General features: G+C 35.0%; 1 protein-coding gene across 3 annotated transcripts; it reads right to left on the bottom strand.

Annotated features, from left to right (window-relative positions):
* Window positions 1-108,736: 108,736 nt before the first annotated feature.
* RUS1 (root UVB sensitive-like protein (Protein of unknown function, DUF647)) lies at window positions 108,737-231,830 on the bottom strand. Of its 3 annotated transcripts, XR_016360172.1 has the most exons (9): window positions 231,119-231,830; window positions 230,169-231,001; window positions 202,698-202,973; window positions 177,284-177,340; window positions 176,779-176,977; window positions 152,851-152,969; window positions 116,193-116,328; window positions 109,735-109,911; window positions 108,737-109,611 (listed from the first exon to the last, which is right to left on the bottom strand). XR_016360172.1 is itself a non-coding variant. In XM_089815196.1 (8 exons), the coding sequence occupies exons 1-8, from the start codon at window positions 231,201-231,203 to the stop codon at window positions 109,315-109,317; spliced, it is 2,043 nt and encodes a 680-aa protein (XP_089671322.1). In that variant the 5' UTR covers window positions 231,204-231,830; the 3' UTR covers window positions 108,737-109,314. The 3 variants fall into 3 exon arrangements, 2 of the variants coding, with proteins under 2 accessions (XP_089671322.1, XP_089671323.1); XM_089815196.1 differs by lacking the exon at window positions 116,193-116,328; XM_089815197.1 differs by lacking the exon at window positions 116,193-116,328 and having other exon boundaries at window positions 109,735-109,899.
* Between the last annotated feature and the right edge of the window lie 56,528 nt (window positions 231,831-288,358).

The following is a 288,358-nucleotide window of genomic DNA, read 5'->3' as shown; positions in this document are numbered from 1 at the left end:
TAGATAGACATCTACTCTTTTCATCATAACTTGAGTTTGGTAACTCTATTTTCAATGTCGTTAGTGGCATTGGAATTGTAATTAAGATACCTAATTCCTTAAATCAGTTTAGGAAGGGTAGGATGGCTAGTGAGTATTATCACTATCCAAGGTTATGGTAGATACTTCTAAGTATCTAGTATATGCATTTAACATCGAATGAAGAAACTTTAATTCTAGAAGAAGTTAAGTAAGTTTTGGTGATGTATGTTCTGAGATAGAGTTTACAGAGGCATGTTTTGGTAAATGTGTTATATCTCTTAGAAAAATTGTTATTTGAGAATTGAGGATGAGGATGTGATGAAGACATGTTGGTGATGATGTGGGTGATCTCTCTTGTCATAATGTTACATGTATAGAAAGATATTCAAGTTGCAAGGACAAAGATTAATGTTATTGCTAAGCGTAATGTGTTCTTAATGTGGTCCTATAATAATTAATTGAGAAGGTGTAACATCCAACTTAGGGAATTGTTCAATAGATTTCATATAAAGGAATGATATTTTCCTTTATCATTTATGACATGGAGAAGTAATTGTAAGCAGCAAAGAGAGTGAAATGTGAAGTTGAGTAGAGCAGAGTAGAAGTGAAGGAAACTTCATTGTCAAGGTTTTAATTTGTGATCTAAGGTTTAATATTTGGATCTGAGTTTTGTGACCTAGTCTACAAGGTCTAACAATGATTATTTCAATTCACAGAATAGAGGAAGAGGAACTTAACATTAGATTACTTATTTGGGTAGTGAGCTCTATTGGAATTACAAGAGGAAAGAGTAAACTTTTGAGAGGTGGTGGTGAATTAGTAGTTTATACTAGGACCCATAAAACTTTCACCAGTCATTCATCACATGCATTCAATAAGTAACTTGAAATAATAATGTAAAGCATATGCATCTAAATCACATAACCATGTCAGCATTCACACACATAACACCAGATATGATTACCTAGAAACCCTCCAAGTGAGAAGGTAAAACTGGGGTGGGGATGACACCCACAAATCTTCACTACTATAGTAATAAAGTGTATCTAATGAAGGTTACAATGATTAAACCATGAAACATGATCTACCCTATGAAAGGTCTACCCTGTTAAAGGCTTACAAAGACTATAAGATCTCACCTTGTTAGAGGATTTCAACACCCTATTAGAAGTGTGTCTAGTTAAAGGACTTCAACTTACAACTAAGTAAGCACCATGTTAAAGGATTTCATACAACCTGTTAGGAATACTTTGTTAGGAGAATTATTTGAAATCACCTGTTAAAATGTCTCAGTATAGATCCTGTGATTGGCACTTGCTTACCTAATAATAGATCACCTCTAAACAATAATCTTATTGATCCTTCACAATCAGATGTCTCAATACTGTATCCTTTTCTATCCTATGTTCTTCTCAAACTAATTCTGTAATTCACTCTATAACTTCTGAGTCACCTTGAATGCTCTGCATGAAAACTAATTTGTTCACTCCTTCAATTCCTTCATCCAAAATTCACCCATCATCATCCATTAAGATTTTAGGGCTTCATCCTCCTTAAGAAGACTTAGGTGGCTTAGGGTTAGGTATGAATCTACAACTAAGATTCATCCATTTTGTCACTTAAACCTTCTCATTTTTTGATTGGTTGCATGTAATTGCATAGGGAATCCAAATAGAGATTTTTTCTTATCTTCACAATACCAAAATATAATCCTAAGTCAGCTCAAAAAAAATTTACATAATCATTTTTGCCATTACAAAAAAATATGTCAAAACTACATCACTCAACATATGAAGTCTCTGATGCTAGGCATGCACTAATTTTTATACTGTGACTCAACATCTGCATTACTCAACATCCATTATTTACTTAGCTCCTGAGTCACTCAGCATGGTCTATCTACTCAACACCTGAGTGACTTGACACTCATTGCAAATCAACATAGTCTAATATTTACATGTTGTGCTCGACATGTATTACTAGTTTGGCATGAAATAAGTAAATGGCTTAAGTGTGTTGACACTCACTTGTCAAAACCAATCTAAGATCAACAATCTCCCCCTTTGACATAAGTGTCAAAAACACTTGAATATACAATACTATCCTTATTCCTCTCAAGCATAACATATCCATGACTTGGCTTATATAAAAAAATTCAAAATTTTGCACTAACTTGTATACCTCAAAATTTTGTAACTCCCCTTAAGTTAATGTGTCTGATTTGTATTCAAAATAGTCCTCCCTTTGACTTCAATATGTTGTATCTAATACTCTCTCATCTGATACTCTTTCATCTATTATTCTTTCCCTTAGCTAATATATGTCCCTATTTGTTTCTTTTTCTCCAAAAATGTGTATCTCCCCCAAAAACATATCTCTTGTCTATTGTATTTTCCTTGTTGCTATGCTTCCCCTTTCTTATTTCTCCCTTTGTGTTCATACTCCTCCATATGATATTTCTCCCCCAAAAATATATCTCCCCCTATAGTACATTTCTCCCCCTTTTTTGACACTTATGTCAAATGGGCTATACACTTATGGTGTATTTTTCCAAAAAAAGATTTATGGACCTCCATGACTATCCTTAGAGCTGCATCCTAGTTGTCACATGCAACATCCAATGACATAATTTGGATTTCAAGCTTGGTATCAAGGTGTACTAGGCCATCTAAGGTAGAAAGATTGGGATCTTTCTTCAATAGAGTTTTAGAATAACTTAGCTCCTTGTGCATTAACTCCATATGGGGAGTGAGGGTAGCCTGAATACTTGTCAATTTGACTCTAATATTAGCCTAATCTATTGTTAAGATAGCTAACTACCTATGTGTCTAAAGTAATGTTCTAAACTGCTTCTCACTCTAAGCTAGATTTCTAGGTGGGCTTGCACCTGATGTAGATATTTTGCTTTCCAAGCTTAGAATGTGACTCCTGGTCTCTTGGGTGAAGAGTGTAGGATTACATAGTTTTGTGCACAATGAGAATATATTCTCAAGTACCTTCTTCACATCCTTAACCTATGTTTCCAAAGAAACTTTTTGTAATGCTATTTCACTAGATATTTTCTCATTTACCTTGCCTTGAAACTTCTTTTTAGACCATCCTAAAAGTTTTGCATTTTTATCAAGGTCTTCATTGTTGAACTTTTCTACTATACCAATTAGTTGTTCTATGAGTGGCTTGGTCTCTTCAAGAGTTGGTAGGTTGAATGCATCTAAAAAGATGTTTTTTATATCTTGAAGTGTTTTATTATGCCTGTGTTCTCTCCTAAGAATTTCCTGATGCTTTTTCCTTTCTAAGGCTTGTTGCAAAATGCATATTTTCTCCAATGTCATAGTATCATAGTCATACTTTGGAATAACAATTTCTTCATTAAGTCTTATGTCTCCATAATGAATTACCTTTTCTACCTTTGATGAGCTAGGGCTTGGCACTGAGATTTGCAATGGAATGGCTTCTGTGTTTAGCCTTTGAAGAGTTTGAGTAGAAGGGCTGGAAGATGTTGGTAAGGCTACCAGTGCTTGGATGGTCATTTCTTCGTTCACCTTTGGTGTTTTCTCACTCTCTTTAGGCTTACCCTAGTCTATCACTATGACTTGGATAGCACCTTGTTCCTATGTTGTAGGTATAGATGAATCTATTTGTCCTATTTCTTGTCGTTGACCTATATTAGTGTCTTCCTCTTCTGCCTTCTTCTTAATTTAATTAATTTTAACACTTGTATCAACCTTTGTGGATGTTTCTACTATTGTTTGAATTAAATGTTTTATATTGGTAACTAAAGAGATGATTGAAGGTGGTTCTTGTGGATTCATCTTCTCCCTTGTGACTTTAGTCACTACCTTCTGCAATTCCTCTACACTAACCAAAACTAGATTTTCACAAAGTTTATCTTGAAGTTTAGACTGATCCAATATCTTCTTTAGATCTTCTACAATAAGTGGATTGATGTTCTGAGCTAATGGTTCAAATACATCCTTAATATTTATAGTTTATGTGGTTTTGGTAGTGTCATGGGGAAGGCTAACACTCAGTAATTGTGTGTCATGCACACTCTATTCTTCTTATTGTTGCTCAATTGTTTCCTTATCATCCTTTTGGTTCTTTGTCTCTTCCCCAACTATATTATCTTTATCATCATCTTCCTTATCATCATAATTATCATCATCCTTATCACCATATTTACCCTCTGAAGGTTTAGCTTCTCCTTGCTTCACAGTGGTGAACCCATGGATAAGTTTCCATATTTGAGTTGATTTCTCGACCACATCTTTAATATTATTTTGAAGAATGTTAAAGGCTCTATATTTAGGTGTGAACTTAACTACATATTTCTTCACCACCTTATCAATATGTCCCTTTGTCAACTCTACCATTACTTGGGCTAAAGTTGTCTTCCTAATTTGTCTTTCCATATTCAGACAATAATGTCATTTTTGCTCAACTAAATCATATAGACTTTTAGGTATAGAATTGGAAAATTCTAGTGGTGTGTTCTTGAACTTTGACATCATGGTATATAATGCCTCTTCCACTTGGTGTTTCACTTCCTTACTCAACTTATCAAAATCAATATGTCTAAAACCTGATAAATCAGCATTATTCTTGACATTTTCACACAAATTCTCAAGATTAGAGAGAGTCTTGTGACTTACCACCTTGAATTGGCTGATATCATCTTATTTTGTCTTTTCTTCATCTAAATCTGGTTGAGCCACATATTTCCTTCTTTGTCTTTTCTGCTCCTATCCACCCTGCTCTATTTTCTTTGACTTTTCCTTGGCCTTTTGAGTAGTTTCTCATGTAGTGGCCCTTGTAGTAGGTATAACAGGTTTTGGTTGACTTGGTTTCACAATCTTCTTTGACTTTGCCATTGTTGTACCTTTACCTTCCTTTTATTTGACTCAGCAATAGTAGGTTCTTCCTCAGCTTTTTCTCCCTCAATACCTACAATCTCCTCTTCTTCCTTATCTTCTCACATATCTTGAGTTAGAGCTAGAGGTTCTTGTGCTTGTGCTTGTTCTTCCTCTTCATCCTCTTCTTAATCTTCCTCATCCTCTTTTACACCTTCTCCAAGTTTTTCTTTTAACTTTTTAACTAGCTTATCTTTTTTCTTGATTGTGGAGGCAATTTTCAGTTCCATGGAAATCTTTGATTTCACCATCTCATAATTTCCAAAAACTTTTGCAATCTTATCTACTTCCTCTATAAGTAGGATTTTTATGGCTACTGATGCCTCATCTACATTTACCTCATAATCTAAGGGTCTCAACCATAAGCTTGCACAAATGTGTAGTCAACATCAATAAGAAAACATACATCATTATAATGTTTCTCCACTAAGGAAACAAGAATCCTAAGTCTATACTTCATTGGCTTCTTGAAATCTTCAAAGTAACTAGTCATTATAGTTTCAAAGTTTTCTCCTAGTTGTTCAATGTACTCATTAATCTACACTCAACTGATCTATTTGTCTTCCATCCTATAGTACCAAATGAGGGGAATGTATTCTATACATAAAAGAATATACAAACTGGAATAGAACCAAACTTTCATTGTGCACTCTTGGTTTTCCTTATTTCTCTAAGATTCTCCATAAGTTGTTGTAGTTTAAGTTCTACTAGATCATATGTATGACCTTGCTTGAAACTTTTGTAGCTAACATCCACACCTATGCAAGGTACACTATTCAATTTACCAGATTGATAGAATTTATGTGAGATTTCCATCATAGAAAAATTAATAAAAGGATCTATGATGTGTTGGAATGTCTTAATGGGAAGAGTTCTTTTGAGAGGGGGGGTGAATCAGAAGTACTAACCTTTTATCTTTTTAAATCCTTAATAACATATAACTGAAATTAACATGCATGCATATTAACATTAAACAATCATGAGAAACAAACATGCATCACCACATAACACTTGAGATTTTGGTGACCCAAAAACCCTCCAAGAATAAGAAGGTAAAACTAGGGTGGGGATGATACCCAAAAAATTACTGCAACAATTGATTTCAACCACTTTTGATGGTTTGCCTTGTTAAAGGCTACAACACGCTATTAAATGTGACCCTGTTAAAGGATTTCTACATCCTCTTAGGACTGTGCCTTGTTAGAGGACTTAAGAACATTCAACTTAGAATGCCACCCTATTAAAGTATTTACATAAGGATGTTAAACCCACCTAACTCAATAGGATTTTCAACTTCCTAATACAATTGTGAGAGAGTATTAGAATAATACACCTGATCTAATACAATCTCTGATGCTAATCTTAGGTACTTGATATGCTCGTCTATCTCTGATCTCTGCTAGATCTTATCTGATGATTGTGTTCCTTGTTCTGTTTTGATTAACTAGATGTATAAATGTCATCCTTTCCACTAAATCTTTTACACTAATGTTCTACAATGATCTTAATAATAGGCTCTTCCTTTCCTTCTTCTCTCCAACAACTTGTTCAATGGTGTCAAGACTCCCTTATAAAGATTAGTGGTTCATTATGCATCCTTGGATAAAATGTTCCCACTCAAACCCTTGAAATTCACCCATTGGCTACATATAATCTCTAATTTTCCGATTGGCTGCATGAGGATCGCATAGGTGGTTGGGAGGATTTGATCTTATCCTTTTATCCTATCATGAGTCATGCATAACCGTTTCACATCATGGTTTGTATTGGCACAAACTCTTATGCTAATCCTACATTTCTCAACACATGAAGTAATATTGATGCTCGGCACCATCTAGTCTGGATTGCTTGACATCCACTGTGTTTCCTATGTTACACGGCTCCTATAGAATTCTTGCATCACTCGACACCTATTAGTGTTATGCATTGCTCAGCTTCTATTGATTTCTAAATCACTCAGCTCCTATCAACTTCGCAATGCTCAGCTTCCATTGTATACTTGGCATGTATAGTGAAAATGGTTAAGTGTGTTGACACTCATTTGTCAATCTTACTTATTTTATCAACATGATGGTATCTATAGTCATACCTCTCTTATGCCAAACTACTCCAATATTCTTCTCAATTACTTCCTTGGAATCACTCCTGAGTGTCTTGGGCCAATCTAGGGTTGGGTAGCCAATAACCCTATGAATTATTCTCTTGGTTATTTTGATTTTTTTTCCTTCTAACCACAAGGAACCATCATGAATTAGGATGAGGACAATTTGGATCCACTTAGTTTTGAATACATTAGAAAAATCTAGACCTTGTGTTAAACCCTTTTTCTCTATGATTTTTTTTCCTTCCTTCAGAATATTATTTTCACACAATTTGTTATAAGCACTTTTTATCTTCATGTCTACAATGCTTTCTATCTTACAATTGTAGCATTTCCTCAAATCTTACACCATTATCACATTTGGTGGGATCATTGACAACGCATCAAAAGGGTCTTGTTTATAGGAAATGTCAGGAATGGCCTTAAATACAAGCTGCTTAACTTCATTACTGACTAGCTGAACATTTAAAACTTCTTTCCCTTCAACATTTTTTCAAACTAGGTGCCATCTTGTCAAACTAGGGTTTATGAAAATTTAAACTGCATAGCTCAGCTTCTGATAAATACCTTATGAAATCTAATGAACTAACATAAAATCACTGCTAAAATCTCTACAAATGTTTTGAATAGGTTTCTAAATCACCTTCTACTCTACTTGCTCTTTCTTAAATTTGAAATGATGAAGGGATGAGCTCAAATTGATCATATACCCTTTGAAAACCTTTTATTAAATGCTAATTGCTTACATAGTTATAAGCTTGACAATAACCAATTTGTAGGTTCATTAGGCATTTATTGATGTTTCCATTACTTGACAACTACTATGAGCTTGGCATCAACTAGGTGGTTTGGCATCTTGGCATCAACTAAAATTCCACTCGACATACATAGGAAATGGTTCATACTTAGAAACAACATGAAAAATTTAAAGATTTGTCTTCAATTTTTAACATCTTGTATCTTCATTCATGTTAATTTAGTCTTTTCAATACTGCATCCTTTTTGAAACTAATGTATGATATAACCTTTAAATATCATTCCTACATATCTCTTGTTTACCTAGTTTGATGAGGTATGATCACCTAACCCATTGGGTGAAGTGATCCCTTCTCCATTTGAAGTGCTACAAACATCTTTCTTTTTTCATGTCTTGTACATCTCATCTTTGATATGTTCAAAGTATGCCTTTCCTTTACCTTATAAAATTCACAACTTGGTGCCTTCGACTTAGTTGGACAAGATTTACTGATGTGACTAGTCTTCAAATAGCTAAAACATGTAGTTTGACTCAACCACTTTTTGTAATTTCCATTGAAGTGTCTCCTAATACAATTCTCAAGAATATGTCCATATTCTTGACAATAATGACAGCTATATCTTGTATTATAATCCCAATTGTAAGAGTTCCCATTATTTCTGACCTGTGTTGGCTTGTTTGATGATCACATAGATTTGGATCTCCATTCAAAAGTTCTATGTCCATACTTCTGACTATTGTAGCAATATCCTTCAAATCTTTGTGTATGCATGGTCCTAGTTCTGCATTCATGTTCCAAATGACCTTACTTGTTGCACTTATGACAATGAGTCATGTTCTTAGGCTTAACATTCTAATTTGTAGTTTTTCTCTTACACAGATTAGCAATATGTCCTTTCTTGCCACAATAATGTCAAGTAGGTTTGGAGTTGTTACCTTTGATGTTCCTTTCTTTTGCAACTTTGGATGATTCTCCTTCTTTAGTTCTTGTGTAGCCCAGTCCTAATGTATCATTGTTTGATCTTAGGGATCTCAATAATTCCCTGGATTATTGATGGCTTCATTTGACTTGTTGAAACTTCAATGTAGTTATCTCAATGTCCTTAAAATTCAGTTCATAGTTGGCATTCATAATTTGACTTAGGGTATCCAATTGCATGTTGGAAATCTTGGTTAGCTTTGTTGACTTCTCTTCCAATATGTTGGCCAAATTTCTTTTGTGTACTTCAATCATAGCTTTGTCTTCCAAAGCTTTCTTCTTTTGTTTGGTCACTTCACATAGTTGTATAGCTTGTGATTCTTGTTCTAACTTGAGATTTTTTATTTCCTTAGCTTGGATTTTGTTATTTTCTATTAGATTTTCAATAGCTACATAAAATTTGTTGGAATCACCATCTACAAATAGCTTGGTAGTGTCTATCTCTTTGTATAATGTATCATTCTCTACGATAGCAATCTCTTTCCTTCTCTTCAAGAATTTCTTTAGTTCCTCACTTTCTGCATTTAGTTGATGTAGTATGAGATATATTTCAATCTCCTGGTTCTCAATAGTTTTTCTCAACTTGTAGACTTCCATTTCAAGATCTTTCCTCAAAGCTACAAAGATTCTCTTTTAGAAAACAAAGCTTTGATACCAATTTTTGGAATTACAAGGGGAAAGAGTAAACTTCTAGTGGGGGGTGAATCAGTAGTTTACACTAGGACCCATAAAACTTTCACCATTCATTCATCACATGCATTCAATAAGTAAACTTAAATAATCATGTAAAGCATATGCATCTAAATCACATAACCATGTAAGAATTCACACACATAACACTAGATATGATTATCTAGAAACCCTCCAAGTGAGATGGTAAAACTAGGGTGGGGATGACACCCAAAATTCTTCACTATTGCAGTAATAAAGTGTATCCAATGAAGCTTACAATGATTTGACCATGAAACATGATCTACCCTATAAAAGGTATGCCATGTTAAAGGTTTACAAATATTTTTACATCTCACCTTGTTAGAGGATTTCAACTTCCTATTAGAAGTGTGTCTAGTTAGATGACTTCAAATTACAACTAAGTAAGCACCCTATTAAAGGATTTCATACAACTTGTTAGGACTACTTTATTAAGAGATTTAACTAAAATAACCTATTAAAATGTCTCAGTATAGATCCTACAATTGGCACTTGCTTTCCTAATAACAAATCACCTCTAAACAATAATCTTATTGATCCTTCATAATCAGATGTCTCAATGATGTATCATTTTCTATCCTCTATTCTTCTCAAGCTAATTTTGCAATTCACTTTATAACTTCTAAGTCATCTTGAATGCTATGCATGCAAACTATCTTGTTAACTTCTTCAATTCCTTCATCCAACATTCACCCATCATCATCCATTAATAGTTTAGGACTTCATCCTCCTTACAAAGACTTAGGTGGCTTAGGGTTAGGTATGAATCTACAGCTGAGATTCACCTATTATGTTGCTTAAACCTTCTCATTTTCTAATCGATTTCATGTAATTACATAGGGAATTAAAATAGAGATTTTTCCTTATCTTCATAGTATCAAAATATAATCTCAAGTTGGCTCAAAAATGGTTTACATAGTTGTTTGGGCCATTACAAACAAATATGTCAAAACTATGTGACGCAGCATATGAAGTCTCTGATGCTTTATAGGAACTAATCTTTATACTATGACTTGACATCTACATTACTCAACATCCACTATGTACTCGGCTCTTCAATCACTTGGCATGGTCTATCTGCTTGGCACCTGAGTGACTCAAAACTCATTACAACTTAGCATAGTCTACTATTTACATATTGTGCTCAGCATGTATTACTAGTTTGGCATGAACTAAGTAAATAGCTTAAGTGTGTTGACACTCACTTGTCAAAACTAATCTAAGATCAACAAGCTCTTCTTGTAATTGAAATTGCATGTTTGGGCATTGGGCTCTTCTTGCATACATTGTACTACAACTCCTAATGGGGTTGGAATCTCCTAACAGGGATTCAAAGTCTCCTAACAATGACTTTATGTACTAAATGTTATAATAGACTCCTAATGGATTCCATCCTCTAACAAGGAATATTTATATTAGTACATCATCTTTTGGGCATCATTCCCATTGGGTTTTTCCCTCTAATCAAAGGTTTCCCTAGCTAACACATCTAGTGTAATTGTCTATGTACACCTTGTTATGTTTGTTGTTTACATTAGTTGAGTGGATAAGATTATTTAAGGTTAATAAATGTTTTAATTATTGGATAATCAATTCCTTCCCCCCCCCACCCCCTCTTAGTTATCTTGGTGGACTATTGTTTCTAATAAAATGAGAAATCCGAGGCATTTGATAAGCTCAAAATATTCAAGAATAGAGTTGAGAATGAATCTAGAATGAAGATTAAATGTTTAAGATTAGATAAAAGAGGAGAATTTACTTCAAATGAGTTTAATATCTTTTGTGGAGAAAATGGCATCAAAAGATAGTTATCAGCTCTAAGAACCCTTGAACAAAATGGTATAGCAAAGAGAAGAAATAGGTCAGTCACAGAAGCTGCAAGAGCTATGTTAGCTAAGAATGAAGTATCCAAGATATTTTGGAGAGAAGTTTCAAACACAGTAGTCTACACTCTGATCAAAGCATCAACTCCTTGAAGATAAAGTTTAACAACTTTGGAAGATCATGGTGAGAAATAGTCCTACATTTGATAGAAGAAATTTTTACATCTAAATAGTGGAAATCTTTGGTGAGTTATTAGATTTGTGTAAAAAGAAAAGTATTGAGTTTTCAGATCTAGAGTCCTTCTATTGTATACAAAAGAATAGAAGCTCAAGCAAAGATAGATTCAGATCCAAAGAACACATAAAGATAAAGGAAGGTATTGATATACTTACAAAGAGAGAACCAAACGGTATAAAAATTTTGCTTGTTACACATGTAAAGAATTTGGTCATTTTTCATTCAAATGTCTTAAGAGAGTAAGGAAAACTAGAAAGAGTTTACTTTTTGATAAAGTTGAAGAATTTAAAGAAATTATGGAAAGACTCTTGAATGATTATGATAATGAGCTTAGATTGGTTAATAAAGATGATGTAATAGAAGAAATAGCTTTGGTGACTATTATGGAAAGTGAAAATGTAAGAGTTGATGAGAAATTTAGGATACATGAGAGAATGATTTATTACAATTTAGATGATGATGTTGTTACTAAACTAAGGAATAATGAAGTATTTCTTGAGACTAACAATGATTTGCAGAATGAAGTAGAGCCAAGGCAAGAACAAAGCTCAAAACCTTTAGCATAGCCAAGAGTTGAGATAACAACTCCTACTTTAGGAAAGAATATGACAAAGAATCACCCACCCGAGTAGATCATTAGAAGTAGAGATAAAGGTGTGATGACAAGAAGTAGAGTCAATGAAGAACTATGTTTGATATCTCAAGTTGAAACTAAGAATACAAATGAAGCATGTAAAGATAACTACTAGAAGAAAGCTATGGAAGAGGAATTATATCAAATAGTAAATAATGAGACATGGGGATTGGTCCCCAGATCAACAGACAAGAATGTGATAGGAACTAAATGGGTATTCAGGAACAAGATGAATGAGCAAGGAAAAGTTGTAAGGAACAAAGAAAGAATAGTATGTAAAGGTTGCTCACAACAAGAAGGAATAGACTATGATGAGACCTATGCTCCTATGGCAAGAATACAAGAATTAAGGTTATTATTAGCATATGCAGAATTTAATAAATTCAAAGTTTATCAGATGGATGTCAAGTCAGCATTTCTGAATGGAGAATATGAAGAAGAGGTATACATTGAACAAACTAAAGTCTATCCTTTAACATATGATAAGCACATAGTATGCAAACTAAAGAAAGCATTGTATGCCTTGAAGCAAGCACCTAGAACCTGGTATGCAAGGTTGGACAAGCATTTGACAAAGCTTGGATATAGAAAAGGTATGGCAGATAGTAATCTCTATTTGAAAGAAATTAATGATGGATTAAAGATTTTGGTAATATTTGTTGATGATATCATATTTGGAGGAAATGGTGATGAAAGTGAAAATTTTGTGGAAGAGATGAAAAAGGAATTTGAAATTAGTATGATAGGAGAAATGAAATATTTTCTAGGATTGTAGATTGTACAAGATAAAAAAAGGAATTTTTATTTCTCAAAATAAGTACTTGAAGGATTTACTGAAAAGGTTTGGTTTGGAAACATGTAAACCTATTGGAACACTTATGGTAAATAGATGCAAGTTATCTACAAAGGATAAGACACCTATTGTTGAGCAGAAGAAGTACAAACCTACAATCAGAGGTTTGTAATATCTAACTCACATAAGGTTAGATATACAAAATGTAGTTGGAATTGTTGCAAGATTCCAAGATGATCTCAGAGAAGCACATTATGCAAAAGTCAAAAGGATATTTAGATACCTAAAAGGAACGCCAAAATTTAGATTATGGTATGATACATCTAAGGATTTCACTCTAAGTGCTTATATTGATGTTGATTGGATAGACAGTATGGATACAAGAAAGAGCACTAGTGGTGGATCCTTCTTTCTTGGAAGAAGATTGGTTTCTTGGCTAAGCAAGAAGTAGGATTGTACCTCACAAAGTACAGTAGAAGAAAAATATGTTGTAGTAGTAAACAATTGTAATCAAGTTGTTTAGATGAAATAGATGTTAAAGGATATAAAGATAGAATTTAGTGAACCTATTGTCATACATTGTGACAATAAAAGAACAATAAATATGTCTAAGAATCTAATGTTGCATTCAAAGAATAGGCATATTTCTATCAAGTATCACATGTAGATAAAGTTGTAGAAAAGGAAATTAGATTGGAGTATGTGAGCACTAAAGAGAAGATTATAGATATATTCACTAAGCCTCTTCCCAAAGAGACTTTTGAGTATTTTCAAGGTATGCTAGGGGTTATGCCCCTTCCTACACTAGAGCAGAAGATGCAAGGATGCATCAGTCCAATGTAATAGAGCACCATTGTTTGTCTGGACTGAATGTTGATGCTTCCTACATGGGGGAGTATTTGTGATGGAAAAATTCATCTAGGACTCTTGTTGGATGTTTTTTTGAATAGTGTCTTTGGACACTTGAGCTAGTAAGAATCAGTTGTTGCAAAAGTTTGATGGTTGCTAATGCCATTGCAATTGATGTCAATGGGGAAGAAGCAAAAACATCATGAGGAAAAATATCATGGGGAGAAGAAAAAAACAGGCAAGAACAAATACAACATGTTCAGGAGAAGAACAACATGGAAAAACAAAAAGGACATTGAGGTATATCAATGGGGGAGAATGATTGATGAAGAGGATTTGAAAAGAAAGATTAACCACCTTTTGTATTTGGTATTCTTGGAACTAGATGTTTTTCATCTTTATTGCCATCAATGTCAAAGGGGGAGATTTTTGGAACCATGAATGCTGATGATATTCCTATGTAGGATCATTGTAGATATGTTACTATGATGATATGTCACATTCATGACTAAGTTTGTCATTGATGTCAACTAGTAGTTTTCTATGGTATCTAACATAAGAGTAATAGAAAGATCAAGTTGGTACGGATGACTAGTTGAGTATTCTCACTATCTAAGGTTATGGGAGATACTTATGAGTATCTAGTATATGCAATTAATGTTAGATGAAGAAATGTTAAGTCTAGGAGAAGTTATGTAATTTTTTGTAATGTTTGTTCTAAGATAGAGTTTACATAGGAATGTTCTAGTAAACTTGTTATATCTCTTAGCAGAATTGTTATTCTAAGAATCAAGGTTGAGGATATGGTAAACACATGTTGGTGATGATGTGGTTGGGCTTACTCATCATGATGTTACATGTACAAAAAGATATTCAAGTTGCAATGTGAAACATTAATGTTATCGCTAAGTGTAATGTGTTCTTAATGTGGTCCTCTAATAATTAATTGAGAAGGTATAACATCCAACTCAGGGAATTATTTTATGGATTTGATATAAATGAAGGATATTTTCCATTATCATGTATGACATGGAGAAGTGATTGTAAGCAATAGAGAGAGCAAGATCTAAAGTTGAGCAAAGCAAAGTGGAAGTGAAGGAAACTTCATTGTTGAGGTTTTATTGTGTGAGGCAAGGTTTGATATTTGGATCCAAGGTTCATGATCTGGTCTAAAAGGTTTGACAGTGATTAGTTTGGTTGACATAACAAAGGAAAAAAGAACTTAATAGTAGATTACTTGTTTGGGTAGTGAGCTCTTCTTGTAATTGAATTTACATGTTTTGGCAGTGGGCTCTTCTTGCATACATTGTACTACAACTCCTAATAGGGTTGGCACAATTCCTAATAGGGTTGGAATTTCCTAATATGGATTCAAAGTCTCCTAACAAGGAATGTATGTACTAAATGTTGTAATAAACTCCTAACAGGGTCCATCCTCTAACAAGGAATATTTATATTAGTACATCATCTTGTGGGCATCATTCCGATCAGGGTTTTCCCTCTGATCAAGGTTTTCCCTAGTTAATACATCTAGTGTAATTGTCTGTGTGCATATTTTTATTGTTTCTATTTGCTTTGGTTGAATGGATAAGATTGTTTAAGGTTAATAAATGTTTTAATTATTGGATAACTGATTCATCCCCCCTCACTCAGTTATCTTGGTGGGCTATTGTTTCTAATACTATTTTCTAGGTAGGGCTTAGGTTAGATCCTCCTAGTCTTCATCATATGCATAATAGGATTTTGTGCCTATTTCTGGCACTCTGCACTATTGTGATATCATTTCTAGGTCTCTAGGCATCCTTGGGACCTCTTATTTTCTATTTTGGCTAGATCTGGACCCTTAGGTCAAGGTCATGGTTGACCCTAACCTAGGGCATGTAGACACCTAAATCCTTTAGAAAATAAAGTATTTTTATTTTCTAAAAAAATTCCTGATGACATCATCATTTGTTAATTAATTAATTATTTTATTTATTTTATTTATTTATTTATTTTTATGCCATTAAATCCCTTTATCTTAATTAGAAATATTTAATTAAGGAATCCCTCCCAAAAATGTTTAAATCTTATTTAAACATTATTTCCTTATTTATTAATTATTTAATTAATAAATTGACAAAAAAACCCAAAATAAATAAAAAATTTATTTTTTGCCCAAAACTTGGCCAATTTCCTTAAGACCACTAACCTCTTCCAAAATCTTCTAATCCTTCTTTAATTTTGATTAAAGGCTAATCTCATCATTTCCAACCCCTAATCCCAACTCAAAATATTTAATTAAGATTAAATATTAATCCTCATGTTTATTAAAAAAGTTTTAATAAATATCTCCTCAACCCAAACTCTTGAAATAAATAAAACTTTATTTATTTCCTAAAAATCTAATTTATCCTCATCCTAAGAAGTTCTAGACTCTTCTAGAAAGTCTTCATCCTCATCCTAGGAACTTCTAGACTATTCTAGAAAGTCTTTATCCTCATCCAAAGTCTAGACTCTTCTAGAAGATGTCTTTAAACCTAATCCTAATCCCCTCGTAACCTTGTCACATTCCCTAAAAATGGGTTAAGACTTACTAACCCAAGCCAAAGTTAACAAATATCTCCTCCTTCACCCACCCTCATTAAATGCCATCCACTTGCCTATCCCTAAGCTAATCCTAAACCATCCTAATCCATCCTCTAATCATTTTCAAAATCCTAAGAAAGCTTAAAACCTTCCTAATCAAGCCCAAGTCAAAATTCCTCTCATCTCCCTCAAAATATCCCAACCATAAAACTTTATGAAGCCCACTAGGCCATAAATGACTCTTCCAAGCCCTTTTATTGCTCTTACAAGTAATTATGAGGGTCTTTATGAAGATTTTATCCCTTGAGCCTCCTTTGTTGATTCATCCTTGCCCTTTCCTCCATCCTCTCAACCTGTGACATGTGTCACTCCCTGGTTGGTTGTAAGGAAGCACAATCCATGTGCTCTCCTCTCATGCAATCTGAGCCCTCTATGAGTTTTTCCCCATCCTTGCATCTTAGCCCTCAATCCCTCAAGCCTCTTTCCTATAAATTGGATCCTTCCCCTCTGCAAAAGAACACAATCCATGAAGTAAAGTCATAATGCTATTTTAAGAAGCCATTTTACATCAAAACCATACACTCACACCCAAATTCCAACTCCATTTGAAGCCCTTTTTGAAGCATAAGCTTGAGCATACATCCTATCTATTTAGACAAAGCCACTCAACAAGAGAGCTTCTCATTGAGAGAGCCCATTAATGGCTCATATGCTCAATTGAGAGTTCATCTTAGTCTATCTTGAAGTTTATGAATTTTGTTTAGTTTGTAGAAGCTTTATTTAAATTTGGTTTCTATTAGCATACTAACATTGCTCATATACAAGGCAAGTTCAAGATTAATGTTGACCTAGGGAAAGGTGAAGGTTTACCCTGACCTAGGCTAGGTTTGAGGTTGTCCTTAACCTTCTTTGGGATTTGATCCCCCTTTACAAATTTTGGTCTCAAAGGACCCCAAAATCAATGTCGAGCTTTTGGATCTAAATGTGGAAGGGTTTTAATTTGAGATTCATTTATTTCTTTTCTTTCCTTGGTTATTATGATTGGACCATAATTCAAGGTGAAATTTGAATTATGGGTCCTCACATTACTCTAGGATCGTCACCTTGAAACCTCTATATAAAGACTCCCATTTTGTATTCATTTACAAGAACAAGAGGTCATGAGAAGAACACAAGTGATGATGAAATGAAGATTCAAGATTACAAGAGGATGATATATAAGATCAAGCCATTATTGATATTAAGCATTTTTGTGAACATGCTATTGTGAACATCTATTTGGAGCAAGAGAGATCCCATCTTCCTTGATCCACCATTATCAATATTCAAGCATTCAAAGATACAATCATGGGGTAAAAATTATGGATTATGAGTTTGATAGCAGTACTTTATACTTGGGGGCTTAATATATTTTCTTATCTCCTTTAGGTATATGCATTGCTTTCTCATACATATTCATGCTAAGGTTTCAATCTAGAGGATTATATATTGGCATTACACATTCAATACACACACATATTCTATTACAACCGGCTATTTTTAGAGGTGGAGATCACCAAAATAGGAGTTTAACAAATGAAAAACCCTATATAGCCACCCCAAAAACACCATTATTCAAATATATATATATATATATATATATATATATATATATATATATATATATATATATATATATATATATATATATATAGTCATTGTTTCAAGAATTGAAGTACAAATTTGGATATCCTTTTTGCTGAATTTTTAGGATACAAGAAAAGAATTTATGTTGGAGCAATATAGGTCAAGGTTGACTTTTGGGTCAATGAAAACCTTCAATGAGGGGTACAATTGTGCCCAGGCTAAGATTGTGCCTCACTATCTAGGTCAAAGTTGACCTGCTTCTAGAAAGAAAAAAGTTTTCTAGGTTTTCTCTATTGCTATTTCCTGGTCTTGGATCTGATTGCAAAATTTCTAGAAATTGTATAAAGATATCAAAAAATAGGTATCTCCATATTAATTCCATCATGAGGTATGTATCATATCTTGTCTAATTTCAAGCATTTTTAGATTTACATTATTCTATTTCAACTCAAAATATAAATGAATAGTGGTGAATGTTAGATACATTATTAAAGCTTCCTTTTTATCATATTCAATAACATCGTTGTCATCTTTCTCATTTTTATTGAGTATCTCTACTTTATTTGTTGATCTTAGAATGGTTTTGACTAGTGAGTATCTATACACTTAAGTCATTTACTTAGTTCATGTTTAACAAGTAACATATGTTGAGTACAACATATAAGTTAGAGCATGTCAAGTAAATAGTGAGTTCTAAGTCACTCATATGCCAAGTCACTCAAGTGTTAGTAGATAGTATGTGTCGAGTGATTTAGGAGTCAAGCAAGTAGTGCATGTTGAGTCATTTAGATGTCAAGTGATAGCATTGAAGTCACAATATGTACCAAGCACCAGGGACTTCAGATGTCAAGTAACATAGTTTTTTCATAGTTTTTTGTATTGGCATAAACTACTATGTAAACCATTTTTGAGCTTACTTAAAGATTGAATTATGATATTTTGGCAATAAGGGTGAATCTTAAGTTAGAATCCCTATGTATTACATGCACCCAATCAATTAAAGGTAAGGTTTATGCAGCAATATGGTTGAAGCACAATAGTTGACTCATACGTAACCCCAAGTCACCTAAGTCATCTTAAGGAGGAAAAACCCTAAATTTATTTATGAGCATGAAAGGGAATGAATGAATTATCAAATATATTTTTGCATACGCAAACCAAGACATTCATGGTGACCAAGGTATTATGATCTGAATTGTATTACAAAATTAGTTAAAGGAGAATAGGGGAAGGAAATAGTAAATAGCAGAGAGTCATCTAATCAAGAAGGATCAAGTACATAGTAGAATAGAGGTGGTCTAGCATCAAGCATCAGAGTGCTAACTATAGGATCATTATTGAGACATTCTAATAGGTGAATCAATTAAATATCTTAATAGAGTAGTCCTAACATATTGTATTGAAATCCTCTAACAAGGTGCTAACTTAATTATGAGTTGAAGTCCTTTAATCAAGAACACTTCTAATAGGGTGTTGAAATCCTTTAATAGGGTGAGACCTAATAGTATTTGTAAGCCTTTAATAAGGTAGACCTTTCACAAGGTAGATCATGGTTCATGATCAAACATTGTAACCTTCATTGGATACACTTTATTACTGCAATAGTGAAGATTTGTGGGTGTCATCCCCACCCCATTTTTACCTTCTCATAGGAAGGTTTTTGGGTAATCATATCTTGTGTCGTATATGTGTGAATTTTTTCCTATTTACATGCTTTAGATGTATATGATTTACATGGTATTTTAGTTTACTTATTGAATATATGAGATGGATGTGTAGTGGATATTTTATGGGTCAAAGTTTAAAGCACTGATCCCCCCCCCCCCATAGAGTTTAGCTTTCCTATTGTAATTCCAACTCATGATTTTCATTATGAATAATGTCATTTGCAATATCTTCAATTGAAAGTGGAGGGGTTGTATTACTACTTCTTTTTATAGGTTTTGTCATCCTTGACATTGACTCGCCAGTGGATTAAATTTATGTCCTTTGAATAGGTTTTTTTTTCCTCTTTGCTTATTCCTTTCTTGACTCTAGTTCTAACAAGGATGACTCTCTTCTTGAGTCAATGTTTGATTCTTCTCCTTCTTGCCTCTTTGATTCTTGATGTATCCTTACTAGTTTCTTTCTCCTTTTTGTTAGAACTAGTTTGTGACTTGTCTTCATCTTTTCTCTCACTTTCCGTCCTTGCTTCCTTTCTAGATTAATCTTTGTCATTTTTTTATTCTTTTTGATTCACTTCCCTACATCATGCTATTTTTGCATAATTTTAGTTTGGTATCTTCAGGTATTGATAGCAGCAATTTTTTGCAAGATCTGTCCTCTTGCTCTATCAGTTTATACTAAAATGTTGTAAGCTAGTGGGTTTTGAGTTTCACAATTTGTACCATACATGTATCTATCAAGGCTATAAAATAAAAATCATTCTTTCATTTCTCAATATGATTAAAATGTATTATTTCCCTTCCCCACATTGCTTACTTGAATCTATTAAAATATCTATTAAATAAATCATCTTTGTTGCCTCCTAGCATCATATACATCTTACCAATTTTTTAGTAATTGGCATGTCTCTTAGCCAATTAACTAAACTATGTCCAATACATTCTCTCTTGAATTAAAAGAATATACTTACCAATATAGCCCTAAACTTGAATGAATGAATGTGATAATTCTCCTTGATTTTTGTCAAGTTTTTTATTAGCTACTCATACAACCATCTGCTTAGGTAAAGTGGATTATTTCTTTGAATATTTAGTGTGCTCTTTGTACTCCTCTACATGGTATGTTATTTGGCTTGCTAGTAAAATAGATTCAATATACAATTTCTATAGTTGCAAACCTTATATATAGATTTGCTATATCATCTATAGTCAGTTTTCTTCCTTCTTTTCTCAACTCATTCTAGAAACCTTGTCTACTGTTACCTTCCCATTATTTAGCATTATTTTGGTATCTTTCAACCCATTTACCCTGTACATAACCTACTTAGTTACTTTTTAGGGTTTATCTATCCATATGTACTCTCCATGTACTCTTTTAAAAACAAGGTTCATTCTTGCTAGAAGAAATCAGCAATATCTATTGTATGATGTAGTGTAGTATTCAACAGGTGTTCTTGTTCCCTTCTCAATATTCCTTTCAACAAGAAGGTGTTGAATACTTCATCAATTTTCTCAACTCTTAATTCCACAATTTTTCATTTTAGATATTCACTCACACCCTCAATGAGTAGCACATCACCAAGAAGAGAGGACAACTCCTCTATCTAGTTGCCTATATCTTTCCTTAGCAAGGAAACTCCATACTATGGTTTGTTAAATTCCTTGTTGCTAAATGTGAGTAAGTGATCCAAGGGAATATTGGATGTAGAGTTGGTGATCAATTATCGAGATCAAAAGAGGATAAGTCTAGTCAAAGGAAAGAGAAGGAGTTATACATTTCTATTATTCCATAAGGAAAAATGTAGAGATCACTTGGACAATGAGTTTAGTGTTCTTTCCCTTGAAGTTATTTGGACATTGGGTCCATCTGCCTTCTACAACTCCTAATAGGGTTGGCATAACTCCTAATAAGGTTGGAATCTCTTAACAAGATTCAAAGTCTCCTAACATGGATTAATATATACTGAATGTATTTCATTGGCTCCTAACAGATTCAATCCTCTAACAAGGAACTTTTATATTAGTACATATTTTTTTGGTACTATCCCCATTGCAATTTTCCCTTTGATAAAGGGTTTCCCTAGTTAATATATTTGGTGTTATTTTGTATGAGTATCTTGTTATGGTTGTTGATTATATTGTTCACATGTTTAAGGATTAATAAGGTTGATAAATGTCTTAATAGTTGGATAACTAATTCACACACCCCCCCACCTACCCCCTATTGGATATCTTGGTGGACTTTACTTTCCAACAAACTATTCATGTTAGCTTAATTTTTACATGTGGTTATTTAGATATTGGTCTCACCTAATGTGGTTGATACATGTACTTATGAGAAGTTACTATCATATGCCAATGACATGCTTTCTTGTACACTTTCTTGTACACTTGTCAATTTTACTCATGCTTCTAGTTTATTATCATTCCCTACCTTCTCACTTTACTTTACTTCACTTCTATATAGGACACTTTTCTATATACATACATTCAAGTCTTTCAGAATGTCATTGTTGAGTTGACTTTGTTCATTATTTTTGGAAACTTTACTTTCAAGTTTTTTCAAGAAGATCTTGAGAACATTAAAATAATTATGTGATGGATTTATGGAGGTTTACTTGAGTTGGTGCTTATGAAACATTGTTTAAAATTTGTAAATAACACCATGGTAACTTGTGGAGTTTGATTTGGTGTCACACCTATAATCTATATAGCATGAGTTTGTATGAAAAGATAAAATATAATTATAATGCATAGTATTATCATCATGTTGTAAATAAACAGTCTTTACAATCTATGTACACATGCAATTATATATAAATAAAAAATGGTAATGTAGATAATATGCCTCCTTGGATTAAAGGTGCATATAATTATTCTAGATTCAATATAAAGAATTAAAAATATATATTGGAAAAGTATGAAAATATATTGTATATAGTGTGTAAAATAAGGAACACTAGAAAATATCATGATGTGGGAAACAAACTATCCCCCTACTTTTATCCTAGTGTGAGATAAGTTATTGTAAAATATAATATGTCCAAGTGTCAAGTTTAATCATCTGGAAAAAAAGGCATATAATATTGTTTATAAAGGAAGTAAGACTACAAGTACAATAAAGAATTTACATGTCATGTATATAAGATTATATAAAAATAAAAAAATATTTGAAACGTGGTGCATGATTTAATTATGAAAGTACAACAATATAAATGTTGCAAAAGTTATGCCAAGGCATATACTTTAGAAATGATGAAGTACACCAAGTAAATGTGTATGTAATATATAATTTACAATAAAATATTTATATTATTCAAAGGCGGGATACAAATTTCTATGCTTGAATGATAGTTTCCATGTATGCTTCAAAGTGGAGAAGCCAAGAAAAAACAATGTGTGATTTAAAATTTTCAAAATTGTAAAATAGAAAGAAAAGAAAAATGTGTGAAGTAGAAATGAAAAAACCACAACAAATAAGGCATAAGGAATTTTTAATGTCCTTTAAATTTAAAAAACTTCAAATTCAAATTTGAGAGAACTTTTTTCTTTCTATCCAATCATTATGTGCTAACATGAAGGATAAAACATTTCACTTGCACCTTTACATTGTACTTGAATTAACCCTAAATTATTTGAATATCTAGCTAATATATGTTATGATCACATGATTTAAACATAAAATCAATTAAAAGGAATCATTTAGTGTGATTAAATCCCATTTTTTAAGTAGATTTTACTTCACTACATAGAATATAGATTTGGATTGTTCTCATACTATTTTTAAGTCATTCTCTTCTTCTTGGTGGTAGGAAACCCTTTCTCAACACCCTACTAGGTATCTAGAGAGATTAGTTTATGACACAAGGAAGTCATTTTTTTTTCATTATCATCCACTATTATTTTTTGTTCTTTTGATCTTAGTGAAGCTCTTGAAGCTCAATAAACTCTTGTTAGTGAGTTCTCACCCAACTCTTAATTTGGTTACTTAACTGTTGGAAATAACAATGGGAAAGTAAGTTCTAGGGGGGGTGTGAGTGAATCAACACCATAAACTTTTACCATAAAAATAATTCACCATTCATCCATCTCATAACTTAACATGTAAATTGAAATAACCATGCATCACATACAAAGCATAAAGTAAATCAACACATAACACAAAATATTTTGATTATCCAAAAACCTTCTAATGAGAAGGTAAAATTGGGGTGGGGATGACACCCACAAATATTCACTAATGCAGTTGTAAAGTATGGCCAATTATCACTACAATTTTTTATTATCACAAACTATGATCTACCCTATGAAAGGTCTGCCCTATTAAAGGTTTACAAGACTGCTAGGTCTCACCTTGACTAAAGGATATAAACTCACAACTAAGTAAGCACTATCTTAGGAGTTTTACAAAAGTTTTTTAAGACTACTCTATTAAGAGATTTACTTTGTATCACCTATCAAAATGATTCATCACCTGATCCTTCAATTAGCACCTTGTTATTTGATGTCAAATCTCCTCTTTACTATTTATCTCTTGATTCTCCTAATTATATCTATCTTCTCTATCCTATCACTACTAATGTCTGCTCTTCTCAAATTGATTCAGCATTGTAGTTCCATAACTTAGCCATCATATCCACCATGAAATTCTCTCTATGTTCTTAGCATTCCTCTTCTTGTGCATGTAATACTTCTCTTTGCATCATGATAATTCCCTCTTAGGGTTTACCTCTTTAAGTAGGCATTATGGAGATGGGCTAGGTCATAATCAATAGCTGTAGTTTATCCTTATTGATGCCTATTTCTTTCCTTTATTTGATCGATTTCATGTATTGGCATAGGGATTTGTAATATGACTAGATCCTTATTTCTTAATATAAAAAATTCATGTTCATGTCAGCCAAAAATGGTTTAAATACAATCTTGTGCCATAATAAACATCTAGGTCAAAGATTGGTAACTCATCATCAATAGATTTGGATGCTTGGCCTTGACTATGCTCTTTTTGTTGATACTCGATCTCTCAATCGCTTGGCACTTACTCTTGATCTACACCTAAATCACTCTGCACACACTATTTTCTTAGCTCCTATTTTCTTGGCTCCTATTTTCTTAGCACTCAAGTGACTCAGCACACACTAACAACCTAGCACATACTAGTTCTTGGCACTAACTTTCATATTACTCGACATGTATTATCTGGAGGCTTATGCTCGAAATGCACTATGCACTTTTATTTGCTAGATAATGACTAAGTATTTTTTCACTACTTTTTCAAAACCATAATGAGATTAACATTAGCTAGTTATCTCCAAGATTTACATTATACCCTTAATTTTAGTTTAATACTTATCTACTCTAAATGAGATTGATCATCAATTAATTTTATTATATTTTTCTTCATTTGAATAATGGCTATAAATTGTTGGAAATCTGATTGAAAAGCTCATTAATGAAGATCAAAGAGGGAGATTGTTGTTAAAAAAAAAATTTCAATCATTATTTTGTCATTGATGTCAAACCTACTATTTGTAGGAATGATATTTACTTATAAGATCCAAATACTATCACTTAGTTGATTGATGAAGAGGATTTGATCAACAAGATGTAACAAGAGTACCTAAGGGAAAGGTTGAGTTATGATGATGTAATGAAGTGCAAGGATCAGTTAAGACAATGGTTAAATAATGTATTGATAACATACTCAAGGATACAGAAGTTGGTTACACTTAGAAATATTGAAGGAACAAAGTTAACTGCAAAGCTTAAACTAAGATCATTAGTGGGTGCCGAGCAAGTTAGTTGAAGCTGAGAAAATTCTTAGTTGGAGCCAAGTAATAGAAAATTCTAGTATGTGCTGAGTGATCTTCAAGTGCAAAGTGAAGTTCGGGTGTGGAGCATCAAAAAATCTTAATTGGTGTTGAGTGATCTTCAGGTACCGAGCATCAGGAAAAATAGAGTTGATGTCGAGCAACACAGTATGTGTCGAGCACAGTATTTTAATAGTGTCGAGTTGCTGCATTATTTCAAATGACAAAGATTCACCAAATCTGAGCCAACAAAGTGGTTATCTTGAATTTTGTGAATGAGTTGGAAGATAAGGATGATGATCTGGTGGCACAGAATTCTATGTAAATTATTTTTGGGTGAATTCAAGAGGATTATTCAAGAAGTTTCTAGAAGAAATAGAATATGGGTTAGATGCAATGAATCCTACCCAATCCATACAAATTGAAATTAAAGAATGGAAGAATTGAGTGGGAAAAAAACTCCAAGACTTCTATTTAAGCAGTCATAGACCAAGAAGCAAATGCTACTAATATTATTGCTGCTAAAGTGCCAAACTACAAAGTAGTTAGAAGGGTGTCAAGAAGAAGACATCTAGAAGAAGGAAGAGGACAGAGCCTCTACTTCTACAAGTGTTCATGAAGAGATGATTGCACTGGTACATTGAGCATGGAGACTCAAGGAGACTAAGCTTGAAAGGAGGGCAAACTATCAAGAGTTGCAGAGATTGAAGGCTAGGCAATGGTATGAGCTGAGAAGTGGTCTGAGATCTGCAAGTTAAGTTGTATTTTGCAATTAGGTCAAAGATTCCCTAATTGCTACTCTCTAAAAAATTTATTAGTTAGGATAGAAGGAAAATCTTATGGACTTAGGTAAGCTTAACAATTATTTTTAAATCCTTTAATAGGGTGGCATTCCAAGTGAATGTTCTAAAGTCCTATAACTAGGCCCACTTCTAACAGGGTGGTTAAATCCTCTAACAAGGTCACATTTAACAATGTGTTGTAAGCCTTTAATAGGGTAGGACTTTCATAGGGCATCACTTCAAAAGAGTGATAATTAAGTAGCATGTTACTAGTGGTTTTTCCCAAATTGGGTTTCTACATAAATCATTGTGTTATGTGTTGATTTCATGTGTGTTATGCTTGCATGTTGATTTATAGTAACTCGTTGATTAGAAGAGTTAAAGCTTGGATGAAAAAATGATTCAATGGGCTCACTATAATTAGTGAAAATTTTGAATAGGACATTTGGACCTTGAATAATTGATTTACCCACCCCTCCCCCCTTAGTTATTCTAAAGAATTTCTAACAATTGGTATCAGAGCCATCTGTTGATTTAGTTTTAAGGTGCTAGAAGTAGAAAGATCAAGATGTGCAAGAGAGAAGTTCCCAAGCTCAACAAAGATAACTTTTCTACATGGTAGAGTCTAATGAAATTGCACCTTGGATCAATAGGTGACTATGAAAAAACCTCAATTGGAATAGAACATGTAAATCTAGCAGAACCTCTTACTGCAAATAATTTAAGCAAAAGGAAGGACCACAACCAAGCAATGTTAGAGATTTCCTCTGCATTCAGTTATGTAGAATATGATGACATCAAAGATTGTGACACTATATTCAAGATGTGGAAAGCCTTATCAGATATCTATGGAGGAGATCAAAATGTCTAGAGAGCAAAGAGAGAAAGCCTAAGAGGAAAGTTTGATGACATGAAAATGGAGGAAGGTAAAAATGCTGCTCAATATGCTACAAGGATAAAAGAAGTAGTAAGTGCAATAAGAAGTCTAAGTGGTGAATTGGAAGAAGAAACTATCATCAAAAAATACTTAAAAACTTTGCTCCCTATCTATGCTATTACAGTGCCAAGGAGACACACTAACCTTTGAAGGAATAGTGGGAAGACTTACTGCATTTTATTTGTCAAACTTTGACAACTACAGACCTAAGAACCTTGAATTTTCTTTCAAGACCAAGATGACAATAAAAGATACTGAGGAGGAGACACCAAACAGGAAAAGAAGAAAAGGAAAACATGCATCTAGTGATAGTAGCGCAGATGAGGAAGATGTGGAACAATTAGAAGCACTACTAGCTAGGAGATTCCATATAGGCAAAGGTAAATTCAAAGGTAAGCTCCCTATCATATGTTTCAATTGCAATGAAGTAGGTCGTATTGCTGTGAGATGTACACAGAAGAAGAACTACAAAGAAGGAAACAAGTACAGGAACAAGAGAGAAGATGATAGCAAAGATTACAAGGAAAAAGGCAAGAGTGCTACATTGTTGAAGAAGATTCTGATGAGAATGATGATGAAGTAGTCTATGTAGCCATGAAGGATGAATTAGACAAAGATGAAGATGAAGTAATAGCATTGGTTACCTGTGTAAATAAGAATGACAAGTGGATGCTCACATCACATGATAGGAGATAAAAGTAAGTTCATCACCTTTACTCAATATGATGGAAATAGTGTTATATTTGGTAATAATGCTCCATGTCAAATCAAAGGAAAGGGCTCTATTAAACTCATAGAAAAAATTTCATGTGATAATGCATACTATGTTGAAGGATTAAACTACAACTTGTTGAGTGTATCATAGTTAGGCAATGTAGGTTGCAAAGTAGAGTATGGAAACAAAACTACCAAGATCTATGACACTAATGGAAATCTGATAGGAAAAGGTGAACAAACTAGGAGTAATCTATTTTACCTAGATATGGAAGATGCAACATGTCTTTTTGTTAGACTTGATGATGTGTGGTTGTGGCATAAAATACTATGTCATGTTAACTTTGATAATCTGATAAGCATTAGCAAAAAGAACAAGGTCAAAGGGCTGCCCAAGTTGATGAAACTTGCAAACACAATGTGCAAACAATGTCAACTAGGGAAGATGACTAAATCTAGTTCCAAAATCAAAACATACACTTCCAAAGAAGTACTAGAGTTAGTCTATACAGACTTATGTGATCCAATAGAAGTGCAAATCTACCTAGGAGACAGATATATAATACTATTTGTAGATGACTATTCCAAGATGATGACTGCTATGTTTTCAAAGAAAAAATATGATCCATTTCAAATGTTTAAGTGGTATTTGGCCAGAGTTGAGAAGGAAACAGAAAGAACCTAAAATGCCTAAGGTCAGACAGAGCAGATGAGTTCACATCAAAAGAGTTTGAAATATTTTGCAATGAAAAAAGTATCAAAAGGAAAACATTAGCACCAAGAACTCCACCATAGAATGGTATTGTTGAACACAAGAATAGGTCAGTGATTGATTGTGCTAGAATCTTGATGATGGAGAAAAATATTGCACTAAAATACTGGAGAGAAGCTATAAGTATTGCAATCTACACTTTGAATAGAGTTCAAGTCAAGAAAGGTACAAATGCAACACCTTTTGAATTATGATATGGTCACTCACCTAATGTTAAACATTTCAAAGTATTTGGTTGTAAATGCTATATTCTTAAAGATGCTAGAAATGGAAAGTTTGATGCAAAAAGTGATGAAGGCATATTCCTTGGATACTCCACTAGAAGTAAGGCATATAAGTGTTTGAACACTAGCACTAACAAGATTGTGGAGAGTGCAAATGTAAATTTTGATGAGGATGTAGAAGTTCAAGTTGATTAGTCCAAGAAATCAGAGGATTATAGATCCTTTGTATACTTCTATGTCTATATGAGCAATGTTAGTATGCTAATAGAAACCAAATTTAAATAAAGCTTCTACAAACTAAACAAAATTCATAAACTTCAAGATAGACTAAGATGAGCTCTCAATTGAGAATATGAGCCATTAATGGGCTCTCTCAATGAGAAGCTCTCTTGTTGAGTGGCTTTGTCTAAATAGATAGGATGTATGCTCAAGCTTATGCTTCAAAAAGGGCTTCAAATGGAGTTGGAATTTGGGTGTGAGTGTATGGTTTTGATGTAAAATGGCTTCTTAAAATGGCATTATGAATTTACTTCATGGATTGTGTTCTTTTGCAAAGGGGAAGGATCCAATTTATAGGCAAGAGGCTTGAGGGATTGAGGGCTAAGATGCAAGGATGGGGAAAAGCTCATAGAGGGCTCAGATTGCATGAGAGGAGAGCACATGGATTGTGCTTCCTTACAGCCAATCAGGGAGTGACACATGTCACAGGGTGAGAGGATGGAGGAAAGGGGAAGGATGAGTCAACAAAGGAGGCTCAAGGGATAAAATCTTCATAAAGACCTTCATAATGGCTTGTAAGAGCAATGAAAGGGCTTGGAAGAGTCATTTATGGCCTAGTGGGCTTCATAAAGTTTTATGGTTGGGATATTTTGAGGGAGATGAGAGGAATTTCGACTTGGGCTTGATTAGGAAGGTTTTAAGCTTGCTTAAGATCATGAAAATGATTAGAGGATGGATTAGGATGGTTTAGGATTAGCTTAGGGATAGGCAAGTGGATAGCATTTAATGAAGGTGGGTGAAGGAGGAGATATTTGTTAACTTTGGCTTGGGTTAGTAAGTCTTAACCCATGTTTAGGGAATGTGACAAGGTTAGAAGGGGATTAGGATTAGGTTTAAAGACATCTTCTAGAAGAGTCTAGACTTTGGATGAGGATAAAGACTTTCTAGAATAGTCTAGAAGTTCCTAGGATGAGGATGAAGACTTTCTAGAAGAGTCTAGAACTTCTTAGGATGAGGATAAATTAGATTTTTAGGAAATAAATAAAGTTTTATTTATTTCAAGGGTTTGGGTTGAGGACATGTTTATTAAAAAAAATTTAATAAACATGAGGATTAATATTTAATCTTAATTAAATATTTTGAGTTGGGATTAGGGGTAAGAAATGATGGGATTAGCCTTTAATCAAAATTAAAGAAGGATTAGAAGATTTTGGAAGAGGTTAGTGGTCTTAAGGAAATTGGCCAAGTTTTGGGCAAAAAACAAATTTTTTATTTATTTTAAGTTTTTTGGTCAATTTATTAATTAAATAATTAATAAATAAGGAAATAATGTTTAAATAAGATTTAAACATTTTTGGGAGGGATTCCTTAATTAAATATTTTTAATTAAGATAAAGGAATTTAATGGCATAAAAATTAATTAATTAATTAAATAATTAATTAATTAATAAATGATGATGTCATCAAAAAAAATTTTAGAAAATAAAAATACTTTATTTTCTAAAGGATTTAGGTGTCTACACTATGAAGGAATGATTTTTGAAGATAATGCTGCAAATCAACTTGAGAATCAACAACAAACTTTAGTATCTGTCGAGTCACAGCTAGTAAATGTTGAGCTACATTCAGAAGTTGAGCTGTAGAATGTAGAAAATGCACATTCTAATTTTGAAAATAGTACACATGAAAGAAATGATGAAATGCAAAATGAAGAAGAAAAAAATGAATCTAAAACTAAAGAATCAAACATGGAAAGAAGGACAGAACCAAGGTTGTGAGAAGACATCACTCTGTAGATCAAATCATTGGTGACAAGGATGCCAAACCAATGACAAGGAATAGAGTAAGGAATGAATCATGTCTGTTAAGCAAGGTTGAACCTAAAATAGTGAAAGATGCACTACAAGATGATGAATGGCACAAATCCATGGAAGAAGAGATAGATCAAATTGAGGAGCATAAAACATGGACCCTAGTTCCCAGACCAGTTGATAAGAATCTAATAGATGCCAAATGGGTGTTTAGAAACAAACTTGATGAGAATGGTGAGATAAAAAGAAACAAAGCCAGATTAGTTTGCAAAGGCTATGCACAAAAAGAAGGATTGGATTATGGGGAAACATTTTCCTCTGTTGCAAGAATGGAAGGAGTAAGAACATTACTTGCATATGCTGCATATAAAGGTGAACATTACTTGCATATGCTGCATATAAAGGTTTTAAAGTCTACCAAATGGATGTGAAGTCTGCTTTTCTGAATGGTATACTGGAAGAGGAAGTCTACATAGAACAACTAGAGGAATTTGTAAATGACAAGAACAAGGACATGGTCTACAAACTACACAAAGCATTTTATGGATTGAAGCAAGTGCCTAGAGTATGGTATGAGAGCTAGAGCATGGTATGAGAGACTGTACAAATATCTTGTGAAGATAGGATTTGAGAGAATAGATGACAACAAAAACTTGTACATCAAAGCTGAAAAAGTTAAAGACATTTTAATATCAAAAATATTTGTTGATGATATAATATTTGGAGGAAAAGATGTCCTATGCAAAGATTTTGCTGATCAAATGAAGCATGAGTTTGAGATGTCAATTTTGTAAAAATCAAATTCTTTGTTGGATTACAAGTACATCAATTGAAGCATGGTATATTTGTGACCCAATCCAAATACATCAAGAAGATACTCAAAATATTTGGATTAGAAGAGTCAAAACCAATTAGCACACCAATGGCAATAGGACATAAGCTATACAAGAATGATGAATCTGCTGAAGTTTTTGGTATAAATAAGTATTTACTTATTACACTTACTTAAGTTTACTTAGGTTAATGCATTATTTAATTATTTTGCATTATTTTATTATTATTTTAGGTTATACACTTAGGAGTTTGTGTACTCTCATTGAGTTATGCAACTCTAATTATGCACATGGTGTCTACAACATAGGAGTATGCATCATTTACTAAGTTGTCATGTTGACAACACAGTTATCCACACTCCTCATTTAGCACATGTTGTCTACACCACTAATTTGCATACTACACCATTGTAGGCTTATCCTCACATCATTGCACTTAATCCTGTGCTCAATGGAGGATAACCCATATCTGGTGGACATGTGTCTGGTTGTATGACATATCATGATGCTAACTTCTATGCATTGTAGAAGCTCTCCTAAGGCATTTATATATAGGCACTCCTTGTGTACTCTCAAGTTGGCTAAGTTGGCATATTGAATGAATATCATCATTCTGATCATACTCTTTCTATTTTGGTCTACTATGTACTTGTGTTGAGTTCTTTAGTTCTTGGGTGAATTTTGACTTAAGCCAAATTCTTACATGGTATCAGAGCTGAGGGAGATTCTTGTCACATGCCATTTGAGACCATTATCTTGCTTCAGCACCATAGCCTAAATCTGGAGTATCGCTCTCATCGAGAGTGTTTAGAGCCAGATCTAACCTCATCGTTGTGTCCGAAGTATCGATTCGGTGAAGATCAACTTTAAATTTGGCTATCTTTGGCTAAAGTTGATCATGAGGCAAAAAAAATTTGCAAACTAGCACCTAAAGACACCAATTTGCAAATTGAGTATGGTCATTTTCGGATCTATTTTATTACATTTTTAGATCTGATTTTAATCTCTGTGATCTGGTTATTTTTGAAATTATTTTTCTAATTTCTACCAGTTAGAGAAAAAAATTTGCAGTATCAGGCTGTCAAATCCCGTACTGCAATTTGGCAGAATTTTTAATTAATTTTGCAAATATCATTATTAATCTAGCCTCTACAAATTATGGGCCAAACTATACAACTAGCATCACATATCTGGTGGAAGAAATCCAGCACCACATTCCCCCGGCCTGCTGCCCCAAATTGGCGAAACCAACTTTCATTATCATTGGAGTCTTGGTTTCTTTTTAAATAGTGCATTGAGTGCTTATCCCACACATGTGGGACTAAACCATCAAATTCTAGCTATGTAGAAGGAACCTAGCAACCACTTACAGAGCTTGAGTGATGTCAAAAAGATTCTGGCATCCCGTGCTGAGACTCTGGCATCGCAAGGAGGATATTTCGACAACACACAGCATGAACCCATTCCTGGCAACAGTCATAGACAAGTCACCAATACACACAGGTAGTGACTCAGCACTATGTTAGCATCAGTGCACAGTCAGCAAATCGTATGACATGCCAGCACACACATCAAATCGTCCGTACAATTCCATACTACCACATTAATTGCCACATCATCCGAGGGCCTGGGTGTGCTAACATCATCCTATCTAGTAGCTTAAATTTGATGCATGTCTACACATCAACACAGGGAAATTTACAACTACTGCAATGGCCATATGACCATCAAATTTAAACTCGTAATTCGCTAATGCAACCCCTCTCCATATTCATTTTAGTCTTTGCAGTTCAACTTTGGGAGGCCATATCTTGCACATCTGGACTCCAAATTAGGAGCAATTTTTTTTGAAATTGGGTAAAATTTTCTAGCTTTTTTAGTAGTGCAGGTATTTTTTGGTTTTGGTGCACAGATTGTTCAAAAATTGCATTTTTTGGCAATTGTGCCTACATAATCCTACATTTTGCAACTCCAAATGCTCTGTACAGGCACATCTGGAGTTGAAAATAGGTTCTATTTTTTTGAAAGTGCATTATTTTTCATCTACTTTCTAGATCTGGTATCAAGTTGTAGGGTTTTCTGGACAAAATTATCACTTTCAATAATAGGACCTTTCTTTGCTTTGTAATGCTTCAAAATTGTAGCACATTGTAAAGTTTCAAATTTGTACTCCATTAAGAGCTTGTAACAAGAAAAATTAGAAGCCCACAAAGGCCAAAATTGGTAAGTGGCCCATTGTAATCGCACTACTGATAAAGTGCCCAAAGCATCTATTTTGGAAGGGTTTCTTGATTTAGTGAAAAGGGGGGGGTGTTCTTGGTGTTGTGTTCTCTCTTTTCTACAATTTTTTTTCATTTTCTGTATTATGGGCAACTTTAAGTTTCCTAAATTAACTCCTCATAACTATTCTTTGTGGTCAATCAAAATGTGGTATCACTTAATGCATAATGGATTTTCACAATATGTAGATGGTACTCTTCCTAAACTAGTAGGTGATAAGGCATTAGATAGTGACATTTCAGCTTGGGTAGCAATGGATAGGAAAGCCCTAGGTGATACATTTTTGGGGGTAGATGATAAGATCATGTATCAAATAAAGAAATGTACTTCATCCAAGGAAGCTTGGGATACCCTCGAAAGCCTTTATGGTAAAGTGTCTAAAGAGGATGTGTTCAAAATTGAAGATGAGCTTGTTTCCTTAGATCCTAAGTCATATGACTCAATACAAGATTTCAGCATCAAGGTGAATGAATTAAGGACAAAGCTTACTAATTGTGGGAGTTCTATCAAAGATGACAGATTGATCTATCTTGTACATAACAAGATACCATTAGATTATTCCACATTTGTATGTTCTTTTAACACATCAAAGACTAACTTAGGGTTTGCCTACAAGAAAGTCACTTTTGATGAATATGCTAAACTGTTGGATGATGAAGAAAAGAAGTTGAATTCAATGGGGATTCTCAAAACACCTTAGTCCAAAGCATTAGTGGCCAATAATGAGGATTCTCAAAATTTAGCTGCACAATCTTCAAATAAACGAAAGGGTAAGAAGAAATGGAAGAACAAATCAGAGGACGCAGAAAAGACAACACCACAATCCAATCAACAAGGCAAGTGTTCAAATTCCAACAAGAAAGGAGACAACAATAAGGAGAAGAAGAAGTGTGCTTATTGCAAGAAATTGGGTCATGAAGAGCATGAGTGTTATCTCAAGAAGATTGATGAATTGACCAACATCATGAAGAAGCATAATGTTCCATTGCCTAATTCTTACAAGGATAAAGGATCATCTTCATATTCAAAGGGCAAAGGGAAAGCACTCATGGCTAATTCAAACTCTTCAAAAGAATGGATATTTGACTCAGGTGCCTCATATCACATGGGTTCTTCAAAGGAGGATTTTTATTCAATGAAGAAATCAAAGGTACCACACATCTTCATGGGAAATGATAGCAAAATGGAAGTTGAAGGGAAAGGAGATGTGGAGATGGAAAATGGAGAGTTTCAAGATGTTCTCTATGTCCCAAACCTAAGTTCTAATCTCCTATCAATCTACCAAATCACTCACCTTGGAGATGGACATAGAGTTGAGTTCCTTCCAAACTCAGTAAAGGTGCATAGTCTTAAAGACAACTCATTGGTTGCAGTGGGGAAAGTGAATCATAACAAAAGGTTGTACTCTTTTTCTCATTTTGTGCCCAAGTCTCCTTACAAGGCCTTGTTATCACAATCAAATTCAAAAATACAATTATGGCATGAGTGGTATGGTCATCTTGACTTTCACTACCTTTAGCAACTTTGCACATACTACATGGTGAAAGGTCTACCTCAAATCAACTTTTCTAAAGGTGAATGTTCAATAGATTCAGTGGATATGCATCCAGAGGGGAAGTTACAAAGAGGAAAGTCTTCAAGAGAAATAAGTGTTCTACAAATGGTTCACATGGTATTAGCAGGTCCTTTTGCATTCAGCCAGGGTCACTACATACTTACCTTAGTTGATGACTTTTACAGGTTCACTTGGGTCTACTTTTTGCATAGTAAGAATGAAGTGTTGGACACATTTCTAGCCTTCAAGACTCGTGTAGAATAGAAATCTAGAAAGTCCATCAAAGTACTTTGAATGGAAAATGGAAACATGGATGTGAACAAAAGACTTAGGGACTTTTGCAGACATGAGGGCATTGATCTTCAAACTCCACTAGCATTCAGTCCGCATAAGATAGATGTTACAGCACTGAGGATTAGGACTCTCAAATCTATGGAAAGTTGCATGATCCATGCCAAGTCTCTAGATCCATCATTAGAATTCAAAGAAATCTCCAGTGCCATTCACATTCTTAATCATTCTTCTCATCTAGCCTTAGATGGAAAAAATCCTTTTGAGGCATGGTGCAGCAGAAAACCTATTGTGACACACTTTAGAGTCTTTGGTTGTCCTGCATGGGCAAAGATATCTTCCAGGGGATGCAAAGCATAGTCATCTCGGCCTTGTACTTTCATTGGTTATGAAGATGGTGTGAAGGCATACAGACTTCTAGATCCTAAGACACATTAGATATTTGTGGAGAAGGATGAACATTTTGAGGAAAGTTCGCCCAGCTTGTCCTCTACTCCTCTCTGCACATCATATAGTGTGGATACTAATAGTGATTTCAATGATAGTGCTTCAACAAATTTAGACTTCTATTGACATTTGCAATGAGAGGTCACTTCATCAGTTCAGTCCACATGCATACATCACCACAATGATAGGTCTAGAATAGTAGGGTACATCAAGTCTTCCAGATACAAGTTTAGAGATAGATTTGGGGTATAGTATTGATGATCTGCCTCTTCTTCTTGATACAAAATTACCTTCTTTAGTATTCATGAGGTTTCAATCTAACTCTCTTGTTCATTCTCTACATGATCGATCATCATAAGTTGAAGTGAGTGTGGATACTTATGATCAGTAGTTGCAGTAGGGTTCTTCATCAGTTGCAAAGACAGACAGTTCTTTGGGACAAGTTCTTCAAATAGTTAAGCAAGTTTTAGAGACATCACTTATCCATGTGATTATCTCCACACATAGTGGAAGCATCTCATTTGTACCCTTGGCATTGTTTCTTCCTAAGGGGAGGAACACCATTCTACAGTCTTGGACCAGCTTCTTCATCAGAGTAGTCACTGTTTGGCATTCTTCTTTGGGGGGGTGAGCCCATCCTGTCTCTCTTCCTCTTCTCATAATTCTCTTCTGTATATACTGGATGTATGTCATAATGGGGGGGTCTTGATTACTCCATCCATCCATGCATCCCTATTTATCTCTCTTTTTGGGGGATGGTTTTTTCCATGAGGTTTTCCTTCTTTCCCCGCTTTATGGGAGATTGCATATCATTATGTACATGGGTACCTAACATGGCCTAGTAGCTGAGACCCATTCTGCATTGCATCCTAGATTTTTTAAGCTTAAGGGCATTCCCCTAAGTTGCACTTAAGGGGGGGTGTTGGTGTAAATATGTATTTACTTATTACACTTACTTAAGTTTACTTAGGTTAATGCATTATTTAATTATTTTGTATTATTTTATTATTATTTTAGGTGAGACACTTAGGAGTTTGTGTACTCTCATTGAGTTACGCAACTCTAATTATGCACATGGTGTCTACAACACAGGAGTATGCATCATTCACTGAGTTTTCATGTTGACAACATAGTTACCTGCACTCTTCATTTAGCACATGTTGTCTACACCATTGATTTGCATGCTACACCATTGTAGGCTTATCTTCACATCATCACACTTAATCTCATGCTCAATGGAGGATAACCCATATTTGGTGGACATGTGCCTAGTTGTATGACATATCATGATGCTGACTTCTATGCATTCTAGAAGCTCTCCTAAGGCCTTTATATAAAAGCACTCCTAGTGTACTCTCAAGTTGGCTAAGCTGGCATATTGAATGAATATCATCATTCTGATCAGACTCTGTCTATTTTGGTCTATTGTGTGCTTGTGTTGATTTTTTTAGTTCTTGGGTGAATTCTGGCCTAAGCCAAATTCTTACAGAAGTGAATTAGACATTGTATAGATCAATGATTAGAAAGCTACAATATGTTGTACATAGTAGACCATACATTGCATTAGCTATTGGAATAGTGGCAAGATTTTCTACAAATCTTAGAGAAAATCACTTAATGGCAGTGAAGAGAATATTGAGATACCTAAAAGGAACTGATGACTTTGGTTTGTACTACAAGAGGAGTGAAAATTTTGAACTGAAAGCCTACACTGATGCATATTGGGGAGGTAACATGGAAGATAGAAAAAGCACCAATGGAGGAGCACTTTTCTTGGGAAAGAGGTTGATTACATGGACCAACAAAAAGCAAAGTTATACCTCACAGTCCACTGCTGAAGCTGAATATGTTGCAGCTACTCTAAATTGCACCAATATTGTATGGATCAAACATTTGCTGCAAGGTATGAAGGAAGAGGTAATTAAGCCTATGATACTTTATTGTTATAATACAAGTGCAATCAACATATCAAAGAACCCTGTAATTCATGCTAAAACCAAGCACATTGCAATCAAGTATCACTATGTAAGAGAGTTGGTGGAAGGCAAACAGGTGAAGATGGAATATGTTAGCTCAAAGGAACAAATTACTAACATCTTCACAAAATAACTACCTAAAGATGCTTTTAAATATCTTACAGGTAAGTTAGGGGTGATAACCCTAGCCAAGGCTACTTGAAGAAAAAGCAAGAATGCCCTGCATCAAATAAGCTAATTGTTAAAATATTTGACACATTGATGTAGACGATGTTTACTTTAGGATTCATGCCTAAAGTAGTAAAAGTGCTGAAGTTTCAAATCACTCACAAGCAAGGTGACAGAGGGAGAAATTGAATGAACTTGAAAAAGATACACTTGCATATCAAGATGCTAATATGTCTTTGGCATTGTTGTCAAAGAGGGAGAAGTTGAGAGAAACTAATCAACAAAGGTTTTAGAACAAAAAGAATGAAGAAGGAATACTAATCAAATGAAGATAGAGGGAGAATGTTGATCAAAATAGCAAAAGATGAGCAATACAGAGGGAGATAAATAGAGAACAAGGATACAGCAGCAAAGAGGGAGAAGCAAAAATGAAGCAATTAGAATAGTATAAGGAGATGTAAAAACTAATGGTAATACAATTACTTTTTGGCCTTTGACTTAATATTCTAACCTAGTTAGCATTTGGTTAAATAGTTTAGTCTGATGCTTGATTAGTTTGGTTTTCCATCAATGCCAAAGAGGGATATTGTTGGAAATCTGATTGAAAAGCCCATTGATGAAGATCAAAGAGGGAGATTGTTGTTAAAAGAATGTTTTCAATCATTGTTTTTTCATTGATGTCAAACTTCCTATTTTTAGGAATGATATTTACTTATAAGATCCAAATACTATCACTTAGTTGATTGATGAAGAGGATTTGATCAACAAGATGTAACAAGAGTACCTAAGGGAAAGATTGAGTTATGATGATGTAATGAAGTCCAAGGATCAGTTAAGACAATGGTAAAATAATGTATTGATAACATACTCAAGGATACAGAGGTTGGTCACACTTAGAGATATTGAAGGAACAAAGTTAACTGCAAAGCTTAAACTAAGATCATTAGTGGGTGCCAAGCAAGTTAGTTGAAGCCAAGAAAATTCTTAGTTGGAGCTGAGTAACAGGAAATTCTAGTATGTGTCGAGTTATCTTCAAGTGTTGAGTGAAGTTCAAGTGTCGAGCATCAGAAAATCTTAGTTGGTGTCGAGTGATCTTCAAGAGTCGAGCATTAGGAAAAACATAGTTGATGTCGAGCAACACAGTATGTGCCAAGCACCAGTATTTCAATAGTGTTGAGTTGCTTCATTTTTTCAAATGACAAAGATTCACCAAATCTGAGCTAACAAAGTAGTTATCTTGAATTTTGTGAATGAGTTGGAAGATAAGGATGATGAGTTGGTGGTACAAGATTCTATGTAAACCATTTTTGGGCAAATTCAAGAGGATTATTCAAGAAGTTTCAAGAGGAAATAGAATATGGGCTAGATGCAATGAATCCTACCTAATCCATACGAATTGAAATTAAAGAATGGAATAATCAAGCGAGAAAAGAACTTCAAGACTTCTATTTAAGGAGTCACAAACCAAGAAGCAAATGTTGCTGATATTGTTGCTACTAAAGTGTCAAACTGTGAAGTGGTTAGAAGGGTGTCAAGGAGAATACATCTATAAGAAGGAAGAGCACAGAGCCTCTACTTCTACAAGTGGTCATGAAGAGATGATTGCATTGGTACATTAAGCATGGAGACTCAAGGAGACTAAGCTTGAAAGAAGGGAAAATTGTCAAGAGTTGCAGAGATTGAAGGCCAGGCAATGGTATGAGCAAAGAAGCAATCTGAGATCTGCAAGTTAAGTTGTATTCTGCAATCAGGTCAAAGATTCCCTAATTGTTAATCTCTAGCAATTGTATCAATTAGGATAGAAGGAAAATCTTATGGACTTAGGTTGGCTTAATAGCTATTTGTAAATCTTTTAACAGGGTGGCATTCCGAGTGAATGTTCTAAAGTCCTCTAACTAGGCCCACTTCTAACAGGGTGGTTAAAGGTTGTATGAAAAAATGACTGAATAGGCTCACTATAATTAGTGAAAAATTTGAATAGGACATTTGGAACTTGAATAACTGATTCACCCTCCCCCCCCCCCTCCACCACCACACCCCCCCCCCCCCCCCCCCCCCCCCACCCTCAGTTATTCTAAAGCATTTCTAACATAAATGAGCCCTTTTTTTGGGTCCCAGTTTCTCTTCGATCTAAAGCCATAGAAAAAAAATGGTTATATAATGTTTGAAGGTAGAAAAGAGGTATTCTCAAGTTTTCATCCCAAACACACATTATTTCTAGCCTAGTTATTGCATTTTTTTATCTTTTTCCATATAGTTGTAATTAATTTTTCATGTAACTAATTTTTTACTCCTTTTGCTATTTTGATGTTCAAGAGTTTGGTCTTGTTTAAAGAACCACTTTATCTTTAAAAAATTTATATTAGGATATTGGATGATTGCTTGTCCTTAATAGTTACTCAAATCCACTAACTTGGCATCCTTATGATATTTGACACAAGGAATTAACACCTATTGGAAATATGAAAAAATACATAGTTATAATTTTTTCACTGATAGAAACAACATTAAGTATAAAACTTATCCTCACATCAATAATTCATTAGAAGAAGAAGCTAAGTGGCAAGACCAATTTTGGTTAAGTTTAGGAAATATGGCAGATAGTTTTTGAGCCTGTTGAGGATACCATATGGTTATTTTTGTGCATATGGCTAAGGGAAGAACAATAAAGGTGTATTCTTCTTAATTCCAAACTTTTGTTGGAAGAGCATTCACTCTATAGGAATTATACACTTCTAAGTGACAATGTTTTTGGAGAGCTTAGTTAAATCGAGCTAATGGGATAAGAAAATATCATTGCATAGATTGGTAAAACATTTTCAAGGGTCAAATATTATTCAAGTTATTTGATCCAACATGTTGTGAGATATACCAATGATTATATTTATTTGAATTATTATTTGGATTCTTTTTTTTGGCGGTGAGATAGATAACAGTTTATGTGTCCCAAGAAAGTTTTATAGCCAACTTCATAAGATGAATTGTGGATCATGCATAGATTGGTAAAAAAAATTTAAGGGTCAAATATTAGTCAAATTAGTTGATCCAAAATGTTATTAGATATACCCATGATTAGCTTTATTTAAATTAATATTTGTATTCTATTTTGTGTAGTGAGATAGAAAATGGTTTATGTGTGCCAGAAATATTTTGAAGCCAACTTCATACGATGAATTTGTTAGGGTTAAACCATGGACATAAATAACAATTACATGCAAATATAACCAATATCAAAAAAATAGATTACATAGAAAAGAACACAAGACACCAAGATTTAACATGGTTCACCCAATCCTTGGGCTATGTCTACCAAACAGCAAGCCCAATATTATTACAATCCAATGATTACAACTTGATTACAATTTGTAATCCCTTATAGCTCAATAACGTTGCAAGAACCAATTTTTGCATCACCACTATAAAAAAATCCCTAACCCTAAGCCCTTTTATACAAGTATTTGTATGCCACTTTAGGGTTACAACATGTCGGCCATATGTTAGCCAAAACATCAGCCATGGCCCAAAAAAAATTACGAAGTATGTACATTACTTCCCTAATTAGTCACCACAAACTAACAATCTCCTACTTGGGGAATGATCAAACTCCACACTAGACAACAATCTTCCACTTGGAGATTGATCCTGTAGCTATGTTGCTATGCCATAAGGCTCCCACTAGACCAAACCCCTTGGACTCTAGTGTTCTTGTATTCATGTTTAGTCTAGAAGACCAACCGAAGCTGAAAAGGAATTCACCTTCTCCCTTGTTACTACCTTTGTCAACATATCTATTGGATTTTCATATGTATGTATCTTGTTTAACTTTAATTTTCCATTCTCCAAAACTAACCAAATGAAATGGTACCTCAATTGTATGTGTTTGGTTTTTGAATGTAGAGCTGAATTCTTTACAAGATGAATGGCACTCTAACTATCTATAAAAAAATAATTATCCCTCTGAGGATGTCCCAATTCTTCCAAAAAGAAATGAAGCCATATCATCTCCTTGGTTGCCTATGTAGTAGCAACATGCTTTGCCTCTATAGTGGATAAAGCATTAACCTTCTGTAACTTAAAAACCTAGCTCATAGCTACCCCACCAATAGTAAATACATAACCTATAGTATTCTGTCTGGTATCAATATCTACTATCAATCTGAGTCAACATAGGCTTGTAAGTCAGTAGTAGAGCCCCAAAAATGTAAACACTTATTAGATGTTCCTCTTAAATATCTGAGAATCCATTTGAGTGCATGACAATGGTCAATTCCTAGATGACTCATAGACTAGCTAACAACTCCCACTGCATGTGCAATATCTAGCCTTGTACATACCATAGCATACATCAAGCTTCTACAACTGAAGCATAGAGTACCTTGGACATCTTATCTTCCTCTTCTTGTGTCTTGGAACACATCTCCTTAGTCAACTTCAAATGACCAAGTAAAGGTGTGCTGACAGCTTTAGCATTCTCCATAGAGAAATGTTGCAACACCTTCTCAACATAATCAGCCTGAGATAGCATCAATTTCTTGTTCTTCCTATCTCTGAAAATTTTCATACTAAGGATTTGTTTTTCTACCCCCAAATCCTTCATAGAAAATGCATGTGTAATTGACATTTTAGCCCCTTAATATGATCCATGTTAGACCCAGCTACAAGCATATCATCAATATATAAACATAAAATAATGTAGCTATCATCATCCAACCTCTTAAAATAAACACAATGATCTCAATAACACCTATTGTATCCATGCTCATGCATAAAACTATCAAATTTTAGATACCATTTCTGAGGTGCTCATGCATATAAATTTTTCTTCAAATTGCACACTAAGTTCTCCTTACCTTTGACCTTAAATCCTCATGGATAAGCCATATATATCTCTTCATCCAAATCACCATGAAGGAAGGTTGTTTTAACATCAAGCTACTCTAAATGCAAATATTTAGTAGCCATAAGACTTAAAATAATACGGATAGAAGTCATTTTAACAACAGAAAAAAATATCTCATCAAAATCAATGCCCTTTTTATGTGCAAATCCTTTTACAACTAACCTAGCTTTAAATCTTTTCTTACCTCAATCCTCTTCTTTTAACTTGTAAACCCAGTTATTTTGTAAAACGCTTTTACTTGCAAGCAACTTGCATAAATCCCATGTCTTATTCTTCATCAAAGAGTCTATTTTGTCTTTCATGGCACACTCCCACTGAATCTTAGTATCCACCTACATAGCTTCATTATAACATTCAAGTTCACTAGCATCAGTAAGTAAAATAGAATACAAAGAGGGAGAAAATATTTCTAGAGGTCTAATTTTCCTAGTTGACCATATACCATTCATTGGTGTGTGATATTTTTTGTTGTGGTTGTTGCACATCATGACGAATGGCTGGAACATCATCTTTTGAAGTATCATCTAGCACTATATAATCATCTTCTTTCTTCTCATATTGGTGCAACAAATCTTTGTACAACACTTTCTCATTGAATATGACATCCTTGTTTCTTACAATTTTATGATTTTCAAAATCTCAAAACCTATAACCAAATTCATTAATGCCATATCCAACAAATACACATTTCTTTGACTTAGCTTCCAACTTGGTTCTATTTTCAGAATCTATGTGAGCAAAAGCTTCACAACCAAAGGTTTTGAGAAAAGAATAACTCACCTTCTTACCAATCCATGCTTCCTCTAGAATACCACAACCCAAAGGAGTAGAGGGACCTCTATTAATCAAATATATAGTAGTATTAAGAACCTCTACCCACATGTGTAAGGGAAACCCAACATGCAACCTCATGCTCCTTGCACACTCCATTATAGTCTTGTTCATACGTTTAGCCACTCCATTTTCCTATGGAGTCCTTGAAATAGTTTTATGTCTATGAATACCATTAGTGGAGCAATAATCTTCAAATTCATGACTACAATACTCACCACCATTATTAGATCTAAGACATTTTAATTTCTTATCAGTCTCATTTTCAACCAAGCATTTCCATTTCTTAAAATTTTAAAATACATCATATTTCTATCTAAGGAAATAAACTCATAATTTTCTAGTTGTGTCATCTATTGTCTCCTGATTTAACAGTTTTAAAAATAACCAAGAAACCAGACCAATATATCTAAGGCTAGCAAATTCCTATGATGGATGCACTAGATTGCAATCTTGGGTCAACTATAAGGCATAACTCCTTCTTCACTTCAAGTTTTGCAAGACCTAGGTAGGTTAACCTTAAGGTTCTAATATATGGTACCAGTGCAATTAAACATAAATCTGAACCTAGTAATAGCAGATACAACCCTTTTATTTTGTGATACTTATACAATGACATAGAAATGAGATAGCTACAAATCATAACCTATGAACCTGTAAGCTAAGAGAGGTTTAATTCTTTTCAGCCCACTACAAAACATAAATACTGAATTTATTTGATTAAGATGATTTGTGCAAATGCCTTTCATCTTAGTTTGCATCTGATTTAGTTATTAGTGCCTTATTCATTGTAGCATAGAGTCATTACTAGCAAGATGACCTAAATTGATTTCATTACAACTAAGTTTGTCAACTGAAATCCCCAAATTTTATTCTTATGAAATACCCCCTTCATATACCCAGAAACCCTATCAAAACATTGAAGCATTTACTTAACTCTTTGAGTCAAAAGCAACAACAAATCTAACATACAACTCATCCAAGCTACCTTAAATCAAATGAACCTTATTCATTTAATCTCAAAGTCAATAACATATGAAGAATTAGGAGACAAAATAAGAAAACACAGATAATTCATTGTAAATCCCCTTTTATATTCATCGTTGGGAAGACTTAATACATAATGATGGAGACACAACCAAAGACCAGAATGAACACACAGGAAAAGAGAAAATATTATTATCAATGAAAAATGCCCTATGGGCTTACAATAGTATGATTTGAGAGAAAGAAATCCTTCGCATAGTACCTTCTCTCTAACTCTACTAAGAACTACCTTTACAATGCCAAAATTATTCTTAAATAAGCCCCAAATGGTTTAGGGTTAGGAAAACATTCTAGAATATTCCATTTGGCATCCACCGCAGAACAGAAGGTTCCAAAAATCATGTTAGAAGTTGATGTAAAATTGGAAGAATTCAGAAATGGTAGTCCAAGTTCTAAGAGGCATAACTTTTGAACCATGACTCTGATTGACGAACCGTTTACATTTTTGGAAAGCTCTCAAAGCGCTCTACAACCCTATGGACCAGATATGATTGTCTCCCATTTTTTGACCCTATACAAGGCCATTTAGTGCCCTAAATCTAACTTTGAAGTGCTCTTAGGAGGTCTCTAAGAAAATTAAAACTACAATAACTTTCTAACCATAAAGCATGTTGACCTGATTCTTTTTCTAGAGCTCTTTAAATTAAAAATATAATCATCCCTCTAACTCATCATAATTTTGGCTTAATTCCAAAATAACCCATTTTCTTCATTTACACATATCCCAAGGTGCTTAAAAACTAATAAAACTCTAACCCAAAAAACTAATAGTGGAATTGTGAGATTTGGAACCTTTATTTGACCCAAATGGGTATCTAGAAATGAAAACACATTAAACAAAAACTATATATAAGCATATTTTTTGGTGATACAAGATTTTCCTTACACCACTAGATGCTCCTACATCACATAAATTGGTAAAACTAAATGAAACTCTAGACATGTCACATAATCTATCATCAACTTTCCATTATCTTAGAATAACAATACATGAAAATGAAAAGAAAATTTGCACAAGAGTGGATGTGTGGCCTTCACTGCTAGAGCTTAGCTCAATAGATAGGAAGCAAAACCAACAACAACCATGGTTTCATAGTAGAACACTGGAACCCTGCTGGTATCGCAGAGAAAACTACCAACAACTTTAAAGAAAGAGAGAGACTGATATAGTAGAAATGAATTCTCAGACCTGCTCTATAACTGACATGTGTCCCCTTAAAATTCCATCTCCCAGCAATGAAAAGAATCTCTTTAATCTCTCTCTGCAACTACATATCAAATCTTTAATCATTTTAGCTCTGAAAAGCACAAAATATCTTAGATATTTGATTGAATAAATAATTGATCTTAATGCTAGATCTAAACCCAAGGCAATAGCAAAAATTAATTAAAATTGAACTCTAAAGGCATGAAAACCTTTTAGAATCACTTTAGGCTTCAAAAAACTTCAATGTTTGCCCCCCAACTAATTTTGGTGCTCCATGATGAATTCTGCCCATTTTGCTGAGAATGCCCCAAAAAATACAAATCTGCTTGTAAAATGAACCAGTGAAGACTTACTCAAAAACTAACCCCATATCTGAAAAAATTATCTCCTCCTGGTTTCAATGATATGCTACACTACATATTTTGGATAAAAATGTGCCCCTGAGACCAATTTGAAATTTTGGCTCCCAAGCCATGAGCTGCATTAAAATTTAAAAATTTAAAATGTTTATATAGTTGAACTATATAAAACATTTAATTTCATTTAAATCTCATAACAATTTGAAAATCTGCATTGGAGAACCTTGAACCTTTTTTTAATCATTTTATTTCCTCTGCAATCTGCCATCACCACATGTCCATCCTCCATTGGGCCATCATCATTTAAAGTTTTTGATTAATTAATTAATTCTTTTAATTCTTGCTCCATATATTAATCCTTTAATCCTTATATTAATATATACTCCATCTCTCATAGCAGTGTATCACAATGAGTTTATCTTTATGCTCTTACAAATTTTGTAAGAGCATAAAGCCTTTATCTTCAATCTCCCACTCTTATGACCCTCTCTTTCAACATAAAAATGTAACCTTTGAAAAATTACCTTCTGACTATGCGGTGGAAGCTTTCCCATAGCATCGGGAAGCTTTTCAAACTTGCTTTTCAGTCATACATTCGGTTGCCAAATGTCGCCTCCACTACAGGGTTTAGTCAAAATTTATCCAACTTACATGTTGACCATGGGCCCAGCACACCACTATGAGTCTTGCCTTGAAGCATTGTCTTAAAGACAACATGCCATATGAGTAGGATTGTATTTAAAAACATGAGAAGTGTAGCCCAGAATGAATATGGGATTTTTTTTTTTAATGGTTTCCTCAGCTCTACAAGCCATGGTCATGATGGCACTTCATCTTCTTGGTTTTGCTCCCTCTGCAAATGGTTCTTCCTTAACACCATCATCTTCTCTATTGTGCCGACTCCCCTACCTCTAGGCTATGGCTCTTTGTTGGACATTAAAACCATTTTTAGGCCATGGACATTGATACTCTTATGATGCTCTCTTATTTATGCCACGACTTCAATTCTACCATCCAAATTGACTGATTGATACTTTTGCTGAGCATATTGATGCCCAAATCCTTCTCGCTAGCTATTCCAGTATCTCATTTGGGAGAAGTATCTCAAGATGGAGATAAACAATTTCTTAGAGTGCATTGAGGAGGGAAACTTTCTTGATTGGAAACTTTTCAAGGTCATTTCAAAACAAATATGCTTCCATCATATCGCTTCGCCCATTTTTCCCACCATGATTGGTTATTTAGCCTACCATATTTGTGAGTTCCTTCACTAATTGTGCCCACTCCTCTTACCTTCTATGGATTTATTTTAATGCATTTTCTTGTCAATTTGGAATGCTCTATTTTAACCTAGTGTCTTCCTTCAAACCGTATCTTCTCTCAAAATTGTGGGCTGCTTTGTAATTAGCATGAACCCTCCTCCATTTTTTTCCCTTTGCATTTGTAATTTATTTTTTTAAATTGTAGCTTTCAAATATATCGTCTTCAAAATTTCTCTGTTGATGAACTGCCTGCAGGCTTGTATACATAAACACCCCTACTTCTTCAAAAAAAAATGCCTCTGGTTCATCCATTGCTTGGAGCTACTTTCCCACTATTAAAATGCATTTAGAGCTGAGTATGATATCTCACATTGCCATTCAATGCTAGGGGCAAAGAACTTATCAATTTATAGAGGTGGTACATTAGGCACAAGGAAAGTGATATTGAGACTTCTCAATCCTTCCAATTCTAGTAAGGCAACAAAAGCCAATCAACAATACGTTTATTGCATGAGTTATTTTGAAATGATGGGAGAACAACAAAATTGTATGGGTTCCATTAACTTGGGTGCATACAATGTCAAGCTAGTAGTGTAAGGAATATTTGGAAGATGTTAATAATATATTCCTTCAATGTTAAAAACCCATTCCTTATGATGACTACTCTTTGTTGCCCATGTCTTCAAGGCATTCCATTGGCCTGGCCTGGATCACATTCTAAACCTTGACATAGGATATACTCCAAAGTTGAATAAAGGTCCTTCCCAGCAGGAGCATCTTTAATAATCTTAACACTTTGATCAGCCTTCCATAATTGTCCTTTCCTTTGTATTTGAGAAAACACTCACATCACAATAGCATTTTCATGTTAAATGAGAAAGTATTTGTGAACAGATACTCCACAATTTATCTATCCCATTATGTGAAATGCCAATATCCCTCCCATTGCTAGGAATTAAAATCAACACTGCCTATTCGTCACAACACCACCTCTTTAATATTTGAAAATTGTACATTACTCGGGCCTCAAAGTGGGTCTAGCTAAAAAAAAATTTGTTTTCAGACAACTGATATGCAGATTGATCCATTGATCTTCTTGAACTGTTTGAAATCAAATCAAGCACTGAATCATCACTTAGAACCTGTTTTAAATCATCTTTGTACCATTGTGAAAATTGTGTCAAGAGGTCCTTTGACTGGCCTTAAAAACTTGTCCAAACAAATAACTGGGCTTTGGGAACTAAAACATTGATTTTTTTTTCTACATCTCTTACCCTGTCAAATCTTGTCTCATTACGAATTTTGGGTCAAAAGATATTGACTGTCCAAGTTACCCTTTCAGAATTGCCTACAAGAAGACATGTTAGAAAACTATAAATCACATTCAAAATTGGCTTTCAAAATTAGGCAAATGAGCACTTGGGAAAACGAAAACTGGGGCATTGGCTCACTATCACAAGGAGAGTATAATTCTGTGATTTGGGCTCATGACAAATAACTAGATACATTTGGTGAGCGGTCAAAGTGAGCTACTCAAAATTTGCAAACTGGAAACACTAATAGAAAAGCATTTTTTGCAAATGGAATTGACCTGGGAAAGTGTGCAAACAGATTTGTCAAGATTTGAAAATTGGCACACTTAAAGTATTTTTAGAGTACAACACAGTGGTACAATCCTTTCAATCTCATCTATCAAAAATTTTGAGATATGACATCACGAACAGGGGTATTGACAAATCTGCACTTCTTGACACCAGTAAAGAGTTAGAAATTGCATTTGGAATCGCATTTGAAAATTGATCAAATAGATTTTTCATAACCTCAAATTTGAAACATAGCAAGTCTCTAACCTTGAAATGCAACACAAAAGGAATTTTCTCATTTTGGTCAACTGGGTCAAAGTTATAACAAGTCAAATAGGGCTTCCCAAAATTTAGAACAAATTACATCAACATGACATCAATAAATGACCAATTTTGAGGAATTCAAAACCTAGTCAAACAAATTTGAAATGAATCAAAATCTAAAATATAGACTCTCTAGTATGGACATTAGGCATTTCCAAAGTGGTGAATCATGACACATTACTACGTGTGAGATATTCAGTTGCAAACACACCCTTCTGTCATTTTTTGACACTTAAGCAAAAATGCACATTCGACAATTGCTCAAAACAAGACTTCACAAAATGGCTCGAAATGAAAATTTATCATCATGGGACAAGGGGACATATTGAATGGAAGGAGTTAGAAACATTGAACACTCTTAGCCTCAAATGAATAGTCCGGTACGTATGCATTTAAAAGCACTCATGGGGCTTGATTTTTCAATGGTACTCAAAATCAGGGCTTCAATTTTGAGTGCCAACATCATCAATGAGTATAAGATAATAATGAGAGCCACCAAGGGAAGATACTTGAGCCAGTACCCATACATCTGTATGCACAAGCTCTAATTTCTCCTTTTTATTTTCCTTCGCAATGTTCACAAAACTCACTCCTTTATTTTCCATACACAACTTTCACAAAAATCCATATTAACACATTTTAGACCTAGTAAAACTTTCTTTGAATGAAGTACTTTCACACCTTTCTCACTCATGTGCCCAATTCTATTGTGCCATAGTGTTGTATTAGAATCTATAGCAGTTGTTTGTTCTCCCTGCTCAACTGTAGCAATCATTCCTAAACATTCATTTTTCTCTTAAACAATTAAAGTAGAAGCAATAATATGACTTGTACAAAGATATAAGGTTCCTACTTTCACACCTTTTGGTACTACAAGGGAACCTTTTGAAACCTTCCATTTTTTATCATTAAAAGTAACTACACAACCCTCATCACTAAGTTACCCTACTGAAATTAAATTCCTACTCAGCCTTGGAACATGGCTTACCTCATGTAGTAGCCAATGATTCCCATTCTACAACTTAATCTTAATTTTTCCCTTTCCAAAAATTTGTCAAGGTTCATTATCCCCCAAATAAACGAGTCCAAAATCCCCTTGGATGTAATCAACAAAATAACCTCTATGAGGTGTAGCATGAAATGAAGCACTAGAATCTAAAACCCATGAATCATCAACACTTTCTAAAGACAAAAGAAAAGCATCCTCTTCAAATTTGTTACTTACCACATTTGCCTCCTTGTCTCCATCTAGTTTATCTTCTTCTTTTTTTCTTTCAATTCTAGCAATCTTTCTTTTTATGACCTAGTTTCCCATAGTACCAACAGTCATTCAGTCCTCTTGATTGAGACCTCCTCCCCTTTGACTTTCCTCTTGATTTCTCACAATTTTTAGGATTACTTCCTCTTTCAGTCATTCCGCCTCTAGCTTGTGTGTTCAAAGTACTTCCTGATGTAGATCCATCTGAGGATTTCCTACGAGTTTTCTCACTCAAAATAACACTGATCACATCATCATATTTTAGGGTACTAGATCTAGGAACATAATTACTCACAACCATTACCAAACCATTCTAGCTTTTAGGCAAAGAACACAAAATCAAGAAAGCCCTAATTTCTGCATCAAAATTGATACCCACAGAAGATAACTAACTAGTAATAGTATTAAACTCATTTAAATGATTTTCAATAGATCCACCTTCTACCATTTTCATATTAAATAAATGTTTCATGAGGAATACCTTGTTTGAAATAGAGGGTTTTTTACATAGTTTTGTTAGGGTTTGCATCAACTCTTCTATTATCTTCACTTTTGTAATATTAAATGCCACTGATGGTGCCAGGCATAATCAAATGCTTCCAAGTTCCTTTCTATCTAAAAGATCACATTCGTCATTTGACATAGATCCTTAATTCTTGGTTTTGTCTTCCAATGGCTTCCATAAGTCATTCTAATAAAGATAGTCTTCCATTTTCATCTTCCATAACTGAAAGTTCTGCCCATTAAACCTGTCAACCCTCAACTTACCCTCATCTTCCATTGCTCCCACTCAATAGTGAGACTTTTCTACAAAGGATAACTGGAAAAAAAACCTTGGTCCAATTCCACTTGTTAAGGTTAAACCACGAATAGAAATAACAATTGCATGCAAATATAACCAATATTAGAAAAAAAGATCACACAGAAAAGAACACAAGACACCAAGATTTAACATGGTTCACCCAATCCCTAGGCTATGTCCACCAAAAAGCAACTCTTATATTATTACGATCTAGTGATTACAACCTATAATCCCTTACAACTCAATACCACCACAAGAGCCAATTTTTGCATCATCACTATAAAAAAATCCCTAACCCTAAGCCCTTTTATACAAGTATTTTTAAGCCACTTTAGGGTTACAACATGTCAGCCATAATGTTGGCCACAACCCAAAAAAAAATTATGAAGTATGTACAGTACTTTCCTGATCAATCACCACAAACTAACAAAATTGTGGATCATGCAAGTATATAATAGATGATTGAGATTAAATAATTTTTTAAAATTAAAAAATCTTTTAAGATTCTTATAAATGTATGATAGAGGTGTGGAAATTGAGTTGTTAATACTAGGGTATCACATCTTTATTTTGTAATCACATAGAAATGTAATAGGGCATAGTTAGATGCTATATTAGGCATTTCATTATATTTCAAACATTGTATAGCAAAGTCTTCATACTAAGGATTGTATCCCTAGTTGTAGTGAGAAATGAGATATAGGTACTATTTTTGAATGCATGTACATTCCCAACATATGTAAAAGACAATATTTCTTCACGATTTTGGCTTTTGGGTATCATTCCCATGGTGGTTTTCTCCTTAATAAGATCTCCAAAGTAAAAATTTAAGCATCAAGGTATTTGTGAATTGCTTCAATAAGGATATAATTAATAGAATAAGGGTTTACCCTCCTCTCAATTTTCCCTCTTTCCAACAATCTATATCAAATATAGTCCCTTGCAAGAAGTATATAATCTTGAGGTGGATCCACAAAGGAAAGATGGAATTGGAATTGCATTAACAAGTTATTATTTCTTTGGATGACCTAGACCAATCTGATGCTCAAGTTGAAAATCTATAGGGGGAATTTAGTGAGGAAAATATTTTCATTAAGAAACTAAAAAGACAATTGAAGAAATATAGAACCAAGAGAAGAGAGCTATATTAATGCCTACATCAGTAGGAATCTAAGAGCTCTAATGATGAATAAATCAACCAAGACTTGAAGGAAAAAACTAAATAATGTGAGAAAGTCGAGAAATAAAATATAGTCTTGAAGAATAAAATAGAATTAATGATGATGAGGTTGACCAAGGAAATTAAGAGCAAAAACAAGAATGAAGAAGACCTAAGACAATCCCTAAAACAAATATCTGATGAATGTAAATGATTGTCTACTTGTAGAAAAAAAAGAATATTGAAGAGGAATTAAGAGGTTAAATTATGACTTCCAATGATTAAAATTTAGAAAAGTTCATAACTAGAACTATGTGTTGGATACAATTGACTAATTGTGTGTTGTCTTTGACCTTACACAAATGTCATAATCATTATCAGTTAGTATATACAAATGTCTCAATGTCTATCGAGTATTCCTATGTTTTCCTAGTTTAGAAGATAGTGTCTATCGAGTTCACTCAGGCGTCAAAGGAAAAGTTGAAAAATGCAAGTATTAACTGAGCTCGCTCGAGTAACAAAGGAAAGTTGGATGAAACCAGTGCTAACTAAGCTTACTCAATTGCCAAAGGATTTTCATAAGTTTGTAGTGTTAATCGAGCTTTTTTTGGTTAACAAAAAAAAATGTTTCAAAGTTAGTTTCTACCAAGCAGGTTTGGCTAATGAAGGATTTTCTTATCTTGTTGTATTAAGCTTAATTGACTTATCTATTTGATTCCAGCTAATTAAGGTGATGAATATTGATTATTGTAAGTTGTATTCAAGCCAATTTGACAAAATGGAAGGTATAAGTATAAGGTCAAGTTGTGATTTCAAGTGTGAGAAAGAGAATGTGTGAATTATGATGATGTGATTAAAGATCTATTGATGAGTAAAGGAAGAAAATTTGAAGGATAAGCAGAATATCCTTGTGGTGAGATAAAGCCATATTTAATTAGGAAGGATCAAGTATAAGCTATAATAGAGATCTAAAATCAGAAAATTAGTTGTAGTTAAATCAGGTCATCTCATTGTTACTCTCTAACCATTGTAGTAGTGATTTAAATCTCTTAACAGAGCTGGCTTAAAAGCTATTTGTAAATCCTCTAATAAGGTGGCAATTCCATTGAATTATTCTCAAGACCTCTAACCAAGCCACTCCTAACAAGATTATTAAATCCTTTAATAGGGTCACACCTAACAATATGTTTTGTAACCTTTAATAGGGTCGGCTCCTAACAGGGCTCACTTCACAAGAGTAAAAATTAGCAACTAGTTGCTATTGTTGATTTTCCCAAGTTGGGTTCCATGTTAAATCCTGGTGTCAAATGTGTTCATGCTATTTTATTTATGTGTTTGCAACTAAGTTAAAGTAATGATAATCATAGATAACATCTAATGGTTTATATGTTAATCTTTTACCGAGCTAATCTAGTTATTACTGAGTTACAGCATTTTGTGTGTTCACCAAGCTTCATCAGTACTCAATTATATGTTTGCATTTTGTATTGACATCTAAGGGATCTAGGATTTGTTTTTTTAGTAACTAATTCACCCCTCCCCTCTCAGTTACTCCTCTTATATTTCCAACAATTGGTATCAGAGCTTTTAGTGCTTGCAAAAAAGGTTTCAAGGACCTAAGCTAAAGATCTGGATTTCTTACAAAAGAGAAATTCCCAAGTTGAACAAAGATAATTTTGTAGCATGACAAGGAATTATGAGATTACATCTGGCCACCATCATTGATTCAAGTTGCAAATATCTTGATGTTGAATATAAGACTCCCACTCAAACACTATTAGTTGAAGACATTGCTAAGAAAAAGAATCATAATATCATGATGATTGATATTGCATCTGCTCTTAGTTATGCTAAATTTGATGAGGTAAAAGATTGTAAAACTACTTTTGCAATGTGGAACAAACTAAAAGATATCTATGGAGGAGACAACAATGTAAGAAGAGCCAAAGCAGAAAGCCTTAGAGGACAATTCGATCAAATGAAAATAAGAGAAGATGAAAACATTGAAAAATATGTGGAAAGAATCAAGGCCAATGTAAATGCAATCAAAGCATCTAGAGGAAACATCAAAGAAGAAACTATTGTAATTAAAGTACTAAGAACTCTTCTTCCCATTTATGCAATTAGAGTATCATCTATTCAAGAAATGAGATATGATCCAAATAATAAGATAGGTTTGGATGCTCTAGTTGGAAGATTAATAGCTTTTGAATTAGACAATTATGATAACTTTGTTCCTGCTTCAAAGAATATTGAATATACATTTAAAGCTAAGCTTTCACTCAAAGAAAAGGGTAAAAAGTTAAAATTTAATCAATCAAGAAGTGAAGAAGATGGATCATCAGAAGAAAGTTCAAACAATGATCTTGAAGTTGTTAAAGCCCTGCTTGCAAGAAAGTATTTTGAAGGAAGAGGAAAGTACAAAGGTAAATTTCCTCTAATTTTCTTTTCTTGTGAAGAAATTGGTCACATTGCTGCTAGGTGTCCAAACAAGTAAATTAAGGATGAGAAGAAAAGAATTAAGCATAAAGGCAAGAAGGACTCCAAGAACTACAAGAGCTTCAATGACAACAGTAAGAAATCTTGTTTCATAGCTAAAGATTCTTATAATAGTGAAGATGAAATGGTATATATTGTTGTGAAAGATGAATCTAATGATGAAGGAGATAAGTTGGAACTTATCTCTCTTGTTAGCAAAAATGATATATGGATTATTGACAATGGCTGCTCACATCATATGACTAGTGACAAAACAAAATTTGAGCATATGGAATATTATGATGGAGGTAGTGTAAGATTTGGAAACAATGGACCTTGTAACATAAAAGGAAAAGGATGTATCTTGTTGACCAAAGAACTTGTATGTGACAATGCTTATTGGGTTGAAGGACTAAAGCATAATCTACTAAGTGTGACACAGCTAAACAACATTGGATTCAAGGTAGAATTCATGAATGGACAGGCCAAATTGCTGGATGGAAAAGGAAATGTGGGTGTTCTAGCAAGAAAACAAAAGGTAATCTATTTTATCTTGATCTCAGTGATTGTTCATGTTTTATTGCTCAAGTAGAGGAAAGTTGGTTACGGCACAAAAGGCTATGTCATGTGAATTTTGATAATCTAGTTAAGATAGGAAAACACAAAAGAGTAAGAGGTATTCCTGGTTTGAAGAAGCCTGACATGGGTCTACGCAAGAATTTCCAAATTGGTAAGATGGAAAAGACAAGCTTTAAAAGCAAAGACTATCAATCAAAAGAAGTCTTAGAAATTGTTCATAAAGACTTATGTGGACCTATTGGAATAGAGAGTTATAGTGGAGGAAAAAAGAATATTCTCTTTGTGGATGACTACTCTAGAATGATGACAATAATGTATCTTAAATAAAAATTAGAAGCCTTTCAAAAATTCAAATGGTATCTGGCAAGAGTAGGAAAAGAAATTGGAAAGAAGTTGAAATGCTTAAGATCAAATGAAGGTAGTGAATTCATCTCCCATGAATTCAACAATTTATGCATTGAAAGAGGAATCAAAAGACAAGTATCTACCCTTGGTACACCACAGCAGAATGGTATAGCAAAAAGAAGAAATAGATCTATCATAGATTGTGCAAGAACCCTAATGATTGAAAATAATATTGCTCTCAAATACTGGAAGGAAGCTATCAGCAGTATAATTTATACCTTGAATAGAGTTCAGTTGAAGAAGGATTCAAATAAGATACCTTATTAGCTATGGTATGGCTACAAACCTAATGTAAGTTACTTGAAAGTATTTGGCAACAAGTGTTACATATTAAAAGAATCTAGAAAAGGAAAATTTGATGTAAAAGGTGATGAAGGTATATTCCTAGAATACTCCTACAAAAGTAAAGCATACAAATGTTTGAATTTATCTACTCACAAAATTACAGAAAGTGTGAATGTCAAAAATGATGAATATGAAGAAAAGAGTGAAGAAAGTAACAAGGAAACTGAAGACTACATAAGATTTTCTTACTACGAAACTGATACTCTACCAAATCTATCTGAGAGAAAAGAAGCTTCATCTCCTAAGTCTCCAGAAACTCCAATAGCTACCGAGTTGCAAACAATGCAACCCAAGCTACAAGGATCCAAGTCACAACCAAAGACTACCGAGCTAGTTCAAATTGAGCTTGATGGACCTGAGTCACAAACAAAAGGACCCAAGCTTGAACCTAAAATTCAAGAAGAAGATGGTGGAACTCATTCAAAGACCAAGGAGCCAGTGTTAGCAAGATATGTCAAGAGACATCATGCACCTACTCAAATCATTGGAGATAAATTAGATGGAACAATGACAAGAAGAAAATTAAAAGGTACATATTCACTTGCTAAATTTGAACCTAGAAGTGTTAAAGATGCTCTAGAAAATGAAAGTTGGATTGAAGCAATGAATGAAGAGATAGAATAGATAGATAAGAACAAAACTTGGACTCTTGTTCCTAGACCCAAGGATAAAAATGTAATTGGTACAAAATGGGTATTTAGAAATAAATTGAATGAAGATGGGAAGGTATCAAGAAACAAAGAAAGATTGGTATGCAAAGGTTATTCTCAAGAAGAAGGTATTAACTATGGTGAGATTTTTGCTCCTATAGCAAGACTTAAAGGTGTTAGAACTTTACTAGCATATGCAACACATAGAGGATTTAAAGTATATCAAATGGATGTTAAATCTACATTCTTGAACGGAATTCTTGATGAAAAAGTTTGCATTGAGCAACCAAAGGTTTTGTAGATCCTAGCAAAGGAGACATAGTTTATAAACTACACAAAGCATTATATGGTCTTAAGCAAGCTCCTAGAGCTTGGTATGAAAGACTCCATAATTACTTGGTATAGATTGGTTTTCAAAGGACTAATGATAACAGTAGTTTGTATATCAAGGAAGGACTGGATAAGAAGATTATGTTAGCAGAAATATTTGTTGATGATGCTCTATTTATAGGAAATGATGATTTATGCAAAGCATTCTCAAAAGAAATGAATAAAGAATTTGAGATGTCCATGTTTGGTGAAATAAAATTCTTTGTTGGATTGCATATACAGCAGAACAAGAATGGTATCTACAATACTCAATCTAAGTATATCAAGGAGATACTGAAGAAATTTAGAATGGAAGACTCAAGACCAGTTAGAACACCTATGTCTGCTAGACATAAGCTTTCCAAAAATGATGATTCCAAAGAAGTAGGTAAGACCATTTATAGATCAATGATTGGAAAATTGCAGTATGTAATACACATAAGGCTTGATATTACTCTAGTAGTTGGAATAGTGGCAAGATTCTCAGCAAATACCAAGGAAAATCACATTATCACAATCAAGAGAATCATGAGGTATCTGAAAGGTACTGAAGACTATGGTTTATGGTACAAACTTGGAGGCAATTTTGACTTGAAAGTATTTACTAATGCTGATTAGATAGGAAGTCTTGATGACAGAAAAAGCACTAGTGGTGGAGCATTCTTTCTTGTTAAAAGACTAGTATCTTGGACAAGCAAGAAGCAAAATTTGACTTTGTAATCCATAGTAGAGGAAGAATATGCTGCCACAGCAATCAATTGTTCTAACATTGTTTGGTTCAAACAATTGTTGGAAGGAATGAAGGTAGAGATCAAAGATCCAGTTGTCATATATTGCGATAACACCAATGCAATCAATATATCAAAGAATCTAGTAATGCATTCCAAAACAAAGCATATTGCTATAAAATATCACTTCTTAAGAGAATTGGTGCAAGATAAAGAAGTTAGATTGGAATATGTAAATACAAAGGAATAGATTGTAGACATATTTACCAAGCCATTACCTAAGTATGATTTTTGTATCTAAGAGGTAAGCTAGGGGTCATTCCCATATCTAAAATTCACTAAATCAAGTTTAGTGAATGCATCAACAGGTATCTATTGAAGATCAATCAGTTGGTGTAGAATTAGCAAAGACATATTGCAAATGAATTAGTACTTAAGGTACATTGGTATTTATAGAGTTATTTTCATTGGCATGTATTGTCAAAGAGGGAGAAGTTTATTGTCATATCTCTAAGAAATTTTTGGAACCAGAATAAAGTTAGAAACCAAAGAGGGAGATGTCTTCTAAAGCTAAAGTATGCTAAAAGAGGGAGGATGTTTTGAATGAATTTGGTAACAGCCATTGTAGATAGAATTCAATATAAGGAAGAGCTCATACTGAGAGAGGGAGTTCTCAAAACAAATCCAAAATTTTATTGTGTTATGACATGTTGTGTTGACATCAATGCCAAAGAGGGAGACTGTTGGATACAATTGATTAATTGTGTGTTGTCTTTGATGTTACAAAAATTTCATAATCATTATCAGTCAATATATGTCAAGCTCACTCAGGCAATGAAGATAGTTCTCAATGTTTACTGAGCATTCCTTTATTTTCCTAGTTCAGAAGGCAGTGTCTACCGAGTTCACTTGGGCATCAAAGGAGAAGTTGCAGAATGCAAGTATTTACTGAGCTTACTCAAGTAACGAAGGAATGTTGGATGGAACCAACGCTAACCGATCTCACTCAGTTACCAAAGGATTTTTGTAAATTTGCAGTGTTAATCGAGATTTTATTGGTTAATATAGGAAATCATTTCAGATTTAGTTTCTACCGAGCAAGGTCAGCTAATGAAGGATTTTCTTATCTTGTTGTATTAATCTTAATTGACTTATCTATTTGATTCCAACCAAATAAGGTGATGAATATTGATTATTGTAAGTTGTATTCGAGCTAACTTGACAAAATAGAAGGTATAAGTACAAGGTCAAGTTGTGATTTCAAGTGTGAGAAAGAGAATGTACAAATTATGATGATGTGATTGAAGATCTACTAATGATTAGAGGAAGTGAATTTGAAGGATAAGAAGAATATCCTTATGGTGCTCCAAAGTCATATTCAATCAGGAAGGATCAAGTACAAGCCAAAACAGAGATCTAAAATAAAAAAATTAGTTGTAGTCAAATCAATTCATCTCATTTTTACTCTCTAACCATTGTAGTAGTGATCTAAATCTCTTAACAGTGTTGGTTTAACAACTATTTGCAAATCCTCTAGCAAGGTGGTAATTCCATTGAATTGTTTTCAAGACCTTTAACTAGGCCATTCCTAATAGGGTGATTAAATCCTTTAATAGGGTCACACCTAACAGTGTGTTTTGTAACCATTAACAGGGTTGGCTTGTAACAGGGCTCACTTCATAAGAGTGAAAATTAGTAACTAGTTGTTATTGGTGGTTTTTCGCAAGTTGGGTTTCCATGTTAAATCCTAGTGTCAAATGTGTTCATGTTATTTTCTTTATGTGTTTGCAACCAAGTTAAAGTAATGATAATACAGATAACATCTAATGGTTTATATGTTAATCTTTTACTGATCTAATCCAATTATTACCAAGTTACAACATTATATGTGCTTATCAAGCTTCAACAATACTCAGTTATCTATTTGCATTTTGTATTGACATCTAAGGGATATGGGATTTATTTTTGTAGTAACTAATTCACCCCTCCCCTCTAAGTTACTCCTCTTATATTTCCAACACTATGAAACTCGATTCACTAGTTGAAAGATGGAGGAGCACTAGTGACAAGATTGGTCTTAGATTTGGAAAGGGAGAAAGTTCAAAAGTAGGCCAAGAAAATCCCAGATCTAAGAAAAAGCAAAAGAAAAATGTACCTATCAAAAAACTCAATGCTAAAGGATTAGTGATAAGTTCTTTAAATACAATAAAAATTTGGACATCTATCCATAAATTTTAGGAACATGGTGAATAAAAATGTTGTATCCTTTTATGGTCAATTTTTCAAATGTCATAATCATGGGTATAGGGAATTACAATGAAAAACCAAGAGAATAATCATTTCACTAATCAAGGTGAGATTAGATTATATGCATGTAATGGATTTGGTCATAATAAGATACATTATAGAAATGGGAAGAATTTAATGATAAAATCAAAGAAAAAGAAAGTATGTTTGTGTCAAGTATAATAGATCTATACATCTAAACCAATATTGCATATACATCATTTATAACCACAACATTAATGTAGAAAATAAGAACAAGAATAATCCAACTAATGAAAAAGGGAAGGAAAATATTGATGTTGAGAAGGTGTGTAGCGAAATAAAATAAATATGGGTGAACAAAGATGAGATAGAAGGGTACACAACTAGATTTGAATTTGTTAATCCCTTAGGAATCTAAGAATATGCCTTTGGCCTAAGGGGAAAATTTGAAGAAATAAAATAATATAGAAACCCCCTAACTGTTGATGCTTGGAAAATTTAGGCATGGATATGATAGAGGAGATCATGACAAAGTTTTGGGAGTTGAAACATAAGAATTTCAACTCAATTTGAAGGTACATGACAAGACTTTGTGTACCAAATACTGAGAGAAAGGTTTGTAAAGGAATTAGTACAAAAACATTAGTTGTAAAAGGAAATTAGGTAAAAAGGGTATGCAAAATTAGATTTTAATTCTCATTTTTCACATTGCATCTATGAGGAGGACATAGATATTTGAAGGTGATTTGAGGAAACAATTAAAGTCGTGAAGGATATGATCAAAAATTTCATGTTGAAACCTTAATTTTTGTTTTAAAAAGGGTATTTTTATGCATAGTATCCTACAAATTTACTTCTTTAAAATGGATTCCCTATTTTTTTTTAAGGAGAGAACTAGGTATGATTTGAAGAAACACTCATTCAAATCTATTAAAGTTGACCCAGATGACACAATTTTTAATGTTTCTTATGAAGTTCTACATTATGAATATTCTAGGTCATACATTAAAGGCCGAATTGATGACATAGGTGTGTGTGAGATAAGAGATCTTCCCTATGAGAAGTTGACTAAACACACCAACCATCAATAATTAAAGCTACAATTCAAAACCCTTGTGGAGAATTTTGAACAATTTTTTAGGTTCCCATGTATTGGGGTTTTTTATTAGATATGTGATAATAAGAATCTAAGAATAATTCACATGTTTAACTAATGTACAACTAGTGAAGATCAGAAAAGGAGGCAATAGAAGCAGTTATTGGTTTATGGGCTAGAGATATAAATGATGAGAGATGTATGTATATTAGTGGCATAATATTGGATGTTGTTAAAATTGATACTAATATAGGATGATGTTCAATTTGCTTCAATGATTATAGGATACAAAGTATATCATTCCAATAGGGAAAAATCTATTTTTGTGACTTCCATATAGATTGCATATGGGATGCTTAAGGAAGGAAAATAATATAATATATCTAAAAAAATGAGAATGCAATTGATGAAGAGCCTAGAAAGGGTTAAGGAAGACAAGAAGAATATCTTTAATTTTGGAACACTTGTTTTTTTCCAATCTTTTGTATTTCATGAAGGAGTTTCCTATAAATGGACCAATTGAATGGTTAAGGGATAAGCCAATTACAAAATAAATTGAAAATATGGCGTACAAGATGAATGATAACATTGGATTTGGTGTGATATGGGTACATTTAAATTCATTTTAGAACATGATACACTCGAGGGATATAATCCCTAAGTCTAAAGTTGATAAATGTTAGGAAACAAATTATTTTATGGTGGATACACAACTAGTGTCTAATGGGGGCTATAGATACTAGGAGCACTTGGATGCTACCTATGGGGTATGAAGTAGAAGGAAAAAAAAATGGCATATATGAAGATAATCTACTAAAGAAACCAAGACATGAATTGGAGGAGAGATTTGGAACTTACATAGAGAAGAGAGATAAATTTCACATGAAGTATCATGAGCTAGCAATAATAAGAAAAGTGAGGAAGTTAGTATAAAAAAAGGAAGCAAAGTTTGGAGGTCTAACACCATAACAATTAAAAGTGACACAATTAAGAGTTGGACAAGGTATCACAAAGAGGTCGGTATAAATTAAAGGTAAAATTTCATATCCTCTACCCTCTACCTCTAGCTAAACAAGGAGTACAAAATTAAAATAGGGGAGAAATTATTGATTGCCAAAGAGAAAAGGACATTGTTTACTAGAGAGGCTAAGAGGAAGTTTGGTGAGAATAGGCCTATTTTGAAAATGAAAATAGAGATAAAGAATAATGTAAGAAAAATAGTATAGAGGGATCCCATTGATAAAAAAGGAGGAGAAGCCTAAGGTGGATGAGAAGAATAGTTAAGAAAGAAGGAAGAAGTTGTATTTGAAGACATTAATGATGATAGTACTAAATCATATATGGTGGTGATTATCTTTAAGAGACGCAAGAAGTCTACATCATCATAGCCTTGAAAAGTTCATCCATATGATGATCCATACCAAGTAAACAAAAAAAAAGATCTCTAATTAGCAAGGTTTTTGAAAAGATGATATTGATAAAAGCATTTCTAATTATGGTGCATTACAGTTAGTTCCAAATTTTTAAGATAAATTTTATGAAGAAAGGGAGAGAAATATTATATATTTATAAATATTTAAGATGGTGGTAATAGAGATTGATAATCAAGTTCCTAAGAGGCTATTTAATTTAATAGAAGCAAGAAGGATTATGTGATTGAAAAGGACAAAAGGTTGAGAGAAATAATTATTATTAATATATCTCTTGTTATAGCTAATGAAGAGATACAAAGGATTCCTCAAGTGTCCACACTTTAATTAGAACCAAAGGAATAATAAATAGTTTAATTCTTGAAAAATAGGGAAATTTATTGAGAAAATAAATAAAACAATGAATAAATATGTGAATAAGAGTGACTAGAAATTAATAACTGATGAATAGGGAGCAAGTCCCTTAAGTTCCCAAAGTTTGTAAAAGAAACAAGGAAAATCTACCATTATGCAATCAATTCATGTAAAGAATCAAGGACTAGGAGTGTGTAGAGTCCATAGACAAGAAATAGAGGTGTGCAACCTTTTCCACCTAGAATAAGGAGTGCACAATTGCAACATCCTAAAAGTAGTGTTGCACAAGTTGAACAAGTGATAATTGCAGCAATAGATGTTACGGATATCCCTAACATTCCAATAGAAGATATTGTATATGATGTAGAGGATACTCAAGATTATTTTACCATCATAGATATGGAGATCCTTGAGGCCATAATAAGGAGTGATAATTAAAAGGAGAAGAAACTATAGTAAGAGAATCAACCAGAGGTGGTAAAATAGAAAGACCAAGAACCAAGATTATTAAAGAGAATGACAAAAAGAAAAAAAAGGATAGAAGTGAAATAAAGTTGAACGTACTCAATCTCAAAAGGTAATTCAACCTCTAAATATTATGGTTCTAGTGTTTGCACAAGGCCTTAAGTATTGAAGCACAAATAAAGATTTAAATCATTGATAAGGGAAAGAAAGTTATATAAGAAAAAGACATAGAGAGGTCTGTAATCATGGGATTGGACACCATTCCTACTAAGATATCAATATTCAAAGGACCAACTAATATATCTACACTCTTTCCAATACATAAATACAACTTCTATCAAATTGCATAGGCACAAAAAAAAAGGATATGTTAAAGAATCATTTCGAGAAAAGAATATTGATGATTGAAATGATAGATGCTTCAAAGAAGATAATCCCAACACATTCAAGGAAAATTTTAGAAAGTCCATCTATAAAATTTAAGAAACTAATCAATAAGGTAAGCTTACAACTTGGGTCTTTTAAGAAGTCTGTAGAGATTAAAGTAAGAAAAGAGATTGATGAGAAGAGGTTCAAGTAAAATTTTAAACAAAGTTTCCTTTGATAGAATAATTTTTAGTTTGTGCATACAAGAAATTATTTAGGCTATCAATGAGGGGACCAACACATATAAATATTACTTATATGTGGATAATTATGTGGAAGTTTTTGATGAGTAGATAAAGGATTGTGTGAAACAACTAGAGAAAATTGGTTAAATATTTAATCCTATGTAAGACTCCACATCTCCTATTGAGAGTAAAGTTGTGCCTTTACATGAAAAGATAATGAATTTGGAAAAGGATAAGAAGAAAATGATTGGGAAGGTGATTGAGATGAGGAGTCTAATTATACTCAAAATCCCTACACCTTTCTTTTCTTTGAAAGAAGTGTTGAAAATAATTGGTTAATTATATTTTATCTTTGATGTTACACAAAATGCCATATCTATACTAGTCAATGTATTCTGAGCTCACTCAATTATTCAAGACAGTTTTTTGTGTCTATCAAGAATTTCAAAGTTTGTCAAGTTCACAAGGTAGTGTCTACCAAGTTTAGTTGGGTGTTGAAAAAAATATCATAGAAGTTGAGTGTTAACCAAGCTCACTCGGTTAACAAAGGAAATTTGGATGGACTAATGCTAACCGAGCTCACTCAATTACCAAAGGAACTTTGTGAAGATGCAATGTTAACTGAGTTCACTTGGTTAACACAAGAAAATCATTTATGAGTTAGTGTCTACCAAGTAGGGTCAGCTAACGAAGGATTTTCTTGTTTTGGTATATTGAGTTCAATGGATTTGTTTGTTGGTTCTAGCTAACTAAGAAGATGAATATTAATTATTCTAAGTTATATTCAAGTTGACTAGGCAATGCGTAAGGTATAAATATAAGGTCAAGCTGAGGATTGAAAGTGTGCAAGTGTGTGGAAGAATAGAAGATTCTTAGAGGAAGTGAATTAGAAGGATAAGCATAATATCCTTGAGGGGCTAAAAATATGCATTTAATTAGTAAGGATCAAGTATACAAGCTAGAATTCAGATCTGTAATTAGAAATTCAATTGCATCAAAAATTAGGTCATCTTATTGTTACTCTCTAACCATTTTAATAGTGATCTAAATCTCTTAACAAAGTTTTCTTGATGGCTATTTGTAAATCCTCTAACTAGGTGGCATTTCTAGATTGAAGTGTCTAAAGACCTCTAAAAATGCCACTCCTAGCAGGTTGATTAAATACTCTAATAGGGTCACACCTAATAGTGTGCTTTGTAAACCTTTAATAGGACTAGTTCCTAACAAGGCTCACTTTAAAAGACTAAAAATCAGTAACTAGTTACAATTAGTGGTTTTTCCAAAATTGGGTTTCCACGTTAAATCTTGGTGTCACTTATGTTTATGCTATTTCTTTCATTTGTGTACAACCAATTCAACTAAGGTTAATCATAAAAAACATCTTAAGGATTGTATGTTAAGCATTTACCAAGTTACAATGTATTATCAATATTAATCAAGTGCCTATGTGTTTACCGAGCATTATTATTTTTAGTAGTGTTTATATTTGGAGTAGATATCTAAGGGATCTAGGATTTATTTTAGTGGTAACTGATTCACCCCTCCCCTCTTAGTCACTCCTCTTATATTTCCAACAATTGATATCAGAGCCATTGGTACTTGTAGAAAAGGATTCAAGGACCTAAGCTAAAGATCAGGATGTCTTACAGAAGGGAGATCCCCAAGCTGAATAGAGATAACTTCAAGGCATGGCAAGAACTCATGAGACTACATTTAGCAACCATTGGATATTTGGACCTAAAGTACCTAGACACCTAATATGTGCCACCTATTGGAACCATTATTGTTGAATAAATTGCAAAGAAGAAGACTCATAACATTATGATGATTGATATTGCTTCATCTCTCAACCATGTCAAATTTGATGAAGTCAAAGATTGTGGAACTACTTATGAAATGTGGATCAATCTAAAATCCATCTATGGAGGAGATGATAATATAAGAAGAGCTAAAGCTAAAAGCCTCAGAGGACAATTTGATCAAATAAAGATGAGAGAAGATTATAACATTGCAAATTACAGTAATAGAATCAAAGCTAGTGTTTTTACAATCAAAGCTTTAGGAGGAAAGATTGAAGATGAGATAGTGGTATCTAAGTTTCTCAGAACACTTCTTCCTATATATGCAATCAGAGTATCAACAATTCAAGAAATGAGATGTAATCAAAAGAATGATATAACATTGGATGCAATAGTTGGAAGATTGACAACATTTGAGCTAGATAACTATGATAATTATGTTCCTAATTCTAGCAATCTTGAGTTTGCATTTGAAGCCAAGTTGTCACTCAACAAAAAGGCTAAAAAGTCAAAAGGAAAATAATTTGAAAGTGAAGAGGAAGATAGCTGAGACAGTGATCTTGAAGCCATTGAAGCATTTCTTGAAAGAAGGTATCGCAAAGGAAAAGGAAAGTATAAAGGTAAAATTCCTTTAATCCGATTTTCTTGTGAAGAGGTTGGACACATTGATGCAAGGTGTCCAAATAGAGAAGACAAAGATGAAAAGAAGCATGGAAAGTTCAAAGGAAAGAAAGATTTCAATAATTTCAAGGACTACAAGGATAAAGGTAAGAAATCTTCTTTTATGGCTAAAGATTTAGATAGTAGTAATGATGATGAGATGGTCTATATTGTTGTAAAAGATGAATCTGATGTTGAAGGAGATAAAATGGCACTTATCTCTCATGTTAGCAAAAATGATACATGGATTATTGATAGTAGTTGCTCACATCATATGATTGGTGACAAAAAAAAAGTTTGAACATATGGAACACTATGATGGTGGAAGTGAGAGATTTGGAAACAATGAACCATGTTGCATAAAGGGGAAAGGTTGTATCTCACTAACCAATGAACTTAGATGTGATAATGCTTATTGGATTGAAGGACTAAAGCATAATCTACTAAGTGTGGCACAATTGAATAACATTGGATTCAAGATAGAATTCATGAACAGGAAGGCCAAGCTACTAGATGAAAAAGAAAATCTAGTTGGGTCTAGTAACCAAACAAAAGGTAGCTTATTCTACCTAGATCTCAGTAAAAATTTATGTTTCATTGTTCAAGTATAAGAAAGATGGTTATGGCATTAAAGGTTATGTAATGTGAACTTTGATAATCTAATCAAGCCTTCCCATGACATAAAAGGTTATGTCATAAAAGGTTATGTCATGGGAAGACCAAGCTACTAGATGAAAAAGGAAATTTGGTTGGGTTTGGTAATCAAACAAAAGGTAACTTATTCTACCTAGATCTTAAGGAAAGTCCATGTTTCATTGTTTAAGTAGAAGAAATATGGTTATGGCATAAAAGTTTATGTCATGTGAACTTTGATAATCTAATCAAGATAAGCAAAAAATAAAGATTGAGAGGTATTCCTAGTTTGAGAAAACTTGATATGGGCCTATGCAAAAATTATCAAATTGGTAAGATTGGCAAGACAAGCTTCGAAAGAAAAAACTATCATTTTGAAGAAGTCTTGGAGTTGGTTCATACAAACTTATGTGGACCTATTGTAATTGAGAGCTATAGTAGAGATAAGTATTTTATTCTTTTTGTTGATGATTTTCCTAGAAAGATGACTATAATGTATTTGAATGAAAATTTTGAAGCATTTCAAAAGTTTAAGTGATATCTAGAAAGAGTAGAGAAAGATACTGGAAAGAAGATAAAGTGTTTGAGATAATATAGAGGTGGTGAATTCATCTATAATGAGTTTTGCAATGAAAGAGGAACAGATCCATCATGGATTGTGCAAGAACTCCGATGATAGAAAAGAGTATTGCAATCAAATATTGGGAGGAAGCAATTATGTCATGCCCTAAATTTATGAGGCAAAACACAACCAACAATTTTATTTTTATTTTTATTTTTAAAGGTGTATTCTAGATTAAATGTATAGATTTATACTTGTTATGAACATTCTATTGAACACTGAGTTGTCTGAATAACACTTTATATTTCCTCGAGGATATTGGAAATTTAACTAATTTGATCATTGAGTTTGGAAATGATAAAGTTGGTGTAGTAAAAAAAAAAACATTGAAATAATGTACTACAATTTTCCATGGCAGTGTCAAATTGTCTCCTAACATTTATTTAAGATCTAGGTTATGACATAAGAGGTGGTTTAGATTATCATTTTGATTCTATGTCCAATCCTTGATTAAGAAATTTCATATATAAATGTGAAGTACAAGTTGTATATCCATGAGTTTGCAATAATTCCTTTGTTTGTGAATACGACTATGTTTTTCAATTGCCCTAGATGTTTTGACATTATGTCGTGTAATCTTACTCATTACATTCTATGTTTAATACTATTAGGGCATAACTAGTGCTATTTAAATAGGATGCTTACATTTTATCCTTTATTAATTTTTTATTAAATTACTATTTACCACCTAGGTATTTTAAATTGATCCTTAATTATTTATCCTCCAAATTTCCCTATAGCATTACCTTTTAATAACCCATCTATCCATACTCAATGTTCCCTTTTTAACTACTAAATTTTGATCATTGCCATATAAAATAAAGATACCCTAATAATTCCCCATGACCCATCTAAGAGTCATACTCTTTATATCATTATATACATCCTCAAAGTGAAGTACGTATTAATTAATGTTTTAACATATTATTTTTCAATGTCATGTTTCACTTTCACACGTAAATCTGACTACACATTTCTTATAGTATGCAACATTCATTGGTCATAGTTTGTAGGGTGATTAATTAACAAAAAAAATACATATATATTTAATGTGTATAGTAATACACAATACCTCGTAATGTTAAATATACTATCTACAATGAAATAATTATAACGTGTAGCACATTTCCTAAACTTTAAATTAATCAAATTTCTACTAACTACTACCAACATAATCCCAATGATAACTCATAACGAAAAGTGTTTTAAAATTGCCTTCACCCCCTAGCAACAGAGTTAGTTATTACATTACATCCTGACTTCTCTTACTCACATTTCCATTCTACATCTGAACCCATGGTGTTATGAAATGATTTAATCCACAATATTACTAATCACCTACATATTTATGCTAACCTAACCCTACGTTACTACTAACCATCTAACACTTAATCCAAACAATGTTAATTTAATTAGTATCTATAAGATACCCTTATTTTCTTAAGATCCTATTTACTAATCCCACTTCCTAACCACTTCCCTTCTTACCATGTGCCTACTACTCCTTACAACTTCCAAAGAAAATAAAATAAGAAAATATATATAATAAATTACAAAAAGAAAAAACATATTTTCTCCTACTCCCAACCTACCACCTAGCACCTATCCTTCAACTATCCCTTCTTCCAAGGTGCCAACTCACCCAAGAAAATGCACTTGCCTAGGTAAAAGGCTTTGCAATAAGTCAAAACCAAGACAAGACTCAGTATGTGCCCAAAAAATGTTGGGTAGAAAGGAAAAAAAACCTAGTGGGGACCACTATCCTTGATAAGTTGATAGCTTTCCCTTCACATAAAAGATGGCTAGGGAGAAAACATGATGCACTTGGGGAAATAGGGGGCAAGGGGGGAACCCACTACCTAGGTCACATTTTTTTTAAGTTTTGACTTTTCCTCCTCCTAGCAATAGCCGCCCAACTTAAGGTTTGTTCTTAGGTTATCTTCCTTTTTAAAGGTAAGCTCCTAGTGTTTGGTCTTTCCTAAAAGGTGACTTAATCTGATTTAGTACTACTACAATTATATATCTATTATTTTCTTTCCTTTTTTTTTGCTACCATTATTATAACTGATGCAAGAGTGTCCTGGGTGTAAGGGCAATCTTGCATTACCCAAAAAAATATTTTATTTTTAGTCTTTTCCATTTTAATAAGGACTAGTAGACAGGGTGGTTACTTTTTATGGAAAAATACTATTTTTAGTAAGTTTTTCATATGAGCTTGGAATATTCTCATTTTCTATAGGAAGGTTCATTTTAGAGTTGTAAGCCTACCATAAAGATCTCATTTGTCAAGCATTAGTATCAAAGAAGTTATTACAAATTTTTGGTGGAAAAATTTGCAAAAAAAATCTTTAGGCTCACCATTGGAGGCCTTAGAGTGCCCGAATGAGGTCCAAAAACTTGACAGAAGGGTGCTAGCACAATTCCAAGCCTGTAGATCAAGAGCTGGCATTTCCAAAAAGTGGTTATAATAGCCAATCGGAGCAACGGTTCATGAGTTATGGCCTTTGGAAGTTGTGCTACCAAAATTTCTAAAATAATTTGTCAAAGATGTATTTGGCCAACTCTATGTGTATTGTTAAGGTCTATCAGCCCTAGGTATTAAGTTTGAGCATCTAGAACCTTCTTGGGCGGCATTTAATTGCCTATTTAAGAAAGGCCCGAACATTGTCTAGGAGGAGCTCTAGGTTATAGTTAACAGATTGTCTTGCAAATCATTGTACTAAAGGTGCCCATGTGGGTTAGCATACTATACTTATGAATTTTGTAATTCTGCATTTGTGGTGCAAATAAGAAGTCCATATTTTGTTCTCGCATTTTTTGCTATATCTATGTTTCCATTGTGAGTTTATGGTATTAAGGGGGGTTCCTTGCATCAAGTGGTATTAGAGTTGTGTGGACATATCACCAACTATGAGGCAGTTTGCACCAAGACCATGGTTTAGGCTGAGCGTGTAGATAAATCATGGATTGTGAGGCAATTTTCCCCAGGGTTTTAGTGGAAGCACAAAAATGCCTCCACAAAGAAAGCGTGGAAAAAGATCTATAGGTGTTACCCCTGAGGATTTTTGAGCCATCCAAAGACAAATGCAATTATTGAAAGAACAAATGTGTAGAAGAATGAATCTTCCCTTAAGAGATGAAAGTTAGGATGAGGATGAAGTTGAAGAAAATGTCAAAGAAGAGGCAGTTCTAAATCCAAAGAAAGAGAGGTTGTTTAGGGCCATCTCCAAGATTGGAAAAAGACCTAAGTTTGAGGTTCCCACATTTGCGAGAAATCTTAACCCAGAGGAGCTGATCGATTGGATCAATGAACTAGAGGAGTAATTTGAGTATCATGATATTGATGATCTTGATAGGGTCAAGTTTTCAAAGGAAAAACTAAAGGGACATGCAAAGATCTAGTGGTAGGAGGTTCAATTGGAGTGAAATAGAAAGGGAAAGGAAAAAATCACCAGATGGGATAGGATGAATGATAAACTGAAGCGACAATTCATTCCCATTGATTATGAGCTTGATCTATTGAAGAAGATGCAAGGGTTGAAGTAAGAAAATCTATTCAAGAGTATACTGAAGAGTTCTACCAAGTTCTCATTAGAATCGGCCATGCAGAAGCTGATAAGGAGAAAGTCACCCATTATCTCAATGGGTTAAGGTCAAGGATTCAAGATGAGCTAATTCTGGTTTGAATGAGTAGTATTGAGGAGGAATACCAATTTTTCCTAAGAGTTGAGGAGAAAATAAGCAACAAGTTTGACAATAAGAATAGTGGAAGAGGTCACCACGGAAGATCTGGTGGATGATCTTATGGTGGTTGTAATGATGATCAAAAGAACAAGAATGAGGCTAGAAGTAGCAGTCAGAACCAGAGGGGAAACAATTTTAATCATTTCCATCATCAAAATGATTGAGAGCAGAGAGGAAAAGGTAGAGGTTAGGATTTGGAAGAGAAGGCTTCTATGGAAAATGTTTTCACTGTGGAGAAGAAGGGAATAGAGGATTTGAATGTACCCAGTGCCAAGGAAGGAAAAATCAAAGAGTAGAAGGTTAGGTGAGAGTTTCACATGTTGATGAAGATGTCAAACCCTCACATTTTGAAGATGCTAAAATAGGAGAAGTCCTAGTTAACTGAAGAGTCCTCCTGAGTGGTGAAAATGAATTTGAGCAAAGAAGGAGCTTGTTTCACACAAGGTGTAGATGTGAAGATAAGTGGTGTGATGTGATCATTGATGGTGGAAGTACTAAAAATTTGGTTTTAGAAATGATGGTCACCAAGTTGAAGCTAAAGAGGTAGAAACACCCACATCCATATCATATTGCTTGGGTGCAAGATGACCACAAGTTCATGGTCAATGAGCAATGCTCAGTGAAGTTCAAGATTGCAAGCTACTAGGATGAGGTACAATGTGATATCATACCTATGGACATATGTCATATGTTTTTGGGTAGGCCGTGGTAGTTTGGTAGGCTTGTTGTACATGATGGGTGAGCAAATACCTACACTCTAACTACAGATGGAGTGAAACATAAGTTGAAGTCATTGAAGGATAAAGATGAAAAGGTATGTAGTGCTACTAGAATATGTTTTCTTGATGGAAAAGAGTTTCTTAAAGGTATGAAACATGGGCATATGTGTTTTTCTATAATTCTTAAAGATAGTAAAGAAGAAGTAGAGGAGGTACTTGTAGAAGTTGCAGTTATGTTGGAAGAGTTTTTTGAAATTGTATCAAATAATATACCTGATGGATTGCCCCAATGAGGAAGATCAATCACCAAATGAATTTGGTTCCAGGAGTAAGTTTTCCAAATGAGGCAACACATAGAATGACACCAGCAAAAAGTGAAGAGTTGAACAAGCAAGTTCATGAGTTTTTGTAGAAGGGGTTGATTTGAGAGAGTCTGAGTCAATGTGTTGTACCAATAATATTAGCATCAAAGAAGAATGGAGAATGGAGGATGTGCATAGATTCTCATGATGTCAACAAGATCACAATAACATATAGATTTCCATTGCCAAGGATGGATGATATTATGGACTATTTGAGTGGAGCTAAGTATTTCACAAAGATAGATCTGAAGAGTGGGTACCATCAAATTCATATTAGAGAAGGTGATGAGTGGAAGACTGCTTTCAAGCCAAGGGAAGGACTATATGCCTTTTGGGCTAACCAATGCACCAAGCACTTTCATGAGGCTCATGAATGAGGTACTGAAGGAGTTTTTGGGTAAGTTTGTCATTTTTTATCTAGATGATGTATTGATCTTTATTAAGACATTAGATGAGCATTTGATTCATATTCACAAGGTGTTTGATAAGTTAAGGGAAGAAAAGTTGTTGATAAACTTGAAGAAGTGTAGTTTTGTAAAGAAAGAGTTGGTGTACCTGGGATTTTTAGTCTTGAGAGAAGGTCTGAAAAATGGACCCAAAGAAAGTGAAGGCTATCCTGGAATGGCCTACTCCAAGGAGTTCAACAGAGATAAGATCTTTTCATGGACTAGCTACATTTTGCAAAAATTTCATAAGAAGTTTTAGCAGTATTTGTGGACCCTTGACGGAAACAATGAGAGGGGATAGGAAAGAGTTTAAGTGGATTGTAGGAGTAGATAAGAGTTTTAATCTATTGAAATAGAAATTTACTGAGCAACCTATTTTAGCACTTCTTGATTTTAATAAGGTGTTTCAAGTATACTATAATGCTAGTGGTACTATAATAGGAGCTATTTTGAGCTAGCAACGTAGACCTGATGCTTATTCTAGTAAGAAGTTGAATGGTGCAAGAAGAAAATATTTTGTTTATGATCAAGAATTTTATGTTATAGTTCAAGCATTGAAGAAGTGGAGACATTGTCTTCTTCCTAAGGAGATTCTTTTGTATACTGATCATCAAGCTTTGAAATATTTAAATAGTCAAGGAAAATTGAACCAAAGGCATTTAAAGTGGGTTGAGTTTTTTGTAGAGTTATACATTGATTTTGAAAGACAAGAATAAGAAGTCTAACAAAGTTGTAGATGCTCTTAGTAGAAGACAACTTTTGTTGATAGAAATACAAATGGAGGTGGTTGGTCTCAAGGAACTCAGTACATTGCATCCAAATGATCCTAATTTTGGTGAAGTGTGGAAGGATTGTATAGAACCTATTACACTTTGCAAGAAAAATTGGTTGGATTTCATGATCCAGGATAATTTTTTGCTCAAAGGAAGCCAGTTGTGCATTCCCAAAAGTTCAACGAGAGAGAATCTCATCAAGAAGAAGCATGGTGGAGGATTGGTTGGACATTTTGGTAGAGAAAACCATAGCTTTGGTTGTTAAAAATTACTACTGGCCATAGTTATAGCAAGATGTGAAGAAGTTTGTACAAAGTTGCAAAGTATATCAAATGGTGAAAGGAGTGAAGCAGAATATAGAGTTGTATCAGCCATTACCTATACCAAAGAGGTCATGAGAGGATATCAGCATAGATTTTGTTCTTGGATTATCGAGGACACAATGTGGGCATGATTCTATTTTTGTGGTGGTTGACAGGTTTTCAAAGATGGCACATTTTATTCCTTGTAAGAAGACTAGTGATGTTGTTCATGTAGCAGAGTTGTTTTTTAGAGAAGTGGTGAGATTACATGGTTTGCCAAAGAGTATAGTTTCAAATTGAGATACCAAATTTGTTGGGTACTTTTGGTGTACATTATGGAAGAAGTTGAAAACAGCTTTGAAGTTCAATTCATCATATCATCCACAGACTAATGGATAGACAAAAGCTATAAATTACAGTTTGGAAAATTTGTTGAGATGCTTGGTTGGAGATAAACCAAAAGGATGGGATATGATTTTACCATAGGTATAATTTGCATATAATAATTCTATCAATAGGGCTACTAGTAAATCATCATTCCAGATTGCATATGGGAGTAGTCTTAGAAATGCTTCTGAACTAACGCAGTCGGATAAAGGAGAGATAAGTGGTGTTGAAGTAGAAGATTTTGCTAAACATTTGAAGAACATCCATGAGGAGGTGAGAAAACACATCATAAAGATGAATACATAGTATAAGGCTAAGGAAAATGTGAAAAGGAGATATAAGGAATTTCATATTGGAGATGAAGTCATGGTTCATTTGAGAAAGGAGCATTTTCCAGTGGGTACATATAATAAGTTGAAGATGAAGAAGTTTGGATCATGAAAGATAGTGAAGAGGTATTATTCTGGCAATGTGTATGAAGTGGAGTTGCCTACTAATATTTCAGATTTGACATAGTATTATGAAGGAGGTGATGGAGACGAAGTTGCAGAAGCATAGTGGAGCATTATAGTAGCTAGTTTAGCTACAAAGGAGATTGAGGAGATATTAGATAGTCATGTTGGAAAAAAGTACCAGAAACAGAGCTTATGAGGAATATCAAGTCAAATGGAAAGGGAGATTAGTTGAGGATTCATCATGGCTAGCAAAGGAGGAGGTTAACCATCTTGGTTTTCCTTTGAACACCTGAGACATGATGGGATAACTTCTCAAATTACCCTGGGTGTCTAATACAGGAGCATCCTGAGTGTAAGGGAAATCTTGCATCACCAAAAAAATATTTTATTTTCAATCTTTTCTATTTTAATAAGGACTAGTAGAAAGGGTGGTTACTATTTATGAGAACTTACTATTTTTAGTAAGTTTGTCATACAAGCTTGGAATGTTATCATTTTCTATAGGAAGGTTCATTTTAGAGTTGTAAGCCTACCATAAAAATATCATTGCTCAAGCATTAGTATCAGAGAAGTTATAATGGATTTTCAGACGAAAAATTTGCAGAAAAAATCTTCAAGCTCACCGTTGGAGGCCTTAGAGTGCCTGAATGAGGTCTAAAACTCAACAAAAGAGTGCTAACGCAATTTTGAGCCTATAGATCAAGAGCTAGCATTTTCAAAAAGTGGTTATAATAGCCAATCAGAGCAATGGTTCATGAGTTATGGCCTTCAAAAGTTGGGCTATCAAAATTTCTAAAATAATTTGTCAAAGATGTATTTGGCCAACTCTATGTGTATTGTTAGGGTCTATCAGCCCTAGGTATTAAGTTTGAGCATCTAGAACCTTCCTAGGCGGCATAAAACTACCTATTTAAGAAAGACCCAAACATTGTCTAGGAGGAGCTCTGGGTGATAGTTCATAGCTTGTCTTGCAAATAATTGTACTAAAGATGCCTATGTGGGTTAGCATATTGTACTTATGAATTTTGTAATTCTGCATTTGCAGTGCAAATAAGAAGTTCATATTTTTTCTCACATTTTTGTTGTTTCTATGTTTCTGTTATGAGTTTATGGTATTAAGGAGAGCTCCCTACATCAATAATTATATACTCCTTGGGATGTGACTTGAGTCTTATCTCCTTTAATTTATTTTATTTACATTGTCTTCAAGGGATTCCAAGAATATACTTCTTTAATATTTTATAGGACTGTAATAGAGAGGATTTATTTACTTTCTCCATACATTTTCTAGAGGATGAAATATACACCTACAGAAACTTTTTCCTCATGGTTTTTTTTAAACTATGTCATTTAGGGATTCATTTCCTACCACCTCAACTATGAAAATAAGGTGTTTGGTTTTGGAGGTAAAGTTGATGTTATCATATCTTGAATTTTTTGTTTTTAAGCTAACATACTTTCAACATATCCATGTACAAGATTAATTACAATGTTCATTGCTATGGCTTGGATTATAATGATATTGCTTGTTATAGAAAATTATTTGGATCATTTCATATGATCTATTTCAAAGGCATGAAACTCTTACTTCCATTATAACAATTAAAATCAAAAAATCTTGAAATGACAACACTCAAATTAACAATAAATGTTCACAACCATATTCTCTCACATGAAAACTCCATAGGCTTGTTGATAAAACAAAAATTTTTAATCAAGAAAAATGAGTTAATCTACATAACTTCAATAAGTTTCCCCACAACATTGGATGTTCTCCCACATGAATTAATTTTTTCCCTCCGACACCACTATAACAATGTTGCAATAAGTCTGTTGCAAAAACATCTACATTCAAAATCTCAAGTTTCACTTTACACAATTTACAACAATGGAAAATGGAAAGTAAATCCCCTTTCCATATTTCATCATCACAACAATGCAACTTAATATCATATCACATTTGGAGATGGCATGGAACAGATTAATCTCCTTGTAAACACTTGGTTCTTCAACATTGTCCAAGGGTGAAACCCTAATCCTCTTAAAAATGTTCTATACCTTCAAAACTTGCAAAAGAACACAAAACTTAGAACCATGGAGGCTCACCTCCCATCCTAGGCTTCTATGAAGCCACCCACTGAGCAAGGGAAATAGGATTCAAATCAGGTTTCATTCCAATCTTACAAATGCATGAACATCACATTACAAACTTGCAGAATCCCATCCCAAGGGTATTTCACAATGGTTCTCTAATGGAATCTTGAACATAGGGTGAAGGTGTGCTTCCAAAAAGGATACTTTCCATATCATACCATACCTGTAATAAACAATATTTCATTCCCTTCTGGGGATTTTCACAAATCAACAAACTTCATACCCTTTTGGGGCTCCTAGAAACATCCTCAAAATATACTACCAATAGCTATAGCTTCCTTGAATCCCATACTCCATTAACTTCCTTTCTACACCATCTTCTCTTATCACCCCCAAGCAAGATATGAATGGATATGGTATACAATGGAGCCCATACTCCAAGGTTCTGAACTATATTTCAAGCCCAACTAAGCCCTTCACCCTAGACTTCTCTTCCCTCCCCAAAGTGTGAGTGAAGCCCTCACACCCATAACAACACTTGACATTCAAATCAAAAGAAGGAGATTCAAGAAAGAAAAATATACAATACCAAAATCTACCATCCAAAGATTCACAATACCATGCATGATCCCATAACAAGTATTTCATGCTTGTAGATTTACAATACTTAAAGAAAGGAAATGAACCTAGTTTGAACACCAACCTTGGTCCAAGCTAAAGGCAATGATAGTTGTTGTAGAGCTCCCTTCTTCCAAAACCCTAACTATCTCTAAACTTAGAGAGTGGGTAAACACCCCACTAGTTTGTCCAAGACTCTCTAATAAGGCCTTCCCACTATCTATTTTACCAAAGACACTAAGCCACTCCCTCTTACAAACTTGTCTCCCTCTAAATTTTCTATATTTGACTTAGTGGGAATATGAAAGAGAACACATATGACAACTCAAATTTCGAATTGGTGGAAGTATGCATGGGTAAAGGGCCCCCCTAGGCTATCTAGTCACTATCATGGTCAAAATTAGGTCCCTAACATGTTATACTATCACATGGGTAGTTCATTTCACATAAAAGACACTTTGGGACCACCTAATGACTCCTCAAAACCCTAGAAAAGTCCAAATTCGAATTTCCTTTGATTGTGACCCATCTTACCCCCTTGTCAAGTGGGTGTACTTACTCATTAACAAGCTAATAAGTTTTATGGTAAGATGCCATTATAACCAAAACCTTAGATGACATGTCATTGCACAGAAAATCCACAAGTGTCAAGTGACATATAAAAGCACATTCTACATCACTATGACATGCCCTTGATGCATCTTTATGATTGAACATTTTCACATACAAGAAAACTTACATTAATGAAATAAAATACATCACAATGAGGCTTTTGAATCTTCCAAAGATTCACCTTGGTTAAACTGTGTTCACATAGGTTTGGAACTTGTTTCCCCCAAAAATTTCCCTGGTTCCACTTCCTACACATTAAACTCGAGCATCAATAGTCCAAGTAGGTCATATAAAATATATATCAATAATGCATATAATTTCAAATATTATGTAATCCATATTAACATAATTGAATTAAATTTCCTTTCCTAATCATTTCAAATAAATCATTCAAATTATTAAAATATCAGAATCTGCATATCATAAATCATCATAATCAAATTAATATTTATCTGCATTTCACATTAAATCATAATCATCACAATCAAATTAACATTTATCTTCTTATCACATTAAATCATAATCATCGTAATCAAATTAATATTTATCTACATATCACATTAAATCATAATCATCATAATCGAATTAACAGTTTACATCACATCATAATATAATTATATCCTATCATAAAGTTGCATCCATATGTGTTCGATCATTCCATTCACAATATCAAGTTCATAATACATATGATAGGTGCAAAATACTACTGTAAATGTCAAAATCAATAGATAAAATAAGTCATTGTCCTTCTAAGTCTTGAATAATGTCAAAATATCTAAATTCTGAATTTCAAAAAGAAAGTAACATACACCCACTTAAACATTACATTACAAGCATTTCTACAATTCAGCTTCTACCAAAGCAATTGAAAAGGGTTAGTACATGAATGAAATCATTAATTATATCATTTAGGTCTTAATTTGCAGACATAAGTGTGGATCATCAAAATGTAGGTATTAAAATAACATAATTCTATAGTCTTGAAAGTATATCAAAACATCAAATTAGAAGTATCATAATCCAAACATGTCATCTATACTATGACGGATTGAGTGAGGCCTCACAAATTAGTACTATAGTGCATACCTTGAACATAGTACAATTGAAGAAAGACTCAAATCAAACTCCTTATAAACTATGGTATGGCAAAAAACCTAATGTAAGCTACTTGAAAGTATTTGGTAGCAAATGTTATATCTTGAAGGAATCTAGGAAAGGTAAATTTGATGTCAAAGGTGATGAAGGCATATTCTTAGGATATTCCTGCAAAAGTAAAACATATAAATGTTTGAATTTATCCACTCATAAAACCATAGAAAGTGCACATGTGAGAATTAATGAGTTTGCAGAAAAGAGTGAAGAAGAAAGAAGCAAAGAACCTGAGGATTCCAAAAAGTTCATCTACTATGAACTTGATACATTGCCAAATCTAATTGGAAGTCAGCAAATTTCATCTCTCGAGTCCCCAAAATCTCCATAGGCTACAAAGTTGCAACTAGTGCAACTTGAGTCACATTCTGAAGGACCCAAGTCACAATCAGAAGCTACCAAGCTATTGCTAGAGAAAACTAAGTCATGGACAGTGGGACCTAAGCTTGATACAGAATATCATGGTGAGGCTAGTGGAACAAGTTATAAATCCAAAGTAGCAAGATATGTCAGAAGGCACCATGCACTAGATCAAATCATTAGAGACAAGTCAGATGGAACAATGACAAGAAACACATTGAAAGGTACATGTTTGCTTACTAAATTTGAACCTAGATTAGTTAAAGATGCTTTGGATAATGAAAGTTGGATTGAAGAAATGAATGAAGAGATAGAATAGATAGAAAGGAATAATACCTAGACTCTTGTTCCTAGACCCAAGAGTAAGAATGTAATTGGCACAAAGTGGGTTTTCAAAAATAAGTTGAATGAACATGGAGAAGTTTCTTGAGACAAAGCAAGGTTAGTATATAAAGGCTATTCTCAAGAAGAAGGTATCGATTATGGTGAAACTTGTTCTCCTGTTGCAAGATTAAAAGGTGTTAGAACTTACTTGCTTATGTTGCACATAAAGGATTTAAAGTCTATCAAGTGGACATGAAATCTGCATTCTTGAATGGGATTCTTAAGGAGGAAATTTACATAGAACAACTAGAAGGTTTTGTAGATCCTAGCAAAAGAGATATGATTTGTAAACTACACAAAGCATTGTATGGTCTCAAGAAAGCTCCTAGATCTTGGTATGAAAGACTTCACAACTATTTGATGAAGATTGGTTTTCAAAGAACAAATGATAACAGCAGCCTATTTATCAAAAAAGGACCAGACAAGAAAATTGTATTGGCAAGAATCTTTGTCAATGACACATTATTTACTGGAAATGATGACTTGTGTAAAGTATTTTTAGAAGAGATGAGTAAATAATTTGAGATATCCATGTTTGGAGAGATAAAATTCTTTTTTGGATTGTAGATCCAGTAGAAGAAAGATGGTATCTATATTACTCAATCCAAGTATACCAAGGAGATACTAAAGAAATTTTGAATGGAGGATTCAAAACCAATTGGAACACCTATGTCTACTAGACATAAGCTTTCCAAAAATGATGATTCCAAAGAGGTAGATCAAACCACATACAGATCAATGATTGGAAAATTGTAATATGTAGTGCATACAAGGCCTAATATTGCATTAGTAGTTGGTATGGTGGCAAGATTCTCAAAAAATCTTAAAGAAAATCACATGATGGTAATCAAAAGAATCATGAGGTATCTGAAGGGTACTAAAGACTATGGATTATGATACAAAAAAGGAGGAAATTTGGATTTAAAGGCCTTCACAAATATTGATTGGACAAGACATATTGATGATAGAAATATCACTAGTGGTAGAGCATTCTTTATTGGTAAAAGACTTGTGTCTTGGACAAGCAAGAAGCAGAATTGTATTTCTTAGTCTACATCAGAGGCAGAGTATGTTGCTACATTAGTTAATTTTTCCAATGTTGTTTGGTTCAAGCAACTATGGGTAGGTATGAAGATAGAAATCAAGGATCCATTGGTTATCTTCTAGTGATAACACTAGTGCAATTATTATATCAAATAATCTTGTGATGCATACCAAGACCAAGCACATTTCTATAAAATATCACCATTTGAGAGAATTAGTGCAAGATAAAGAGGTAAGATTGGAATATGTGAATACTAAAGAATAAATTGCAGACATATTCACTAAGTCTTTAGCTAAGGATGCATTTTTGTATCTAAGAGGTAAGTTAGGGGTTATTCCTCTATCTGAAGCTTAGTAAATGAAGTTTAGTGATGCATCGAGCAAAGCATGTTGGAGATTAGTCAATTGATACATTGTAATGGAAAAATGGATTGCATATGAAGAGTACATGAGGTACATTGATATTCACTTAATATAGTTTTTGGCATAATATGTCAAAGAGGGAGAGTTTTTTGCCTATCATATTATACTCACAGAGATTTTATAAATAAGGAAAGTTTCGTAATGAGGGAGAGTTTGCGAAGAGTTTAATTAGAGATGTCAAAGAGGAAGAACTTGGTCTGATATCAAAGTAGGAGATTTTTCTATCAAAAGAAGACATTAAAGAAAAAAAAATTTGGCAAAGGGAGTTCTCAAGGATGAGAATCATAATGAAATTAAGGATATGTTCCTTACTCTATTTTTCTCTAAAAATTTCATTGTATTATGACATGTTGTGTTGCCATCAATGCCAAAGAGGGAGATTGTTGAAAATAATTGGTTAATTGTGTATTATATTGTATGTTACACAAAATGTCATATCTTGTCCAATCAGTGTATTTTAATCTCACTTGGGCATTGAAGACATTTTTCTATGTCTACCGAGCATTCCAGAGTTTGTCAAGTTTAGAAGGCAGTGTCTACCAAGTTCACTCAAGCATCAAAGAAAAGATTGCAGAAGTTGAGTGTTAACCAAGCTCACTCGGTTAACAAAGGAAAGTTGGATGGAACCAATGCTAACTAATCTCAGTTAGTTACCAAGGGAACTTTATGAAGATGTAGTGTTAATCGAGTTCACTTGGTTAACATAGGAAAATCATTTATAAGTTAGTGTCTACTAAGCAGGATCGACTAGCGAAGGATTTTCTTTTTTTGGCATATTGAGCTCAATGGATTTTTTTGTCAGTTCTAGCCAATTGAGAAGATAAATATTAATTATTCTAAGTTATATTCAAGTTGACTTGACACTACATTAGGTATAAATATAAGATCAAGTTGAGGATTGAAAGTATGGAAGTGTGTGGAAGAATAGAAGGTGCTTAGAGGAAGTGAATTAGAAGGATAAGCAGAATATCCTTGAGGAGCTGCAAAGATGCATTTGATTAGTAAGGATCAAGTATAAAAGCCAAAAATGAGATCTGTAATCAGCAATTTAGTTGCATCAGAAATCAGGTCACCTCATTGTTACTCTCTAATCATTATAACAGTGATCTAAATCTCTTAACAAAGTTGACTTAACAGCTATTTGTAAATCCTCTAACAAGGTGTCATTTCTATATTGAAGTGTCTAAAGACCTCTAACAAGGCCACTTCTAACAGGTTGATTAAATCCTCTAATAGGGTTACACCTAACAGTGTGTTTTGTAATAGGGTTGGCTCCTACTAGGGCTCACTTCAGAAGACTGAAAATCAGTAACTAGTTACAATTGGTGGTTTTTCCCAAATTGGGTTTCTACATTAAATCTTGGTGTCACCTATGTTCATGTTGTTTCTTTCATGTGTATGCAACTAAGTTAATTAAGGTTACTCACATAAAACATCTTAAGATTTGTATCTTAAGCATTTATCGAGTTATAGCATATTATCAATATTAACCAATTGCATGTGTGTTTGCCGAGCATCAGTATTTTCAGTAGTGTTTATGTTTTGAGCTAACATCTAAGGGATCTAGGATTTATTTTAGTGGTAACTAATTCACCTCTTCCCTCTTAGTTACTCCTCTTATATTTCCAACAAGAAGCTCGTGAGGCAACTGCAACATCAAAACCTATTAGTTTGGTGAAAGAAAAGACCACTACATATATCTTCAATGCACATGTGTTTTCTTTGAGAAGTTTGAGGCAAGGATGGGATAAAAACTTATAAATTTTGAAGACCATCTATGTGTTGGATACAATTGTTAATTGTGTATTGTCTTTGATGTTACACAAATGTCATAACAGCCATCAGACAAAGTCTACCAAGCTCACATGGTTAGCAAAGCAATTTATAGTGACTACCGAGCATTCCTGAACATTGCACAGTAAGTTAGCTCTTACCGAGCTCACTCGAGCATCAAATAATTTTGTAGCAAAAATTTAATGTTAACCGAGCTCCCAAGGTTAACAAAGGGAAAGTCAATGTCTACCAAGTTCACTCGGTCATCGAAGAGAAAGTTAGCTTTTATCGAGCTCACTTGGTAAGTGAAGGAAGGTCAGTGTTTACCAAGTTAACTCGGTCTCCGAATGAAGTTTCAAGGTTTGCAGTGTTTATCAAGATTCACTTGGTTAACATTGGGGAAACCATTATGGAGCAGTGGTCACTGAGCTGGGTCGGGCAGCGAAGAATTGTATTGTTCTAAAGAATTAAGTTTAATTATTTTGTGCAATGTTTGCAGCTGACCGATTTAATGTTTTTCAATTGTTGTAACTTGTAATTGAGTTGACTTGACAATCTGTAAGGTATATATGAAAGGTCAAGTTGTGAATTCATGAATATGTAAGAGTGTGGATGCATAAGAGTGTGAATGTATGGATGTAAATGGAATGAGCGAATATTGAATATATGAGCAAATGTTGTGGAAAGATTAGATATCCTTATGGAGCTGCAAAGTTGTATTCGATCGGTGAGGATCTAGTGAAGCAGAACAGAGATCTATATTCAGCAAAGATAAGTTGCATATATTTCAAATCACTTCATTGTTGCTTTCTAATCATTGTAATAGTGATTCAAAATCTCTTAACAAAGTTAGTTTAACAGCCATTTTGTAAATCCTCTAACAAGGTGACAATTCAGTTGAATTGTTCTTAAGACCTCCAACTAGGCCACTCCTTACAGGATGATTAAATCCTCTAATAGGGTCACACCTAACAGTGTGTTTTGTAACCTTTAACAGGGTTGGCTCCTAACAGGGCTCACTTCAGAAGAGTGGAAATTGGTGACTAGTTACTTGGAGGTTTTTCCCATATTGGGTTTTCACATTAAATCTAGTGTCTCTTGTGTTCATGTTATTTCTTTTATGCATGCATGTTAATCACTTTAAATGCTTAATAAGTTAACAGAACATCTATCAAGTTTCAGCATTTATTTGTGTGGTTACCGAGTGTCAGTAGCAACTATATTTTAAGACATCTAAGGATCTATGAATTTATTATTGTGGTAACCGATTCACCCCTCCCCTCTCAGTTACTCCATCTCTAATTCCAACAATTGGTATCAGAGCTTTTGGTGCTTGTAGGATAAGATTTCAAGGATCTAAGACAAAGATCAAGATGTCTTATAAAAGAGAAATTCCAAGACTTAACAGGAACAACTTCTCAGCATGGCAAGGGTTGATGAGACTTCATCTAGCTTCTCTTGGAGACACAGGACTAAAATACCTCGATAAAAAATATGCAAAACTAGCTGCTACACTATCTGTCAATGATATTTCTGAAAAGAAGACCCACAACATTATGATGATAGATATAGCATATGCTCTGAGTTATGAAGAATTTGATGATATCAAGGACTGCAAATCTGCTTTTGAAATGTGGGAAAAGCTTAAAGAGATCTATGGAGGAGATGATAATGTTAGAAGAGCCAAAGCAAAAAGTCTGAGAGGACAATTTGATCAAATGAGAATGAGAGAGGATGACAACATTGCAAAATATGTTGAAAGAGTCAAAACATGTGTCAATGCAATCAAAGCATCTGGAGGAGATATCAAGGAAGAGACAGTTATTAGTAAAGTTCTCAGAACTCTACTTCTCATTTATGCAATCAGAGTTTCTGCAATTCAAGAAAGAAGATGTGAAGCAAATCATAAGATAAACCTAGAGGCCATAGTTGGAAGATTAACTACATTTGAACTAGACAACTTTGACAACTATGTTCCAGCTTTCAAGAACATTGAGTCAGCATTTGAAGCCAAGCTTTCACTCAAGGAGAACAGTAAAAAGAAAAAAGAATCTCAGTCAGAAAGTGAAGATGAATCAGACCAAAGTTTAGATAGTGATCTTGAAGTAATTGAAGCTCTACTAGCAAGGAAATATTCTAAAGGCAGAGGAAAATATAAAGGTAAAGTTCCTTTAATCTATTTTTCATGTGAAAAAATTGGTCATATTGTTGCTAGATGTCCAAACAAGCAGAACAAAGATGAGAAGAAAGGATACAAGTTCAATCGCAAGATAGACTTCAGATCATTCAAGGATAAAGGTAAGAAAACATGTTTTATGGCTAAAGACTCTAATGATTCTAATGATGAAGAAGAAGATGAAATTGTCTACATTGCTGTGAAAGATGAGTCTGATAATGATGAGAAAATGGCACTCATTTCTGATATGAGAAAAAGTGATACATGGATCATAGATAGTGGTTGTTCTCATCACATGACTGGTGACAAAACTAAGTTTGAATACTTTGAAGACTACGATGGTGGCAATGTAAGATTTGGTAACAATGAACCTTGTTGTATAAAAGGAAGAGGGAGAATCTCTCTAACCAAAGAACTTATATGTGATAATGCCTATTGGGTAGAAAGACTAAAGCATAATTTGTTAAGTGTGGCATAGCTACTCAATAATGGATTCAAAGTAGAATTCATGCATGGTAAAGAAAGACTGTTGGATGGCAAAGGAAAGCTGATTGGATCAAGTACTCAAACTAAAGGTAACTTGTTCTATCTTGAACTAGGTGAATGTTCATGTTTCATTGCTCAAGTTGAAGAAAGTTGGTTATGGCATAAAAGGTTGTGTCATGCAAATTTTGATAATTTGGTAAAGATAAGAAAATTCAAGAAAGTAAGAGGCATTCCTAACATAAAGAAACCTAAGGTCGGTCTATGCAAAAATTGTTAGATTGGTAAAATGGGAAAGACTAGTTTTAAAAGTAAAAACTATCAGTTTGAAGATATATTAGAAATTGTGCATACTGATTTATGTGGACCCATTGGAATTGAAAGCTATACTGGAGAAAAGTTCTTCATTCTTTTTGTTGATGATTACTCAAGAATGATGACAATCATATATCTAAGAAACAAATCAGAAGCATTTGAAAAGTTCAAATGGTAGTTGGCCAGAGTAGAAAAGGAAACAGGGAAAAGATTAAAATGCTTGAGGTCACACAGAGGTGGAGAATTCATTTCACATGAGTTTAATAACTTTTGCATTGAAAGAGGAATCAAAAGACAGGTATCAGCCCCTGGAACACCCCAGCAAAATGGAATAGCTGAAAGAAGGAACAGATCCATCATGGATTGTGCAAGAACTTTAATGATTGAAAAGAGCATTGCTATCAAATATTGGAAGGAAGCTATTAGCACTGCAGTTCATACCCTGAACCGAGTACAGCTGAAGAAAGACTCATTCAAAACTCCCTATGAGTTATCGTATGGCGATAAACCTAATGTAAGTTACCTTAAAGTATTTGGAAGTAAATGTTACATTTTGAAACAATCTAGAAAAGGCAAATTCATGTGAAAGGTGATGAAGGTATATTCTTTGGATACTCATGCAAAAGTAAGGCATATAGATGTTTGAACTTGTTTACTCACAAAGTCATAGAAAGTGCACATGTGAAAGTTGATGAGTTTGCAGAAAGGATTGAAGAAGAAAGCAAAAGGGAACCAAAAGATTATAAAAGGTTTGTCTTCATTGAACCTGATATAGTACCAGTTACATCAGAGAATCAAGAATCTTCTACTCCCAAGTCATCTGTAACCAAGTTACAGGAAGTTCAAACCGAGCTACAGCAAACTGAGTTAAATTTAGTGACTACCGAGCAAGTGTCTACCGAGTCTGAAGGACCCGAGCCAACATCTACCGAGCAAATATCTACCGAGCCAAAACAGACAGAACCTGAAGTTGAAATGCAAGAGGATAATAATGAAATTCATTCAAAAGGCAAGGAACCTGTATTAGCTAAGTATGTCATGAGACATCATTCAGCAGATCAGATCATTGGAGATAAATTTGAAGGAACCATGACAAGAAATAAGTTGAAAGGAACTGAGGATTATGGTTTATGGTACAAATTTGGAGGTAATCTGAATTTGAAAGTGTTTACTGATGCTGATTAGGTAGGAAACCTTGATGATAGAAAAAGTACAAGTGGAGGTGCATTCTTTCTTGGAAAGAGGTTGGTTTCTTGGACAAACAAAAAGCAGAATTGTACATCCCAATCTACAGCAGAGGCAAAGTATGTTGTTGCAGCAGTAAACTGTTCTAATATTGTTTGGTTTAAACAGTTGTTGGAAGGCATGAAGGTGGAAATCAAAGAACCAGTTGTTATGTTCTGTGATAATACAAGTGCAATCAACATATCTAAGAATCCATTGATGCATTCCAAAACCAAGCACATTGCAATAAAATATCATTTTGTCAGAGAATTGGTGCAAGATAAGGAGATCATATTGGAATATGTTCATACAGAGGAACAAATTGCTGACATATTCACAAAACCATTACCTAAGGATGCATTCTTGTATCTAAGAGGTAAGTTAGGGGTCACTCCCCTATCTGAAGTTCACTAAAATGAAGTTTAAGTGATGCATCAACTCATACCAAGTTGAAGATCTATCAATTGATGCAGCATAATTAGGAAATATTGCATATGAATCAATACTAAAGATACACTGAAATTCATTTGAGTTGAGTTGTCTTTGGCATGTGTTGTCAAAGAGGGAGAGTTTTACTGTCATATCTATCTGAAATTTGTTTAAGATAAAGAGTTTTCTATGTAATTCCTTCACAGATGGAGATTACTGTAAGAGGGAGAGTTTTCTATCTTAGAGGGAGAATTGTTATGTTGACATGTTGTGTTGCCATATAAGAGAAAAGACTTATTTTCAAATTTCATTCTGCTATGACATGTTGTGTTGCCATAAATTCCAAAGAGGGAGATTGTTGGATACAATTTTTAATTGTGTATTGTCTTTGATGTTACACAAATGTCATATCAGCCATCAAATAGAGTCTACCAAGCTCAGATGGTTAGCAAAGCAATTTATAGTGACTATCGAGCATTCATGAACATTACACAGTAAGTTAGCTCTTACCGAGCTCACTCGGGCATCAAAGGATTTTGTAGAAAAAAGTTAATGTTAACCAAGCTCCCAAGGTTAACAAAGGGAAATTCAATGTCTACCAAGTTCACTCAGTCATCGAAGAGAAAGTTAGCTTTTACCGAGCTCACTCAGTAAGTGAAGGAAGATTAGTGTTACCAAGTTAACTCAGTCTCCGAAGGAAGTTACAAGGTTTGCAATGTTTACTGAGCTTCACTTGGTTAACATTGGGGAAACCATTCTGGAGTAGTGGTCACCGAGCTAGGTCGGGCAGCGAAGAATTTTATTTTTCTAAAGAATTAAGTTTAATTGTTTTGTGCAATGTTTGCAGCCGACTGATTTAATGTTTTTCAGTTGTTGTAACTTGTAATTGAGCCGACTTGACAATCTGTAAGGTATATATGAAAGGTCAAGTTGTGAATTCATGAATATGTAAGAGTGTGGATGCATAAGAGTGCGAATGTATGGATGTAAATGAAATGAGTGAATATTCAATATATGAGCGAATGTTGTGGAAGGATTAGATATCCTTATAGAGCTGCAAATTTGTATTTGATCAGTGAGGATCTAGTGAAGCAGAACAGAGATCTATATTTAGCAAAGATAAGTTGCATATATTTCAGATCATTTCATTGTTGCTTTCTAATCATTGTAATAGTGATTCAAAATCTCTTAACAGAGTTAGTTTAACAGCCATTTTGTAAATCCTCTAACAAGGTGACAATTCAGTTGAATTGTTCTTAAGACCTCCAACCAAGCCACTCCTTACAGGGTGATTAAATCCTCTAACAGGGTCACACCTAACAGTGTGTTTTGTAACCTTTAACAGGGTTGGCTCTTAACAGGGTTCATTTTAGAAGAGTGAAAATTGGTGACTAGTTACTTGGTGGTTTTTCCCATATTGGGTTTCCACGTTAAATTTGGTGTCTCTTGTGTTCATGTTATTTCCTTTATGCATGCATGTTAATCACTTTAAATGCTTAATAAGTTAACAAAACATCTATCAAGTTTCAGCATTTATTTGTGTGGTTACCGAGTGTCAGCAGCAACTATATTTTAAGACATCTAAGGATCTGTGGATTTATTTTTGTGGTAACTGATTCACCCCTCCCCTCTCAGTTACTCCATCTCTATTTCCAACACTATGCAACGCATTTTGTAATGATAGAAGTAAGTTGTTTTTGTTTGTATAAAGGAAGCAGGTATACTCTTCTTTTTTTTGGAGTATGTTTTTTTATGGAAGTTTTGGAAAATGGCTAAACCTTTTTGCATTGATGTTAATAGGGTAGAAACACCAATGAAAATTTTCTTTAGTTTTGTAGATAAGTCAAAGGGGGATCTTGGATGAATTTTTGGGATAATATTTTGGAATAAAATGTGTGAAATGTCATGCATATTTTTGAAGTGTGATATTTAGCTAATTGTTGACTAACTAATGTCATCAATGAAAAATGGGGAGATTGTTGGCAAGATGGAAAGATACATGGTTATATTGTTAAACTGTTTCTATTGATGGAAGAAACCATGATGTATATAACTTATATTCACATGCACAATTCATTAGAAGATCAAAATCAAGTGGTAGAGCCAATTTTGGTTAAGGTTAGGAAAAAGAGTAGTTATTGTTGAGTTTATGGAGGCTAAAACATGTTTTTTGGGTGTTCTAGCTAAGGTAAGAACTTCAAGGTATGTTCTACTTAATTCCAAAGTTTCATTGGAAGATTTTCCACTACCTAGGGGTTATACACTTTTGAGTGGCAGCTTTTGTGAAGAATGGTTATATAAGCCCTACAGAATAAGAAGATTTTATTGCATAGATTGGTAAAATATTTTCAATGGTCAAATCTTAGTCAATTAGTTGATCTAACATATTGTGAGGTATATCAATAATTATCTCTATTTGAGTGAAGATTTAGATTTTATTTTGGTGGTGAGACAAAAATAGATTACATATTCCAAGAATATTTTGAAGCCAACTTTGTAAGACAAATTGTAGATTGTGCAAGAATATAATTGATAATTGATACTAGAGAAAAAAAAAATTGAATCTTTTAAAGATTTTTGGATTCTTATGAATGAATGAAAGAGGTTTGATAGACGCTTTATGGATAGATTTTATGGATCAGAGATAATTGGTTGATGCATAGAAGAGTTTGGGATAAGTTATTGATACTAGGGTATCAGATCTTTATTTTGTAATCACGTGGGCTTGTAATTAGACATGCTTAAATGTTATATTAGGTAGTTCATTATAGTCCAATCATCATAAGAAAGTGGAATATTTTACTAATCATGATTGCAATCCTAGTTCTATTGAGCAGTGGGCTCCAGGTAGTGTGCCTGAATGCATTTGCATCCCCAACATATGTAAAAGACAACATTTCTATAGAGTAATGGCTTGTGGATATCATCTCCATTGTGGTTTTTCCCCTACTAGGGTTTCCATGATATAGAAAAAATTGTTATAGTTTTGTTTGTATTTTCTTTATGCTCTTCTGTTTTTCTTTTTAGTCTAAGCATCAAGGTATGAGAATCGATCTCGCTCAGTGTTCCCACTTTCCAATAATACCATCATGTGTAAACTTCTCAATATGTAACTAAGTTTTTATTCAAGTTTTGAAGCAAAGGAAACTAATTTCAAATGATAAAATTGTCAAAGACTAGACTTACATAGAAGGATTAGATATGTGAATGTAGGATCAATTGTACATAGTAACTTTGCATTTATGAAAATGATCTTGGATTGATAAACAAAGAGTTTAGCAATTCCAATTCATTAATTATCAAAAATACCCTAAACTATTGTAGGAACACATTAGTTTAGTGCACCTAATTGTAAGAGTTTGATTCTTTGTCAAACTAAGCACTAAGTACCCATTGTTCATTCATTTACTCTCTGAAGGGCTTAATAAATATTGATCATTCCCAGCCAATATTCATGGAATATTTATTTGATTGATTTATCCTAGAATTTAGTTAAAGGGGTATTTTAATTATGCCAATAGGCATCTACAATGTCAGCAACCCTTACATGAGGTCACCAAGAATCCATGAAAGAAAACATTGAAAATAAGATTTCAATGATCCTTATTCATAAACTTTCCTTCCTTATTTAATTTGGATATCATCATATTTAATAGTTCAACCTTATTGAAAATAGAAAAAAGACATTGGTAGAAAGATTAAATGGAATTATGTTGGGAAAAATATATCAATGATAGTATTTATTGTCAAAATTTACATAAACATTTATAAATATAATATATATATTAATTTCCTAACACTTTGACGAACCTTTACTTAACTCAATACATACCCACCTCCATTCTTACTTATTCTTAACAACTAATACATTTTTTTAATTTTTAATAGGTAATGGGCCGAAGCCTAGGTTATTTTTTAAATTATTAGTTGTTAAGATTAATAATTATTATATGTTAAGTTCTAGTGGATATTAGAACCCAAGACCTCTTGGAAAAGAGGCTCACAATTTACCGTTGTATTGTAGGCTCTTGCCTATAATGAATACATTTTTTTAAAGATCACCCATTTCCTAATTCACAATTAATGAAACTAATCTAGATTCTAAACCACTTACACAACCCAATTTTTAATTATTATTATTTTTGAAACATTTAACACATGTTTTTAAGATAAATGAACCTTTATATCCATGTTAATCTTTGTATGAAAGTTCTACAAATTCCTTGGCCAACTTTTATACAACCTCATGGCATTATAATAATTCAACCTTATCTTTGCCTCTCTCTTTTTTTAATTTAAGGAAAAAACAAAACCAAACTGCATGATTATTAAAATATGCTAGAATTTATCCTAGAGTTTAGTTAAAGGAGTGTTTTAATTATGCCAATAGGCATCTATAATGTCAGCAACCCTACCCTTACATGAGGTCAGCAAGAATTCATGAAAGAAAACATTGAAAATAAGATTTCAATTATCCTTATTCACAAACTTTCCTTCCTTATTTAATTTGGATATCATCATATTTAATAGCTCAACCCTATTGAAAATAGTTTTAATTATGCCAATAGGCATCTATAATGTCAACAACCCTTACATGAGGTCAACAAGAATCCATGAAAGAAAACATTGAAAATAAGTTTTCAATGATCCTTATACACAAACTTTCCTTTCTTATTTAATTTAGATATCATCATATGTAATAGCTTAACCCTATTGAAAATAGAAAAAAGAAATTAGTAGAAAGATTAAATGGAATGATGGTGGGAAAAATATCTCAATGATAGTATTTATTGTCAAAATTTACATAAATATTTCTAAACATAATATATATATATTAATTTCCTAACACTTTGAGGGACCTTATTTAACACAATGCATAACCACCTCCATTCTTAACAACTAATACAACTTTTTTATATTTTTGAAAGGTAATGGGCCGAACCCTAGGTTATTTTTTTAATTATTATTTGCTAAGATTAATAATTATTATATATTAAGTTCAAGTGGATGGAACCCAAGGCCTCTTTGAAAAGAGGCTCATAGTTTATAGGTGTATTGTAGGCTTTTGCCTATAACAAAAGATCACCTATTTCCTAATTCACAATTAATGAAACTGATCTAATTTCTAAACGACTTACACAACCCAATTTTTAAATTTTATTTTATTTTTTATATAAAAAATTAACACACATTTTTAAGATAAATGAACTTTATATCCATGTGTATCTTTGTATGAAACTTCTTCAAATTCCTTGGCCAACTTTTATACAACATCATGGCACTATAATAATTCAACCTTATCTTTCCCTAATATTTTTTTAGTAAAAAACAATACCAAACCGCATGATTATTATAAAATGCTATAAATGGCATCACTATAACCAGCAACAACGCAATGAAATAATCTGGCTCTGAATATATGCCACGAGGTTTAGTGTTCGAATCCCAGTGGATACAAATCAGCTGGGAAATCCAGGATGGAAAAGCTTAAATTTTTTATTATGTTCTTCTGCAGGTGTTTCAAAATAAGAGGCAAAAAAATATTCTGTTAAAGGGAATGTACAGTCACAGTATACAAAATTTTCCGTGCAAATAATTGATTCTTGTGATAAGATAACATAATTCGTTCCTGAGTCATTACATAATTTAAAATTTACTGTCATAAAATAGAAAATTATGTGGCCTCAACTTAATTTTTTTTGTTTATTTGATAGTGGAGTGTTGTTGTTTTCAAAGCGTAATATATACACAATTTTGTTTCTTATTTACCACCATGCAAATAATATTATAGTCTTTTAATGGGGAATTTGAATCCCAATTACGTGGCATTCTTATTCCCAATTATGTGAATGCACCAAATCTTTTATAAGGCACTCAATGTAATCTTATCAAGGGAGATAATAAAAGCTTTATTTTATGCCTTAGTTTATGATTATATTCATGTCAAACAATTGTTGATGACATTACGTAGAGGGAAGCACCTACAATATATGACTGCAGTTTTTGTCCACCCAATAGACAACAACATAAGTTGCACTCATCCTAGCTATCACAATATTCTCTACTTGATCTCACACTAATATGTCATCAGTGTACCATTGACCAGGACAAGCATTAAAGGCCTCTCCCAACATTTTTTATATTTTTCATTGGACAATTATTATGTCATAAGGGTTTTGAGTGGAAGTGATGGTGGATCTATCATTTGTAGGTTTTTGGGTCTAGATTCTAGATTAGATTAATGAGTTGTTGAAAGATGTAGATAATAATTGTATGCTTGATGTATATTAAGAATGATGTAGATGGTCTAAAAGTTATAATCTTGCTCGGTCATGGGGGTTTGATGATGGATCTATCATTTATAAGCTTTTGGGTGTGGATTAAATCATCCAATTGTTGAAACACGGACAATAGTTCTAGATTTGATGTACATATTAAGAATTTGATGTATATTGACTAGAAGTTATAGAGGTCACATCTTGTTGGATCACAAGGGGTTTAAGAGGAAGTGATGTGGACCTATCATTTATAAGTTTTTAGGTGTGGATTACGTGTGCATTTTTCTAAGAGGCGGATGATAATAGTTTGACGTATATAGTCTAGAAGTTATAGATGACACGTCTTTGGATTAGAGTCATTCCTTTAGATTGACATTAGATCAATAGAGTATTGAGTCGTTTGATTTAGAATAAAATAAAATAGAAATGATGGTGATCAACCAATTAAAGCCCATTTATTTATTCTCTTAATTTTTTACACTTTCATACAATGTTGTGTTGTACTGATATATAAGTTTTTAGATGTTGATTATATTTGTGAATTGTTGAAAGATACATATAATAATTATAGATTTGATGTATATAATCTAGAATATGTAGAACTCTGAATTAATAGACTATTTATTTCTTTGATTTAGAGAATAATAAGGTGAAAGTGATGGTGATTCATTTATTAAAATATTTTTCATTTTCCTTTTAATCATCCTTGATACTTTCATATAATTTTTTGTTTTATTAATATTTTATCCACTTAGAAAAAAATTAAGAACATTTCTTTAAATGGATTGCTAATAACTATTATTATAAAAATGGTATAGGAATTTATTTTTAAAAAAGTGGAATAGAATAATGTTTCAAAGTCAATTAAAAGAAACTCAAATTCTAACAAAATTAGTCTATTCTATAATATTTAGAAATGAAGTTATAGTATGTATTTATAGAAATGATTTTAGATTGTTCTATAGAAAAAGAGAGTGAGATAGAATCATGTTTAAAGTTACTTAAAAGTGTTTTAATTTTTTAAAATTAATCTATCATGCAATGTTTAAAAAGAAAATTCACAAGCAAGTTATTCTACTTGTAAATTACTTTTTAATCTAAGATGGACTTGTACGCATTTTTCTTCATACTATGCTATATACATTATTTTATAAACTACACTTAATGATCAAAAACTCAAGAAAAAACTTATGTTAACCATTAGACAATTTATCTGTCCATGTTATCAAAAAGAAGCGAAAGAAAGATAATGATTAACTTATAAGAGAAAAAAATACCAATTCACAAATATAAAATTACTAGGAGAAGGGGCTCGGTTACCATCCATGTTTCAGTGAAAGTTCACTACATGCTCACTCAAACCTTCAATTACTAATTTTAGAGAAACTCAAAAAATGATAATTAAAAGTTCGCTGATAAATTCTAAATGTACCAACAACCATCCACTTGTACCTCTAATTCTTGAGATTTGTAGACCTTAATCGAGGAGTTGTACATAAGTATTGATAAAAATAATTATTAGATGAATATGTATTGGATTAGTTTGAACAACTTTTTGAAATTGTTGTAACGTAAGATCATTGCACAATCTTTATATGGGTATTAGATAGCACTTCACTTTTTTACTCTTGCATACATAATAGATCCTACATGAACATAAGAATGTGTAAAATTACCTATAACGACTACTAATATTCTTCTCCTATCATATTTAAAACATTGATTTAGAAATACCTTGTTTAATAGGATGTGACTTACTCATAAAGATTTTCCAATTTTCCACAAAATATTCTTCCAAAGAATACATTCGATGGCGTTAATGTGATGGAAAATAAGGAGCAGACCCTCCCATTCCATGTGAAAGTGGTAAGCACCGAGTATCTTAAGAAACGAGGGAATGGTAAAGGAATAATATTATAATGGAGAATAGAAGCTTTGGAAAACTTAATCTTTATCTACTTTGCATAAACCCAAGAAATCACGAGGAAATAACCATTTAGGTTGCCGAGTCATCACTTCATTCTTTATGCCCTTTACCTTTTATAAACTATATAATATAACAAATTTCCTAAAGTTTGTGTTTTCTTAGGGAATGTTATAATAATAAACCTAAGAAATTTGCATAAAACTCTTTTAATGTAAATCATCACAAATATTCCATGCCATTTAAAGCTTTAGGTCTTGCTTTAAGATATTAGGGATCTCACTTAAATGTTCTTTTTAAAGGGAATTATGTAAATTAAAAATTATTTAGTCGGTTAAGAAGTTTCTATATATAAAGAGAAAATGATAGATTCTTAAAAAATGTACATTTTTTAAAATAATAGAAGTAATGATATAATAGTTTTAATAATATTCACAAGATAAAATATTTTATAAAATTTATATGAAAATGTACAACATAAAAACTGGGCATATTGTTGATGAGTTTTTAGATACATTTGACAATTTAAATGAAGTATTAGGTGCCATACTTATTTTGAAAGATATTTGATCTATACAATAAATTTATTATGTATTGTGTCTTTGTAATGAGATATTAACGACAAAAGATAATTTGGTAATCATCGAATCAAACAAGTTTTTAACCTTTCAAACTTCTTACCCAGTAATCAGTTTAAGCATCAAATAAAACATTCAACACATGAAACCATTCACACGTTTGACACAGAGATTTTGGTTATGCAAAAACTCAACTTGAATCAAAACCACGATAAAGATTAGTACCCACAAATAATTTGTACTCTTTTGAAGTATGCCCTCTTAGGAGCTTAACCCTAATAGGAGTTAACAAAGACATAGTTAAGTGTCACCCAGTTAGGTTCTTTACCCAATTAGTTGTACCCTTATTAGAGGACTTTAAACACTAGCTAAAGTGTCACCTTGTTAAAGGATTTACAGTAAGGATTTGTTAGGATCCTCCGAGTTAAGGGACTTCACCTCTTGTAACTGTTAGGGAACAATATAAATATTGATCTACAAAATAGCAATACCTTTGCCTAGTCAGATCTACTTAAGCTCTCTAACTCTTTAGAAATCAATTATCTTTTCTCTAGTTGGACCACACCTTCTACTTCTTCACACACAAAGTGGACCATGATCATCAATATCAAACATGGCCTCCTTTCACCTACTATACTAGTTTTTGTCACTTCCACTGACTTAACCAAACCCTAAACATATTACAATTGGAAAATTCAAATATCGTACTCTGATCTAACCACCATAAGATGTTATCTTATGCTACAAGTCACTTTACACAACCACACCAACTAAATCATAGTAATCTTGCCAAAGGTCAAAAAAGTTTTGACCTATCATAAGCTTCCTCTAGAATCTCCTTCACCAACTCAATCTTGATCATTATGATGTTGTATCATCGCCTCCACATGTATATCCATGTCACTAGATTACAACTGACTCAACCCAAGTCATTACAACCTTGTCACCTATTATAGAATTTCCAGTTAACTGATTATCACTCAAGAACTCATTCTTTGTTAACTTGTTTGTCTCTTCTTTAACTTGTCTGTCAAAGCTTCACTAGTCATTTGTCTAACCTAAATTTGTTCTACATGTTACCTGTCATTCCTAGAAATGCTTTACCTATCATGACAATGAGTTGCTATTGCAAATAAATCAGCTTCACAATCTTATGAACATTAACCTGTGATCATTCCTCTCCATTCACCATGGAATTGATAAACTAGTCAAATCCATATCATTTGTCAATAACTTCTCATATTAGTTGCATTATTACTTCATTGATCATCTCATTATACTTGACAACATACTAAGAACATTAGGTCATTAATTGACATCAATGACAAGACAATAATTGATCATAGTGTAATCAAATTATCACTCTTCTTATCATCAACACATATGCTAACACTCTCATCAATTATGTTGAAAAGTACAATTGGAACAATTGTTATGTTGGCATTGGTGTCAAACCTACTGGAGAGACATTTACTAATAGTCTAGAGTGTTATATATGTTGATTGATGAAAAGGATTTGAAAATAGAGATGACTAGATGAACTATTGTTATCATTGAGTAATGAGGAGTGAGTATGACAGAATTACAATGGACATTTGATCAATTACTCTTTGACAAGATGATGTATTGTTCATTCATCTTATGAAGTGTAGATGTGTGGAGTTTAACACAAGCAAACCCTAATCAAATGTGGTCGGCTAGTGAAGGAGTTGAAACAGAAGATTAAGGAACTTAAAGGTTAGCTGTGAAAATAGTATTAGATGAGTGTTAGTTATGGCCGAGCAAGACGAAGAAGAAAAATGTAGTAGTGGTTGAGCATTTTGATGACTAAGAAAGCCAATGGAAGCTAAGAGAGACGAAATAGTAGAGACTAGGCTACACAATAATGGTTGAGTGTCAGAAAAAGTTATAGTTTGTGAAATAATTGAGTTTAAGGTCGACATAGTTGAATTTTCCAATTAGTCAAAACATGTGGCTGATAAGGATTGATGAACTAGTGTATTTAATGCATGAATTGAGTTTGTTATGTGATCAAAGAAAAGGATTTAAAGAGGAGTTTCTAGAAGTGTCAAGAAAGGAGTAGAAGGATAAAATGATAGATAGATTCAATGGGTCTAACCTAATTCTAAGATCTATGGTGATGTTTAAGCAGCAAAAGATCAAAATTGCCTATTTAAGAAGGCATAAGAGATGTTTTCTAAGGTTAGTTGGTTGTTGATTGGTGATCTTAAAGAGAACTTGTGAAGAAAAGAGCAGCAGAGAACAAGTGAAGAGATTGGTGAAGTGTGATTGCTTGAAGGGATTCCAGGCAGCAATTATGGAGATGTTAATGAAGTCTAGTCAATGAGCCAACAAATGAGCCAAATGGAGATCTAAATTTTCAAAGTGAGTTGTGTTTTACCGACCAAACCTATTGTTACTTTCTAACCATTATGGTATTCAAAATCCTTTAATCAAGATTGACCTAACAGCCATCTTTTAAATGCTTAATCAAGGTGACATTCGAATGGGATAAGCCAAAGTCCTCTAACAAGTTCACTCCTAATAGGGTAACCTATTAAAATGTCTAGGTCAAGTCCTCTAACAAGGTCAAGTCCTCTAATAAGGCCAAGTCCTCTAGAAGAATATAGGAAATAGAATGTCTCAAGATATGTCTCCCAAAGTGCAAAATAGAGCCTATGACTTTGACTGTATAGAGTGGCACCTAAAAAATATTTTCATTTGGTAAGTATTAGTAAGATGAAAAGAGTAAGAGTGTTACCAAGATTGAGAAAACCTAATAAAGTGAGGTGCAAACAATGTTAAATAGGGAAATTGACAAATTCTAGTTTCAAGAGCAGGACTTATTATTCTACTTATATTTTGGAGTTAGTTCATACTAATTTATGTGGTCCTATTGAAGTGCAAAGCTATTATAGTGACAAATATTTCATTTTATTTGTTGATAACTTTTCTACAATGATGACTATGATGTTTCTTTAAAAAATCTCTAATGCATTTCAAATGTTTAAGTGGTATCTAGCAAGAGTTGAGAAAGAAATAGGAAAGAATCTGAAGTGCTTGAGATCAAAAAGAGGAGGTGAATTCATACCATATGAGTTTGACATATTTTGCAATGACAACGGAATCAAGAGATAAATGAGTGCACCAAGGACACCACCACAAAATGGAATAGTTGAAAGAAGGAATAGATCAATCATGGATTGTGCAAGGACATTGATGATGGAGAAGAATATTTCACAAAAGTATTGGAGAGAAGCTGAAGTACTACAATTTACACTCTAAAGTGAGTTCAAGTGAAGAAAGGCTCAAACAAAACACCTTTTGAATTATGGTATGACTATGCAACTAATGTCAATTATTTCAAATTTTTTGGAAGAAAATGTTGCATATTGAAGGATGCAAGGAAAGGAAAACTTGATGCAAAAAGTGACGAAGGCATATTCCTAAGATATTCCACTTAAAAAGAAACTTATAAGTGTTTGAGTTCTAACACTAAAAAAATTGTGGAAAGTGCAAATGTTAAAGTTGATGAATTTGCAAAAAAGAATAAAAAGGAATGCAAGAAAGAACCTAAAGACTACATAAATTTTGTCAATGTACATGAAGGTGAACCTAGCACCTTACCTAAACCAAAGAAAGAGGTTGTCCAGCATCAACAACCAGGCACTATCAAGGTTCAGCAGAAGAGCTCTATCGAGCATCAACAAACTGTCGAGCATCAAGCTATAGGATTCGAGTTACAGATAGCAGAAGTCAAACATTAGAGAGAAGAAACTAAACAAAAGATAGACCAAGTTGATTTGTAGAAAAGAATACTTGTAGAAGAAAAGAAAGAAGAACCAAGTGAAATGCATGAAGAGGAAAGAAGACCTGAACTTGTTGTAGTAAAGCATGTAAGGAGAAATCATACACCAAATCAAATTATTGGAAGAAAAGATTCAAAAGCCACAAGAAGAAGTAAGTTGAAGAATGATACATGTTTACTATGTGAGGTTGAACCTAAAATAGTTAAAGATGCTTTGGAGAATGAAGATTGGATTAAGAGAATGAATGAAGAAATTGATCAAATAGAGAAGAACAAGACATGGATATTGGTACCCAGACCAAAGGACAAGAATGTGATTGTTACCAAGTGGGTATTTAGAAACAAGTTGAATGAGAAAGGTGATCTCGAGGAACAAGGCTAGACTAGTTTGTAAGGGATATTACAAGAGGAAGGAGTTGACTATGATGAGACATCTTCCCTAGTTGCAAGGTTGGAAGGAGTGAGAACTTTTCTTGCATATATTTCTTATAAAGGATTCAAGGTATACCAAATGGATTTCAAATTTGCATTTATGAATGGAATCTTGGAGGAAGATGTTAGCGAGAGGAATATGGTATGTAAGTTACACGAAGCATTATATGGTTTGAAGCAAGCCCCAAGAGCATGGTATGAAAGTTTACACACCTATCTGGTGAAAATTAATTTTGCAAGAACTAATGAGAATAGCAATATGTACCTAAAAATCAAATCTGAGAACAAGATATTGCTAGCTAAGATTTTTGTTGATGATATCATATTTAGAGGACATGACTTATTGTAAGTCATTTTCTAATGAGATGAAGAAGGAATTTGAGATGTCAATGTTTGGAGAGATCAAGTTCTTTCTTGGATTACAAGTTTATCATATGAAAAAGGGCATTTACATTACTCGATCAAAGTATATCAAGGAGATATTGAAGACTTTTGGAATTGAGGATTTGATACCAATTGGAACACCCATGGTTGCTGGTCATAAATTGTCAAAGAATAATGGTTCAACACAGGTGAATCAAACATTATACAGGTCAATGATTGTAAAACTACAATATGTTGTACACAGTAGACATAATATTGCATTAGCAGTTGGTATTGTTGCTAACCTTTCTGCTCATCCTAGAGAAAATTATATGATGGTTGTGAAAAGAATATTGAGATATCTAAAAGGAACAGAAGACTATGGATTATGCTACAAGAAAACTAAACAATTTGAATTGAAGGTTTATACAGATGTTGATTAGGCAAGAAACATTAATGACAGAAAGAGTACAAGGAGGCTCTTTCTTTTCAAAACGAGATTGATTGCATAGACAAGAAAGAAGCATAACTATATTTCTCAATCCATAGCAAAGGCTAAGTATGTTGTTGCAGCAGTCAATTTTTCAATATTGTATGGATCAAGTAATTGTTGAAAAGTGTGAAGGAAGAAATTACTGAACTTGTTGTGATATATTGTGATAACACAAGTGCTATAAACATATCAAAAAATCATGTGATGCACACAAAGACCAAATATATTGCTATCAAGTATCATTACTTGAGAGAGTTGGTACAAAACAAAGAAGTGAGCATGGAGTATGTGAACACAAAGGAGAAGATAGCTAATATATTAACTAAGGCATTACCTAAGAATTCTTTTGAGTACCTAAGAGGCAAGTTAGGGATAATTCCCCTATTTGAAGAAAGTTGAGAAGAGATTATGCATTGCATCAAATGTTATGATCAGAATATATTGCACATCAATGCAAAGAGGTCACACTCTAGGAGTTGCCTAAAGATTGTGAAGTGATGAACTAAAGCATGAGCAAATGAGATTGTAAGAAGTCAAGGTAAAAATGAAAGAGGAAGAGACATTTCTATATCAATTAGACAATGACATAAAGAACGTTGTATATGTGAATGGTCGATGTCTTTGGCATTGTTGTTAAAGAGTGAGAATATGTTATGTAGTTACCATTCAAATCATAAGAGAGAAGTTGTACAATTACCATTCTATATATGATATTATAAGAGAGAGAATCTATATGAAGTGATTATTTTCAAAAGGAGACATATGAAGTTGGATGTATATCAGAAAGAGAATTGAACTAAAGAGGTGTTAGCATTGAAGAATTTATAATTGGTATCATAGAGGGAGTAGTGAAACTAAGGATATTAATGAAGATTTGTATAAAATTACTGAGGGAGTTGTTAAGGAGTTTTTGTTGTTAAATCATGAGAATGTCTTTTGCATTTGCATGGTAACTAGAGGTGTTGCCATCAATGTCAAAGAGGGAGATTGATGGAAGCTACAATTGAAACAATTGTTATGTTGTCATTGATGTCAAACCTACTGGAGAGACATTTACTAACAGTATAGAGTGTCATATATGTTGATTGATAAAGAAGATTCGAAAATAGAGATGACTAGATGAACTAGTAGTGTTGTTCATTGATAAAGAGTAAGTATAATGGAATTACAATGGGCACTTGATCAGTTAATCTTTGACAAGATGATGTATTGTTCAATCATCCTATGAAGTGTAGATGTGTGGAGTTAAACACAAGAAAAGCCTAGTAAAATGTGGTTGGTCAATGAAGGAGCTAAAAAATAAGATTGAGGAACTTAAAGGTTAGCCAAGAAAATGGTATTAGTCGAGTGCTAGTTATGGTCAAGCAAGATGAAGAAGCAAAATATAGTAGCGACCGAACGTAATGACGATTGAGCGAGCCAGTATAAGTCAAGCAAAATAGAATGGTAGAGACTAAGCTACACAGTAATAGTCAAGTGTCAATAGAAGTTACAGTTTGTGAAAGAATCGAGTTTGAGGCTGACATAGTTGAGTTTTAGGATTAGTCAAAATATGTGGATGATAAGGATTGATGAGTTGGCATTCGTAATGCACAAATTGAGTTTGTTATGTGATCAAAGGCAAGGATTTTAAGAGAAGTTTATAGAAGTACTAAGAAATGAAAAGAAGGATAAAAATGATGGATAGATTCAATGGATAATACCCTAACCCTAATATCTAAGGTGATGTTTAAGCGGCAAAAGATCAAAATTACCTATTTAAGGAGGCATAAGAGATATTTTCTAAGGCTGGTTTGTTGTTGATTAGCGGTTTTAAGGAGAACCTGTGAAGAACATAGTAGCAGAGGAGAAATGAAGAGATTGTTGAAGTGTGATTGCTTGAAGGGTTGCCACGCAGATCAATGGTAGAGATGTTAATGAAGTCCAGTCAATGAACCAACAAATGAGCCAAATGGAGATCTAAATTTGTAAAGTGAGTTGTGTTTTACAAATCAAACATGTTGTTACTTTCTAACCTTTGTGGGAGTTGAAGTCTTTTAATCAAGGTTGACCTAACAATCATTTTGTAAATCCTTTAATGAAGGTGGCATTCTAATGGAATGAGCCAAAGTCTTCTAACAAGGCCACTCTTAATAGGGTGATTAAATCATTTAATAGGGTCATACCTAACAGTGTGTTTTGTAACATTTAACAGGGTTGACTCTTAAACGAGCTCACTTTAGAAGAGTGAAAAAGTGGTAGCATGTTACTTGGTGGTTTTTCCAAAATTAGGTTTCCACATTAAATATTGATATCATATATGTGTGAATGTTATGTGTGATGCATGTTATTTGCTATTATTTATTTTACTATTGGTCGGCATATGCTGAACAAAGAGTTAAGTAGTGAACGAAATATCAAGTTGTTGATGAGTTAATATATAGACCAGATGATTTAATGAGATTTTTTTAAGTTATTTGAAGTTAGTAAAAGTTGAATTGGTACATCTAGACCTGAGGATAATTGATTCATCCCCCCTAGTTATTCTAAATATTCTAACAAGTTATGCCAACAATCTTGGTTGTAGAGAATAGCTTGCTGTAGTTTTAATCTACTTTAAGGGGTGATATATATATTTTGTATTTGTTATAACTTATTAATGTATTAATTATCATATTGCCAAACAATGCATTTCCTATAACATCTAAATGAAAGTTGTATCGATCATCTGTGACTCAAGCTTGAAATTCAAAAATGGATAATCTAGTTGCAACTATAGTATATTCTTTTGATATTTTTGGATTCCTAAAATTCAATTATAAAAATTGTAAAAGTTAATAGAGGAAGAGGTAATACTAGAGAAGTGTAAGCTTGATTTTTTGATCTTCCAAATAACATTGAATTAATAGTAAAATCTATAAAAGAACATATATTCTTGCTTAGCACAAAAAAAACATAATGCTTACATGATATGATGTGATTGTCAAAAGGGTAAACCTGTGATGAAAGAGATACAAATCAAACACCGAGGTCTCGGCATATATTTTTTAAAAAAACTATACACAATAAAAAAGTATTAAATATGGAATTAGCTCTACAGTGTTATTTATTATAGTTAAGGCATTTGTTGTATGATTTTATTTTGTGGCATTGAATTAATATTAAAGGCATCAAAATCTTAAATTAGATCTCTCAAACTTGATTTTGATAAGTGGCCAATCTCTTCTATATGCAAGTATAGTATTATTTCACGTATTTAATCATAAGTTAATAATCTACAAACACATACAATTCTTTAGCCCTCTTTTATGTGCAAATAAAAGTACAAGGACTATGCCCTTGTATTCTACATCATTGTTGTGGTAGGTAAAATAAAGACAATAATAAAACTAGGAAGAGATGGGTGAACGGAATCCACTCCAACACTATATCCTTGTTTTGAATTTAAACAAGTAAATTTTGAGGTATAGAAATTTGGTCAACATGTCATGTCCTCGTCAAATGAGAATCCATAGTAGTATTGATTATATCATGTTGCAGCCCCTAAAATATATTCTAACAACATTTTCAATTAGAAAATGATTTAATATCAATCTAAAGAAATAATGATCACTAAATTAAATTAACAAAATAGTTTAGGTCAATTATTTTCTAGAATAAAATATAATTAAGGCTCAAGAGTTGTAACTTTCAAAAGGACAAAGATAATAAAGATGGCTTCTCCCTTATATTAGAAGATATAAAAAGGAGAAGAATTCATTTGAAATATGAGACATTGACAAAGTACAATCACAAAAAATGAGAAGAGTCTTCAAATTTAGATATAAATGTATTAACCAATATTCAAAATATCTATCTAAATAGTGTGGTATGAGATCTAGTGCATTACATCTCAATTGAGTCATTATTGAAGGATATTGTATTGGAACTGTTCTATATGTTTTTATATCAATTGTTGTTCTTGTTATATTTTATGCATATGCCTCTTAAAGTAGATGTAATGATTCATTAAAAGCTTCATCCAATCTCTCATTTTGTTATGGTGGGGAGATGCAAGTATATAAGGAAGACAAGTAGCTTTATGATTCACTTAAGTTAGGAGATCAAAAGATGGATGCACTTTCATTCCCTTATTAGGTTGAATGGTGGATGTACTTATGTACCCTAGACCTGATAGATGGGATCATGGTGCCTTGTGTGATGTCTTATGGACTCCAGAACATGGATGAGTTCTTGGATAAAACCTCAAAGAAATCTCGCATATAGTATATGACTAGAACAAATGATTGGTAAACCTATATTGATCATCACGTACCACTAGCCTAGAATCTTGAGAGTGAAATGCTCAATCGGGACCTTGTCTCCTCCCACTGCACTGGGCCCCACAAGGACAACGGCTTCCAACAACATTGAACTCCTGAGGATCGCATCCCATGCATATTCTGCATTATAGTCTACAACTGATTTAGCTTCCGATCTTGGGAGATCAAGAGGAGCTTGATTAGTTTCTATTGGATGAGGGATGGACATAACCAATACAGGGAACAAGGGAATACCAAACCATATATGCCTTTGTGTCATGACGATCTCACTCGAATTACGAGAACCACACATAGTAGGGACTCATTATAGCCCTAAGTGCCAACCACCCAAGGCAAGTAGGCGAGTGAGGGTGAGGCAATTGCTCTGTGAGTGTTCCAAGCTAGTATCAAATATGGAGCAATTAGCCCTTTCAGATCCTTTCTACTACGTATGTTTGGTCAATGGGTCTTCCATCGAGAGTATCATCCACTCGGTCCAGTCAGCAACAAATCAAGACCTTGCTTTGCCAAATGAAAGGAGCGTAGCAAAGCATGGGGTTCACAATTCAAATAAGAACCATGTGGGTGGGTGTCTTTACCCTCCCCTACTCTATATAGCTAGATGGAGATGGGCCCTCTAAGCGCTTGGACAAGTCGTTTTTGACCCAACACCCTATTTGGGGCATCCAGACAATTATATACCCACTCATTTTGCAAGATCTATGAGATGATTTCATTAGTTCCCGAAGAGATGGAAAAAACCATTATTCCCCTCTAGTAACTGAATCACTGGGGCAGGGGTGGGCCCCTTTGCTTGCATCATCAAGCCCCCCTTCTTCACTTTACTATTACTTATTATATGTCTTTTTATCTTTTGATAACTAATCTAATTATAAGTTCTAAATCAAGAGACAGTTAAATTTCCATTTCCAAGCCAAATCCAAAGCCCTAGTTGGGGAGTTTAGGGTGAATCAAGTAAAGTCCAATAGGCGGACATTACAAAAGAATATATTTTATTAATTAATATAATGAAGCCATGCTTGACAAGATTTATTGCAACTTATTCCTCAATCTGATCCATTTCCTAGATCTCTAGAATATTAAAACCAAGCAGCTAGGGAATAAGTCGACTAGATACTAGCTCCATCATCTTCTTATTGAAGTTATAATTGGTTATCTTCCTTATTATTTTCTAGAGGATATTAAGAGTATAAAGCAACTTCCTTCTTTACCTAAACAGCAACAACCTTGTACCCTTCAAGATAGCATTCAAAATTGTGAGGATTTTAGAATTGTGTGATTTCTCAAAGATTAAACTTCACTGGTTTACAACAGATTATATGAAAAGAAATCTGCCACAATGGTTATTGAAAATTTGAAGGCATACGCAGGTAAAAATAGTAAAGATTTAAATAAAGCAATTATTAACAAATTTCACAACTCATTAATATCCCTATATAAAAATGTAATATTCTGTATATAAAAATGTGAATATTGCAGAAAAAATAAAAGAATTTTTCTGGAGGACTGATTGTTGTGCGATTTCAAGTCACATGTTTTACAACTCATGGAAGTAAAATTATGTGCCAGATTTGCAAAACTGATTATAAATAAGTAAAATGATTGTGGTTAAATATTTTTTGGCCCCCAAAAATTCCAGTAGGGGCAAAATTAATGTAAATTTGTTTATTCTAGATGAGCTCAACAAGACAGTACTCCCTTCTTATATGGCCAAATGAACATCATAGACCAATTATGTCACCAAAGAAGCATATGAATGTGGAATGATATCAAAAGTGTTGAAACATACGAACTAGGAGCTTTCTTTCCTACCATGTTCCATGTTCTTGTAGTTTAGAGCAAGCTTTCATGGAACATAAAGAGCAAGCTTCCATGGCTTCTACAACTGAACTCATTACAACTCAGCGCATGTCAACTGAGTGAAGAGGATTATATTTAGTGAAGTTTCTGGCCTTGGTATAACAAACTTTGGCTTGTTGCACTGAATTTGGATTTTGTAACTTCAAAGATGTCCCGCTGCAAAAAAAAAAATCTCATATTGATGGTGCTCACTTCCAGGGTTCTGAAACAATCCAACTAGCTCCCAGAAGTTTCAAGAGAGACACCAAAGAAGACAATATGATATGAAATTGGTAAGGGGAAAAATAATCACAAATTACTTGAATGTGACTGGCCAGGAAGGATATTATCTAAATGCAACCTAAAAGGTAATGGCCGAGCGACTAGCCCATCAGGAAGCCAACCTATTCTTGTTGCATTTTGTTGGAGAACACCAAATTCTCTCTGCACGTATTCAAGAGACCGTGTTAGTTTTCCCCCAGGCTCACAATCACTAATGATACTTCTGGATTCGATACCTAGATGCCTTTCAAGCCAATCAAGGTAACAAATTTGGAACATTGCTCTCAACATATCTTGGGGGGAAGCCCCACTCTTAAGCATAACCTGAGCACAAAAGAACCATCAGATTCAATTATGATCACTTGGTCCTTTAACTTATTTCATACAAGCAGTAAACTTCAACAAACTTCAAGCATAAGAAAACCAGGTTAGGATTCTAGCACTTACATTAAATTTACCAGTATTTTCAGCTAGAAGATACTTTTCATTTTCGTATAGATGAAATAAAGCATCTGCTTCACCCTTGCTATGTATGGCATTATTGAACTTAGATCCCAATTGCAGTTTGGTGTCAATTTCTTCTGCTGCCTTCTTTGCTTCTGGGGAAAGCACCTGACTTGATATCTGAATAATTATAAAATGTCAAAAAAATCGAAAAAATGTATATTATAACTATGACTTGCAGAGCCACAACATCCAGGGAAGATCAAAATGTGAGAATTAAACTTTACAAAGGAAACAAATATGTTTGAGAAAATTATGTAAAAACCAAGTCTTAAAACAATCAGGATTACCGGGCATCTCTATGTGTACCCCATTCTCAGTTGCAATAGATATCCATATGAAGAGTTAGCACAAAAACATTGAATGCATTAACTGATTCATCATGGATAGAGGTTACAAACAGCAACTAGAAAAGTAGAAAATAGAAATAAGTGATTCTACTGGATAGGAACAGAAGACATTCAAAATTAATATAAAGATCCAAGAAATCAAAATTGCATTGAGGAAATTACATTTTCATTCTTAAAATTTATTAAGGTTTGAGTTGCTAATTATTTCTGAATTGGCTCTTTAACAATGACCACATGAACAAAAGCACAGAACAAGCTATAAAAGTACAACCGGTATTCACATGAAGAGAAATAATACTCACAACAGAAGCAATGCTAACAAAATCTTAAATGCAGCAGGAAGAATAAATGGCACACACATAGTATAACGAGAGATTTTACCTTGGTATGCCCTTGTGAAGGGAAAAGAACCCAGCAAAAACACCACTCACTCACTGTATAAACTCAGCCTTCACAATATGATAAGATATTTCTATCGTATGCTTTACACTAGTCTGTGTGAATATTTATAGGAACATCACCATGGTAAACTGCCATTACAATCCAATGAGTATAAAACCATAGGCCTAAAAAGCCATCTATAATGTGTGTGAAACATCAGCACAGGGAGACATCGGGACAGGAAAAAGAAAGGCCTCAACTTGAAATGCTAGTTATGGAACGATGTTTCAGTATAACATACCAAATTGATTCTTGAAATACTTGAACATAAGAAAATTGCAACACAGACCAGAACCATTGAACATTCAACATAGTAATATAATACAAAGTTACATGCCCAATAGTATAGTAACATTCAAAAATCAAAAATCAAATACAAATTCAAATTAACAGCAAATAGGATTTTCATTTATATTAGTCCTATTAAAGATTCAAATTTCAAATATCATAAAGATGATTACAATGAGTAGCACGATATGAATCATAATCGACACATGAATGATCCATTTAAACACACACACATATACATTTACACACACGCACACACACACACACACACATATATATATATGTATACATGTATAAATATATATATATAAATATATATATATATACATGTATAAATATATATATATATACATGTATAAATATATATAACTGTATATGTATACGTATATATAGTATACATATACATATATGTATATGTATATATATATACATGTATTATATCATGTATACATATTATTATATATACATATGTGTGTGTGTGTATAAATGTATATGTAAAGGTATATGTGTGTGTGTGTGTGTTTAAATGGATCATTCAATCATGTGCACTCGATTGTATAAGAATGGATTAAATTGATCCACCCATCATACCTTACCGAATACATAAGAATGGAATGATCAATTTTATGTTCTCTTTATATGGCTGCATATATAAAAATGGATTGTGCAATCCTATGGTTATAGATTTTAATGTTTATATTAGAAAGGATCATTAATCCTAGGCATTCTTTTCTATTGTACAATAAGAAAAAGGAAGGTGATTTAAAAGCAAGGGAAATTGTCCTCCTTTCCCTAGTTGCACAATCAGAAGGAAGATGACCCAACAGGCTCAAGCAAGATTCAAACATTGAACAGGTCATTGATCCTTCACTGATAATGAATCAGGGTAAGTTAGAATTGACAGAAAATAATGGGATGATGCAAGATAGAAGGCCAAATAAGCAAATATAACAAGTTGCAAAAAATATAGGTTGACAAAAAACTAGCAGTGACTTGCAGTCACTTAAAACAGAAACCAGGAGACAGTACCAACTCGCAGTTCAAAATGGAGCTGGTTCACCGCGTATAGAATGTCTAGGGCATTCTATCCCTCGTATAGATAGCTTGAGGTGCACCGTGCGATAAACTTAATGATTTTGCCTGGAACTTTCTAGAACAACCCATCGAATCCACCAACACTTTCCAGATTTAGTCCCAATGGATTCATCAAATGTTCTTGCACACAAATTCAAGACATTGTTGGGTTGAAAGGAGTTTTCCTTGGTCAAATTTGTATGTTTTGCATAATGGAAAGAATGTAAATGTAAAGATAAATGTTCGATCTACCTTGTAGATAAAAATATCTGATGTAAGGATATTGAGATCACACATTCATGAAGGTAGTTGTTTGATTGTTTCTTTTAGCTTCTCAACACAAGCTTACTGCTTCTTTTAGCTTCTCGAAGGCTTGTGTTGAATCACTCCACACAAAAGCCCCTTTGTTAGTGGAGCAGCAGTTTTGGAAAAACGCTTTACAAAGAATTATAATAACTGCAAAATCCCAAAAGTCCTCAAAGTTGAGTTAGAGTTTTGGGTTTTGATTTGGGTTTTGACCATCAATTGAGAGATATAATCTTCTCCTTGTCTACACTTACTCCTTGGGCACAAATTTTATGGCCTAGGTAAAGGTTCTTTGCCAAACTCACATTTTGAAGCCTTAGTAAACAAAGATTGAGATTCTAAGATACTTAGGACTTCTTCAATATGTTGGAGGTTTTCCCATGTTTTTCTATAAATGAGGATATCAAAAAGAAAGTGAGTAGAAATTTTCTTAACTATTTCTAGAAGATGTGATTCATACATGAGGCTGAAGGGTAAGACTAGAAACTCCAAATGCCTATAGTGTCATCTAAAGGAAGCCTTAGGTATGGCTCCTCTCATCCTAATTTAGTTGGATTGTGGTCACAAATCACTCTAGGAGAAATATTTGGCCCCGTGAAGTTCATCAATGAGTTCATCCACTTTGAGAATGTATAGCTGTTTTTAATGGTTTTCGTGTTCAATGTCAGGTAATCTATAGACATCCTTGTCGTTCCATCTTTCTTTCTAACAAGCACTGCCAACAACTCAAAATGGTTTGAACTAGGTTGAATGTAGCCCATCTCTAAGAGTTCTTAAATAGACCTTTCCAAAGTTCCTAGACTCTAACTCAACAATGCCAACTTGACTCGTGACTTGGTTACAACTTAGCAACGACTTGGCGATGACTTGGCAAAATGAAAACACCCTTCAAATTAGACACTTTTATAATTATATATATATATATATATATATATGAAATTATATATCATTTTCCATGACCCAGCCAAGTCATAAAAACTTTGCAAGATTGCTTGGCTCGCCGACTTGTACTACTCACACAACGCACAGAGAATCATGGTACTCTGGTCTTCTCAATCTCATCTTTATAACTTTGGGGATGCCTATTAGGGGTGGTAATTACTAGTCTCACCCCCTTTTCTAATTATATGATGTCCAAATCCCCTCTTGGGAGATAAACCTAGCAAATTGTTATCAAACACCTTTTTATGCTTCCTAATTATGGGTTGGTTATCAATATGTATGGCTGACCCATTTGGAGTAGATTTGTTCGAGACTAGTCATTGGGCAGCCCACACCAAGAATAAGGTACCCATACAACGAGGGACTCCTTGCCCATACCTAAAGATCCTTTTTATTCTTTTTGCAAGAAACTAGTTATGGGGATCTATCAGGTATTCCTTTCAAGGTAATTTCTTGACCCTCGTGTTGGAAATAGAATCTTAAGTTAGAAAGGTCAAATTTAAAATACCCTAGGGGAATATATCCATGGAGTACCTAAAATTATGTTATCATTTAGCAGTACCATGTGTAAGTCCACTTTAATGGAGTGTTTTAACTTTTCCCAATGTGATCCCTTGTTGTGGAATCATTTTTGTACATCTAAACAAGGATCCTGTAGCCTAGATTATCGTAAAACCACTAAAATCCTTGGTTTACAGATTCATTTTTACAACCAATATTTCGTCAATGAAGTTGTGGGACACCCCATTATTTATTAGAGAGATAACCTTTTGTCCTTGGACAGTGCTCCTGATTCTCAATACTAGACATTTAGAAGTTTGAGTGAAGGTGGCTATTGCTCCATATTCTTCATCTTCCTGACTTTCTTTCTTGCTACAATTTTCTTCACACTATTCTTTCCAAGCTACTTCAATATTTTTAGCTCAAGCCCTCTTTTCACATTTATGCCCACATTTTCATTCTTTGTTGCATCTAGTGCATGAGTTTTTCCTTCTAAAATCCTCTTTTTGATTACAAATATGTCCTTCCCATGGTCCCTAGCATGTGAAGCATCAGCTCCTCCTCAACTATCCCTTTCTGCCTTTGTAAGGAGGTCTCTAGGAAATTCATCTATCTTGGAGAGCTTTTTGGTATGGTTGATTGGGGGCCAATTGTTGGTTGATGAGGCTTCTAACCTTGAGGATGTTTCAAAGGTATCTTCGAGAGATGTGGGTTTGAGAGCACTTACGAACCCTCTAAGTGAATATCTTAATCCCTCTGCTAATAGATAAGTCCGTCATCATCTATACCATAAAACGTGGACTAAGATTATTTGAAAATTCAGCAATATAACCTTCTATTGTTCCTTGTTGTTTTATTTGAGTGAACATTTTAAAGTCTTCTTGAAGGTGTTTTCTATCAAACCAATTAATACATTTTGGGAAAACTCCTCATAGGAGGTAGTATTTTGATGACCTTGGATTTCATGGTACCATCATCCATGTGCTAATCCAGCAAAACAGAGGACAGCAAATTGAAGTGCACCCTCTTCAATCATTAGGCCAAGGGTGAAATTAGGGTTCAACTCTTGCAGCCAAGCATGAGCTGTAGTATTTTCCGATCCATCAAAATTCAGAAGTGTTTCTTTCCATCAAAATTCAAAAGTGTTTCTTTATTCACATGTGTTTTAGGAAACTCATGTTATCTCATGGTATCTCATGTTTCTATGCTTCACAAAACTCCCTAAATGTTATAAGTTCTCTAATATTTATTTCAAGACTTGTATAAACTCTAGCAATGTCTATGGTGCTATCTATAGGCTGCTCAACTACTTCCTCCTCAGCCGGTATATCTTCCCTAGGTAAGAAATTTAGAAAGGTGTTATGGATACCCTCAATGTTGATGACCCATTATTGTTCTCCTAGTAGTTAGATCTTATGTCTCTTCCATTTGAATGGTTATTCTTAAAGTAATTAATTGAATTTCCATAGCTTTGCAAAGCCTAGAGGAGTGCTTGGTTTGATTTTTCCAATCTCTCATTTTGGCTCATAAAGATTTGATTGGTTTCGTTCCATAACAGAACTTGTTTCATTGGCAATGTGCTCATTAATGGTAGTTTTACTCCCCCTTCTTTTGTAGTTTGCATTAACTATTCTTCACAAAATGGTAGGTTATGCTCTGTTACCAATTGTAATGTCCCCTTTCTAAAAGATTCTAGCTTGCCCTAAAAAACATAAATTTAGAACAAATTAGGGTTTTGGTCAAGAAACTTACCAACTGCACAAATGAACTTTATGAGATCTCTGCTCTTAACCACATAATATCTACATGTATATATTCAATAATGTGCATTTAGACAATATTCACTATCTAATGCTATTATAATTCAACATAAAGATTAAGTATCAACCATATTATATTGTTAATTGATTTTCTTTAAGATATTCTTTTTGATAGAAATCTGATTTTCCTATCTTTCCTAATCCTGGCAGAAGATGGTAGAATTAATATGCTCCAGCTGCAAAAACAGTCAACAAGTGGGCTCCCTCAAGGATCTTACCTAGTTTGAGACCCTTCAGTCATGTAACCAAATTACTCCGCCTCTCCCTTCAATGTTCACAAACTCCCTATGGCACATAAGCATTGACAGAAGAGCACACTTTATCTTAGGTAAAATCATTCATAACAAGGAATCAGCAAGGGGCTCTTATTCTGCCTATGGACTGCTGGAAGCTTAAAGAGCAGAACAAATACTTCTGTAAGCCATACAAACCTGTATGTGATTTTCATTCTTGGAATATTGATGAACATATCATATAGAACGACGAATGTATAAATCTGAGATATTGTGTTTTAGCACCAAATAGCAATATGACAATCCGATTCATATATATAATTATCGGTAATTCCACGAGTATAATCAGAGATTTGATTTGTGTCTTCCAAGTAATCTATAATATTGAATTCTTAATCAACCCATGTATTTATAAGTCTGATTGTCTTCCTTCCTCTAACACTTACATGGGAAAGGAATTTGTGAAGGGAGAGGCACAGTAATTGAGTCCATGATGGGAGGGTCTCAAAATTGGTAAGATCCTTGAGGAAGCCCGCTTGTAGACTGTTTTTGTGCCCTGGGCGCAATTCTACCATCCTCCATCTGACAATCAGGATTAGGAACCGCAGGGAAGTCAGATTTATATGATCAAAAAGATCTTGAAGATAACCGAGTAACAATATAATTGTAATGGTAAATTAATATTTTATTAAACAGAGGAGATGAAACTCCTATTATATATTTACAAAGAAAAAAATTCTAAAAGAAACAATTGTGAATTAAAGACGAAACAGAAACTAAAGACTATCTCAGGTGACAATTAAAGAAACATTACAATATTCTAATACCCTCCCTTAATGGTCATCTAATTGTTATCTTTAGGTCACAATTCCTTCAAATATTTTAATGAGCAAAATGATAATGACCAAGAAGCCATCCAATATGATGCTGGGAAACAAAGGCATTACTCCCTATAGCTAGAGACACCAAGACAAAACTGAAATCACGATTTTGAGTAAAATTGTCAAACCCCTTTACAAATGAGCATGTGATATCCCCGTCAAAATAAGATTTATACAATTAAAATATAAATGAATGATTAATTAAAAAGGCATAATACAATATGAATAATGATATAATTATAATATTATAATCATATTATAATATCATATAATATATTACATTATAATACTAATATTAAAGTATGGAAATAATTCAAATGATAATGAAAGATTATCATATAAAAACAATAAAATATAATTTTAGATAATGATTAAATTAATAATCAAAATATAAATTGAAGTATAGATTATATGCATTAAATATTAAGCATATTTATATAATTAATATTAATAAATAATAACATAATAGCACAAACATAATAATAATAGTAATATTAATAAATCATAATATAGTAAAATTAATCAAATAAAAAGACATATTTTCTCATGACAAAATATATAGAGGAATATTAACACCGAAAAACAGATACACGGGAGATTTGATATTTAACGAATCTGCAAAAATCAGAGGACCAAAGATGGAAGATTACAAGCATGATCCTGCCATCCTACAGGGTACGAAAAGATACAAGACATTGGGTGATTTGCATACCGAGTAAAGATATAAGAAAAAAACATTTAGTCTAAGGCATCAACAGTCTAGAAAAGACAGAAGCATAAAACATGACACATCAGTATTAAATGCTAATATTGGAATAGACACATCAGCGATGAAGGGAGCAGAAAAATAATTGTCAAGCAGAAAATAAGATATGTCAGCATCCAAAATACCTGACAGCAAAGGGAACATAGGCAGGAAAAAAGTAGACTGAAAATGGTAAGCTTGGAAGTCTAGAGGATTTGTTGGGGTCAAGAGAAATTCCCAGGAATGGATAGTAGAGGGAAAAAAACATACCCATATATTTGGGATGGAATATATATAATTCTGAGGATTAATATTATGCAAACCTTTCATACAAGACGCTCATATTGAATATCTCCCATAACTCTTTTTACTCTGCAAACAGTTGGAAATCCAAAACATTCGTTTAGGCCCAATTTATCATTTGGAGTGTTCGTATGGAAAGAATATGTAATGGCGCCAAAGTTGTTTGGTAAGGGTATGAGAATAATATCATGTTGAGAGTATATTCCCAACCTTTTGAATAGATATAAAGTCCCGTGTAGGATAGAAGCATACAACTATTTTAAGTAACAAATGTTACCAGGTGAAGAAGGGAAAAATCGCAGTAATTCATTGTAACCAATGATTGAGTACCAATCAAACAATAAGAACATCAGATTCAATCCGGTCAGTCACAGATTGGAACAAATACACTTTTTGATCACAGTCAATCATGGAAGAGGCAAATAATTAGTTAACAATTAGAATAACACATTCAGCAATCAAATAGAATTGAATAAGAGTAATTACATACAATCAGTAAGAAATATATAGCAACTGATAAGAAGAGAGATAGTATCATACAAGATCAGGTATGAAGGAAAATATTGCCAAGTAATTTGTCAATCAGACGACTCATACATTCAGCAAGCAATAGGATATGAAGACGTAATGTCATTACATGGTTGCAATAAGTAATAACAGTGGCTACAGCCAATGACTACAATAGCCTATAAAGTAGCATTGATAATAAATATATCAATCAATACAAATATAACAGATGTGAAACCAACGACATATAGATATGACATGATCATAACAAATAAGTTGATCTATTCCACCAAACAGGAAGACAAGAACTATCAGACACTACAGATGGACCAAGCAACACTAATACCATTACTGAACCGATTACAATGAAGACAAAGTAATTCATTTACATCTTGGTACAATAAATTATTGATAAGAATTGGCAAGCATGGAGGTTAAGGAAAAAGTAAAAGATAACATAGTACAACCATCATATCTACAATATAATGCAACAAACCCAAATCAACTGTTAAGAGTAACCAAAACAAGTTGCAAGGCAACAAAAAACAGTACCAGTCTCTGGGAATAAAGACATAAAAAATATATTCCTTGTAGAGTCAGGCAATCTTAATAAACACCAATTTATGTTTTTATAAATATAAACATACATATCAGGTATGTATAGAAACTTGAATCTCTTGCTAATAACATATATACACACAGATATACATGCAAAACTTATTATTAAACTTAGTATTTGATAAGGAGATCAAAGATACATTCAGGTAGAGGCTAGAGTAAATCCCAGCCAATAGGTTGATCCCAAATAGGGTGAAGATCAGCAACCCCGAGCGCATTGAGGGCATCGTCCCAAGAAAGGCTTAGGGGTGTGATTTTCAAACTTTGAGGGAGAGCCTATTATTGATTGGTGTCCAAGCAATTTTAGTACCATAGATAGTAAGATCCCTAATCTGTGCTAATTTGGACTAAACGCAATCATGGGACAATATAAACAGTATTGATAACTAAATCAGAACTACATAAATATATGTATTGCTATTTGGTTGAGAAGAGAAGGTTGTGATGTTACCAAGGAGGGGCTTGTATAAATTCCAAGCAATCGATCTTTGTCTCAAGATAGGATGGGGGTCAGTGACCTTGAGCGCCTTGCATGCAAAGACCCAAGAAAGACTTAAGGGCTTGAATCTATAAACTTTGAGGGAATCCATTGATAGTGGTGTCTAGGCAACTTGGATAACATCAACTTCTTCCGTCTTGAACTGAATTAGTAATAAGGTTGGATATGAGTGTAAAAGGTGAGCAACTAATCCTATTAGGGAACATTACAATTGGTATTGAGTGTGAGAAGAGAGAACAGAGGTATATTCAAGGAGAGGCTAGTGTAAATCCAGCCAATCGGTTATTCCCAAGATAGGGATCAGTGACCCCGAGTGCCTTGTGGGTAAGTCCAAAGAAAGGCTTAAGGGCTTGGATTAGTAAACTTTGAGGGAAACCATTGAGTTTGGTGTCTAAGCAATTTATTTACACCCTAAGCATTCTTCTCGACTAGAATAATAATAAGAGTAAAACAAAACCAGCATCCCAAATAAATATGGAAGCAAAACAAGCATCCTGCTAAGTAGGCCACCTCAAGTGGATGCCTTACACTTGCCACCAAGGCAAAGAGGGCAAAACTTCTACTCTTTGGCTTTGTATGGGATTGGTTTGGAGTAATTTATCATGACTCACATTTTCTTTGAAACTTATATATACATGTATGTACTAATGATCTCTTGTGGTTGCAGGATTCTATTGAGGCAGTAAATTTTGTAAATCATTTTCTTGACCTAGCTCATTACGAATTGTAAATTGTAAGGCACTAACTGAGAATGCATGTAATATGTGTCTACATCGTGCATGCTTCGTGTCTTCATGCATTTATGTGTTGTAATGTCCCTTGTCTACTCCTGTGAGATTTGAGATGATTTTTTCAAAGGGTGAATGTGTTAATGTAACACCTCATCGATTTTAATTATTCATCAAGTGTTAATATATGCATGTTGAGCTTCCCTTATACTATTCCCTGGCAAATTGATAATATTTAGTCAATGTTATATTGACTTTTCTAAAATCAAAACTTCTTACAATCTTTGATTTGGATAATTTAGTGTAACATTCCCATCGTCGTCATGATTATTATTGACCTTCTTGCTTTCCACAAATAGTGTATATAATTGTTCTTCATAGAAACATTGTGCTTTCTTATTGTGATTCATTATAGCGTAAAGGCTAACTATTATCAATATATAAATTGTTGATCTTTCTATTAATCGATGCAATTTGGGCGTTCATGTGTGATAATTAATATTTAGTTACTCATACTAAATGTCTTCATCTTATATTCCCATATCTTATTCACTTATATGGTATTCACTAACTTTCTAATATCGTTTTGTTGTTTGCAATTCATTCTTTCCCTTGATCTCCCATCCCTTGGCCCACCTTCTTTCCTTTGGCAAAGAACGCTGGTCCACAAAATAATATTTATGAATATATCACGGGTTGAATGGTCAATGTTTCTTCTTTTTATCTTTCTAATGTCATTCTGTTGTTTGCAATCCACTATTCTTCAGTGTTACATGGGGACTCGCACCCCTCTCCCAAACCTCGGAGTACTCATCCCCAAGACGTCCTTGCACTAGGTACTCATGTACCCAAGTACCCCCACGTCCGTCATTCCACAACCCTGCTACTGCTAGTATGGAGACTTGGATTTCTATTTGGCTTTTGTTTTTTGAATGTTACTATTGGGTATGTAATATGTTACTATGTTGAATGTTCAATGGTTCTAGTTCATGTTGCAATTTGGCTATGTTCAAGTATTTTAATTTGGTATGTTCTACTGAAACATCATTTCATAACAAGCATTTCAAGTTATATATGTATACTATACAACACTCCTCCTTGCTTCGTCTTCCCCTTGCCACCGTCCCTTGGCCATCCCCCCACCGTCCTGAAAATGAGGCCCATTTTCCCCCGTCCCAAAAACTCGTTCCAACATCCTGTCGTCCCGACGTCCCACCGTCCCCATGTACCCCAATACTGGGGTAACATTGCTATTCTTTCCCTTGATCTCCCATCCCTTGGCCCCACCTTCTTTCCTATGGCAAAGAACGCTGGTCCATAACATAATATTTATGCATATATCACAGGTTGAGTGGTCGATGTTTCTCCTTTTTATATTAAATTTGTTTCTGATTTTAATAATAAATTTGGTTGTTTCAGTTACAATGACAATCCATGGCAATTTCGAAATTCATTGGTTATATCTCTCTGTATTTCTTCTTCTGCATTTCTTCTGCTATACTAGTCCATTCTTCTTGTTTGTGGTTGATACAAAACTGCTATGGTTGTTCTGGCAACGGAATAGCAATGATCTGTCAGTGACATGTTATTATTCATTCAATTAATATGAAATGCGTTAAGCCAGTTTCTTATTTGTTGTAACTAGTTTGTCTTGATCAAATATTACCAATGAAAGCCTTCTCTAATATACTATTTTATAACACTAGTACTTATGTATCCCATATTTCAAGGGTTGCTGCTTCTGAATCCCCATGGGTCTGAAGTAATATTCCCTGTGTGCAAGAGACACTCTCTAACCAGCTACCTTCATCACAAAATTGAACAGATCAAGGATTGTCACACTTACTGGATAAGCTGAGAATATTTGTCCGCTATTAATAAAGAACTCTGATCATTATAGTGCAGCACTGGAATGGAGTCAGTGATAATGATCTTCCACAGCGTTGATACTCCTTAGCTAATCATTGACTGGTCTCCTATCTGCTTCTATTTGTTCTTTGGTACATATTTTTCTTTGTGTTCCATGCCTGTTCTTCCTCTGGTAATGGCGTGCCTGGCTTGGACTGGTTCAAAGTTATCAAACCTTGCTGGTAGCTCCTTTATCTTTTTACTGGTGCACCACCAACATATTTTTCTAACTCCTAAAAACTTGACTTGGACGTTGTTTTCTATCCATCCCTTATCGTTTCCTGCTGACTATAGTTCCTTCTACCATTTGCAATAACCCCTTATATACTCTTATGATTAAGAGTTGTAACCCGTAAAACTAAGTCACGTCTTTGTTCAGATAGTTAAATATTGTTTTCTTAATATTATACACAACTTTATATATATATATATATATATATATATATATATATATATATATATTCAATATTTCTTATATGTTTAGTGATTAGATTGATTTGTGATAAATATGCATGTCTTATCTTAATTATAATGTTATTCTTATTTCTCTCTTATTTATTTATATTACCGATTATCAATTCAATAGTATTATTTAGTTGCATTATAAATATAACTTTTGTTTTTTTTTTATCTATTGTAGTCAGGATACGTTATATTATAATATAATATAATATGTTATATTAATATTTACTATTTCCTTCATTATTTACAATATAGTTCATTTAGCAATAAACTATTTTATTATTTATTAATCATTTATTTTATTTTTTAATTAATTTATTCTTTATTATTAGACCCTATTGGACAAAGAAGGAATGGAACATTACATGTGTCTACTTCATGTCTTCATGCACTCATGTTCACTTCATGTATGCTTTGTGTTTTCATTAAAATGTATACTCCATGAATCCCTCGAGTCTTCTTGCATCCAATTATATGCTTCGTATTTTGGCTCTACAAGAAAAGTTACGTATAAATGATCTTTGCTTGAAGATAAAACAAAATTTGAGAGGGGAGGACTGTGATATCCCTGTCAAAATAAGATTTATAAAATTTAAATTTAAATGAATAATTAATAAAAAAAGAATAATATAATATAAATAATGATATAATTATAATATCATATAATATCTCACATTATAAAACTGTTTTTAAAGTATGGAAATGAATCATATGATAATTAAATATTATCATATAAAAACAATAAAATATAATTCTAGATAGTGATTAAATCAATAATCAAAATATATATTGAAGTATATATATTATGCATTAAATATTAATATTAATAATCATATTATTGATATTAATAAATAATAACATAAGATCCGAGTTTGGAGTTCTCTCCTTGTATTTCTATTTGTCCTTTCCATGATTCCTTTTTCTCTACCCTGCTCGTTCTGTAGTCTTTTTCTCTTCAATGGTTTCTATCTGCCAGCTGAGGTTTTCCAGTTGTCTTGTTTTCTGGCTTTCTTTCCTCTTAGCCCTATGTTTAAAATATCTCTTTTAATTTGGCTATTGTAGCCTTGATAATCATTTCCTCATTTAGGTAGAGGTTATAAGGCACAATATCCTAGTGGGAAGTTTTATTATCTTAGTTGGTCTTCTTCTGGTCTTCTTGCAGCTAATTTCCCCCTTCTCCTTTCTTCCTTCTGCTATTCGGATCTTTGATAAATATCTTCTCTCATTGTTTTCTCTATTTGATGTTTAATCTTCCAGGTTTATTAAGGTGATAGCAGGAATCTGGTATTCTATAGATCTTTAAATCTAAAATTCATAATTCGGAATAACTATTTTTTGGGCTATTGTACCCTTCATAATCTTAACCCCATATTGTGTAAGAGATTATAAGGTTACAATATTCCAAAGAAAGAATTAGTTATTATGAATCCACATTAGATTTCTTGTATATGACTTAAATCTATAAAGATTCTTTTGATGAACCAATGTATGAAGCTTTAAAATATTAAATGTATATAAAGGTTTAGGTTGTTAATCATTATCTGACATAGAATTATATATCATATAAGAGTGATTTTTACTTATATTATTATTAAAAGATGAATAACATTGCTCTTAGCCAAAGGATGAGATCTGCATGAGGAAAAAGAGTATCATCAACTAAGCACACAAGGACTCGAATCAATAATGAGGAAATTAACTAATTTCTAAGGGAAGTGATGCCTTCTCAAAGTCCCTTTTATTTTAAAAAGAACAAATGTATCTAAACTATATCACCTCATTGCTGAAATTAATAAATTGCAACTAAAATCATTTATGCAAGGGAAGGTATTCCTTTCCAAAGTTCCATCTTAAAAACAGGGGCAATTGTAATCAACAGAATTAACTAGACACTTGCTTCCCTGGCTAAATAGAGGGTTTTCTTCCCCCTTCTTTTTCCTCCGGTGCCTACACTTTGAATGGGGTAAAAAACAAATATAGAATACAAACATAATAATATTAATATTAATAAATAAAATATAGTAATGAAGTAAATGAAAAGACACCTTTTCTCATAAAGAGAAATTTTAACAGCAAAAAATAGATAATCAAGAGATTTGATATGTAATGAATCTGCAAGCATTAGAGGACCAAAGAGGAGACATTACAGAGAACTATGCCCAAAACAAACTACACGATGATATTCACCAAGAAGTTTTGCAGATGAGCACTACTACTCAAAACGAACTGCAAAAAGCCATGATTTTCTAGGAGAAAATATCTTAAAAACTAGACACTTTTTGAGGTGAAGACACTTTTTTGTGCATTCGTCAATTCGATTCAAGCCAAAAGATTTTTTGTGAATCGGTGAATCGAATCAGCGATAAAGGGTTTATGAAATAAGTTACTCACTAAATTTAAAGGGTTTTTTTAATTTGCCAATTCATGGCCGATTCGATTCCGATTCATGATTTGATTCGGCCTTGCCGATTCCAATCCGATTCCGATTCTTGTTACTTTGGAAAATACAATAAAAAACAAAGAACAGAATCCAAGCACAGGTTAGATAATACAAAGCTTTGTTTTTTAAGGAAAAACAATGAAATCCAACAAATAATTTTTGAGCAAAAAATTATTAAATTCCAACAAATAATTTGAGGAATAAAATATTAAAACCTAACTCGACAGCTTTTGAGCAAAGAATTGTTACAATCCAACCACAATTTTTTAAGCGAAAATATATGAAAAACACGTCATAGATTTTTAAGGGAAGAAACTTATGAAAACCCATCAGAGAAAGCTAAGAAACCTTTATGCAGAAAAACAAGAGACTTGTGTGGTAAAACAGCACATGCAACTTTTAAAATCAAAAAACAAATCTATGGACAATATTCCAAATTGGAAGAGGCTCAATTTTTTCTTTAGAAATTTGCCAAATTTTATGGAATCCCATCAACCCACTTTGGTACCATGTCATGATAAACTGATGTTGTATTAAACATAGTAAATGAAAGCTCCTCATATAGATTTACAAAGACGATGTTTTTAAAAGAAACAATTGTGAACTAAAGACAAAATTATAAACTAGCTAACAAACTAAAGACTAAGATGACTACTAAAGAAACATTACAATATTCTAATAGTAATATAGTCAATCCTTAATTTTCATGTTGAATTATGATACCATTAATGAATCTTGTCTGAATACACATTACTATATATATCCATGTAGATATTATGTGGTTAAGTGCTAAGATCTCATACAAATTCATTTATGCAATTGGTAAGTTTCCTAACCCAAACCCTAATTTGTGCTAAACCTATATTTTCCAAAGCAAGATAGAGCTATTTTACAAAGGGGACATTATAGATGGGTAGTAACTGTCAGTCACTAGAATTGGTAGGACAATATCTAGCTAGGAAGCTCACCCTAATAGGTGACAATGTCAATAGGTTGGCTAGCTACAACAATTGTGGGATATATGCCAAGTCTCGAATGATAGGAAAACTGAAGTCATGTTTACATGCCCTTGAGAAGGGTTGAGCCACTTCCATGTGGAAGTTGTATGGGGACTGTTAGGTCACGATCATAAGATCGACCCTAATGATACTCTTTTTCCATATGGCAGTTGAAAGCAATGAAAGCACAATCGGATTAAACCGACAAGTTTTGGTTCTATGTATTTAATTTTGGAAGTTATTTATGTTATTACATTTTTTATTAATATTATGTTAGTTTCCTTTCATATGGTAGTTAATGCTTCACTCCTTAATGAATTTCTTATTACTATTATAGTAATGGGATAAATTGGTCCAAATCGTAATCATGTAGTGTTAGTTAGCAATAGCTAATAGATAATTAATAAAGTTCTTTATTCATACTTATAAGGAAATGCAATGCAATTATGATGTTATGATGTTAAAGCATATTTTCCTTTCCTCCTAAGAGAAATTTAATTTTCCTATTTTTCTTAGGATAGTGTAGATGTTATGTTACAAAGACAGTAACATTTTCCCTGAAGATGAATTTGGTTGCAAAAATTATGAATTTGGTTATATAAAGTTTGAGAAAATGCCGAGAATTCTTCACTCATCTGCCTGGACTCAACAAGGTCGAACTTGCAATCAAGAACCAATACCTTGCAAGAACCCCAAGCAAATCGGATCAAGATCCAAACCCAGCGCAAAATGGATCTGAAGCCAAAGGACAAAGAGGATGCACTATCTTGGGCAAAAATACATCGTAGGTAGCTCAATCTTTTGCCTTATCTTTATGGACTCGTCTCTAAGCCACAAAAACAACATGGAATAAACCAATTTGGGATTACTATATCATAAGATTGATTCATACAAGTGCAAACATCTTCAAAGAGAACTACAATGAGATCTCAAGAATCAAGTAACCATGTACAATTTGAACCAAGATATGGGAGATTTATAGAGATTCACATAATCCTCCATACCCGAATGGTCCTACATCATATTACCTCATTGTACTTGATGTTGACAATTTATCGTTTAATGATGATTCCTTGAAGGTGTTTGAATACAATGTAGAACTTGAGTGTCTTGGTGATCCAGAAACTTCTCACACAACTTCTACTCAAATTGAGATCACAAACCCATCTTGTTGAGCATTGGGGGAATTGTTGAGATTATTGATGATAAGGGAGTTTGCTGAGTCGGAATTGTTGTTGGCATGCAATTGTTATCATAGGTTTTGTCATTGATGTCAACAAAAGTTCAGGAATTTCAAAGAGGAGTTAGACAGACTTAGATTCTATGTGTTACATTCTATTGATCATAGCAGTATGGCCAGTGTACAACATTCCTTAGTATGTGAGCTTGTACATGTGTTACAAGATGAGAGACCTTATGCCTACGGTAGCAGCTCTTTATGTGATGGGTTGAGTGAGTTACAAATGTTTTAGTGAAGACCGGTTGTAGGTCACTGACAATAAAATATACTAGAGGTAGTAGTTGTATTTTGGATATGATACGTTGGCGAGTTTAACTAAAGGTTTGTGAAGATGGAGCCTGGTAGAAGACTTGGATTAGTGCATGCTTTGGGATTTTAGAGTCACTTGGTTCATTTTGTGACAATTGCTAGTGTATGGTGTATGGATTATTGTTTTGGGAGCCAACAAGGCAGTGTAGCATGTTGTTTGAATTGGCAACCGTTAATGATGGATCATTGCGCATAATTTGATAAATGTAATTGTTGTCTAATTGTAAAGGTGTCATGTCCATCTTAGCATGGATCTATTTTATTATTTGTGCATTGGGGAAGTCCTAACAGGCCGCCTTAATTACTTGTTTGTAACGTGTATAAAATAAAATAATTTCCTTGGTTGTAATGTATGGAATAAGTGGAATGAAGTTGTATCTACGAGCCTTCATGTTGAATATCAAAGCAGAGCTGAAGGATTATCAAATACTTTGCTAAGAGGTATGAGTGGAATCCATTATCATTCCCATGTGTGCTTCATTGGAATTGTTAAGACAAGTGTGTTGTCATCAATCAGTTCATTATTCTAATTTGTAAATCCTTGAAGGCGGCTTTAACCTTCACACCTCAGACAATGAGTCTTCTTGAAATTGGACTTAACCTTCTCCCTTTGAGCAATGTGCTCTAGCAGTGAGCCTTTTGTTCTCACAACTCCTAACAGGGTTGGGAAACTTTTTGCAGGGGTTCAGGCCTTTAACGAGGAATTGTCTTTTAATAGGGACAGATGTACTAAATGTATTGTATCGGCTCCTAATAGAGTCAGGTCTCTTAAGAGGGACATTTTCATATTAGTGCATGATCTTTTGGGTATCATCCCCACTGGAGTTCTTCCATTAATAGGATTTTCCCCCAGAACAGAAGTCCTTGTGTTATGGTGTTGACTTTGTCTTGTTAGCACAGCTATATTCTTTGTTGATGATTTGGTGTAGAGGTTTGATGTTTATAAGTATTGTGCACAATTGATTCCCCCTTATCCCCTTAGTTGTACGGTATGGACTGTCATTACTAACACATATTTTAGCAACTTCTAGTGGGTCATTATAATAGGTATCACATTTTTCTTCCTAATTGAGGTTTATTTACCAAACATTGCATCTTGGTTTATGGAAATTTCACGTTTCAGATTTAAAAGACCAATTTAAGGGATTCTCTCCTATGCGATGAAATTCATGGCACAAATTTGGTCCATCATCTTTGTCCTTAGAGGTAGTTCAACATGAATTTCCATTTACTCCTAGCTTGTCACCTTCATTGATTGGGCATGTACTTGATTGGATTGTGGCCTCGTCATCAACCAAAGACTTGGTGACATGTGAGTAGATTTCAAAGAAATCTTCATATGTTTAGGATCTTCTTCCTACCAATTTCCTATCCAGAATGGGAAGCATTTTTGAATTTGTAATTGGTTTATCTTATTCCTTCCAAAGGGAGAAATGTTGGTTTTAGGCACTGGACTATGTTCTGTCTTCAGGGACTCCACATTTCTTCAGAATATTACAAATCATGAGGCTATATAGTCTTTCTTTCCCTCCTATGGAGGATATCTTTGATTGAGTATTTGTGATGGATGCAATCCTATGGGGGTATCATTGAGCTCTCGAGTCTCAATACAACATCTTTGTTTGTATCTTTTATCTCTTTTGGAGAGGATTTTTGGCCCAATTGGTTTTCTACTTCTCTTCGTTCTTGAGAGATTGTATTGCAAATGGGTACCAAAGATGCACTAGTTGTTGGGACCCATAATCATCTTCATCTTTACATTGTTCACATAACAATTTGCTGCCCTTGAGAATTCACTTAGGAGGGGTGTTGGTGTGAATAAGATATTTTACCCAACTAGTTCATTAGTGAGTTCTATTTACATACTCAAGATACTTAGATCCTAGGTAATCTTTCCATAATGTAGTTAGTTTAAATAAGATCTATTACTTTTTAACATTTACTGTTAGTTATCCAAGTCATTTAGTAATTGTCATAGAACATATATTAAAACACATATCCTAATTTTGTATAATCCTATGTCCCAATCTTATATTTGTAAGCAAGGCATCCCATCATATATTTCATATTCAATCAATCATTCAAGCATACAAAATCAAGCAAGTTGTTCTTGCCAATTTGTCTCTTGTGGAAGACATATGGTTTGGCTGATGCACTTAGGGTGTTGGGTTTTTATCTCCTACACAAAATCTATAGGCCTCGGACTAGACCACGTCATTTGATAATTAGATTAAGTATCAGTTACATTCTCTCATTAGGCTTAGTGAGCATTTCAAAGCAGAATAATCTTCCATGCATTATAACTTCATCTCCCAATGAAGCTAAACCCAAAGAAGTTTTCTATCTGCTGATGTCAATTTTATTTCACTACAACATGAAGAATCAAACACTCAGTGTTTCGAGTTGAAAACTAAGATTTGAAGGTGATATCAAGGTTCCTTCTATTGTGGATACTTGCTCAGTGAAATAATGTAATTTGTTGGATCACTAAGGGGACTTACATTGTTCGTTAAGACTTGTCAACTTAATTCAAATGATATGACTTTACAATGTGCAATGAAAATAAATTCTGATTTTTCAATTTTGAACTCTCAACTCAAACTTAAATTTACTAACTTCTACTACTTCTACTTCTACTTATACCTTTGGATGCAAGAAAGTACGAATGAACTTGGACTCTACCAAATTCAATCTTGTCAGCGACTCCACCCACCTAGTGCAAGCTTCTAAGATATACCCAAATGTTTTCAAATTAATAACTCCGCTTCAATTCCATCAATAGATGCAAACAAAAGATTGAATATCAATCAAAGTTTAGTGCATTCAATGACTAGCTAATCATGCACAACACACAATCAACAATAGACTAGTTGCCTACATTTATGTTCGAGTCTAGCAAGTAAGCATTCACAATTTTTTTCATCCAACTAAGTAACTTAAAGCAAATTCTATTCTATATAACAACTTGAAATGAAACCTATTCAAACTGAGGGATGTAGATCACCATGCAATACTTCAACCAAGATCTTGATCATTCACCATGCAAAAGACAACAATGAACAATAGGGCAAATTTGGTAATATATTAGCAACGATCTCCTTCACAAATGAGAGGGGTGGGGTTTATATAGGAGTCCTAATTACAATGAATGGTCATGAAAGATTTGAAATCAATGGCCCAAATTAATCCATTACAAACCCTAATTAGGGGAAGCAAAAATAATCAGTGAAAATGAAGCACCACAAAATCATCTAAAGAGAAAATTCAAAGGCTTGAGGACCAATATGAAGCAAGGATGTCACATAGTCATAACTGAACTCATTATCCAAGATATGCACTCCCTTTTCTTTCTCTGTTTTAGTAAAATAAATGAATTTAAGAAAAATTGCACTAAACTCCTCCATGTCAATACTAGGAAGGTTGCAATGTTGTAACTCTATTACTTCTAACTTCTCCAAACATCCAATGTGTAATCCCAACCTGAAGTGTACCTCAACAAATCATTTATGAAAATCATAAATGATAGAAATCCATTCAATTCACTCTTCTCAAGAGAGTCCACTGTCTTGTCTTTCAACTCATCCAAATCTAACAGACTAGAAGCATCAATGTCAAAATCAAAAAAAAAAAAAAAGGAAAGGTTTCTTAATGGGTAGGCAAGTGAGCGTTCTTCCCATTTGGTTTGATTTCAACAAAAGGTTACCTCCATGGGATTTGTCTAAACTTGTAGCATCAAGGAAGTATAGGATACATGGTACTATAGATCATGAGGAGATGAATTGTTTTGTGTTTCTCTTAAGAGTGGACTTGGCATTAAGAGGAAAATTTTCTTTTTCACAAACACATGAGCCTACGGTCCTTGTCAATTCGGAGAAAAATTTTCTTGTTTTCAAAGAAGATATCAATAGGGAACCAAAAAACATATATGGAAGAAATTCTTGGTGCAATGTACACAGTCTCTCACATTCAATATCTACTTGCCCATCTTGCCAAGACACTATTGACTTGGTCAAGTTTCAATTGGGTTGGTATGAGGAAATATCAGTGGGGGGTGGTAAAGATTTCTTTCAGCTTTTAAATTGGCAACCAAAGAATGAAGAGTGTAAGATTTATCAAGATGATATGGTTGATTCTAATGTTCAAGATAACCAAGTGGATGAACCTTCACACATTATATCACAAGGTGGAGAGGTTGACAAGAAAATCGAGGAAAGAATTGAATTTATGCAAGCAAGAGAAGGGATGGTAGGCAAAGGTCAACATGTGAGGGCACACGAAGAACTACAAATGGAACAACAAAAGGTGGACAAAAAGGAAATCTTTGGTGAGCCTTCATGCATAATTCAAGGGGTGACTCTTGAAGATGGGTTGTAAGAAGTTTCAAATATCCTTAAAGAGAAAGATAATCAAGTGGGCGTGTTGAACAAGGAATTACAAGATATCACAAGGGAGTTCAAATATGAGGAAAATATTGATAAACCAATACAAGGCACTATCTCCACCACATTCTTTGGGGGGATGCTTGAACATCCTATAGAAGAAATACAAAAGGAGTCATTGCCCAAAGCATTTCAAGGTGATCAAGTTGTTGCAAGTGGCATGATTCACCATCTACTTCGACCTCTAAAAATTTTGCCACTTGAAATGGAAGTTGATGGGCAACTCACAAAGATGTATGATGGTTCTCCTATCAGTCTTGAAGGTGCTATGTTTGGTGAGAGTCTATATAAAGAATGGCAAGATGTTCCTAAAGAGAGTTCAAAGGGAAATTACATGCTAGATGATGAAGCTTCTATTGATGAGGATATGCAAGGATTGTTAAGTGGTGATCAAGTTGCTCCCATGGAAAAGGAAAATAAAGAACAGTTTGGGTTGATGCTACAATTGGATATTGTGTTCGAGCAACTTGGAGAGGTGTTTGATGGGGAGAATATCAAAAAATTCTTGATTTTTGAGGATACCCTTGAGGAGATTCACAAGGATTCATGGTTCATTGTTCATAGGAGCAAGCCCCCAAAGACGATATTTCATGAGCTTGATTCCAAGACTGATCCTACTTGGACTACCAATGAGTTTGATGTAGATGTTAGAGGGAAGATTTATCACCAATTGCGACCTCCTAAAGCTGTGCATGATTAATTGAGGTTTAAACAAGAGTTACCACCTGAAGCACACCAGGTTGTTTCCTTCCCTGCTCTTAAAGATGAAAGGTTTGAAAGTTTATATTTTGATTATGGAAAATCTGGAGAAACAACTTGTATTTGGATTAATCATGGACCCTATGAGTTGCCTCAATTGTTGGTCTTGCATGATAATTTTCTAGAGTTTGAGTTTGAGGTGACCAATTTTTTTTCAGAGTACAAGGATGAGTTTGTGAGATTGAGAACTATCACCGAAACCTTGTTACTTTTGAACATCCTGAGAAACCATGTTAGATCCAGTGTATATATTAGATCGGTCAGTGTTGTCCCTTTAGAGTCTTGTACATAGTTAGGGTAGGTTTGTCTTTGACAATTTGGTTCAAGAGAGTAGTTTAGTTTCCTTTCAGTTGGGTAGATTAAAGTTTCCCTTTCAGTTGCTTAGAGTAGATTTCTTTTAGTTGTTTAGTTTAGGTGTTGTGAGGGAGCTTGAGCTTGATTTGCATCAAGTCATTTGACTTGAAATTTTTTTACCTTCCCGCAGTTGGAAAGCAGTTTTGGTTTTGGGCCTTTGCAAGAGCAAAGGGGGGTCCATGTTATCACTCGTGGGCGAGGTGTGTAGATTTTACATTTTTGGTGACAAAACGGAGTCTATCTTGTTCATTTCTCGAATACATTTAACAAGGTTCAAAGATTAAAGGATGTGTTTAGTTGTTGGTCTATGGTAGGACTTGTACTAAATTTGGGTTAGACTCGATAGAGATTCTTGAGTTATCTCTGGCATGGTTATAGCATTCTACTCAAACTTAATTACTCTGAGTTCTTGATGTTTTGAAATGAAATTGAACTTAGTAAAAATCATACACCTGCTTTAGCACCACTGTGGTCTTCCAAACCCTCTGCAAGCTTCATTGCCTGCAAACTAAACAAAAGATTGAAAAGAAAAGAAAAAAGAGAAAATATCATGAGAAAAGAGAAAAAGCAGTATCAAAGTGAAAATAAAGATGAAATTTGGTTCAAGGGTGTGCAATCATCTCTACCAGTGCTATAAAAATAATCACTAAAGGTAGAACCATGATTGTGGTGCCACAGCGATAACTCCGTCGAGGCTATAGATACCTGACTAGCAGCAGGGCTCTATCCAAGTTGCTTTTGAAGTAAGGATATTATAATAGCTAAGTTTAATGGATCTGAGAGATTATCAAGTTCTTGTCGAGCAGGGAACAAATCATTTGCACACACGTGGGTAACTTATGGTCAGGGTGCTTAGAATCAACTTGAGAGTTCTTTTCTTTATTGAGTGCTCGTCCTTGAGTAGATTTGCAAATAGGCCATCCTGAGATTTTTGTTCTAAGTTACTTATTTCTTGAAATGTTCAGGAACATTTCTTTGGGTTGATGCTAGATGTTGTGAAGTTTTCACACGATCGCCCCAAAACTTTATGGACCCCCTTTTCCCATCACCTTGGCAATAAATAACTTTTTGAAGTTGCCCAAAAAAATTCCGATTTTAGAAAATTTTATGTCTTGGACACCTTCAGGCCAAGAGGGAGGAGGTTTAGGTTTGTTTTTTCACTCGGTTTTAAGCTTGATTTTCCGGAACAAGTAATTTTATCCTTAGGCTGAACAAATTTCAAAGAACTATACTTGGCAAGATAAAATTACAAAATTTTGGGGACTTAGACGATTTTATTTTGAAAATTGGATATAATTGTATAATCTTTAGCATTTTCAAAATAATTTTAATTTATTAATTTATCTATGGGGGGGGTAGGGTTTAAATCTATTTGTTTCAGAAAATTTTAAATTTTTGGTGAAAATTGATTTTGTAATGGTGAAATTGAATTGAAATCAATTTTGGATGCAAGGAAAAAATTAATTAATTAATTAATTAAAATTAAAATAGCGTAGCAAAATCGATTTTGGATTAAATTGCAAAAAATTGACATTAAATGGATTAAATTTGCTTCGAAGATTTTAAAGTCTTTAAGGAAATTAGTAATTTAATATTGAAAAAAATCAATTTTGGCTTGCCAAATCCGATTTTTAATGATATATTAATTACTAAATCGTCATTAAATGAAAACGTTTAGGATCTCCAAGGCTTTATTAATTTCATTTTTGCAATTTTGGTCTTACCGGCAATTTAATAATGCAAATCTCATTGTGGTAAAATTTATTTTTGGCTTATCATTTAATTGGAACCAGATTGTGCACTAATTAATGTTTTTTGTTTTTTTCCTCTCCTAAGTGCAAATCAGCCAGCTAGGGAAGGCAAGTGAATTGGGTATAAAAAGGCTCTCCTTCCCCTTGTCTCCTCATTCTTCCATCTTCCTCTTCCATGCTTGGAGTAGCTCTTCCTCCTTGGACGATTTTTGACAAAGGGCAGATTTGCATATGGGAGCAGCTCTTCTTCCTTGGCGTTTTTTTTTATAAGTCAGTTCTTGGCTTTTTTTATAATGCAGATCTGATTTTTCTTGCCCTAGATGACTCTTGATTGATGTCTGATTTCCATAGAGAGCTACGAATTTTGTGGAGCTGCAATTTTTGTGGAGCCGAAATTTGTGGAAGTTTAATTTTCTTGAGGAGCTGCAATTTTGCATCAGATCTGGACAGTATTATTTGGCAAAGGAAATAGGTGATTAAAGTTTGATTTTTCGGCACATGCATGGGCAATTTCAAGTGGGCAGAATTCTTATTTCTTCAACTAGGGCATTAATATTTGCAAGGGGCTTGAAATTCTTAAGTCTGATCCGAAATTCAAAAGAAGACCCGGCCATTGGTAAAAGTAAGTTCAATTCATTTAGAGTTGAAAGTGGTCCTTAAGCGAATTTCGCTCTTTTGTTCTTGTCTAGTTTTTCTTCTCTTGGTTCTTCTTTCATTCATCATCCACCACTCCATCATCCCATCCTAGGTTGAAGATTGGAGATTGATAAGTATAGAATTCATGATAGAGCATTTGGCGAGGCAGAAATAAGCTAGACCACCCTAGGTTGAAGTTGGGAGATATAAGTGTAGTCCATCCTAAGGTAACGAAGGGGTAGAAATAAGTGGTAGTCCCACCCCTAGGTTGAAGATTGGAGATTGATAAGTGTAGTGATAAGACTTGGCGAGGTAGAAATAAGTGTAGAATCCATCGATAAAAAGAAGGTTGGAGATCGATAAGGGTAGTCCATATCACTTAGAACGAAGGGGCAAAAATAAGTGTTTAGGATGGTAGATGTTAGTGCAAGCAAGAACCCTAAGGGAACAAATACTAAGAAAGACAAAGAGGATATGATGCCCAAAACAACTTTCTTCTCGAAAATGAGGCGAATAACCGATACCAATGTCGATATAGTAAATATGATACAGATAAAGGACAGACTAAAGGAAGGACAATTCCCATGGCAAAGATCTACAAAAGCAGAATTGGCTATACGAAGGAAAGAAAGGAGTCACCAGATCATCGAGGCTCACAGTGGCAGCTTCAAATCAGAATATGGCGATCTCATGGTGCTTCTCAGCCAGATCATGGGCCTACCTCAAGGTATGCAATCCGAAAATTAGATGTACTACTTTATTGATGAAATTGCAAATGGAAGGCGCAAATTTGATTGGGCTAGAATTATAAGTGAAAATCTAAAATTACAACTTAGGGCAATGCAAAACTAGAAGCAATTCCACATGGGGTCCTTAGCCTTCTATTTGATTGCAAGCCGGCAAAGGTTGAAGTGCGAGCTTTGGTGAAGAATGAAATCAGGTAAGGGAAAATCTGATTAAAGATTGAGATTCAAGCAGTCCTGTAGTTTCAAGAAAGAGTGGATTAGTAGAAGAGATCTGAAAATATTTGAGGCTAGGCAAGGCTTGGCTATTCGTGCAAGCTAGCTTGGTTGAATTCGAATGGAAAGGTTGGTAGACCAAGAAGACAAGGATAATGGGGGGGATTAAGTTCAATTTCAAGGTAATGGCCAAGAGCAAGGCTCTTAGGTTGCAAAGAAGTTCACATCCAGGGAAGCAATCGAGGCCAAGGCAAGATTACCCTGAGTGCATGAAGACCTCATCCTTTCAGAGTTAGGACATCAAGTACAAGCAAGTTTGAGTGGTGATGAGAAAGTTTCTAAGGACAAGCTTAAGCATCCAAGGCTTCACCTTATATCAAGGATTGAATAAATTTATAAAATAAGGTTGATGAGGTGGCACTTTCATGTGCATGCAATTAAATCATGCCAAGTGTCCTATGTTCTCATTGGTTGACAAATTATTGTAATTTTCTCATTGGCCCACAAAGTTGGTGCCCTCATGTAATTGGTTGAATAATGGTAACCCTAATTAGGGTTTGTAAGATATAATCTTGGCCCTTGATTTTGCCTCTTAATCTCGGCCATTCATTGTAATTTGGAGCCTCTATATAAGGCCATTTTTCTCTCATTTGTGGGAGAGTTATGTTGGAAAATTGTTCCCAAAATACTATCAAAATTGTTCTCTATTCATTGTTGTGGCTTGCATGGTGGATATACATGATCATTTTGGTGTATTGCATGGTTCTTCTCATCTCTCAAATTAAAGTAGCATTTCATTTCATGTTGTTAGAGTAGAAGTAGATGCTAACTATATGATGCTGGAGGTGAATGTTTGATAGTGACCTATATACTAGGCCACTAGCAGCTTGTTAGGAAGCCTTGTGTGGTAATCTAGTGCAATCGCTCCTAAGTTCTACTTGCATATCATCTTTCCACATGTACTTCAAGTTGGGTTGGAAGATAGGTGTCAGTGTGAAAATCCTAAGAGTATCCCTTAGAATCATCACACCAATGGAGGTAGCGTCGCTGGCAAGCTTTCATTTGGTTAGATCCCCGTCCATTTCCTAATTTCTCCATCCATAGTAGTAGTAGAGAAATAAGCGTTTAGTGGTAGAAGTAGTTGAAAGCAAAAGTGATCAAGGAGAAAAGAACAAGTCAAGCAAGCGAAGTACCACCAAGTTATCTTCGAATGAATAACGTAAGCTTGCCTACGTGATTACCAGCAAATCAGATCAATAATTGATTTAGTATCCACAGGTGTAAGGAACATTGGAGTTATCCTCATGTCTTCATGAGTATTAACTTTTCAAGAGAGGAATTGAGCGTTTGATATCTCGTATCAAGTGTTCAATTGCTATATGTTATGTAGTAATACAAAACTGACATCAACAGAACCCCAGTATTCTCGCATTTTGTGTGACCATGCTCATATGTAGTCTTCCTTATGACTAGAGAAAGATACCAATGACTAAAGTCATATAAACTCCCTCTATCAATAACTCCTCACATTAAGACTGATGTAGAGAAATTCTTCAATGCCTTGAGACAAGGAATCATTTTGTATTCAATAAGTTGAAATTTCTTCCATATCTCATCTAATCCTTTCATCTTATCTATCAATATTGTGGTCCTCTCGTGTGCATGCACTATCCCTTTAAGAAACACCCTTGCTTTTTCTCTAACATCACTCGTCCATCCCTTCACCATATGCCACAAGTACAATGTGAATCCTGAGAAATTAGGGAGTGTGGAGCAAGTTCTGCACTCTTGTATCCTAATAGATTCATATGTTTATTTGAGTCCATCATCAAATTCTCCAATTCTAGCTCATCCCCTTCCTTTATTGGTTTATCCATCCTTTCTTCAATAGCATCTGTGGTGTCTCTCCACTACTAAAATTCTTGCTCCTTAGTTATTGGCCCAATATCAAATTAAGAGACGTGATAGTCAATAGGGGTCATCTTATTATCAGTCATGTCACCAACTGGGATAGCCAAATGTACAGTATGAGATCCTAGTAATCATTTTTTTTTTTCTAGTTTAGGTTCTTTTGTTCTTCCAATCCTACTCAAGAATGCATTGATGTCATTCATGGGAAGCTCCTCTACTCTTCTCATTTTCTTCATGCTCTCTCTTAACCATTCAGGGACTCTGGATAAATCCACACCATCTCTCCTTTGTTTATCTTCACAAATCACTTCAATGCTGAAATGATCTCATCTTCCACTTCTTCAGTAATCGAACTAGATGGTCTCATATTGTCTCCCGAATCAACTACCAACTAGACTGTAGGAGATGATGGCAATATCTTTGTATCCTAGTACACTGATTGTGTTGATAAAGTTGCATGCTACCTACCAAAAAAAAATCTTTCTATCTCCATCTAGCACTAAACCATGATCCATACTTTACGTCTCTATTTCCTTAGTAGATGAAGAGCTAAGAATAGGAGGTGTGATAAACCTATGTCTTCTACTTCTAGACTCCTTAATATTTGGCTTGTGATTTTTTGCCATGTTACCCCCTTCCTTTAAAGCTTGTCTAGCATCCTAAATGAGGAACCCTAAAGTGTTGACAGTTCTTTCATCTCCTCTTGAAGAAGAGTCCTTATTTTGCATCCTTGCACAAATGAACGCAACACCTTGTCTCATTACCTTGTGAACTTGATTATCAATCCATGCCCTTGATATGTCCATCACCAGTCTGATCAAGACCCCAAAATCTATAAGTTCTTCCTTTTGTTACCAATTGAGAAGCTCAAGTGACTTGCCCTTTTTCATAACCATAGAGAGGATGGACTAGATTTCCATCATCCTTGACCTAGCTAGAAATAGGGAAGACACTTTTCCCATGAAATCCACTAACATCCTAGACCATATCCTTATCCTTACAGAAGACTCATCCATTAGAGTTGAGTAACAATCTTCAATATCATTCCTATGTCTATATTTTTTGCCCCTATAAGTACGCAATTTTGGAATGGATCAAATCCCTTCCTTTCCTTATATGTCCCGAGCTAATAGAATTTTAACTATACATTTGTTGTCCTTGCTACCTACACTAGAGGGCATGAAGTGTTTTCCCCGAAGTGATAGAGGAAGGCATTCTTTGTTTGTGCTTCCCCTTCTATATGAAATCAAACTCTAAAAAAAGTCTGACCACCTCTAACAAAACCATCTTATCTATTGAATACATAGGAAGTTTGTAGGCCTCCGAAGAAAATCCTTAGATACTGATGTCAAGAAAAAGTAGGGAATTGGATGTACAAATATACAAACTACTCAATCAACATTATGGCATCCTTGCATAACCTCCTATGTGATCCTTCTCATGTAGTTGTAACTCAAGATAGTAGTCATGTACATTGAATTGATCTTTTCCATTTCCAATCATCCCCTTATGAGCCCTAGATACTCAATATTCCTTGCCAACATTTAGATCACAATGGAACCAATATATTATTGTTGTGTTTTCCTTAAGATTCTTAGTTGAGCATCTCTGTTGTCACTAATCATTCTTGCCCAACTCATCATCACATTTCCCATTGTTATCTCTTCTATAAAGTAACACATCCATGTGTCAAAAAAAAGCCTCCTAAAGTGTTCCCGTGACTTTTTTCAACATAAAGATTAAATCACTGCACTCATTCTTAAAATCCTCACTTACTAGCTTCTTAGGCAACTTACAGCGATGCTTCCTTGATTGGTTGATACAGTTTTTGTTAATGATGTCCATAAAGATGTCAAGCCTGTTATCATATAATGCTTTAGATTCCTCTTTAGCTACAATCTGCATCCTAGGAAAGTATCGGACTCAAAAATGTTCTCACCACCTCCTCACTCAAGAATGCAAACACCTTGCCTTTGGCCTTGATTGTCTTGGTATCCGGATCGTAATTCTTTGCACATTCTAACAAGAGCTCATTACAGTGAATAGCTGAAGGAAACCCAGCTGCATAGTAGGGTCCATTCTTCATTGTGCTCACTGCTATCTTTAAAGGGAAATGATCCCTAGATCCATACATTCTTTTCTTCAATCTCATCATGTCTATATGCTCCGTGTTTGTATCTGTAACTTTTCCCCATCTAGAAGCCATTGAAGACTCAGCATAGAATCCTCTAGATAGCCTCTTAATCAACATTGTCCTCACTGTTAATCCCTTTCCTTAGGCCACAAACCTGCTTAAAACTCAAAGTTAGTAAAGCATTAAAGTACTCGATAAATCATATGTTTCAGACTTAGTATCCTTGAATTAGCCCTTGAATTGAATGTCATAACTTAGTAATTCTATCCCTTGAGAGTTGTAACTAGAATAAGTACTTGGATTAGAATCCTACGATAACTAAATTCTACTTTTCTGAGGACAATCATGGTGAGTCTGAAAATTACTTAAGGATTGCTTTTAACAACTCATTAAGCTCACCACACATTATGTCCACGGACTTGTATGTGAACTATGAATAAGAATTCTGACTCAATCATGCCCCAAAATCATAACTCAACACCAATCCCAGCTTTAAATTGTTTGAAGACATACCTGCAACTGCTCCTTTTTCGATGAATTTGGGCACAAACTCAGTGCTTTAGGCACAAAGGAACCCTCCAATGACTCAGCAACAGCATGCTTAATGATTGGTTAAGTTGCAGATTAATAAAATAAATTCCTAAAAATTGCACCTGTTGCTGGGATTTTCAGACTTATGTCAACAGACTCAAGAAATTCATACACTCCAATGACCAGGAATGAACCTAAAATGATTCAAAAGATCTACAATGAGTTCATAATCAGGTTTATCATCACATTGCAAACTCAGAATTTTATTTTTTTAAATGATTTTCAGGGAAGGGTTTTCAGATTTATGCCTGTGGCTTACTTATTCCAGCACTTTGGTGCATTGAATTGGTTCCGAAATGTGTGATTTTGCATGGGGATTGATCTACAAACAAGTATTGGAAGGTTCGAGGACTTGGTGAATTTATATAATGTTTTCCAAAAAAAACTCGCCCAACTTGGAGAATTTTCAGATATTGGTCTGAAGATACTCACCTTCAGCACCTCCTTGTGTTCAAACTGATACCAAAAAAATCTGAATTTAACTCACTAAAGATCTGCAAGCATCCTTGGACAGATTTAGATACTTATGAATTTCTCATGATTTTGCAAGAACAATAGCACCCCCTTGGTAATCTTCAGATTTTGGTCTGTAGATGCATCAACTTGCAGCCCTTCTTTTGCCCTAAAATCAATCATAAACCTCAGAAATTCATCCACCTCCATGGTAATCTTCACATTTTGTTCTGTAGATGCATCACTTGCAGTCCTTCTTTTGCCCTCAAATAACTCAGGAATTCCTCCTTTGATGCTCCACAATCAACCATGGACAGGTTAGATGCTTGGAAAATTTTCTAAAATGATTTGCCAAAATTGAACTTCTTGGCTTTCCTGTTTTCAGCCCTGATTGCTTAGCAAATCCTTTGTTTTTCGTGGCTGTAGCTTCTCCTTTAAAAATCATTCTTGGTTGGCTTTTCACCCACACAAGCAATGTGGGATAAAACCTTTTGTCTTCTAGAAGCTTGTAGAACTTCATTATATTATTTTCCCTTGTATTTAATTAATTTACTTATTTCAAAAACAAAGCACCAAAGGGAAAATCAATCCATATGTGGACTTGCTGTAATGTCCCCGATTTAGCAGGTCTTCGGATTGTTGATTTGTCAGCTCATCAGCGCAATCCCGTGAGTTGACGTTCAGTTTTGGGTATCTTTGATATGGCCTTGCTATTTTTTGACTTACTATTTTTAGCAAGTCACTTCTGGGCAGTTTCTATTTTTGGTCAAGGCAGTTATGACATTGTTGAGTACTTATCACTCTGTTTTCGGCCTTTGGACAAATTAATCGGATGAAGTCATGGCTATTTCGATTAATTCGAGATTTAATGATTATTTAATGAACTTTATATTAAAAAGTAAGTAGACTTTATATAAAGAGTTACTTAAATGAGAAGTGTCAAGGTGAAGCCAGGTTGCACAAAATCTTATAAATATGATTTCATTTAGAGAGAAAAGCATCTGGAATATTATATTTTCTTGCTCATATTGCCTGGCTAAGGGTTTTGAAGAAATTCTGAGATCTTCTGTGATAATTGTGCTGAGGTAAACAATTATCAAATTCTCCTACTGTGCCTACTATAGCTGGAGATTTTGATAGCAAAGGTTGACGTTCTTGCTAAGCATTTTACATTGTTCTTGCTGACTGAATTGATAAAGGAAGTTTGTGTTTTTTCTTCTTTCAAATACTATTGACGGCTGTGGTTGGAAGTAAGGGCGGATTCCATAAAGAGGCTGGTCGGCAGTGTATTGGAGTCCATTTAATTACTCTCATCCCTGCGTTTTGGATTGGATGGCTACTGGGAAGTCAACATATTCCATTGCTGGGCCTGCATTTCATTTTGCTAAGTTGTGATTGGGCACTTAGTGGTGACGTCTCTGCATCAGCTACTTGCACGTGACTGCCAGCAAAGACCATGGTCGAATAAAGGCACAATAACTCACCTACGCCTAGGTGTTGCTATTAAGGAGTTGACGTGAGTCACAAGAGGCCAAATTGGAGGCACAGCTGGATGAATTAATGTATTACAGGTGCCCAATTAATAATGTGCATTTCTGATTTAAATACAAAGAATATCTGTTCAGTTAAAATCTCAATTCATTTCATGAAATTGCGTATTTATTTATACTTGGGAAAAACACAAAAAAAATAGCATTGCATAGAAAAAAACAATCTATTGTACTCCAATACTGGAATTGGGAGTCAGTTCAGGTTTTAGTGGTATCAGAGCGGTTTCCTGCGAGCCTACAGGAATTGGGCTCAGAAATTATCAGAGGCATTTTTTTTTTTTAAATTAAATTCTATTTCCTGAAGTATGGATGGTGATCGAAGGTTTGTGCCTGGGATGCACTACATCCAATGGGATCAGAATGTACAAGGAGAGCCGGAGATTCAGTTTGGCATAGTGGGTAGTCTAGGTGGTTCTAGTGGTTCCGGACAACATGCTACAGATGCTCAAAATGATAGAGATGCCTTACAAGCATTTCGAAATATCGCAGTTGGGCAATAGCAGATGACAGATGTTCTCCAACAAGTGTCCAACACCTTGCAGCAGTTAGCATTGCCATGGGAGCGGGGTATAGAGAGAGACCGAGATATTTCTATTAGTTCCTACAGGTCACGTGTGGATGTGGGGCCCAGGGCTGATGATAGGCACAGGACCGAGGATCATGTTAGGATGGATGACAAGGTGGACAAGACAAGTTATATTGGGGCTCAAGACAAGCCACAGAGACCTACTTTTTTGAGACCCGAATTAGATACAATTAGCACTACTACTAACGCTGCTCCATTTGTTGATGATGTTCTGACTCATTTTCATGAGTGGGATGCTCTTCCTCAAGCATTAAAGGATAATTTGAGTTTTGACAGGTATTTGACACAGAAGCGTGAGCATTCCAGGAGTAGGCCTGGTACTGACAAATAGCAGCTCAGGTATATTGATCTCCAGCAGGCAGCCAGTAAGATAACATTGGCTCATTTTGATGGGAGCGATAGAGTGACTGCTAGAGCTTGGGTCCACAAGCTCGAGACTTACCTTGCTTTGCGTCGTACAACAGAGGATGCCATCAGATTTGTTGTTTTACACCTTGACAAAGTTGCGCACGATTGGTTGGTATCATGGTTTGGTATCTCTCTATCACGACTAGATCATATCATATTAGGAGTTTGTTGACATATTGGTAGAACGTTTTGACAAGAAGGATCCTGAGGTTTACTTTAGGGAGTTGGCACAATTTGACAGACAATTGGTTTGGAGGTATTCATCAGTGAGTTTCGGAGTTTGTCAGTGATGGTGTATGACACATCTGAGCAGAGGAGGGTTATGCTTTTCATTCAGGGCCTTGTTGAGCCACTCAGAGGGTGGGTTAAGTCATTAGACCCCCCGTCATTACAAAAGGCAATGAAAAAGGCCTGTAATTTAGAGGCCTCTACACCTAGAGGCAAGTTTTCCTCAAAGCTTGCTACATCCTCCTTTGATAGGACACCTCCCCGGAGAGAGGAGAAAATTGAGGGAAAGCGCCTTGCTGCAACATCCTTGGACTGGGAAACAATTAATGATTTGAGGAGGAAGTTGTGTTTCTATTGCAGGGGTCCCTATGATGTCAACCATGACTGTCCCATGAAGCCTAAGGGGAAAAACAAGATGATGGAATGGTCCTATGATGATGATGACAATATTGATTTTCAGGAGCCATTTGGGGCTAGTGATCAAGATCAGCATAGGAGTGATGATCTAGATGATGAGGTGAATGACTCCAACCTCAAAGTAGCTTACTTATCCAGTATGAGGAAAGAGGGGGCTTTCCGGATGCATGGGCTCATAGCTGGAGAGAGTATTGTTGCTTTATTTGATACTGAAGCTACTCATAATTTCATTGATGCTTGTTTGGTTACCAGGAGGGGTATGCAGACTGAGGATTTTTTTAGGGCCTACGGGTACAGGTAGCTGATGGTTACACTTTGAAGTGTAACAAGATGATTACAGATCTTCCTATGAAGCTTAATACATATGCTTTCACTGCACATTTCTATGTGGTGGACATGGGGGGGGACAAATATAGTCCTTGGTATGGCATGGTTACACACACTTAAGGACATCTACTTGAGCACTGAAAAGATGGAGATGAGGTTTATTAAGGACAGGCAGCCCTAGGTTCTGAAAGCAATCTGTAATGATGAGCTGCAACAGATTTCACTTCGGCATATACAGCACTTGGTTCGTCATGAGGATATTGTTGATTAGGTAGTTAAGTGCAGAATTATGCCAAATCAAAAGAATATTGAGGAGGCAGAATATCATCCTGATATCTAGCAATCGAGGATTAAACACTCTAAGGTGTTTAACGATTTCCCTCCTAGTAGGCCACCCAATCGAGGCATTGAGCATATTATTGAGCTAGAGGAAGGCACTAAGCCTATTATGATTACCCATATCGCCATCTGAAGAGGCTCAAAGATGAGATTGAGAAAACCATACAAGAGCTACTTGATCAAGGGCACATCAAGCCAAGTAAGTCCCCATTCGCTTCTTCAGTTGTTCTGGTAAAGGATGGTACCCTCCAGATGTACATTGATTATCGGATGCTGCATAAGAGGACCATAAAAAACCGGTAGCCCATTCCACGGATTGATGAGCTCATTGATGAATTGCATGGGCCAAAGCATTTCTCAAAGATTGATTTGAGGTCTGGCTATCATCAAATCCAGGTTAGAGAGCAAGACATTCAGAAGACAACTTTCAGGTGTCATTGAGGACATTTTGAATTCTTGGTCATGCCCTTTGGTGTCACCAATGCTCCTGCCACTTTTCAGTCTACTATGAACAGGGTGTTCCACAATTAGCTCTAGAGGTTTGTGTTGATCTTCTTTAACAACATTCTAATTTATAGTAAGACTTGGGATGATCATGTGGTTCACCTGGATATAATTTTGGGTATTCTGGATCAGGCTTCCTTGTATGCCAAGGAGTCCAAGTGTGCTCTTTGTATGACAGAGTTACTTTACCTAGGACATATTATCAGTGCCAATGGAGTTCGTATGGATCCAAATAAGATTCGTGCTATTATAGAGTGGCCTACACCAGAGATGCTGACACAGTTACAAGGGTTTATTGGTCTTTGTGCTTTTTATCATAGGTTTTTGGCCAATTTCTCACGACATGTTGCACCCCTTACAAATTTGACCCATAAGGGTGCTTTCCAGTGGTTAGCACAAGTACAGGAATGTTTTGAGAAGTTTAAGACTATTATAAATAGTCCAGTGTTGGTCTTTCCTAATTTCTCTAGGCACTTTCGATTTGCATTGTGATGCTTCCTAAGAGGGTAATAGAGCCGTCTTGTCCAAGGATCAACATCCGATTGTTTTTGAGAGCAGGAAATTGCGGGGTCCTGAGAAAACTTTCAGCATTCATGATAAAGAAATGTTAGCTATCATGCATGCCTTGGCTAAATTTAGGTAGCAAGTTCTACATTAAAATTGATCATAATAGCTTGAGACATTTCTTGGGGCAGAGAGATCTGAATGAAAGGCAGCAAAAATGGGTCAGCAAACTATAGTCTTATGATTTTGATATCTCCTATATCAAAGGGACTCAAAATGTAGTCGTGGATGCTCTTTCAAGGAAACCTCACCTTTGTTTAGTTTCTGATATTTCAAAGGATTGGAGGCATTTAATTATAGTTGAATACGCTAAGGATCAGTGGGCGACAGGTATTTCGGATGGTAGTATTTAGGATGACAAATATTCACTTTCAGGTGAGTTGATTATCTATAAGGGGTGGATTTATCTAATTCCAGAGTCAATGGTGCGTAAGATTATTATATGGGCATTCCATGATTCTCCTATGGCTGGTCATTCGAGCTTTTCCAAGACTTATAGACAGGTTCCAGAGAGATTTACATGGAAGGGATTGAAGGATGATGTTCATCACTATGTCCGAGATTGTTCGGTTTGTCAGCAGAACAAACACGAACACACCTATCCTACTGGTTTACTACAGTGACTTCTTATTCTTGAAAGAAAGTGGGAGGAAATCTCCATGGACTTCATTATAGGCTTGCCTAAGGCCCAAGGGTGAGATTGTATTTATGTGCTAGTAGATAGACTCACAAAGTATACTCATTTCTTCCCTATTTTCACTACCTATTCAGCTGTGCAGTTGGCTGAATTATTTTTCAGAGAGATCTTTAGGTTGCATGGTTTATCTAAAACCATTGTGAGTGACTGTGATAGTAGATTTATGAGCCATTTTTGGCAAGAGATTTTTAGAGTGTGTGGGACTGAGTTGACTCCTAGCACTAGCTATCATCCGCAGACTGATGGCCAAATGGAAATAGTGAACAAGTAGGTTCAAGGTTATCTGCAAAATTATGTCTCTTCTCAGCAAAAGGCTTGGGTAAAATGGATTCACTTATGTGAATATTGTTATAATTCCACTCATCACATGACTATACAGATGTCGCCTTTCAAAGCTCTATATGGTTATGATCCGCCTAGTTTTGTGGATTTGTTATGTAGTGATAGCAGAGTACCAATTGCCAGGGAGTTACTACGAGACAGCTAGGATATTGTAAGGACCTTGAAAGATAATATACAAAGGGCTCAGAATCAACAAAAGCAGTACGCTGATCAGACGAGAACAGCTTGAACCTATCAGGTAGGAGACATGGTCTACTTCATGTTACAGTCGTATTGGCAATCTTTGATCAAGAAGAGTGGAGCTGAGAAACTTAAGCCGCGATATTGTGGGCCCTTTCGGATTGTGCGAAAGGTTGGTGAGGTAGCATATGAGTTGCAATTGCCTAATGTGTTTCATATTTCACGTCTTAAAGGGGCTTTGGGTCATCATGTGACACCTTCTCCTATTTTGCCTCCATTAGATGACGAAGGGAGCTTGGAGTTGATTCCAGAAGCAATACTTGGTACTAGAGAAAGGCAATTGCGACGGAGGACCATTCGTGAGTTTTTGATTAAGTGGCAAAACCTTCTGGATGACGACGCTACCTGGGAGCCTGAAGATATTTTACAACATTCCGGACTTTGATTGCTTGAGGACAAGCAATCTTGGGGAGGGAGGACTATAATGTCCCTAATCTAGCAAGTCTTCAGATTGTTGATTTGTCATCTCATCAGCGCAATCCCCATGAGTTGACATTCAGTTTTCGGGGTCTTTGATATCGCCTTGCTATTTTTGGACTTACTATTTTTAGTAAGTCACTTCTAGCCAGTTCCTATTTTTGGTCAAGGCAGTTCTGACATTGTTGAGTACTTATCGCTTTGTTTTCGGTCTTTGGACAAATTAATCAGATGAAGTCATGGTTATTTCAATTAATTCGAGATTTAATGATTATTTAATTAACTTTATATTATAAAGTAAGTAGACTTTATATTATAAAGAGTTATTTAAGTGAAAGTGTCAAGGTGAAGCCAAGTTACACAAAATCTTATAAATATGATTTCATTTGGAGAGAAAAGCCTCTGGAATATTATATTTTCTTGCTCATATTGCCCAGCTAAGGGTTTTGAAGAAATTCTGAGATCTTCTGTGATAATTGTGCTGAGGTAAACAATTATCAAATTCTCCTACTGTGCCTACTGTAGTTGGAGATTCTGACAGTGAAGGTTGATGTTCTTGCTGAGAAATTTACATTGTTCTTGCTGATTGAATTGATAAAGGAAGTCTGTGTTTTTTCTTCTTTCAAATACCATTGATGGCTGTGGTTGGAAGTAAGGGCAGATTCTATAAAGAGGCTGGTCGGCAGTGTATTGGAGTCCATTTAATTACTCTCATCCCTGCATTTTGGATTGGATGGCTACTGGGAAGTCAACGTATTCCATTGCTGGGCCTGCATTTCATTTTGCTAGGTTGTGATTGGGTGCTTAGTGGGGACGTCTCTGCATCAGCTACTTGCACGTGACTGCCAGCAAAGACCATGGTCGAATAAAGGCACAATAACTCACCTACGGCTGGGCGGAGCTGACGTGAGTCACAAGAGGCCAAATTGGAGGCACGGCTGGATGAATTAACATATTATAGGTGCCCAATTAATAATGTGCATTTCTGATTTAAATACAAAGAATATCTGTTCAGTTTAAATCTCAATTCATTTCATGAAATTGTGTATTTATTTATACTTGGGAAAAACATTAAAAAAATAGGAAACTTTTAACATTGCATAGAAAAAGCAATCTATTGTACTCCAATACTGGAATTGGGAGTCAGTTCGGATTTTTACACTTGCAAAAAATTGACTAAGTCCTTTTTCACAATTCAAAATAGGGGTTCCACACTTCCATAGGTGCTATCCACATTTCGTTTTCCTCTTTCCAGGTAGGAAAATCAATTCATGCAAGGATAAATCCTCAAGATCCACACTTGAAAACTTTGCATTTGTTTGCTCAATAATGGGAAACTCGACTCATGTAGGGTAAGCTAGTTTTCATACTTAAAACGTCTTCGTCATTCTCAATTATCTCAAAGGGAAAATCGACTTGTCTCTAGATAAATCCAGACATTGCTAGGGACAAACCTCACTTTGGGATTCAAAATTTGACTAAGTATAAACCCAAAGGGGAAAATTGCATTGCATTTAGACTCTTCATTCACACCCTTTATCCTTGTATTCCAAGTGGGGAAAATCAACCCATGTCTGCAGAGACTTTCCACGCTTATATTTTTTCCAAGAAAATGCCATTTTAAATGGAGAATTTCATACTGTGTCTAGATTTTGAATAATTTAAGTGGGAAAATTCATAGTAAGTCCAGATTTTGAATAATTTAAGAGGGGAACTTCATACTATATCCAGATTTTGATCAATTTAAGTGGACAAATTCAAAATGAGTCTGGATTTTGTGTATTTATATTAAGAAATTCTGATTTTCCTTAGGATTCTGACAATTTTAAGTATGGAAAATCAAATTTTATAAGGATTTTAAGGCCCTTGTGCATAAACTAGCAATTGCACCTTGGTGCACAATCGGTATGCCAAAGATATGTGAAAGTGGAGCATAAAGCATGAAATTAGTTGAAAGGTGTCCTATTAACGTAGGAGATAAGTATTTAGTTTTTTTAAGTAGTAGTTACAAATTATTTCTTATATTACCTTGTAGTGTTGATAGCATGGATGTGAACAATGTTTAGTTCTATGACTTATCAAGAATCTGAAGTGTTTATAGAACTGATAATTACAATGATTTACAAAAATAGAGTTACTTTTAGTCTCTCTTTCCCCATCCCCCCATTCCATATCTCTATGCCTATGTATCTTTATCTTTATCTTTATAATTTGCCAGATAGTTAAAAGTAAAGTAATATTTTATTAAACTTTTAAATTCCCTCGGTTCATATATAACTTAAATATAAATGTTTAATTTTTTACATCTAATATATATTTAAAGTAATTATTTATATTTAATAATGCAATAATTATTAAAATAAATAAAGCAAAATAACCCACATATTTTATTAAATTTCAAGATGATATTAAATTTACAACTATTATTTTAAAATGACTTAACAAAATAATAAATGTTAAACATTTAACTTGTAATTTATATTTTTTTGATTATATTTAAACTAAATTGAATTGATATGTTATAATAATATAATTATTAAATATGTTATAATAAATTAATTATTAAATATTAAAAAATTTAAATAATATTTAAGTTTTTTTCAAAGAATATAATCTAAATATTTCCATTGCTCTCTTAAAAAATAGTAAATTTTAAATAAGTTATTTAAAAAAGGTTTAGCAATGACTGAATAATTTGTCAACTTTAACTCGGTTTCATTTTATGAATAAAAAATGTTGTTGGCATATCTTATTTGGTTTGCAAATCCACTCTTTAGATTGTAATGATATATTCAACAGATTGCGGACTAGACTATTCCTGCATAATTAATCCATGTTATTGGTTGGAATAGATGAAACTCAACTTTTTTTATTCTGATACTTTATTTTTCTTTAATTTTTTGACGTGTGCATTTTCAATATCACTGACAGTAAATATGTTTAATGTAATTCTTCGAAAAGGATTTCAATATATGCTTTTCATGATTAGAAATAAAACAATATGAGTATGTGTATCGTAATGTCAGTAATTGATTATTACCCTCCTTACAGTTGTTTGTTGATAAAGTTCTTTCCTGTAAGTTGATATTTGAAATGCCAATTGTAAATTTGTCTTGGGTGAAAAAATAATATTTAAATGAAGGAAACTGATTATTAAAAGAAAATGAGTAAATAGGAATTCACTAAATTTTTAATCAAGCAAGAAGATATAATACTGTATCAGATGACTTTGACTGACAGGAGCGTAGAATGGTACTGCTGGGAGACCTTCTGTTCATTCAGTTTTAGAGCATTTTTAATTTGTTTACAATAATTTATAAATCACATCACTCCTTATTACATAACACTCTGAGAGATGCAAACACATGTATTTGGCTACTGAGAACACATATACTAACTTGCTCTCTCATGTTAAAGGTGTTTTCTTTTTCTGTTAACTCTCATATGCCAATCTGCATTGGTCACCATTACAACTGACTTGCAGTACTTTATACCCACATGTTCAACTATCATATGCCCTGCGACTGCATATGCCTTTGAACGTGTCTGAAGAAAAAAATACATCCAATCAACCTGCCCTAAAGTATACACTCAAGGTGATAGAAACAAGGAGTGCCTCAACAGTTGAATAAAATAATGAGCATATCAGATGAGCGCAATCGTCTTGCATCCTTATGGAGGAGTACAAACTATCAATCTCTTGTTGCAGGTCATTCATTCCATATATGAAACGCCTTCAGCATAAATATGCATTTATAATGTATTTTGGACTATTTGACTAGCCAAATTGTAAATACAATTAGAATTTTTTACTCAACCCACTATAACTTGACCTCGAAGGACTTTAATTTTAATACTCTCACTTTGAAATCACAGCTTGACAACTTGATTTATCAATCACCCCTCAGTCCTTTAAAGCTCTGAACTGCCAACTCTAGTGCCAAGCCTAACTAACCTAACAACTGAGTTAAAAGAGGGGGTCCCCATTTGCAATGGGATAATGGTGTGAAAACATCACAACACTATCCCAGTGGTGAAGGGTGGCTATGCTGAGTTTTGTGTGATCTCCAACTTCCTCAAACACTTGACCTAATGGTAACAATCAAAGTGGTTTAAAGTTAGTGAAGAAATCAGTTTATCATGCTCACAACAAGTATATTGGCCCTCTCACTACCCTCAAAATTTGGTTGATGTTAGAGACACTTCTCTCTTCTACTACACATCACCAGAGTAGTCTGCGTACTTAATGACAAACTCTCTTGTTTTTATTCTGCTTGTTAAATTTCAAAACAAACTTGAAAAGTTTTTAGTTCAATCATCAAAGGAGGTATTGGGTATAATATAACGTTTAGACATATTTGTAAACATTCACATTTATTATTTTTTATTATGCAATTAGAACAATTAATTATATATAGTAAGGTAACTTACACAATGTAAATTACAACCACCAGTGTCACTTCCCCATTAATAATTGTGCCCTACATGCATTGAAGTTTGTGCCAAATAGTACTCTACTCAGAAAATCACTTACATTCTCCTACTCAATTGGTAGTTGTTCCTGGGGTCTATGGCAACATTACCCTTTTCATCCATACCAGAGTATTAATTAATTTATTATTCAATAGTGATATTGCGTCTTGATAACCATATATTTGTTATGAATAAAAAATTACTAAATGTTTGAAAATGTGTTTTGCGCACATCTCAATAAACAGAATCCAGACACCTAATTTTCTGATAAACATCATTTCAACCAAAACAATAAAAACTGTTTATCATGGCCTTGTTGAATAACATACTTCAGATTTGGCCAAATTCAAAGAGAAATAATTAAGGAAAGTTCATTATGAAACTTACTAGACATGAATTTAATTGAGTCTTGAGGAAAGGCACTCGGGTAAATATGGGTTCCTCATCATTGACCTCCTTGACAGTTGGGATGCAGCCACTATAAAGGTACTCGCTGAATATTAAACCTGCAGTGTATAGTTTACAAGGAAAAATGTTGTCGTTGAAATTACAGCCAACACACATTACAAATTTGATAGAATTTCTAGCAATCAACTGCCACTAAATTCTATACTGAAAATTGCAAATAATTCTATGAGCTTTACTGTATTGTTGGCATCTCTATAAGTTTAAGCTCTTTTTACTAATTTAAAAAGTCAATTCATAAGATATTTGAAAATTGCACAAACACATTTAAAAGGCAGAGATGCCAAAAACAGTCACTATACATAACATTCTTTAAAAAGCACAGTTACAGTTTTCTAATTACAAAGACAAGCTTATACTTTTGATAAATTTTGAGAGAATCAATTTTAGATGAACATTCTACCAACTCTTTTAAAGAATAATATCAATTACCAGAACTTTGTTGCACTGTCAAATGCCAAACTTGCCCATAGCAACTAAATACTACATTCAAGAAAGGAAGGGAATACAAGAACCAGTTCTTCAAGGGCAATTTATCATCAAGAAGAACTTTGCAAGGAATTATCAATGTAGTTATCATTATTGCTGGATGCTCTCTGCCAACCCCTGGATGCGGATGCCAATTCATCTGGAGGCAGAGGCAGAGGTAGAAGCAGAGGTGGAGACGGGTGCTATCAGAAGCGCACAGGAAGTGCTGCAGCCCCTGTGGATGCTAGTGGATGTGCATCCAGCACATTCATAGTGCATCTGCAGAGCACTGAAGCCCTTCTTGTGGACATCCACAGGCATTCCTATGCATCTGAGCACATCCGGGGGGGCAATGGGCATAAAAACATTATAAGTGATGTTAAAATCAAAAAAAACTTAAAACATGTGCCGAATAACATTTTTAAATATTTTTTTCCTCTAAGCCCTAAAACTGTTGTAATCGAGGCCATTGTCTCATTCTGTTTGTTGCTTTGCTCTGTTCTCGTTTGGTCTCCATTTTGGCATCTTGAAGAGTAGGTGATTATTTTCAAAAAGGATCGTTTGTGGGGTGCTAGACAGCTTCCACAAAGGAGATCTAAGCATCTAAGGTAAGCAATTGATCCCATTCTTCAGCCTTTAAATGAATTTTTTTGAGATTTTGATGAAATTTTCAATTCAAAAAAAATCCTTTTTTTTTTTGAAGAAATAAGGAAACAAGTTTAGTTATCTATTTTAATATTTTTGTATCTTTTTTGCACTTGTATACTTGACATTCATAGTTTCTTACTACTTAAAATTTATTTAATTTCTTATAATAGCAAGTAATCAGATCATCTTGTGTAAGAATGGCTGCCGCCAGTAGTGAAAGTTTAGTGGGAGAGCTGGGAATTGATAAATACAAAATTGAGGCAGAATCTTCTCTATGGAAACATACCACAAGAATATAATAGGTTGTTGGATGTGTGTCATTATGTCATACATTTGGAAGCGTAACGCATGTGATAGCAAACCATTTAATAGCTCATATTCTGGAGTTACATTTCATTTTATGGGCTCTTCTAGTAAAGGAATGGGAGTATGTGAAAGCAAAGATAAAAAGGGGATGTTTGCTGCACAAATAGTAGGATATGTAAAAGAATAAGAAAAGGTTAATAAATTGGTTAGAGGATCAAAAGAAAATTCTTATGGTGGTCCATCCAGAAAGAAAAAAAATGCATTATCCATTGAACTAGTTGTATCCTCTAAACATCCATTCTTGCTAGTACCAGGAGTGGAAGAGGAAATAGAAATTTCCGCTTGCAAAAGAGGTCCATTGGACACGACATTTTAAATGAAGGCGAGAGAGTTTGTTGATTAAGTCATTGGACATTACCTCTATGCCAACGGTCTTCCTTTCAACTTGGTGAGATCGCCATATTGGAAGGAGATGGTGACAGCCATCACTAGTGCATCGGTTGGTTACACGAGTTCTGGTTATGAAAAGGTGCGTACTATCATATCGCAAAAAGAGAGGACTTCTATAGAGATGTCTCTTAAACCAATTAGAGATACTAGGAAAACTTTGGGTATTCCTATTATTTATGACGGATGGAAAGATACCAAAAACCATCAATTGATTAATCTAATTGCAGTGTCCCCCAAAGGGGCAAGGATTTTTAGGGCAAGTGAAAGATGCACAGTTCATTTCAGGATTCTCATTGAGGCTATAGAATTGGTGAGTAGTGAGAACGAGACAATGCAAAATTGTACGGCTATGGATGCTTCTATTGAGGACCGATATGACCACATTTTTTGGACACCGTACACTCCATCAACTTGGCGATGGAGCATGATGGCACTCAAATAGATTGGGTGAAATAAATATACCAAGAGGGGGAGGAGATCCAAATGTTTGCGATGAACCACCAAATATCATATTCGATATTGAGATCTTTCTCTAAATTGGAGTAGTTGAAGGTAAATTGTAATTACAAAATTTATTTTATTTTAATAATTTTTTAATTTTACGTCATGTTCAATTATCAAATTGTATAAATTCACTTAATATCTATTAACATATTATTATTAACTTTACTTAGGTTGATTAGACCTGATTTTGATGCAAGAGCAACCAGGGGTAGTTGGCAATCCTGTATGTTTGAGTTTGGTTTTGGATCTCAGTGATGGGAGTTGGTGGTGGTTCTCGATTGGAGGATGTTGCTTTATTGAACGTGCTCGGTTGATGAACTTGTGGTCGATTGATGTTCAACTCAATCAATGTTAGTGCTCAGTGATGCTCGGTGGATATGAATGTGCTCAGTTGTTGTGCTAACGAGCTTGATTGGAGTGTTCACCAATGGGTGCATTCTTGGTTATTTTGGTTGGTCGGCCTGTGCATTTAATTTGATACATTGATCATGATGTGGATTGATTGTTTTGTCTTGAGTTCTAGAGTGTTCTATTTGTAAAGACCATGATGTATAAAAGGAAGCCATGGGTAGCACTGTAAGGTAGTTAGCTGAGAGAAGAGTTGTGAAGTATATCAGTTGGCAAAGCTAGTCCCTAAGTGTGGGCTTAGGAAACAAGAAGATTTCTTGGTGGCTTGCGAGCACAAGTTTAGATCTTTCTTGGGGTTTCTACCAGGTTGTTGTGATGTTACAAGATTGGGCTACCTAGAAGTGTTTGGTTCTTGCGATATCTTTTTGAAATTGTTGTTGTCTTTGTTGATATATTGATTGTAACCGGGAAGGCCTTACAGCTCAGCATGTTGCATGTACTTGGTTATTGAAGAATAAACAATTGGAATTTTTGTTATATCTTGTATTATGCTTCAGCTGAGATTGTTTAGTAACTTGGCTGGATAGTCTGCTTTCAGACCATCCAACCTAGTGGGTGTTGCGTCAAATTTGTGAATCATACTATAGTTACAAGACAACTTGTCAAGGTGCAAGAGGCATGAGCCAAATGATCATTTCCAACCATTGGAGTGTATGGAAGGCTTCACATTTGGAGAGGGCTCATAAGGTCAAGACATTGGCAATTGGTGGGCTTGTGTGTAATATGTGTTGAATTTCACCAAGCCTATCATGACTAGCATATACAGCTTCACCTTGTTCGGGGGATGTTTATGACAACAAGGATACAATGGTGGAGAAGGTAAAAATTGTGATACAAACACATGAGAATGACCCCATAGAATGTGAAACCTTGGGCAATATGGTATAAACAACCATTCATTGTTGCTCTGAAGAGATGACCACCCCATTGCACCTCCTTGTGTATGCCCTATCTCTAAGGTGTTCTAGCATCAAAAATATTGCTACGTTAGATAGAGTAGCACCATATGCAAATGAAGAAGTTGCTAATGGGTGCAAGAAAGCTTTTCAAAGAATCTTTCGAGATGAATGATAAAGTATCATACTATCAAATTGTTTAATTTGTATATTCTTGCATTTCTTTGCACACACACACACACACACACACACACACACCCATATATATATTTATTTATTTATTTATTTATAAATATATATATAGATATATATAATATAGATATAAATATATATATATATATATATATATATATATATATATATATATATATATATATATATATATATATATATATATATGTCTGTGTGTGGATATATATGCATCCAAAACCTCCAAAAGAGTTTGTGCATCTGCACACGTGATTCTCTTACTTGCATCCGCATTCACACTTGAATCGACAACTTAGTAGTTATCAAGTGATAAATAGTTTAAAAAAATAAGAAAGACAAAAAAGAAAAGCCCTCAAATCCAGAGATCTACATCAGAGAAGAGACCGCATGAAATGGAAGCCTCAATCAAGATATTTGGTTTTGGCCTAGACACTATTGAAATCGTGATATTGCTATCAGGATTGGTTTTTGACTTGCTGTGGAAATATCTCCTACTTATCACTATTTAAATCACCTAACCCATATTCTTACTAGTATCCATATGGGAGAGAAGAGTTGTGAAAGAAAAGAGGCATATACTAGTGGATTTTATATCTCCTGTTAGAAAAGAAGAATTAGACTAGTATAGGAAAAACCATCACCAACATAAAAATAGCTGGGAAGAAATCTAGGATGATTTCTTGGTAAATTTTGATACCACGACTATTCCTATTGAAAGTGTGAGGAAAATGAGAAAATTGGTGGAAAAAGAAAACGAATCTATTAAGCCATATGATAAGAGGTTCAAAAGTTTGGTATAGATTAGAAGAACCATTGTCAGAGAAACAAAAGATTGAATAGTTCATTTCCGGATTACAAGACATTGCGATAGGATTGGATGGAAGGGTCTTTGACTCCTAACAGACCTCATAACAATGAATGACTGAATTGAAGCACAACCTTGGAAAAGAATAGAGAAACATGAAACAGAAGAGGAAATAAAGGAACTTCAATTATTAGTTCAAAAGTTAATAATTCAAAACAAAATACTAGCAAAAGAGCCCAAGAAACCTAAGAGATATAGAGCACATACTGCTCTAGGGAAGGTCGTATTTGGAATAGTTGTCTTAAAGCACAAGGAGAAAGAATGGCGTTTCACTACATATGGAAGTCAAAACCAGTGTAACACATGGACTTGCACCCTCTTCCCAAACCTTCAAGTACATGTCCCCAAGACATCCCTGCACCGGGTAATTGAATACCCAAGTACCCCTACCTCTGACATTTGGCAACCATGCTGCCACTGAGATGAGCACTTGAATTCCTATTTGAATTTTGATCTTTAAATGTTACTATTGGGTATGTAATATGTTACTATGTTGAATGTTCAATGGTTCTAATTCATGTTGCAATTTTTTCATGTTTAAGTATTTTAATTTGATATGTTCTATTGAAACATCATTTTGTAACTAGCATTTCAAGTTCTCTATGTATACTATACAACACCCCTCTGTACCACCCCATCCTCCCCTTGTCATCATCCCTTGGCTGTCCCCCCGTCGTCCCGAAAATGAGGCCCATTTTTCGCACATCCTAAAAACTCCTCCCAACGTACCCCAATACTAGGGTTACACTAGTTAAAACTAATTCAACATAATGTGCTACTGTAAAGAAAGGGATACCCACTTGATCGAAGATTAACTGGATTATCAACCTCCACTCTAGAATGGAGGAAATCATTGCCATCAAGAATGCCATAGCCACAATTTTTGTGCAGATGAAAGAAATGATGGAGGATATAGGCATCCCCCCGAAGAGAAAATAGGAATGCCCATGCTATGTAGAACACTAACAACAAGATTATATTGAGGACAATCGAAAATCCAACTATAGAGGAGATAGAGACCAAGGAAGAAGGAATGATACTACAAGCTTCAATTGTGAGATAATGTGCATCCAAGTGTTGGGGATTGGAAATAAAAGGAAATGTCCCTCTATGGAGATAAAAACAATGACCCACTCAAATGTGAACATGCTAGGAAATTCTTTCAAAATGTCGAAAACCAAACTAGAAGTGATGACCTATAAAGAGGAACTTGAATAATCTAGAGAGCGTCACCATGGTGGATAAGACATTGCCAAGAGATTGACATTTGGTCCTTGAACACATTCAATGAGAGTACACCAAAGAGGAACAAGTACCAAAGATGAAGCGGTTATGGAAAGTCAGACCAAAAAAGAAAGCTACAGCTCTTACCAAAGAAGGAATTGACATTGTCAAGATAGACATAGGGAGGTTGAAGAGGAATATGAGGGCTCCAGTGTTGAATAAGGAAGTTGAATATTTCCATACCACAAGAAATAAATGTGAGAAGATAGTAGACAATGCTAAACAACATATTATACAAAAACACAAGAGGTAGGATGTTTTATTGAAGATGAGGCAAAGATGTTGAAGGACTTGGCCTCCTTAAAATGACAAAAAGACTTGGTAGTAAATTTGAAACAACTAGGAATAGGTTGGAATAAACAAAAGCAGAAACAAAGCCATTCAACAACTGAAACTGGAAGAATAGTCTTTCATTCGTCAATGTACATTTAAATTATTATTAGGTAATACATGGAATGGTAGATCTTGGAGCAGACCTGAATGTCATCCCAGCTGCCACCTAGGAGAAACTTGGTAGAACTAGACTTGTCAAGCCAACCATGGGTATAAGCCCCGCAGATGGATCTAGTATGAAGACACTAGGCATGTAGAAAAATGTTGAAGTCAACATCAAAGGCATCAAACAAGTTCTAGACTTTCAAATGGTTGAGATGAAGGAGACAATCGAAACTTTTAGAGCCTTATTAGGATTAAGATGGTTTAATAATGCCAGTGGTGATGTTGTGGACTCTCAAAAGTAAGAAATTTTATTTGCACACAGTAGCATAATAGTCCACATTCCACTTGGAGAAATAGAGGTTAGAACATATGTAAAGGAAGTAATGTAGGGTAATGAAAGAGAAGATTTGAGAAATCTTTATATCTAATCTCAAATATAGAGGAAGAAGAAACCAACTCCAACGATTTTGGAGAGATTGAACTTGTAGATAACGATGAAGTCCTTAATGCCAAGATACAAATAGAACAAAGTTAACATCCTAGTAGATTTATAGGTTCCAAAGCGCCTTCCTAGTACATAGTTGACACATCAAACCTCCACAAAGTACAATTAAGCATCAAATGATATGGCGAGTCAAGAAGAATGATAATAAAAACTCCTCAAAACACCAAATATCCAATCCAAACCTAGACACCGAATATGCCACCTAATTATAAATACAAACCTAACCAAACCTTAAAGAAACAAAAATAAAGTAGAAACTTGGTATGAGGTCGCTAACACTCACTAGGGAACTCTACATTACCAACAAGAATTGGGTAGATAAAGAAAAAGGGCAGGAAAAGAAGAAAACAGCTACCCACACTCACTATTGCTATCATTTTACCCCCCCAAACTCAACGTTTCAGAGGAAAAATCCTAGCTCCACAGTGCCCTCTCACAATTCTTTGAGCACTATACACATGGCGACAACTATTATCGTCCCCTCAAGAAAACGCAAACCCAAATATAAAGCACTAAAGGTCGATCTGGATGACACATTTTGTAAGGTGCCCAAAAACGTTATTTACACAAAGGATATCCAAAAATATATCCATACAACAATGCAAAATTGGATATCATATAAATTTTGAGGAGATCAACAAGACCTTGCTACAGCTCATAGCAAACAACTACTTACCACAATATAGCTGCATGGCTGAATTAAAAAAGTGGACCTCTGGTAAGAGTTACTAGATTTCACAAGAAAAATGAGTTTACATAGTGCTCAGTGGGTTACATGATGAATATCTTTACCTCAATAGACATCATTGAATCACAAAGGTGATTCAAGTGCTCATTGGGGTATGGCATGTGGGGACTTTCCACCAGAGAAAGGCATAAAGAATGCAAACGTGACAAAACTTACTAGAGCAACATTTGTTGGGGAAGCTTGGATATCACTAAGATCAACAAACCTAGTTGGCATGTATGCAACCATAGGGATATCCTATACGGTCAATTTTGCAAATTAGGAGGGCTCTATTATAGCCACTGCCATACACATAGCCTATCAAATGGTGACGGATGCATATTACCTAACAAATGGTGATGAAAGGAAATGATATTGATTTGCATGAAGTTCTTTGACTAGAATCATTGGATTTTGTATGGTGCCCTCTTCATACATAACTGCATATATGTAGAAACTATTGCAGCTCCAAAAACACACACTATGGATTTTGGTATGGTGCCCTCTTCATACATAACTGCATATATGTAGAAACTATTGCAGCTCCAAATCAACATCCACCAACTACTCATCAATGTACATTTAAATAATAATTAGTGAAATATGGAATGGTAGATCTTCGAGCATAGATCTTCGAGCATACTTAAACATAATTCCAGCCACCACCTAGGAGAAACATGGTAGAACTAAATTTGTCAAACCGCCTGTGAATATAAGCCCCGTCAATGGATCCAATATGTAGACACTAGGCATGTAGTAAAATATTGTAGTCAAACATCAAAGGCATCAAACATATTGTAGACTTTCAAGTGGTTGAGATGAAAAAGCCATTCGGTACTTTTAGAGCCTTATTAAGATTAAAACTAAATTGTCAGTTCAGGTTCAAGGACGGATTCGAGCTCTTGGGTTCAAGTAAAAAAAAATTCCCAAGTTGGGTTTCTAGGGAGGTTATATATGTGTCTGTGTGTATATATGTATATGCATTATATATTATAAGAAATAAGAGAAACAATATTGGGACTAGGCTTGATTGTCAATATGGTTCCCAGTTATTCAATATATATTTTAATTTGGTGTCATATTTTAAATCATCTTTGTGTTGGATTTACTACAATTTGATATAATATATACATGAATTAATTAAGAGCTTAATTAAGGCTCATTTTTATATAAATATATATAACTGTGCCATATTAAAATAATCAATATATAAATTTGGTGTTTTTAACATACTTTTTGGCCTCATGGGTTGTGGGTTTGTGCACGGTTCTTGAGGGTTCTTGTAGGGTCTTTGGGGGTCCTCCCAAGTCCTTGAAGAGCCGTATAGGGTTCGTGGCATGGACTACAGGTCCTAGTGGGTCTGCAGATCTGCAGACTCATAGTCCGTGGCGCAGACCCTTACCAATCCCGCCACGGACCCAACACAAGTCTGGAACCGAGAAAGACCCGAACCCGACTAGCAGGGTCCAAACCCTGCAACGTAGGATTAAGATGTTTTAATAATGTCAATGGTGGTGTTGTGGGCTCTAGGGTGTAGGAAATTTCTTTTGCACATGGTAACATAACAATTCATATTCTACTTGGGGAACTAGAGACAAATCATATGTAAAGGAAGTAGCGCCGGATAACAAACGAAAAAAATTGAGAGATCTTTATATTTTCTTTCCAAATGAAGAGGAAGAATAAACCAATTCCAACAATTTTGGAAAGAAAGAACTTGAAAATGACCAAGAAAGCACAAATAGTGAATAAGTCCTTGATGCCTAGATACAAAAACAGAGCTAACATCCTAGAAAGTTTATGGGTTTTGAAAGGCCTTCCTAATATGTATCTGACACATCAAACCTCCACAAAGTATAATGCACAAATGATATAGCAGGTCAAGAAGAATGATACCAAATCCTCACCAAAACACCATCATACCCAATCCAAACCCATCTAATTAGAAATACATATCTAACCAGACCTTAAGGATTGAAGGTAAAGTAGAAACTTGGGATGAGGTCACTAACACTCAGAGAGGCTCAACATTACCAGCAAGAATTGGGTATATCAAGAAGAAAATCCTAAGTATGCATACTAACCCTAACAAGGGAGGGGGTGTTACATCCCAATTTTTGACCTAGCTTGAAATATGACCGTTGAGGTTTACATGGAGCTAGTTGGTAGTTTAATTTGATATAATCTGGTGAAATGGTAAGTTGGTCGTTATGATTTCAAGTGCAGATGACATGTTAGTTGATCGTTAATCGCAAATTCATGAAATTAAGATGAAAGGTTAACTGATACGATTATTTATAATCTATAATTTAATTACAAAGAAATTCCCTGCAGGGAGCTTCTCGAAAGTGTGGAAGCATTGTCAGAAAAGAATTAGGCAAGGCATCACCATCACCGAGCAGACAAGTCGAGGACCTAGCGATTTGAAAGATGATACATCTACAGGACTCGCATGACTTATTTAATAATTTTAATTAAAATAATTGAGTTTAAAAATAAAATGTATCTTAAAAGATTTTAGTTTATCCTTCATTAAATTATTTTTTAATAAATATTTAACTACATGCTTTTAAATATTAAATGTTTTGGCACCATTATCTTTTGATAATTTAATAGTTGTACATTATAATAATGTTCAAATTATAATAATAATATTATTATAATCTTCGAATTCTTTCCAATAGTCAATTTAATAATTGGAACTCCAATGGTCATCTTAGGAATTCAAAAGGATTCTTGTAACTGATGAAGCTGTAGAGTCAGCTTATTCTATATTATGGATTTCTTAATCGTCTTTTGGCATTCAAATTTCTTGACCATTTCTTCTCCTTAGCAACCGGATATATTACTTGATATCACCGGAGAGGCTGAGCTCTGCTCAAAATGCATCAACCAATCACCTTCTTTCAGAAAATTATCTTTTCCCAACTTAAAATGTTTTCCATATGCCACGGGTTTGATAGCAGGGTTGGCGAATTTAATCAAGTGCAAGTCGATCTCAGTTTTGGTCACGTAAGAGATATCTGATGCAACCCATAACCATTTATATTATGCTTTCTACAGGAATATTTTGGATTCAGAAATTCGTTCCTTAGGTTGTCTGTATTATGACAATGATTTAAGTAAAGGTTACCATTGTTTTCCCTTTCCAGGTCTGTCGTTTTCCTTAAGATAATAAGATAAAGATGTAATGCATAAGTCTGTCGTATTTCATGAAAAGATTATCGTTTTCCTCTTTTAATGTCTATGGTTTTTCTTTAAGATATTAAGACACTGCTTGAAAAAGTGTGTCGATTCCTATTTGATCATGTGACGCTGACCTATGAATAAAAGTCTGTCATGCTTCTTATTTATATATAACCGAATATGTGAGATTCGAAAATTCTTTGAATTCATTTAAGGTTCTAAGCAATAAAGTTATCATCCAGTTGGATATCAATTACAAGATATTAGGTCACCAAATATGTTCATATCATTGATTGTTCCTTAATCCATAAACTATCTCAAAATGATGAATGGTAATGCTATGAAGTTCAGAATCTAAAATTCTTCCATTTATACTCAATCTGGTGATGAATAAGAAATCATGAAAAATCCAACGTAATGGAACTAATATAAACACAGACTGAAATATGGTGAACAGTATTTGATTTCTAGTTATTGGAAATTGTTCTTATATTGTAGATGATTCTTAATTCATAAAAGCGTATCAGTTATTCATATAAGAGATTGAAGTGCAATGTAAGCTACGAGCAATTATATTTAGCTTAGGAAGTTATTCATTCATTCATGCCATACAAAGATGAAAATATTATCAATAAATCCAAACACGATGAAATTCACCAGGCGTTATGGTGAAGTGGTGGAATTAATTAATTAGACATTCAATTTGAGATCTTTAAAGAACATAATTATGTAATCATAGTTAGTGAAATGCTGGAAGCATGTAAAACTGACAGAACCAGTTGCATGAGGATTCCAAACACCTGGGACTCACCCGACTGTGTAGCTAAGAAAATGGGTGACGAGGTGAGAGAAAGGAAATCTACAACAACATGAAACAGTAATTAGTTATGACATTTCAATGTTATCATTTAAATATGAATTAATAGCTCATGCACATTCTTGCTACCAAGTCATATGGCGTGTTGTATACCATGATGTCCAGTGGATGGTAAGATGTACCCTATCAATTCCGAGTAGGGAGGGCCTTTCTCATTAGAGATCGTGTGGGGATATGTTGTGGTTTGAGGTTGGGTGGTTAAGCCCCTGACAATGTTTCACCTCTCAGAAGATGTCGAAAATGCGTCAGACAGAGATAAGCCATGCATTCAATTGTTTTTCGGAAACAGGTATTATCATTTTTATTTATGAGGAGGTAAGATTAAATTGAAGTATTTCATGGTTATCATTACTTTACACTTGGATTAATTTGTGAATTGTTTTCATTTATATGAATATTGAATATAAGTATTTATCTAATCTTGAGAAACTATCACGAATAAGTAATTGGAAGGAAAAGAAATTTGAAGCCCTAATTGATTGGGTGACAACTGGAATCTTAAATGATACAGTGGTATTGGAAGCCCTAAATTGAATCCGTGGTTGCAGAAGCCCTAAAATGAATCCGTGGTTGCGGAAGCCCTAAATTGAAATCCGTGGTCGCAAAAACCCTAAAATGAATCTGTGGTATTGGAAGCCCTAAGTGAGATAGCGGTATCAAAAGCCCTAAATGAACCGAAGGTAAACAATGCCCTAATTGATACCGTGGTAAGTGATGCCCTAATTTAAAATAATAGACGTATTTAATTTGATTTTAAGAAAACAGGTTTTAGATGATAGTTGTCATATGAAGTTGTTATAGTGTATTTGCGGACTAACCCGGGTGCTTGCAGAGGCATCCCTAGTTTGATTCGAACTCAGTTTTCCAAGGTATGTGGTTTTCACTTTCTGTAGTAATTTCATTTGATGTTAATTCAAGTCTTTTAAGTTAAGAAAATTTTGTATAACTGTTTTTAAAGGTAAATCATATTCACGTGAACATGAATGATGTAACTACCTTCCTATGAAATTGAAATTATATCTATATTCCTTGAGTATGTTAGATGTTAAATTAGAACCATAAAATCTGGATGTTACAGGGGGTATAAGAAAGAAATATATTAACCATGAGCTAACCTAAGTACGGGTAAAGACCATATATTTATACCATAGTGTAATATTAAATAAATAGGAAATATTGAGTCACTAGGAAAGTAACCATAGCAAAATAAAGGGCAAAAAAGGTAGAAAAAGAAGAAAACAAGTACCACAATAAATGTTGTACATTTCAATAATCTTATAAATATCAACTATCACCACCTCACCCTCACCCTCACACTAAAACTTACTATTGCTATCATTTTACTCACACAAACTCAACATTCCATAGGCAAAATCATAGCTCAATGGTGCTCTTTCACAATTCTTTAAACACTATAAATGTGGATTATCGTCCCCTCAGAAAAAGCTAGCCCCATATAAAAAAAAATTCCTCTATAAGGCACGAGAGGTCGACCTAGATGGCACATTTTGTAAGGTGTTTAAAGCCATTATTTACAAAAGGATGTCTGAAAATAGATTCATGCCCCAATGCATAAATGGGCCATACACATTTTGAGGAGATCAACGAGACTTTGTTAAAACCCGTAAAAAACAATTACCTATCATAGTAAAACTGGATAGCTGAAAAAAAAATGGATATTTGAAAGGAGTTACCAAACTTCCCACGAACAATGAGCGTACATAGTGCTCAATAGGTTACATGATGAATATCTTTACCTCAAAAAACCTCAGAAGGTGGTTCAAGTGGTCATCAAGTAATGGACACATGGGGCCATTCCACCAAAGAAAGGCATAAAGAATGCAAAGGTGACAAAACTTACCAGAGCAAACTTGTTAGGAGAAGCTTGGATGTCACTAAGATTGTCAAACCCATCATGTATGCAACCATAGGGATATTCTAAAAGGTCTGCTTTGCAAATCAGGAGGGCTATGCTACAGCCATTGACATACACTGTGCATATCAGATGGTGATGGAAAGAAAGGATGCTGATTTGTGTGAAGTTCTTTTCCTAGAAATATTGGAGAATGCAAACTGCACCTAAAACACACACTACTGATTACCATATGGTACCCTCCACATACATAATTCTAGATATATAGAAACAACTGTTGCAGCTCCAAATCCACATCCACCAACTAAAACTGGCCAAGAATCAATGGGAAAATAAGCTGCCAATGGTTATGTCAATACTATGTTGGGTGTATATCCTTACACTTTGTTGTTCATGACTCGTTTGCCAAATGGAGTAAGCATTGGTCCGTATTGGTAAAAGATCAAATATTTTTCATTCAAACAACCTATCGTTAAAGATTAGAAGTGGATAGGATCTATGCATTGCGTCCATGATTCATTGATGCAAATCACAGAATAATTTCAAGCAAGCCCAAACTGCTAGATATTTAGAGAACCAGGTAACGCATGTTTGCACCTAGACAATGTGTATATAATATTAAACAAAATCATCTTTAGGGATTGTAATATTGATATCATTTATAGGTGCATGTGTAAGGCATTTTATAAACTTCCCAAGAGGTCTTATGTAGCTTGTTAATCTTTAACTTAGTAACAATTATAAGGTTCAAACATACATTTAGTATAGTTGTTGATTGTTGTATACATATTACATGTTACTTAAACCTATTAAGGATACCTTGGGGAATACCCTCCCACATCTAAGTCCAAAATGTAGGAGAGATCGCCCACTCTTATCAATTGGTCTCTTACCTTCAACCTATTGATGATCCCTTGTTTTACCTACTTGATGACAAACCCCTAGCCTTGAAGGTGCATCTAAGTTATAGGGTTGTGAATCTACAATTTCAACCCAACATAAGGGCAACAAATTTTAGCAAATAAAACACCCTTGCACGATTTGAATAGCAATTGGCTATTGAAATGATTACAATAGCAAATTGTCCTTATTATTTTAAGTCTTACATTCCAGATTTTTCATGCACGTAGATCTTTATCAATCGCATCATCTCGCAAGCATATAGCTTACCAACAATTACACAACAAAATTAAAATTAAAAACAAAACCCCTCAACTACAAGCATGAGCATTGACTTGGAAGTCATTCCAAGTTTCAAGGTCTGTCTTCTTCACATACACAATTATTTCTTTTAATCACTTTAATTGCCACGAGGACTATAAATCATCTCAAGAATGGTTGAGGAACATCTAAGACCTTCCTAAATATTACGATTAATGAAAATGAAATTACAATTACATGCAAATATATCCAATATCAGAAAATAATCATGCACACAGAAGAGAACACAAGAGAAAGATTTTAGCATGGTTCACCCAATTCCTGGGCTACGCCCACAAACAGCAAGTCCAATATTTTTATTATCCAATGATTACAATTTGTTTACAATATGTAATCACTTACAGTTCAATACCACCTCAAGAACCTACTATCTCATCATACACTAGGAAATCCCTAACCCTAAGTCATTTTATACAAGCTTTTTGCCGCTCACAAAATTAGGGCTAGAATAATTACATGTCCGCCCCCGAAAGAATAGTCAATAAAATAGCCCCCTGAACCCCACCGAGGAATTATGGTGAGTGTACAGTACTTCCGTGATCCGTCACCACAAACTAACACTAACCATCTTAATGAAGGACATCTAGGACTTCACTAATCCTTCTCAAGATGTTAAACCATCCTGTCGGCATCCTACCATTTCATAAATGTTTTCAAACCATCTAGGGAAAAACTTGATAAAATAAGGTCAGTTAGGGGATGTCCTTGAGCCATCCCCACATCATAAAAACTGTAAACATCATTTAAATTCGTACAACAAAAGAGCTTCCCCTTGTAATCTAAAGAGCGTTTTTCCCTCACAAACTAATCCGTGTTGATTTATCTTGGAAAAGACAAATTAATTAGATCAAGAGCAAGAAACTTATAAGATTATTACAAAAGTGTAGCAAAACAAAAATGAAATTTGCGCTAGTCAAGGCTTCAAAGTTGAAATGGCAATCCAAGAAGACTTGTTAAGGATCAAAAAATTGATGTTAGATTTCACCATTAGAAGCATTTCATAATAAACTCAAATATTAAGGGAGGCTTTGGTATCGTAACCTATTTACTCCTAGCCTCCCAATGATCTTCTTATCTTGACTTCTTATACTTCATCCAAGAACTCAAATTGATTCTACCTTCTTTTATGTGATTAAAAAAATCGATGGCACAAAATTTCGTGTTCACATTACACCCATCAGGTAATATAGGATCCAAATATGTGTTCCCCTCAAAGGTATTGCGTCTTAAATTACTCATCAATTCAGAATTGGTGTTGCTCAACTTTTCATGATCTAGCTTGTTAAATTGGTCTATATGCTAATCTCTCTGGCCAACAAGAGAACTTAAATCTTCCTCTTGTTTAATTCAATTTCCATTTCTTCTAGCTCAATCCATTTGCCAACATAGTGTAATGTGAATTTATATTGTCATCTAGAACATGTTACAGCATTTGCCCCACGATGATATCTTTGAACTTACATCACTAGTTCAAAGCAACTTCCACTTCTCTCCCTATACATTGCTCCCAATCTAGACAACATCCTTTCATTCTTATTGCTCACTGATTTGCATGCAATTTTATATTTATTTATAATCAAATAAATATTTATGCCACTAGACAATGCAGGAGCATCTTGGATCTTTGAGCAATCTTGCATCAACCAAAAAAATATCTTGTTTTATGTACGAGTCTGTTGTTCGTGAAGTAGCCGTTGTTGTTGGTGTCATGTTATGCATAGTTAACATGTTGATAAGGACCTATCCTTGATCCTCCTAAGAGCACAATCTTTGATCGTTTGTATTTCTCAAGTTGTGAACCGTTTTTTACGGTCTCTGTTTTGGTGTGTTTCCTTCTAGCAAGGCATGTTGTTTCATTTGGCGCAGTTTCTTATGTCAACATGATGTGTTGCGAAGTTAGGAGCCAACTCCTAGGACACATGTAGATGTGCCTTCAAGTGTGCATTGCCTTATGTTTCATTTAGCATCGATTTTGGTTTACTCTTCCAAGGTTGGACCTATTATGTTATTAAATGCTTGACTAGCCAACTTGTGGCTCAGCTAGCTATATATGATATATTGAGAAGCTTGGTTAGAGGCAAGTAGAGGCAACAGAGGATAATATGATATATTGAGAAGCAAAATAAGATGTGAATTGGATTCTAACTTCATAAATTCAATGTATATGGCCGAAATCCAGAAGGCCTCACAGTGAGCCATATTGACAAACTTCTTTTAATTATAACATCAGTTTGGCTACCAATTGCCTAGCCTTATATCGATCTTGTTACCATTGTTGTATGTGCCTTTTATATTGCTTCTATGTGTAACTTTGAACAGAGCTTCTTGTATGTTTAAGTTTGAGTGTTTTTGCTTGAATATACCCTACCCTTACATCACTAGATTCTCATAAGATAAAAGTAATTTTATTGTTTATATGACATCCCAAATCTAGGTCCCAAATAATAAGTGAATCTTCAACACTCGCAATGTGCTCACGTTGTGCTCATGCAATGTGCTCTTGCTATGCTCTCATGATGTGCTCCGCTCGCATGTGACTCGCGCGAGCTATGTTTCCTGCCACTGCCCTTGCAGTTGTTGCGCTTGCTCCATCGTTCCTTCTGCTTCCTGTGGCGTTCGGGATTTAAGTGAGTGTTCCCATCAATCTTTTTACCCTGTGCAACTTGCAACCTGTTTCCCATGCTCTCTATTCTAGCTAATTTTTGCAAGTTGTTTTCCATCAAGCGTTTCAATTTTGCGCCCGTTTGCGTTGTTCCTTGTTCAACACAATTGAGCTCTCTTGCCTGCGTGAGATCTGGATTGCTCCATGTCCGTTATTTATGCTCTCGTTCCAATGTTTGCTCCTGTCGTGTGTACTATTGCTCTTGCATTCGCTCAGGTTGGTTGTTGCTTAACATTGTGGCTTTGCTCACCCTACTCGACATTCTTGTCTATGTTAGGTTCGTGTCCTAAGTTTGCTATGGCTTAGGATTGTGCTAGTCTTTGTTGCCCAGTGTTTCATTCCTACTCAACATCTTTGTCTGTGTTGGCTCCTTGCTGAGTTTGCTAAGGATTGGGATTGATTTTTAGTGCCTACTTCTACACTTCTGTCATGCTTTTTGGGTCTATCTATAACTATCAAAGGCTTTGTTTCGGCTCTATGATCCTAATCTATATTTTTGTTTTGCCAACTTTCTGCAAGCATTTGGTTTTTGCTTTGGGATTCAAACTCTTGACTTTGGGTGAGCTCCAAGCGTTTGCACAAGATTCTGAGTGTATGGAAGATACACCAAAATTTAAAATGGCATACCATTGGAGAATGGTCGAGGGATCTTTGCAAATGGATTTTGCTAATAGGTTAAAATCGGCTTTGGAGAAGGAAAATAAACTCCTCAAAGAATCTCTCCTTTCTCTCAAGCAATACACAACACTTGAACTTTAGCTTTCCGCCATCAATGTTGAGGCTTCAGGTATCAAACAACATCTTGATGAGAGATCTATTCGTGATGTCGAGATTAAAGACATTAAGGAGATGGAAGCCGAACTCCTTAGCTGCCATAATGCGATGAAAAGAAACACATAGACGGTTAAAATCATCGGTTGAAGTGTTTAACGAGAAGAGACAACAACCACTTCCAATGACAGGAGTTAAGGAGCTTGTTCAATCCAAGTTATCAAACAAACAGGCGCAGCAAGCTAGGGAACTTAATCTAGAAGTTTGAGGCCTCCCATCTTTTACCGCTAACCCAGTTGATAAAGCGTATGCCTTTCTTCATGACCAACTAGAGCTTTCTGAGATTTGCATCGATAGGGCATGGATTGGGCAAGACTCGACACTTTTTATCAGATTTCTTAATGCATTAAACAGGCTGTGAGATGTAAGGACTCGTAGAAAACTCTTCGCTCTACCTTCTAGAATCTATCTCCATGAGGATCTTACCAAGTCACAAGTCACTAAGCTTAAACATGCCCGCACCTTAGTTGTTGCAGCCCACCTTAAGGGAAAATGGGCAGTTATCCGCAACCTTAAGGTGGTTATTAGAGATAGTCCTCCACCTGGTTGGGAATCCAGGTCAACTCCCTAGGCCAAATGATGCTCATTGGGTCTAGATGGGGTGGGGGGTCCAGTGAGTCCTTGATTGTTCACCGTTGGAACAGTAATGATTCGCTTTAATCTCTGCCTGGTTTTTTTATGGATCTCATTGGTACGGTGGATGTTATACTTGTTACTGAGACACAAAAGAGTTTGACATGTCCTCTTCCCAATATTCTTGGGTATTAGTGGCTTTCGGTCCATTATGAGGAGGTCTAGTTTTCTAGGGGAGTCAAGAGTTCAGGTGGGGTTGCCTGCCTCATTCACAATCGCCCCATCAGCATGACCACTATTATGCACTCTAACAGCCTTGCTAGATTCATGTGGCTCTGTATCAGGGGCAGATTGGATAGAGATCTTTCCATTGTTGTTTGTTATTTCCCGTCGACTACTTCTACATATGCAATTCACAGTTCTAAGGGTGATCTATTTGGTGACCTTAGCAACTAGATTGACAAATTCTCTACTTTGGGGAACGTGATTATTTTAGGGGAATTCAATACCCATACCATAGACCTTCAAGCTCCTTTTCATGATTTGCAAGCAGACTACTTATGTACTTCTAATTCTGACAGTGATGCGATTAGTTTACAATGTTCCTCTAATGATGTCGATGGCCCCTTGACACGATATGGCAGACACCTCCTTCATCTCTATGAGTCTTCTATTCTTGTGGTTCTTAACAAGCTCCCCTGCTTTCTCGACTTCGGTTTGTTTACTTGTTGGCCCCATTGCTTGCACCTCCTTCATTTGCTTCATTTGACGCTTCTTTGTTTCCTACCTTCTGTTGGCTAACCATTCCCTCCTTAGTCTCACCCTCATGCCCCTCTCCACACACCCCCCTCCCTCCCCCATCCTTCCGCTCCTCCGCCCCTCTGTGTTGCCCTCGTTTACTCGCACCACCTTCTCCTTCGTTGACGCCAATCACAGTCTCTTTATTTCCCACCTCAGGGACTCTCTTTTGCTCCCTCCCTTTACAAACCTATCATGTTCGACCTCATCTCCATGGCAATTCGAGAGTCCCTTATCATCTTTTTCTCATATTTCTCTGCCCCTCTCATTGCCTGTCCCTCCCACCTTAGTTATTGTCCCCAGAATCGTTGGTTTGATGATGAATACAAGTCCTTTCATCACCTTGTTTGCTCCACCTTCACGAATCAAGATCCCTCCTTTCCCTAGGTTAGGCTCTCCTACCGTAGCTTCCTTATTGGAAGAAGTGTCTCTTCTACCTTGAGCAATGCAAATCTCTCAACTCTTTCCTTCGAGTCTCCCCGAAGCACTTCGGCGCACACTTTTCCCCCGCCACCTCACTTTCCCCGCTGACCTGGATTTCAGCTCCCTCGTCTCCCACATCGTCACCCTTTATGACATTCCTGGTCAGCCTTCCCTTTGCATCGAACCCCCCCCCCCCCATTGCCACCTCTTTACCATATCCATCGTTTCCGAGGTAATTAGAGCCATGAGTTGTAGCAAGGTTGCTGATTGGAGCTCTTCAAGCTAGGGATTTTTTTTCTTGGATCGTATCTTGCTGCTCTCTTCAAATGAGTAGTGTGTACTGGATTTCTGCCCTCTTGTTCTCACCATATTATTCACTTGATATGCAAGGCTGGACTGACTTTGATGCAGGCAACTATAGGATCATTATGATCGGAAACACTTTTGCTAAACTCAATGCCACAATTCTGCACATTATTCTCACGAGACAATTGGACTGATTGGGTTATAGGGTCAAGGGCCAAGCTGGCTTCAGAGCGAATTTTCAGACTACAAACCATACTCTCACCCTCAAGGCCATTATAGAGGAGGCAAATACCATTGTTCCTACTTGGCCTGCTGTTCTTCAACTTCAATTACAACCTCTGACCCCACTAGTCATGCTCAGTGTTGGTATACTCAGGCCTCCAGTCTCCTCAACTCCATAGGTATCAATATTGACCACCTTCCTCGCTTGTAATGAACCCTTTTTGGGGGTCATTCGTTTATTTATGACTTTTTCTTTATTTGTATCCTATTGGTCATAGTTTTTGATAATTACTTTGACAGATGCTAAGCTTCAACACTCACACCATTGAAACTAAGAAAGAAAGCTGCTCAACTTGCCATGGGCTGCTGTAATGACCTGTTTAGGGCATTTTCCAGTTATCAATCATAATTAAGGTTTAGTTGATATCATGCTTCCTCCAAACTCAAGTAGGATCACTGACCATCACATATAGTCTTTTACTGTACCTTACGTGTCACTTTAATCCTCATTATTAATTCTGAATATAGATTATGGTAAGGCAAGTGTTATTCTTCCTCAATGATGATATAGACAACATGTTGACACCTCCTCGTGATCAGCGACATAAGCATAATAGATAAAGCCCAATTACTGTCACGAGTATGTGGTAGAGCATGTACAACACTTATAGCATTACCTCTGGAATACCCCATTAATAATCTGTATTCTACTTTCCTGATCAGGAAGTCTTAAGAATTGTTTGATTCGTGTATGAAAGTGCATATAAGAGTTATGACTGTTAATATTTCTCTGTTGTATGATTGCTTCTACTTTAACTGTGATTGTTTCTGATGTATGGTTGCCTCTGCTATAGGGTTGACTGTCTCTGCTGTAGGATTAATTGTCTCTGCTATCTGTGTATTTCCCTCTGTTTGTGTTTGATAGTCCAGATATTGCCTTAAGTCTGCCTCGAACCTGTATAAAGCAACCCTTTAGATTGCTCTCATTTTAGCTTATAGATCTGCTACAAATCACATTTAGGAGTTCTCATACCCTCCCTTAAGATTTGGTCACGTGCCTTCTTAATCCCAAAGAATCTGATTTTTCATAATCTCAGATCTTCTTTTATAAGTCTGCTCCTGAATAAAAGATATCGCAATAAAAGATGCCCAAATGAGTCTTAACATACCTCTTTTTAGACCTTCCAAGAGGCAACTCTTCACCAAGCATTACAACTTATCCAATCAAGTTAGGCCGTAAATATTATATTTAAATTTGCATTTAAATACGTCGCCCAAGGGTCACAACCAGGTCGGTCAGCAATATGAACAAATGTTTGTTATATTTTATCCTTGAGATAGGGCACCCATCTCTAGCAAGGTTGGCCCTCTATAGAAAATGTAATTTTCTATTTATTTCAACTAATTAAATGCACCATCATATGGGGAGGGGTCAGAATACTCGTGTCCTTTTCTTAATTATCATTTAATTATTTAATTCATCCTTTCTTAACGTTTTATATATATTAGTTGTTTTGAGTAAAAGAGAATGTAATATATTATTTCCTATTATAAGTATAATCAATTATTATTATGATTATTATTTTTTCTATTATTTGATAATAATATCATATTATTGTGTTAATGTAATTGGTAAATCTTATAATGATTTACAGTTCAAAAATATTCATTAAGATTGAATTAACATTTTAGTCATAAATCATTAGGGGGTTATGTAATATTACTTCATAAAAATATTAGTATTTTGATATCATTATTAATATTACTTTATATAAAACATTTATTTATTATTTAAATTATATACTAATATGGGGACATCACATCGCTTTAAGTACTTCCTGGATGCTCTAATTCATATTTTTCCCTCTCAGGAGAAGTTGAATGAGATTACAAAGATGGACATCTATAGGAGGTTTATTCACATGACTTGGGTCGACCCACTGCTAGGCATCTGCCCTCATATGGCCTCTGCGCAGCACAATATTGACATTTAGGATGGAATCATTGTTCGACCTTAGTACTCTTTCGGCAGTGGCCTTGTGCCTTACATGTCCAGTTAGGCTCTTTCATAGTTAGCTCTCACTGGCTCAGCATCCAGACAATCACCAAACCAACAGAGATGAGCGGATTTGTTAGTGTTGTGACATGGGTGTGGCAGAGACTGAGATCCATTTTGTATTCTATTGTCTAATCTACTACAAGATTCAAGTGAGGTTCCACTGCTTATTCAGAGATTGCAGGTCCCTCTCCTCCTTCAGGTATGACGATCAGCAATGCCTTGCACTCTATATCCAAGAGGCCTTTTGTCTTCGGGATCTCACTCTATGGCAATTATCCCCCTCTAGGTCTGCACTCCTTCACCAGCTTATCACTTCCTTCTTCACTCTGGTTACCTCTCCTAAAGAAACCAAGTGAGTTGGGGACCTGTTCATTGCTACTCACACCAGATTGGTGAGGCCGCACAAAGATCATATGCACATGCACCATCAGCAACAGCAGTCCTCTCTCTGGCAACGGGCTCAGACTTCTCCACACACGGATAGTTATCCTTCAGTTTTGAGCTACTTTTTGATGACTACAAACCACTAGTTGTTTTGCAGTCTTGTAGTCTCTCTTGTGTGGTGATATTTCTCTTTATTTGCTTCTTGCTCTGTTTGTTTCCTTTTTTTTCTCGGACGCCGTTTGGTGGTCCTACTGTCTTCTAGCCTCTGTTTGTATCTTCAGTCCCTTAGGCCCGTGTGGGGTCTCTTGTTGGACATACCTATGCAAGCTATGAGTAAATTCAAGCATGTATTTATTGTCCACTGCTATAAGATGGGGGAAAAAAACATATTTGAGATCTATAATGTAGATATACTGTGTTTAGGAACAAAAGCTATCCTTTCAACACAACACAAAATCGAGCATGGCGACATTGTTACATTTTGAGAAAATGGAATTTCTTATCCCTTCCAAAAGGATTGCCAATACATGTCAGATACTATTAACAACTAATTTGGTGGATCATTTGGGAGCATGAAGTATGTCAGCACAGTAAAGTGTTACAGCCTCATACCTTTCTCAAGAATGATACATGGTGTGCCAAATCACAATAAATATATCTGCTTTATTTTTATTGAGAGAAAAAACAGGAAACACTCCATAAATAGAAAATTCAAAATGATCTTACTTGCACGATATGGATTCAAGGTTCGTAGTTGAACAGCCTGGTATGATTTGAGATTGCAGAACATGTGAATCCCAGTCACTATCACAAAAGATGCCATCAATAAAGATCCCGATGAGCCAGCATAGCTTGACAGGGCAATGCCAAACACAATTCCAAGAGATTTGCTCACCATTCCTTGAGCTTCACCCTTGGCTATAACCTGCCAGGAAGGAAAAAAAAATTAAGAAGATATCTTCTAGGGAAGATGCATTATGAACTACAAATGAAGAAACTTCATAGATGAAAATTTAACACTAGAAATGCTGATATGCACATAAATATATACAACAAGCTACAAATTTAATTATGATTAATAAAAGGTATCACTTAATAAAAAATTACATTCCTTGACAGGGAGGTAGAAGCAATCTTTAAAGCCAATTTAATGAATCCCACAGCCTTCAACTGTTTAATGCAACAAACATGCTAAATACGAATGTACATTCAAATAGTTAAGTAATTTTACCTCTGCAAAATTACGTTGTGCAGCAAATCCCGCATAAAAGCAGCTCTTTGTAGCAGCCTGGTCAATTTTAAAGGATCAGGAAATCTACAAATGAAAGCAAGAATACTGAAAATGAAACAAGAAAAACATAGGCTTTTCCAAATTGAATACAACAAAGTAAAGAACACATATGAACTGCTATGGCATCAGACGTAACAACTTTCTATAATATTGCACTTGTAATTCATAATTCATATGTGTCTTTTTCCCAACATCCATAAAGTGACATCATGCACATCCATATGAACAGGAGAATATGATTTACTGTATCCTTCCGGATTACACTTGCAATATGCATAATTAATGATGACCATCCAATGTACTTATTTTCATTATCTCAAAATCAAACTCAACCAGTCACTTGATATGAAAAACTAAAAGGCCTTCACCTTCCTACTGAAATGGCCTCTAAAAGTCTAAGAAACATGTCCATAAGTTTTACTTTTATTATCTACCACTTAGGGTATCAGTCTTAATCTGCCTTTTCTGGACTCCAAGAGGAAGACGGAATATTTTGAAGTTTTAGACAATAAAAATGTCTTGCTAAATCCCATGTACAAGATCAGGTACCTTCTCATGATAACTAGAAGTGGACCAAGCAAACAGTCTTGACGCTCTCAATCCCTTCAATACAGCAGAAACCAACTGATTTCAAGTCTTCCATAAGCATTTTACATGATCTATCCCAAGCATTGCAGAACTCCACCTCTCAAACTTCTAACATGGAAGGCAATCTCTTCTTTTGTAAGGAATGAAAAAACACCTACACAGTTTCTCATATATTATGCAAAGGAAGTTAAATTCCTTCTAGGATATGAAAGCTGCACTTGAATTACACTTCACTTAATGATTCAAGAGAGCAATTCTGAAATTATATATTCAAGCTTTTGATGAAAATTATTTGGCTAGATACGATGTCAACTTTTTTATATAACATATGAAAATGAAAGTTGTTCAGACCAATGACATTAAAAGTGCCAACAGGGGAGAGGACCCAATACCTGAGCATGTTCCAATGGTTGTTACAGGAGTTGTTAACTTAATACCCACACTTGATTTAATATACAACATTTTTGGTAAGGTTGTACCAATAGTTATGACTTTAAATTTGTTCTTGCTAATGAGACTACCCATAACTGAATCAAATATGTCCCTTTTCCCAAAAAACAACCAATAGTGTGATGCCACATCAGCTGCACAAGTATGAGGGTCTCTAATGCTCTACGATTGGTCTCACTTTTTTTTTGGGCTGTTTTGGACACCTTGGCAAAAAGCATACTGATATGGCATCATATTTGATAATGCGGCTCTGAAACCTTAGTTATAAGCAGGGGACTTGCCAAGTAAGCTGGTGTAAAAAAATGGAAGTGATTTGAGATTTCTACATAGGATTTTGAGAAGCATGAAGTTAGGGTGCTCAACTACTCGGTCCTCTCCCCTAATTATGTTAGAGACTGAAATAAAATTATATTACTTTTAGTATCAACATTTCAATTTTCATCACTGTGGCAAGCCTCTTGATCGTGTCAAAAACAACTGGACGGACATGTTCAACAATAAGCCTTTCTGGATATCCGTTCGATGATTTATGTCCTCAAGAAGGCTGAGATGAACAAAATATAATCTCCAGAACCACAAGAGCTGCAGGCAGAGAAAAAAGTAAACTTCAACATGCCAACTGAGCTCTTAAACCTCTTACTGGTAAGCATTGTTGAGAAGTTTCCACAAATTCTGGTAAAAATCAATTTAGTAATTAGATAAACCTTATAACACCAAAAAGTGATTTATTTTACTGTTTAAATATTTTTAGCACTTAGGCACCTTTTACTGTCTCGTCATTTAAAATAAATTATTCTCTTTCCAACGAGCTACAATAGAGAGGTGTCTGATAAATTATTTTAATTAAAATGGCAACCTTAGTAAACTTAATCAAATATAGCTCTAAATCATACCCAAATAGCGAAAATGGTCAAAATGCATCAGAATTGAAAACTGATAACATAAGACTGATTCAATGATGAAAGGAGATAAACGAAACCAACAAGACTAAAAATAGATGCTCCCTCCAAGAATCTTGGTGCCAAACCGAAAGCCAGAAATAACATCTAAAAATGTCGTACAACTCCACCAAACCATCTAAGCTCACTACTAACATCAAAATACTCCTCTAATCAGGCAGACACAAACATAGAAAGTCAACACCAATTGCACTGCAAGACAACTTGAAAATGGAAACACTACAAGCTCGTAGCATTTCAATAGCAAAATAGTACATGTACAAAGGAGGCTATTGCATCAACTATGGTCCTTTCTGATATGGTAAATCGATGTTGTTGTTGGTGCATTAAACAAATGAGATGAAAACTCCTTATATAGATTTATAAAGGTTATGTTTCTAAATGATAAGATAAATTTATTAATGTCCAACAAGAGACCACAAACGGGTCTAATGGACTGAAACGAGTACAACAAGGCCAAAACCAGCAACGGGAGCAGCAAATGGTGTCTGCGAAAAGATGGAAAAACAAGAGAGCCTAGGAACTCCCGCCGGCAAGAAGTAGTCCAAAACCATAGGATACAGTTCAAGGCGAAGGTGTGTGGGGACCTTGGACCATCTCAAGGAGCCACTTGAAGTAGGGTGATGTTGTCGAGTGAACACTCTACAAGGTCTCATAGATCTAATATGGTCCAAGGAAAGGCCAAGCAACCTCTTTGTTCCTCAAGCAAGAGACCCAGGGGTTAAGGAGGTAAAGAAGGGTAGAAGAAACAATCATTAGCTAAAGACAGAAACAAAAACTACCTAGTAAACTAAAGACAAACTAAGATGATTTTTAAAGAAACATTATAATATTCTAATACCCTCCTTTAATGATCATAGTCTAGCTATTGTCTTCTGGCCACAAATTCTGCAAAACATTATGTCGTTGCTAAGACTATCACTGGATGTGCAAAATGTTAATGATCAAGAAGCCAAAATCTATCCAAAAGAACAAAGAAGGGTGCCACCTTCTTCAAAAAACTTTGCAAAAAAAAGACAAAAGCTTGTCACTGACTCTACCAGTAAGCCTCCCAAAATTAGCAAAACATGTTAGCAAAAAGCATGAAAAAAAATATGAGCCTTCATGGAAAAAAATTCCTCAAATTTGTATAGTTCTCAATCAACGTGTTTTGACCATGTATTCCCAATTATACGATCTTTCTATAATTGGAGCCAGCTGTATGGTCTATCCCTTCACTCTGTCTTCTCTTTTATTCCCTCTGTCGTATAGTATACCCCTTTTTTAAAACTCATATCCTCCTAGCCGTATGGCTGTACAATTGGTTTTGTCATTTTTCAGAAACACTCTTCCTTCTTCTAGGTTGTACGACCTTTTATACTACTTCCCTCCTTTTCGTTTGGTCGTACGGTCTCTCCAACTATTCTAGCCATACGGTCTCTCCAACTATTCTTGCCTTCCTCTACTCGGTCGTACAGTGATCTATGATATTACTCTACACCCATGCTTTAGTATATTATCCCTCACTGTACAGTAGACACCTATTTCCTTGCTCTCCTAAATCACTTTTACCGCGCGGTATGCCCACACTACAATTTATAATATGCCTCTTCAACACCGTATGGTATATTTTGTCTGTATACCTGCTGGTCGTACAGTATGCTAAGTTTTCTAATTGTACATTGTATCGTACGATATCACCTTTATCACCTAGTTTTCTTATTTACCATACGGTGGGCCTCCTTTCTCCTGTCCTGTACGATACCTATCCTCTGCTCTCTTTTTCAATACGGTGTGCCTCGTCTTCATACGATGACCAATTTATGTTGAGAGGGTCGTACGATCTTAATGGTTGCTATGGTGCTTGTACGGTAATAAGCTTCTCTGTAAACGCTTCTTTTGCTAACCACACAGTGCTCTTATTCTCCTTTACTACTTTACGTACAATGTTTCTAGTATTCTATTCATACGGTGTGGGTCTTTTCTATTTGTGTCCTCCTATTAACACCGTACAGTGTCCTCTTAAAGCCATATAATGCACTCCTAAGCCCGTGTGGTGCTATATAATCTCCTACTTACTATTACTTTGTCATTGCTCTATTCACATATTATAATTTTCTCTTTTGACTTCTTATTTTGCACATATTTATTATGCTTATTTACATTTACTTATCTTACATATATACATTACTACTTTTTATTCCTTTTATACTATCTCTTAAGTGTTCGTCCACAGAGGCACGTTATTTCTTTCATGATAGACTTTCAATTTCAACCCATTCACTGCATCAGGCACTTCCTTCCTGTTGAGCATCCATAATTTTATTGCTCCATTATTGCCAACTTCGCAAATTTTATATGGCCCGACCCATTTCACCTTAAATTTTCCTAGTTTGATCTCGTTGCACCCGTTGTACTTCAATACTAGTTGGCCCGGTTGAAACTTATTGAGCTTTAAGTGTTTGTCGTGTCATGCCTTCCACCTGTATGGTGTAACTTTTGTGGCCCATTGGGCCTACACTTGTTGTTAGTCAAGTTTATTTAAATTATACAATCTTTCCCTCAAGCTTTCCATATCTCCTAGTTTGTTTTCAATCGTGATTCTTAAACTTGATACCATGAATTTGGTTAGTACCATGGCCTCTGTCCATACATCACCTAAAACGGAGTGTCTCATGGTTACCTTGTATGAAGTACAATACACCCATAACGCTGATGGTAGCTTTTCTTCCCAATCTTCTCCTTCGACTGCGTAAGATTTGTTTATTACTCCAACTAGGATTTTATTCATAGTTTTTGCTTGCTCGTTGGCGCTCAAGTAGTACGAGCTCAATAGAGAATGGTATATCTTGAACTCTGTGGTTAGTAGTCGGATGACATGATTGACAAAATGTCCCCCACAGTCGCTTGTCAACTATAGCGGGATTCAATATCTTGTGATGATTTGCTCGTAAATGAATTTCGTCATGCTTATTGCAGAGTTGTCAAGTAGGGCTCACGCCTCTACCCATTTGGTAACCCATCATTCAAATACCTCCTCTGTGTGTGACAGATTGAGAGGCATGAAATCCCTCTTCAGTGGTTTCCCCGCCCTCTAACATATATCGCATGCAATGACCCACTCCCTAGCATCATTGTGCATGGTTGGCCACCATAACCCTACTAGAAGTATCTTCCGCGCAGTTGTATCCAACCCCATGTGTCCTTCTGCTAGTCCTTCATGTGCTTCCTTCAACACCTTTGGAATTTCCTCTTCTAGAACACACCATCTTAAAATCTGGTCGGGCCCCATCTTATACAGCAACCCATTGATCAATTGAAATGTTCGGCTCCTCGGCACTAATTTCCTCCTCTCATTTGGCAGCATTTCCCTGGAAAATTGCCACATTAAAAGATATTTCCCAATAGTTGTGTACCAGGATGATAGTACAACATTTTGGAATAATTGTGCATCAAGAAAATCATCGTTAACTCCCTTGGGTGGTTCTCCCAATTTGATCCTTGATAAATGGTTCGCGCTCATATGGCTTTTTTTAGGTTGTACCACAATTTTGAATGTGAACTTCTGTAACATTATAGCCATCTGCTTATCCTTCCCTGGATGATGGGCTTGTTTACACGATATAACAGTGCTTGATGATCCACATAAAATATGAATGACGTCGCCAATAGATAATGTCTAAATTTCTATATGGCGTATACTATTCCAAGTGCCTCTCGCTATATTGTATTGCGATTCTTCTCTTCTTTAGATAGTAGCCTACTCGCAAAATACACCAGATGATCCAATCTGTGATCACCTATTTTTGCCAACGTTGCTCCAATTGCATAGTTCGACGCATCAACATGAACATGAAACTCTTTATCCTAGTTCAAATAAGCCAAGATAGGCATTGTAGCTAGCTTTGTTTTCAGTCCTTCAAAGGCTTCATTTTGCTCTGTATCCCATTTGTAGGGTTCTCCCTTGCAAATTAGTTTGTCCAACTAGTAGGATATTTTCGCAAAGCCCTTAATGAACCTTCGATAATATCCAATATGTTCGAGGAACGATTTTTACCTTTGTTACATCCATTGACAGTGGCATTTGCAAGATTACCCGAACTTTGTCAGGATCTGTCTTTAATCCTGCCTTGCATACTATGTGCCCTAATAGCTTCCCCTATGGTACCATGAATCTGTACTTTTTCGGATTCAATGCCAGTCTCGCCTGTTTGAATCTTTCCATGCATTCTCTGAGTGCGGTCATATGCTTGTCCTCCACACTAAATATTGACCAATTGTCCAAAAATGCCTTGAAATTCCCGACTAACATCTTATCAAATATGTGCAAGATAATTCTCTGAAACGTTGTCGAAGCATTACACAGCCCGAACAGCATCCTATTGTAGGCATATACTCCATCTTCAACTATGAAGGTTGTTTTAAGTCTATCTTCTTCCACGATGGATATCTGGTTGTATACAGAGAATCCATCCATAAATGAATAGATTTCATGCCCCGCGACTTCTTCCAAAATCCTATCAATGAATGTTATTGGGAACGGATCATTGATCATTACTTCATTCAAGCATCGAAAGTCCACACATATCCTTATCTGAGTGGTGTCCTTTAGCGATATCACAATTGGTGATATGTACTCACTCGTCTACACCCTAATAATGATTGCTTCAAGCATTCAATTGATCTCATCAATGACCCATGCAGCATAATTTTTTTGTTCATCTGGTACAGCCGCTTTCGTACGGGTATTGCTCCTATCAGTGGTATACGATGGTGCATAATTCTGGCAATACCCCTTTCAAATCCTTATACATCCATGTGAGCACATCCTTATATTCCATGAATATTTTTAATGTTGTCACCTTTGGGACCAGATTCTAGTCATCTCCCACAAATATATTCTTCGAGTTAGCCTAATCCCCTAAGTTCATTGTCTTTACAGTGGGTTCTTCGTATTTAATGGGTTTGTCTTCACTAAACGTATACGTAAGTGTTTCACCTATCTGTGCTTCTCCTTCCTTCACTTTTCTATACTCCTTCAAAAATTCATTCTCTTCTTTTCCATCCTCAACACCCAACATGTTACAGCTCGAAGAGAGCTCGTAGTCCTCCATTGCCAATGGAGTAGGTCGTTCACCGAGTCCAAGTCGTCACCGTTGAACCCTCCTTCCAATCTCAATATTCATTTCCATTCATTTCTTCCCTTCATCATCTCCTCCGCCTTTGCCTTCTGAATCCTACAATGTTGCCTACTCTCCTACCATCTATGTGTGTAGGTTGATTACAAATCTCCGGCCTCTGCCTTCCATGGACAGAGTATTTCGTTTCCAATGACGTTTCACCTTCACCTGCACCAACCAACCCCGTCTAAGGATGGCATTGTACCCTTTCCTTTTTAATGGTATGACCACAAAATCCAATAAGAATGGTTGTCCCGATGGTTACAAGTTGCGTCATCAAGGTCCCTAAAGGCTTGATCCCGTGTTGATCAGCAGTGAGTAGTTGAAATGTAGGTGGCCACAACATAGGTTGTCCCAACTTTTTCCATACATCCTCCGATAATACATTCACTCCTGATCCTCCATCTATGATTGTGTTTGTGAGGATGGTTCCCAGGATACCCATCTCTACTACTACAGGATGTCATCCCGTAGCGAGTGCCAGTAGCATTGGGGCTGTCACAGTCATTTCACTGCCATCTTTTCATGTCTCTTTTGTCACTTTCGGCAGTGGTGTCATGTTCAATATTGCAGTCCATAGCTGAGGCATTGCAAGAAGGTCATTCAATTTCATAGGAACCTCCATTTGCATTACCTGCTATACAATATTTTGTTCTACTAGATTCCTCTTTGAGGTGTCAGCAGTGTCTTTTGTTTGTGATTTTTCGGCTTCCATTTGTTTTTCTAATTCCGCTAGCGCTTGTTGGAACCTTTTCTTTTCCTCTTTTGCATCTAGATATGTTGCCTTCTTTGCTTGCTAGCAAGTGATGGCTAATGTCTCCTCCTCACATGTTTCTATATGTAACAAGTTCACCCCTTAGGGCATTTCGAATCCTCGTGGTCTCCCAGACCACAATAGCTACGGTCTTCGTGGTACAGTCTCTAGGGAAATGTCCCCAAAGGTTGCACGCACAGCACTGTATCATTGTTCATCCACTCGAGTCATATTGTATTCAACTTCGGCCCCCATTATTGTTATTATTATTATTGTTACCACCTCGTCCGTGTCGATTATTGTTACAATACCCTCCGGAGGTTGCGTCATTGTTCGTATTCGTTCTTGCTCCTGAGGTGGACACTTCCTATGTTAGCAATACTTGTTGGTGTCCCTTCATCTTCATATTGAATGGGCATTCCTTTGTGAAATGTCCCGCGATTTGGCAGATATCGCAAAATCGTTTCTTTGGGCAAGAGCCCTTTGTGTGGCCCTCCTCCTTACAATCTGTACACCACAATTCCCCTCCTTTCGTTGAGTCAGAATTCTTTTTCAGATTTCTAAACTCCATCATTCGTAACATATCCTTTTGCAATGCTTGAACCTTCTTATAACTCTTCGTCGTTGTTGTTACTTTCGGAAGATGAATCGTCTAATTTCGACAATTTGTTTTTCCTCTTTCTGCTCGTTTTCTACTCACTCTCCAAATCCATCGCCCGATCATATGCATCTATGTATGACGCTGGAGGTACAATTTTCATCTTTTCCTTTACTACTAGTCGTAGCCCTTCAACAAAACACTTGTTCTTTAAATCGTCAACTGGTTCGCTTTCCATTTTCCCCACTAGCTCCTTCAACTTTCTTGCATATACACGGATTGTTTCGTTCTTTTCCTGTTTTGTACTGTATATTTCCGCTACTATTTCGTTATCATCCCTTAGTAGTCGAAATTCTACTATGAATTCTTTCTTGATGTTTGGCCATGTAGTCAACTTCTGCAGATCGGCATCTAAACCAATCAATCGCTACGCATCGTAGGGTCACCGGAAACTATTGGAGCCAGTCATCTTGGTTCATTACACCGTTCACTGTCCAGATTGTTTCACATGTTTTACAGTGTCTAACTAGATCGGTCGTCTCATCGCCATTAAACTTCAGTAATTTTTCCTTAGGTCCTACCATTATTAATTTCTTCCGAGTCATTGGTACATGCTACGTACCCGCGTTGTTCCGAGTATTTGTGTTGTTTTGCACAACCGCTCTACTTCGAACAACCATACTGTGGACAACTGCATTGTTTGGTGTAAAGAGATCTTCAAGCGAAGTTGTTCTATTCTCTACCTGTACCTGTTCGGCAGATTTATCGGGAACGAAGAGTTCACTCCATGCTCGTGCTCCTTCAGTACTTCGAGCCGTGCGGGTTCCTTCCCTTCCATTCGGATTTTCAACCCCTTGCTATACAAGTTTAGGAACTCCTCCCTTGTCTCTTCTACCAAATTAAATCTTTGGCACGTTTCTTCGAGCAAGTCCTCGGCACTCCTCAATTTGCTAGGTGAATGCACTCCCTCTGTCAGTGCTCCTTCACCCCCTCGGTGTCCATTAGTGAGCTGCTGAAACTTCTATTTGCGCTCCGCCTATTGTGTTAAAATTAAGGCTTCTCATGTTGTGCGTATATCATCCTTGTCTTTTATTTTATTCCTATCTTTACTGAGTAGATTCGGCATTAATTTTCATAACACCTCCTGTATACCAAGTTCAACTGGCAACAACGCCAAATGTTTACTGTACACGGTAAACGGATTCTTATCATATTAAGGTATTAGAATGTAACACAAAATAGGATACTTTATTCATATAAGCAGTATGCAAACAACGATTACAGTGATGATGCTTCAATAGTCCATTCGGACGATGTACATATACTTTCCTGAAAGGGTGACTCAACCGTCACGCACCCTTTCATATACAACTCTAGTCGTTGGCTATAATACTTTTTACCAACAACAAACCTGAAGTTGGATAACAGAGTCACTCTTCCCTGGAGACAGAGAAACTAAGAACTAGCACAATTTTGAGGAAAAATCGACAAAACCTACAAACTTTGCAAATGAGCATGATGCCCCAAAACTAACTGCAAAAGGCCACAATTACTTAAGGAGAAAAATCAAAAAACCACACAATTTTTGAGGTGAAAAATCAATCAAAAGTAACAAGATAACAAAATCTATGACACAAAACAAAGAATGCAAAGCTTCAATTTGGAGAAAAAACAATAAAACCCAAGATGTGATTTGAGGAAAAATTATAAGCCCACTAGATAATTAAAATATAAACCCACAAAGGAATCCCATGCAACCATGACAGCTTTGTCCTCCTCCAGATCAAGAACCAAATATCTTAATCAAGCCCTTCACAAAAAATAAGTTGAACTTGATCACAAGCTTTGTCTAGGGTTTAGGAAGCTACTTAGTCCTCCCAATCTTTTCTCTTCTTTTCAGGACTTTCTCTGTCTACTTTTTGGAGGACTCTCCTTCTGCGCGGGATTCTTAATGCAAGAGCATCTAGGGTGTAAGAGTAGAGCAATCTTGCATAACCAAAAAATATTGTTTATTTTTTTCAATAAGGGCTATCTTTGTGCAGAGTTACTATTTTGAAAAAAATTACTATTATTAATAAGTTGTTCATTTATGCACCAAATGTTCATCACTTTGGTTATATAAGCCTAACAGTAAAGTTTCATTGCAAGATCAAGTCTGGTTTTGAAGATAATGAAAATTTTCAGTTTTTGCTCCACTTGTCTAGGTCAATCAGCCACTGTAGAGCACTTTGAGAGATTTCTGAAAAGTGGTTATAATAGCCGATCGGGTCAGTGAGTCAGAAGTTATGCCCTCTGAAAGTTGCACTACTTTGGATAGAAAAGTAAAATTCCTTCAAACACTCATTTTAGTTTCGAAAACCATTTGGGGCGTATTCTTGGCATATCCAATGTAAAGAAAATAATTTAAGGATGGTCAGCCTCAAAATTGAGGTTTTGAGATCCTAGAACCTTCTAGGGCAGTAAAATCCCCCCATACAAAGGACTATAGGGTTATTTGGGGCAGTTCTGATGCTGTATATGGTGGCTTTGTTTCACAGATTATTGTAATGAAAATGCACATGTGGCTGTAGCATGTTAGATTTCTAAATGTTGTAATGTCACTTCATTGAAGATAATAGAAAGAAAGTGTTCTTGTTCTTGCAATTGTTTGGTTCTTGCAAGTTGTTGTTTCTTTCTCCATTCTGTTGTATGAGTTTGTGTTATTAAGGGGAGTGCCCTTCATCAATTCTATTGCAAATGGGCAATAAAAATAGCATTGTCTTGTCAAGACTCATTTTATCCAACTATGTAGCACTTTAGTGGGGTGTTGATATAGTTATGAATTCATTACACCATAGTTTAACATTACTTAGGTAGTTTGTATACATATGTTTATTTTTGCTTGCCCTTTTTGGACTATATGTCATGCCCCCGTCACAATAGATAAATAAGATAATCTAATAGGAAATTGCTTTAATTAATAAGACTTCACAAACATTCCCTTGCTAGACAATATGGCCCGTGCCCAATAGACCCAGGAATAGAGCAGTGATCTCTATAACTCAGAACTTAAGCAGTGATCTCATTAAGGAAAGACAATCATCTGTTAAGGAGTGATTTCATTAAGACACCCACCATTGGTTACAGAAAGTGATGACACTAATTAAAACCACTTATAATGACAATGTTTAATTAAGGAGGGGTAACCCACAAAAGATGTATTGCAACTAAGTTGATAAAAAACAGATTTACAAAAGGGTGCGACCATAGAAGAGGTGCAAATAAAGGGATGCTGTGGGAAGTGACATGTATCTTCCATTTGAAAAGGGGAAAATAGAATATATCAAAGGATCAACTCCAAGGCATCATCAATCAACAGCAGAAACAAATACATATATAGCAGAGATAAGTGAACAAGGCAACAAAGATACAGAAAATAAGAAGCAGAGGTAACTATTGAACAGCTGCAAATCAAGTTGCAAAAATAAAACCTCCAGTCATTGTGGTGAAAAGGAATAGTTGTACTCTTGAATAGATGTAAATGTCTATACATTTTACAGACTTTATCTCTACTATATCTATATGTTTATAATAGACAGATGCAATATAAACGAATATTTGTACTGTTGACACCTAAAACTGCTTTTAGGTGGACGGCCTTATAGGAAGTTCAGTGAGTGTGGGACCTTGTGTGTTCATTGAATGACCTCCAGGGTTTTAGAAGTCAACTCCTCATGATGACAGTGGGAAGGGAAAAGGAAGTGTGGTTAATTAAGGTAACAAAGGTGAAGTGCCAAGACTTAGAACACTTACTACTACACAAGATATTCTGCAAGACGAAACAACAAGGCAACCATCAAACAATTATCTTAGACACTATGTAATGTCCCCACTAAAAGAGTTACTTAAGGACAAGTAATACCTGCAAGAATAAATGTTAGAATCGCAATACTAATAAAACTATATTATTCTACCCTATAAGTTAATCACAATCTCAAGGATGTCTCCAGATCGGACTTCATAGCCCATAGCTACTTTGTCGTCATCCTGAGAGCGCACTCCTTAAGATTCTTCTTGGACAGGGATCCTCTATCCAAGGCCAACGACATATGCATATGTTTGACAATATCAAAATATTTTGGTACGTCAATTATCGACCATGGCAGACAATGGAGATCTTAAATATCTCGCATGCTCCATGCTTCAATATCAACTCTCAGATCTTAAATATCTCACATGCTCCATGCTTCAAGTTTCATTAGTATCCATGGTATTAATCTCATAGGTTAACACAATATTATCCACAAGTATGATTCATTAATATAAATCAATACATAAGTATAATTAAACAAATATAATCCATAAACGTACCTTTTTTACCTTCTTCTTTTCTTGGTCCATGTGGCTCTATCCTTAGTCGGCCCTTCAATGAATGATTCCTTCTAGATTATCTCAACTCTATATTTACTTTTCAAAAATCTTCATTTTCTAATTATAAGGAAGGGACAAAATATACTTTTTGTTTCTTCTTTTCCAAGAGTCACAACCTTTCATAATATAAATCCTTTGAAAAGTCACAACACTTAATAAATTATAATACTTTCGAAAAGTCACAACACTTCATAACTAAAATCCTTTGGAAAAGTACTAATACTTTATAATCAAAATATTTTTGAAGAGTCGCAACTATTCATAATTATGACCCTTTCAAAAGTTCGCATCCTTTCAATTTATTTGATACCTTTTCAAAAAGTCACTTCCTTATTTTCTTCATATTACTTTCCTCTTTCATTTTTCCTTTTTGAACTCCTCTCTTCTCCTCCTTTTTTGTCCTCTCTAAAATAAACTCTCCTCCCTTTTATATCTTAATTTTAAGGAGTCGTGTCTATTTCTTAAACATCTCTTGACTTCTCATTAAATTTAGTTAATTTATATTATTCTATGTTATATTATTTATTTACTTATTTGTTTGTGTTTATTTTATTTATTATTAAATTCTATTTAGAAATTTAACATACTTTCTACAATATTGTCTCTTGTATTTAATTTAATTTCTTTCTTTACTCATTGAGATTTTATTATTATTTTAGTTATTAAAAATATCATACTAAATATTATTTTATTAATAATATAAACCAAATAATTATCATTTCCTTGTTTTATATTTTAGTATTAGTTTTAATATAACTTTATTATTTATTTAATAACATCTTAAAATAGGGATATGATAGTCTGCTCTTCCTTAAATTGCTTGTCCTCGAGCAATTAGATAATTTCTTCTGTTGAGTTCAAATATATATTTCTTTTAGTCCAAATTCTTAGGTTGCTATCATAGATATGTTTAACTCCTTTCTAATAGTCATTAATTTTCTACATTAGTCTTTCATACAAATTATTTTTCTAGTGCCTTTTTAACCCTACAAGATGGCAAGATCATGCTCTGATACCACTGTAATGTCCCTAACTAACGCTATTAGTGGGGACATTACACACTACCACAAATATTCTAGAACTTTAATAAAGAAAGAATCATACAAAGGCATTTATGAAATAGAGGAGCTTGAAAGCATAATTTGTTCAGAAAAACCAAAGATGCATTTGCTAAGATTGATGAAATAGCACAGAAACTTATTCAAAGATAGAACCTCAAACAAAACAAAGGGCCCAAGGCACGATCAAAAATATTATATTGATTCAAATGCTTGAAAAATATCACTTAAGGCTTACAACTAATATCTTTTCTAAATTCGAAGTTCTCTCCTACTTCGAAGCATTTTAATATTTGTAATTCTCCCTTCTTCCTAGGGTCTCTATGGTTCTAAAAGGCCAACGCCTGATGCCTCTAACAAAACATTGTTTAAACCCAAGCATAGTGTCTTTATCAGCAGAGATGAGAAGGTACAAGCACCATCGTAGGCTCTTAGAGCCAAGAGTTAGTCTACAATCTATAAAAGAATCAAATCACCAATCATTCTAATTACCTACCTCCACTGCAATCATTGCGACGGTTTCATTGAAAATGCAAGCTTGAATTGAAAGTTGGAAATCATACCTGGAGTGATTAGAACCAAGCTGATGGGGAGTACTACCTCCCAAGAGCACTCTTGCTCTTCCTAAGACCTACTCTTTGGTCTTACTAGAGTATTCCACTCTACCCTACTCAGAGATCACTCCTCGGATCGCCTTTCCCCTTATAAAACTCACCACCAACTTACTCAACTATGTTCCTCAATCCAACTATGGACCCATGGGCTCAACTTAGCCACTATGCCCCCAAACTAATCTTAGGACTAGGAATAGGCGTCTTTGTTATTCCCTATTTAGTTTCAATCCATTTTGATCCCCTTGGATGGATTCTTCTTTGAATTTTCGATCGAGTTCTTACTGTTCAAGTTTTAGGCCTTGTAGCCCTTTTAGCCCCAATTAGGCCTCCTAAAATCAGTGTTCTTGGAATAACTCTCAACTTCTCCAAACAAACCCTCAACCTGTTTAGGGATTCTATCTCAGGACTTCCTAGGCTTCAAGATTTCCTAGGTTTTAGATCTCTAAGGTGTTTGTACATAGGACTATCACCAAACCCCTATCTTCTTGGGTTTTTAGGGCATGTGAACCAGTCTGGGTTCTTGGCTTCCATTAGGTGCTCTATTCAACTTCACTAGTCCTCTCCGTGCAACCACTTATCAAGGACACATGCCCTTACTCCAACCATTGACTAGCACAAACTAATCAATCTTGCAAGCTTTCTTGCTACTGTTTTGCGCAAACTCCTAGCCAAAATGCCTCTACACTCGCTTAAGGCTTGATGGCAAAAATAGTTCCCCTACAACAAGAACCTCAAAACACATATTTACACTATTTACAGTGTCCCTTGATTCCAAGTGGCATTGAATTTCAACCATGGGAATTCAAGTAGGGCTCATATTTACATAACTGGCACTGTTTAGGACAGTGAACCAAAGGAAATTAAGGATTTTGTAAAATGACAATGAACATTTCAAACTCTTCAAATTAACTCCACTAAACTTAACTACATAACAAGAATCAACACCTCAATGCCTCACATTAATCCATTCAATCCATTCAAAGTCTAGATGAAGGTAAAAGCCTCTCTCTAATACAAAATTCAATGTCTTTTCCAAAGCAAACCGTACAATAAGACAACTAACTCCCAGATTAGGGTTACTCTAACCTTAAATATATCAACCCCTCGTGTTCAGACCCTTTAAGGCTCCTTTAGAGCTATTCCTTAGATTTTTGCAAAGTTGTCATGAGCAACTTTACATCTTTTTGCAATTTTACATTTCTACTATCCTCCCATGTACAATTCAAGCCAAATTACATCAAATGTATAATTGCCACTCCATTTTGGAGGCTTGGTCAACCTTTGACCCATGTTGACTTTTCTACGACTTAGCATTAGACTTACTGAAAACAAAGCACAAGCATGACTTTGAGTACACCTATCTACAAACACACATCACACCTCACTCAGGACCCTATCAACAATCCTTATGACCTTGGCGGTTGGCTAGAACCACCTACAATCCAAAATGAACTAGAATCTAAACAAGACCCTAGGGTCCTCCTACACCACAAGCTCACAAATGCGAGAAGCATGGAAGATCCTATGGGTAAGCTTGAGGATGACACACGGTTGACATGCACGAAACCTTCTTGGGAAGAGAATGGCATCTCTTAAACACATGTAAAATGGCCACATGTAATGTTGCGAAGTGAAGTGTCGCCTTTATGTAATGTTTTGGCCCACCAAGGAAAAAGAGTGGCAAGGTGGTCTTCAAAAGACACGTGACACCTGGGTGCAATCTTTAGCAAAGGAAAAGGAGGGCCTAACTCGAATATGTGTCATGCTAACACATGCACACACTCGCTACTGGGAAGCCTTTAACAAAGAAAAAGGGAAACACTCCTAAAGTTTCCCTCCTCAGGAAACTTACTACTGCATAGGTTATCCTGCAAGATGAAACAAAAAGACAACCCCCAGACAATTATCTTAGACACCACCGCAAATATTCCAAAACTCTAAGAAAGAAAGAGTCATACAAAGGCATTTATGAAATAGAGAAGCTTTAAGCATAATTTGTAAACCAAAGATACATTTGCTAAGAGTGATGAAACAACACAAAAACTTACTCAACCATAGAACCTCAAATACAACAAGGGGCCTAAAGCACAATCAAAAATATTATATTGATTCAAATGCCTGAAAAATATCGCTTAAGGCTTACAACCAATAGCTTTTCTAAATTCAAAGTTCTCTCTTACTTGCCAGCGTTGTAATATATGTGATTCCCTCTCTTCTTCCCAAGGTCTCTCTACTTTTAAAAGGCCATGCCTAATGCCTCTAACAAAAAGTCTTTTTAAAACCAAGTTGTCTCTATCTGTAGAATTGAGAAGGTACGGGCACCATCGCAGGCACTTGGTCCAACAACTAATCTTTGATCTGTAGAAGTATACTAGCCAATTATTATGATCAATAACCACCTCCCCTGCAATCATCACGACGATTTCAATAAAAACACGTGCTTGAATTGAAAGTTGGAAATTGTGCCTAGAGTGATTAGAACCAAACTCGTAGACGCAGGACACATGGAAGTTCCTTTGGGTAAGCTTGAGGATGGCATGCGATGGACAAGCACAAAACCGTCCTTGGGAAGGCAATACTTAAACACTCGCGAAACAGCCATGTGTAATGTTGTGCAATGAAGTGTTTCCTTTATGTAATGTTTAGGCCCACCAAGGAAAAAGTGCCTCACAAGACACGGTACTTGGGAATGGTTTTTAGCAAAGGAAAAGGAGGACCTAACTTGAACATGCAATGTGTTGAGACATGGCATTACACACACTCACGGTTATAGAGATTTTGATGAAGTAGAATGGAAACACTCCTTAGGATGCATGCCAAATGGACACATCATACGCATGCACTGCTTCAACACAAAATTCTCTGTGAAGAGGAAAAGGAGCGTTAACAAAATTTAGCTTCACAAAAAGGTGAAATTTGGTGCACACATATAGTTGGCAAAATCATACACCAATTATCAACCATGTTAGGGAAGGAAAGGAAGTGCAAGGAGGTGGATGGTGAAGCCTCACTAGGTACACCACCTCATGAGATTGATTGAGGACCAGATGAGGCCAAAAAGACCGAGATTCTGCTCTTGGGCCTAGGGGTCAAGTTAAGGGTACCCTATTACAATCTTCTCTCTAAGCCTATATGGATTAGTTATTGAAGTAACTATGAAAGGGATCCTCAATCATAAGAGAAGGGTGGCATGATGAAGGGGGTTGATGTACACGCTCTGCTAGGTTAACCACCTCATGAGCATGGTCGATACCACATGATGCCCAAGACAACGGAGTTTCTACTCTTGGACCTAGGGCCAGCAATAATTAGGGCACCTCATCATGTCCTTCCTATCTTAACCCTCATCACAGTTGAGCTCATGAGAATTGTATTATATGTGTATTTCTCACTTAACCCTAAAAAATGGATGTATTACATGTATAATTATTATATCATAATCTAATTTGGTTGCATATATTTCTGGGTTTTACATTCTTTTGTATGGATGAACCTATAATTAACCCAAGCCCATTTTTTCAGCTAAATCCACTTACAAAACTCCCATACCCATAGCCAAAATGGTCCTTTGAATTTATTTTTTACACTCTATCAATGCAATAACCATTGTCTTTAGTTGACTGTTGTAGTCATTTCTTTTGTATATTGAATCTATGTCATCTCCCTGACTATATAAGGTATTGTAAATAGCTTTTAAGGCATTCGTTCTTGAAAAGATATATCATGCCATTATCTAAAATTTTAGAAGTGGCAAACAATGATTTTGTGCACCACTACTTATTGTTGTACCACTAGTCTAAACAATGCTTTAACAATTTAAAGTATATTATCATCTTCCATATTGAGTAATGGTCTCCTAGCTCAAGTATTCATATTGTTGGCCATTACCCACTTGCTATAAAAGCAGCAAGGTATTTAAGCATAGAATAGAAATATTGAAAACATTCTTTAAAGTCTTTGGTGGCTTATAATGCCTACATTAGTCTTCTTCGTTATTGCCTTACACAGGGGCACATATAGTAACTAACCACATAACATCTTTGCATACTCTGAAATAATCTAATATTGTATTCTTACTATTTGAATTAAGAACCACATTTACACTATTCAGAATCACCAGACCTGAATGAATTTCTCACCATCTCCTATGCATGTAAATAAGACCAGGATGCTTCCCAATGTCTTCAACGTCAAACATCAATATTGATATACGAAAAACTCACCTTGCTTACCCCTCAATCCTTTGTGTATAGCTCTCTATATAGCATCATTAGTCAGTGTAGTTACATCATGTGTAGCACGATAATTTTTTGTCTATAGCTCTCTACAAAGCATCATTAGTCAATCTAGTTGCATCACATGTAACATGCTAGTCTGTTGTAGGGCATAACAACACAATGATGCAATTAAAGATAGTTAGTTCGGGGTGCGATAGTTAGGTAGCGAGGGGATGTATCGGTTGGTCTTCAAACCGACCGACCACTATTTAAGAACATTGGAACTGTTGATGTAAATTTTGTACTAATACATAACATATAGCAATTGAATACTTGATATGGAATATCAAACACTAAATTCCTCTCTTGAAAAGTAAATACTCATGAAGACATGAGAAAAACTCCAATCTTCCTTACACCTGTGGATACTAACTCAGTTATATTAATGTGATTTGTTGGTTAATCACGTAGGCGACCTTACATTGTTCAGTCAAGGATTGTCGGACTCTCATTGTGATAGTGATGACGTCTATCTTTGCAAAGTATATGAGCGCCAAATAATGTCAATGGTGATGATGATGGAGGGTGTGTCTACCACTGATGCTTCTCATTTCTAACTTTCTTCTTCAAAACTCCAACTACTATACTACTTGCTGCCCTAATCCTACTCCTATGAATGGAAAGATTAGCAAATGGACAGGGATCGAATCTAATGAAAGTTTACTAGCAGCTCTACCTCCATAGATGCAATGATTCAAGAGAAAAAGACTAGATTACCACACAAGGCTTCCTAACCAGCCACTAGGATGCTAGTGGCCTAGTTTATAGATCCCTATCAAACATCCACTAATATCACCATACAACTATCCATCTACTCTTACTCTTAACAACTTTCTTGAAATATAATCTATTTTAACAACTTCAATGAAATCTAACTTTAACTATTGGAAGTAGAAACCATGCAATAACACCTAGTGTTCTTAATCACCATGCAAGTCACAACAATGATAAAGAGAAGCAATTTTGATATTATCTTAAGCAACAATTTTCTTCAACCCTTTTTAACTTTAACTATTGGAAGTAGAAACCATGCAATAACACCAAGTGTCCCTAATCACCATGCAAGTCACAACAATGATAAGAGAAGCAAATTTGGTATTATCTTAAGTAACAACTTTCTTCAACCCTTTACAAATGAGAGCAAATTGCCTTATATAGGGGCCAAAATTACAGCCAACGGTAGAGATTAAGAAGCAAAATCAACGATCCACATTAGATCCCAGAAACCCTAATTAGGGTTGCCATCCCATCAACCAATGAGAAGATACCACCTCATCAATGGACCAATGAAAAAAGGGAAAATTCACAACCAATGAGAAGGCACCAAAATGTTAGCCAATCAGAATCAGACACCTATCCTATCAAGAAGAAGGTGAAATTGCCAATTGAGCTTATATCAAATGATCTTCTAATATAATCCTACCATTTTCTTTCATCTTTTTAGCCAAAGCAATGAACCTGGCTAGCCTATCGTTGACTTCCTTCATGCGAGGGAAAAGTGTGTGCTTCGTCTTGAGCTCGACCAAATTCATCATGTTGCTTGTTGCTTGCAATGTCTTCTCATGATCCTCCTCATACTCTTTCGCATATTCAATAAAGGCATTGTGGGAGGCAAGGGTGCCCAAATGCTTCTTCTCGATGGTGACCTTCCCTAACTCATCCAATCTTGACCCAAACTCTGTCTCATTGACATTCTCCTTTTGCTCTTAACTGTTCTTTGTTGCTAGCTACTACCTTCACCTTTCTGTCCGACTAACTTCATTGGGCCTTCTTCCTCTGGTTTCATCCTCTCATAAGTAAGGCATACCTTCCGACTTTGTAATTGCCTTAACTTCTCATTGTAGCATTACTCAGTGTGTAAATCAACTGTCCTTGTAACTCCCTCCAAGGAAGGATCCTGAGGATCATCCCAATCTAGTGGACCCAATTCTGTTCCATCTACTGTATCGTAATCTTCCCTTAGCATATTTTCATCATCTTCCAGTTGATCAGGAATATCAAGGCCTCTCCATTTGATTGCCCTCATCATGCCCACTAACAATCTTGAGAAAGCTAACTTTCTCACATGAAAGTCATCCTCTACATTGGCCCAAAAATCTTCTATAGTAGAAATATGTTTGAATGCGTTTTCGTGAGATGCCTTGATAAGACATCTAATACTTATTTTGCTCTATACCATCTTAGATGATACCATTCTAACTCTTTCTCCGCAATTGCAAAGGCGTCAAGATTGGGGCAAGTATCATTGCCTATTCCAAATGAGAAGGTAATCCTTGTCTCACCTTTAAGTTTCATCATCTTGTCATAATGCTCAAGTTACCTAGCCGACTCCATCAAAACTACCTTGTTGGGTGGGTCACTTGGAAGTCTCTTGGGACAAACTGTACTTCTACTCTAATATATGTGAATTGTGGAAATTGGATGAACCAAACCCCATACTTCTTAACTTTTACTTCTGCTTCCATTAAGAGCCTCTTAGCAGGTGTCCCTTGTAATATCCTTACCGTCTTTATGGAAAAGGTGTCATAAAACATCTTATAATCTTTGGTGTTATGCAAATGAAGCTGTGGATAGCACTCATGCACCAAACATTGCCCCAACCCATTGCCAATCACTCCTAAGGCCTTAAGTCCAGGATTTTCATATAGTCTCGCAATCAGATAGAAAAGATAGGATCCCATATAGAATTGTTTTTTATTTTGCAGTGTCCTAAGTCGCAACTCTAGATTTTCACTTATAATTCTAGCCCAATCAAATCTTCTCTTTCCATTTTTAATTTCATCAATAAAATAATACTTCAAGTTCTCGAATTGCATACCTTGAGCTACAACCATGATTCAACTAAGAAGCACAAAAAGATTGTTGTACTCTAATTTGAAATCTGACTTGGTGAGCTTTGACGACTTGGTGACTCCCTTCTTGCCTTCGTGCAACCAATTCTGCTTTAGAGGAATGAAGTAAGCCTCCTAATTATCCTAAAATAACTTGGCCACCTAATCCATCATTACCACTGTCATGCCTCTATACTGGGGAATATTGAGTACTTCTTTGACCACTTGTTCGCTAATGTTAGCCAAAACTCTCTTCCCTTCATCAAAAATGATGGACTTAGTAACAATATCAAACTGGGATGTACATTCCATTACCAATTCTGAACAAGGCAAGGTAGGAGGGAAAGTTGTCGTGTATACAATTCCATTCTTGTAGATCTTCTTTGCCATGGGCGATTGTCCTTCCCTCAATCTGTCCTTCAACTGTACCACGTTCACTGTACCGATATCAGTACCACTTATTCGCCTCACTTTTGAGAAGAAGGTGGTCTTAGGCATCATATCTTCTTTGTCTTTTTTGGTATTTGTTTCCTTTGGGTTCTTGCTTGCACTAACATCTACCATCCTAAACACTTATTTCTGTCCCTTTGTTCTAAATGATATGAACTACACTTATCAATCTCCAACCTTCTTTCGATCAATTGAATCTAGCTTATTTCTGCCTCTCCAAGTCCTATCTCTACACTTATCAATCTCCAACCTTCTTTCCTAGGGATGGGACTGTCACTTATTTATGCGTCTTCGTTACTTTACAATGAACTACACTTATATCTCTCAACTTCAATCCTAAGGTGGTCTAGCTTATTTTTGCCTCTCCAAGTGTCCTATCATGAAATCTACACTTATATCTCCCAAATTCAGCCTATCGATGGAATAATGAAGTGGTGGATGATGAGTGCAAGAAGAAAATAAGGAAAACGAACCAAGCAAGAACAAGGAATAGAATCTATCTTTAAAACCAATCTTCACTTCTAAAAGTGAATAGAATTTCACCTTAAATCTGCCTTTATCAATAATGGGCCCTCTTCAGGTTCGGATCAAATCTTAGAAATTTCAACCCTCCTTGCAAATAATGATGCCCTAGCAAAAATCAGAATTTCAACTTCCTTGAAATTGCCCACACTTGCCAAAAATCAGACCTTGAATCATATAGCCTCTTCACCAAATAAAATTGAACAATTTTGGAAGGAGAAATCGCTATAAAAAATGGAGAAATCAGACAAAACAAAAATTGCCCAAGCTGGAAAAAAATCAAATCTGCTCCAAAATTGCCTTAGGGCAGAAATTCGCCCAAGCAAGGAGAAAAATGCCGCCAAAAAAGGAAAAATCGCCCAAGTTGGAAATTTGCCTCCCTTTGAAGAATATCGCAAATCCAAGGAGGAGGAAAAAGGAACAAGGAAACAAGAGGGGGGAAGCCCCCCTTATACCACACTTTTTGCCTCTCCAAGTGGGCCAACCTGCCTGGAGGGAAAACAAAATTAAATTAGTCCCTTAATTAATGGCCCAGATTTAAATGCAACATTAAATTTACTAAGCCCATAATGAAATTGGCCCATTTAATTGCCAATTTTGATCAAAAATTGCAAAATAGAAACAAGGTAAGCCTAGAAAATGTCAAAATTTTCATTTAATAATGTTTTGGCAATTAAAATATCATTAAAATCAAATCTAGCAAGCCAAAATCGATTTTCAATTCTAAATTACCAATTTCCTTTAAAAAATTTAAAATCCTCTAGGCAAAATTTCAACCCAATTAATGCAATTTTGCAATTTAATTCAATTTTAATTTTGCAAATACAATTTCAATTTTTTAACACCAAATTAATCCTATTACTATCAATCGAAATTCAAACTCCAAATCCAATTTCACTATTAAAATTTCCTTTCACTGAAAAAAAAATTCAAGATTTTCCAAAACAACTAAATCCAAAATTCATTTTGAAAATGCTCAAGCTTATACAATTATTTCAAATTTTCAGAAATGCGTCTAAGCGCAAAATTTGCAAATCTATCCTACCAGATATTGTTTTAACTATCGAAAAAAATGTTGTTTTTGAAACCTGTTTGGCCTCAAGATAAAATTACATGTTCCAAAAAATCAAGTTTTTGCACCAGGTGAAAAATAAACCAAATCCCCTCCTGGCCCAAAGGCATCCAAGGTGTAGAATTTTCAAATCGAAAACCACTAGGCAATTTCAAATTTGCTAAGGCAACCAAAAAAAGGGGTCCCCAAAAAATTTTGGCGCGATGGTGTTAAAACCTCACAATAGAAACATGAATGATGTACTTGTTACTTTTTTGTAATCAATATAGTATAGTGGTTTCCCTTGCCATCTTTGAGATGTGTGATATTGGTATTAAATGCTTTATTGGTACTAGTATATTTGAATACATGCTTTATTATTTTGTTTTGTAACCATTCTACATTTTGGAAGATTCTCAAAGAGGCCAAGGCGCAGAACCTAGAAACTAGATGCCATTGTCCGAGCAGTGTAGTCCCTAGTGGCATGAAGAAAGACTGACATGCCTACTTGAGTTTATTCATGCAAAGTGGAGTTTGACATGAGGAGGTAGTTAGCATATGGAAGGCTGGACACACCATACCTACTATGACGGAGCAGCCACCATTTATGCGGTCACTTCCTCAAATGGAGGAAGTGTTTAGAGGGACATTCATGGAGCTTCAGCAGGAAAAGGAGTTAACAAGAAGGATGAAAGTAGACTGGAAAGTAGAGAAAGCAGACTAGGAAGCGGAGAAAGCAGCTCAAGGTGAGAAATCGGCATTGATCAAAAGAGATAGGATGGAAGCCTTGCACTTGCTGCAAGTTGTTCAAGCTAAGCAGATGGCTGTGAAATGCAAGCTGCAGTGTCTTTTTGAACCAGCATCCAGTCTCGGGACATCCTCCCACCATACTTCTTGAAGTATAGTTTCCTTTTGGTTTTTTGCTAGCGACTTCTTTTTTGGGGGGATAGGTGTAGGGCGTAATAATACAATGATGCAATTAAAGATAGTTTGGGGTTGGGTAGTTCAGTAGCAAGAGGATGTGTCGATTGGTTTTGCTAACCAACCGACCACTATTTATGAACATTGGAAAATGAATGATGTACTTGTTATTTTTTGGTAACCAATAAAATATGGCTGTTTCCCTAGCCATCTTTGATATGTGTGATATTGGTATTAAATGCTTTGTTGATACTAGTATATTTGAATACATGCTCTATTATTCTGTTTTGTCACCATTCTACATCTGTGCTATTCTTAGACAAATAAATCTAGATTAGAATGGCTTATGGTGAAGTTAAAAGATGGACCCACTATAAAGGCTTCTAGACAAGGAAAGTACTCGACCAATGTATTTATTTACATAAGCACGATGTAAAATGTACACATATGATGCCTACTTTATTAATTACTAGATGTAGCTCTAAGACGTTGAAGCAACTAACAGCTACTGTAAAAGAAATCAGTATACACTGTACTAGACTGAAAGTATTAATGTGTAGTACAATTTGAACTAATGCCATAAGTAAAAAAGTTTTCTTCTCTCCAAACTAAAAAGAAAAGTGTGAGGGTACTCTGATTTACAATCAAAGTAAACCTTATTATGCAGAACCAATAATTGTTTTTTATTTCAAAGAGGTAGAAGTAAAGATACCTGAATCAAACCTGCTGCTGATCGGCCAGCTCCTGCAACTGCACCAAGATAGACAAAAAGGTGAGGAAATGCAGGAGTTAGGAGCTCCATGCCACATGCTGTATTTTCTAAAATATCTGCAAAAAGTCTCCAACCCTTTGGATGAACATCAAAATGACGCCCATACTTAGATAGCAGAATTTTACTCAAGTAGCCAATGCCATCTTTCAGGACCCAATTCACTGCTGCAGCTGTTGGAATAGCACCTTTACCCAATCCAATGGCATAAAGCAATGCCTGTAAGCCAATCAATAAGCAGATAAAAATATTATAAATATATCTCATCCATTCAAGAGCCTTTCCATAATTGTTGCAAGTGAATTGTCTAATATCTTAAGCAACATAAAAAAAATCCAACCAAGGTTTGAGTGCAAATAAATTTTATTACAAAGTTCAGAAAGGACCATAAAAGAGACATAATGAAAATAATTTGTGGCCTTTTGCAATCTGTTTTAAGTCATAGTGCTCATCTGCTAAAGATCTTGCAGTCCGTTTTGGGGTGCAGTGCTCCTCTATAAAAAGGATTTGGTGATTTTCCACAAAATCATGGTTTCAGTTTCATCTCGGTGTCTCTAGCTACATGGAGTAATACCTTATTACCCAACATCAGATTGGATGATTTTTTTTGGTCACTAACATTTTGCAGATCCAAGAAGGGTTTTAGCAGCAGCAGATTGTTCTGAAGAATTCATGACCACAAGACATGTAATATTTTCTATAGAGTAGTCAAATGATGACCATTAAGGGAGCGTATTAGAATATTATAATATTTATTTAAAGGTCATCTTAGTTAGTCTTTAGTTTATTAGGTAGTTTCTATTTTTGTCTTTAGTTCATGATTGTTTCATAATAAAAAACATTGTGTTTGTCAATCTATCAAAGGAGCTTGCATCTCCTCCATTTAATACAACATCAATTTACCATAACATTTATGGAATAGAGGCCAGCTTACCTCTCAATTATATTGTCCATAACCTCCATACAACTATGTCCTTAAGACTCGCAATCAATGAGTCCGCCAAACAATGCTTAGAAGAATTATGCAATTTTGATGACACACGACAACTTGCAGAACACTAACTTTTAATAGAAAGGAGGTAGAAAGCATGGCATGATCGAAACATCAAATTCAAACAATTCAAGGTCAATGATATGGTACTACAGTATGATAGCAAATTCAAGAAACGAGGAAACTTAGAAATCAAATGGTCGGGCTGTAATCAAATCAGTGACATTCTAGAATATGAAGCAATCAAGATGAGAACAAAGATGTGTTGTGAGGTTTTCACACCATCACCCCAAAAACTTTGGGGACCCCCTTTTTTGGGCAAGCCTTGGAAATTTTCACAGATTTTTTTTGGAAATTTTTTTCGGTTACCTTAACAAATTTTTCGGAGTTGCCCAGAGGTTTTTGATTTGAAAATTTTATACCTTGGACACCTTCAGACCAAGAGAGGGATCCGGTTTATTTTTCACCCGATGCGAAACTTGACTTTCCAGAACATGTAATTTTATCCTTAGGCCAAACAAAATTCAAAAAACATTTTTTCGATGGTTAAAACGAATACCTAGCAGGATAAAATTGCAATTTTTGGACTTCCAATGGATTTTGGAAAATTTGAAACAACTAAATAAGCTTGAGCATTTTCAAAATGAATTTTTAGATTTAGCCGTTTTGAAAAAATCTTCAAATTTTTCAGTGAAAAGAAATGTTGACAGTTGTTGTGAGGTTCTCACACCATCGCCTCAAAATTTTGGGGACTCCCCTGTTTTAATCGCCTTGGCAAATTTTTGGATTGTCCAACAATTTTGATTTTTTTGAGAGTTTTGAATCTTAGACACCTTCAGGCCACAAGGGAGAGGGCTAGGTTTATTTTCACCTGATTCCGATTTGATTTTCCATAACAACCAATTTCATCCTTAGGCTAGACAAAATTTAAAAAGGCAATGCTTGGCAAGATAAAATTGTAAATTTGTACTTAATCGATTTCTTTTGAAATTTTGGATATAACTATGTAAACTTAGAAAAATTTCAAAAAATGAAATTTTGTTAGATTTGAGTTTTGGAAAATCTTAAAAATTTCTTTGGTGAAAAAATTAGTTTTGGTGATAATGAAATCAAATTGCAAAATCGATTTCAGGCTCTAGAGAAATGATTTATTTGTGTTAAAATGCCAAAATTGCTTAGCAAAATCGATTTCAATTGAATTGCAAAACATTGGCTTTAAATGGATTAATTTTTCCTTGAAAACTCTTAAGTCTTTAATGAAATTAGTAATTTAATATTAAAAAATGGCTTTTGGTTACCCAAAATCCAATTTTAATGACATTAATTACTAAATCTTCATTAAATGGAAATATTTAGCACTTCCAAAGCATTATTTATTTTCTTTTTGCAATTTTGGTCCAATTGGCAGTTTTAAAAAATTTAATTTTCATCATGGCAAAGTTAATTTTGTTTAAGCATTTATTGTTGGGCCAGATTTATGATTTTATTTTTTATTTTATTTTTTTCACTCCAAGTCCAAGTTCGCCAGCTGAGGAAGGCATGTGGAGTTGAGTATAAGAGGAAACTTTTTCCTCTTCTCTCCTCATTTCTCATCTTCTCCTCTTTGGTGTTTAGTGATTTTTGGCAAGGGCAGTCTTCTCTTGTTTTGGGCGAATTTTTTCTTGGAGCAGCTCTCCATTGTTGGGCGATTTTTTCTTACAAGTGCAGATTTCTCCTCCATAAGTGATTTTCCTAGGGCAGATTGGCTCTTTCTTTTGGGCGATTTTTGTTGGAAGGCAGATTTTCATAGTGTTAGGCAATTTTTTTTACAAATTCTGATTTTTGTTAAAGGAGCTGTGATTTCTGCCCTAAATTGGGTAATTTTATTTGGAAAATTATTAAGATCAAAGGTCTGAATTTTTGTGAACAAATGGTGGATAGTTTCAAGTGTTTAAATTTCTAATTTGCAAGAGGGTTTGAAATTCTCAAGGTCTGATCCTAAATTCCAAAAGAGTCAAGATCCAGCTATTGGTAGAAGTGACTTTTAATCATTTAGAGTTGAAAGGAGTCTTTAAGCTGACTTCCTTCTTTCGTTCTAGTCTAAAGATTGCCTCCCTTGGTTCTGCTAGTTTAATTGTCCACCACTTTACCATCCCGTAATAGGGCGACGAGATGGAGGATGTTAGTACAAGCAAGAATCCTAAGGGGACAAACACTAAGAAATACAAAGGATATGATGACCAAAACACCTTTCTTCTCGAAAATGAAGTGAATAACCGACACCAATATCGGTACAGTAGACATGATACGAGTAAAGGATAGACTAAAGGAAGGACAATCCCCCTTGGCAAAAAGGATATACAAAAGCGGAATTGGCCACGCAGCGGCTTTCCCTCCTACATTGCCCTATCCGGAGTTGGTTTTGGAATGCGTATCCAGGTTTGATCTAACCAATAGATCCATCATTTTTGATGAAGGGAAGAGAGTGTTGGCCACTATTGGCGGACAAGCAATTGAAGAAGCATTTAACATTCCCCAATACAAGAACATGATAGTAGTGATGATGGATCAAGCAGCTAAATCATTTCAGGATAACCAAGAGGCCTATTTCACACACCTAAAGCAAAATTGGCTACACGAGGAAAGAAGGGAGTCAACAGATCATCGATGCTTACACTGGTGGACTTCAAATCAGAATACGAAGATCTTGTTATTCTTCTCAGCTAGATCATGGACCTAGCTCAAGGTATACAATTTGAAAACTGGATGTACTTCTTCATTGATGAAATTGAAAAGGGGTAAAGAAGATTTGATTGGGCTAGGATCGTAAGTGAGAACCTAGAATGGCAACTCAAAACCATCCCAAACCAAAAACAATTCTACATGGGGTCCTATTTGTTTTACCTAATTGCTAGATTGTACAAGAGTCCGGGACTTATGGTTTTAAGAGAAGTTGGCAAGGGGCTGGGGCAATATTTGGCGCATGAATGCTATCCACAGCTTCATTGCACAACAACAAGGATTACAAGATATTTTGTGACACCTTTGCCATGAAGACATGAAGACAGTAAGGGTACTACAAGGGACACCTACTAAGAGACTTTCATCAAAAGCAGGGGCAAAGATAAAGAAATTGGAAGTTGGTTCATCCAATTTTCACAATTCACCTACATTAGAGTAGCAGGGAGTACAATCTGTCCCAAGAGGCTTCCAAGATACCCTCCCCACAAGGTAGTTTTGATGGAAATGGCTAGGCAACTTGAGCATTATGATAGAATGAGAAATGAAGGTAAAACATGCATTACTTTCTCACTCGCAATTGGCAACGATAGTTGCCCCAATCGGACCGCTTTTGCAGCTGCGGAGAAAGAATTGGAATGGTATCATCTAAGATGGTCCAGAACAAGGCAAGGGTTTGATCCTAATGGTCTTATCAAGGTATCTCATAGAAATGAATTTAACCATGTTCTCACTATAGAGGACTCTTGGGCCAATGCCAAAGATGACTTTCATGTGAGAAAACTAGCTTTCTCAAGATTGTCGGTGAACATGATGAGAGATATCAAATGGAGAGGCCTTGATATCCCCGATCAACTAGAAGATGATGGAAATGTGTTGAGAGAAGATTATGATACAGTAGAAGGAACAGAATTGAATCCAATGGATTGGGATGACTATCAGGATCCTTCCTTAGAAGCACTCACAAGGGCAGTAGAATTGCATACTGAGTCATGGTATAATGAAAGATTAAGGAGGCTACAAAGACAAAGGATTCCCCTTACTTATGAGAAGATGAAGCCAAAAGGAGGTCCAACAGAATTAGTCGGACAGAGGAATGAAGGAAGTAGCCAACAACAGGAAACAACCAGAGACAAGAAGAGAGCTTTGAAGGTAGAGAAGGGTAGAGAAAATTCGGAACCCCTAGCCAAGAGACAGCATACAGTTCCTTCAAGGGAGAGCATAGTTGAGGCTAGAAGCCAAGAGGTCAATTCAAGTGATAAAGGGGCCACAATGGAAGTAAGCTCTAACTCATAATCAAGTGGTTACAGTGAGAGCACCAAATACTCCCCTTTCTCAAAAAACCAACAAGGAGATGATATGGCAGTAACCAGTGGAGAAGATGGGTCGATTGACATCGAGGCAATAAGCCAGGCACACGAGGCCGTTGGTGATGCTTTGTTAGTCGAACCAAATCCAAATTTGGGGAGATGCACCGCACCACTATGGTTAAGGCAAATGCTCATGCCAAGAGGCGAGGTAGTAACTGCCCCAAATGGCAGAAGACATCTAAGGATTAATAGAAAAGGGTGATAGCAAGAACCAGAAACAAATGGTGAAGACGATGGCAAAGGTATTTCAGGAGCGACAATGATGGTCATTGAAAGGTTCAGATTGCTATACCAATAGTCAATAAGGCAGTGGATGAAATTGTGGCCCAAGAATATGAGATAGTAGAACACAACTTGGAAAGAAACACGGATGATATGGAATGTAAAGAGATTCCAGAGGGTATAGCTTCAATCAGAGAAAGGTTGAGGAAGGTAAATAAAAGAATCGCAAGGTTGGAGGCCGAAAACAAATATTGGAGAGATTGCCAGCCCATCCAACAGTTGCACCAGGCAGCTCTTCCTCAAGATAGTGGGAGCAACCTCGAAGAGATATCAGCTCAACTACATGAAGTTAGGGATTGGATCCATGATACAATCCAAGATGGGCGAAATTTCTTGCCTTCATCTCGACATTCCGATCATTAGTAACTATTAAAGACAAGTTCAAATTATTTGAAGAAGAGTGGAAAGATTTGGCTATTCCTAGGCTACAAGCGTTCATTGGGCTACCGGAGACATATTTGCAAAGGACCAAGTTGGTCGATGAGAGAGGATTGGGTACGGTTCAATCTTGGTTTGTCGCCTTGACTACCAAATTGAGAATACTCGAAGAGATACAGAAGGTAGTTGCACAGCAGCACAACCTAAGCGTCGACACTTCCATTTCAACCATGATGAGCGATGTCGGAATGACGCTTGATTTTGAAGACATCAGAGAAGAGGATATCAATGAGACAAGACTTGGATCAAGATTGGATGAGCTAGGAAAGGTTGCCATCAAGAAGAAACATTTGAACACCCTTTCCTCCCTAAATGCTTTCATTGGATTCGCAAAGGAATATAAGAAAGATCATGAGAAGACACTACAAGCAGCAAGAAGCATGATGAAATCAGCTGAACTCAAGATGAAGCACACACCTTGTCCTCCTATAGAGGAAGTCAACGAAAGGCTAGCTAGGTTCATCGCCTTAGCTAAAAGAACAAAAGAAAAGGGAAGAGTCATATTAGAAGATCATTTGATGTAAGCCCAAGTGGCAATTTCTCTTTCTTCTAGAATAGGATTTTTTATTGGTCGCCATTTTGGTGCCTTCTCATTGGTTGCCACTTTTACACTTTTTTCATTGGTCCATTGACGAGGCGACGTCTTCTCATTGGCCGATGGGGTGGCAACCCCAATAAGGGTTTCTAGGATTCAATCTAGATCATTGGTTTTGCTTTTGATCTTTACCGTTGGTTGTAATTTTGGCATCTATAGAAGGCCATTTGCTCTCATTTGTAAGGGTCGAAGAAAATTGTTACATAAGATAATACCAAAATTCACTATTTCTTTCTTATTGTTGTGACTTGCATGGTGATTAAGGGCCTTCGGTATTATTGCATGGTTTCTACTTCCAAAAAGGAGTAGATTTCTTTTCAAGTTGTTGAAGCAAATTTCATTTCAAGTTGCTAAGTAAGAGTAAAGTAAATGGATAGTTGTATGGTAGTAGTAGTAGATGTTTGATAGGGATCAATACTAGACCACTAGCATCCTAGCCGCTTGTTGGGAAGCCTTGCGTGGCAAACTAATTTACTTTTCCTTTGAAACATTGCACTTGTGGAAGTGAGGCTATTAGTTAGCTTTCATTAGGTTCGACCCCAGTCCATTTGCTAGTTCTTCCATCCATAGGAGTAGAAGTAGGGTAGCAAGTAATTTAGGACTTAGAATTTAGGAGAAGAAAGTTAGAAAGACACCAGCCGTAAGAACCATTCACCCTCCACCACCATCACTTTCCCACCGACATCATATAGCATCCATACCGAACCAACATCTCCATCTTCCCACCAAAGCCCAAGTCATCCTCAACAATTTGCGTAAGGCAGCCTATGTGATTACCAGCGAATCACATCGATAAAACTGAATGAGTATCCACAAGTGTAAGGAACATTGGAGTTGTTCTCATATCTCACGAGCAATAACTTTTCAAGAGAGGAATTGTATGTTTGATACTCCATATCGGATATCCAATTATTAATATGTTATGTAAGTGATACAAAACTCGCATTAACAACAGTGAAATTGGAATTGGAGTTTGAATTGACTGCTAGGAAAAGGATTTATTTTGTTGAAAAAAATTAAAAGTGTATTGTAGAATTGAAATTACATTAAATTGCAAAATCGCAATAAATTGGTTGAAATTTTGCCTGGGGATTTTAGAAATATTAAAAGAAATTGGTAATTTGAAATTGAAAATTGATTTTGGCTTGCTAGATTTGATTTTAATGATATTTTATTATTAAATGAAAATTTTGACATCTCCTAGGCTTACCTTGTTTCTATTTTGCAATTTCTGATCAAAACTGGCAATTAAATGGGCTAATTTCACTATGGGCTAAGTAATTTTAATTTAGCATTCAAATCTAGGTCATTAATTAAGGGACTAATTTAATTTTGTTTTCCCTCCAAGTAGGTCAGCCCACTTGAAGAGGCAAAAAATTTGATATAAGAGGGGCTTCCCCCCTCTTATTTCCTCATTCATTTTTCCTCCTCCTCCTTGGATATGCGATTTTCTTCAAAGGGAGGCAAATTCCAAACTGGGGCGATTTTTTGGGACAAAGCTTCTCCATTTCTTGGCAGCATTTTTCTCCTTCTTGCTTGGGCGAATTTCTGCCTTATGATGATTTTTAGAGCAAATATGATTTTTTCCAACTTGGGTGATTTTTTTTTAAGTCTGATTTCTCCATCTTTAGCAACAATCTCTCCTTCCAAAATTAGGTGATTTTATGTGGTGAAAGCACTATGTGATTTAAGGTCTGATTTTTGGCAAGTGTGGGCAATTTCAAAGGAGTCAAAATTCTGATTTTCGCTAGGGCATCATTATTTGCAAGAAAGATTGAAATTTTCAAGATCTGATCCGAACTTGAAGAGAGCCTGATTATTGGTAAAGACAAATTTAAGGTAAAATTTTATTTATTGTTAGAGGAGAAGATTGGTTTTAAAGGCTGATTTTATTCCTTGTTCTTGCTTGATTTGTTTCCCTTATTTTCTTCTTGCACTCATCATCCATCACTTCATCATTCCATTGATAAGCTAAAGTTGGGAGATATAAGTGTAGATTTCATGATAGGATATTTGTATAGGCAGAAATAAGTTAGCCCACCCTAGGATTGAAGTTGGGAGATATAAGTGTAGTCTATCGTAAGATAACGAAGAGGCAGAAATAAGTAGTAGTCCCACCCCTAAAAAAGAAGGTTGGAGATTGATAAATGTAGAGATAGGAATTGGAGAGGCAGAAATAACCTAGATTCAATCAATAGAAAGAAGTTTGGAGATTGATAAGTGTAGTCCATATCATTTAGAATAAAAGGGCAGAAATATGTGTTTAGGATGGTGAATGTTAGTGCAAGCAAGAACCCAAAGGGAACAAATACCAAAAAAGACAAGAAAAACATGATGCCTAAGACCACCTTCTTCTTAAAAGTGAGGCGAATAAGTGATACCAACATCAGCACGGTGAGCATGGTACAATTGAAGGATAAATTGAACGAAGGACAATCCCCCATGGCGAAGAAGATCTACAAGAGAGGAATTGTACACGCAGTGGCTTTCCCTCCTACCTTGCCTTGTCCGGAATTTGTAATGAAATGTGCATCCCAATTTGATATTGTGACCAAGTCCATCATTTTTTATGAAGGAAAAAGAGTGTTGGGTAACATCAGCAAACAAGTGGTTGAGGAAGTGTTCAATATTCCCCACTATAAAGGCATGACAGTGATAATTATGGATCAAGCAGCCAAGTTATTTCAGAATAATCAGGAGGCTTACTTCATTCATCTAAAGAAGAATTGGTTGCACGAAGACAAGAAGGGAGTTACCAAGTCGTCAAAGCTCACCAAGTCAGATTTCAAACCGAAGTACGGCAATCTAATTGTGCTTCTCAACAGAATCATGGGTGTAGCTCAAGATATGCAATTTGAGAGCTAGATGTACTACTTTACTGATGAAATTGAAAATGGAAAGAGAAAATTTGATTGTGCTAGAATCATAAGTGAAATTTAGAGTTGCTACTTAGGATAGTGCAAAATCAAAAGCAATTCTACATGGGGTCCTATCTTTTCTATCTGATTGCAAGACTATATGAAAATCCTGGACTTAAGGCCTTAGGAGTGATTGGCAATGGGTCAGGGCAATGTTTGGTGCATGAGTGCTATCCACAGCTTCATTTGCACAACACCAAAGATTATAAGATGTTTTATGATGCCTTTGCCATGGAGATGGTAAGGATATTACAAGGGACACCTACTAGAAGGCTCTCAACAGAAGCAGAAGTAAAAGTTAAGAACTATGGGAATTGGTTCATCCAATTTCTGCAATTCACATATATTAGAGTAGCAAGAAGTATAGTTTGTCCCAAGAGACTTCCGAGGTACCCGCCCGACAAGATAGTTTTGATGGAGTCAGCTAGGCAACTTGAGCATTATGACAAGATGATGAAACTTAAAGGTGAGACAGGGATTACCTTCTCATTTGGAATGGGCAATGATACTTGCCCCAATCCTGTCGCCTTTGCAGCTGCGAAGAAAGAGTTAAGAGCAATATCATCTAGGATAGTATAGAGCAACACAAGAATTAGATCCTAATGGACTTATCAAGGCATCTCATGAAAAAACATCCAAACATATTCCTACTATAGAAGATTTTTGGGCCAATGCACAGGATGACTTTCATGTGAGGAAGCTAGCTTTCTCAAGGTTGTCAGTGGACATGATGAGGGCAATCAAATGAAGAGGCCTTTGTATTCCCAATCAACTAGAAGATGATGAAAATGTGCTAAGAGAGGATTATGATACAGTGGATGGAACGAAGTTGGATCCAATTGATTGAGATGATCATCAGGATCCTTCCTTAGAGGCAGTTACAAGGATAGTTGATCTACACACTGAGCCGTGGTACAATGAGAAGTTTGGAAGTTGAGAAAAGTAAAGAACATCAGGAACCTCCAACAAAGAGGCAAAATGTAGCACCGTCAAGGGAGAGCATAATTGAGGCTAGAGGCCAAGAGGATAATACAAGTGGACAAGGGGGCCGCAGTGGAGGTGAGCTCTAATTCAGAATCAAGTAGTTACAGCAATAGTACCAAGTACTCTCCTCTCTGGGAGGATCAACATGGAGATGATATGACAGTCACTAGTGAAGAATGTTGGATTTGAGCAAATACGCAAATCAAATCCTCAAGCCCTTGAATCACCTACACATAGAAAATCTGTCACAGAGAAGAAAAAGACAAGAAGAGACAAGAGTTTGGTCTAAAAATAAGAAAATTGTATTCTCAGACAAAATGTAAATTACTGTACAATATGATATGAATTTACAATGAGAGAGACCGAATAAAAGGGCCTCAAGAAAGCTTGTAGAACAAATTGGAAAATGCTAGAAGATAAGGTTGACAACTAAGCATATGTCCACAAAAAGTGGAATATCCTCAATCAAGGTGAGAGGATAAGTATGACTAGATAGGAACAAACTCCCGTGTTGTCAACAACTCATCAACTACAACTATTAAATAAATGCACTAACCTAAGTAAACTTAAGTAAAAGAATAAATAATTATTTACTCTAACACCCCCCCCTTAAGTGCAACTTAGAGGAATGCCTTAAGCTCACACTGAAAAAGGGGAAAGAGGGAAAACCTCATGGGAAAAACCCTCTTCCAAAAAGAGGTAAGTACAAACATGCTAAAAAAATGAAGGAAGGCCTCAACAAGACCCCCCAAGGACAACTTCCACCGGAAATGTTTCAAGAGACTCTCTCAAAACCGAAAGTACAACCAGCCCCCCATGAGAGATAGAAAAGACGCCAAAGCCTCCCCAAAATAATTGAGCCCCTGAACCAATGAAAATCCAATGTAGAAGAAACAAGGGAATGGAACAAGGGAACCCCTGAATGAGAGGGAAAATTGGAAGGCCTAGTTGATGCTCAAAGGAGAAAATATGAGGATCATGAAAGGGAATCCCAAGGTAGGTGTGATGACACTGTCATGAATGTCCTCTGTAGAATCCGCAACAAGTGCACCTGGAGGTTTGATGAATGAAGCTGGAGGATCAGGTAGAGCGGAAGAAGAATCCTGCAAAGGAGAAAAGCCCTCAATTGGATGTGGTGTGGTAGTCAAAACAGGGATCTCAAGAACAATACAAAGGTTCAAGTATCCTGACTGCACCACATGATGCTCCTGTGAAAGAGTAGTGTGCTCCAACAACGGAGATGGTGGACCAAAGTGCAAGAAGGTGTAGAGACGAGTGGGAAGGATCGACTGTCCCTGTAGCAATAAGACCTCTTGTTACATGATCCTAAATGAAGACTGAATCAGCAGTGAACTCAACTATCTTCCTTGATCCACTGCGTGTAATATGAGAAATCGAGAGAAGGTTTGCAGACAAAGATGGAACATACAATACATCATTGAATATACCATCCTAGATGCAAACTAAATCTTTCTTGTAGACTGGTGGGGCAATGTTATTCCCCACAAGAATATGAGGAATGGGAGAAGCCTCAATAGTGAAGAAGACACCTTGAGAAGACGTCATATGGTGAGAAGCACCTGAATCTAGTATCCAAGGAACGTGTGAAGGAGATGCAATGGAAGCCTATAATGCATAACCCTTTCCAAGATCCGATGTAGATGGCGAAGGTGTGGAAAAAGACTGAAAGGCAGACCCCTGTGAGGTAGAAGAGGATGGAGAAGAAACAGTGTTCTTCTGAAGAAGAGCTTGCAAATCTGCAATTTGTTTCTCATAGCCATCAAATCTCTTCTGAAAACAATGTGCCTCATCATGAGGTCCTTTCTGACAATAGGAATAGGTAGGAGTCGCAGTCTTCTTTTTCTCCTTCTTCTTAGAAGAAGAGGATGGACCAGTAGAGTGCTAAGAGGAGGAATCAGATATCTGCTTCGGATTCTGCTCCTGTGTATCCTTGGCAAGCAATGCCTGTGACTACGAACCTATAAGTGAATCCATCTGAGTGATCTTAGACTGTTCCCATATCAATCGATCACAAAATGTCTCAAAAGATGGCATGTAATGTATGTTACCCAAGGCATCCATAGTGGAGTAGAAAGTGGAAGAAAAGATCTGATATTGTCCTTGCAACTTTGAGAGTATCAAAAAGATACACTCATTATCTGTTTTATTTTTTCCACATCTCTGCAAAACTATATGCAAAGATTTGAACTTCATCAGGAAGTCTTCAATGGTAGGAAAGTTATCAGGTGTCAAAGAAGTCAACTTTGCATCAAGCTGCAATGCCCGAAATTCATTTACTGTGCCAAACAAGTTATGAAACTTGGTCCAAATAGCCCGAGGAGTGGTCAAACCATCCAAGTGAAACAATAGACTATCAGATATGTTCAGTTCAATCAATCCATCCCATGGCTTCATCCATTTTGTTTCTATGCTAAAGAACCTCAAAAGGGCATTGCAGAACAAGTTGGTTCTCATCCAGACATGACCATAAGCCTCTTAACATGAGAAGCCTAGTCATTTGTGTTTTCCAGGTGTGATAGTTGTGCGGAGTGAGCCAGGTCACAAAAGGATCCGACATTGAGAGAAGAAGACCGAACCAGAAGGGTCTTATTCTGAAGTAAATTATAGAAAAAAAATGCTCCCCCCACAACGTATAAAGATATTCCTCAAATACCAAAGAAACAACTACAGAAAGCACAAAAACTGAGAAAAGAACCTAAATTCCGGATGCAAAGGAGGAAACCAAAGCCTCTACTTCAACACCAAAAATAGGAGCTCAATATTACTCCAAACTGATTTCAGAGCTCGAAAGTAGATAATAAATCATGCATTTTTTTAAAAAATAGCATTGAAATATGTGTCCATATGAGCCCAAATGAAGCCTTTGAAGGAGCAAAAAACGGTATTTTCAAGTTGCAAAAAAATTCAAGAACAGAGATGTCAAACTTCCTACACCAATGTGTAGATCATGAAATTCTACCCGAAAACAAAAAAAAAATTCCTCGAAAAAACGAGTCCATATGAGGGAGATATCTCTGTTTGAAAATCACCTCTGTAGTTTTTTTTTGAATCGCCACTGTCACACCTCCAAAAAAATAAAGAAAAAAGCCTAAAAAATGTCAGATCTGTTATGTCAAACCCTCTTTCTCCTTTTTCTTCAAATACTGAACAAGCTACAACAGATCTGGCTCTAATACCATGTTGGATTTGAGCAAAGACGCAAATCAAATCCACAAGCCCTTGAATCACCTGCACATAGAAAACTTGTCACAAAGAAGAAAAAGACAAGAGGCAAGGGTTAAGTCTAAAAAGAAAATTGTATTATCAAATAAAATGTAAATTACTATACAATATGATACGAATTTACAATGAGAGAGACCGAATATAAAAGCCTCAAGGAAACTTATAGAACAAGCTGGAAAGTGCTAGAAGATAAGATTGACAACTAAGCATATGTCCACAAAAGGTGGAATATCCTCGATCAAGGTGAGAGGATAAGTATGACTAGATAGGAACAAACTCCTGTATTGTCAACAACTCATCAACTACAACTATTAAATAAATGCATTAACCTAAGTAAACTTAAGTAAAAGAATAAATAATTAATAAATAATTATTTACTCTAACAAAGAAGAGAACAGGCCAATTGATATTGAGGAAGTAAGCCAGGCGCCTGAGGCCATTGGTGATGCTTTGCTAGTCGAATCAAATCCAAATTTGGGGAGATGCATTGCACCACTATGGTTAAGGCAAATGCTTATGCCAAGAGGCGAGGTGGTGACTGTCCAAACAGTTAAAATTATCGAAGGGTTAGTTGAAAAAAAAGATAGTGAGAAACAAAAACAAATTGCAAAAATAGTGGCAAAGGTAATCAAGAGCAATGATGAGGGTCACAGAAAAGTTTAGATTGCTATACCAAAGGTCAGCAAGGCAGTGGATGAGATTGTAGCCCAAGAATATGAGATAGTAGAGCATAACTTAGGAAGAATCACAGATGACTTGGAATGTGACGAGATCCAAGAAGGCATGGTTTCAATAAGAGAAAGGTTGAGGAAGGCAAATGAGAGGATAGTAAAGTTGGAGGCTGACAACAAGTATTGGAAAGATTGCCAGCCTATCCAACATTTGCATCAGGTAGCCCTTCCTCAGGACAGCAAGAGAAACATAGAAGAGATATTGGCTCAACTATGCAAAACCAAAGATTGGATCGGTGATATGATTCAAGATGGGCGAAATTTCTTGCCTTTCTTTATCTCAACATTCAGATCATTAATGGCTATTGGAGACAAATTTAGAACATTTGAAGGGGAGTGGAAGGATTTCCTTCCAGTCAAGGACTTAGCCATTCCCAGGCTACAGGCATTTATTGAGCTAGCAGAGAGATATTTGGAGAGAACCAAGTTGGTAGATGGAGGAATGAGTATGGTGGAGTCTTAGTTTGTTGCCTTGACCATTAGATTGAGGATACTTGAAGAGATATGGAACAAGATTGCACAGCACAACCTAGGCATTGACACTTCCATTTCAACCATGAAGAGCGATGTTGGGGCTGCACTTGATTTTGAAGATATCAAAGAGGAGAACGTCAATGAAATAGAATTTGGATCAAGATTGGATGAGTTGGGGAAGGTTGCCATCAAGAAAAAGCATTTGAGCACCCTTGCCTCCCTCAATGCCTTTATCAGATATGCAAAAGAATATGAGAAGGATCATGAGAAGACACTACAAGCAGCAAGCCACATGATGAATTCAGCTAAGCTCAAGATGAAACATACGCTTTGCCCTCCCATGAAGGAAGTCAATGACCGGCTAGCCAAGTTCATCACTTTGGCTAAGAAGATGAAAGAAAAGGGTAGAATTATAGTGGAATTTTATTTGATGTAAGCCCAAGTGGCAATTTTTCCTTCTTCTTGGGTGGGATAGATGCCTGATTCTAATTGGCTACCATTTTGGTACCTTCTCATTGGTTGCCACTTTTCCTTTTTTTTTCATTGGTCCATTGATGAGGTGGCATCTTCTCATTGGTCGACGAGGTGGCAACCCTAATTAGGGTTTCTAGAATATGATCTAGATTATTGATTTTGCCTCTTAATCTCTACCACTTGTAATTTTGGCCCCTATATAAGGCCATTTGCTCTCATTTGTAAACGGTTGAAGAAAATTGTTGCTTAAGATAATACCAAAATTGCTTTTCTTTATCATTGTTGTGACTTGCATGGTGATTAAGAACACTTGGTGTTATTGCATGGTTTCTACTTCCAATAGTTAGAGTTAAATTTCATTGAAGTTGTTAAAGTAGATTTTATTTCAAAAAAGTTGTTAAGAGTAAGAGTAGATGAATAGTTACATGGTGATATTAGTGGATGTTTGATAAGGATCTATAAACTAGGCCACTACCATCTTAGCCGCTTGTTAGGAAGCCTTGCATGGTAATCTAGTCTTTTTCCCTTGAATCATTACATCTATGGAGGTAGAGCCACTGGTAAGCTTTCATCAGATTTGATCCCCGTCCATTTGCTAATCTTTCCATTCATAGGAGTAAGAGTAAAACAGCAAGTAGTTGATTAGTTGGATTTCATTCTACGAAAGTTAGGAAGGCATAAGTCATTTGAACACGCACCCTCCATCATCATCACCGTCAACATTATTTGGCATTCATATACTTTACCAAGCCAAACATCATCACCATCACAACAAGAGGTTGATAATCCTTGAATGAACAACGTAAGGCCGCCTACATGATTAACCAGCAAATCACATTAATATAACTGAGTTAGTATCGACAGGTGTAAGCAATATTGAAGTTTTTCTCATGTCTTCATGAGTATTTACTTTTCAAGAGAGGAATTGAGTGTTTGATATTCCATATCAAGTATTCAATTGCTATATGTCATGTAGTAATACAAAAATGACATCAACAAGATGAAACAAAATTACAATGTTTTGTGAATGACAGCAGATTAAAACATTTTGAAGGAGAAATGATGTTGGCAGAAAATTAAAGATCATTCAAAGTCAGGGGAAATCTTAACATATTTCACCACAAAACATTTGTGGAGCTTAAGACTCAAAAGACATCATCTAGGATAGGGATAGAATAGGTGGGTCACATCACATCCACTAGATTTATGTACAAGAAAAGATATATGTAACAAACTATGAACGTATAAGAGGATATATGAGAATATACTCAGATGAATATGTATGAATGAATGTATCTGATGTAATAGGAAATATAAGGATAAATGAATGCACTTGATTAATATTCATAATACAAATATACCAGAATTCTATATATGATGTGTTATGTTATATTCATTTATGATCTGTTAACTAGTTAGTACTCTGTCTCAATTAATTCCTTGCTCCCTTTATATAACTAGGTCCGGGTTATAAATACAACACATGGAAGGTACTTGGGGCTTAGAGCTTCAATCTCTGTTCCCCATGTTTCTTGCTAACAACATCTACCTATATGCATTTACTATTTTCATGCATAATTTAGTGACATAATTAGTTATTAAGACATAATTTTAATTTTGTTGGTTATATAGAAATAAAACCTAACATGGGAAAATGATGCAAGGTAGGTAGAAGGAACCAATTCCAATCTCCTAACACCTCGCCAAGACTACACATGGAAGCAATCACAGATCTAGCAGCAAAGAACCAACTTTATTCATGAATAGATATTGATTAATTAGATAACTCACATGATAAAATAAATATGCCAAGTTGTAAGGCCTTCTTAGTTGCGGCCAGCACAAAGAATGACAACATCAATGCTCAAAAGCTCGCTATCTGGATACCTTGTTACTTCCTCTACTTGAAAATCTACTTTCCTAAACCTAGTCCAAGTCCTTATAAAGCCAACAAAACCACAAGTTGGCTTGTCGGGCAATTAATTACAAAATAGATCCTATCTTGGAGGAAAAATAATGAACCAACAAATGATAAAAAGAGAACCGGCACTCTTAAGGATAGGTCCACACATGATCCAAGTGACGTTCCTTAACCACACAAGATGCCACATCATCATAGGAAAACACGGCAAAAGAAACTCCACACTACGTTGAATGAACCAAGCAATGAAAATAGAGCAGAGAAAGAGTTACAAAACACCACAGACAAAGAACATTAAATTTCGCGCAATTAGGGTAAGGATCAACAATGGGTTAAGATGCCAACCATGCACAAGTTGAAACCACGGGCAGCAATGGCTACACCACAAACAACAAACTAGTACAGAAAATAAAGCAATATTTTTTGTTGATGCAAGATTGCTGATTAACCCAAGATGCTCCTACATTAAACACCTGGGGTAAATAAAAAACTGATGTCTACATCAGGAAACCCTAATGCTCTAACCTAAATCACAAAGATCCAACTCAGCTTGTGTTATCGATGAACTCTCTTCAATTGGTTTATCCTTCCACTGAACAAGGTAGTCTATGTAGTTTTTTCCTCTAGTGCTCTTACTTACTCTAATATCCAAAACCTTTTCAATACTTCAGTATTCCTCTTGGGATAATCTAGGTATCTTTTAATTCCTCATCTGATTTAAAGTACTCAAAGATGTCTAAAATATTGAATATTGGTGAAATATCCATGTTCTCTGGTAATTCAACTTCAAAAGCATTAACACTATCAAATTTCTTCAAGATCTTACAAGAACCAAACTTCTGCATCTTTAGCTTACTATAGGTACCAACTAGAAATTTGTTCTTCTTCAAGTGAACCATAACTTCATCTCCAACCTCAAAAGATTTATGTTTTCTTCCTTAATCTGCCCTCTATTTGTACTCTCGATTACTAACTTCCAAATTCTAATTCACTTCTTCATGCGATGTCTTCATGAAATCCACAAATTCCTTTGCTTCAGCACTCCTCTTCATTTCAATACTCAAAGCCCTCAACTCAAATATTTCCTTTAGAATGCATTACATCTACTATCTCAAAAGGTGTCTTCTTAGTACTCCTTTTTACAAAATTATTATATACAAACTCTGCTTGTGCTAAAATCAAGTCCCAATTAGTAGGCTTATCTACAACCAAACATCTCAGCGAGTTACCCAAACTCCTATTCACAAATTTGTTCATCTATCTGCGGATGAACTTTAGAACTAAACTTCAGCTCAGTATCCAACTTCTTCCAAAGTGCCCTCCAAAAGTAACCAATAAACTTAGTATCCCTATCTGAAACAATGGCCCTTGGTAACCCATGCAATCTTACCACTTCCTTAAAGAATAATTCAGCCACATGTATAGCATCAGATGTCTGCTTATAAGGTATGAAATGAGTCATTTTAGAAAATCTGTCAACCACTACCAGAATAGAATCATTACCTCTTTGAGTTCTAGGTAAGCCCAGCACAAAGTCCATACTGATATCTTCCCAAAGTTTATTTGGAATAGGCAATGGTGAATACAAACCCAAATTTTGACTATTTCTCTTTGTTGTTTGAGAAGTTCTGCAACTCTTAATCATATTTTGAACATCTTTGTATGTCTGAAGCCAGTAATATCTCTCAGAGACCATCTTAATTGTTTGTATATTCCAAACTATCCAGCAAGTCCGCCACTATGTTTCTCCTTCATGATGTAACCCTCATAGATCCTCTAGGTATGCACAATTGAATTCCTTTAAATAACATGCTTCCTAAATGAAATACTTAGCCCACTTATCATGTGATTCTTACAAGCCTTCCAAAGTTTTGCAAAATCAAGATCAATTTCATACAAGTGTTTCAAATCATCAAAGCCAAGTACCTCAACTCTCATTTCTATTAACAAATTCCTTCTTCTACTCAAAGCATCAACTACTATGTTTAATTGTCCACTTCTATGTTTTAATACAGAAGAAAAGTTTTGCAAATACTCTACCCACTTCATGTGTCTTTGACTTAACTTATTTTGACTTCGCAAATACTACAAAACTTTATGATTAGTGTACAAAACAAAATCCTTAGGCATCAAATAATGTCTTCATTTCTTCAAAGCTTGAACAATAGCATAGAATCCATTATCATAAACCGAATACATTTTCTTAGAATCATTCTACTTCTCACTAAAGAAACCTACAAGTCTCCCTTCTTGACTCAAAACAGCTCCAATGGCACTTCCACTAGCATCTCAATCAACCTAAAAAACCTTAGTGAAATCAGGCAAAGCAAGTGTAGGTAATTTTGCCACCTTTTGTTTCAAAACTCCTATGCTCCATGCATCCATTTGAAATCCTTTTTATCCCCTCTCATAGTCTTTGTCATGGCATTACATACTGAACTGAAATTTTTGATGAACTTCCCATAGAAACTTGCCAATTCATGAAATGATCTAACTTCTCCAACATTCTCAAGTGTAGGCCAATTAAGAATAACTTTTACCTTATTAGGAATCGTCTTCAAACCATCAACAGAAATCACAAAACCAAAGTACACAATCTCCTCTTTCATGAATGAACATTTCTTCAAATTAATCAACAACTATTCTTCTTTCGATATCTGTAACACTTGTCTAATATGCTCAAGATGTTCCTCCTTTGTCTTACTGAATATCAGAATGTAATCAAGATATACAATCACAGACTTACCCAAGAATTTCTTTAAAACTTCATTCGTCAACCTCATGAAAGTGCTATGTGCATTAGTTAAATCAAAAGGCATAACCAACCATTCATACAAACCTTCATTTGTCTTAAAAGCAGTTTTCCATTCATCTCCTCTAATTCTGATCCGATGATACCCACTTTTCAAATCAATCTTTGTGAAATATCTTGCCCCACTCAAACAATCCATTAAGTCATCCATCCTAGGCAATGGAAACCTATACTTCACTGTTATCTTGTTTATAGCTCTTGAATTGGTGCACATACTCCATCTCCATTCCTTTTAGGTGCTAATATAGCAGGTACAACACAAGGACTCAAACTTTCTCTAATCGAACCCCTATCAAGAAATTCTTGCACTTGTCTATTCAATTCTTCTTTTTCAGCAAGTGTTAGCATGTATGGTGCTTTATTAGGAAAACTGGCTCCAGGTATGAAATCCATGCAATGACTAATACTTCTTATAGGAGGCAAACCATCAGGTACATTATTACAAATAATACCTTAAAATTCAGTCAACAAAGATTTAATCTCAGGTGCATGCTCAAGTTCATCTTGTTTCTCAGTCTTCCTAGGAATCAAAGCAAAACGAACATTTTGCTCCTTCACATAGTTAACAAATTGATTTCCTTCAATCAAACATAATCTTATTGTGGTACAATGATTCTCATCAATTTTTTACCAAAGGCAACGATACTTGTTTCTTCCCATCAACACAAATAGTATATTGATTCAAGCTACCATCATACAAAGCTTGTCTATCATACTACCAAGGTCTACCCAACAGAATATAACAACAATCCATAGGCATAATATCACATAGAACTTCATCATACCAATTCTCAATCTTGAATTTAACAAGGCATTGTTCACTTACTAGTGACTTATGCTCCTTCGGGATCCAAGCAACATGATAAGGCTTAGGGTGTCTCAATCTCTGCAACTGCTTAACCAGCTCCCCTAATGCCAAATTATTTGAACCACCACTGTCAATGATCACTTTGCAACATTTCCCTACAATCTTACATCTAGTCTTCAATAAACTATTTCTCAAAACAAGTTCTTCATTACTTTCCTCATTCCACAAAATTCTTCTTATTATCAGGTTCTCGCCATTCTCAAGCCCATTGGGTAATTCAACTACTTATTCACATGCTAAAGCATTTCTGCTACTACCTCCAATCCTCTTGCCAGAATTAGTACATTCAAAGGCTACGTGTCCTTCCTCTCCACACTTGAAACAAGTGCCCTTAAACCAAGATCTCTCTCCTCTCTTACCACTATTACTATTCCTGAGTAACCAATATAACTACCTCTAGTATAATTACCTCTCTTACCAGTAGGTTCCTCTTTCCATTCTATTTTACCCTTGTCTTGCATTGTATTGTTAGATTTGCTACTTTCTCCATAAGTTATGCCTCTGCTTCTTTGAAATTTGCCACCTCTTCCTCTTTGTCTTTGATCATGTTTCTTTGCCAATAACTCCTCGGCCTTTAGGGTGTACTGCTAGGCTTCTTCCACACTATCCAACTAAACAAAGCTAATCTCATCCTAAATTGATGTCCTCAAACCATTCAGGTATCTAGCCACTTTCTCAACCTCATCATCCACATGTCTAGATCTAATATCCAATTTGTAAAATTCCTCAGTATATTCTTTCACAGTCATACCCTTTTGTCTTAAATTTAGTGTTCTCCTCAATGGGTTTAACTAGTAATCCACAAGAAGGAACTTCTCTTTCATCTTGCCTATCATCTTTGCCCATGTCTTGATCTTTACCTTTCCTTTTTTTCTGCCTTTCAGTCTGCAAGTGATCCCACCAAAGTGAAGCATGACCCTTCAACTTGATGACTGCTATCTTTACCTTTCTATTCTCTAGGCTATCTCAATAGCTTCAAGTCTTGTTGCAACTTGTCTCAACATATCCATAATGGTAATATCTGCATTTCCTCTATCTCAAACCATTTTGACAATAGTTCCTGCAAGAATCGTAACCTTCTGCAAGTTATAGGTCAGAATTCATATCTGCCACCTTACAATTACTCCAATTAAGGTTCTCCACAATCCCAAAATCACAAGGAAAGAAAACCTTGCTCTAATACCACCTGACACAAGGTAGGTAGGACAAAGAAACCAATTCCAGTCTCCTAACACCTCACCAAGAGTACACACGGAAGCAATCACAAATCTTGCAGCAAAGAACCAACTTTATTCATGAATAGATACTAATTGATTAGACAACTCACATGATAAAATATATACAGGCTGTAAGGCCTTCCTAGTTGTAGCTAGTACAAAGAATTACAACATCAAAGCTCAAAAGCTCGCTATTAGGATACCTTCTTACTTACTCTACCTAAAAACCTACTTTCCTAAACCTAGTCCAAGTCTTATAAAACCAGCAAGACTACAAGTCGGCCTGCCAAGCAATTAATTACAAAATAAGTCCTACCTTGGAGGAGAAAACAATGAACCAACAAATGATAAAAAGAGAATCTGTGCTCTTAAGGATAGGTCAACACATGATCCAAGAGATGTTCCTCAACCGCACAAGATGCCACATCATCATAGGAAACCACGTCAAAAGAAACTCCATGCTACGCTGAATGAACCAAGCAAGCGGAGAAAGAGGCACAACCACACACAAAGAACAAAAAATTCCGCACACTTAGGGTAAGGATCAACAATTGGTCCACATTAAGATGCCAACCACGCACAAGTTGAAACTACAAGCAGCAACGACTATGCCACGAACAACAAACTGATACAAAAAATAAAGCAATATTTTTAGTTGATGCAAGATTGTTCATTGACCCAAATGCTCCTACATCAGAAAAAGAGCCAGTGATGGCCAAAAAGCTTATGCGCTAGGAAAGATCTGCCACAAGGATATGGACTAATCATCTAGTCACTAGTCACTTAGTTTCGATTTTGTTTATTATGTCTCTTGTCGATAATATTGTTGGCATAATTGATGATGAGATGATAATAAGAAGAGTGATGATTTGATCACAGGATGATCAGTTATCATGTTGTCATTGATGTCAGTTGTTGACCTAGTGTTCTTAGTATGTTGCCAAGCATAATTATGGAGAATTGAGTGTTGTAAGAATCAGGTGTATGATTGTCAAGAGATCGCTGGGGATATCTCTTGAGATGTATATGTTGATTGTTGTTGGTGAAGAGAAGAGTAAGATAACCAATGAGGTAACAGTGTAACTACTAAAACATTTAGTGACAAATGATAGGTGATTTGATTGATTTATCAAATTGTGGTGCATGGAGAGGAATGATCACAGTATGATGTTCACAAGACAGTGAATTTGATATAGTTATGATAACAACTCATTATCATGATAGGTAAAGCATTTCCAAGATGGAAAGATGACAAGTACACAGTTTCAGGTTAGATAGGTGACCGATGAAGCTGTCACAAACAGGTTAAAGAAGCAACAGATAGATTAACAAAGAATGAGTTCTTGAGTGACAATCAGTTAACTGGAATTAGTGATAGGTGACAAGGTTGCAATGAATTGGGGTGAATCAGTTTAATCTAGTGACCTAGATGTACATGTAAAGGTGATGATCTGGAATCATAATGATCGAGATAGAGTATGTGGAGGAGATTCTAGAGGAAACTCATGACATGTCAAAACGTGTTGACCTCTGGCACAAAATACAATGAATTAGTTGGTGTGGTCCTGTAAAGTGATTTGTAACATATGATAACATCTTATAGTAGTTGGATCTGAGCGGGATATTTCAATTTCCCAACAGTAATACGTTTAGGGTTTTGTTAAGTCGGTGGAAGCAGCAAAAACCAGTATAAACAAGTAAATGAAGGACAAGTTTGATGTTGTTGATCGTGGTCCAGTTTGTGTGTGAAGAAGTGGAAGATTCGGTCCAGCCAAGAAGAAGAGAAGTGAATTGAGAAGAGTAAAAGAGCTTAAGAGGATCTGAACAGGCAAAGGTAGTGTTGTTTTACAGATCAACCTTTTTGTTGTTCCCTAACAATTACAACAGGTGAAATCCCTTAGCTGGATGGATCCTAACTTATTGTAAATCCTTCAACAGGGTGGCACTTTAACTAGTGTTCAAAGTCCGCTAACAAGGCTACTCCTAACAGGGTAAAGCTCCTAACAAGGCTAGAGGTAAATCACCTAACAGAGGTCTTTGTAAACTCCTAATAGGGTTAAGCTTCTAACAAGGTGTAGCAGGGTGTACTTCAGAAGAGTACAAATTATTTGTGGGTACCAATGCCCACCACGGTTTTCATCCAAGTTGGGTTTCCAAGTAACCAGAATATTTGTGTCAAATGTGTCAATAATTTCATGTGATGGATGTTTTTGTTTGATGCTTTAAGTTGATTACCAGTTAAAGGTTTAAAAGGTGAGAAGGTTGTTTGTTTGGCTGATTACGTGATGGATGTTTTTGTTTGATGCTTTAAGTTGATTACTGGTTAGAGGTTTAAAAGGTGAGAAGGTTGTTTGTTTGGCTGATTACTGATTCACTGCCCCTCTCAGTAATCTAATCACTTGGGACCAACAAATATGTGGAGTGCTTACCATGGTTTAGAACCATTTGGAAATACCATTCTTCATTTTTAAAGGGCAACTCCAACGGGACTTGGAATGAGTATGTTTATCTAACAGTTCTTTAGATATTAATGGATGCTTGAAAAAACCTGGCTAATTTAAGTTCTTGGTATGAAGTTGAATATATGCTTTTATAGGCCCATATTTTGTTGAATTATCACTGTCATTCTGGATTTGACATCCTCAATAATTGTTATTGGCTTGTGTCTAAATATAGGCATAATGCAGAATCTAAATCATTATAGATATTGTATGGTCTCAGAATAGAGCCTAAAAATTTAGCAGTAGGAATTGGTAACCAGCAAACTATCTGATAGGCACAGGTCAATAAGGAACCTAAAAATTAACTAAGACAAAATTCAAAAAGGGTCAAGAAAGGACATACAAGGCAACTATCAAATGCATAGGCTGAGGTTACCACTAAATCTGCAATAATTTTACAGGAGAGGCAAGCTATAAAGGCTAGGAAAGCTTTGGTTATGAGATTCATTAACATGTAATAAATCAATAGAAAGTTATATACAGACAGCTGTGCATACAATTAAAGAAATACATATACACAACTAAACTGAACCATATCCAAGAAATCCAATAAAGCATGTAATAACATATAGCATGCCTTACTACTATGTACTGATGTACTTTGGTTGATCTTCCACAAGCAAGCTCATGGCAGACCCTGCAGTCTCTCACTTCGAAACTGAAGACCTTCATGCCTAAATTTGGAAAAGAGAGAAGCAGAACCCAGCTCTCCACTTACTTTAGGGCAGAACTCTTGAAAAGAAAACAGACCACCTAATCTACCTTGTCCAAAACAGAAATGAGGTTATATGAGCAAAGAATTCACTTGCATGCTATCTGTGAATTTCAGATGATGTTGGAGATAAAACAAACAGATGCATATTTAGATGCAGAATTGTCATGAAATATTTGATGGAAAAACTCCTAATCCCAAAGTTGTTGCTCCGTGAACAGCAAAAATGTCCAAAACACTTAGAGAAAAAAGGTGAAAAAACAATACGAAAGGCAGAAAAATAGCAATGTCAACTTGCAAAAATCTCAACATGAAATGTGGTAGATCAGTTGTGTCGGCTAAACCAGTGGAATTGCATAAACAGCATGAGCATACATACTGGATGGTGGAAGCAGACATAAAGGGTAAAAGTGTGACCCAAGGCACGAGTGGGATCAGAAAAGCACAGTAAAGGAGAGGAAGAACACCAAAAGCTTTGGGCCACCAAAGAGAGAAAGATCCTCAAATTGTTCCCATTCCAGTTCCTTAGTATGGAAGGAACAAGACATCCAAAAGCCATTCATGTGATTATGTGATACAAAATGCATCCATAAAATTTGACGTATACAGATTTGGTGCTAAGTTATTGGGTTCATGATGCTTTACGCAGAATGCAACCTATATTCTTGAGTAGATGTCACTTTTATCAGTATAATGTATCCCTTACTTCCAAACAAAACTTTAACTGCCTCTACAAATATTTATCTCAGAGACAAATGTTCTTGCAGAATTGGAAGTTAGAAGTCCAAGGCAGGAAGAAGGAAAGAATCAACAAATTGCAAACCTAGAGGGAGACTAGAAAATTCATAAGATGGCAACCAAGGATGTAGAACTACTCACGAGTAGAGGATATAGCGCTTCTCACACTTGAGCAATCTAAAACTTACATAACTCTATAATATCAAAACTCTTTAGCTCGTTGATTTGATTTTTACAATGAAATAACAATTTGAATTATAGTCAATAAAATTTACTGTTTAAGGATACAATTTTTAGAAAACTGAAAAAGTCAGAACCTCCATTGTCCTACTATCAAACAAAAACACTAACTCTGTTTCTTCAATATCTTGGGAAAATATGTCACTTGCAACATAGTTTAACCACATATATTTCAGAACACCAGCAATCCTATAAACATGAATCATGATTATCTCTGTCTAATATTTGTTAATTTTCATCACGTAGCCCAGAGAAGCCTTACCGAAGAAATAATAAATTTCACAGTTTTAGAAATCTTCACATGCCTTACAGTGTACTATCCTTACATTTTCCAAATAATGTTGCTAAAGTGGAAGTCTTTTTGAAGAATAATTTGACAAATGCTTGTAAACGAGCGCTGTTAAAATTAGAGAGGCCAAGGCTTTGTAGCGGTGAACTTTGAAATTGGCCACTAGAGTCAACCGAACTTCTTGTTTTCAAATATCAGAGATATATTGAATCCAAACAGCGTCTAGGTAGACAAACCCGTCCAGTGTAAAAGGTTTAAGATAAAGCAAATATATGTCAAATGGAACATCGCCACCGGGGATTCGGCCTTGGCTCCCTTTGGGGCCACTTTTTGGGATGTATATATTATTATATAGGAATTTTATGTATTATTACATATGGACTCGTCCTTAATCAACCTTCCGTCTCTTTCTAGTTCAAAGGCTAATTCGTTAACATATGATCTTTCTCTTACTCTTTGCCGTTCCAAACTTGATTTTTAAGTTGTTTCACACACAGCTTGATGGAAAACTACGTTTGAGTTTCAACTACACTTTCGAGCTTTTCAATTCCTCCATTCCATTGAGCTTAGAAATATGCATATTAAGTAAGTTCATTAATCTCGGATTCAGGCAAAGGCCTCTCAGTATTTGCGCTGAAATCCTCGACCCTGATGTTTATTCAAATGTTATATGAAATATTCCCAAACCCTATTTCAATAAGCCACCCTCAACCCTTTCCTTGTTTCCCACGTATTGAGAGGACTATGCGTACAAAAGACAGATTTCACATGCAGCAGCATAATTGAGATTGCTATAAGGAATTTGCCTTTCGTCATTAAATTAAATGAAAAGAAATTATGAAGATAAAATACTAAAATAACAAATACAGAGCAATCCTAGATAAATTGAGAAGATTACCTGAGTTGTCAGAACACAGTTCATTTGACTGGCAATACCCTGACCCATACGCCATAGAGAATAGTCCAAATAATCACTAGTCACACTCCCCGGATATCCCTCTGGTAACATAAGATGAAGAACAAAGTCTTTGCACCGTCCTATTGAGATTGAAAAAATATTTTTCAAGCCTTTCCTGTGTATTCTCGTATCAGCTTTAGAAAATTCCTTCCCTCGATGTAGCTCGGAAGTCTCGTCCTGACCTGCAATTCTCCTTTCCACATAAAAATCATCTTTCAAATGGTCTAATATGATTCTTCTCCATTTCCCACCTTTAACTTCCCATACAAAATCAGGTGCATCCCCTGCCTCTGCAATTTTATTTTCAGGACTATCTGGGTTGCTGTTTAAAGGAATGGGAGGGCTGTCAGTAATTGCAGTTTTAGCAAAAGCGGAGAACGACTGCCAGTGCCAGATATAGCCGGCTGCCAAAGACAACAAAATAAAACCCCTGTCAAAGGGCATCTTAGTCCTATCCTTAACAAGAACTTGCCAACATATTATCAGCCCAGTCAAGGACACCTTCCACAACGAATGATTAATATCACTACATTCATCACTGTCTTCATTTTCACGCCCACTTCCTCCGCTGTTTCCACCACCGCTCCCTCTGTCGCCTCCTCCTCCCCCGCCAAAGGCCGTGCTAAAATCAAAAAGGCGGCGGCACTCATGATGCTTATCCTTGTACAGACTAACATTCTTGATAATTCCTCCATTGCTATAGAGATAAAACCTACGAATTCTAAAGCTTTGAGCTGCAACATGAAATTTCTCTGCTCTACATACCGGAAATCCTTTGCAGTTGGCAGATAAAAGTAGTTTCAGATGACAGTTTCAGAGATCTTAAAAGGGCTGATTCGACAATCCATAAATAAATAAATAATCGTGACTACAGTGAGAATAAAACTTACCTCCATTTGAAATTGGGGGAGATAATCCTGTCCGGTTGACTCTTACTATCGTCAAGTCATTAAATTTGAAAATGCTCGTCGCCATGAAATAAGCATTAGTAATATTTTTTCCTTCCCGCTTCCTATATATAAACTCCCTACTTTTATTGGGAGATGCATTCGAGATTCTCCTCCTTGGTTTATTGGGTACTGCGGGCAGGCAGCGTTAACTGAGATGGAAGTTCTTAATAACGTTAGTGGAAAGGAGGATAACATCTTCTTGCAATGTTTCAGCAACGTTAAATGCTATCATTTGCATTCAAAGGAGGTGCAAGAGGTGCAAAGGGTGATAGGTATTTGATTTAAATGGATAGGTAAAGTTTTAATTTAAAATAAAATTTAGAAAAATTGTAGGTAGAAAGCAATCTAGTATATAGCAGCATTCATTCATTAGTATATTTTTTTGAGACTTACATATTTTGTAGTATTGAAATGTGTGGAAAAACATAAAAATTTGTAGTATTTGTAAGTACAAAAATTTTCTATTCTCTTGTGAATGTTTAGAAAGTAAAATGCTATAAGTTAATTGAAGAAAGAGAGTAATTTGAAATGTAGTGCTTGAAAAGTAGGTGTAAAAGTAACTTTGCATATCTAAATTTATTCGGACAACAAGTGTAAACAATGGATCTTCCTAATAAAGATGATCAAGTAAGTCAATAACAAAAACCTCCATAAGTATCAAAAGGAGTACACATATAATGTATAAGCTAGTTTGTTGTTTAAGCATGACAAAAATAATTTAAATATAAAACAAAATCAATATAGGAACCCAAGATTAGATAGTGTCTACCAAATTGATCTTATAAACTTGCAAAACAAAAGTTAGCTTTCAAAAGTTAAAAGATAAACATTGTATGTTTTGTTAAAAGGAATGTTCATAGTTACAAAATAAAATCTTAATGTTATTGGCACCAATGTGCTTCAAATAGCCTTAAGGTCTGTAAAATCTTCATCCATATAAATTTTCATTACAAATTTGTCAGTGAATAACCTCCAAATCCCAATCTATCATACAGTCTTTTTTTAAAATAAAAATAAAAAGGTTGAACAATTTAGAAAAAAATATTCTTTTCTCAACAAGATATTTGTGATGTGAACCACTCCATTGCATGTAAAAGAGCTTTGATCCACAAAAGTATGATGTGCATGCAATATAGGTAGATCAATAGAGTTGTACAAAATGACAACCCTGTCAAATTTTAATCTAAAAAAGAGAAGAAGCAAAAGATAAAGAGCGACATAAATTCTAAACCGAATAGTGAAATAGTTGTAATCATGTCAAATCAAACCCATCAATTCACAATCCTCATAAATGGAGAAACTTTTAAGGAATAGTAGAAATTCACATAGATAAGCTAAATAGTAAATTTCTCCATATATAAAACAATTTTTTTTTTAATTATTGTTGGCTAATACCTCAAGGAATAGTACTTCATTAGATCATTTAATTGTTTGATTAAGGGCTGCCAAATTATATAATTAACAAGCTAGTTTTGTGTCAAAGCTAACAGAGGATAATAATAGTCCATGGTAAATGTGTATTTGTCAATCTTCCAAACTGAAGAATGACTTTGTCATGAAACTCGTGTAATAGTTTGTGAAGGTTCAATAACTGCAACAAGCTAAACAAAATTAAAACTCAAATGTTTTTTAACATTGTATCATTTGTTATATAATTGTTAAAATTTATATATGTTTGACATATTATCAAAGTATGATACTTCATGTGAGATGTCCTTTTAGAGGTATTAGATGTTATTATAGTAATATGTTATAGCAAAAAGAGTAAAACCATGCTGATGGTTTAAAGATGGAGAGCATAAAAAACATATTATAAAGTATGTTCAATTTTTTGTAGTTATATTATTGTTATAGCAATGATACGTCAATTAAAGAAACCATTAAAGAAAGAAAATTATTAATGTAATTTAAGAAAATCAATTGATCACACTTTTATTAATTAATATTTTCTTGTAGTTTGCATTATGTTGTGTTCACTCAAAATATAACTGAAGATGCATAGTACACTCCTAATGAGAACACTATTTTATGTTTCGATGTGCCTTCCAAATTCTTAAGAATAGTTTTTTGAAAAGATGCATTAATTGAAATTATAATACCATTGTTCTATACAATTATACAATTTTTATTAGTTTTCTTGAGAGTTATAGGAAGAAATGTTTGTGTTAGTATTGGATAAGTTGTGTGCTATATGTTGTGACAATGTTTAAGCATTTCATCTTCTTGTATTTTATCTTATTTGAGTCTCCTATCTCCTACAACCTCATGCAAAAACCACAGTTTGTAGAAGATAATATATGGTGCCTGAAAGAAATTAAACAATAATTTTTTGATACAAATTAGTCTCCCTTCACACATAAAATTTTGATAGAAATTGAGGTTTCATTTCCAACTTTATTTAAGTACAATGTTGGTTTAGTAGTGATGGAAAATAAGCATTAAGCTTTGTGGAAAAAATAACTAGTTTAGCATATCTGCGTGATATAATATTGAAGCATTGAAAAAACAAACTTCCAACAAATTTGTTTTCGTAATTGTTTTTTGTTTTATAAATTATAGGTTGTTAAGACCCAAAGAACAAAGAGAATTAAAAAACCATCTTTGTTGAACTTAAGCTTCAAGAGAATGCTCCTCGGAGTGTCCTTTATGATATTTTGACTTTATCTCTTGTTTAGTATTTCTATTTTAAAATCTTTTTCTTTTTCGAAATCCCACAAATTAAAATTGGCTAAGATCACATTGTTAGCAAATATAATCAAGATTCAAATTATATAAATTAGGTTGTTCTATATACAAATTTATCAAAAGAAAATTTACTTTTTATATTCACTTCCAAAATTCGATAGAGATCACAAAAAATAAGAAGGGTTCAACATTTAAATTGTTCTTTACATTTTGAGGAGAAATATAAACATTTTGCTGAGAGTGGGGACTCTAAATTGAAAATTTCATCAAAGGGGTGATTTGGCTTAATATATATGATGCTAATGTTCTCAATATCTTCCCACAAGCCAACTTGATCCTCCTTTGTAAACCAATCTATCCAATCATTCCCAAGAGGATATTTGACATGAAGAAAGTACATTAGAAAATCTTTGTTTCTCCTAACAACCATTTTCCATTTGTTGAATCTCCTTCGATCTTCAGTGAAAATGATATGAAATAGAGGTTCATAATTTATATTGATTAATACCTTTTCAAGATTGCCTAAGAACATATTGTTTAACAATCTCCTGCATAACAATTCTATTCCAAACTTTTATGCTTCTACTGTGTGGACCATAGCTATAAATATTGAAGTAAAATATGTAGGGACTCTATATCTATCTATATTAAAGATGAATTCTTTACCTAAATTTTGATATATTGCCCTTCTAACTAGAAAATGTGTTGATAGTAACATATCCTTAATTATGGTACCTGATACAGGCGCATCGAAGGTTGTTTGATATTGTGGCCCGTGAAGTTTGATTATTGATTCCATAATTATTCCCTGAGTCCAGAGAGCCTATACAAATATGCCCCTTTTAATGCTACCGAAATCCAAAATATGAAAGGACAAGGGAACATGCAGCCCAAACAATTATGGCATTAGAAAATGAAGAGTCATTTAATGTTCAATTGAAAGGGCTATTATTTATAAATTATGAGTGATTTTATTGTTTCCAGAATAATTCTACTTTGTAATACACTTAAAGGAATGCTAATTCTGAGCTTAAAAGTAATTACCATCCCAACTTTAATTAATTAAAGCACTACCAAATCTATATTGGGAGATGATAAGAAAACATACCCAAAACTAAACAAATAGAAACACTATCTAACTTGAAACTAAAAATGTTAATCTAAGCCAAAAGAAAGGAAACAAGATGAGATCTAGAAGCTATTGAAAACTCTACACCATTAAAGGAAAATAGAGGAGTTGAAGGAAATGAACAACAAGGAAAAATATTTTGGGTGACATTGTAATGTTCAAAAAAATTGTCTTCAAACATACAGTGTCCCTTAAAAGGATTTTCCAAACACATGGCTATATAAGCAAAGTCACGAAAACCAAGAAGACAAACCCTAAGAACAAAATTAATGAAAACTAGAGAAGCACCAAACCAAAAATAAGAAAAAACAAACTTTAGAAGCCAGAACAAACCCAAAACTAGAAGATTATATCCTCTAAAAATTGGAGGTCACAGGCGAATCTGGAAAGAGGCAGAAGGAAGCCAAATGGTTAAGAAACCAAGCTGAGAAAGAGAAAGGAAAAAAACTAAAATCTAAGATGACATCATCCATATATATATATATATACATATACATATGTATATACACATACATATGTATATACACATACATATGTATATACATATACATATATGTACATATACATATGTATATGTATATACATATATACATATACATATACATATGTATATACATATATATATATATGTACATATACATGTGTATATGTATATACATATGTATATGTACATATATGTATATGTATATACATATGTATATACATATATGTATGTATATATATACATATACATATATATATTTATATATATACATATATGTATGTATATATATGTATATATATACGTATATATGTATATATACATACATATATGTATACATATATATACATACATATACATATATGTATATATACATATATACATATATATACATAGATATGTATATATATATATATACATATATGTATATGTATATATATATACATATATATATATGTATATATATATATATACATATCTATGTATATATATATAGATATGTATATATATATATATATATATACATATATACATATCTATACATATCTATATATAGATATGTATATATATATGTGTGTGTGTGTGTGTATATATATATATGTATATATATACATATATATACATGTATATACATGTATATACATGTATATACATGTATATACATGTATATATATACATGTATATACATGTATATATATACATGTATATATATATACATGTATATATATATATATATATACATGTATATATATATATATATATATATATATATATATATATATATATGAAAATGGAAAGGAATGGGATTACACAACAAAATCTAATTTTAACTAAGAACATTACAAAATAAATTCAAGAAGAAAGATGAGAATATTTGCCTAAGATTCATATTAGTTGGGAAAGAAAGTTTGTCATAGGAAAAAATTAAATTAAATCATTTGTGGCTAAAGTAGATTTGTTTCTATATTGGTCCTAGTCCTATCATTAAGCTACTCTCTGACTTTAGAATTAAAACCATTTGGTTCTTACAATTAACTAACTTAAATTTATACTATCTAAAAGAGTAAATCCCTCTTTCCAAATGAAATTTATTTTTGCAGAGCTTTTTATAATGAATTTTATCAATAAATACTCCATCAAGTCTAGATTAGGGTTTGACATTCAAAATAATGAAAATGAATTAGAACATAGATAACAAAACCAGTTCAAACATAATAACCTAATTAGCCTTTAAAAATTAAGCAAAATAAATTGAGATTCGTGTTTTAGGAATTGATTTGAAATAAACTTTCTTCTTGATTAGCATTCCTACTCTGATCATAAATTTTGATCTAATAACATTTTTTAACAAATTTCATATATATTTCCAAAATTCAAGAGCTTAAGTATAGTGTTTAAAAGTTTGTATCGTGATGGAGTTGAATCCTCAATGTGAAAGAGATTTGATAACAAGCTCAAAGATACTCTAATGAGTGATATTTTTAATACTGCATTTGAAGTCTGCATATCTGGTTAGAATATAGAATAGGATAATCCAAACAATTTTTAAACAATCCTAGACTTAAATTATATAGCGGCTTAAGTTTCTATTGTCTTAGTAACTATTTATACTTGAAATAAATTAACCAGTTCATATTGAAGATTTAAATCTATATAGAACACCAGCAAGCTTACATTAACCTTATTACTGCTAGAAAACCAAAGAAGCTTGATATATGGCCATGGGCTAAAAATTCAAATTAGTTTGGCATAAACAAGAATGCTAATCTAAGAAAAATGTAAGTAAAAAAAATATCTATAGTTGAAATTTGAAAGGAATTAAGACAATACTTTAAATACCAGAAAAACTAATTACAAAGATTAACATATTCCTAAGACCAAGATAAAACCTACAAATGCTTTGATTCTCCATAACCTAAATTCAAAGTTTGTAATGACAGACACTAATTTGATAATCAATTGGGATACGAGTGATCTATCAAAACTTTGAATTATAAACCAATAAACCAGAACTTGGATATAACCCATAATCTAAACTAAATAATTAGAATCAAACAAGGATTGTACTTTTACAAAAAGACTATTAGTAGAATTCAAAAAAAAAAAAATCAAATTTAATGAATTCAAGATCAAAGATAATACTAACCAACATGAAAAAACTGAAGCCATAAAAAATAAAACACCCAAAAGGAATTCAAAGGACAAATCTAAAAAGTTTGCTAGTTAGGAGACTATTCAAACCAAAATAATAAGAGTATTTTATACAATGTTTGCTACTAATCCCTAAAGGCTATAATAAGTCTTTATACACGTTTTGCACTTTAATTGAAAATAGTTCCAAAGTCCATATTATCGATAGAATCAAAATATATGAGACCTAAAGCATTAAACCTTTACATATGAGACCGACGAAGCACAAGAAGCTTTTCATCTGTGTCTTTACCATCCACCACTGCTCCTAGTCTTGAAGTTGCCTCATTCTTAACCTTTTTCAGGTAACTCATTTTTTTTAGTCAAGGGAGACAGAAGCTGAAAGCATTGTAATTTATCATTTGTTAATGAAGGAGGATCAATTTTTGCCTTTTTGAAAATTGGAAGTAACCTAAATTTATTCCTTTCTTTGACTATGTTACACCATTGGGGGAGAAAGAAGATATTGGCTTCCATCTCAAGCTAGACTTTATCAAATAAAATATGATCTCTAATGGTTAAAACTGGTCGTTGGGAACCTTATCCCATCTGAGGCTACAAATTGGCCAATCCATATACATTTATTAGAATGGTATTTCTATTTTGTGATTGATATTAAAGATAACTGGGTGCAATCCTTTCATTCAAGTTGGGTTTAAAAATGGCCTCACATAGCTTGATTTTATCAGAGTGAGTAATTATAATTTTCAAAGATACAACTGTAAAACATCCCACTACTTCATTGGTTCTCCATGAACTACTATAATTGAAATGCTTTTCTCCTAGTTCTCTACCTATGACAAACCTAATTATATCATCTTGGCTTTGGAGAATGTTGTTCTATCTTTCTAGTTTGACTGAACCTGAAAATGTCACAGTCCTATTATCATGCTGATGGAAAAGAACTATACCAATGTCCATGACTCAATAATGTTGAACCTTACTAAATGGATTCTAACTCTAGATTGGGATATTGACACTACTAGACAAATATTCACCATTAAAAAACCTAGAGAACCTAGGGATCCTAAACAAGAAACTTGATGAAGACAATTCTAGAGCTCATGAAGTAACTAGTAAATGTTTATTTTTCATAATGCAAAAAGATCACATAAAACCAGTCTTGATTAAATGGTGAACATTTGGTAATGATAAATGTACTAATTCATGTAAAAAGAAGGTTTCTATGATTCTCAATAAAACTAACTTTAATTATTTTAAGTGGAGATGATATCTGCCATATGGAATAATTATTCCAGTCCTCAATATGTAAGCAATTTGAGTTAGAAATGTATGGGTCATTACGCATCCACGAGTAACTTTACATAAGTAGTGCTCAACAATTGGAAACTTCTATAAGATATTAGCTAACTTTAGTATCGTAGGTACAATAAGATTATAGTGACCTGAGGATTTATAATATGAGGGAAGCGTTAACTATCTTTAGGAAATCTATATCAGCTTAGGAAATTTAAGCACTAAAACTATTAAGTGTGAATATATCTACAAATAAGTTTTTTTCTATTTACTAGGAATAAAGATAAGGATATTAAAGATTATTAATCTATTAAACCTACTTTGGATTCATCTTTTTTTAAAGTTTTATTTATATAATTGAGTTAATTGATAACATTGTAATATAAATTTATATAAAGATCCTTCCATCTATAGTAAATATCATTATATTAATAGGCTATTAACTTATAAATCAGATAAGGAGATAATCCTTGTAAGAGAGTATTTAACAATAAATAGATTAGAAAGTATTCAATTTGAATAGGTCTTTATAAAAAAATTATGTCATAATAATGTAATCACCATCTACTACCTTATTTGTTAGATCGTCTGATTCTTTATTACTTTCCTTATATATAGGTTTTAAAATAATTTCATCAAATCTATCAATTGAGATTAAGGCTTATTCTAGTTTGGAAATAATAGTCCATTTAGAAGTCTCTTTTTTTCCTTAACTCTTTTTAAGTTATATACAAGTACCCTTCATTATCTAATCAAAACTTATGCCTTGTCATTAGATCAGTCCTCTTATCAAGGTCTCTAATACAATGAAGTTTTGATTAAGTAAAAACAGGTTTTCAAGGAGCCAAAACCTTTACATCAACAAAAGTCTAGAGATAAGCATGATAATAGAACAACAGAGAAAAGTATCCAAAAGCAACATGAGATAGACCTCCAGCAAAAACATCCAAGACGTCACAAAAGATAGGGCTGGAAAAAATAGCAAAAGAACAGCAAAGGAACAACAACCAACCAGCTAAGAAGTATTTATCAAGTCAGCAGCCTAATCCACCAGAGTTTGCATCTTTTCAGTAGCAGCCTTCACCTCGTTCTTCTTACTGATCTCCTCATTCTTCTTAGAGTAAGCACGGGTACGTTTACTTGGTCCCTAAGTATCAGCCCCTAAAGGGGAATCTTGGCCCTTATCAGGCGCACGCACTCATTCCTCTTTGAGAGAATACTCACATTGTCCACCAGTTGTTTGACCAGTTTCTCCATATTACCCATCCTAGTTTCTAGTTTGGACATGTAATGCCCCGTCCGGAGATCCTTGGAACAAGGATGAAAAACAAGCCAAAATAATTTTTTTTCAAGTGTAAGTGCACAAGACAACAACATACACAGATCATACAGATCGCAACGGAAGACATAACAACAATCCTGACACCCAACGGATCTCCAAACGTCACCACTAACCAAAAACACAAACAAGAAAACATAAGAGATCGACCAAGCTAAAAGATCAAAACAGACTCCTGAAAAATCGCTAAGTCTAAAATCTGAAGCCCTGAAATTTCCTAGAATCTTAATCTTAGCCCATAGAGGTCTGAAACCCATCTCAAATGAATCGTCACATATATTAAAATATATCATCTTATACTTAAACGATATATTTTAAACCTCGAAGGACTACAACAGAAACCCAAAAACTGAATTTCAAAAGAAACCTTCTGAATTCAAAATGCAACAACATAGGCCTGAAGAACGCCCAAAAGGCTATCCAGATCAACTCTCAAAAAGATCATAACACTACAAAAAGTGCCCGCTGGTGGCACACGCAGGTTTTAACCAAAGGGCGTGCGACACTTTTTACTAAGGGAGGGCAACACTTCTCCCTTAGTGCGTGTGACACTACTCAAGAAGGCGTGAGATACTGGAAAAGTATCGCACGACATTTCTCATGAAGCCGTGCGACACTCTTCCATTGTCGTACGATACTTCTCCAATAATGCATGCGACACTTTATAGTATCATACGACATTCTTTGAATGGGCGTGTGATACTTTAACAGTGTTGCACAATGCTGAACAAATGTCGCCCATACAAAACCAAAAACACTTCTAGAACTAAAAAACGGGAAAAAAAATGACAAAAGAACCTCCACACCGGGGAGTACCGAATCCACATCTCGAGGCTAGAACACTTGAACCAGAATTGAGTAACTAAAATACAGAAAACAAAATCTAACCATCTATTAAACAAGGAAGGGAAAGTACAGAAAGGAAACATCACAACAACTGAAAAAAACATCGCAATGAACAAAATAACCAAGTACGCGGTTCCTCCCAACCATAAATGGCGTCATAAGACCATCTTGAGCCCTAGCCATCCCCCACGCGTAACATCCCAAGTCACCAATCAGATCATCGGTGTTGTCGTGATAGGGACATCACTACTAAACATGCTACAATATAAGTAAAAGAAATCTAACATGCTAGTAGTAACATAAGATAACCCTATCATCAGATAACATCATCTACTATATGCTAAACATCATAACAACGAATGTGTAAAGCCAACATCATGTAAACATGGAACATAACATCCCAATGAAAGCATAAATCACTAAAAAGCATACTCTGCAAATCAAAGTACCAAGTGACACATCTAGCAACGATCACGATAGAACAACAGATCGTCTCTGTACACCGGTCCCTAGCAGTGGTGAAGGTAGCTACGCCTCCCAACCATGTGGCACCCATAGGTTCATACCCGCCGTGCTGATGGAGATAATGATCCAACCACACACACACAAAACAAAAACCATGGCTAACACACACGCCGAGCAATATGATGATTGAATCCAAGACAAAGATGATGCATAAACTACAGGTCCTGGTCAGACACCTCAATGGGCTACTATGTAGGGACTGACATCATGGAGAGTTGCTTGGCATCAAAAGCCCAAGCTCGGATCTGTGTAGCTCAACTCCCTCAACGGAAGGCCAATACACAAAAGTACCATTTATTATCTTTAATGTTATTACCACCCCAAGTTTTAATTTAATCATCACTTATATAAAACTTCCTTTGCCAACCGGGAAGTAGTCATCAGGTTGCAGGATAGAAGCCGCCTCCATATGCTACCCTACCCTACCCATGCTCATCCAACGATGAGTGCCCGAAGGCATGCAAACTCCCAACCCAACCCCAATGATCACAACTTCCGGAAGTACCACAAAAGATCAGGCCCCGCAGGTCACCCGACAATGTACATGTGTGTGGCGCACCACCATCACAGAGATCATACACAAGGATAGGATGAGAATGCAAACAGAAGTCAATCAACCAAACCAAAATCGGGATGACGGATGCTACACGCATCCCAAAGCAATGAAAGATGCAAAAGTGTTTCGACTGGTATCCAAACGGATCATCCAGGTCCGCAAACCACAATGTGCCAAGAAACTCGAGAAAACAGGGCAGCATGCAAAACGAGGCAAAAACCCCAAATTTTGGAAAAATTCCAAAATTAAAACCCATTTGGCCTTTGGGTTCAAAAACCCCAAAAATCCAAAAATAATTGAAAACAGACACCGTATGCAAAAATGGCCAGCATAACGGCCCAAAAACCCAAACCCCCATTTCAAAAATAGGTAAAACGTTCATACCTGACCAACCGGGCAGAACTAGCATCCAGAAACAGAGGGGGACACTAGTTCACAGCCTCCTAACATAATGCTACAAGAAACGAAAGCATAAATAGAGCAAAAAACTTAAAATTGGAAGGCCCTACCTGACAGCAAAAGGGGCCGAAATTGAAACCCGTAGAATAAAATAAATACTACGCCGAAACTACTGAAACTGTCGGCAAAGCAAGAACTCCTTGACCTGAATCCAACGAGACCAACCTCGCAAAGATCCCATGCTCACAGCTCCCGCAATGAGCAAAACGATAATCTTTTAGAAGAGGATTTCCAAATTTGCTCTCCAAACTCAATTTTCCAAAATGTGAGAAGTGAATAATGAATTCACTTTTCCAATATTTATTCATTTTGAGTGAATAGCTGATAATGGAAAATAGCTAGCTGGAGTAGTTAAACTCCGAAACAACCCAAACGAAAATAGGTCATTATCCGTAATGGAAATTCACCTAAGGCAAAGCTGCCAAAAATTAAATCCAAAAAAAATTAAAACCCAAAATTACAGAAAATCACTTAACACTTTCGCGACGAATGCGAACTTCTAAATGCACAGGCGTGTTCACTGGTCTAATCACATAATGCAATTGAGTTCGAATTTGCTAATCACCGAAAGGTTTTAATATAAAACAACTAAATAAGGATACGTCGACCATATAGGAGCGACATTGGCAAAATATGAACAGCTGGATCACTAACTCCATAGGCCACTGCCAGGGATATAATTCCTGCACACTAAAACACACGATCAAGTGCAATTGCATATAACATAATAGCCGAAGCAATTAAAGCATTAAATAACTCATTAATCCATTTACACCACTCATGTTCGCATTAATCATAAAAGACGAGAATGAAGTAAATAACCAAAGCATAAGGTCCATCACATCACAAAAAACCATAGATGTAACCAATACATCATATAACTAGATAATCAGATATCATAGATCTACTGTCATCTCAAAATAGCATCAACATGCAAATGTGATAAACTGAATAGCATAGCAACAAAGCATCTATGGTACGGAAATCAAACTATAACATTCAACCCTCAAGTCGTCTCAAGGTACAAATATTAAAAGAGTATCAAGTATCTCTCGAATCAAAAATAGACAAGGTACAGACTGCAAACATGAGAGGCACTACATCCTCCCCCACTAGCATAGGCTTACTCTTGGAAGCTAGAAAAAAGGTAGGGGTACAATCCCCTTAGTTGTGAAGCATCTTCCCAAGTCATAGAGGTCTCATCGCTCGAGTCCCATTGGACCCTTACCTGCTCTATGCCTCGACCTCGCAAGGTCAGCCTCCACTGCTGTAGGATACAAATGGGCTCCAAAGTAATTTTCCCGTCCACTACCTGCAAAGCATCCCAATCAAGGACATGGGTCACATCAGGGATATACTGCCACAAAACAAAAACATGGAAAACATCATGTATGCACGATAGGCTAGGTGGCAACGCTAGTCGATAAGAAACAAGACCAATCCTCTCGAGGATCTCAAAAGGTCCGACAAAATGTGGTGCCAACTTAGAGCCTTTCCCATAACGGATAGGGCTTTTCCTCAACCGCACTCTCAAAAACACCCTGTCACCAACAGAAAAGTGACGATCCAACCTATGGGCATCTGCATACTTCTTCTGCCTATCCTGAGCAGTAACCAAATGCTCCCTAATGCGAACAACCTACTGCTCCATATCCTGAAGCATCTCTAGATCCAAAAGAACTCGGTCCTCTAAATGATCCCAACTCAAAGGTGTACAACATGGTCTACCATACAAGGCCTGAAAAGGTGACATGCCAAGAGAACTATGATACCCATTGTTGTATGCAAACTCAACAAGGTATAAATAGTCCTCCCACTTCACCTGCCTATCCATAACATACATGCGAAGCATATCCTCCAGAACCTAATTTACTCTCTCAGTCTGACCATCGATCTCTAGGTGATAGGCTAAACTAAAATTAAGCTGAGCGCCCAATGCATGCTGTAGAGACATCCATAGTGCAGAAGTAAACATTGGATCTCTATCTGAGATGATCCGATGAGGGATCCCATGCAAACGAACAATATCCACCATGAAAACATGCGCTACAGAAGAAGCAGTGTAGGATGCTCTCATGGGTGAAAATGTGCTACCTTGGACAACTTGTCCACTGTCACCATGATACAATAATGTCTCCGCAATGACATAGGCAACCCTGTGATAAAATCAATAGATATCATATCCCACTTCAACTCTGGAATGGTATGTGGCTGCAAAAGACCCGCCAGATGCTGATGCTCTGCCTTCACTCTCTAGCACTCAAGACATCTAGCAACAAAGTCAACAACATCGCGTCTCATCCCTGCCCAGAAGTACAGTTGTTTGAGATCAACATGCATCTTCTTGACTCCAGGATGTATAGAATATGGTGCACAATGCGCTTCTGACAAAACTAAGGTACAAAGATCACCCGACAAGGGTACATAAATATGCCCTGAGTGTCGCAATAGTCCATCGAACTCAAGCATATAACCTAAAAATCTCCCCTCAAGGGTACGTCCAGACTCGATCTCCGCCCTCACCTCCTGATACCAAGAGTCATTAGGCAAAGCCTCCAAAATACGGCTTCACAAATCCACTCCCAGAGACATCACTGATACCTCATGTCGCCTCTTGCTCAAGGCATCTGCGACGACATTCTCCTTCGCTTTGATGTAATGAACATCAAAGTCATACTCACACAGGAACTCCATCCAACGACACTGTCGTGCATTCAGGTTTGGTTGAGTAAAGATATACTGCAAGCTCCTATGATCACTATGCAACTCAAACCTGTGTCCCAAAATTAAATGCCTCCAACGGACAAGGGCATGCACTATGGCCGCAAGTTCCAAATCATGAGTGGGGTAGTTTAGCTCATAGTCCTTGAGTTTTCTAGACTCAAAAGCAATCACTCGACCATCCTGCATTAACACCGCACCCACGCCTTCCAACGAAGCATCTGTGCAAACCATGAAATCACCTACAGGATTAGGCATTGCAAGGATTGGTGCACTAGTCAAACACTCCTTAAGAGTAACAAAAGTTGCCTCGCACTGGTCTGACCAAACGAACTTCTTCCCTTTCCTCTGAAGAGAAGTGATGGGATGGGATACTCGTGAAAAATCCTTCACAAAGCGACGGTAGTAACCCGTTAATCCCATGAAACTATGAATCTCTGAGACATTAGTGGGTGTCGGCCAATCCATGATAGCACAAATCTTCTTCGGATCCACTGCAATTCCATCACCAGTGATGATATGTCCCAAATACTTCACCTCTGATTGGAAGAACCCACATTTTCTCAGGTTGCCATATAGTTGATGGTCTCTCAAGCACTGTAATACCTAATGTAAATGGACTTCGTGCTCCTCCACAGTCTTCGAGTAGATCAATATGTCATCCAAAAACACAATGACACACTGATCGAGGTACATGCGAAATACCCCATTCATCAAACTCATGAACACTGATGGCGCATTGGTCAACCCAAAAGGTACAATTGTGAACTCATAATGCCCATATCGTGTACGAAATGTCGTTTGATGAATATTAGCCTCTTGGATACGAAGGTGATGGTATCCCGACTTCAGATCAATCTTTGAGAACACTCGTGCTCCCTTCATCTGATCAAACAAGTCATCTATCCTTGGCAAAGGATAACAGTTCTTCACCGTCACCTTATTCAATTGCTGATAGTCAATGCACAAACGCAAAGAACCATCCTTCTTCTTCACGAAGATGACTGGTGCACCCCACGGGGATACACTAGGATGAATATGGCCCTTGGCCAATAATTCCTCCAATTGCAATTTGAGCTCACTCAACTCCTGAGTAGTCATGCGATAAGGAACTCGTGGAATCAGTTCTGCTCCTGGTACAAGATCGATCTGAAAATCAATGTCACGTTGCGGTGGCATACTTGGAATCTCATCAGGAAACACATCAGCATACTCACGAAGGAGTGGGTGATCATCGAGTGTTATCGTATGGCTCTTAGCTTCCTCAAGATCACTGAGAGATAAAAGAAACAACTGACAACCCTTCCGCACAATCTGTTTTAGCTGATTAGCTGAGATCATACGAAGCGAGAATGGTTGCTGAACTCCCAAAAGTTCCACCTGCCCACCTGTGTCATCCACACACTGTACCACCTTACGATGGTAATCGATATTGGCCTGATGGGTGGCTAACCAATCCATGCCCAACACAATGTCATACAATCCCAGAGGTAGAATGCGTAGATCCACTGTGGTGGCGAGGGTTCCCAAATCCAAAAAACTCCTAACTAATGAGTCAACAACCACCTTAGAACCCGTGGCTAACTCAACCTGCCACCTATCAACCTGACGCATTGCCACTAGCCCACATCGCTGAACAAGAGATGGTGTAATGAAAGAATCGATAGCACCAGAGTCAAACAAAATTGAAGCTGAAATATCGTGCAACATACCTGTAGCCTTGACTATCGTACCTTGATGCTCAGCTTGATAGTTGTCAACCATCGCAAAGACTCTATGATTCCGACCCGCATCTCCTACAATAGGCTCAGATCTCGCTGCGCCCTTACCAGGTCCTGTAGATGGTTTGATGGGACAATCATAAGATTTATGGCCAGGTTGGCCACAAGAATAAAAATTCCCATAAAAGTTGGGTCATGTCCCACGACCACTCTGAGTAGCACTAGGATATGGTGCACTACCTCTGCTGGAAGTCTGCTGACTATTCTGAGGAGGACGATCTTGCTGATATTTCTGTCCTCTGTTCTGATTATCTCCTTTCTTCCCTGAATTACCAGAAGATTGACCACCTCCCTTACCCCAAAACTTTCACCGAGGGCCATTACGTTTACCACCCTGAGTCAGTTCTGATAGGGCTTGACCCTTTCCCGAGGACTGGGTAAACTGTGCATCCTGCCCTGCATTCCTAGCACCCTGGTTCTGAGAACCAGATCTACTACTAAAACCTCTAGCTAGATTTTCCTCCACAATACGTGCCTTCTCTGTCGCGAGCACAAGAGTCCTAAGCTTATGTATACAGACTTCTCCAATGAGGGAATCCTTTAGGCCTCGGATAAAATGATGCGCTAAGAGAAAATCATCATTGTTGTAGCATGAATACTGCCTAAGTTCAAAGAATCGAATCTCGTACTGATCCACAGTCATATTCCCTTGATGGATAGCATGGAACTCATCAGCACAGGCCTCCCTGTACTGAGGAGATAAGAATCTCTCTTGAAATCTCTCCTCAAAAATCTCCCAAGTGAGATCTGCGACGCTAAGCTGAAGCTTCTAACTCTCAATATTCCACCAAACGGATCCGTGGTCCCTCAACTACATAATTGCACAACGAGCCCTCATGTTAGTTGAATATGGATACATGGTGAAGTATCACTCCATGTCCAACAACCAAGTCTCAGCCTTGAGGCCACTTCCCCTACCATCGAATGGTGGTGGTTTGGAACTCTGAAGGGACTTCATGATATCCAACCTGATGGAGTCCTCACTATTGCGGTCTCTACCACCCCGACGGTGTCCTCTACCACCTGGTGGAGTAAGAGAACGCTCACATTCATGTTCCTCCTCTCTATGCTCAGAGTAATGGGAATCTCCATGATGAGATCCCTCTTCCCGATCCTGATTCTGCTAGCGCTCCTCAACACGAGGGCCTAAAAGAGCAAGAATCTGCTGGAGAACAGGCATCATCGCCCCTACGCCATTCTGATCGTCGATATTACCATGTTCTCCCCCTCCTCCCTGATGTTCCTCCTCATGGTGCTCATTTCCACAGTTACCACTACGGGTACCACCACGGCCACCAGGTCTACGTGCAGCAAGCATCACTGAAAGGGAGCAACAAGACAATGTTAGAACCATCGGGTCACAAGCATAAGAGTAAAAACCAAGAACGAGCAAAATAACAAATAAATAAACATAACAAAGCAACACACAACAACAAACAAAACCATAGTGGAAGCATAACACATAGATCCCAATGTTGCAACATGGGCTCTGATACCAGATGTAATTCCACGCCCGGAGATCCTTGGAACAAGGATGAAAAACAAGCCAGAATATTTTTTTTTTCAAGTGTAAGTGCACAAGACAACAACATACACGGATCATACAGATCGCAACGGAAGACATAACAACCATCCTGACACCCAACGGATCTCCAAACATCACCACTAACCAAAAACACAAACAAGAAAACATAAGAGATCGACCAAGCTAAAAGATCAAAACAGAGTCCTGAAAAATGGCTAAATCTGAAATCTGAAGCCCTGAAATTTCCTAGAATCTTAATCATAGCCCGTAGAGGTCTGAAACCCATCTCAAATGAATCGTCGCATATATTAAAATATATATTAAGTATAAGAAATTAAAATATACGTCAACTTATACTTTAACAATATATTTTAAACCCCGAAGGACTACAACAGAAACCCAAAAACTGAATTTCAAAAGAAACCTCCTGAATTCAAAATGCAACAACATAGGCTTGAAGAATGCCCAAAAGGCTTTCCAGATCAACTGTCAAAAAGATCAGAACACTACAAAAAGTGCTCGCTGGTGGCACGCGCAGGTTTTAACCAAAGGGCGTGCGACACTTTTTACTAAGGGAGGGCGACACTTCTCCCTTAATGCATGCGACACTTCTCCCTTAATGCATGCGACACTACTCAAGAAGGTGTGCGATACTGGAAAAGTATCGTGTGACATTTCTCATGAAGCCGTGCGACACTCTTCCAGTGTCGTACAATACTTCTCCAGTAATGCGTGTGACACTTTACAGTATCGTACGACATTCTTTGTATGGGCGTGCGATACTTTAACAATGTCGCACAATGTTGAACAAATGTCGCCCATACAAAACCAAAAACACTTCTAGAACTCAAAAATGGGAAAAAAATGACAAAAGAACCTCCACACCGGGGAGTACCGGATCCACATCTCGAGGCCAGAACACTCGAACCAGAATTGAGTAACTGAAATACAGAAAACGAAATCTAACCATCTATTAAACAAGGAAGGGAAAGTACAGAAAGGAAACATCACAACAACTAAAAAAAACATCGCAATGAACAAAATAACCAAGTAAGTACGCAGTTCCTCACAACCATCAATGGCATCATAAGACCATCTTGGGCCCTAGCCATCTCCCATGCGTAACATCCCAAGTCATCGATCAGATCATCGGTGTTGTCGTGATAGGGACATCACTACTAAACATGCTACAATATAAGTAAAAGAAATCTAACATGCTAGTAGTAACATAAGATAACCCTGTAATCAGATAACATCATCTACTATATGCTAAACATCATAACAAGGAATGCATAAAGCCAACATCATGCAAACATGGAACATAACATCCCAATGAAAGCATAAATCACTAGAAAGCATACTCCGCAAATCGAAGTACCAAGTGACACATCCAGCAACGATCACGCTAGAACAACAGATCGTCTCTGTACACCGGTCCCTAGTAGTGGTGAAGGTAGCTATGCCTCCCAACCACGTGGCACCCGTAGGTCCACACCCGCCGTGCTAATGGAGATAATGATCCAACCACACACACACAAAACAACAACCATGGCTAACACACACGCCAAGCAATATGATGACTGAATCCAAGACAAAAACGATGTATAAACTACAGGTCCTGGTCAGACACCTCAATGGGCTACTCTGTAGGGACTAACATCATGGAGAGTCGCTTGGCATCAAAAGCCCAAGCTCGGATCTGTGTAGCTCAACTCCCTCAACGGAAGGCCAATACACAAAAGTACCATTTATTATCTTTAATGTTATCACCACCCCAAGTTTTAATTTAATTATCACTTATATAAAACTTCCTCTGCCAACCAGGAAGTAGTCACCAGGTTGCTGGATAGAAGCCCCCTCCATATGCTACCCTACCCTACCCATGCTCATCCAACGATGAGTGCCCGAAGGCATGTAAACTCCCAACCCAACCCCAATGATCACAACTTTTGAAAGTAACACGGAAGATCGAGCCCCGCAAGTCACCCGACAATGTACATGTGTGTGGCGCACCACCATCACAGAGATCATACACAAGGACAGGATGAGAATGCAAACAGAACTCAATCAACCAAACCAAAATTGGGATGACGGATGCTACATGCATCCCAAAGCAATGAAAGATGCAAAAGTGTTCCAACTGGTATCCAAATGGATCATCCAGGTCCGCGAACCACAATGTGTCGAGAAACTCGAGAAAATAGGGCGACTCACAAAATGAGGCAAAAACCCCAAATTTTGGAAAAATCTCAAAATTAAAACCCATTTGGCCTTTGGGTTCAAAAACCCCAAAAATCCAAAAATAATTTAAAACGGATACCGTATGCAAAAACGGCCAGCATAACAACCCAAAAACCCAAACCCCCATTTCAAAAACAGGCAAACCGTTCATACCCGACCAACCGGGCAGAACTAGCATCTAGAAATGGAGGGGAACACTAGTTCATAGCCTCCTAACATAATGCTACAAGAAACGAAAGCAAAAACAGAGCAAAAACCTTAAAACGGGAGGCCCTACCTGACAGCCAAAGGGGCCAAAACTACTGAAACTGTTGGCAAAGCGAGAACTCCTTGAGCTAAATCCAACGAGACCAACCTCGCAAAGATCCCACACTCACAGCTCCCGCAATGAGCAAAACAATAATCCTTCAGAAGAGGATTTCCAAATTTTCTCTCCAAACTCAATTTTCCAAAATGTGAGAAGTGAATAATGAATTCACTTTTCCAATATTTATTCATTTTGAGTGGATAGCTGATAATGGAAAATAGCTAGTTGGAGTAGTTAAACTCCGAAACAACCCAAATGAAAACAGGTTATTATTCGTAATGGAAATTCACCTAAGGCAATGTTGCCAGAAATTAAATCCAAAAAAAATTAAAACTCGAAAACCCAAAATTACAGAAAATCACTTAACACTTTCGCGACGAATGCAAACTTCTAACTGTACAGACATGTTCACTGGTTTAATCACATAATGCAACTAAGTTCATATTTGCTAATCACCGAAAGGTTTTAATATAAAACAACTAAATAAGGATACGTCGACCATATAGGTGCGACATTGGCAAACTATGAACAGCTGGATCACTAACTCCCTAGGCCACTGCCAGGGATATAATTCTTGCACACTAAAACACATGATCAAGTGCAATTGCATATAACATAATAGTCGAAGCAATTAAAGCATTAAATAACTCATTAATCCATTTACACCACTCATGTTCGCATTAATCATAAAAGACGAGAGTGAAGTAAATAACCAAAGCATAAGGTCCATCACATCACAAAAAACCATAGATGTGACCAATACATCATATAACTAGATAATCAGATATCATAGATCTACTATCATCTCAAAATAGCATCAACATGCAAATGTGATAAACTGAACAGCATAGCAACAAAGCATCTATGGTACGAAAATCAAACTATAACATTCGACCCTCAGGTTGTCTCAAGGTACAAATATCAAAAGAGTATCAAGTATCTCTCAAATAAAAAATAGACAAGGTACAGACTGCAAACACGAGAGGCACTACAGGACACCTTCCCCTAAATGCTGCTAATATCCTTATCCATGATCCTTTGTGTAGCTTCGATCAATAGGACCCTATGCATGAGATTTTCCACTTCTTTAGCATTCCCTATAACTTCTGAGAGCTTGTCAATATGTTGGCCTAAAGTTTGCTCCCCTCTGGAAGTTCTGCTTAGTTGTTCCATTTCCTTACCCAACAACTACATTTGCTGCTTGAGGGTACCAATCTCCTTCAGAATAGAACTTAGGTTGCCGAATAAACCCTTAGAAGACCCTCTCCCACCTTCAGCTTTATCACCCAAATCTGACATATGCCCCTATTCTTCGTCATCCTCATTGTCTAATTCCCCATTCTTCTTTGTATTAAACCTATCCTCTATTGGAGTTGATGAAAGGCAACTCCGAAGACGCCCAAGATCACCTGCTTGCGAAATCCTGTCAAAGAGAAGCCAAGGAGAGGAAGAGCATGGAGCAAGGGAAAAACCCTAAACGGACATGAGAGACCACAAGATATTGAAACACAATGAAAATGTATTTACAATATACAATGAAAAGTGATGTTTTGGTACAATGAGGGAGCCAGAATATAAAGAGCTCTAGGAATCTTCTAGAACAAGCTAGAAGATGCTAGGAGATAAGTGTGACAACTAAGCATACATCCACTTGAGGTGGAAAGTCCTCAAACAATGTGAGAGGGTAAGTATGACTTAAGAGAGAACAAAATCCCGTATTGTCAACAACTTATAACTAACTCCTAGACTACAACTAATAAATAAAATGCATTTACCTAAGTAAGCTTAAGTAAATAGAATAACTAATTAGATAATTAATTATTTACTCTAACACCCCCCCTTAAGTGCAACTTAGGAAAATGTCTTAAGCTCACAAAACTAAGATGAAATGCAGGATGGGTCCCGGCAATGAGCTCATGTTAGGTACCCATGTAAAATGCAACCTTTGTAAAACGAGGAAAGAGAGAAAACCATGTGGGAAAAACCCTCGCCCAAAAAGAGGTAACCTAGTGAAGAACTGAAGAAGCCTCCAACTAGGGAAATGTTCCCTAAAACAGGAACAAAGAGTGATCATGAAGAAGTATCACTGAAGCATGAAGAGCTGCAAAATCTGTCAAACCACTGATTTGAAGAACCTCCATGGAAGAAGAAGGCACAAATTGAGCATGTCTATATGGTAGATGATCCATCTCACCGAAATGCATAGGTAGCCAGTCACTGCAATCGCCTTGTACATAGGATCAACCACTAAATACATAGTTCACACTATCGAACCATCAAACCACGGATGCATTAGAACAACAACATAACCCCCCCCCCCCCTTAATGCAGACGGGGTGTGATGACAGACAACTGAGAAGGTGGGCCAAAGTCTCCTGTAGATGAACCAAGAACGATGAGAGAGGAAGAGGTACAGACACCTATAAAGACACGATCAAACTGACTCTGTATGGGCTAATGTCGTGGAAGGGACACTCACTTGACAAAGGGAGAATGCCTAAAATAGCAAACAACTATCCCCCATGGTGCTTTATGAAAATAATGCATGTACAATTGACTCAAAACAACGTTCCTAATCCCCAGAATGCAAAAGTGGCACTTTATCTCAGTGCGATACAAAAAAGTGCTTCAAAATGATAGCTACAATGATCAAAATTGAAAACAAGCTGATACAAAAGAAAGTACAGCCTAAAACAAAGGAAACCATGCCAAGAAAATGATCCTCGGGCCTAAAACACTCAAGATATCCACCATATAGCAAAAATGCAAAAACTATGATAGAAAGAGCATGGGCCAAAAACTAAAAAAAATGACCACATTTCTAAAAAGGTGACAGTACCAGCTTTCCAAAAATATAAAGTTTTCAAAAAATGGGCATGTGACACAAAAAGATATGCATGTTGGAGTCAAAAATAGGACTTCAGACTTTGACTGAAAAATGGTCAATAAAAATGCAACAAAACCTAAAAATACCTGCACCAATGTCTCTGTCTCGGAACCAGCTTTTCGGTGCTTCTTTCGGATCAAAAAAATACCTCCATATGCTCAAGTTATGGCCAAAAAACTAAAGGTAGCTCCAAAATAGAACCTGATGGAGAGGTGCAAGAAGGATGCTGATGCAGGATGACATCATGCTGACATCAGCAAGTCACAGCATTAAAATTGATGGCTTGGAGGTTGTCATCGCAAAAAAAGATGCCATGTGGCAGGCTCCACGTGGCAATGTGCCACATGACACCCCTGCCATGTGTCACACGCAGGCTGTGGGTGACAAGGCGCTGACATAGCAGAAAAACGTTGACGAAGCAAGGCGGCGGTGGGCCGAGCAGAGCGCAAAGGTGGAGGTGGCCATAGTGGAGGCTCTACTGGCAGAGCGACGCAGGAGGGCGGCGCCAGGGTGGCCAGTGGGCGACGATTTTTTTAAATCGCAGATCGTTCCTACGGTCGTACGGAAACCCTGCAACTAATTTTTTTTTGCCTTCTAGAGCTCTGTCTCGAAAATTGAAAAAGCTTTATATGAATCCTGACTGCAAACGACCTTTCGGATCCAATGGCGATGTCCGTTTGGGCTGAAAGTGCTCCGAAAAATTGTTGTTCCCCTAATTTGAAGAAAAAATGCACAAACAAACTAGGGTTTGTGACTTCAAATCATGGCTTCAAAAATATTCAACCAAGCAGTAGCAGGAAGGCTCTAATACCATGTTGGAGTTGATGAAAGCCAACTTCAAAGATGCCCAAGATCACCTGCATGCGAAAACCTGTCAAAGAGAAGCCAAGGAGAGGAAGAGCATGGAGTAAGGGAAAAACCTTAAATGGACATGAGAGACCACAAGATATTGAAACACAATGAAAATGTATTTACAATACACAATGAAAAGTGATGTACTGATACAATGAGGGAGCCCGAATATAAAGAGCTCCAAGAATCTTTTAGAACAAGCTAGAAGATGCTAGGAGATAAGTGTGACAACTAAGCATACATCCACTTGAGGTGGAAAGTCCTCGAACAATGTGAGAGGATAAGTATGACTTAGGAGAGAACAAACTCCCGTATTGTCAACAACTTATAACTAACTCCTAGACTACAACTAATAAATAAAATGCATTTACCTAAGTAAGCTTAAGTAAATAGAATAACTAATTAGATAATTAATTATTTACTCTAACATCCTCCTATCGCCTTGAGGATTTTCTTTTCCTCTCCAACCGTCGAGCCAGAGGCTCATCATCAGAAGGAGGAGAGACCCGCTCATTAACATTAACATTAAATACAACTAAGTTAATTAACATTAAATCCAAATATTTGGCCCTTGTAGCTAAGCATGCCCTCTAATTTGAATAATAAAAATACATAAATCGGTTATACCTAGATAACCCCTATAAGTCTCAACAAATTAAACTTTTTCCTTCTAGAAGATAGAGGTTCCCAACTTTGATCATTCCATTTTAATTTATTGGCATCTAATTATACCTATCTAATAAGAATTCTATGGGGTTTTTAATTGTTAACTACTCTTATAAATAAAAAATTAGCATCAACCCCTTTATTAGCTAGATCGTTTGCTTCTTTATTGCCTTCCCTATAAATGTGTTTTATAACAATTTCTTCAAAATGATCAACTATGGCTAAGGCATATTCTAGCTTGGAATTTAGAATTCGATAAGGAGTCTCTCTTTTTCTTAATGCGTTAAGGATGATTTGAGAGTCCCATTCAATAATCAATTTGTTAATTCCTAGATCTCGACATATAATTAAACACTCAATCAAGGCTTCTAATTCAACTAAATTGTTTGATAAAAATCCCAAAGGTTTGGCCCTTTTTGGTAAACATACACCTTTGTCAGAACATATAATACATCCTAAACCTGGTATGTCTGGATTCCTTCTAGAGGCCTCATCAAAATTTAACTTAGACCATTCAGCAGGCAGAGGTTCACATCTATAGTTTCTCCTATCTAATTTACTACCTTTGGCATATGTCAACAGGGAATTTATATGATTAAACCATTTTTTACACATTTATGCATCCCATTCAGAAAATGCTCCTTCATCTTTATAAAAGCTTATTATTGGCAACCTCGATAATACAAGCTTCTACCTTGTTACGAAAGGAGGTTAAATCTAATTTTTGGTTACACAAGATTTGTTTGTTCCTTTCTTTCCATGTTTCCTAGAGAAGAATTGATGGGGAGATTTTTCCACAAATTACTATGGATCTTAGAGCTTCCATACTTTGGCCAACTTCTTAAGAATTCTAACAGACTATTAGGAAAAATCGATTGCGAGTTTAATTTCTTGCTTAACCAACACCAACAAAAGTGAGCTGAAGGAAATGAGAAAAGTAAGTATTCATAAGTTTTTGAATCATTTTTGCAGAGTGGACATCTAGATGAAAATTCATATACCATGTTGGTGAATTTTTCTGTTGTTGGGATTTTATTTTGCATAGATGCCCATAAGAAGATGACTGCTTTTGGTAAGCATATTGGATCCCAACATAGATTAAGAGGAATATCAATCTTGTCCCATTGTTGTGAGTTCATAATTTTCTCATACCCTAACTTGAATCTGTAGTTACCATGTTTAGAAGCTCACTGTATAAGTTTATCTTCCCTATCTTTATGGTTTGTTTGTCTATTACTTAGGAATTGTTTGAAAATATTTATTTCTTCTATTGTAAGAGATGTATCATTTATAGGTTTCCATTGTCATCCCCCATATTAATTGTTATTAATTTTAATTTTATAGTCACTCACATACTAACCTCATTGACTAATCAACATATTTTTTATATTTATAGGTAAATTAGCGCTATATGGAGATGGAAACCCATCCCATGAATCTTCCCAAAATAAATTATCTTGTTCTAAACCTATATCCCAATTTAGAATTTTAGATATCAATGATCGACAACTCATCATAAAAATCCAAATTATAGACCCTTTTGGCAGATTTTAATATTTCTAAATAAAGATAATAGACTGCCACAATTTTAGATATTTGTGATATAGAATTCTAGCCCATTTGCTATTATATTCCTTGAACATTCTCCAGATAAGTTTAGCACCCAAAGCTTCATTTTACCAACTAACACTTTTTATACCTAATCCTTCATACTCTCTAGGTTTACAAATATTATCCCATTTAATCAAAGCTTGTTTTTTATTTTCTCAAGCTCCTTGCCAAATTTTATTTTAAGTTTTGAATCTAATTTCCTTTTTACACCTTCGGGAAAAGGAAGGTGTGACATATAATAGATAGGAATAGCTGAAAGAACCTCTTTAATCATAGTCATCCTTCCTTCTTTAGTCAACCATCTCCCTTTCCAGTTATCCATGATCTTATCTACTTTTTTCTAAAATCGTGTCCCAATATTTTTCGTTCTTCATTCCTTTCTCAAGTTGAATACCAAGGTATTTTACATGGGAATGTTCCTTTTTTGTATCCCATCATACTACAAATATCTTTTTCCATTTTGTCTTTTGTGTTAATAAAGAAGATTTTAGATTTGCTAGCATTTACTTTCTTGCCTGAATCTTTCATATAATTATTTATTATCTATTTAAAGTTTTGTGCTACTTCCAATGAACTTTCTCCTAAAAGTATAGTATCATCCACAAATCACTGATGAGTAATGTTAGATACTCCTTCTGTGACTTTGATACCTTTAATTTTTCTATCTTCCTAGGTTTTTTTATAGCTCTCGCAAATGCCTCTGCCATTATAATGAAGAGAAATGGAGATATAGGATCTCCTTGTCTAATTACTCTAGAGGTAATAACAACTCCTTAAGGACAACCATTGATAAGAAGGGAGATTTTTGGAGTTGAGATACAGTTAAAAATTAAATTAATCCATTGACGAGAGAAGTCAAAGGCTTCTAAAGTTTTGCAGAGGAATCTCCAGTCAACTTTATCATAAGCTTTTTGAATGTCCAAATTTATTATCATAAAAGATTCCTTATTTGTTTGGACTGAATGAATTAATTCAAGAATAATGATAATACCATAAAAAATTGATCTATTTGGGACAAAACATGTTTGTTCCTCAAAAACAAGTTTGGGAAGAAATCTTTTTAATCTATTGGCTAGGGCTTTAGATAGGATTTTATAGATAGTATTACATAATGTTATGGGTCTAAAGTCTCTCGGCTCCTCATAATCATAATTTTTTGGAATTAAAGCTAAGAACGTATTATTTATCTCGATCAAGAGAGAACTATAATTCCTAGTGGCTTCAATAGCCTTCTAGAGATCCTCTCCTATTATATCCCAACATTGTTGAAAGAAGAAGGGTTGAAATCCATCCAGACCTAGAGATTTATCAGGATTGAGTTGAAAGAGGACCTCTTTAATTTCTTCTTTAGTAAATTACTTATTTAGGATTTTGTTGTCTTCTGTCATGATTAATTTAGGAATCGATCCAAGCTAGTTTGAGTTGTTAAATTTGAAGAATCAAAATTGTTTAGAATGTTAGAAAAATATTCAACAAGGGTTTCTGATATTTTGTTAAGATTTTCAGTCATCCTTCCCGAGAGATCCTTAATTCTTGAAATTTTTATTTACATTTCTTATATTGATAGTGCTATTATGAAAGAATTTAGTATTTCTATCTCCTTCTAGCAACTAATTTTCTCTAGATTTTCATTTCCAAAAAATCTCCTCCTTTGCTAAGATAAGTTCTTGTTTAGCCAGAAGGTCTTTTTCTTTGTTGTATTTTTCGTTTCAATACCTACCTTGATGATTTTTTCATTTAGGTTTCTCAACTCTAACTCATTTTCTATTTTTCTTTTAAAAATGTCATTAAAGTGATCTTTATTTCATTTGTTATTTTTTTCTTTTATTGATTTCAATTTAGATATAAAGCAGAATATTTTTGAGCCTTTAAATATTTCTTCATACCACCATTATTTAATTTTGTCAATAATTTTTTATATCTAAGAACAACGTTTTTTCACACTCAAATGAGTTTCTTGAAGGTTTTTGAAGATCCAATATTTCTAACCTAACCAGAAAATGATTGAAACCTGCATGTGGACGGATAAAAGAACTTAAAGGATAGTTAAATGAAATGAAATTTCCTTTAAAGATAAATCTATCTAATCTTTCAACAATATTCCAAAAACTTGTTCATCTTTTATTCCATGTAAAGGTTTCATCAGATTGTGGAATATCTAAAAGATTATTTTTATCAAACCATTCTTTAGAATCAAACATAACATTATTAGTATTCAAAGTTCCACCTACTTTTTTTGTAGAGTCTAGAACCACATTAAAATCTCTCCCAATAAAGATATTTTATGAGGAGTTTGATTCTAAAAAATTGCTACTCTCATTCCATAATAATTTGTTATTTGTTCTTGATGTAGGACCATATACATGAATAATAATAAATTGCAAATCATATTTGTAACTTTTAACATTACCTCCCATCTAATTTATATTAGATATAAGTGGAGGATAATCAATTTGCCTTGGGTCCCATATGATATTGTTAGTCGATGTTTTGACCTCATTTGCAAACTTGAAAACTTCGTCCCCTTGACAACGTTTTCATATTTTGCTCTTTAATTCCTTCCTAATACATATTGGAAAATGCTTTTGTGGAGCCTTGTTTCGTAAAGATAATGCTCAAAATTGATTGTCATAATAGCGAACTGAAAGACACGTGTGCCAAAATTCAAATAGGTTTGATTCATGCAAAGTGGTTTTGAACCACTTTGTACCTGTTGAACTGGTTCAGTGGTTCAAGAGTTCAAGAGTTCAAGAAGTTCAAAGGTTCAAATGGTTCGGAGTTTGATAATTAAAAGGGATAAGATAATTCTAGATTCAGGTTGAGAACACCAATTTGATGGTTTAGAGGCATGAATGATCAGATCTCAAATTTAGAGAAATCAAATATGCAATAATAACTTTGGGATACCAAGATATTCATAAAACTTACAATGCTATCGAAGGGGGGCACACATGAGCATTTGTGGCTCACTCTCATTCTAGAGGCTCAATTTTAACGACTCGGAAGTATGCAAATTTTGAGGTGTAACTTCAAGTTGCAGGTCCAAGAATACAGACATAGAGTCACAGTCAGATGTACGGGTCCAGACCCAAGTTTAGATCCAGGCTTTGATGTTTGAGTTACCATTTCAGAAGCTTGTGAATTCCAAAATCCAAAGTTTGTTTTAAAGTGAAGGGGTCCATTGCTGCAGACCAAGATTTAGGTTTAGATGGCCTGACTAGATGAAGAGTAATATTATTGAAGACCAAATTTACTTTCCAATCGATGTTAGTAAGACTAAGATTCCAAATTTGAATCAGATGGCATGTCTGTAAAAGATAATCACCGCAACCTAAACTGATATCATGCATTGGGAGCATCACAGAGTCATGATATTGGTATAATCCAAAAGGCATAATCGGGTATAACCTCCATGAAGAATTCATAAGATCTATGAAACGTTCTCCAATCCAAATCCGAGATAATGCGTCAATGCTCAAATTGAGCATTCAGAACTTAATAAAGTGGCTTGGTCATCGAAGGAGACGTGTGGATATTTCAAAGGCCATTGAATGAATTCAGTTGCATGAATAATAACGAGTATTGACAAGAAGTTGGTCATAGACAACTATCACCTCTGAACATGCATTATCTAAATGGGTAATTGAGTTTCCTTTGATGGAATTGAGGTGTCGGGTGTGCATAAAACTGTCTGATAGAGCATCTCAAAGGTGAGAACAAGAGCACGTTATGAAATGGCGAAGCAATGGAATTGAGCATACATCAAACATTAAAACTTCAATATGTGAACCGTGTTCCAAATACCCGTCCATCTTGCGTGTCTGTGATACGTTGGAGGATAGATGGAAACATATCCCTAATCTTTTATTAAAGACTTCAAGCACAATCAAAATATAATTGCGAAGGTGTGTGGCGGCTAGGTACCGAACCATAGGAGTCGATTAATTGTTTGACAAAATACCTACAGAAGGTTTGGCAACAGCTCACACTTGAAGAACCGTGGATGATCATCACAGCTTTCAATCCTATGATCGATAAGATCATTCAACTAGGAGACATCACGTACCTACTGAAGATGGGTGTGGTGAATAGAGATGCGAGATCTACAAGACAGTTACAGATAAATGGGATCTTCTCATAATCATACCAAGTGTGATTAAAAAGAGCCAGTATGGGCAGCGCATGTAACACGCTTGATGGAATGTTTGGAGTCTTGACATGGCACAAAGAGTGTCCATCCAACATTTGATACAGTGCTCGAAAGACAAGTGTGAGCTCGGGTTTCTAAGGTGAAGGTCATAAACCAACACATGACAAAAGCATTATAGCAGAAAAGAGAGTATGCATGGGGAAGAAGTATGGTAAGTAATTACTACAGGTTTGACAAAATGCTCAAACTCGATAAACACTCGGAGCTTGTGTGATAATAGTAAGTCACAAGGACCGGCCCCACTAGATGAGTTTGATTCCACTAACCGTGAGATCCTCAAGCTATTATGTAGTCGAATACCACCATAAATAAATCAGAGACTCCTCTCGAGATCTGTAAGTCTCGGGATGGGAAAAGTGACGAACCAAATGTCAAAAAGCATCATATGCATAAATTGTTTGGCATCAAAGTTGTTTGCACATCGCATGGATATCTCGTACCAGAGGAAGTGGAAACATTAATGACGTCATTCCCTTCTCCCCGACACTTGACTCATGGTCAACTTCCGACCAATGTCAATGATGCATAGACAATGACCTATAATGTTTAACGGTATCCTATGTGGTCAAGCTCATGAGCGACACCCTTGGTTGATGTCTATACGTACACATGAAGCTCCTGGCATAGTTGGTTATTGAGATAAGTATTGAGAAGGAAAACATGACAATTTATCACACAAGTAAGACATATGAAGATGTGAGCCGTCTAACATATATGTATTATAGAGGTCTCACATTCACAATATCATAAATAGATTAATAAAGTTTATAATGTTGTAAGAGTATGAGCAAAGGGGCAATTCAGTTTAGAATAAAGTTTAGAATCGGTTACCATAACCGTTCAACGGTTTTGAAACCCTATAGGGCCCGTTTGGTGAGCGGAATGGGAATACGTATTCTGAAATAGAACGTATTCCTGTTCTCCGTTTGGTTCAGCGAATATTTAATGGGAATTCGCGGACCCGAAAATTTATGTTTTCTAAAATTTAAAAAAATGGAATAGGAATACATATTCCAATACCACCTATTTTGGTGGAATTGCAAAACCCCATTTTTGGGCCAAAAATGGAATACGTATTCCATTTTTGCTTCGTATTCCAATCTCATTTTGGTGCATCCAAACAAGGAATTCACAATTTTTGGAATACGTATTCCAGAATACATATTCCTATTCCGCTCACCAAACGGGCCCTTATAATATGCGGAGGGTAATGAAACAAGGGTTATGCTTTTATGTAGACAGGGTTGTTGCATGACAAAGGGATTCATTTTAGTTATGTTTTCTTATCTTACCAAATTGTATGTTGGGAGGGGAAAGGAATGGAAAAATAAATAGTAGTCTTTGTTGCTTGTATTTTTCTGAATAATGAAGTTGTACATGATTTTCTGAGATATGTTTATTTTTAAATGAAATGATATCTTGAAGGATATTGAAATTATGTGTTTTATTCTTCATTTCATGGTTATGATGTAAATCATGGAATATTTCAAGATCTTTGTTTCCTTGTGAGTCGATTTCGTTCAGGAGTTGCAAGTGTATCATTATTATGTATTTGTGGCCTCTTTTATGCTCTTAACTCATAAAAGAGTAAATGATTGTATGTCTTTACCTTGGCTATGAGGTGTTTATGTGAAGTAGGTAATAGTTATTTGCCCCTTATCCAAGAACAGTAAGGGTAGCCTTCACTTTCAAGTTAAAAGCATTTCTTAATTTCATTCTTTGTATATCTAAGTTGGGGAGTTGTACCCTGTAAAATTTAGAGAGCACTTCCACAATCCAATGGCAAAGCGATCCAACTGTTGGTAATTTTTTGTGTCTCCTTTATTGGGCAAATAAAAGTTATCTTGGAAGTTTTATGTGAAGACAAATCTGTTTACCAACAAATACCAATCCCTTTAGATGCCCTGTTTGATTCTACTAAATCCATTTTCCAAAATCCTAAACTTTTTAAAAAAATTCACCTTCCTCTTTGTTAAGTTTAGTTTCTTGAATTATAATTATTTCATATTTAAATAAAGATGATTTTTGCTTTAATAAGTGGTTTTTTTTTTGGGGGGGGGAGAATTTACTCCCCTAATATTCCATGTGGGTATCTTCATGATTTTGAGGGAAGGAGCTTCCCCTTTCATACTTTCAAAAGGACATTAATCTTTTTCTAGTTTTATGCCAGACCTATAGCTGCTCTAAGTTTAGCTAAGGATTTTATACCTCTTTTCCTTTTATTTTTCCCCTAATTTGGGAGTTCTAACCCACTCACTTTTGGTTCAATTCCAAGATTATCTAAGTTTTTATTTGCATTCTACAAACAAGACTTTATTAAGTCTTCCTCTTCTTTGTTCAAACATTCTTTTTCTATCTCTTTCATAATTTTATTACTAATTCCTTTGTCAGTACTTTCCTTTCCTTTTTCTAATAATTTCTCAACTTGGGAACTAAGTTTGTTGCTTGAATACCAGATTCTTCTTGATAGAATTCAGAGTCATCTTGATTTTGATTATTTGGAAATATTTCAAATTCTCTAAAAAATCTCCTACCTCAATAGGGAGACAAAATTGTGGTGCAAATTTTGTTTTGCATCTTCCTTGTAAGGTAAAATTGGTTCCCCAATGTCTAGAAAAATATTATTATTAACCTTGGTTGATTTAAAGGTTTTACACTTTCCTCCAGCTTCCTTTTTCTAATAGTGTTGAATTCATGTTTTCGTTCATTGTAGAAGCATTGATTTATTTGGAATCTATTGAGTTATTATTAGTTTGCATGCCTTCTAAAGACTTCTCTTCTTCCTCAAACTTTTCTAAATCCAAGATTTTTTGTATTAACCAATTTTTCTCTTTTAGAGATTCTTCACTAATCCCATCTTTTGATTTTGAGTCTATATTTTCAAAATGATCTTTTTCTAAGTCCAAAGCGGATCTTGTTTTTGAAATGATATACCTTAAATTTTAATAAGACTATATGTTATCTTCTTCAAATAGCTTTTTTCTACCAAAAGGAGTTTTCTAAAACTTGTGCATCTTTTGTTCTTGTTAGCAAATTCCTTGAGTGAGTTATTACCTAGAATATCTAAATGTAATTCAATTCCTTGACTTTCTTGAATGTTATGTTTTTGTGTATCTTTAGTATTTCCTAATATTACTTTTGAATTATTTAGAAAACTAAATAGTTATGTTCTATATTATTGATTAATAGATTAAGAGTACTTAATTCTTTTGCATTTACTGTTTCTAGACATTTTTGTCTTTATGGCTAAAATTCTTAGATTTAATTTTCTTTTATTTTTTTTCTTTATCTGATTTTTCTTCTTGGTTCTTTTAAATCATTTCCTTCCCTTTTAGATAGAGCCGTTTATGCCTACAAATTTACACATTTATTTTCTTGTACATCTTTTTTAATGAAACTACATTTGGAATGGCTTTGTTTTTATATCAACAATGATAAAACAAGGGTGTTATCCCATTCTTACAACTATTCAAAAGGATTATCAGTAGATTACCATTAAAAACACATCAATAATAAGTAAATAAGAACAAAATGAAAATAACCTACACTTACCTCTACCAGAAATAACCCAACATATATGATCAAAAAATCAGATAACAATATTAGGAGCACTAAGTAAACTATAAGAGTTCAACGATGAAATATAAGTCTTTAAATTTTACCGCTTAGGGAAAACCAACTCGAAGATGAACCACAAGTTTTAAAAAATATAACAAGTATCAAATAAATGTTTTAAACTAAGGCCTAGATGGCCAATAGAAATTTTATAAAAAAAGCATAAAACCACCAACAAGCATCAAGAATTCTTGATAGGATGTATCTTGGATATATGCATTATGGCCCATTCTTTAGTCAAGAACTTGAAAAGCTCTGTGTAGTTCTCATCCTCCATCACCTTAGTGTCCCTCACCTAGTCCTACATTAGGAAAAGAGTGGTTTTCAATATGAGTGTTACCTTAAAGGTGAATATATCACATCCCAGAGTATTCTCTCTAGGCTTGCAACCTCAACCTTCAAACTCTACAAACCTTCATTGATACCTACAATATTAATTTTCAACTTTCCAATCAACCTTGGGAGCAATAGGAGTCACATATAGTGGGAACTTTTCTACAATAATATTATTGTCAATGGGAAAAGGTAAAGGAGGAGACAAATTTTTATTAACATTAGGCTTAGGGGAAGGGATATCATTTTTCATACTCATTGAGATATGGAAGGTGGAGTCAACATTGTCAAAATTTTCCTCCTCGCTAATTGTAGTTTCCTCTAATTCCTCAAATTTGACTCAATAATACTTTTTTTCCCTTTTCTCTTAAGCTCAACGACAATTCTGGTTGAGAAATAATGGGTATTTTTTCCCTCTGTAATCTCATTATTGGAATCTAATAACTAGTAAAACGATGTCTTTGGATGGATAAGGGGAGGAAAAGGATGAGGAAGGAGTAGTAGAGGAAGGCTGGACCAAACTAGTCTTTGGAGTGGAAAGCTCGAGATGAATTCCTCCCATTATTTGTAGCCTCGATAATTTATTTAACATTACTCCCTAAAGAGTGGAGCAAATATGAAGGAATGGATGTAAGGTCACAATTGTAGAGGCAATTAAGAAATGGAAAATGATAATAATAGAATACTCCAAATCATCCTTCAAAAGTAAAATACTTCATTACACTTGCACACATGTAAAACTAAATATCAAGAAGCTTATCGATGTTGGGATTATTACTATTTTCCTCATTTTATTCCCATTTTAGAAAGGTTAGTAGCTTTTTCAATGAACCCCTCATTAACTTTGAAGGTCATACATCCCACAATCACATGTTGCTCATCCCAAGAAGAGACAAATCAATGAGAAATATTTTATTCAAAGCTAATCATGTCCTCCATGAATAGGCCAATCCAACCTTCCTTGCAAATAAACCAAACTATAGGGTTATTTTTGTAAACCTAATCAATCATGTCAAGTTTGATACATAATCTATGTCCACCCATGACCCTCAACAAAGAATACTTAGGTTCAAGAAACCAAAGCATGATGAGACTCATACGAGAAACATCTACATAGATAAGATCATCTTCCCATAATACAAGGTAGTAATGAATATCTTTAATATTACCTAAGTTTCATCACCTCTCACCTCGTCTAGAGTGTCCTCTATCAACTGTAAGACTTCCACCATTTTAGAGCAAAAAGGGCTAGAAATAACATTAAAGTTGTCCTAGTCATATCCGAGGAGATCTAACAAGAAATCAAGGTTATTAATATTGAAAGTTCCAACCTTCATCTTCAATGACAACTTAAATAATAAAAAGAGTCTCTCTTGCAACAAAAAATAGAGAGGTGACAACATGTCCATAAGAATTGACCTTATGAATTATATATGCCCTATTATCCATTAATCATCATGAAAACATCCAAATTTCTACCAATGGAAACATTTAAATTCACCCATGTGGCATTAGAGCACCAAACTAAAGAATAACAAAAATAACACATCCAACTTTAATTTTTGTAGACAATCTTGTACTCCTCCCACCTTAAAAGAATGTTAGTAGTCTTTAGCAGCCAATTCACATATCTCCATCATCACAAGCCAATTTTCCAAAAGCCAATTTGGCATGAAAATGATAGTAATAGAATACTCCAAATCATCCTTCAAAAGTAAAATACTTCATTACACTTTCACACATGTAAAACTAAATATCAAGAAGCTTATCTCAGTTACTCCTCTTGTATTTCCAACACTTTGTGTCCATCCTTATCTTCATTCAATTTCCATCATCATACCCTTCTTAAGTTTTCTCAATCATTGATCTTGTAAAAAACTTTGACTCATGCCTTAGATTGTCTCGAGCTTTCCAAATTTCCATCAAAAGTTAGCCTCAGATTCCAATTTTCCAGACTTATTTAGCAAGCTGTCACTTGGTGAATATAGTCTGCCTTCATTAACCTTGTTACTCAATTAAGCTTGTATTATTCAATTCATTGCAACAATTCATGATTGTAAAATAATCAAATCAATAATACATTATCATTGTCCAACTCATTCAAGTACCCATTGAATACCTTACATATCACTTTTGTCTTCATCACACTTTCTTCAAATCCTCTTCATCAATATAATGATATGGTACTTAACTAAGTTAGCATATTGTCTAGCCAACTAAGACTTTGACGTCAATGACAATATAACAACTGATGTGACTCTTTTACATACTGTGATAATCCCTAAGGGAATACATTAAGAAATAGGACAAGAATGATGAGTGGATTTCTTTCCCTAGCAATATCACGAGGAAAAAATGTTTAGAGACTATTTCCCTCAAAATTATCATTAATAATTAAAATTAAAATTGTTATTAATTCCTATAATTATTATTAATTCCCTTACCCCTTATTTTAATTCTTTCAAATATTAAAAAAAATATAATGTAATCATAGTTATTTTAAAGGCCAACATAATTGTCTAGATTATGATTAAATTAATGGTGATAATGTTATATATATTTTGCTTTTCTTTCTTTTTTAAAACATTGTAAAAATTGAAAGAGGGGCCGACCAGTCAAAAGTCATGACTCTCCAAATAAGTAGACTCCTACATATAACTAGAAAATGTGACGAGGAAAAGGCATCGAAGAGAGGAATCAAAGCACAATATTGAAGGCAAAACAATACAAATTTATCATAAAACAAGGCAAACATTGTCAAGCATTTCATCTTTGCCAATATTGATCAAATCTCCATCAGACCTAACAGACATAGTAGGAAGGAAGTATTTGGTAGTCACACCTGGAAGCAAATACAAACTATCATCCTAGAGTCAACATCCAAGCTTGAAAAACCAATCAAGATGGGATATCATAATCTCCAAGCACCAATAGAAAGACCAGGCTCAGGAGCAGGTTGACTACAACAAAGTAAGGGAGTAACAAGGAATCACCTTAATCCTGTACAAGTTTCACCACGTCAAATATTGTATGTTATAGTCATAGAGGCAACCATAGTCAAGAGAGAAGGAACAAAACTTGCTTCTGAAGTTATCATTCATTCTTATACTACAACATTCACATAAACACAAGGCAGATAAAGATAATCATTAGATTGATATATTTTAGAAGAACCAGGGGCCACCCATAAAGTTGGAATACTGCACCAATTAAATAGGTTCAAGGTTGAGATACAGAGAGCTAGAAATCACATTGACATAGTAAGATTATAATAGCTCAGAGTCCAAAAAGAATAAGGATTAAGGCAAAGGTCATTTATCTTTGAAGATCAGTATACTAAAGTTTACAGGCATATGCATATGACAAGATGGAAACATCCTTTAAGGTTATCCATAGGCCTAGATTGAGAAATCTTCTAGGAAGGATGGATAAATTAGGGACGATTATCCATAGGTCTTAAAGGGAGGAAGTATATTGAGAGGATGATGCTTAGTGGAGAGTTATCCTAAAATAGCTAAAGCTACAGGAAACCTCCCTCAAGAACTAAGTATCTGATCACAGCCTTTCATTAAAAATGGGAGCAATTGGGATTAAGAACCCTACATTGTTATCTAATTAGTAAAATAATGTTCTATTTTAATTCATAATTCCACTAGAGTACTAACACCATTGCAGGTGTAGAAGGTAGAGGCGAGAATTCTAGCCAAATAGACAAGGGACATTATAGTGGTGTCAAAGCATCGATCTTGCCATTGTAGAAGAACAATTCATGCAAACTTACAAAAGAAGAACTAAGAAAACCACCACAAATTAAATAGAAAATGAACTAAGGGCGTTTATGGAACATACTAATCAAACCCTCTTGAGTCAAAATGAAAAATTAGAAAAATCCAATCAGGCCCTTCTAAATGCTTTACAAAATATGGGAAATTTCATCAATAACCTCAAGAATAACTCATCCCATGTGAGAGATATAAATTCAAATGAAATAGACAATAATGAATCATCATCTTCTCGAATTCCAATACCCCCCCTTTCTTTCCAAGGGAAGAAATACCTAGAGAAGAGGAAATAATAGACCAACCCAATAATAATACCATGGATAATGCAAAAGCCTATGCAAGCCTTGAACCTGAAATCAGGAAACTTATAACATTTGCAGAACTTTGTGAAGGTAAAAAACATGAAGTCCCTAAAAAAACAAGATGGTACATTATTAAATATTTGAAATACAAAGTGAACAAAGTAATACTACCCAACTTTGATGTCTCAAGAAAAATGATAGGCCATGCATGGCTTCAAAAAATAAACTCCTACTTTACACTTAGCCCAGTTACTTAAGAAGGTGACCTTCAATTTTTCATCCTTCACTTAGAAGGGATAGCTCATGAATTTCTTTCCCTAAGCCATCAACACGTAACCTTGTAGCAATAATTTTCTTAAAAACTTATTAAACGATTTGATCAAATCGAACCTGAATGGTACTTCAAGGAACTGGCCCATTTAAAACAGCATGGAATAGTCAAAGAATTTGCAAATGAGTTTCAAAAACTTTTAGTAATGGTTCCTGACTTATCCCAAAGAAGACTTACTTACCTGTTCATTGAAGGACTAAAATATTCCATTAAAAATATAGTGAACCCTTTAGAACCTCAAACGGTGGAAGAAGCCATTCAGAAGGCCTGAAAGGTGGAGTCATCAAAGGAAAGATCCAAGACTTGCACTCCTAAAAATCAAAACAAGTATGAAGAACCAAAGAAAGAAAATAAGGAAAAGACATACTAATTTTGTAGAGAGCCATGGAAACCAAGGCATGGATTCATTGAAATAATTCGTGATTGTAAAATAAACAAATCAATAATACATTGTCACTATCCAACTCATTCAAGTACCCATTGAATACCTAACATATCACTTTCATCTTTGTCACACTTTTTTCAAATCCTCTTCATCAATCTAATGATATGGTACTTAATTGAGTTGTCATATTGTCTTACCAACTAAGACTTTGATATCAATGACAATATAACAACTGATTTGACTCTTTTACATCCATTCATAGAATCATCAAATAACAATCTCCCACTATCAATTACATTATCGGTTGGGGCTAACAATTAAAATGATAAGATTTATATATTATAATGTAATTTAGAAAGAAACAACTTGAAGGAGGAGCGCGAGGATGCAAAGATGAAGGAGAGGAGGAAGATTAGAAAGGAGGAAGAAGATGATGATGGAGAAAAAGAGGAAGAAGAAGAAGAAGAAGAAGGAGGAGGAGGAAGAGGAGGAGAAGGAGAAGGAGAGGGAGAAGGAGAGGGAGAAGAAGAAGGAGAAGGAGAAGGAGGAGGAGGAGGGGGAGGGGGAGGGTGAGGGGGATGGGGAAGAGGAGGAGATCATTTTTAAGTTTTTTATTTAATTATTTTAAAATTAAATAAAAAAGAATGTCACATTATATTAAATTTTAAAATATATAATATTTATATTTTATATATCCTTCTAATAAAAAATATGTATTCATAATATTGATCAATTTTTTTCATATGAAATATTTTATGAATTGATTTGTAGATACTATATAATATGTACACAAATAAAAATAAAATAAAAGATACTATTTTTTTTTGTTAGAGTTACAATTAATAGTTAAGGTTGGCTTACGATTCAAATTGAGACTTCTATAATAAAGTAAAATTAAGTCTTAATCACTATGAAGCTTGGACTCAAGAAATGAATTAGGAATTCTATAGAACTATTATTTAATCCAAAAATTTTAAATTATATAGTAACATTATTTTTAATTGTGATAAAGAATTCTCAGTTTATAAAAGTTAAAATTATTATAAGAAAAGAATATTTTATATATATAATATTTTAAAATTAGTAGTACATAAAAGAATTGTGATAAAAAAAAGGAAATATTGAAGAATATAATGGGTTTCTGAAGTTCATTCAAATTCATAAACCTTCAAATATAAGGTCAATAGTTATGACAACAACTTATAATACAAACATGTTTATAAAATAAATATTGTATTTAAAAAATGTAAAAGAAGATTATTTGTATTACATGTTTTTGTTTTAGATTTGCTATCATTTTAGAAAAGGTATATTTATATGTTGTTTATGCATTTAGTATTGAGTATAGAAAAAATAAGGAATTTGAAAACTTAATTTTAGTAGGGAATAAATATGGTGATTTTAAATTTGTTCTTAAAAGGTAAATACTTTTTATTTTCTAAAGATGCTTAAATTTCATTAAAATTTTAAAAGTTAAATTTAGTTTAAATATAATTTTTTTAAACAATACAAGAAATATATTTTAATCATATATTGTAAGAATTGTATTATTTAACTTTATGTTCATGTATTCAATAGTTTTCTATTGATGTCTATATATTGTTTCTTTTGATTTAGGATTAAACATAGGTTAGGAGGAGGAGGTGGGGAAGAAAAAAGAGGAGAAGCCAAAGAAGAAAGTGGAGAAGAAGAGGAAGAAAATGGAGGAGAAGAGGAGGATGAAGTGGAAGAAGAAGAAGAAGCAAAAGGAGAAGAAGAATAAGAAGGAGAAGAAGGAGGAAGAGGAGGAGGAGGAGGAGGAGGAGGAGTAGAATACATAGAAGCAAGAGAAGGAGGAGAAGAAGGAAGAGGAGGAGGAGGAGAAGAAGAACCAAATGGAGGAGAAAGAGAGCACCAAAAAGGAGGAAAAGAGGGATATCAAGTGGAAGAAGAGGAAGAAGAAGAAGAAGAAGAAGAAGGAGAAGGAGAAGGAGAAGGAGAAGTTGAAGATGAAGAAGAAGGAGAAGGAGAAGCAGAAGAAGAAGAAGAAGAAGAAGAAGAAGGAGGAGCAGAGGAGAAGACAAAGGAGTAGGATGAGGAGAAGGAGGAGAAGGAGAAGAGGAAGAAGAAGAAGAAAAAGAAGAAAAAGAAGGAGGAGGAGAGAAAAAAGTATGAGAAAAGGTACAAGAAGTAAGAGAAGGGGGGAGAGGTGGATGAGGAGATGACAAAGGAGAAGGATAATGAGGAGCACAAGGGTAGATGAATTGTAATAAGAAGAAGCAAAAATATGATATATATATATAAATGTTACAATGAAATCTTTATTTACTAATTCCAAAAATTTACAATCAGAGATTCAAATTAAGTTTTGACATAACATTGCTCACAAAATTCTTGTTCATGATGATGATTCAGATATTGTGCTGTTTAGTTCACATATTTATTATGACTATTACAACTGAGTGTTGCTAATGTTATCTATTTGTTCCCTATCTTTTTTTTTTTTTTGTTCATTTCCTGTCAAGATTCCCAACTTCAAACCTCTAATCTATCTTTAAAATATATGTATTCACTTTTAAATTTGCATAATTATGTGTAATACACTTAATTACCTATTTATGCCCCTTACCACTAATTTGCTTAATGTTTTATTATAATATAAAAATCAAAAGTAAAATACAATTAATCGAAATGGACAGAATTTTAAAAATCGTTAAAACAAGAATAATATATCTAAAATTATAGAAATAAAATATTTATTTGTTGGAAATGTAAGAGGAGTAACTGAGAGGGGAGGGATGAATTAGTTACCACAAAAACAAATCCTAGATCCCTTAAGATGTCAATACAAAACAAAATCAAACTCTGTTGAAATTGAAATACTATTGTAACTTGGTTAGCACTGAATCACTTGGTTAACATAGTAACTCATTTACACTAAGAATGATTATTGCTTGATAAAAACTCGGTTAATATTGAATATATATGTAATGTTACTTTGTTAACACTGAACATACAGATCTTATGATATTACATGTAATTAACCTTAATTAACTTAGTTGCAGAATCATAAAGCAAATAACATGAACACAAGATACACCAGATTTTAATGTGGAAACCCAATTTGGGAAAAACCACCAATTGCAACTAGTTACTATTTTTCACTTTTTTGAAGTGTACCCTGTTAGAAGCCAACCCTATTAAAGGTTACAAAACACATTGTTAGGTGTGACCCTATTAAAGGATTTAGTTCACCCTATTAATTAGGAGTGACCTTGTTAGAGTTTTTTAGACACTTTAATCTAGAAATGCCACCTTGTCAGAGGATTTGGAAAATAACTATTAAGCTAGCCCTATTAGGAGATTTGATTCACTGCTACAATTATTAGAGAATAACAATGATATGACCTGATTGCTAATGCAATTGTATTTGCTGATTTCAAATCTCTATTTTGGCTTGAATACTTGATGCTTCTTAATCAGAATGTTCTTTGCAACTTGGTCAACTCGGATACTCTAATATCCTTCCAATTCACTCCCTTGATTTATCTTTTCAATCCCATGCTTCTTCTACAATTCAATCCTCAACTTGACCTTATACTTATATGTTTTACCTTGTCAAGTTGGCTTGAATACAATTTCAAACAAATGAAATTCATCCCTTGAGTTGGCTAGAACTAACCAACAAAAACTAATACATGAAAATCCTTTGTTAGCCGACTCGACTCGGTCAACACTAACTTAGAAAATGGTTTTCCTTTAGACTTCCTTTGGTAACCAATCAATCTAAGTAACGCTCATTCCATCCCAACTTTTATTTGGTAACCGAGCTCACTTGGTTAACATTGTCTTCCCGCAAAATCCCTTTGGTAGCCAAGTGAGCTCAATTATCACTAACTCTGAACTTGGTTAATACGGTAATGCTCATCATACACTGCAACTTCCTTTGACTCTCGAGTGAGCTTAACATACACTAATTGCTCGGTATATACTTGACATCTACGTAACATCAAAGAAAACATACAATTGAATGATTGTATCCAACATTATCAACATTTTTTTTGTTTGTAATACTATAAAAATATATTATAAATTAATATAGCCCTTGGTTAATACTCTTGGGTCTAATAAGATCATGTCGGAATGGTTTCATAAAAAATAAATTATATGTTGCAACCTTAAAACAAACTTCTGCCCATGTTTAAATTTATTGAATTTTATGACATGTTGATCCATCATATCATAGTTTGAAAACCTGCTCTTCAAATATGCTTGTATGAGTTGCTTGTACACCAACAAGTTGGAGGTCATGATTTTGATTGCTACTCCTTTCAAGGAAGCTCTCCATGTGTCTACAATGGTCCAATATATATCTTGTACCCATCTAATACGTGTGTTTGGCAGCTTGCATTAATTCATGTTGGACACACTATAGAACTGCATTACTCCCATCATGTGCTAAAATATAAGAATAGTATAAGATATGGACTTGAATCCAATAAATAAATAAAACATCTTAGAAACATAGAAATCAATTCATTTACATTCAAATAATTATCATTAGTAATGAAGTACATGCACAATATCTCTTTCTATATATTACTTAACTATATTTTACTATCGGCTTAACTATTGCACCTCCGCTAGTTAATATAATATTTATAACATATCTTATTGTACTTGATGTAGTGTATTGGCTTGTGCACGATTAACTCCTTATTTTATACCAATCACAATCAATTATTTTTTCTATTTGGCATATTTCTAAAGTTATTATATTTATACATGAATTTTATATATTATAAAAAATATTTATCTCAAACACGATTCGTTTAATTTGTTCGGTCTTTAGGAGGTTTGTTGATATTATATTTTGTTCTCCAAAATTTTACTAAATGATATTAATTAATTTAACAACTTACTAAATTAAATTAAATATTGACAATATTATGGCTTTTTGTACTTGCCTATATTGTATTGACATGTGCACAATAAGTTCTTTATTTTGTAACAAAATATTTATTTCAAATATGATTGGTTTAATTGGGTTGGTTTTATAAGACCACTATTTTATTATCAAATTCACTTGGTTCAAAATCAATTTCACTATTGTGTCTACATTTCTATATTACTTTTTAATTATTTAACTTTTAATTAAAACTTTAATACAATACAATCATTACAATTATATTATCTTTATAAAATATGATTAAGTTATTACTATTATATTATAATTAATTTCTAAGACAAGTACAAGTTACTAGATGACACTTATTAGTACTTTCGATAGGCTAAGTACTATTGTGATAGTTTTTGGATTTCATGCCTAACTAGTTAAAACTATTTATTTTCACTCTTAGAATTAATCATTTCTAAATTCTATTATCAAATTAATAATGCAAGATCTTTAACTTTATAATTTATAAAATATGTTTTTTCTATTATTTGATTGGATAAATCTAATTAACTCTTATATGGATGGATATCATGGATTGTAAAATTAAATAGATTATAAAATTAATACTTTATAAGAGTTGGTTTTTGATTAATCTATTGTGATTTATTAATGTTTAATATTGTTAAATGTAAAAAAAGTTATTTTAAATTTATATACTTTTAATCTATTATACTTTTTACAATGTATTTTTTGTTATTCAATTTAAAATATTAAAAATATAATATATACTTGTATTATACAATCTTTTAATGAATATTATTATATATTGTTATTATTTTCACATTATAATTTATTTATAATACTATATATATATATATATACCACTAAAATTAAGATTAAGATTAGCTTAATCATACTTTATAATTAACAATTGTTTATATAGCTATATCATAATTTATAATAGAAAAATGGCTAGTAGAGCAGTTTGCAAAAAAGGAAAAAATTGATCCGTACGAATTCAAAATCTCAACAAAAAGGTCAATATTGGCAATCTAAAAAACTAAGGTTCTTGGTGAAATGTATAGGACCCCCTCTATAAATAGCCCAAAACCCTAGCGAAATACTAAATAACGTGGGTTCAGATCTCCGTTCATCCCACGGAAAGGCTCTTGCAAATTTTAACTATGTTGTTAAAATGTCAAATGCATTCTCCATTTTAGAGGGGACATAGGATCTAGAACCCTTGTTTAAGCAATGAAAAATTCTCAATTTAGGGTCCACTGCAATATCAAATCAGGTGAATAGAGCTGAAAAGACAAGGCAATAGATACTATCAACTCCAAAGAACAATTTTAGTAGTCGAACTGATAGGGACTCAAACCAAGTTTCTTCACAATTTTGTTCCCAAATTCAAATTCATAATGGTAATACTTTGTTTAAATCCCACATTGCGGAGAGTGAATTCCTCGACCTTCAAGACCTTTTTAGTTCTTCACCTATATCCTCTTCACTTTAAGCTTGGATAAACAAATCCACTTCTTCAACCTCACCAAATATGCAGACCCTAACAATTACTCCTTATATGCTCAGCAAACAGGTTTCCTAGCAAATCTCTATGTGGATCCTGTGCCTAAAAATACAAATATCATTGCTTCTCCCGTCACTCTCAAAATCTACATTCTCCCACATCGAAGGACTCTAGTCTCCAACTCCCATCCTCGTCCTGACACATATGCTCTCTCACCTTTCAGTCCTAATCTAGTCAAACCTAATGAAAAGGTCCTTATTGTCAATAATCAGGACAACAAAAATAGATGGCAAGAATGCCTAAAGGTTGGCATTTTTGCATTTTGGAATGGGCCACGATCATAAATGTATAATCTCATCACTTGGCTTGAGGACTTTTGCAAATCCTAGGTAAGTATTTCTCACTATTCTAATAGACTATTATACACCCACTGTAGTGATGAGTATGTTAAAAAAGACTTTCTTTATGTCTTTGATTGCTTCTTTAAAGATTATGCAGTTAAATTTTTTGACTGGATTCCTGATTGTAAGGAAGAAAATTTAAATTTCGTAATTCCAACATGGATTTCCATTAACTCCATCCCTCCAAAACTAAAGTAAATAGAAATTATTACGAAAATAGGTTCTTCAATTAGAGACCTAATTGGCTTGGGTGCCTCATTTAAATTTTGCAATAACATCAAACTATTGATAAAATGCAAGGCAAAAAACATGGAACTTAATCCCATCAAAATAATAAGTAACAGATCTTTATATAAACTAAACTTAAACTTACATAGAAGTAAAGGTAAAATTTCAGAGATTATCAGACTAGATGATGAGAGGAAAATTACCTTCAAAAAGCTACAATCTACTATAGATCTTATTGCTACTTTCCCCATGATGTGTTAGAATGTTCAAAACGGGAAGAGTACTTCTCGGGGGGGGGGGCGTGTAAATCAGAATTATCTCACTTTTAACCTTTTCTAATCCTTTAAATCAAATAACTGAAAAGTAAACTGCATGCATGTAAACATATAAATGAACATAAAGTAAACACATGCAAGTAAATACATAACACCAGATTTGGTAACCCATAAACCCTCCAGGAATAAGAAGGTAAAACCGGGGTGGGGATGATACCCACAAAATCATTGCAACAATTAATGTTTGACTACTTCTGATGGTCTGCCTTGTGAAAGGCCTGCCCTGTTAAAGGCTTTACATTGTCTCAATAGTGGCCTGGTTAGAGGATTTATAAACACTTTACATGAAGTGTCACCCTATTAAAGGATTTACAATAGGCTATTAAACCCACCTAATTCAATAGGATTTTTAATCACCTTCTCCAAAGGTTCTCCCACCTAGTTGTTAAGCTAACCTATCAATATAGGAATTCCAACATCTAATACAATGGCAAGAAAGCATTAGAAAAATTAACCTGACAGTGTGCAATTATTAATTGTTGGATTCGGGCACCTGATCTGCTCTCTTTGATGTGACCCTTGCTTGATCTGATCTCTATTCTTATCCCTTGTTCTGTTTTGATCAATTGAATGTATAATTGTTGCTCTTTTCCTCTAAGTCTTTCACACTTCACATTGAATTTCATTATATTTTACCCATACACTATTCTCTTTCACACACACAATATGATTTTTGTCCTCCTTTTAAAGATTGTGAAGACTTAGGGTTAGGTATGGATCTACGATTCATATTGAATCTTGAATTCCCACTCATTCCTTGCATTTTTATGATTGGTTGCATGCCTTCTCCATTTTTCTGATTGGTCGCATGCTGATTGCATAGGAAATGTAAACGATTCGTCCTTATACTTTTTCTCCTTCGAAATCCTTCTATGTCAGCTCCAAAAATGGTTTACATCTGAGATTGTGAGGGCACAAACTCATATGTCGATTCTATGTTACTCGACACATACTGGACTACTGGTGCTCGGCACATATACTATCCTAGTTTGCTTGGAACCTATTACATTCTGTCTAGCTCGGCACATGTATAGTTCTGGCTCACTCGGCATATGAAGCATTCTGACTTGCTTAGTATCAACTGTGACTCGACACCTATATATCACTCGGCACCTGAAGTCACTTGGCACTTGTTGAAAATTTGACTCGACACACACTGTGGCTCGGCATACATAGTGTACTTGGCTTCAATATAGAAAGTGGTCAAGTGTATTGACACTCAAATGTCAAAACCATCTAAGACCAACAATCTCCCCCTTTTACATGAGTGTAAAAAACACTTAACTAATCATTATCATCTGTCCTTATGAGTACCCTATCCAATCTATTCTGCATATGTACAGAAATTTCAAAATTTGTTCAAAATACTTTATAACCACCTTATAACTCCCCTTGAGTTGATTGTGCCTTGACATTCTTTTGCCTTTGTCCTATATCTGTAATTTGTACCTATGTGTTGTTTTATTCATATCATCCTCAAAACATTACTTCTCCCCATGAAATAATGTAATCAAAGGGTATATATATCTTCATCAAACTATTATATCTCCCCTAAAACATATATCTCTCCCTTTTTGACACTAGTGTCAAAGGGTTATAAGGAGTAATACCATACTTAGCCAAAAAATTACTATTTACCTCTTTTATTATTTCCAAAGCTGCATCCCAATTCTCCAAAGCAATGTCAAGTGACTTGTGCTAGATGGCAGTCTCTACAGCAAGGTGTACAAGTCCATCAAATGTAGAAAGATTAGGATCTTTCTTTAGAACTATTTTTGCATGTACTTTCTCCTTGTGGAGGACTTCCAAATGTGGGGTGATAGAGGATTTAATTTGCATCAATTTAGCCTTTATATTGGCTTCCTCTGCTGTAAGTATAGCTAACTCCCTTTGAGTGTGAAGTGATTGTGCAAAAAGCTTCTCACTTTGAGCTAGATCTCTAAGTAATTGCATGCTAGAAATTTTCAAATTTCTTTCCAAGCTCATTATTCTCTGACTTGTTTCTTGTGTGAAATTGAAAAAATCACACAGCTTCTTGTACAATGAGAAAATGTTCTCAAGTACAACTTTGACCTTGTCTATTTTCTTGTCCAACTCTACCTGTTCAAGTGTTATACCACTTGATATCTTCTCATTTACCTTCCCTTGAAATTTTCTTTCTAACCATTCCATGAGTTTAGCATTAGTATCTTGGTCTTCATTGGTCACCTAGTCAACTATATCTGATAGTTGCTCTATTATGGGCTTTTCTTCATCTGGTGACTGCAAGCTAAAGGCATCCATAAAGATATCTTTAATCTCATGTAGCGCTTGCTTGTGTTTGAACTCTTTCTTGAGTATTTCCTGCCTCATCCTTCTATCTAATGCATTTTGCATTTCATTGATTTGTGCTATTGTGATGGTCTTGGAGTCATAGGCAGGTATTACAATATCTTCATCTAATTCAGGGTCTCCATAGTGAACTACCCTTGCCACTCTGGTTGAACTTGACCCTGGAGTTAAGAATTGCAAAGGAATGGCTTCAGTGCTCGACTTCTGAAGGGTCTTTGTAGGAGTGCCAATCTTTGCTAGTTCTACCAATTTTTGTATGGTAGCCTGCTCCTTTTCTTTTGATGTATCCTCCTTCTCATATGATTTCCCTTCTTCTATGCTTGGCTTCTATGTGTTGTCACCTACTGTTATAGGTGGTGGAAGCATCAAAATTTTAGTATAAGTAGTTGTGTAGGTGAAAGGTGGTTCCTTTGGTTTCACCTTTTCTCTCTGAGGTTCTGCTACCGCCTTTTGTAGTTCATCTACACTTACCAATACAGGGCTTGTGCATAACTATGCTTGTAGAGTGGATTGGTGAAGGATCTTGGAGAGATCCTCTGCAGTTAGGGGATTGATGTTCTGAGCTGAATTGTCAGGAACATCCTTGATGATTATTGTATCTGCAGATGTGATGGTTATATGAGGTGGACTAGGAGGTGGCATTTGTGTGTCTTGCACACTCTATTCTTCTTCTTCTTCTTGTTTAGCTATTGCCATATCTTCTTTTTGTGTTTCTTCCTCCTCACCTTTTTCTTTATCCTTCTCATCTTTCTTTTCTTCCTCCTCTTTCTTCTTTTCTTCATTTGCTCTTGCTATTGCTTTCTCTTGCTTCTCTTCCTCTCCTTTGTTCTCTTCTATTTTCCTTTCCTCTATCTTTTCCTTGGCACTGGTCTCTGCTTTATTTATTTCTTCTTGCTTGTCCTTAGTTATTTTATAAATTGTTTTCCACAATTGTGTGGATTTATTCACTACATCCTCAATCTTGTTTTGAAGGATGGCGAAGGCTCTATACTTAGGTGAAAATTTTCCACCATGTTTCTTGTTAGCCTTTGTTATTTGACCCTTTGTCATGTCAAGCTTTACTTGAGCCAAGGTAGATTCTCAGATCTCCTTTTCCATTTTTAGACAATAATGCCATTTATTTTCAATTATCTCATACAGTTCCTTGGGCATGGTATTGTTAAGTTCTAGAGGTGTGTTTTTGAATTCTACCATCATGGCATACACAAATTCCTCTACTTTATTTTGCTCTTTTCTACTGAGCTTATTAAAATCAAGAGTCTTTAAATCATTTAAATCTTCAATCCTAATTTTTTCACAAATTTTGTCCAAGGTAGATTTAGGAGAATGACTTACCACTCTGAATTGGTTGATATCCTCTGAGTCTATTCTTTCTTCATCATCTGTATCTGGCTGTGCCACATACTTTCTTCTCTTCTTTGGCTCTTTAGCTAGCTATTCACTGGCTTTCTTTTTCTCTTTTTTTGCCTCTTTGGCCTTTTGAGTGGATGCCCTTGTAGTAGCCCTTGTTGCTGGTGTTGGCTTGGCTTGAACTGACTCAATGACCTTCTTGGGTTTGGGCTGAGCTGGAGGCTGTGTCTTAGCCTTTCTTTTCTTTTGCTCGACAGGTGTAGGTGCTTCCTTCCTCCTTGTCTTCTCCTAAACCCTGGGTCAATTCCATTGGATCTTTCCCTTGCTCTTCTTCTTCACTTTCTCCTTCTACTTCTTCTTCTTCCTCTTCACCACCTACTTCTCCTTCAATACTTGCTCCAAATTTCTTCTTTATCTTCTTTACTAATTTATCTTTCTTCTTGATAATAGTGGTTTTTTTAAATTCATTTTCAACTTTTGATTTGACAACATCATATGTGCCAAAGTGAGGAGCTGCCTTATCAATTTCTTTTGCAAGCAATGCTGTGATTGTTGTTGAGGCTTCATCTATATCAAGTTCATATCCAAATGGCGTCAACCATCTTATTCTTGGTATTGTTGCCTGGATGTAGGTGTTGTCAATGTCAACCAAGAAGCATATGTCATTTATATGCTTTTCCACTAAGGAAACTGTTATTCTAACCCTTTGCTTCATGGATTTCTTAAAATCTTCAAAGTAACTTGTCATTTGTGCCTCAAAATTGTCACCCATTTGATCAATGAACTCATTGATTTGTGTAATTGCAATTTTGTTGGGGTTCCAATTCACCTTTCCTATAGAAGGAAACTCTTCCATAACATAAAAGAATTGCATCGGGTCTTAGGCCGATCTAGGGTTGGGAAACCCGTAACCTTGTGCACTATCCTTTTGGTAATATTTATTGGTTTTGTTTCCAGCCATAAACATCCATTCTGAATTATACTCAAAACAATCTATATCCATTTAGTCTTAAACACCGTGGGAAAAACTAGGGCATTTGTCAAACCCTTTTTCTCAACTATGTCGAATTCATTTTTTAGAATCTTGTTCTCGTATAGTTTTTCATAAGCTTGGAAGATTTCAAGATCACCTATGGCGCTAATTTTGTAGTTATAACACTTCCTCACATCTTGCACCATGACAACTTTAGGTGGAATAATGGATAATGCGCCAACTAGGTCATTTTTGTAGGCGACTTTAGGGATTGGCCTAAACTCGAGTTGTTTGACCTCATTGCTAACTAACTGAACCTCATGACTCTCTTTTCCTTTGGGTTTCTTGAACTAGAGGCCATTTTATCGAACTAGGGTTTAAATATGTAATAAATTTTAACACTGTGTAGCTCAGCACCTGATAAATACCTTAGACTGTTGAAATGTATGCTAAATTAATGTTGAGATTGATGCAAATGGCTTCAAGGTTGTCGTATGATTGCTCCTTCTCTTTTCTCGTCTTTGCTCTGTGTTCGAATGGCATAAAAATGAGGAAAATTCAACCTTATACTTGTCAAAACCTAGCATTAAATGCTTAGTGCATACAAATGTAAACTCAACACTTGAAGGTTTCATCATGACTTGGCTCACATTATTTTTCATTTACTCAGCTTCCACTAGTTTTCCATTTCACTCAGCTCCAAGTATCAACTCGGTTGCTATTAGAAACTCAACATCCATTGGAGATTTTTTCGGCATTTGAGGACAATTTGACATATTTGCAAAAACTTTAAATTTTTTACTTGGCATCTTTACTCATGCAGATTTCTTCTTTACAGTACTTCTTTGTCTTGGAACTGATGTATGCTATAATTTTGTATATCAATCCTATACACCTATTCTTGCTTAGTTGGATGAGATGTGATCACTTGACCTCTTGGGTGAAATGATCTCTCCATTTGATGTGCTGCACTCATCTTTCTTTTTCCAAGTCTTGTTCATTTGCCCTCTTATTTGTTCAACATCAACCTTCTCTTTTCCTTTGTTGACTTTTGTCTTGGGTGCTTTTGACTTAGTTGGGAAATTCCTGCTGATATGACTAATTTTCAAGCAACTGAAACATGTGGTTTGACTTAACCATCTGTTGTAATTCCCTCTAAAATGTGTCCTTGTGCAATTTTTGGGAATGTGTCCATACTCCTGACAATAGTGACTGCTATACTTGGAGTTATAATCACAGTTGTGGTGATGACGATGGTTGTTTCCTCTTGCAGGCTGATTAGGTGTCCACATAGGCTTTGATTTGCATTCAAATGCTCTATGTCCATACTTTTTGTAGTTGTAGTAGTGACCTTCAAATCTTGGTGTCCTCATGGTCTTGGTTCTACATTCATGTGCTTGATGTCCTTACTTTTTGGACTTGTGACAAAAGCTTGCATGTTGATGATTGTTCTTGCTCCTGCATACATTAGAAGTATGTCCCTTTTTACCACAGAAACGATAAGTAGGTTTGGTGTTCTTACCTTTATTACTCCTTTCTTCTGTAGTCTTAGATGATTCTCCTTGCTCAATGCTAGTGTAACCAAGTCCTAAAGTATCATTACTAGCCCTTGGTGATTTCAATAGTTGCTCAAAGTACTTGATAGCCTCATTGGGTTTGTTGAAGCTTTTTGCTATCTCCTTCTCTCTTTTCAATTCATTTTGTAATTGCTCATTTTGCATTCTCAGGGTGGAGATCTCAATGTCCTCCATGTTTAGCTCATGATGAGCATTCATCATCTGGCTTAAGGCGTCTAGCTGCATGTTTGAGATCCTTTCAAACTCAATTGTCTTCTCCTCCAATCTATTGGCAAGATTTCTCTTGTCATCTTCTATCATGACCTTGTCTTCGATGGATCTCTTCTTTTGTTTAGTCACTTCACAAAGCATTATGGCTTGTGATTCTTGTTCAAGCTTGAGTAATCTAATTTCTTCAGCTTGTGCTATGTTTTTCTCCATCAGTTCTACTATTGCTGCATCAAATTCCTTGGAATGTCCATTGGAAAATACTTGTGTGGTAACAATCTCCTTGTAGTGGATGTCATTTTTAGCTATGGCTATATCCTTCCTTCTCTTTAAGGACTTTCTCAATTCTTCTCTGGCTTCTTCCAATTTGTGTAGAGCGAGATGCACATCAATCACCTAATTGTTTATGATCTTCCCAAGTTTGAAGACTTCCATCTTCAGAACTTTTCTCTAAGCTATTATGCTTCTCCTTGTGAGAACCAGAGCTTTGATACTAATTGTTGGAATGTTCAAAGTGGGAAGAGTACTTCTGAGAGGGGTGGGGGGGGTGGGGTGAATCAGAAATATCTCACTTTTAACCTTTTCTAATCCTTTAAATCAAATAACTAAAAAGTAAACTACATGCATGTAAACATATAAATGAGCATAAAGTAAACACATAACACCAAATTTAGTAACCCAAAAACCCTCTAGGAATAAGAAGGTAAAACTAGGGTGGGGATGATACCCACAAAAATCATTGCAACAATAAATGTTTGAACACTTCTGATGGTCTGCCCTATTAAAAGCTTTACACTATGTCAATAGTGGCTTGGTTAGAGGATTTACAAACACTTTACATGAAGTTTCACCTTGTTAAAGGATTTACAATAGGCTATTAAACCCACCTAATTAATAGGATTTTCAATCACCTTCTCCAAAGGTTCTCACACCTAGCTATTAAGCTAACCTATCAATATAGGATTTCCAACATCTAATACAATGGCAAGAAAGTATTAGAACAATTAACCTGACAATATGCAATCATTAATTGGTAGATTTAGGCACTTGATCTGCTCTCTTTGATGTGACCCTTGCTTGATCTGATCTTTGTTCTTATCCCTTGTCCTGTTCTGATCAACTGAATGTATAATTGTTGCTCTGTTCCTCTAAGTCTTTCGCACTTCACATTAAATTTCGCTATAGTTTACCTATACGCTATTCTCTTTCACACACACAATGCAATTTTTGTCCTCCTTTTAAAGATTGTGAAGACTTAGGGTTAGGTATGGATCTACGATCCATATTGAATCTTGAATTTTTGCTCATTCCTTGCATTTTTATGATTGGTTGCATGCCTTCTCCATTTTTTTGATTGGTTGCATGCTGATTGCATAGGAAATGTAAAAGAGTCATCCTTATACTTTTTCTCCTTCAAAATCCTTCTATGTCAGCTCCAAAAGTAGTTTACATCTGAGTTTGTGAGGGCACAAACTCATATGTTGATTCTATGTTACTCGACACATACTGGACTACTATCCTGGTTTGCTTGGCACCTATTACATTCTATCTAGCTCAGCACGTGTATAGTTTTGGCTCACTTAGCATATGAAGCATTCTAACTTGCTCAGCATCAACTGTGACTCGACACCTATATATCACTCGACACCTGTATAATGCTTGACACTTGAAGTCACTCGACACTTGTTGGAAATCTGAATCAACACACATTGTGACTCAACATACATAGTGTACTCGGCTTCAATATAGAAACTAGTTAAGTGTGTTGACACTCAAATATCAAAACCATCTAAGACCAACACGATGAACATAAGAAATTAGAGAATGAATCAAAAGGAAGTCACATATGAGCGAGGCAATCTAAAGGCTACTCATAATACAACAGAGAAAGTAGATTCAGAAATAGTGATTGAAGCAGAAGGTAAGACAACCAAGTTAGGTACAAAGGACAGTAGCAGTCCTCCACACACCTCCAAGGAAAATCAAAAGAAAGCATTAAAGTCAGCAGAAGAGGATAAAAAGGAAATTTCACAAAATTTGGTAATAGAAAACCTCCCAAGATTAGTTAAGAATAAAGAAACTTTTGAATTGTCAGATATATAGGAGTTTAAAGGTATTAGGCCCAATCTAAAAATCTAGTCTAGGTAGAGTGACCCAAGTCTCAAAGATCTTAACAGAGTAATGAATGATACCACACAAAGTATGGCTAACATAAGAAGTCAAAGTACGATGATCATTAGGAAAATATTTAAGACAAAATCAAAGAAAGAAAAGAAGGGCAAGAGCTGAAAAACATTAAATGAAGATAGGAAAATATTGGAAATTGAGCCAAAAATCTAGGATAAAGAGATCCCTAGAAATATGCTCAGTAGGATAGAAGAGATTGAGAATTTTCAACTATTTTGTGTTGAAGCCCTGGATTATGAAAAGACTAAACATACAGAGGATAAATTGGAAACTCCACAACAACAGTTAGAAAAAACTACAAAGGAAACCAAAATTTTTGAGAACAAGGCAACAAATTTATTTACCAATTTTTGGTAGATGCCCCCCACTTGGAAAGCATCTCCAGAAAACAACTTCAATGAGTATAAGGCAAAGGAAAATGAACAGAGTAAGATAAAATAAACCTTAATTCAAGAATTCTAGGATTTTTTGAACAAGGATTTGGAAGAGGATGAAGACCGGGAAAGGTCGATACTAAGCGAGATTGAGTAAGAAAACTTAGATCTTCTATCTGATGAATTGGTCCAAGTATTTGACTTTGAGAATGTACATAAGAGTGGTAGATCATAGAAAGAGGATCTTATGCAATGAGTAATAAAGTTAGGTGGAGACCACGACACTTACGAAGACCTAAAAAGAGATTTGATATCATTTGAGAATGGTGAAAAGAACAGGAAAACCCCTTTGAGAACAAAATATAAAGTAACTACAACAAGGGTTGATGGTTCTGATGATAGTCCTTCAAAGATTTCTTAGGAAGATGATAGTCTTTCAAAGGATCAGTCTGTTGAGGTAACACAAATTTTGCAAGTTAATGAAGATAAAGATGCAATAGAAGGCAAACAATTTGAAACAACTTTAAATGCACTCAAAAACATAGATTAGTTGGGTATTCTAAAGAATCAAGAAGGGATAGACTCACCAAATCATGGTAAAATTAAAGCCAAAAGAGGAATCAAATCTCTTAAGGAACTTAGAGAAGCTAATGGGCAAGTAAAGGAACAACAAAAGATTAGTTATCTACTCAATGCAAGGAAGGGAAAGATCCTTCCCAAGGGAGCATGAAGATCATGACGTGGAATGCTAGGGGCCTAAATGCCCCTAGCAAAAAATGCCTATTAAAACAAAACCTAAAATAATTTGAATCCAAAATCATCATATTACAAGAAACAAAATTGAACAAAGAAGAAGGAATTAAGCTAGAAAAGAAACTGGGTAGTTGGAATAGCTATCTACATGAATCTAGAGGGGCCTCGGGAGGTCTAGGTATGATCTGGAACCCTAGGAAAGTTACATTGAATATTTTAAGTTCAAACAACTCATGGTTGAGCAACAGAGTCAATAGTATCAAAACTAACTTACAATTTATCTTAGTTAACATATATGGTCCAATCTCTAATAGTGATAAAAAATGTCTATGGGATGAAATTAGCACATTCATCAACAACCATAACAATGAACTCATTTTTCTTAGAGGTGATTTCAATACTATTTTAAATATAAGCAAGAAATTTGGAGGCATCTAGCAAACCTCCTAAGCAACCAAGGATTTTAAAATTTGGGCAAACCTTAACAATTTGATAGATATTCCACTTAATAATGGTAAGAATATGTGGAATGATAAAAGGAAAGATTTTACATATATAGCTGAGAAATTGGATAGGTTTTTCCTCAAAGGAGAATTAAGTGAACTAAATTTTGAGATCCAAGCCTCAGTTCTTGCAATTGTAGGTTTAGATCACTACCCTGTTCGTATTGAATTCTCTGAACCTAATAAACCAGTTAGAAATCCATTTAAGTGTGAAAAATGTGGTTTTTAGACAACAACTTTATGGAACTTATTAAAGAATGGTGGACACAAGAGAATTTTAAAGGTTCTAAAATGTTCATCTTTGTCTCAAAAATGAAAATGATTAAAGAAAAGATACGTAAGTGAAATAATGAACACTTTAATAATATATTTAAAGAGAAACTATAAATAGAAGAAAGATTAAAGGAATTAGACATAGAAGTAATTAAAAAAGGGATGAATAACGATAGCTATAATCTGGAAAAAGATTAACTTGCCAAGCAGGAATCCAACCTGGCCAAAGAATTTTTTTGGAGACAAAAGTCAACAGAAAAATGGCTAG

The sequence above is a fragment of the Cupressus sempervirens genome, chromosome 2 (genome assembly GCF_028749045.1).
Source record: "Cupressus sempervirens isolate cs-2001-9-10 chromosome 2, ASM2874904v1, whole genome shotgun sequence".
NCBI lineage: Eukaryota > Viridiplantae > Streptophyta > Pinopsida > Cupressales > Cupressaceae > Cupressus > Cupressus sempervirens.
This window is presented reverse-complemented; position numbering and strand designations above follow the sequence as displayed.

What these genes read in the sequence shown, in the direction of transcription:
- RUS1 (XM_089815196.1), bottom strand. Translation starts at nt 231,203, where the DNA reads ATGGCGACGAGCATTTTCAAATTTAATGACTTGACGATAGTAAGAGTC. An exon ending in ACTGTGTTCTGACAACTCAG is followed by an intron (nt 202,974 to 230,168) that starts GTAATCTTCTCA and finishes ATTGGCTTACAG; the next exon opens with GCATTGCTTTATGCCATTGG. An exon ending in CTCAATTAAATTCATGTCTA is followed by an intron (nt 109,912 to 152,850) that starts GTAAGTTTCATA and finishes ATAATTATTCAG; the next exon opens with ATATCAAGTCAGGTGCTTTC.